At 41.3% G+C, this 288,358-nt stretch overlaps 3 protein-coding genes and 4 long non-coding RNA genes across 15 annotated transcripts in view; 4 read left to right on the top strand and 3 right to left on the bottom strand.

Moving 5' to 3' along the window:
- The first annotated feature begins 9,975 nt into the window (after positions 1-9,975).
- On the top strand, positions 9,976-40,913 carry LOC113966877. Of its 2 annotated transcripts, none has more exons than XR_003533990.1 (5): positions 9,976-10,427; positions 11,154-11,274; positions 30,760-30,861; positions 33,198-33,442; positions 40,815-40,913. It is a non-coding gene; the product is annotated as an uncharacterized LOC113966877 (long non-coding RNA). The 2 variants fall into 2 exon arrangements; XR_003533989.1 differs by lacking the exon at positions 40,815-40,913 and adding an exon at positions 34,340-35,808.
- On the bottom strand, positions 39,155-45,927 carry LOC113966879. Of its 2 annotated transcripts, none has more exons than XR_003533993.1 (3): positions 45,837-45,927; positions 44,566-44,677; positions 39,155-39,518 (listed from the first exon to the last, which is right to left on the bottom strand). It is a non-coding gene; the product is annotated as an uncharacterized LOC113966879 (long non-coding RNA). The 2 variants fall into 2 exon arrangements; XR_003533992.1 differs by lacking the exon at positions 39,155-39,518 and adding an exon at positions 41,815-41,895.
- LOC113966878 lies at positions 41,045-44,588 on the top strand. The gene is made up of 3 exons (XR_003533991.1): positions 41,045-41,091; positions 41,846-41,961; positions 43,612-44,588. It is a non-coding gene; the product is annotated as an uncharacterized LOC113966878 (long non-coding RNA).
- An 11,065-nt stretch (positions 45,928-56,992) lies between the features above and the next one.
- On the bottom strand, positions 56,993-61,419 carry MCFD2 (multiple coagulation factor deficiency 2). The gene is made up of 4 exons (XM_027681973.1): positions 61,307-61,419; positions 60,386-60,534; positions 59,517-59,676; positions 56,993-58,400 (listed from the first exon to the last, which is right to left on the bottom strand). Exons 1-4 carry the CDS (start codon positions 61,376-61,378, stop codon positions 58,269-58,271), a joined length of 513 nt encoding a protein of 170 aa, XP_027537774.1. The 5' UTR covers positions 61,379-61,419; the 3' UTR covers positions 56,993-58,268.
- A 1,467-nt stretch (positions 61,420-62,886) lies between these two features.
- On the top strand, positions 62,887-237,771 carry TTC7A (tetratricopeptide repeat domain 7A). 6 transcript variants are annotated; one of them, XM_027681967.1, is made up of 20 exons: positions 62,887-63,207; positions 65,845-66,008; positions 67,580-67,748; positions 83,697-83,827; positions 85,963-86,084; positions 93,288-93,366; positions 96,295-96,455; positions 96,875-96,938; positions 106,882-107,019; positions 107,442-107,525; positions 118,871-118,975; positions 128,234-128,351; positions 134,769-134,826; positions 138,532-138,604; positions 145,514-145,674; positions 175,813-175,929; positions 179,729-179,826; positions 186,292-186,426; positions 197,708-197,910; positions 233,588-237,771. In XM_027681967.1, exons 1-20 carry the CDS (start codon positions 63,042-63,044, stop codon positions 233,807-233,809), a joined length of 2,568 nt encoding a protein of 855 aa, XP_027537768.1. In that variant the 5' UTR covers positions 62,887-63,041; the 3' UTR covers positions 233,810-237,771. The 6 variants fall into 6 exon arrangements, with proteins under 6 accessions (XP_027537768.1, XP_027537769.1, XP_027537772.1 ...); XM_027681968.1 differs by lacking the exon at positions 62,887-63,207 and adding an exon at positions 63,988-64,122; XM_027681969.1 differs by lacking the exons at positions 62,887-63,207; positions 65,845-66,008 and adding an exon at positions 68,482-68,538 and having other exon boundaries at positions 67,699-67,748.
- Positions 237,772-266,390: 28,619 nt separating this feature from the next.
- LOC113966780 lies at positions 266,391-271,211 on the top strand. The gene is made up of 3 exons (XR_003533953.1): positions 266,391-266,588; positions 268,102-268,231; positions 271,083-271,211. It is a non-coding gene; the product is annotated as an uncharacterized LOC113966780 (long non-coding RNA).
- Positions 271,212-276,432: 5,221 nt separating this feature from the next.
- The window catches only part of CALM2 (calmodulin 2), an 18,894-nt gene continuing 6,968 nt past the window's right edge, over positions 276,433-288,358 (bottom strand). For both annotated transcript variants that reach the window (XM_027681964.1, XM_027681965.1), the window contains exons 2-6: positions 285,407-285,437; positions 280,276-280,419; positions 280,096-280,202; positions 279,076-279,211; positions 276,433-277,662 (exon numbers count right to left, since the gene is read on the bottom strand). In XM_027681964.1, coding sequence (XP_027537765.1) covers positions 277,634-277,662; positions 279,076-279,211; positions 280,096-280,202; positions 280,276-280,419; positions 285,407-285,437 — 447 coding nt within the window. In that variant the 3' untranslated portion in view covers positions 276,433-277,633. The remainder of the gene's footprint in view (positions 277,663-279,075; positions 279,212-280,095; positions 280,203-280,275; positions 280,420-285,406; positions 285,438-288,358) is intronic.

Below are 288,358 nucleotides of genomic sequence, written 5' to 3'. Positions count from 1 at the left end.
AAATGTCATATGTTTAAAAATAATGAGTTTATTCAGAAAGAAAAATTCTCCTCAAAGTGATTAATTAATGAAAGGAGACTCATTCCCAGTGTAACAGCCAAATAGAATTATTCCAGGCCTTCTCTTGAAGTCAATTACCTGTTGGAAAATCTGTTCAATCCACCAAGTCAGTCCAAGTTCAACAGCTAGAAATAATGAAGCAATGGTATATAGAAAGAAAGGGTAAATTTTTCCTAATTGCTTGTGCATCTTGTTGTAGCATGTCAGTCACATGCAAGGACAAAAGGCTGTTTTGGGAATTTAAAGTTAAAAATAATAGGGTTTAAACAAACAGTGGCTTAGATGTTTTTCATAGTGAAACAGTTTGCTTTTTCCTAATGTGTGTATGAGCCTTCCTGAAAAAGCAAGTGACACTGAGATTCTTAAAACATGTGGGACCTAACACTCAGTATCATAGTTGTTGACTATTCAGCTTCTTGCCTCAGATTGAATTCAATGTGAAAGAAAATGGTTGCGCCATAGAGCACTATCACAAAATTGCAATTGCTGCTCTTCAGAATCCTTTCCAGGCAGCTGCAAAGCACAATCAGGCTCACCTGGATGCTCTGATCTCCCAGGAAAGCTCCTGTATTGCTTCTTTCCTTGTCTTTCAGCTAATACATTTGTCTAGGCATCAAAGAAACAGGATCAGATGAACTATAGCTACAGTGAATTGCTTTGCGGGACTGTGACTGCAGCTCAATATCCTTCCCAATTTAGTTTTGCTCTTTGCTCCCAACTTCCAGGGTTTCATAATGGAGATATAAAAACACATTTCACAGTGAAACTTGGCAAAGTGACAGCCAAGAAACGATTTTCCCTAGTAATTTTAAATGCATCAATACAGTCAGTGTTAAGATATTCTAAGAAACAGAGGACGGGGGAATAACAGTGTTTAAGAAGTTTGATGTCTCATGTTGATGTTGATGGGGAGATGACATTTGTCTTTTGTTCATAAAAAGATCTGAGATCAAATAATTTCAAAATATTAATGGCATACTACATAAGCATCAAATGAATATATTGACTAGGAGTGGGACTGCTCTTTTCCAGTGGATTCATAGCATGTCTAGTAAAAAGAAAAAATCTAATTGCAGAAATGTATGCAGTTGGCAGACCAGAAGGGCTCTGGGGGAGATGCTCTTGTCTCTGAAGAAGGTGAAATGCACCTTGTAAAACTTTCTAATTACAAACTTACCCAATGAACTGTTCTGGTCCTCAGGCTAAGTATTACAAGATTTATAGGAAATATGCTGATAGAGGAATTTGGGCCTTCCATTTTTGGGGGTGGAAGGGGATGGGGAGCTGTTTGTTTTGGGGTTTTTTTTGTTTATTTGTTTACTTATGAACTGAATTTCTGACATAAGCTAGCAACAGTTCAGCCAGGAAATTCAAAGCTGTGCTTGACAATGAGTTATCTCATTGTCACGGTTTGTCTTTCTACTTAAAAAAGTAAAATCTGTGTCAGACACAGAGTAACTTAAAATTGCTTGGGAGGATTTTCTTTAGGTTGTACAATAAGGTTGTTTTAAAGATGTTTTCAATATTAATTTGGGGGCAGGGGCAAATAGACCAGTTATATTGCCTAGGTTTCCTTTGGAGGAGAGAAATCCTGTAGTTATATAACATCAAGTTAAGATCTCTTTGCCTGAGATCATGTGTGTGACCAGGGAAAGTGAGGTGAAAAGATGCCAGAGAAGAGGTGGTAGCTGAGAAGCAGCTGTTGGTTTGGAAGAGCATCAAGTGGCAGCCACTGGGGCCTGGGCTGGCAGTGGAGCAATGCAGGGAAGAGGCAGATGCTGAGGGAGGTTCATATAGATTTTGTATCTTCAGAGTACTGAAGTTGTCACTTCTGTTAGGAGCTGTACAGAAAAATTGCTTTTTCTTCTGTGAAACTACTCCTACTTCATGCTTCTCCTAGATCAGAATCTGTCCCTGTGTGACAAAGGGGTTTGTTTTGAGATATTTTTAACTTGCGGTAAAAAAAATTAAATTGATGCCATTTTTTGTTTTCTAGCTGTGCCTTTAAAATTAGAAGAACCTTACTGATTCACACTGCAGTGATGCACAGCAGCATTTGTGTTCTGAGGAGGGGGAAGTGAAACAGTCACATATTCAGAGGAAAACATATTTAATGAATCCACTTACATTAATTTGCCACCAATAGATATCCTTAGTAACAAAATGGATTGTTACTCATGTGAAGATTAATGACTAAACCCAGCAAAATGCATGTTCTGTGCAGTAAGCATCAAGGGAGACAATGCCATGCAGATCTCTGTGATTTATGGTGCTCTGTTTTATCATCTTCTAAGCTTGTACCTGATAAGGAAGGAAAGATCCAAGAGATGGCGAAGACCTCCTTCTGTTTCAGCTGCCCAATTTTTTGGTATTGTTTGAAAGAAGATTTCTCAGGCAGATGTTATTTATTTTTCAATCATGTCATGCTTAAAATACACAAGAAATATTCAATGAAGACCAGCAATGAAAAGAAAAAAGACTACAGAACACACTTGAATATGCAACTAATTATTTTTAACTGCTTTTCCAAAAGGACTGTGCTTTTAATAATAGTCTGCTTTTGTAAAGCATCTCTCAGATGCAGACTTCAAAATGTGGTAGGCAAATTGTCTCAACATGTCTATGGGCTAGGTAAGTACTATTAATCCCTTTTTACAGAAGGAGAAAGCTGAACATCAGAGAGCCAAGAATACTGTTTTCCAGCTTTGGTGTTACAAAAGGACTGTCAGAGCTCAGAGTATTGTGTTAAATTGCATGCTCTAAGTCCAATATAACCTTTTGTCTTTCCAGCAGAAGGGTCTGTTATAACTCCATCTTTTCCAGTCACAGGTTGTTAAACAGACTAAGGCAGGGATGGGTGTGAGAAATGGTTGGTCATTCCTGAAATGTGCAACATGTATCTGAAGTTAACTGAAAAGTCCCCAGTTAAAACATTTCATAAATATGCCAGAGTGGATCTAGTCCTTCCTAAGTTCCTCAGTCTGAAAGTGTTTAACTCACCACCATGTTTCTTGTGTTCACAGAGTTAGTAGTGTTTTTTTATATATTACAGGTATGCTAGGTATGGACTACTGGCTGCATCTAGTCAGCAACCTTATTTCATCCCATTTCTCCAACAGATACAGAAAAAATGCAAGAGACTAACACAAAAATTAGGTTCACGATGAAAAGAGAAAAGAGAAACTTAAAAACACAGAAATCTATGAAGTCTAAAAGCAATTTTCAGTCCTCAGAACAAGTGTTCTTCCTGCTGGAAGGGGATATATTTTGAGGTAGACTTGCTCAATAGGATGGAGATATACGTTGATGAATGTTTCTTAGATCTTCTCTTGCTCAAAAATGACAAAATCTGTTATTCTGGACACCTTGGGCCCCAGTGAGGATGCGCACAGACAGATTTACTGTGAACTGTGGCATCTGCTGTGGCAGCAGTAGCTATCTACAGCTTTGAGTTGCATTGTGTGTAAATCTGGCCAGACTGAGAGATCTCTCCTTCTCTTCTGTCCCAAAGGTACATGTTGCTGTTGAGTGCTCTGTTCATGCCTATGAGGATAAAGCCAGCCCGTTTTTCGCAGTATTTATGAGAATTGCCTAATGGCTGACCTTGGAGCTACAGACTCACTTACCGGTGGCAGCAGCCATACATAATGGGAGCCTGGAGGCTGCCCTGGCACAGAGACAGTCGTGCTTTTTCCTTTTTGCCAGGAGCACCTCTAAAACAACAGCTGATGGAGGTGCAACAAATGCATCGGCAACTGCATCAGCAGGAGCAGGCAGCCACCCTTGCAAGGCGCTGTGGATCATGCTTGGTCCTGCCTCCAGGGTACTGCCAGGTGCCCTGGAGCAGGCAGAGTGGGTGGGAAACATCCCTGGCCTTTGCAACAAGAGTTTTGTACCTAGTGGCAATATTAAATATCACCTGAGCAGGAGGCAGTGTGTTCTCAGGCTTGTCTGGAGCCATGGAAAAACATTCCTGTAAGACCTCAGCCCTTTCTTGGTCTGCTCCACTACTTGTATACAAAGGTGTGCCTTAGCCCTGCCCACGCTAACACAAACCACAACACACAGCAAGGTTGTTCATATAATCATTGTTCCACATACAGCCAGTCCAGGGATAAGGTGCTTACCATGTAATAATAATAATAATAATGGCCCATCTTCGTGAACGAAGATTTGGGGAAAGGTCTTTTACCTTTCCAGCCTGCGCAATGGATTTTTTAGGTGAGACACAGCCTGCGCTGAACTGAGCCCACCCTTTAATCCTAAGGTTCATCTGCCGGGGCCAAGCAAGCTTGGACAATGGCAGTGAGGTCCTCAGGACGTAGGTTTGTTTAGAGTGTCCTTCTCATAGATGGATGGCCACACAGGGCTAACGACCTCCATCAGGCCAGGAGACCGGGATTTGAACCCGTGGTCGCAGCAGTGAAAGTCCTGCACGCTAACCACTAGGCCACCAGGGGTCTCGCTTACCATGTGGGATGGTACCAAACACCACGCGTGGTTTGCGTAAGCTGTAAGGATGTGAGTGGAACTAACAAATGACACATCATTTAACAAACTAACAAATGACACATCATTTAAAGCACAGGGTAAGTTGTGTGACGAGGAAAGGGGATGGAAATGTCACTACTTCCTTCAGCAGCCTGTGAGACCCAGTCTCAGAGCTGACAGAAAAGGGAGAAATCCCAGCATGTTTTACACTGAGCTTGTCCTCCAGGGTTCAAAGCTTTTAAATAAGCCAGGTATTGCAGGTGATAGCAGTGGAATTTTCTGAAGTAATCTGATTTTGGAAATAGGCCTTGAGAATATTCGAAAAGCCCATGAGTTGTCTTTTCGGTGTACTTCTAGACACCTTCAATCTCCCACTGAGGATCTTAGTGAAGTTTGCAGAACCCAGAGGAGCTGGATGCAGGAGAGAATGCAGAGCTGGCTACAGAAGAACTCACACTGGGATATGTTCTTCCTTTGGCTGATGAGGTGGGTGGTGGGACCTTCTAATCCTGACCCATGAGGATGTGTGAGCTTTAGCATGCCCCAGCTGAAAGAAAAAGAGAGCAGGATGAAAAGCATCCATTAAAAACTTAAACATTGGTAAAGATAGAGAAGGTAGTAAAAATATTGCCTGGTACAGGAGTAGATGAAGATGAAGAATAGGTATGTACTTTGTGTATCCAAGATTTTTAAGGTGAAAGTGAAAAATAAACAGAAAAAGTGGAAGTAGTCCCCAGAGCTGCCAATGAAAGAAACCCAAGATATCTGTTCATGTGTTATGTGTACTGGTCTTTCCACTTTCTCACCAATACCACAAGCCCATGTGCAGCTGTGGGAAAGAAATAGTTGAGGATGACAGTGTCTTTAACACCTTCAACAATTATGCTGCAGTGAGGGGCACAATGAGGGAAAAAGAAAAGACCCCCTTCTCTCCCCCATTTGTTTTTCTCATTCCTCATTTAATGTATGCAAATGACAAGCTGGGAATAGTTACTCTCTGGAGTCAGGTTTTACTTTCAAGATAGTTAGCAGATCTTAGGCCTTGTACAGAATTGGCTATATTGATAATTATTGTGATAATCATCTCAACAGAAGAGTGAAGTGTAGGCAACAGGACATGGTAGTTTTGAGTGTTTGTCCTCAATACTGTGTGCTTGAAAAGAAAACTCAAGAAGTTGCAAGTTAGTGGGAAGAGTTGCCTTGTCTTCAGGGATCACCAACAGAGCTCTTAAGAAGGCAAAGAAAAATTGAGTGTGCCATCTCTTTCATGACTAGTTTAGGTCTCTCTAACACTTTTTAGGAGCTGTGTAGTTCCTTCCAAAATATGCTAATGCAAAAGCACTAGAAATATGAAGGTGAGCCATGAGCTTGTTAATCTTGCCAAAAGAAAATATAAGAATTAGCAAACTATGATGGGCAGACACAGCCAAACCAAATGCTGCCTCTGTGAAATTAGGTGTCCGGCAAACACCAAGAGCCTGTGATATCATGACCTTTAAAAAAATGTGTTTCAAAAATGGAAAAATGAACTGAAGAAGCTGCTGGGGATGCTTTCAAGAAGCTGGACTGCTCATTTATGCATTAACATTGCCAGCTGAGCCAGGAGGCAGAGCTGATGGGGTTCCATGATTTCCTTTTTATATAAACCTACACCAAAGCCGGTAGCCTTAGGGAATGCCTGCTGTAGGACATGATCTTTCTGGTGCTTGTCAAATTTCTTTTTTTTACAGTATTACAATTGCCTTTGGTGCCAGCCCTGACCATCAGCAGTGGGTCCAGTCACAGCATTGGTATTTACCACTGCAGAGTGTGGGACCACGCGGAAAAGCCCAAGCAGGGAAACAGAGCTGTGCTGGTGAAAATGGACAGGAGGAAGGGAGACCAGACCAGCGGCCTTTGCAGCGGAGAGAGTTGTCTCAAGCAGGCATGTCTCACCAAAGCAGGTGGGCAAGAGGAATGAGGCAAAGTGCAGGTAACAGCTTGTGGTGAAGGGGGAAATAAGCAGTGTGGCAATATGCAATATCCAGTGTGTGGATTCAGCCTGTCTGCCTGCAGGGCTCAGGGCTTTTCTTGCAGGAGCAGGGATCAGGAACACAGCGGCTGCAATGTTGCTCTGACAAGCCGTGATAAATGCCAGCTTTGTTAGTGTGTGTGGCAAGTTACCAGGAACTCAGCAAATTCCTGTGCTTGGAGAGCCTCGCTCTGGGAAGAAAAAATGAGCTGTGAAGTAATAATGATAATAACAGGATTCAATGAGGCAGATGTAATCCACATTTCTTAGCTGATCCTGGCTTGCAGCACCAACTCTGCTTGACAAAATTGTATTCACAGGGATCTTTTCACAAGTTTGTTTCAACATTTGAGCTATGGTGTGGCTCAGACTGGTCTAGAGCTGAAATACAGCAATTTTTTTCTTGGAAGTCATATTTGCAGAGTACTTAAGTGAGGCAAATACCTTGAAACAATTGTCCACAAGAATTACTAGTCTGGGGAGAGGTTTCCCACTCATTTATAGCACTGCTGATAACATTTTTGCTCTTATAGTTTACTGTCAAAAAGCCTTGGTCATGCTGAGCTTCATGCAAATATGTATTTGTAGCAAGCCCATAGCAGCCAGAGAATAGCAAATATTGACCCTCTTCTGTGTCAACAGAAAAGAAAGTGCAAAACTGGCTGTAGTCAGATCAAATTTCACTTTCAAAATTAACATTTGGTGTATTTCAGTGCAACTAGATGTGTTGATGCTAAGAGGCTGAAATCTCTTCTGCTGCAGCTTGCCTCTGTGTAAGACATTGTTGATGAGTCAAATTCTCTGGGATGCTCAGGGTCCAGACAGGCACTACACATTTTTCTTCTGACCCGCAATGACATCTCCCAGGCCATCTCCTGCAACATAATTGGGGCACACTCCTGTACCCTTTGGATACTCTGGAAAATACCCTGCAGGGCTTGGGCACTTCTGAGGGTGATCTAGAGCTTTCAAATCCATTACACTTCATTACACCTTTTGAACAAGAAATGTCTGCTGTCTATGGTGAAATCACCATAGTTATTTTGGTAAGACTAAAATAAAACACAAGCAGAAGTATTTATTTACAGCACGCATGGTAGGAAAAACGGTCACAGTTATTCACGGGAGTCTTAAATGGAAAAAAATAGTACACATGTTTGAACCTTTGAGAATTCATCTTGATGTGCTGCCTGGCTAGTGCTCTCCTGATGCATCCCTTCCACAGCTGTGGCCACAGGTATCCAACAATTTGGCATTAACTATCACCACAAGGAACAATCCTACCCCCTTCCTGTGCCTACCCCCAGAGTCCTGCCCTTCCACCTCCTCCACAGTGGCCTTGGACATGCTGGTGGGGTCGTGCCCTGGTGGGGGTTAGACAACCTGTCTATGCTGAGATTTGTTGTTGTTGTGAGTTTATCTTTCCCTGGATTGCTACTTTCACCCTGTGGACTGTGAAGCTGCAGGATTACTTGGGGCAATACCAGCAAAGGACAAGTGAGGGGCAGGAATGGGAGGTATCTGGGGAGCTGGGGAGGGGACTACTGACACATCCTGGTTTAAGGTCTCTCTGAAATTGTGGTCTCGCTGTGTCTGCCTCTGCCTGAAGCATCTCCATGATTGGAGCCAAATATTTGGTGTCCATCTATCAACAGAGACACTTGATACAATTGTCTGAGTTAGACGTGTAATCCCTGACTGGCTTCTGATGGAGAGAAGATTTGACAGTGATTAGTCACTTTGGGACAGCTTCTTGTTTGAAGAAAGATGGATTGGATATGATATGATATGATATATGGAAATCTCAGAGGTGTGGGAGCCACCTGCAAGGCAAGGTTCAAACTAAATGTGGGGCTTGAACTCTGTGCCTAACATCAGAGACCTTCCCCTCCAAATAGATATGAAGGTCATTGCTACTACACACAAAAGCTTGTGCAAGCATCAAATCCCTGCAAGATATAAACTACACTTTACCACACATGATTTAATTGCCAGTCACAAGCCAGAACACCTTTGTTCACTCTGTTTTCCCCCTGGACAAAAGCACTGCATTGGTTTTCTGTATATAATTATAAAAGGTCAAGGCAGGTTATTTTTCTACATCATCTTTTCATGGGTAGCTGAAGTCACATGGGTTCCTAAAACCTCTTCTTGGGAAAATCTGGTAAATCTGTTTTAGTTTTTGCCATCTAGACAGTACCCACCAACATCATAGTCAAGATTTGCCAATGAATCCAAGGCAACTATGATGTGGACAACAATTTCTTTTCTCATGCAAAAACATGAGTGCTTTGAACCTAAAGGATGAAAGAAATAGTAAGAGTAGTGTGAAGATGACAATTTCCTCTAATTTTGCTTGAAGTAATTGACCACAGAAAGGTTTGGTCAGAAACAGAGGTGCCCTAGCATTTTGTTTCAAATGTGCTGGATTCACAGAGACCAGCAGGAAAGATTTGCAGGGGAGTTTTGCAGGAATCACAGTCCCTAGGAGGCTTGCTCAGGCTCACAGCAAATTAGCAGACACACACAGGTCTGCTCAGTTCCCCCAAAACAGGCAGGCTGGGCAGCCAGTGGGGTGAGGGCTGTATATAAGGCAATATGAGTTGGAGGTCTGAACTGGGAATAACGTGTCAAACAACTGCACTTATATGCACAAGGAGGAAATACATCTTGGTCACATGTGTTGTTGAGGCTTTGGAAAATAAATGTGAAACACGCAGAGCATGGGAAACAGAAGAAGAGGCTTCAAGAGAACCAATTTCACCTGAAAATATATTGCCTGGCAGCCCAAGACTCGAGTCAGTTCAGTGGTATGAGGATGCTTCTGTATGAAAGAAATACTTGAAATACTTCAAAAAAAAAAAAAAAAGAAATTTACTCAGAATTCTGATGAAGTGATAATCCATGTTGCTGTAACACAGAAAACTGAGATCTGAATGTTTGTTTAAAAAAACCCAAACCTTATTTTTTTTCTTTCTTTGCAAAAGTTCAGCTAATATGTGACTCAGCCTTTTATAAGAAAAGTCTGGTTGGGGCATAATAAATGTGAGTCACTGTAAGTAATTTTCAGATTTTCCTTAGGACTCTTCCATACAGGATCTCTGTACTGAGAAAAAGAAAAGGGATAGGAAAAGACTTGCATCAAAATTCTTATAACTATGAATACAGATGAGGTTATGCAACTGCAAGGAAATGTCATTTGTCTCCCTTTGCGTAAACAGGTGGTAAGAGCACTTACAAGGCAGTCTTCACAGGAGAAGCAAAGTGTAAGACTATGGTAAAAAAACCTCCAGAAACACTATAAATGTGAGATCTGAAGTGAAGATAAGAGAACTAGACAGTGAGTTTCATTGCTTCAGCCTTTTGGAAAAGGACCAACTCTGCAGCTGCTCAGTGCATGATGCACACAGGGATCAGGCATGTTGGTGGATGTTATTCTCCAGGTGAGCAGACCTTTGCTGGGTAACCTTTACACTCTGCTGGAATAGCCACCTGTGTCTGAAAGCTGGGTAGTAAAACTAGTGCGCCCAACCCAGGCATATCTTATAAGGCCAGGACAGATAGTGAATTTATATTGCTCTTGAAGCTTGTCTATGTGTCTGAAAGGTTTTGTGGATGACAACCCCTTTGTTTCTTTTATTCTAGTGCTCTCTCAATTTTTCTTTCTCTTCCAGGCCCTACATTTAAGATTTGAAATATCTCTTCATATTGGAAATTAATTTTAAAGAAATTGATTGGGCCACAGCTGAGCCATTCTCTGAAGTTTGCAGGTAAAGCATAAAATGCCACCCAAAAAAAAAACCCAAGAAAAGAAAGGATCTCTCCTGACTGTCCAGCTGACACAAATCTCTTCTTCTTGAATCAGGTGAATCCCATCTATTTTAACATGAAATGTATGTAATGAATAAATAGGTGTTACTTTTGTGTCTCAAAGTTTTTACCAAATTTTACTTGTTTTCTACTAAAAATCACAGTCTCCTAGGGCCAAGCAGCTGCTGCTTTTGTCTTTTCCCACCTCAAATATTTAAAATTATAGTCTTGTTCTTCCAGGAGAGCCAACTACACCCGTACTGACAACTTCTCAGGATCAGTCCTTCTGGGACTCTGTACGAGTCACCTCAAATTAAAATTCCTTGTCACAAAACAGCTCCAGAAAGGTGGCACCAAATCCATCCATTATGAAGATAAATATCTGGCAACAAAATTAGAGAGTAGAGGCCAGCAGTCAAATGGGAAGCGCAGTTCAGAGGATCCTGGAGCAGACTCACCGTTCGTTTTCACTTGCTTTCTAACTCTGAAGAGCAAATGAAAACGTAACTGGTAAAACAAAGTTCCTGGAGAGAAGCTTAAAAACCAGATGGCTGATGCCACCCAGGCACCAGCTGTGAGAAGGTTATAAACTCTGCTTTTAAAAAGAAATAGGCAGTGCCAAGCTGCTATTGCTGCACTTGGGTGTTTTGTGTCTGCTGAATTCAGCTGGTTTTACAGGCCACACACATTCCAGGGTCTGCACAGTCCCTGGTGGGAGTATCCTCCTCTTGATAGACATCAGACTATGTAGCATGTACTAAAAGAAATGTTATTTTGGTAGGAGTGAAACCTTTGTCAAGCAATACCAAGGAGCAGCCACAAGTCATTTGGGCTCTGGTTACGTTTTCCCTGGAAGCAAGAGCTCACAACACTTGGAGAGAATCCACAGCTGTCTTTGCAAGGTGAGAGATTGTTTTATTCAAATTTTGCCTAATTTTAAACAACTGCAGTTGCTGCCTTTTTTTATATAGACAAACTGTATTAACCGCGATGTATAGGGGACATCCTACCATTTGGATGTTAGTTAATGGAGGCAAGGAGCAGGAAAGGGGAGGACTGGGAGCAGACAGGAGCTGTTTTTGAAGAAGTGTCTGGCTGTGTCCTGAGGAGGTGCATGGGGAGGGAGAGAGGGAAAATGAGCCACGTTGGCTGTGGTACAGGGAAGAAGAGACAGCAGAAGCTGAGAGCATGGTGCAGGTAGGCTGGACCGTGAATGACTGCGATTTCAACATACGAACTTTTCAAAGGCTGCCTTGCTCAGAAGCAGCACCTTATCTCTGGATGTCAGGCATCAAAAACATATGAAAGAGCCAGGCATTCAGGTCCCTCTCAACTAATACAGGGTTTTGAGTACCCTTTAGCTCACAACAGACATAATGGTCTATTCCTGATGCTACTGAACTATAAGGGGTCTGTGTTTTAATGCTGGATGTCCTATGTTTTGGACCTGCACCTCCAGGTGACTTAGTTTGGAGACACAGCCACACTCCCAGTGCCAGCTGTACACTGCTGTGCCAAGGCTGTTGGATCCTGTGGTTGCATTCAGAGTGTTGTGTGTAAGTATCTGGTGAAACAACTGGTGATGTAGGGGGTGAATGCAACAGCTAAGCATGAACCTATTCAAATGCAAGTGAACAGGTCTATCTCTTGTATCAAGCACAGCTTAGCAGTAGGAAACCAGATCTCTTCAAGTTCCTAGATTTGCTAATGTTAGGTTGCTACAGGACTATTCATTCTACAAAGGGTTCAAAGACACAGGACAGACTCTGAAAGCAGAGCAGCTGAGTGAGATTGTGAGGTTTTTGCCTTCTGCTGCTGTTGTCACAGAAAAGACAAATCAGCTACTGCTTGAAAGGATACATTTCTGTCCCCCTGACCATGTCATATGGAACCTGAAAAAAGTGAGTTTTTGAAGAATTACATATCATATAGAGTAGAACTTGCCCTGTTCTTTTTTAAAAAAAGTTTTGTTTGTGTTTCCCTAAATGAAATAATTGTTTTTCAAAGAAAACTTTGCCTTTCTATTTTGACCCAGTGTCCTTAAGCATAGAGATTCATGCCCCATGTTCCACAGCTGTTTGTTTTGGTATTTTTTGAAGAAAAGCTTTTAACTTTTGTTTTGCATTTCGCAGTTTAAGCCTTTTCATTTAATTTGAATTAAAGTTTTCAGACTGACCTGAAATAATGTCTGGGTTTCCTTTTTGCATTGTTTAGAAAAAATATTTTTTTTTCAGCTCCCCTTTGCCTTTGATTGGAAACTCAAAGCTCTCAGTATTTGCTAGCTTTAAGGTAAAATTCCTTAGCCACTGGGTATGACCTGTAACTGGCTTTGAGCATTATAATCCTACTGAAGTCAAAGGAATCAGTTTGATTTATACCAGATGGTTATCTGGACTTCTAAGGGAAATGAAATCACTATCATGGATTAAATTCACCATCAGTACAAGAAAACCTGTTTGCATTTGTAAGATTATATCTGTGCTTCCTTATTCATAAATTTTGTTCAAGTTTCCACTACCAGTGTTGTCACCTTCATGCTACAGGCTGTGGTTCAAACCAGTAATAGAAGCCCAGGAGGTTTTTGGTGGAGCAATACTTCAGTCTTTCGGCCCAAAATTTGCACCAGTGTTCATGTGACCCTGGATTTTAAGTAGTTTGCTATCATCTGTTCATTTTGAGTGTTTGTGCCAGAAATGAGTATGAAGATAAAAATGAAACAAAATGAATGGGAAGATAATTGTTTTGATTGATTATTTTTTGAAGGATGGATACAATAGTAAAAAAATAATTGGGTTTTGCCAAAGGAAGTTTATACAACAGGAATACTTTGTTTTGCTACCAAAATGATCACTGATAGGAACAATCTGGTGCAGAAAGACTTCTTGAGCTATTGCATTTGCATAGGCGAGGAAAATGTTGCAGCTTGGAAAATGAAACATGCGATTTATGAGCACAAAGGACTTAAAGTCAATATTTTGTTCTCCTTAGTTATTCAATACTGACTTTGACAGTTCCTCTGGGTTTGAGTAGATACAGGGTTTTGGGCTGGCAGGATGCAATGTCCTAGCCGATTTCCAAAACTGTCACCGATCTTTGATTTATGTTGCCCATATTTTCCTCTTTGGACTAGTTAGTACCATCAAGCTCTTGCCTGCCTTGGCTCAGCATGCAGCAGCCTGTCTCCAGGGTAGTTCCAGGTTGGCTTGTCCTACATCATCTCAAAGAGGTCGCAGCTCTCCTTCTGTCTTATCCTGTTATGAATGAGTTTTAAAATCTAAAAGGACATTAGAATTGTGCCTGGACCTTGTGCTCGGGCATGTGTTGAACTCCATACGCTCTTCCTAAACTTCCTTTGAATCTTTGTTTGTAGCAGATGAGGCACCACATTTGTGTCACTCGCCACCGGTACTGGTGAGAATGGTTCTTGCCTTTTTGAGTAGCATGAGCCTTTCTTTCACTGTAGCATTTTGCCCTTTTCCTGAATCTTTGTTAGTTGTCTATGTGTTTGAAATGATTTAAAATGACAAGCATAGTGGAAACTGTCTAGGATGTATAAATTGCTGTGAATTATTTCAAATTAGAGAAGAAAGTGAAGAATGAGGACTCTTGGCTGTAGTACCAGCATGATCTACATATGTCTGTCTGAATTTCATGGACAAACCCCTTCATAAAAACTAAGTTCTGTGCTGCACCAAGGCTTCCTTATTACTTCACCTCCAAGGAGCACAGTAGAAGCCCTTTTAGCAGTGTCACATAGAAGCACCCTGGTGGTTTTGGGCATCCATGAAACAGGTGTAAATCAAACTTGCCTGTCTTCCAGGCAGATCCTCATGCAGGAAGAACTAACTGTGGCATAGTTATAGCACACAGCTATATAGCTGACATAGAAAAGTGGGTGAATAGTTTTGGGGAGGATTTAATTTGAACATTTTGGATCTGAGTTTGTTAAAATCAATGACAACTTTTTGAAGCACACAGCAGACAGAAGGATTTGGGGGACTTGCTGATGTTACTGGAGTACTGTGACTTCCTTAATTCTAGGGAATGACAGAACCAGCTGGCATAAATATTGTTCTCATACAATTTTTTTCATTTTTTTTTTTTTCTCCTCCCCCCCTATATTTCCTCATTTCTCTATACCACCCATTTACATTGTGAAAATTCAGTAATGAGACTTTGTCAAGGCAGAGGGTGGAAGGCAGTTCTACAGGATTTAGGATTATTTAGCATTAAGCTGTTATCAGGATGTGTTTTTTAAAAAAAAAGTGTTTTCCTAACAAGCCTGGTACATAGAGAATTTCTGGCTGAATCTGTAAATTCCCACAGGGAAATGTTGATCCTTTATCTAATGTTTGTTTTATCTGCTCCCTACTGGAGCATATTGGTGGTACATAAGTAGATTGCTGTCATATGGCCCCAGACAGTTGCTTCAGAAAGGGGTTCTACAGATCCTTGACAGGGAAATTATATTTATTTTTTTCTAATAACATGTATAGTCCTTGTAATTTGTTTGAGAGAGATTGCTTTATCTATAAAGCCACTGACACAGGTACTATTTTTTTACCAGACAAATTTTTCAACTATATTAACAGTACCAAGGGAGCCAAATTTTCTCATATTCACACTCTTCTCTTAGGTAAAGTACTTGCTAAGATAAAGGAAATACTGATGTGAATCTAGAATAACTGGGGAATTGTTTCATAGTAATACAAATTTTGAGAACTGGATACTAGAAATACAGTATTACTATGCCTGTTTCTTCACCTGGCTTAAAAGCCAGCAAGAAGACTAAGATGGGAGAACACTGCTTCCAGTGGGATGGGAAGCAAGTTTTCCTGTAGGTGTGGGTGACTCTGGGTCTGTAGCACTAGCACAGATATTGGATGAAACTGAACTTCAGTCAGGGTTGTAAATACTCTCATAATTCCCACAGCCCAAATGGGGTCGTGACCCTGAATTTGGGAATGGCTGGGCCAGTGCTCAGTGCCTGGGGAATGAAAGTGTCTCACTCCATCTTGGGCCAGCCCTTCCAGTGACTTGAAGATGACCTGGCAAGTCACTGGGGCTTTTTTGTTGGGATACTGGCAGGGCTAGAAAACTTTTGCTACTCTGCTCACAGAGCTACAAACCTTAACTGACCTGCAAAAGCAGACAGCATGGGTGAAGGTGCTGTTCCCGATACAGGCAGCCCTATGATTTTAGAAACTGCTGCTTGACCCCGCCTTACAGTCAAGAGCATTTTCTAGAGTGCATAGAAGAAACAGCACTTTTCTTCATTTCACCATTTCACCAGCTGGTGTTATGGTCTCTCCCTGGGAAGGACAGAGTGTTCCCAAAGGACTGGCATATCTGCCATACCTCCTGAAGGAGAGTTCTGGACAAGTGATAGTGGCAAGCTCTAATATAGGAAACATCGGAGTGATGCTTTAACAGCAAGAGTGAAAAGAAGATAAGAGGCTCCCTAAAAAATACCTGTGAAGTTGTCCAGTGGGGGCCAGGTTATTCTGGCTGGGTACAAATGTAGTATTTCACTAGTCCACTTCCCTGTCTGCTGGTTCCCCAGGTCCCATGAGAAGCCACAGGCATCACAGGAGGTCTCTGAACACTGGACCGATTCTGCTTCAAGGAGCAAGGGGAGAAGAAGGGCTTTGTAAGGTGTGCACCCTCTGGGCTCAAGCCTGCTGAGGTCAGGGGAAATTACACCCATGGCAGGAAAACTGAATATTAATTTGTTTCAGAGGGTGTATCTTGTACAATTATTTCCTTACAGAAGCTCTCACCTTATTTGACGCTCTGCTGTGTGTGCCAGTTAACCTGAGGTTTGCTCTTGATGGAGCATGCTTGCTTGTATAAAGTCCCACTACCTTTCTGCTCTAAATGGCTAATTTCACAAAGGAAGCCTTTTTAAGCATTAATAACATTTCTTAAGATGAGCTTAATGAATGGAAAAAGAGGAGTCCCTTAAATACTTGCCTTCCCAACATCCTGCAGCAATGAGGACACGACCTTGGGAGTTATTTAAAGTAATATATTTTTAATTGCATCTTCTAGCTAAGAGAGGACTGTGATCTTCAGTACAATTCCTTTCAAGGTGACCTTTGCACAGTTGTGTTGTCTGGACAAGCCATGGTGTCACTGTTAATAAGGGCACTCACTGGAAAAATAGTATCACCCATGTTAGGTCTGCTGGCATCCTTTAAAACTGCAGTGGCTAGGAAGGTGTTAGTATAACTGTGCAACAAGATTCTGCTCCCATGGAAGGCAGTGGTAAAGTTCCTACTGTGCTTAAATTAGCCAGGGCTTTCTCGCTTAGTCTTTCACTGAGGGGCATGAGACGAACAGCACAAGGGGTACTGAGTCCTACCGTTGTGTCATGCAGTTTAAATACTGTGCTTGTCACTGTCCTGTTGTCTTCAACCAGAAAATCACAAACGAAGTTCCTGAGTGCAAAAATTAATGTTTGTTGCTTCAGACTCTGTCAGTCTTAGAGACTGATAGGGGGGCAGAGTTGGCCTTCTCTATTAACTGATTGTACATACCAAAACTACCTCAAGGCTGGTGTATACCAGGTAGGCAGTCTGCTTTTCCTCAGCTACTGGTTTTGGCAAATGATTTATCTCTAGGTAAGGCAAGTGGCTATGGAGAGATAATCAAATCAGAATAGTACCTACTTTCCCATGCTTTCTACTTCCATTGACAGAAAAAACCAGTCAGTACCAGGAGAAGTTTTTGACCCACAGGTTCCTGGCTCCTCTCCGAACTTGGCTGCCAGCTGATGGCTGCTTCAGGAGCTGCTGTGATTATAGTTCAGTTCCTGTTGACAGTCATACACCTTACAGCCTCTGCAGCTGGCAGCCTTGGTGGCAGGCACAGCAGAGAGGTCCAGGGCTGAAGGAGGAGGAAAAATAAACAACACTCTCATAACAGGATGTGACCGTCCTGCTTCCATGATTCATATCCTGAGCAGCATCCCTTGGACTGGTTCAGCCCAGCGACCAGATCCTTGGCCCACTGGTTTTTCTTAGACATTCAGGAGTCTTTCTGATTTTAGTGTTATTTACAAGGAAACTGCTTTTGGCCTGTTTTTTCAGGAACTCCCGCTATTGACTCTCTTGTGAGGTGAAAATTTCTGCTTCAGCAAGGACTCTCAAAGGGGCTTTGTAGTGCTACAACATTACCTGGGATTTTGACATAAAGGTAAGTTAAAGTTAGAGGCTGCCTCATCTTACTGCATTTCCTGTAGAGCTGGTCTGCGCATTCATCAAGGAGAAATGTGGTGAGGTTTCTGGTGAAATGTTCATTCAATGTCCACTTGCATACAGTGCTAAGGTCTCCCTCTCCCTACACTGCCTTCTCCTTCAGCTTTTCAGTCAGCTTTAGCATTTTCTGACTGCTGAATAGTTGTGGATCTTTGTCAGGGAGCTTTTTGGGATGGCACACCTCTGAGGGCAGCAGGCTCCCCTCTTGCCCACTGACAAGTTTTCCTTTCCAGCACCTGTATGCCTTTTAAGTAGGTTTAGGTTCCTTCTGAACAACCAGAAAATTTCCAGCTGCTACTACACAAACTTGACTGCCGTGTCCATGCTCTTCCTGAGTAGTTATCCTCCCTATTTAAAACCAAGAAGATGAAAGAGGAAGGTAGAAGATTTGTAGTGGATGCAAGAGGAAAATGAGTGTTTATGGTATACTCACACTATCAAAAAACCCTGACTTTCTCTGATGAGAAGAGTGAAAACATACAAATTGTGAAAACATACATATCTTCTCCTCAGGCCTCTGCAAGCTGGAAAATTGAGAATTCATCCATTTTCCTGAAGATAAATAATTTTATGACTATTTTTCTGATTGCATATACTTCTCCTTTTGGAAAGACTGAATCCTTGCAATTCCCAAGCAGCTCCTCTGCACCTGACAACAGTTTTTATAGCTTGTTTCCTTTTCCATAGCTAAGTTTAGCTCTCGGTTTTCCTATGTCTCATTCCCCAGGCAGATCTCACAAGTAGTTAAGCTGTTTGTGTTTTCTTCCTGCATGCACCCAGAAGTTTGAAGAAATGAACTGCAAGATTTTGTATCAGATTCATGGGACAAATATCAAAAGATAAGTGAAAAATCAAAAATCTACTCTGAAGCTATCATACCACTGAAATGCTCACAGCAGAAGGTGGGCTTGCTGAGGTGGAATTTATTAATTGTCACAGAGATCTCTGCAAGAACTTGAATTTTTCTCATATATCATGTGAGCTCCATTCCCAACCAGTCCCATGTCTCTGACTTGGCTGCTGACCTATATTCATGTCGTTGTACTGTCTGTGTGCATGGAAGATCTGCAAATAGCCAACAAGAAGACAGACCTGCCTTCAAATTTTCACAATCCAAATATACGGCTGGGATAGCAGTCAATGAAACTAACGGCTGTGGAAAGGCTGAACTGTCTGTAATACAGCAAGAGTAAGCAAAGGAGAAGTTAAAGCTGTTGACTGTCAGTCATGGGCTGGCCTTGGCATCTGTCTGTTCCTTTCTCATAGACAATGTTTTGCAGAAGAAGCAGCAGAGAGGAAGTTTTGAAGAATGCTGATTTGAGGGCTGCAAGCTGGCATGTTGGGAATGGATGTAGGTGCCGGTGCACAGGAGCAGGAGTTGACTGTTTGCTTCTGGAGCGTTCGTCAGGGTGCTAACTCAAACCAGTGAGGCTGCAAGGGTTTATCTCACAGTCTCTGTAGGGCTGCAAGGTCTGCTCGTAACCCTGGGGAAGGCTGGGGCCCCTGTAAGGTGATTGCATCTGCGAAACCAAATAGTGGGACAAATTTTAGGGTCACAAAATGTTCAAGAACTCAATGTGATTGCACTGCCTGAGCTGAAAAAAAAAAGCCTGCCTGGAGCAGAGCAGCAGATCAAAAAAGATTTGAGCTCTCCCAGCAGTATCTCAGATAATCTTTTTCTATGACAATTATTTCCTTGGGCAGAAGATTAAGCACTCTTAAATGAATTACAGTCATTTTAGTTTCTGCTGTCCTTGCATATTGCTGCAATTATCAGTGTGGTCTCTCAGTTGCCCTGCTGCCATCCACAGAGCCAAAAAGGTTAGTAATGGTTCAGCCAAAAATTGCTCCATCTGTGTATGTCTGATATGTCAGTATTGCATAGAATGAGCACCTCTGATATTTAGATGAATTAATTTAATACCTGTGCCCAAACAAGGTCTGCTCACCACTTATCAAAGACATTCAAGGTGAATTTTAGATGGGAGTTGTACTGGCTTTTTCCTTTGGGTAAATTCCACTTCACCTGGACAATTCCTTTTAAGTCCCTAGTTGATGCAGTCATCTAATAGTGTTTTAAAGGTTATATTGAATTACTGAAGAAAAATTTATCTGATCTGTGGTCAAGGTGTTAAAAATCCAAGGCAGCATTCAGACAGACATCCTAACTACTGCCTGGGTTGAATGGATAAACTCAGGAACTTTAATCCCAAAAGCAGAGATTGAGCAAAGGAGGATTTTTATTAATTTTTGGGTGTTATCAGGGTATACTTTTTAGACCATATACCTTGAAAGAAGAGGTACTACAATCTGCACTAATGCTAAAAATAGCCCTAACAGTTGCATTGCTGGAGAGCTTCCTTCAGATTAGGATTCTGCAAGCTACTGCATTGTGTTGCATGGATTTACTCTGCCTGGCTCCAGCACACAAAGGGTGGTCTAGCTCAGGAGGACCTCAGTCACATGAGATGCTCTGATACTTTCTCACCAAGAGTTTTGAGACTCTATTAACTGACACTCCAAACTGATTGAATTTAATGAGAGTCTTTCCACTGACATCATGACTTTGATTTATACCCTTAATACATAACACGTTGTTTCACATGTGAGTCTTAATATCCTTATTCAGTCTGCAGCCCTTCCAAGTTAAATACGAATAAACAGAGAGAAGGAAAAAAACCCACAAGACAAGTTTAAAAGATTTCTGTGTGTCTGTTAGAGACAACTCTTCACTAATGCAAAGAAGCAGAGGGAAAGGGTGTCTTTTGCCTACGAATTCAGAGTCTGAGGGACTGTTTGCAGACAAAATGTTGCACAGCTGAGTTATTTTCTATCAGAAATGGCAACCAAACCTCTAATGCAATAGTTAGACCAGTAAGAGGGTTAATGGACTAAAAGCCTTGTATGTTTGTGTTAATTAAATCTGTCAACCACTGTACTTTTCTATTTTTAGTCTGGTTTTCTAAAGAAATGAGGCTTATACAGTCACCATGGCTGTCTGTCCATCTGTTGGTCCCCTCCCGCTCCTTCATGTAACTTTTTGAACTGTCAGCAAATTTCAGCCATTCTGGAAAGAAAGGAAAGCCTCTCAAAGAAACTACCATTTGTATGAATTTTGTGAAGACTGGTGAAAATTTTCCAAAGGCTTGATTAATGTCCTCTCAAGGTAAAGCTGTGATCATTGAGCCATTGTCCTTTCTGTATGCCCAAATGTACAAAACCCATCTGCCCTATCATCGTGTGAATGGTTTTAAACCATCTATAGTATAAGATGTTTCTTGCTTGCCTCAAAGCAGTGGAAAAGTAAGGGTTTTGTGGGAGCCAAAGATGTCACTGGAGACTTTCAAGGGATTGGAGGGGAACTCAGGGTGTCTGATGGGAAAGAGAAATAAGGGAGACTACCATGAAGAATAGGTGATGGCAACAAGGGAGGCATACCTAGAAGGTATCATGCACTGTCAATTTTTCAGGGACATAACTATTTTTGAAGGATGAGCAAACATTAGAAAACCTGAGAATATTGTGGCAGTGAGGGGTGCAGAGTAATCCCAAAGGTGTAACAGAGTGGTAGTAGGCTAGTTTCAGCAGTAGTACGGGGATACGTAACAGAAATCCATAGGACACTGAGTTTGGTTAGCTTAGCTGCAAAGAACTTGTTTTATCAAGCTTTTTGTTGGCAAAATTAAACTAGGGAATGACTGAAGTTATCCAGAAAACATTCTCTCATGATTTCTTTGAGACTGTGCAATTGTACCAATAGAGATAACAACACTTTTTCATGATAAATTATGGCCAGAAAGTATACCTACCCTCTGCCGTCTGTGTTCCTCGCAGCACCCACTGGCGCTTCCTTGATTCCAGGGCTTAGTTCTTCTTAAAAGGACGATTGTCTTGCTCTGCCCATGCCACAAAGTTGGAGGTGCATTGATTAAACAGAGTCCTTGTTAGAAGTTCCTTGGAAGATGTGAGGAGGATCCTGCTTTACAACTATGTGAAAGCTTATACTTACTTGAATGGCAATCAACACGCCTTGGTAGATGAGGCGTTGGTTGTCTGTGTATCATTAAGGAGCTCTAAGAGTCAATTCAGTCCAGACAGTAAACAATGAATTGCTGACACTTTCAGCACTGCAAGGGCTCAAAAATACCAACATGCACATCTGAGCTATGTCAGTGGAAGCACACAAGGATTAGATTCTTTTGGTAATGGCTGCATTTTTATGTGAATAATCTGATGGGAGCCTGATGGTGTCCAACACATCCATTCTTGCCTTGTGAGTCTTTCACCATCTGAAATGTTGTTAGTTTTAATGACACAATTATCCTTTATATATTCAGTTAGACATGTGGGTTGCGTTTCCCCCTCCTTTTTCTTTTTTTTTTTTTTAGTTATAATTAGTTTCCCTGAGAGGCAGCAGCTTTAATGCTTGGGTAGTTTTCTGAGAAGCTGGGACTGAAAGAAGCTTTTGGGAAATGACAATTATATGTCCATGGTTTTTATTTGGTATGCTTTATTTTAGTCTTTGTCTAGGCTGAAAGCTCTTGTTGACTGGCAGAAGATGGATTGAATCAGTGAAATTAGGCAATTTCAATGTCGTCACCCCCCCAAATCATACAAAGAACTTGTATATTGATTGAAACTAAAGTGCAGTTGTTTTGCTGAATTTATATAAAGTACTAGTACAAAAAAATGGATGTGCCCTTCCCCCTATCCTCCAGGGCATTGATTGAATTCATGTGAAACCTTTTGCTGAACTTTTATAGAAGTTTACATGATAGGAACAGAAAATTTTGTAATAGATATTTGTATCAAGGTATTTCTAACAAGATGCAGCAATTTAATCAGTTTATATTGGAAAACAGAAAAAAGAAAAGGCTATTGGAAATTTTCTTGTAATCTCCTTCTATATTCCCCTTTCTGTTGTCAGCCCAAGGTGGCCCATGTCTGTCTTGGGGACTTTGTGTTACCCCATGAAATTTCCCCTGGGACTACCTGCACCTATACGGATGCATAAGAACTCTGCAGTGGGTTTAAACTGTAGTAAAAGAAAATGTCTACGGAAACTTGTCAGAGATAATATAAGCTGTTACCTTTTGAAGCTTCATACATGCAATTAGTTGCCCATTGTGTTATTTCTTGGCTTCATGGCATCATTAACAAAAAAAAAAAACAAAAGAGAATGATTTTCACAAGGTTTGTAAAGCTGCAGTGGGGATGCACTAAAATAAGGTCTCCCCCAGCACCAAGAGAAGACCCGTGGGTTTACCTGTGGTGCTGTTTTGCAGCAACAAATTCAAGGAAGAAGTTTTGAGAGCATCTGAAAGGTCTTGTATGCTCTGCCTGAGTGGAAAGTTTCATTATTATACTGAAATGATTAAGAAAAGCATTTTATTTTCAAGACAGGATGGGGGCACATCTCCCCCCATCTTCTTGCAGTGCAGAGAGCAGCACTGACTCCTGCCACACTGAGTAAGGAGCTCCTCTCCCTCACATGGGGCAGACTGCTTGCTTGCCCAAAGTGCTCCATGCAAAAGGAAAGAAGGGGATAATGTGAGGTGTTGCTTTTCCCCAGCAGCTGGTTTGGCCACTGTGGGACTCCTGGGGCAAGTCAAACACTGCCTCCCACTCTGCTCCTCTCACTTATGTCACTGCCTGGCCCTGGCTACTGAGGAATAGCGGAGGACCCTTTGAGACAGCATCTTAAAATTAAGCAGGGAGATGAATCAGTACTACTTGTAAGTAGTACTGACCCAGTTTCTCCCAGCTTCAAGATAGGGCAAGCCAGGGTTTCCATCACTTCTGGGAGACAGCAACTGTTTCTTTCCAAGAAAGCCCATAGCAGCTAGAAATGGAAAAGCCCTCATAGGTCTCTTAGTCGGTCTCTGCCTCTTGCTTTTTTCCTATTTTGTGCTAGTTTTACCTGTCTCTTGTGAAGGGTTTTCAATCCTTTATTTTAAATGAAATAGTATTCCCAGATGGAAAAGCTCATCTACTGGCAAAGTCAATGATATGATTTGTTTATATAGATTCAGTGCAACTAAAAGATGGGGGTGGGGAGAAGAGAAAATTCCTTCACCGTCTTGTAATTGTTACTTGTCAGGTTGTGTATGCTGTCGGTAAAACTGTGCCCTTGAATGGTCAGGGATGGTGTGTTCCCAAAAGGTTGATGGTAGGGAACAGGAGGCAGGGTGTCTGTCACTCTGGCCTGAAAGGAGTGTGCTACATAGTTCTCATCTTCTGCATGCACGATTAAAATTAAAGGAAAAAAATAGTCTTGGCTCTAGCGGTGGGAACCACACAGATGTGAACTGAATGGAAAGCTGGGGGGTTTTTGCTTGTATGTCACCATTTCCTGTGACCTGAAGAATAGATTTGTCTCAGAGTTTTCTGCAGCACAGGCAAAGACATTAATTACCCTAATGGAAGAAAAGTAATATGTTCAGTGTTTCATTATGTGCTTTTCTGTGATTTACTTTAGGTGGGTCTAGAAACTTTCCAAAATCCCAGATCTGTTGGAGATTTTCTCTGATCCTTCCTTGGAAGTTGAGGAACCCAAACTGATCTATGCAGCCTCTTATAAAGGCAGTAAGGCACACAGGCAGACCATGAGCCCTGTGTGCCATGTGAAGGAAAGCACATGCGAGGCACTCGTGAACCACGTTTGTATTTTATATACCGCTTGGGGATGAGATTCATACATGCCACCCTCCGCCCCACCCTCCATACCGACGTGTGTATAGCCAGTTATATTTCTGTTATATTCTGTGTGATCATCAGCCATCTATACACTTCCTGAGGATGGATCCTGCTAGGAACCCAAAAGCCTTGCCAACTGCAGTGGGTGCTCTAGGGGCATATCCTTGCTGCATGGCACTGCAGTGGTTACTTCCATTAGCTGTCCAAGCCTCACTAACCCACAGCCCCTCCTTACGTGCATGGGCTCCTGCTTTACTCACATTACTTGCATTTTCACCCTTACACACCATGCAGGAATGAGCAGCAGGCATCAGCTTGCTGCTAATTCCCTCCTTCAGAGACCTCCCAGCTCCTCCACATGGGCACCGTTTGTCTTGCAGCTCGCCATCAACAGACGTAGAAAGTTGTAGCCAGCCACTTCTCATGGTGCCTTTAACACAAGCTTACCAGAGTGAATAGTCTAGAGTTTCACTTCCAAAGAACTGAGTTCAAATGCTGCTTTTGGTTGAAGAGGGCATTATGTTTAACGATTTCTTAATCCCTTGGGATCCTTTACAGCCCGCAGGGTTATCACTGCTAAATCATACCCTCAAACCCAGTGCTGGGCTCTCTCTCAAATTCTCTCTCAAGATGGGACTTGTTCAAGGACTTATGGATTTTTGTTTGCATGCTTGCTTTTTAAGTGGGACTCTTTTGCAATTTGATTTGGGATTGTTTGTGAAAGATGTCTCTTTTCAGAAAGTTGCTGAGAGTTTTTTGTGTAGAAAAAGTTGAACATTCTTCTTTCTGGTTAAAAGGTACATGGCACCAGAAAATGTAACTGGGAGAGGGAGTAAGATGTACAAACGAGAGCGGCCTAAACCACAGTCAGCATAAGACATTCAGAGGAATTTTCAAATTGAAAATTTTTGGATTTTGCTTTCTACAGGAGTATTACGTTTTTTCTAGGGAAAGGAGGGAAGAAAGTATCTGGTGGTGCAGGCCAGAGCTGATGGTAGCCACCTTTTTACTGGCTTTTGCATATCTCCCATGCTCAGAAATACAATTATGAAGTACAATTATGCTTTGAAAAAGGAGTTCACCCAGAAGTGTAAGTTATGACAAAGGCATCAGCTTCTGCCTGCACCCTTACATTTCAGTTCTGGGTCAGCAGTCCCCTATTTATGATACAACAGGAACATACTTTGTTCTGCTCCAGTAGCAGCACTTGACTGAGTGTTACCAGCTCATTAGGAAATTAGATGATTTGTCTAAAGCTGTAAGCAAGGGACACATTTTTTAAGCAAGTATGGAGTGTTCAAGTGATGCCAGCAATAACAATCTGTAAATTACAGATGAGGTGCACTGAGCAAGCAGTGTGTTATCTCTCTGAATGTTTAAATTTTTTGCACATTTTGGCAATTTCTTTAAAGAAGGGAAGAGCTGGACTGTCAGCATTCATTTCAGTTTTGCAGTGCTATGGCTTTCTATTTATAATGGTCATGAAAGAGGTCTTGAAGGCAGCATTTCTTGTCAGTGAATTAAAAATTCCCTCATATCTGCAGTGTTTGCTTTAATTTAAATATTTGTGATGGTTAATGAAAGATAGACTGAGAAAGAGGGAGGAAAGCAAGTTTTCCAGGTCCCATCTTCTTGGAAGTTTACTTGCATCTTCTTCTTACTAGTGGTCAAAATTACAGCCGTCTGTGAATAGCTGTCATGCTCTAAGGATGGGAAAGTGGGTAGCAGCCCATGGCTAAGGGGATTTCACTTCATGAGGTTTTCTTGCAGCCTTGGATGTTAATGTGGCAAGTCTGGCCTATCTTGTTTATAGTAATTTAAAGAGATCAAATTTAAAGTGCCTACCTTGAATGCTGAGGCAATTTCCTGATGTCATCTTTAAGTGGAGCAGGAGATATGCCCAGTGTGCAGAAAGATGCAGTTCAGAGCTCTGGCCGTGCTTCCAGCTACAGAACTGCCCACTGCTTCCTGGTGCTGAAGCTGTGTTTTTGCAAATAAAAACCAGTCAAGCTCAAGTCACATAATAAGCCTCATAGACTTCTCATATTTAGTTACCAGTGTATACCTTTGGGCAACATTCACACTCTCCAGTGCCTGCTAATTAATTTGTTTTCTTATACTTTACTGAGATTTGGATTGGCACTGAAGCCCAAAAAGGAAGAATCTAGCTGTCAAAAAGTGAATATAATGAGTGTAAGGTGTGGATGGAAACCACATAGTTGTCATACAGAAGCTATGACACAAAAGATGCTATTGCTTCCATACTGTTTCCTGTAAGGGAGAGAGATATTTTGGGAGGGCAGATGATGTGATTACAGGAGACAGCGACATGGAAACTGTCATTGAATGCTCCTCATGCTGAAATGGAGCGGTGTGCAGGAACAAAGCTCTTAGAAATATTTTAATAAACATTAAGTTCATAGATGAGTAACAAAAGTATGTAAGAATTGATTAAACATGGCTGGCTAGCCTGTGCAGCATTGTCCAGTTGAGGAACATAGGATTCAGAGTGGGAAGCTGAGGTTTTCCTCCTAGCCCTGAAACGAGTTTTCTTTAAGATCTCAAGTTGTATTTTCCACTGATTTCATACTCTTTGGACCAGCAACACATGCCTCAGTTTCCTCATCTCTAAAATGCTGCTGTTTGCTAACATAATTCCAGACCATTGATTATAAGTTCTATATAGGACCCTGGAGTGAATAGTTATGGAAGTCTGAGATATTGATTAATCATCATTGTTTTTAGGCTCCTGGTCCTTTTCTGCATGATGTCAGACTTTGCAGTCCTGTAAGAGCCCTGTATAAAGACCAAGCTTCCCTTTTGGTGTCTGGGACTTCTTCTGTGAGCCTCGATGCTCAGGGATGGCCTGCCTGCTGTGATGCCATCCTGGCTGTTATCTCGCTGCTCCCAGGCCCTGCACCCTCATGCCCAGTGCCAGGCTCCTGCAGGCAGTGTCAGCTGTTGAAATGGCTTAGTAGTGAATCCTAGGGCAGCCAGTCTGTAATAAATTAATCTTCTTGCAGTCTGATGACCATAAGGAGTAATTCTAACATGTAGCATCTTCATCCATAACGGCACCGCATCATGGGTGTCTGTATTTTAGGAACCTTTTGTGCTCCCCATGGTCAGTAGATATGATGAGCTCTTACCCAATTGCTCTTGCAACATCCTGTTTTTCTCATGATGCTTCAGGGAATCTGTGATACATTCAGAACTGCCCTTGAAAAAGTTCAAGAGAAGTAAGTAGACCCATGCTTTAAATAGGCTGCATTACTGGAAATGACCTGAACGATGAAACAAAAGACGAAAGTGTGCAGGTGACTAGTAAAAGGCAAAGGACATAAAATAGAAGACTGATGCACAGCTCATTTGGCATCTGCAAGTCCTCTGGCTGTGTTGAGCTCAAACCCTAGTGAGGCAGGTGCAGGAACCAACACCCCAAACCTCCTTGCAATGAGTAGAGTTGCAGGGAGGTGGTGGCGGTCATTTGTGTGACTGATTTTTCCCATCCCCACTGTGTAACTGCAGAAATGCCAAGCTGAAGTCTCTAGGCCTGCATTGGAAATACAGAGACAGCCCTTCCCTGGGATGCAGTGGGAGGTGTGGGGGCTGCCTCCTGCTCTGTTTTAGCAAGAGAACATCTCTACAGCTCCCCATACCACCTTCTGTGGAATGACAACCAACATATGACTTGGGATTGAAATCCTTGCAGCTGATGGAAAAACAATTAGGATCTCATTAAAATTCTATGTAGAGAGCCAAGAAAAGGAAGATAATGTCAGAGGAAAGGTGATACGTAGGACAGTATGGAGAATTCTCTTAAGTTAAGCCTGTCATTAGGCAGAAGCACAGAAGGTGCTAATTGTACAGTGCATTTCATTCATCCCACAAAGAATAATTAACAGTTTCCCTTCTGCCTTCACTGAAATGAATTGATTCAATGCATATGCTCTCTTGTTAAGGCAGGAATTGTCATATCCTGGATCCTTATGTGCAGAAGAATTTTACTGCTGGGTTTCTTCACCTGCTGATTGTTGAACAGGAAGTGTTATTAGTCACATGACAGAATGCTGATTTCATTTATCTCTTTGTGTGTCTTCATTTGTTTCTGCTATAAAAATTATTGACCCAAGATGTGAAGCATTGGAACTGCCTTTCAGGTAAGCACATGCTTAAATATTGCCCTAAATAGGGAAGAACTGACCAGAGATTGCTCCTACTCTGATGGTGTGCGTATGTGTGCTTACAGTGCAGACAAGTACTTCTTGGTCCTGTGTGGGCTTCCAGCAGCCTGACAGGGCACTGAGGATTTTTTATTAAGAATTACTTCCAGGCTGATCCAGCGATTGAGAGAGAAACCATAGGTGTTGCAACATGTAGACTCTGACCTGTCTTGCTGCCCTGATCAGTCTTAGTCCTGAGCAATATTATTGTGACAGAGTGACAGCTGCTTTGCAAAGCAAAACTTAGCCTCACCAGGTCCAGTTTGGGTGTTTACACACAGCTTCCCAGCCTCCCTCATTCCTCATGCAATTGAAATAGAGGTGATAGTCTTCACTTCCTTTTAAACATGAGGAGATACCATTGTATCTTACTACCCAGCTGATGGTCTCTACTCCAATGGTGGCTATGCTTCAAGGCTGGGGTGAAGTGATCCGTGTCCATGTGGCCTTTTTATTTCACAGAAGTCGTTCAGATTAATTAGTTAGAGATTACAAAGCATCCGACGTTCCTGGCTGAAAATACTACCTCCAACTATTATGATAATGTTACTTTACACACTGATACTTTTGCTGGAGTCTCTGAAAGAGAAGCTATGTGTGTACAGGCTGGCGTGCTTGGTGTTAACTGAAGTTCTTCATCCCAATTCATGCCAACAGTCCAAAGAACCACTCTTCCCCTTTTTCTTGGTCTAGGCATCTTCAGAGTTCTGGGAAGTTTTGCTGTGTTCTTGATGCCTGCCGACGGCATCAGTAGATGGCTGGCTCTGAGGTTCACGACAGCTGTGGTGCAAACAAGGGAGCTGCACAGTTACACAGCCTCTCCACTGCCCTGCTATTCCACTGTTTGCGATACACCAGTGTGGCTAAAGAGGTCCTTTCATCCCCTCATTTGCTTCTCATTGGCTTCTTATTGGCACTTTGGGCATACAAGAGTAGGCTGCAAAGTGCCAGCTTATTTTCAGCATTGTAGATACCTGAAACCAGGGAACATGTGTACACCCACATCTCCCAGGCCTGGTCGGTCCAGCCCTTGGTTCACCAGTCAGCCCCACAGCTGATGTTTGTTGGGCTTATGTTGTTTCCATATGGCCCCTTCTGTCCCACTATTGCATCCAGTCCAAGTTGGCACACAAATAATCTGACTGAAATTGGGCTTGAGAGAGAAAGAGAAGAGTTCAGGGACTAAAAAAGGGTATGTCAGAAACAAGCTTTCTTACTTTTCTTAAAGCACTGACACCATTCCCAAGCTAAACACAATGAGCTGTACATGAAGTCACTTAGCAAGGATCTTCTTTGGGCTGGTCTACCTGTGGCTAAGTAGTCATTACTTGGACTTTTCCCAAACTATTTTCATTCAGACTCCCCACCATCTATCAATGAAGCTTATGTTCCACTGAATGAGCCATGAAGTTAAAAGGCAGTCAAATGCGACAATCAGGTGGGGGAAGGAGGGAAGGAGATGACTTTGGTGCTTTCCTGAAAGCTCAAGTGGATACAGTTGCTGACGGTGAGAGTAATTGTTGTACTGGTAGGCCAAGAGGGATGTCTGCAAGGTGTGAGCAGGAGGGATGTTTAGGGGTAAAAGCACACAGGCTGCTGCTGTAGGAGATGCTCTCTGTCAAGCAACCAAAAAGTCCTATTTTATTGGGGTCAGAGAACTGTTGGCTTATAGGATCAGGAAAGCTTGTGGGTCTAGATCTTAGAGGTCTCCAGATATTCTTACAGTGTAGCAGAAACAGCTAGAAAAGTTCCTAGGCAGATAAGGAGCAATTACCCATCCCAATCTCTCCAACTGGCTGAGGTGCCTGTCTTGGTTTCATTTCATTGTAAATTGAAATGACAGATAAAGTAAATAAAACCGAAACCTGCAGATTAACGACATGAAAACCAGCAGGAGAGGCGGGTCATAGCATTACAAAAGGACATTGTGATTTTCGACCCAATTCCCCTGTGGCAAACAAGAGTCGTTTCTGTAAGAGTTGTGAATGCAACTCAGTTGCCAGTGTAGTGGGGAGGGAGGATCTCTGTTGATTTGGGGACAGGAGACCACCAGCTTTCAAAATTTTGTAAGTATCACTGGGTTTTGCATGCGTAACAGAAAAAATGTCTCTTGCTGGGCATCCGAATCTAGAGGTCACTTTTAAACCTTGTTTTGTTTTTTCTTGTTGAAGTAGAAGAAACATTTCTAACGTGCAGTCCATTCTTACAGGGCATTGACTTAAAAGTTAATCATAGTTTTGGCCCCAGATGGTTACAGTGCATCTGCTTCTCCGTCTGTGGGAGTCTTAAAGGATACTTGATAGCTGTCCAAGTAAGTGCTTAAAAATTGTATCATACAAAGACAAAATAACTAGATAGCATAATCCAGAATGATTCTAAGGGAAATTGAGGTGAAATAAGTGTCTCAAGCCCTCAACTGTGTCCTAGAGATTTCACCTGAAATACAGATTATTGTATGTCATGCAGGAAGTGTTATTCATAGTAGATGTGCACTGAAGATGTACCTACCTAATTTTCATCAGGGACATGCTGTAGAAAGATACTTCCTGCTTTTCCGTGAACAGTAATCTTACAATTCATCATGCCCAGGCTTCGTGAACGAAGATTTGGGAAGGGCTCTACCCACATTTGTTGCAAGCACGTTGTTGGCTAAAAAGGCCAATACGAGATAGGCATGTCCGGTTGCAAAAGGCACAGCAGAAAGACTCCTTAGGTGGTATATTCTGCAAGGCACGATTCTTTCTGTGTTGTCTTTTCTCCTCAAGGGTGATCCTGCGTGCGTTCTCAAAAGCATCAGCAGCGTTATAGATGGTCTGTCTCCAGACCTCCCGATTGGAGGCCAGAGTAGACCACTTCTGATGGTCAATATGGCCAAGGCTGAGATGTTGTTTCAGGGAGTCCTTGTATCTTTTCTTCGGGGCTCCTTTCTTGCGGCAGCCAGTGGCAAGTTCACCATAAAGCAGGATCTTAGGGAGGCGGTGGTCCTTCATCCTGGAGATGTGCCCTGCCCATCGCAGCTGTGTTCTCAGTAACATGGCCTCAATGCTTGTGACTGCTGCTTGTTCTAGAACAGATGTATTGGTCACATAATCTGACCAGTGGATGTTTAGGATTGTACGGAGGCAGCATTGATGGAAGCGTTCTAGGAGACGCAGGTGGTGGCGGTAGATGACCCATGATTCAGATCTGTATAAGAGAGTAGACAGCACTATGGCTCTGTAAACACTGATCTTTGTACTTTTCTTCAGGTGTTTATTCCGCCAAACTCTTTTATGAAGCTTTCTGAAGGCACTATATGCCTTTGCTAACCTGTTGTCTATCTCCCTGTCAATCTTACCATCCGAGGAGATGAGGCTGCCTAGGTAATTAAACTGCTGGACTGATTTGAGTTCTGATTGGCCAATGGTGATGTGGGGATGATGGGGGACTTCCTGAGGTGCAGGTTGATGGAGAACTTCTGTCTTCTTTAAATTGACTTCCAGCCCAAAGAGCTCAGCAGCCTCTGCAAAGCAGGATGTTAAACGCTGCAGGGCTGCTTCTGTGTGGGCAACAAGGGTGGCATCATCAGCATAGAGCAGCTCCCAGACAAGATGGTTTAAGGTCTTGATGTGGGCCTTCAGTCGCCTTAGGTTGAATAGGCTTCCATCAGTACGATATCAAATGTAGATGTTGTGGGGGAACTATATGATCAGGACTCAGTAGGCAGGGGTCCAAATACCTGTTCTGTTAACTGCAGGCATTCGCTGAGAATCTTGTTGACCTTTAAAGCATCAGCAGAAGAGTATTCTTGTTCTTCACTTTTAGACTGGGGTCCAAGAAGCACATATGCAGGAGGTTGTCTCATCACTTTTCCTCTAGCTGCCCTCCAATCTTCCAGACGAGCTCTGCATTTAAGAATATTGTTAGCTGAAGTGACAGATGTTTTATAATTTTTGACATTGACTGAAATTACATAATGGTAAACAAATGTGAGCAAAACATTTTTCAGCCATATTATTCTATTCTATTCTAAACTTCGTATGTCTGTCTGTAAGTCTTCTTGTTTTGCAAATTGGTTTCCAAACAGCCATCACTCTTTCCCATAACAGAAGCCCTTGATAAGTCAAGCAGAATGGTGCAAACTATATACAGTTTCCTTATGTCTTCCCTGTAATCCCAGGCAAGACAAATATAGAAATTTCTAGGGCTGAGATGTGAGATGCAGTATTAATGAGCAAATACAGAATTGGTCTCATTCAAAATATCATTAAATCAACAGGTAAACTAAGATGGAGCTGGGAGCTAAGTGAAATCCTGTTGGGAGTGGGGCGGTGGGAGGGATGTGTGTTGTGTGTGCTGCTGGGTCCCTTGAAGGCTTGAAGTCAGGCCAAAAACAATGAGGTCTGAGACTGTAGAAAGTTTCAAGCTATATGAAGCTTGATCCAAAGCTCAGTGAAGCTTAAGAAAATCTCCCATGGTACATGAATATTTCAGGTGTTGTGGGACTTTCTTTATTTGAAGAGTAATTATGTCAAATGCAGAGACACAAGAATTCCACTAAACCTCAGTCTTGCTCTGCATGAGGGTTACATGGGATAAGAGGGAGGAAGGATTTGCTTTCCCTCTCAAGGTGAACATGATAGAGTTGGTTTCTGGATCATTCCCCAGAGTCATGTCCGATGGGACAGAGAACGCTGTAAGGCTTTCTACATGGAATTGCAACAGGTAAAGAAGATAAGAAGCCCCTATGCTATACCTGCCAGGAGCAACCAGAGAAAGAATAGAGGAAAACAGACATGACCCTTTGCCTAATCATCACCTCATCTGCTCAGGAGCAGCAAGCCATTACAGACAGGCTACAAACTGCATGTCTGTCACAGATGCAACACATTCCCTCTCTTCTGGAACAAACTGTAAGCATGAAGTATTGCAGTGCAAGTAAAACCTTTAGCGAAGGTTGAGCTTTACAACTACACATATTAATGGCCTGTAATAATAGTTTACAAACAGGAATCATGTGTTTTGCTTTGTCATTGTAATAATCGGTGGTACTTGGAAGCTGTTCTACCACAACAGAAACTCACTGCTGCAGCCTGGAAAACCCTCTCTTCTGATTGGACTCCAAGAAGAGCTGTTAGCCATGTATATGGACACTGGGAAGTGATACGGCACAAGTTCATAAAGCAATAGGCCAATTAGGTGCATGGAAATCAGCAAGTAGTAATACACCACCCTGGGAATAAATACCATGGTATGCAACACCTCTGGGGGCAAAATGTTGGTGCAAAATGTGTACATAAAACTGTGAGCAACACGAAGGGATAAGCATCTGTATTTACAACATTGCTTACAATTACTAATGCCACACTCAGCAATTATGTTTTAAAGTTGGTATTTTTTGTTCAACACATGGCTGAGGACTGATCTACGATTTGATTCAAATGCCTAAATGAATTACAGTTATTCTGGCACTTATTAATTTTGTAAATTGACGTGCATGAATTTATATCACAGTACCCAATCTGTTTTTTATGGCTGCTATTTTATTCCTCCGTGATTGCTCTAAGATTGACTTTGCTTGCCAATACTTACAAGTTAAAATCAAGTTTTAATATATTTGTTGGCTTAAATGTAAGATTGAGGGCAGGGGCTCTTCATTTGGAGATTTTTTCTCTCCGTCTTCCTAATTTTTTTCTATTAATTTCTGTTCAGTTAATCTAAGTCTGTGGTATATTGATCTGTTTCATATTAAAGGAATAACAGTGATTTTCCCTGAGTAAGCAACACTTGGTGATGTGTCTTCTATTTAGGCAAGAAGGAAGAATCCAAGCAGGAACCAGGCTCCCCAGGGAGGGGAAGTGTCACCAGTGAAACATCATAGCACTGCTAAGAGGATCTCAGCCTAATGGGGCTGGTGGACAGGAAGACAATGGCCTTTGCTAAGACTGTGTATCCTCCTCCCTCGAATCTCTTTTTCCTAGAGGGATGCCTCTAGAGGGCAGCAGTCAGAGCCAGAACTAATATCAGAGATCAAGGAAACAACAGGAGAAGTGGTATTTCTATTCTGCCTACAGCAGAGCAAGAAGATTGGGATTAGCTGCCCAAGTCAAGGTCAGACGCTCTCTAAGAGAACATTAGAGGTATCGTCTGTGGGGAGGAATCACAGAATCACAGAACGGGTAAGGTTGGAAGGGACCACAGGGGACCATCCCTGCTCAAGACCTATTTAAGGAAAGTGCACACACGCAAAAGGAATACATGAACATTGTCAATTAGAAGGTTTTTAATTGTCAAAGAAAGCAGTGACAATCTAGAGCCAGTAAGAGAAATGGGAAGAAGAAAGCTAACCTGTGGAGGTGGAGCAGATAATCTCAAGTCTGTTTGGGCTCTGTGCCTCTGATAGATCCAGGACTCAATAGTTTTCTCACACTACTGAAGGCTCTTCTGCAACATCATGAGGTCCTGACAGTTTGTGCAGTTTCCCACCATCCTTTTGGTCTCCTAGCGACAATGTCTGGCAGGACAGGTTTGCCCAGATCCTTGCATGGATCCTGGTACTTTTCAAAGGGCTCTGACATGTCCTGGTCAAGAGCAGACTGAATTTATAGTCCGCCGAAGCTGAGCTGGAGAAAACCTGGACCCCAGATGCTGGAGATCTTCAACTCCAAAGCGCCCTTAAGAGCACTCTGGCAGGTAGAGCATCGATGGAGCCTGTGATCCCTGATCCTTTGTGAGCTTTGCAGTGGTTAGTTATGGTGAGCAGATGTTTTGGGTCCTGTGGGCTTCCATGTACTTTCCAGACTAAAGATTCTAAACTCAGAGTGTTCAGAAAAGAACATAAATAGCCTTGGGCTTTGCTGAAGTGTGAAAAACTTCAGACTAGATTTTTGCAATGCTGTGTGAGTGTTGCTTTACTGTTGTGCCTCCGTCCAGCCACCAGCCAAAAACTGTGTGAAATGAGGTCTCGGTGTCAGTGTAGAGTGACACGTGATTCCCGTATAATTAGGGTAAGCTGAGGCTTTAATCATGAAACCTCGCAGATTGGAACTGAGGAAACAGGAGAACATGCAATGTTCTTTTAAAAGGTTGCAGAGTTTCCTTAATATCTACTCCCTATAGCCATCTGGAAATCTCACTAAGCCACCCAAATGCTTTCCAGCGCTTTTACTTCACAGAAGCATCCTTAAGACTGTAATGCAGGCTTTGACTTATAGCCAAAATTGTTATTTCCAATAATAATGAGCTGACTGATTACTGCCATTAATTCCTGACTGCAAGAAATGACAAAGAAAAATATTTTTTCAATTATTTTTCTAACGACAGGATAGAAAATGAATAAGCCCTACCATTCTGGGACCAAAATATAAGTTTGGCTAGTTCTGAAAACTAGAGAATGGAAAATTCTACTTTCAGATATTGAAAAAATATTTTAAAAATATGAAGTCACTGTGTAAAATGTAATAGAGTATGTGAACATAATCTTAGTGGCTCAGAGATACAAAACAATATACTGTAAGATAAGCTTGATGTCTTCACTAGGCCTGGACTTGTTAGACATGACACTTCAATCTCAGAATAGATTACTGCAGCAGCTTTTTACCTCAGGACATACAAATTTCATCCTACCAACTTCACCATAGGTAAATTTTTATGATACATATAAATTCCCTGCTGTGTACATCAAAACCTGATCACGACTGGACCTGTCAACAAGCAGAATGCGAAAATGTTTTGTAGTTCTTTCATACTGCTGGGCTTGCTTTTCTTTCCCTGCATTTATATATGTTTTTTATAAGTGGATGAAATAGGTAAGAGCCTCATAATATGCTGAAAGACAAGAAAATATGAGAGCACTTGTATGTTTTGATCTAATGTGATGCAGAATAGCCTTTCAGACTTGAGCTGAGGCAGACTTGCCTCGAGCTGAGGCAGACTCAACAAAGGAATATTGGCACTGCAGAAATTATTTCCACACACATGAGCTGCCTAGGAAATACAGGCTGAGGAAAAGTTTACAGAGAGTGTAAGAGAGAAAAGAGTAGATTTTGAATGCCTGGAGGAAAAAATACCAAGAAAACAATATGCTGACTTCTGCTTGAAGGCTTAATCAACTTTGGCCTGAGCCTTCTGGCCTGAGGAACTTTGGATCCTGCTACCCAATGGACTAGACACATACATTTGTTTCAGAAAGGCTTACCTTGTTGTAGAGCATTACTGACTGTCTGACTTCTTTAAAAGAAGACAAGGGCTCTGATTCAGCATTGAACTCATTCACTGATCTATGTAATGAAGTGAGTATGGCTCCAGTGAGGAATGGAGGAAGACTGCAAATCATGAATGAGGGTAGTGGCAAGGAGGAACCTGGTCATCTTCCCCGAACGTTTTAGAGAGAGAGTAGTTTGTCTGAGAATGGAGAATGTGAGGAGACTTGGAAGCAGCTAGAGAAACTAGCCCATGTTTAAAGTTGAATCCAGATTCTTCTAAGAGGAACACAGTGACAAGACAAGACAAAATGCACCAAGCACAATGTGGGAAATTCCCATTTGTTAGGATTTTTTTCTCACTGGGAGGGTGATGTAGCACTGGAATCAATGACCAGAGAGTCTGCAGGATCTCCAACCTTGGAGATAACCAGGTCTTGACTGGATATCAGTCAAGAACAAATGTGACCTCAGCAGGCCCTACTCTGAGCAAGTAGTTGTCCCAGATAACCTATGGAGGTCCCTTCCAGCCTGAATTATTCTGTGATTCTGAGTCAGATCCTACAGCTGGCAATGGAAGGACCTTAGCTATCGTGCTTGAGGGTGGGGGTAGTGTGAGTACTGACTCATGACTAGACTGGAGTCACTGATGAATTCAGTGTATTTCATGACTGTATGTCAAATTTTATGGGGAACCTGACAGCTATGAACTTTCTGGCTCTGCAAGGCAAGAAATTATTTGCTGACTCATACCACTAATAAATGCTGGTATTTATCCTATCCAGCACTGGCAGATGATACCTTTGAACTTTTCATGATGCTTTGAACCAGGGCAAGAGATTAGTTCCTGTGAAAAGGCTTTTTCATACATGCTCTGACCCAAATTTTCAAAGCCTCCAGTTCCCCAGCTGAAACTTGGTCTGCAGGAAAAAGCTTCAAGCAAATGGCAGTGGGATGGATCAAATTGAATGCTCTGAGCTACACCCTGTTCTTGAGGGATGCTCTGGGGACAAAGCTGTCTGTTGGCTCTTCATCGCAATGGTAACGCTCTAGGTTGCAGTGGATAAATTGATGGATTGCTGTTTACATCAGTATTCCCTGCTGAAAAGCAAAACTTAAGGAACAGCTCTGGTATTTTATTTGCTTTATGTGGGAACATGGCCAGTGATGCCCATAATTCATACTATGATATGACTAGAACTCTGATATGTCACAGAACATTTCAAAATTGAGACTGACAACTTCTAGAATTGTTTAACTGTGGATGTGTTTTGTTAACCATATTATGTACTTATAGCAGCTTTTTATAACTGAAGAACAAGAAAATGGGTTCTCATTATCTAGCTAGATAAGTGCCACTAACAAAGGGGCAGCTGTAGTTTAATTTGGACAAAAATCTCTGTTTCAGTTATATTCAAAATACAGAATTTCATGGAGGTGTGTTTTCATTTGCACACCCATAGCATAGATAGGAGGTTGGAGGTACCAAGAGCAGTACCTCAGACTGCTGCAGCAGCTGCCTGTATGTTTGTACCACAGAAACATTTTCTTGCCTTGGAATGGATGAGTGCATGTGTGTACACTGCCTGATCACTCCTGTCATGCACAGCCTGGCAGAGACATGGTGTTTCCTACACGAGCTGCCATCTCTTCCCAGATCATGAGTGAAAGGCTAAACATGAAGCAGAGACTAACAAGATTCCAGTTCTGCAGTATATTTTCATTTTCAGCAGTTTGTGTTCTGCCACATACCCAACACTCTTTCCTAAGGGAAAAAAAATCAACAAAATTAGCATGGGATAGATTTTGTTCAATGTACTCTGTTTCCTTCCATCATTATATTTGTTAGAGGAACTATTTAGAGAGAAGCTTTCTCACGGTATTGTGTACAATCCAAGTGTTTTTAGTTTGTCAGGGGATTTTTTTGGTTTGTTTGGTTTTTTTTAATTTGTTTTTAAGAAAGCACTATTTTAGAGGTTACATTTCCAGAAGCCACTGGATTTCAGCCATTTCAGATACATAGTGAAAAGGGAGGAGACAGTAAGAACTAAAAGAGATTATTATTTTTCACATTACTGGCAGGAACATCCTCATCTGAGTTCCATTAGAGAGGTAACTGCCTACATTAATAAAATAAACCAATATATAATCACTACCAGTCTTAATGCTTGGGCTGAATGACTCAATTTAGTAACTCATTTATGATGTGTTTTAGTAGCGTGGCCTCTCTCATGTTATCTGAGTAAATAGAACAGATGCAGATGCTTGCCAGAGGTTCATCGTTTCATAAACTTGTCTTTACACACTAGCTTGAATATGCCTTATAAATTCACTGGTCTTCACTCACTGGACTCAATCTTCAAAGTAGGCACAAAATATTTATACTTACAGATCCAGTTGTTGTAACTCACGTCAGTCAAACAGCAAGAATGAGCTAGGGAGAGAAACAAGAGTAACACATAAATCACCTTTTTTATTAATAATTTTCCACTGCCTTTACTGAAGCTGTCTTCTTTCAGAGTCTGAGACATGAGGAGGAGTTATCTCGCTATATTTGTAGAGCCATTTTCAGTTTGTTACAGATCTAATTACCTAATTGAGGGACAACCAGTTTAGAGATGAACAGAACTTTTTCTCTGTGGTTTGTGTTTCTTTCTGTGGTTCCCTGTGAGATTTCCATATTTTCTTCTATATGGGGGAATCCATCTCCAGTGAAAGGTGACTGTGTGCTTTGGAGTACATTTTTTTGCTGAAGATGGTGAGCAATACATGGTGTGTATCAGTAGTCCTAAATAAAAGCAAATCCATTAAAAAATCCAGTAACCAATTCAGTTCTCCAAATACAACCGATGGAAGTAAATAAGGCAAACCATGTCACCCTTCAGCCCCTGCACCAGGAAGGTTCCCAGGTGAAGGCAGGCAATGGTTGCGTCTTGAGCAAATCCCTGAGCATGCCAACGACTGGTCCAGTCTCACAGCAAAGCTAATGGCCACAGGCCACCAGCCTGGAGGTCAGTGTGGCGTCTGTGTGATAGGTAGCTGGGTTGCTGGGATAGGCAGAGACATCCCAACATCCTTCTGTGCTCAGGAGCAGTCTCAAAACTTTCCAGAGGAGTGGGACCTGCCAAGCGTGACTGCTCTCATCACTGCTCAGCACCATCTCTGCCAGCAGAAGAAATTATGACATCTGTCTCAAGACTTGTCTTTTTAACACCAGTAACGTAATTTCTTCCTCTTCCAAAATTGATTCATTTGATGCCCTAAGTTTCAGCTGGTTTTCCACGAGCATATTAATTTTTTTGAGAATGAACTCACGTTTTCCAGTTGAGTTCTTGATTAGTCTAATGAATTTTCCTCCTTTTCCATCATCAAACACACTTTCCCCGATGATGGGGAGGTTCACCTCTAAAGGAAAATGATTCTTCTCTGACTCAGAAAAAGTTTTAAATGAAGATTTTAAAAGTGTCTGGTGATTATGGGGTTCTCAATATTTGAAGTACTACGTTTGAAACATTGTAAAGTGACAGCAATGTTGGATATCTGCCCTCTGATCCCTGATGCTATTTATTTGAGGTGTCCTAAATTGGCATAGAAGGCCATCATTCATTTTTGACCCAAAACATCTCAGACATTCAAAAATCTCATTCCCAAACTTTTGATTCTTTCCCAGTTCAGAAGGCTGTTGAAAGTTGCCAAGTATGAAGTTTAAAACAAACAGATAAGTAAATATTTGGACCTTTTTAATTGCTTCATGTTTCCTGAACTTTCAGGATTCATGTTTTCAATCTAATTATTTCTGGCTTTTGGAGGGAGAAGATTGCTCTCTCCCCTTCATTTCTAACTAACTATCTAGGCTAACCTGCAAAAAAAAAAATATATAGAGAGAAAAAATTTCACAATTGAAGGAACTTTGCTAAATGGGATAAACATGCTTACAGCCCAGGCCTGAGCACAAAGCCTAGAACCTATACTCACCTTGACTCTTTACATCCAAGCTAACATCAGCTAGTCACTGTATAGGCATGGTGACAGATCTTCTGTACCTGCCTAACACAAATCTCCTGCTCCCTGTCTTTCTGCACAGCATCTCCTGTGGTCACAGCTGAGACCCTGTGGTGCTCAGCTGATCATTTTTGCCCAGACATTCTGCAGGACTCTGTCACCCATCTCAGCATCCCACAATAAAGGGACTGGAGGAGGTAACTTTCATGTTTCACACAGCAGGTGTGAATCATATTACTTTTTACCTATCCTGCTTAATACAGTTAATGTATTTCCATTTTTTAGGTTTATTGTTTACTCTTGCTAGAAACTGATGATGTTAGTGCTCACTTTGCTAGACCTGAATACCCAAAGACACTGTGAGTTTTCACCAACTGTTCCTTAAAGAACAACTCAATATGAGAAATCCTCCTACAAATCCTACACTTATCCATGTAATCAGCCCTGCCAATACACTGCAGACTGTAAACAGCCATAGAGAGGATTCCAAACAGTTAATGTCAAATAGCTCGTTTTCTCTCATCTCCACACAAATTCCTGTCATGTTGCATTACATGTAAACAACTGAGAAACGTCATGGCATGCCTTTCAGTAAAAAACTCATATGGCTTTTCAGTCTGAACAGATTAATTGCAGTTTGTAACAATATAAAGTGATGCAATCTGATTGCAGTTTCTATTGTTTTTTAGGATGAAATATTTTATGTGAGTCCAAAGCCAAGTTTTCTGCTGGCATGACTTTATTGAATTCCATGGAAAAATAAAATACTCATATAAAATCCATAGTAAAAAATACTAATCTAAAATCTAAAATCAATCATGTACTGTTCTAGTAAATAAATTTTATAAGCTTCTGTAAATTAGATGTGCCAGATTAGATTCCAGACCCCATGGAAATGTCCATGTCAATGAAGAGAGGCAATAGGAATATTTTGTTTTGGAGGAGACATTTCTGAATGAATCTTTTAGCACTTTATGGTTTTGAAGAGGTTTCCTACTTCCATTTTTTCAAAGCCCTGTCTTCATCTTGACATTGCGCTCTTTAAATCTGCTTGTCATTCTCTTTAGTTTCATTCCTATGTACTCTTGAGTTGTTTTTCTATTCTTGCTGCAGGCATCACTCCGGTGTTTTGTAGCAATCCTGTAGACCCAAGCCCAGAAGCCCTGCAACACAAGTTCTGCTTGCTGCCAACAGGGATAACACAAGGAACTTCCATGAAACCTCTCCGGGTACATCCCTTACTGTACTTTTTATAAACCCAGTTTTCTTTTGTTTAGTTTTCTTTGTTTATTTTCCCAGTTTGCAGAATGCCATAATTGGGGGTGATCACTGCTCGGAGAGGTCAGAAGTTGTCTGTGGTGTTTTGAATCCCATGTAACTGCACCGGGGGAAGGGCTGAAATTTTTTGGGCGTGTGGGCTTGCCAATGCAACACCGCTCTGTCCATGCTGCTGGACTAAAACTGAAGGTCACAAATATTCTGCAGAAGCTGCCAATGTCTGATTGCTTGGCACCCATTTGAGTCATCAATATTCCAACAGAGTTTCGCTTTTACAGGACTAGCACATTTTATGGAACAGGAGACATTTTTTATGTAATATTAGCAATATCACATTAAAGTGTTACAATACTGCCTGACACTGGGGACCAAGGGAAAAATACTCAATGGAAAAGTAGAAGCTGCTGCACTTTGAACTGAAGCTGTGTGTATTGGAAAGGGGGAGCATGTAGTTCACATCTCCACTGGGACATGTTACATATAGATCACGATAAAGCAGGCTGCAGAATTGGAGATGTTTGAATCAGCATTGTAAAATCCTGAAGTAGCGTAAGAAAATGAGGGGAAAAAAAGTACATTATCAAAATATTGAGTCAGTACTTTAATATGTGTAGGAATCCTTTCTATAGAAATAGATTGTTTATCCCTGTCCATTTCTTTAAGATAGCCTCTTTGTTTTCTATGTCCACTCTGACTGGGTAGAAGCTTTTAGTTTTTGATGGGAGAGATTTTGAAATATGCTATTTTCACACTGCATGTAATATCATGATTGGAAGGAAAATTACTGCAAATTCTTTCATTTCTGAGTGTGAAGATCTCCAAAGGCAGCAGGAACCACTATTGCTACCCATGTGGTTGGTCACTTGAGGGTTGTTTTTTTCATTCTATACAAGCAGATAGCTTGTATGCCATGACTCCTTAAGAAGTACACAGTTTCAATCTCAGATAGCATGTTTGCACATAGTTTTTTCTTACTATGAACAACTTCAGATGAAATATTACTTAGTTGTCCAATAATTGCATGCAATTTTAGGACCAATTAATTCCTCTTTGAGTGACTTTATTACTCTAATGATTATCAAGGCATGGTACAGTATGTTACTCCCATGAGAATGCTTAGCTGTTCTTAAGTCAGAGGCTGTTGGGAGTAAAAAGCATCTGACAGAATCAGATTTTCATAAAATAAAAAAGCACCCCTCATAAACATTTTTTTTAGGAAACTTCAATGGTGTTTAAACGTTACTGATAATTTCTGCAGCTGGATAAACACCATTATTTTATAACTGTGGTAGAGCACGAGGCTACTGGAAAAAAAATGTGGCTTTATATTGAATTTTCCTTAACTGAGCTTTCTCAAAGCAGTGTGTTTAACAAGTCATGAGGTGACTGCATGGGCAAAAAAGATACATAGCAGAGAATGACAGAAATCCAAACTAAGAGGAATGAGGTTTTTTTAGACCCACTGTGGTCATTTCCGAACCTTGCCAGTCGAGATCAGTTCTCTGTATATAGGCCAGATTTAACCAGAACATTTATTTGTCACAATCAGTTGAGTATCAGTAACTCTGAAAACAAGGGATTTTATTTTCCTCTCTCTTCAGATTCTGATTTATCTACTGAATGGGGAATGGATCATTAGCAGAGAACAAGTGCCACCAGTGGTGACCAAAAGCTATGGTCACCTAACCACCCCCTGAAGTGCCTGATGAAGTACCCAGGAGTGCACATCTGTTGTGTGAAAACTCTGATGGTGGGCAGCACTCGGAGCTGTCATCAGCAACTGGTCCTTTAGTACTTCTTCAGGGAAGTGCTGCAAACACAGTGACGACAGGCACTCTTTCCCTGCCCCTGCTGTAAAAATGATGCACATAAATGGGTGAGCTCAATTGCCCCATTATTTCAGGCCAACATCTTTCACAAGCATTTCAGGAACAGCTTCAAAGGCATGCAGCTCAAACTAATCAGAAGCATACAGGAGGTCAGAATTACTGTCTAGTCTTGGAAAAATCAGAATATATATTCTTTTCTCTTTTTCTGTTTTTATCAGGCATTTTTGTTTAAAATAGATAAGCAACTTCTTTTATAACAAACCTGGAAATTGTTGCTTAAAATTAGTAAGTTACAATTTCAATGAATGACCTATCTGGAGCAGCTGGGTTTAAACTCTCAAGGGAGAAGTTGGGGAAAGGAAAGGGAAAAAGCAGGAGTACATGATTGTTTCTGTACTGATTCACAGATCTGTTTGCCATCAAATCTGTCATTGTGGTGGTGACATGAACTTGTTACAGCTAAAAGCAAAGAATGCAGAAAGTAAGGGCGTTTGACCCTAAAGCCCAAAATACTCAAAGGTTTAGTGTTTTGAGTAAGGCAATGATCCAAAGCCTATAAAAGCAGAAGAAAAATAGCCTTTCGCTTCAGTGGGCATTGCATCAGGCCTTCAGATGACTGGCAATCAGCAGACTTCATGCTGTGTAATTCTTTATGAAAGAAGCGTTAGTTCTCCAACACACAGTCAGCTGAGGAGGAATAAGACATGCTGTGTCTTTGCAACTTACCCTTCTGGTCAGCAGACATCCCCATCACTGAGGGTGATGTAGATATTCTTGCACATCTGGTGAAAAGGCATCCAGCTGTACTATTCAACTGCTGCTTCCCGCTAAGCCATCACTAGAGAGAGAATTAGCAGAGACTCCATTGTCACATACCCTAGATCTGAACCCTGGGTTATATTTAAACGAGCATAGGAAAGAGTCTGAAGACTCTATGACCCTAGTGAATTGGGGGATTGCTTTTTCTAAACTGGAAGGCAAACATCGGAAGATCAGATTACAAGTGACTACCCGCATATTTTCTCTTCATGGTGGGTCAGCTGGAGTTCAGGCTCTGTAAATTCCAAGGAGGTGGTTCCAGAGCAGTTTAAGCACTTCAGCAATTCCTAGCACCGGTGGTCTCAGCTTGGGAAGGATTTCATAACATTTCTGAAAGCCAAAGGCTTCTTTGCTAATTTAATAAAGAGTGAACCAGTGGGTAAGTCCCTTGAAAATAGACTAAATCAGCCTAATTTGTTATATAATCCCTTTTTAATGTGGAGAATTAAGGTGACGGCAAGATGACTATGTGTTTAATTCTCCAAATAATTACTGGCGGGTATTGACATTAAAGATGGGAGAGAGTGAGTGAATTTCTGTTTGTAGTTTTCAGCACGTGCCAAACTCTTACTTCATACCAGTGAGAAAAGGCTGGAAGTTGTGTGTTCCATATGCATGAAGTAACAGTTGGCACAAATCACCAAGGGGAGAAAATTAAAAGCCACTAAAGCCCAGCAACCCAAACTGTCACTTGCTGACAATTTTTTGACTCTCTCTATGAAAAAAAATGCCAAACCAAAAAAACAATACATGAAGGCCTCATGCAGGGTATTCCACCTGAGTAAACCCTAGTGTCTGGTCCTCCTCAAGGCAAATAATGTGCTGAGAAGGCAGCAATAGTCTCAGTTTTCCAACCTCCTCCTCTAGTCCCTTGGGAAGTGCAGTCACGGACAGCCCCAGAGTGGGGTGAGAGTGGAGCAGGGTAGGACGACACTGCTTGGCTCAAGTTGGTTCTTTCTTCTACTGGCACTCTTGGCCATGAAAAACCTGTTCTTCCCCATTGCTAGGAATGGAGGTGCTTTGTGGCTAACAGTGTCTGCCCTGCTTGGGGCAACTCTGCCATCTGGATCAGGATAATGGAGTTTACATCCTTCCCTTGCCAGCACTGCTGGATTCGCCTCAAAACAGCAGGAGATAGCTGTATCTGCACAACCTGCCTCTAACTCATGTGTCCTTACACAGGCCTGGGATGACTTTGGCATTTGGGCCGTGGCTGCCAGGGCCCTGGAGGTACCAAGGGGCCCTACTGTTGTGTCCAGTCCCTGCTCAACCTTCCCAAAGACCAGTAGCCCATGTCAGCCCCCTAATCTCATCAGCCTCTGCCCCAGTGATGTCACAGCAGGGCCAGGCTCCATCTGCCCGCAGCCCTGCCCGGCTATGGGCCCCACAGAGCCAGACCCACATCCCATCCTGTCAGCACATCCCATGTGGTGCCCTGGTCATGGCCATGGGTTACATGAGTTACCTCATTTTTTGTTCAAAATTATGTCCTGTGCTCACCAGATTTGATACCATCTAAGTCTTCCCTGTCACTTCTGTAAGTAAATATGTGAATAAATATATTTATTGAGATTCAAAACACGTATATGACATGGGGTAAGGTATACAGATGTAGTCTGTATTGTTCACTCAGGAATCACACAAATAGATACTTTCCTCCTATTTTGTTGATGGCTAAATATTACTTGTAAGCCAAAGCTAGCTTGTTTAAAACACTCCCTTATTTTATTTTTAAAGAAAGAAATTGGTTTTGCTGTTTGGTATGTTTCTGATTTTCAGACCATGATGATTTTCTGTGTGGTTCACTCTAGGCTTCCTACGACTGACAGCTTATTATCTCACCTTATGAAAATCATGCATGACTTCTGGAAGTCATCTATCAAAAGGAGAGAACACACAACATACTGAGAAGCTGGTACCTTCTCTCTAATTTTCCAGGTTGATGGTTGTTCAATGAACCTATTAACTGCCTGAAGTGACTTGCATCTTTACAGGTATGGGACTGCATTGTCTTTCTTTGTTGTGTTTAAATGGCAAACGCTACCCTGTGTAGTGTCCTGGTTTAACTTCATTTCTGGTCTGGTGGTTTCCAAATGCATCTGGCTTCACTCTCATTGGACAGTAGATTCCTTTATGTGCCTTCAGAAGTAATGGCTGTAGGTGAACATTCCCACCTTCCCTTATCTCCCATTCTCTGAAAACTGCCTTGGTTCAAGGTTTATGCCTTTCAGTGAAACACTTAAGCAAACACCTAGCTCTAAGCACTTCACCCCTGTCATTTCACTGAACAGGGATGGATTTAAGTGACTACTCATAGTTCATGGCTTGCCAGAACTTCAACAGTTTCTTTTGCAGAGGTCAGATAAAAGTTAGGAGCCAGATCTGACAGTCCTCTGCCTGAGGTTTAGTTTGCTTTCTGGTAGTGATGGGCAACACCATTTGAATCTTTCATGATACTCCCACGTAAAGATTGATGGGGCCCTAGGTCCAGCTTCTCATTGAAGGTTAAGGAAAGGTAATAGAGCATACTCTACTCTCATTTATACCAGGTAAAAACATCATATGAGTTGCTGGCCTTGTTCTTGTCTGTTTGTGCTGCTGCAGCAACAAAAGGAGTCAGAAAACTGCAAAGGAATCTCTTTGGCAGCCCTGTGACCCTGCTCTGCTCCTCATGCTGACAGCACAGCTGAGCACCAATGGGAGTGTGGTCACTCAAAAGCTCTGGGCTACTAGTGTAGCCCTGGCAGGGCTAAGTGGCATGGCTCTGCAGAGAAGCCCTGTGGCTGCTGTGGTACGAGGTGCTGGAGTCATGGACAAGCTGCACTCGTACTGCTGTGCCACCCTGATTATAAGTGTGGCCATCTGGAATGGCTAAAACTGAGGCAAAAACTGGGCAACTTTGTTGACATGGGACTTTTAAGTTGTGTAGGAAATGATGGACAAGTTGGAGAAGAAGCGCACTAGTCAACCACATTGGGAATCCCTCTTTCTGAACATGGGTGGTATCTTTTGTGGCACTGCTTTGGATAGCTGTGTTGTGCAAATTCCCAGCTCTCTAGAGATCCAGTGGACTATCGGGCAAAAAAAACCCCACTGCATTGTATGTCATTCTGGATACATACTTGCTGTGAATGAACACAAAGACCTATTCATCACTCCTAGTGCTCACATAACTGACAGATTAAATCATTCTCTGGCTGTGATGATGACAGTGGCCCAATAGCTAATGCTGTCTAACAGTCTCCATTAGAAGGCCTTCTTTCTGATTGTTTATAATTTTGCCAGACTTCAGCTGCTTGAGCTGGATTTTCCCATGCCATATGTCACCAGAAACTGAAGTTTTGTGTGGAAGGGCCTAGATGAATAGTCATGGCGTTGCCAAGCTCATGTATCACTGAAAAGTCACTTGAACACAAATGTTCAGGGAATAGCTGTACATTTCTCATTTCTTGAGGGAGCAGGAAAAACATCTGGAGTTATATGCTCCCCAGTGGTCTGTGCTCAGGCTCAAGTTAGAGTTGCTGCTAAACAGCAAGAGGTTCCATGTCCAAGGCTGTCAACTTGCTGGATATTCTTGACACTAGTAACCTTTTGCAAACTGACCAATGTCTTTTGAGGTTGTACTTCGTCCACTGACATACTTAGTTCATATTGTAGTCCATGTTGTCGACAGAAGTTGTTTTAAGCAGGCTGAGATTATGCTACCAGGGAGCACAGTTCAGGAAGATAGCATCTAAATGGCTTAAGTTTTAGCACATCTCAGGTTTGGGTATGTCTTATGGCTTTATAGCTGTCCTCTGCTCACCCCTTTCCTTCTTCACAGCTGTCCAGTTGTCATATTTCTGACCAGCAATCCCTGTCATATAGGATCAGGACCAGATTTTCGGATCTCCATGCTGGTCTGAGCACCAGGCTGATGTTGCTAGATCCTGGAGGTGAGTTAGCTTGGCAGCTTTTAGAATGGCTTTTATTTGGTCCACTGAATCAACGTTGGTATTTTTTCCTCTGCATTTCCAAACAGTACTGCAGAGGTCATCAGGAAGAGCTTTTGGGCTGAAAAGCACAACAGCATTGTCCCTGGGTGAGGTGGTTGTGTTGGGAGGACATTTGGTGACAAGAAATAAGTGGCACGGGTGTGGGTCAGGAGTGAGATGGGGTTTAACAGACCTAATGTAACTTTGAGGATGATATGTATTTCTGTGAGTAGTATCTGCAGATGACAGCTCAATTCCACATTGGGTGAAAACATGCTCTCTGATCTGTAGCCTATATAACCCTTTCTCATTCCCTACACATATTTTTATTAAGTGAGCTTTACAAGGACCTAGAAAGAACCTCTACCTGTCACAGGAATCTGAGAAGGCTTATGTAAGGTCCCTAGAGCAGTTTTTCCTTAACATTATGCAACCCGGAAAATTTCCAGATTTCAGTAAAAACTGTGTATGCTATGTTTTCCCAAGCTGGGCATCAATGTGAATTGTAGGAGCTATTGGCTAGGAAGTATCTAAAAGCAGACTTTACAACCACACAGAATGCTTTCATTTAACTACGCGTGCTACTGGACCTTCACATGATTTAGAGCTCTGACAAACCTGAATTCCCATTAAACTAGATAGCTTGGATCCAGTTAGTATCCCAGGAAGGCAGTGTTCTGGATGGCCTGCCAACAATAGCTGGCCATTGACTGCTCTGCTTTGCAGGGGGGTTTGCAGGTGTGCTGTGTTCTGTTACTGCAGTGCCATGGTTTACCAGTACCTTGGATGGCTCATTTAATGCTAGTTCAGTATGTCAATGCCACGCTGCAGTTTTAATAAGGTCAGTGGTAGAGGCACATCTGCAATCAGAAATTTTCATCATTCTGAACTGCCAACATGGTGTAATACACTGTGCAGATCTTTAAGCCAAGACTTTAGGAAATTAATCTGGATCCTATAAACATTTTAATGGGAGGAAGCAAAAATACTTGCATGACCTGACAGGTCTTTTTGGCTCATAGGTAGGACTTCATATGGAGGAAGTGGTCTTTTCCCTTGGTGACAATAAAAGTACTTTATATTTTTGCTACAATGGAAAGATCATGCATTATATAGATCCCATTGAACAGTATTCAGTAAATGTCCTTAAGTTTTCATTATAAACTTCATGCAGATGTCCTTAAGTTTTCATTATAAACTTTATTTTATTCCTGTTCCTCACGTTGCCAAAATCAGCCCTATTCACCTACAGCTTCACAGGCATAATCTTATTCTGGAACCGATTTTTTGGAAGAGTTGAAGGAAATTGGTCAAGGTGTTTAAGAGAGATGATGGCTAAAAAAAATGAGATCATCTGCTTGGAGAGTTTCCTAAAGACTTTTTGGTTTGTCATATCCTCAGAAGTCTTTTGCCTAGAGACTGAAAAAATATTTCAGATCTGTTGGTCTTGGCTAGAAATAGTGCCTTTGAATAGTTTTAGGCTGTCTGGTGACAGAATTATTTGGTTACTGAAAGTGGTTTCTGCCTCAGTGTGTGTATGTGTATGTATTATGTGCTCTTTGGAGATCTTAACTAAACTAGTCAGTGCCAATGTGCTCATAAATTTATGGTGTCATATGCCAGGTTTCTAAACAACTCTGCATGCATTCTAAACAGACATGTTTGTTCTCTGAGACTCATTCTATCTGCAGGTACTGCTGTCAAAATCCTCACCTATGTGTTTCCTGACACGCACTGCAATCCAGGCTGAAGCTGACAGCATGGCTTTACAGTCCCTTCTGCACAGTCCCTGGAGGCCTCTCCCAAAGGTTACAGCATTCAGAGCTCATTCTACTCATCTCAGTGCTTTTTCCTGTGTCAAAAATTCACACCTGCCCTGATTTGTGCCAATATGTCAGTCTCTGATGGCTGTGAGCCACACATGATGAGACTTAAGTCAATATTATTTTTTAGCATATGTGTTTTGTGGTTTATTTCTGGTTTTATGACAAAGTTCTGAGACACAGTGTTCTATTTTTAAAGAGGATTTATTTCAAAATATGTGCTTAGAACTTTCTCATAATTGCATCATTTTAAAGATGGTTCTTGAAGTGTGACCAAAACCAGAAGCAAACAGTCATTAGACAATTTTCAGCATCTCTCACTCTAAAAAGAACATGAAATCTGGAAACAGTATAGTTGTGCTATGCCACTGCACTAATGTGCTCTCCTTGGATCACTCACCCACTGCATCACCCCCTTAGTTTGTACTGAAGGTTATAGCAGAGCAATGTGAACAGTTAGGTCTGCCCAGCGTGTACCGTTGACAATGGGACATGGGACATGTTCTGTGAGACCTTGGGTTTAGTTAATAATGTTCCCAGACTTTAACATTTAAGCCTTGATCTTTCTGAGCTCCTGACTTAGTTGGTTTTGTTGTTGCTGCAGTAAAGCCCCTGACCTACAAATTGTTGGAGCCGTGTGTGTAATTAGAAGTATGAAACCGTTCTTTCTCTGTCTATTATTCCATCAGCATCTGTTATTGACCAGTGTTTGGAGCAAGCTCTTGGGCTAGATGGACCTTGGTTTTTACTCAGTATTAATGTTCTTACACTATATTCTCAGTGAAATAGTTGACTACTTGCTGAAAACAGGGCTAGGATTTTACTTTCTCATTTTAAAGACTTAACAGTCGTTTTAGTGTTGGTTTTTTGGTGTATTTTTTGGGGGATTTGTTGTGTTTGTGGTTTTTTTTAAAGAAGATTGGGTATTTCTGTGCTCTGGATCTAGGACCTGAATCCCAAGTGAAGCATTATGTTGAAGTCAGGGATAGGCTTTTCTCTCCCATTCTGGTTCAAAGTGTTCACTTCTGGCTCTTGGCAACCCCATTTTGAATGTGCTCAGTAGAAACTGTGAGTGGTTTTGCACTTAGGTGCTGTTGACAGTGATCATACCCTGACAGGACTGAGCAGGATGCTGCCGGTTGCAGACTGCTCTGCCACGCAGCACAGGAACTGAGTGCAGCAGGACTCTCCCAGTGGCCATTGTCTCCTGGGAATGAAGAACTGCCTGACGGGAAGGCAGAAATGACGAACTAGTTTTCAGGGGCTTTCAAGTGGGAAAATGGGCTATGATGGTAAGAAGATGAGATGTAAAACTGACATCTAGATGAATTGGGGGGAGCTGGAATATGGCTGGCTTCATAATAGTCTACAGACATGATAAAGAAAAGAGAAAGGCCTCACAACAGGGAAAGAGGAGGATGGACTGTGTGATTCTGGAGAAGACTTCTCTGACACCTGGAGCTGAGCACAGGATTCCTGAGTTATTGACAGTTATTGACTCACTGAGAGATAGGCTTTCACTAGAGGGAATCATTAACTCCACCCTTCTATCCCGAGACCAAATTGCAATCATGTCATCTCAAGCTATCACTGATATTGAGGTTTTGTCCAATGACTAATATAAATCTCCCAAGCTGTTTGGTTTATGCTTCTTCATGTTTTATTCTTCCTGATCTTTCCACCAAGGACATATTAGTTCCTTTGCAACAGCTTTTTAGTTGAAGATTATTAACCTTCCTTCTTCTTGGTTGTTACTTCTTCAGAAAAAAACCTCCACATTTCTCACAGTCTTCCCTCATGTTTTCTGGACCTCTGTCGATTTTTGCCCATCTTCTTTGCCAATTCTTTCATCTCTTTCTTGAAGTACAGTGCACTAAACAGGTCATGGTCTTCCAGGTGAATCTTTGACTGTGGGGATCGGCCCACACGGACTCTTTCAGTAGTCTTTAAGATCCTTTAGACATCCCAATGGCTTTGCCATTCATGCTTGTTCCACCATATTACCCTATCTTTTCTCTTGTGAAGTGGTGCTTATACAGTTTTGCAAGTACAGATGAGTATTTCTGTGTAAGCATTTTGTACTACTGTATTCCATCCATTTTGGTTTCTCTAAATACATCAAGATCATCTTAAATTCTATTTTTTTTATCATCTGTAACATCTGCAGTCCTTCCTTGCTCCATCTGCAAGACTCATACTTCATATTCCATCTTCTATGCCTTCACTGAAAACATAAAATGAAACTTGATCTGAGACCAAGGCCCACAGAATTCCTTGCAAAACACACATATTTTGATAGGTTTTGATGGAATTACCCTGTGTATACAATTATCCAACTAGACTTGACCTCCTGCCCCTTCCCACAGCAGTTTCATTTAGATCACAGTTCACTAGCCTGTTCATAAGGGTATTATAGGAAGTACTGCTAAAGGCCTTGCAAAAATTAAATAAAACAAAAATAAATTCAGGCTATGTGACATCTGCAGCTAGTACTTCAGTGTCCTTTTAAGACTCAGAATGAAGTTGCTCAGGCTCAGGCTCAGACTGAGGGAGACGTCTAACATAACTGGTTACTCTCTAAGCAAGTTTTGCATATTTTAGGCTGAAATTTTACCATCTAAATAATTGCACTGTCTGGTTGCTGTTGACCTTTTTAGTAAAGACTGATGAAAAAGGGAGAAAAAAAGGGCATTAAACTCTTCCACTTCCTTAACATTCTCTGCTGATAGCACATCCCAATCATTGAATACTGGTCCAAACTTCCTTCTGTTTTTCTCTTAACATCTCACCTGTTAAATTTATTTTATTTTTGGTAAGTTTTGTTAGTGGCATCTAGTGCATTTTGTCTTTACTAACTCCATAAACTCACACACACACACCCTCCCATGAATGGAGTATTGTGCTGGGTTCTCAACCAGCTGTCCTAGTTTCTGCTTTACAGATATCTCTCTCTCTTCCACTTGAGGTCAATTAAAGGTTGTGAATTAGCTGACTTCTGCTGAATTTCCTTACTTTCCCCTAAAATGCCATAGGTTGCACTTGGTTTCTTATTAACATTTCTTGAATGAACTGACAGCTCTTCATAATCTGTTTTTCCCTTAGATTTGCCTCTCATGAGATCTTCCCTACCAATTCTCTGAGTTTATTGACATCTGCCTTCTTGAAATCTAGTGCTGTCAGTCACTCAGATCAAGTGGCAGAAGATGACACTATGTTTGCTGCAGTGCTGATTCCTTGTAAAATGTCATATCTGGCAGCAGACTTTGAGTCATATGTTACACTGCCCTCTACCTACATGCAAAACTGCTGTTCAGCAGAGGGAGGTTGTGACAATTACAGTATGTACTGGCACTTAAGATTTAAGCTGCTGTTCAGAATTTATAATAGAAAAAATGTAACTTCAGATAAACTTTCTGTAAGGCATTAATAACTGCCCTTAAAATGAATCTCTATTAATGTGGATAGAGGAACTGCACTAATGAAGTGTTTAGAACACAAATTCCTTGTGACAATAAATAATCCAGACTAAGGTATGCAATGATCCTTGCCCTTCTTTGTTTACTAAAAACTTCGAACACTATGCAGGTATTTCATGGTGCAATGGACAGACAGTGAGACTGTAATGGGGGAGAGGAAGTAAAAAACAATAAACATCACCTTAAGCAAAAATGGCTGATCAGACCATACTGGACCTATGCCTTGTAAGAACAGTACAGAAGCTCTTACTGACATCTAATACAAAAGCAGTAAGACTTCAGGTCCTCCCAAAACCCTCCAAAACTCTTTAATGTTGGTTGAGACTACTGTAGATACCTCATGGCCCCTCTCACAGGTCAACTAGAAATGGTCAAGTCAGGCCAAGCCTGGTACTTATATTGGAAAGCTTCCTATTACACAATTATTTTTACTGACAATATTACAATGGGGGTTTCTTTACTATCACTTCAAGTCGATTTGGATTCCCTAAACAATGAAAATCAATTACCAGTAACGAGTCCTAGCTGTAGTAAATTTAATGACAGATATAAACTTAATAAAAATGTGGGCATCATACTATCAATATGGTGTTGAAAGACAGAGGAGCAAGCCTTTCCTGTAATCAGTGTAACCAGTGATGGTTTAGAGTGGTTGTTGAACCACTCTATTGCATGCCACAGGGACCTGATGTGTGGTGTCCATACGCTATCTAGTGGCTCTGTCGATTATGACATTATCCCTGAATTACTCTTCTTCTGCTTGTGAATTGTAGTATTAAAAATTATGTTAGATGAAATCAGGATTTGTAAGTCTGTAACCATTCCCTAATGAATCTAAGACATTTTGAGGTCATAAGTGATTAATGAAAAAAACCAAAAAGGTAGTAAAGCCTGTGTGAATATGCAGACAAAACTCTTGATGGGGAGTTCTAGGCAGTCATTCCTGTCACTAACAGCATTCTGATGGGCACTGCTCAAGCAGTAAAGACCTTTCTCCTTCGTATACAGACTATGTTCTAGATTGACTACTAAAAAAACCCACTCAGTTTAGGAGTGCTTCAAATGCTTAAGTATTTTCTTTAGTTGCTAATTATACAGTATTTTGTAAGCTAAAAGCAGATAATCTAAATACTTTAAACTGTGCACATAGTATACAGTAGTGCAAGGCCAGATGTGTTCTCCTCTAATGGGGAAAGCTAATCTCCATCCCTTGAGATCATAGACTGGGAAGATGTGAAGACCATGCACAACAGCATTCTTCCAGTCTTCTGTTTCTGCTGGGGTGTGATTGACTTTCAGTAAAAAATAGACCCCTTCTGCTTTGTTATTTTTCTGTAAAATCCAGGTAGTACTGCTATATGGAAGCTATAACAGCTTTATAGTTAATGAGTACTTCTGTTGTAAAGGCTGTATTTTCTATTATTTACATATATAGGAAATAGTGTATTTATATATTACCTGTACTAGCACATTTAGGGGTTTCACATGAGTTACAACTAGCACAAAACCTAGTTATATTTAAAAAAAAAAGGTCTGATTCATCATCACCCTCAGCAATTTTGTGCTTTTCTACTTAATAACTGAGAAAGCTCCCTAGTCAGCTGTTAAACCATTTAAGTGCACTTAATTACATATGTGTATTTGTTTTAGGAGGCTGAGTAAAGACATGATGATGCAGGTTTCAGCCTGGGTAACATTTCTTGAACTGTTCTTTCTAGGAAAGCAGAAATTTTTTTTTGATCTTTCTTCACACATCATGAAATCAAAGGTACTAATTTTGTTCTCATGTTTCAGTAAACTATTTTTCTATTTATACATCATTCTGAACCCTTAAACCAAGTTTCAAATAGTTGGCAGAAAATGTTCACATTACCTGCATTTATCACAATAATTTCAAATATAAAGTTTCTATGGTGCATGTCTTTTTCCACATACAACAGCAGTTGATAAATATGTATATAAATACAACATATGTGTATATAAGCGTGCCTTACAGGCTTGATAAGAAACCATGATTTTTAAGAGCCGTGTATAAAAGTCAGTTCCATGATCATCTGAAAGTAACCCAAAACTCAGAGCCTTATGCATTGTGCTAATTTTGACTGGGATAGAGTTCATTTTCTTCACAGGAGCTAGTATGGGTCTGTGGTTTGGATTTGTGCTGAAGACAGTGTTGATAACACAGGGATTTTTCATTACTGCTGAGCAGAGTTTGTGCAGACAAGGTCTTTTCTGCCTTCCACCCCATAGGGAGGAGGCTGCGGGTTCACAGAAGGCTGGGTGGGACAGGACACAACCAGGACAGCTGACTCCAACTGACCAAAGGAATATTCTGTACCATATGGTGTCATGCTTAGCATATGAAGTTGAGGGGGAACAAGGAAGAGGGGGGGGAGTGATGGCATTTGTCTTCCCAAGTAACCATGATGGAGCCCTGCTCTCCAGACATCCACTGCCCATGGGAAGTCGTGAAGGTCTTATTCCTTATTTTGATTTGCCTGGATGCATGGATTTTGCTTTACCTGTGAAACTGTCTTTATCTCAACCCATGAGTTTTCTCACTTTTACCCTTCTGATTCTCTCCCCCCTCTGACCAGGGAAGAGTGAGCAAGGGGCTGTGCATTCCCTAGATGCCAGCTGGGGTTAAACTGCAGTGACAGTAAGCATATAGGAGTTGGCAGGTCTACAGGCAACTTGCTTTAAGTGCTCAAAGCTGAGGAGCTTAACCTCTTCTGCCCTCCTACTCACTAGCATTTACTACACTTTTTTCTGATTCAACATTCAGTCCAGATTAATCACTCTCAGAAGAGATATTTAAAAAAACCCAGCTGTAACAGAAAGAATTTTCTGTTAAGGTGACCGTTAGTAACAGAGATGGGCTTAGAAACACATCAGCAAATTAGGATACACAAGGCTAGAAGTCCTAGTGAGAAATGTACCTACCTCCAACATGCACAACCCCAGCTTAATTTTACTGCTTGTACAATCAGCACAACCTTTGCCACAAAGATTTCAAAACAAATAATTACTACAAGAAAAAAAAATCTGACACTCAGGATTAATTGCATAAACATTTAAACAGAGGAAATAATTTCTTTTACAAACGTGTTTCTCTTGTATAAGAATAATTTTGTATAGAAAATAGCTCTTTATACATTTTACAGAAATAGGCTAACATTTAGATTCTTTATTAATGAATAATGATTGAATGCAATTTAAGATTTCAGTTATGTTTCAGAGTCACCAAACATCAATAACACAGCAATACATCACTGCTCTAATATCCCTAAACTGCTTGACTTACCAAATAGAGTCACGACAGTAAAAATGTTCCTAGAGCCATGATACTTTGCAAACACTCAAGTATCTTGAAACTGTTAAGTTATGAAATACCTCCTGAAAGTAATACCATAATTTAAATGTCAAGGAATATGGACTTAAACCTTAAACAAGGCAGCATTACTTGCTTACTTAGATTATTCTGCTGGCTAATACTGTAAAACCCAAATTGAACAAAAGCTTTAGTATTAAACTGGTTTACTGTTAATGTGACCTTCAAAACACCCCTGAAGGATGGGATACAACATATAAATATAATAAAAATACTTTCATTTTCTTAAGAAAACATGGAAGGTTGATAAAAAAAATCAGTAAATTAAGATACAAAAAGTAAATTTGTGGAGGACGACATTGAAAAACACATGTATATATATTTATATGTAAGGGTATGCTAGGAAGTACATATATTTAAAAATACATAATTTCTTCAAAGACTGTGTTTAAGTTCATATGGTATCATTTGGAACTCAAACGTAACACAGACTCAAATGCTTTTCCCCTACAATTGCTGTTTCAAGCACCTGTACTTATCTGCAAATTTCCTTGTAAATTAGAAGGAAGGTAAGGACATTTATCCTTGGAATACAACTATATGCAGTACTCATTTCTTGCTTTCTAGATATTTTATAATTTTAAATCGAAGATGCTGTAAGCAAATAAGTACTATATAACCCAATGACTGAAAACTTGAAATTTAGATGCTAATGATTCTATTTAGTATTCATACAGAGCTAATTAGGAGTTTGCCAGCTGTACCCTACGTGAGTACTGTTGACACTTCCATGCTTCATGATTGAAATGTGTAGCTATGTTTAGTCAAACATGGCTCTCACTCCAAGTTAACCAGTCTCTTAACAAATACAACTTTTAAATAAATTCAGCTGGAAGTGGTACACCTCTCCTTCTCACAGCACAGAGGTTGATATGAGACAGTAAAGAATCACATTATACTGGTTCACATTTCTATGTGGTTAGAAGGAGAAACACCCTGCAAAACCTTATTCCAGTGATTTTGCAAATTCTGCATAGTCAATGTATCCGTCATTGTTCTTATCATCATCTCTTAAGACATCATCTATTAGATTAATCAGCTCTTCTTCTTTCATTGCTTGGGTATGCTCACCACCTTCCTACAAAAACAAAACCACATGGAACAGTTTAGTAGTCTTTCCCACCTACTGGCACATATAACAGATTACTGACAACTAATTTTTTGTTAAGCCGTTCATGTTTGGTGCCTAATTTGGCACTAAGTTTTATATAAACATTTATATCAATATAAGCGACTTTTATCAAGTGGAAGCTATGAAGTCCAAGTTTTCTGGACTTCAGAAAAAACACTCTCTTTGCATTTAATATTCTTAGTCAAAAGTTCCAAAAGCTGAATAGCACAATGTATAATGATGGATAATCATCTAACAGATGTATTCTTATTTGGATCTTCATGTAGTACAGATACTATAGTTTCTATAAAATACAGAAACACCTTACAGTAATGGAGCAGTGAAAAAATCTAGCACTGTAGCTTAAAGCCAATAAAATTCTTAAAACACCCCTTACAAACAAATGAGAAGACGGTGCCTTTGCACAAGAAACAGCAAGTCATTATTCTATTCTTGGATTGGTATTTTTTTGCCACAGGTGTATGCAGGAAGTTATGCTATTCCGAATTGTAACTTCCAGATCAGTATGAGATAATGTGTTCATATTGTCTTCCTAATGGCTGTATCTTCCTACTTTGTCTTCAAACGTTCGTGGCAGTAACGAGAATTTGTTTAGAAAGAGGCAGACCATAACTGGTTCTTCTAATACTAACTTTATTCAAGAGATCTCCTACAGTCTGTGTATCCACAGCAGTGACAGTCTGAAACTGAAAACAGCGTCATATCACATACTATTTCTATAAACCCTCATGCCCCATTTTGGATAATTTCCCTTTCTCCCCATCCCTGCATACCAAAACAAGCCCTCTGTAAAATCATTTTCACTTTACAGCCCTTCCTCATTCTAAAGTTTAAACTACAATGGAAACTTCTTGAACACCGCAATGTGACACGAAAAGCTGTGATAAAGCTGGTACATTTATAAATGCAACTAGAACTATCGGGGGAAAGAAAAATATCTCCTTTTCAGGCAAAACTCTTAACTGCACTGAAGATGTGTTGCAACTGTTCCGTTCTATTGTAAGTTGCTTTTAGAGTCAGAACAGTTTCCAAACACACATGCCCTTACAAAATTACACCTACCTCCTTGTGGACATGTGATATAGCAGTAGCAAGCTCTAACCCATCTAACAAATTATTGCCATCATAATCATGCATTTTGAAGTAATGGAGCTGCAACTCTTGTGGAGACATCTCAGTTTCTGGTTTCTCAATGACACCTTCCAAGTGTTCCATGATGTGCCTAAGAAAACAAAAAAAACCCAAAGACAAACAAAATCTACAACATTTCTGTCAGTTAATATTTCATGCTCTGTTTACATCAAATTTAGTCTTTGATCGAATATTATTCTTCTAAAAGCACCCTGGATAACTAAAAGCTACAGTTTGATATTAAGATGAAGGGGACACAGAGGTTGTTTGTTGCAGATGCTGTAGTGGCCTCTAACACCTTAGACAGCTATTTCTGTTTCTTCTGGCCTACTTAGCAAGCTATCAAAACAATGGAAGCAGTGCCCAAAATCTCCTTTTGGCTTTCTTCCAAAGCACAGGAGCTGGAGAAAGACCTTTCCCAGTCAACCATGAAGTGTTCTAGGGAGTTTTATTTACTGCTAGAACTGTTCTGCATGTATGAAGAAGAAAATGAGAAAAAACCCTCCAACTCTACCTGTTAAGAATATGATTTTGTCTAAAGTATGCTGATCTGGGTAAGCAGGACCTCTGTAAGAAATTCTTTATAGTATGAGTAGGACTAAAGGTTCCAAAGAGACCTTTCTAGGTCTCATATCTCTACAAATTTATCAAGCAAGCACGTCTCATATCTGGCTTTAGCTAGTCATACAACATTCTGAGGAAACAGGGTGCCCTAGGCTTAAGTCCAACATGACAAGACTTCAGAGATAAGAAAATCATTAAGAAGTAAAGTTTACGTTTTTAGAACATGGAACACATACTCTTTATCTTGTACCAAATTCTTATCGAGGCGAATATTTGCATGTTGACTCTCTCCTACGTGTTCCTCAGCAAGGGCAGAGATGAAGAATGCAGCCAGAAAGCAGAACAGCAAATATGATCTAAACAACCTTTGGGCCATTGTGATCTCCTACAAAAAGGAAAACATCCCCCACCAAAAAAAAACAGATGAAAACTGTGATCTACTTTCAGCAGATTTACCAAGTACTTAAAATCAAGCCCACTGAGTTTTAGAATAGAAGAACTCTATTCATTTCAAGCCCTTGGGAAGCAGAAAACCAGGGAGCTCCAATTAAGGATTTCTGTGAGGGTCCCTATTTCACAGAATCATGCACTATTATGCAGTAATTTTCAGATGACTTTTTTTTCCCCCACATAGCAGATGTGCACTCCTCAGGTGCGGTTGTGTTTTCATGTACCATCTAGACAAACCAACCACGCCAGGCTCAGGCAGACCTGCCCCACAGCCATGGGAGCAAAGGTCGCTTACCTTTGCTCGAAGCGGCCGCATCTAATTTGTATCTCTATTGAGACTGCATGCCCTAAGGAACGTACAGCTTGGAAAACCTCATGCAGCCATGTATGTGCTCCCTTCGCGGGGAAGTGACAGGATACAGCGCTCCAGCGAGGCCAGGGGAGCCCAGGAGCGGTCTAGGGGGTTCGGTCCCTCTGTGCTCCAGCCCCAGCTGGAGCGACCCCCGGTTTCCCCGGCACAGCGCTGGCCGCCAGCAGCCTCCCACCCCCGGCTCCCGACCCGGCTGGACCCTCCGAGAAAGCCCCCCCCCTGCAACGGGACGGGGCCGGGGCCGGGGCGGCCGCCCCCGCCCAGGCTCCAGCACACCGCCCTCCAGTACCGGCTGCCCGGGCGGGCGGAGAGGCCCCGCCGCCGCCAAGCTACGCACCGTCGGGCGGGTCTGGGCCGTGACGCGGGCTCCGGGACGGGTGCAGGCAGGACACCATTCCCGGGACACCATCCCCGGATCACCCCTGACCCGGCGCACGCCCCGCCCCTGCCCCCTCCCATTGGCTGCGTCGTTCCGCCCCGCGGGCCGACGTCACCGCTCGCGGAGCTCCACGTGGAGCCCTCGCGGCGGCGCAGGTGCGGCGGGGCTCCGCCCACCGCGTGTGCGCGGGAAGGGTCTGGGGGTCCCGGAGGGCAACGAGCCGGCAGCGTGTCCTTGGGGACAAGAAAGCCAGTGGGATCCGGGGGTGCATCAGGAAGAGTATTGCCAGCCGGTTAAGCGAGTTGATCCTGCCCCTCTACTCAGCCCTAGTAAGATCACATCTGGAGTTTTGTGTTCAGTTCTGGGCTCCTCAGTGCACAGAGACATGGAGCTCCTGGAGCAGGTCCAGCAGAGGGCAACCAAGAGGATTAAGAGACTGGAGCATCTCTCTTATGAGGAAAAGCTGATGGAGATAGGCCTGTTCAGCCTCGAGAAGAAACGACACAGCCCTCGAGAAGAGGGGACACCATCGGTATCTATAACTATCTAAAGGGAGGGAGGATTGAGCCAGGCTCTTCTTGGTGGTGCTGAGCAATAGGACAAGAGCCAATAGGCAGAAACTCATGCACAGGAAGTTTCAGCTGAATATGAAGAAAAACTTCTTTTCTGTGTGGGGGGCAACAGGTTGTCCACAGAGGCTGTGAAGTCTCCCTCACTGGAGATGTTCAAGAACTATCTGGATGCAATCCTGTGCTATCGGCTCTAGGATGACGGTGCTTGAGCAGGGAGGCTGGAGCAGATGTTCCACTGTGGTGGCTTCCACCCTCACCCATTCTGGGATTCTGTGCGAGTGCTGCGGGGCCTCGGCCACTCTGGCCCCATATGTAGAGAACACCCTTCTAAAGGGCACACTGCAGGGATCCCACCAACAATGCCCTACCCTAGGCACAGCCGAGAGGGAGTGGGGCAGTGTGTCCTTCTCCTAGGGCTGTCCTCGGCCACTCCTGCTCCAGGCACTTCCCCCCCAACCCCTCAACAGCCTCGTCCACAAAGGACTGCGGGCTCCTCACCCCGCTGTTCCTTTGGGGAACCCCCGCACCCTATCGCCGGGGGCCGCTGTGGTTTATAAACTGTGTGTGCTCTGCGTTTCCCTTCGCACCGAACGCCCCAGGTCTCGTTGTTCCCATGCTTGACGCCTACGCAGCCGCCGCTTTGGCCTCCCGAGGTCACAACCCCCGAGCAAACCCCGGGCCCGGGCAACCGGGCGGGCTTTCGGCTCGTTCCCGCACCAGCCGGGGGTTCTGTGCCGAAGTTGCAGGAGGGGGCGGTGGCCGTGGGGCGCAGCCGGCAGGGAGTCCCGGGGTTTAGGAGACTCCCGAGGGCCGCGGTGGGGGAGCGGCACCCCCGGCCCTTCTCGCGCGTTGCAGGGAGCGCGGGGCCACCTCCGCAACGCCCGGACAGCGCCCGCCCGGCTGGACGCGGCTTCGCGCACCGGGCGTCAGGCGAGAGGTGTCAGGGAGTGGCGGCCGTGTTAGACGCGCCGTCCCCGGCCGCAGCCCTCGGGCAGGGCGCCGTCCCGCCTGTTCCCGCCCCCCGGCACCTGGCGGATCCGCGGCCCCGCCGGCGCCTCCCGGGTGCTGCCGCCGGGGACACCCCGCGGGCCGGGGCGGGGCGGGTCCGTGCCGGCGCTAAGATGGCGGCCAAGGTTTCGCACTCGCACGTGAAGCTGGAGGCGGAGATCGAGCGGTGCCGAGCGGAGGGGCTCTGGGGGCGGCTCCGGCTCCTCGCCCAGCAGCTACTGCCGCCGTCGGTGCGGCCCCCGCGCAAGGCGAAGGCGGCGAAGGACGCGCAGGACGCGGGTAAGCGGCGGCGGCGGCGGCGGGGGGAGAGCGGGGCGGCCGCCGGTACCGACCCGCCCGGGCGCGAGGCGGCGGCGGGGCCGGCTGGTCGCTCCGTGCCGCCGCCCGGGCTCGGCAGCGCCGGCCCGGCGGGTTGGCGTGGGCGGGAGCTGCGGCTGCCCCGCGGCTCCCGGGGTTGCGGGAGCGGGTTGGGGAGCGCTGACGTGCGGGGTGTCGCCCGGTGTCCCGTGTCAGCGCCCCGGCTCCGCAGCGGGAGAGAAGGAGCGATGCCGGGGAGAGGCGGCGGGAACCCTGGAAGCGGCGCTCGGGAAGATCACACCGCGCTTCCTCTTCATGTCAGCGCTGCCGAGCCCTTCGGGCAGCGAGGAGCGGCTGTCGAGCGCTCGGGATGCCGCCCCCGCCGCGGTCAGCACCGGCCGCAGGTGGCGGCTGCCCCGCTCCGAGCCGGCCCTTGATGCGACCAGCCCGGCCGGGCCACCCACCAAAACCTGCCCCGTTTGGAAATGTCCGTCTGCAGCTTCTCCATACGTGTCGTGCTCCTTCCCTCTTGCCCCCTGCCCAACCCTGTTCTGGATGCCCTTGTGTTATCTCCCTCCATTTCTGAAGGGCCTTGCTTTATTTAAAAGGCTTGGGCTCGTCCAAGTACCTTTTCACATGTAAAACAGGTTTCATAAATGGCAAATGTATTCTTTTTTTTTCTCTCTGTTACAACACACTACTTTGCTTCTTTTGTAAAATGAAATCGCTTGCAATAAGCGAGGCAGCCTAACTTGGAAATGTAAAAATCTGTGTTTGTGGTCAGCAAGTTGCAAAGAGGACCTGATCCTGCCCGTGGCACTGGTACAAAGGGTTCTGCCACTGAAATCACAGGAGCTACATCTATGAATAAAGCCCTTCTGTAGAGGAGTGTTCCTAGTATGTGGCCCTAGAGTTAACTGAAGCTTGCCAGCGGTTCCTTAAACTTCACGGTGGGAAGCATGGTGGGGGAGATGTTGGTAGCTTAATACGTATTTATTTGTGAGGCTTTCCAAGTGATGGATGATGCAGGTCGAACCCTGTGCTGAGAACCACAGGGCCAGCCTTTGAACTTCAGTCGCGTTTCAGCAGCGCTTCCCAGGTGCAGAGATCTCTCTGCAGTTTAGGGCCATTAATAGTTGAAGAGTTCATAGTAGTTTCTTCCCTTGTAATTAAGAGGCATAACAACAGTATGATTGCTGTAAAAACATGATTTGTTAATTTGCTACTATGTCATCATAACTTGCTGGTTATGAAAGAGTAATGCTTTGTTATTGCTGCAGAACTTTTCTTTCAGCAAGGGACCGGGTACAGTTTTATGCTTCCAGAAACCATTGTCTGCCTGGATTAGATTTTTTTAATAGTACTGTTTGCATTGTGAGATTGTGTGTATTTATTTCTTAATTGTACATAGTCTTACCTATGTCCTTAAGTTTGTTTTAAGACATTAATGACTACCTGAAAGGTCTTTAGTGTGTAGGAATTATTGCATGCAAGTTTAGGGGGGAATATACTTGAGCATTTATGCTTCCCATTTTATGTACCTGTACTTTGTTTATGTGAGTTAGTTGCAGACCTGCAAATGAGCAGGAAGAGCTATCATTATAATTTGATATGCAGCTGAACACATAGGCCACAACAACAAAAAAACCTAAACCACCACCACTCCCACACTCAGAGTTGATTATTAATGCTGTATGTAGTGTATAGGTGGAAAGTGGTGATAAATTGTCCCATGGCCTGAAAATATGGAAATAGGTACACTGTCATGTTTCCCATATTCTAGAAATCCAGACTTTGAAATGTGGAGTATATATGAAATGTAGGGCTTGGCTCTTTGATATACAAAGAGTTTGTTACCGTGCTTGACCCAGTAGTCCACTGACTGAGGTACTACTTTTATGAATAAGGTAACTGCAGAACTGGGCCCGTCATGCAAGAAATCAAAGTGCTCTGACAGATGAAACTTTTTTCTTTTCAGCATATGATTGCCACTTTTCATGATGCTTCATGCTGTATCCAGTGCTGCTGCTTGTGTTTGAGTTTCTCTTCTGTAGAACTGTGAACAGGAATGGATTTTAATGTAGAAAGAATGTGGCATGTTAGTTGTGGCAGAGGATCAAGCCTTGTGTGTCTTTAGTATCTAAATTGTCTTTTTCTGTGAACTTTCAGGTAAATTTCTTACTGTTTTGCAGTGAAATTCATAGCTTCCGTATAGTCCAAAGCATTCATTTCATGCTTGTACATTTGTAGATCTAAAGCATGCACTGATGTGTTCGCGAAGATTGGTCTTACTCTTTTGAAAGTGAGTTTTGTGCTGAAAATTCTGAACTGTTATATTAGTGGCAATGCAAGAATGAATGGTGCTGCCAAAATTAAAGGATTCTTTAGGGAAAAATCTTCAAGTTACAAGGAAGTGTAGTTTCATTTTTTCTTAGGCAACATACTGTTTCCAATAGATAGAAGTTAATGGAACTTTTTTTGTGTGTCTGCCATTTCTTCCTTCTTCCCTCATTTGAGTTGCCCTTTATGTGTCTCAAAGGTGCGTTGTTTTTTTTTGTAATTCTGTTTATCATCTACAGCACTAAGCAATGTTTCTTGTTGTTTGGTGTGTGCTTTCAGAGGACCACGGGAGTATGCTGCTAGCAGAGGTTCTGCTGGAAGAATGCTTGAAGGAAAACTTTGCCAAACTGAAGGACTCCATTCCACTGACAGAGAAGAATGAACCAAAACTGAGTGAAGCTAAACAGTATCTGACCAATATCTTAAGCAGAGGAAAACTAAGAGTAAGTGGGCTCTGTCATCATAATTCCAGCCAACTGGATGTTTCTTTCATATTAGTCTGATACAGGGTGTGATTGTTGCCTGTTCGTGTCCCTGTATGTACAGTGCTGTATTGTAGGCATTACTGAGGGACTGCTAATTCCTCTTGGCAGTATCTTCTGTTGTGAGACTTGCTTTTTCATATGCAAACAAATAGTACATATCCTGTTCTTTTTTTTTTCATTAGAAAGAACCAGGATAAATATTTAGGATTTCTCTGGGGTGGGGAGTGTGGCCACATATCATGACCTACTGCTATTCCTGATCTGAGGGAGCTGTGTATACCTATTCAGCTCCAGATCAGAGAAGAATGTGCTGCAAGTTGCTGTCATGAATTTAGGGTTGTGTTGTGAGTCCAGGATTACAGCCTTGCACTACTTTCAGTCTCTGCCAGAGAAGTTATGCTTTTATTTTATTTTGTGGTCTGAGTTCATGGTTGATGGCTGCTTGTCAGCTCAATTGCAGAGCTTCAGGAGTGTTTTAATACTGTGCCTCAATGTCTGCTGCTGTTTTGCTGTCCTTGGACACACAGTTTCATAACCGGGTTTAGAAGTAAATGAATTACAGGTCTGTTCTAGACTTGTATTACTTTTGGTTCAAAATTGACAGGCTAGTTAGCTTGGAAATGTATATTATACTTTTAACATGTTAATTTCCAAGGAGAAACTGTGCAGTCACTTTTCTGGAGGAGTTCCTTTTTCTTATCTTCCTGAAAGTCAACCTATTTAGAAGTAAATTGGAGCTAGTGAGGAAGGGGAGTCTGTCCAACCCTCTTTCTAGTTTAGCCCCATTAACGACCAGAACTACTGAATTCTTCCAGGTCTTCATGTTTAGTTTGGCTGCCTGAATTGCCATTACTGTTTCTTTGTTAACAGTGACTTAGCCGCTCATGCAGCATTGACCTCGTGTTCATGACGTGTTAAAAAAGGGGTAGGAAGGCTTAGGAACCTTTTCATGCTTTCCAAAGGGTCTGAACAGATGTATTTTACTGAGGTTTTTGTTAGATGTGTTTTCAGTCCTTCAAGGAAACAAATCTTAGAAGTAGTGGATGTGCCTTCTGTTTTTTCTACTGTTGCGTGAAGATTCTTTGACAGCTTAAGAAAACTGGGGAGCTTTCTCGCTGTTTAATTAAATATACAGAGGAGAGGGGAGCACTTGCCTAAAAAGTCATGCTTTCTGCTTAGTTTAAAAGCAGGAGGTTTTCTTTGTGTGTGTGCAGGTAGTTCTGACAATGCCACCCTTTTATGTGATGTCCATCGATTCACCAGCCACAGATCAAAACCAAAGACGTGACTTGGAACTGTGTGTTTGTAAATGGAGCTCCAAAGTGGTTGCCTGACCTTTGTTACCTGCTGCTATCATGAGCACAGCCCTAAGATCTCTAGACGCTTAAATCCTTCCTACTCTGATGTGTGGAGCTAGCAGTTGTGAGAGGAAAGCATTGTGAATGTGCTTAATTTGTTCTGGAGTACCTAATTTTTGCTGTCTGCTATTTTATCGTATAAACACTCTTTCTCTCCCTGCTCTGTTTCAGCCTAAGTATATGACTGAAGCTATGCTGATCCTAGGAAAGCTTTATTATGTGGAGGGATGCTACAGAGATGCCATCAGCATGTATGCGAGAGCAGGAATTGATGACCTCTCAACCAAAGATGAACCTCTGTACATGCTGCGTTTGATCACTGAAGCCTTTGTTATTAAAGGTAAAGGACCATGTATGTGTACTTGAAACATGCTGGTTTTAGGGTGAAGTTGAAGATATTTCTTCAAGTGATTTGATTGGAGCAGAGTTAGGGCAAAGATGTATGCTATAGAAAATCCTACTGGATATGATCTGTGTAGTTTAAACTTAAAGGCATTATGGAATTTTAGTCCATGGTTTTTAAACTTGGCTGGCTTGTAAAGGAAAGCTTGAAATTGGAAATTTTATGATAACTCTTGGCTGTAAGTCAGCAACATGCTTTAGCTTGTGTGCCCATTTTGGGAAAATCTAAATCAAGCATTTGGCAGAATTGGGGCCTGGACTTTATCTTACAAAGAGTTCATTTACTTGTAAATTTCAGTGATTTATGTGAATTAAGCAAGGACAATGCCTCCAAGTTTTAAACTTTGGACTAACAGAATATGTGCTTTCAAAGTAGGTAGTATATTTTTGCAATGCATGTCACACAGTATTAGACCTTATGTACAAACAGGAGTCTCTCCGTCCCCTTGTAACTCTACAGACATTGCACTGTTTGAGAGATTCTAAATAAAACTACCTCTACGGGTAGTGAAATTGCATTTCCTTTTTGAGTTGGGGAGAGGAGGACCCTAGTCAGTTTTTGACTTGGGGGGGAGAAAAAGATCAGTAATCTTCTCCTTCATTTGCTTTCAGTTCCTTTGTAAATGTTGCTCAAGTACTGCTACCTATCTACTGCTTTCTACTCTTTTCAGCATGTCCACCAGCTAATTAGGTGAATGAGAACTCTGATGATCAGATACCTTCAACTGGTATGTAAAATAGTGAAACCAAATCAACCAAAAATACTGTTTGATTGGGCTGCTAGTATTACTGATAATAATTTGAGTGTTTCGTGATCTCAGTGTCATTCTGCTTTTTTGAAACCCTGCTTGTGCTGCTTTGCTTGCTTTGATTTTTGTTTTCTGTGGTACTGATTGAATCTGCTTCATTAATGAGCTTTTGTGGAGCAGGACTAATTTACCTGTAACTCATGCTCACACTTGCATGGTTCAGAGGAGCGAGTAACTGCCAGTGCATTCTTAGCAGTGTATTTGAGAGCAGCTGCTGGTGCACTCCTGTCTGAAGGAGATGCACTGTCCTCACTGGGAACTGGATAAGACCCTTGGTGAGGTGTGAGTGTAATGATAAGGGGTGTGTGGAAACTGATGGAATAACACCGTTCATATAAGACCTCTTGTATTGTAATGACTGCCTAACTTGCATATGAAGATGTGGAGATGTTTGCATCAAGAGCATCAAGTTGCACCTTTTTTGTTTTTTCCCTATGTCATTTAGCATGGAATGTAAATACTGTGTTGCTCCTATAAACTGTGTGGAGCGTTGCAGAGCAACCTCTGTGCTGTCACTGTTCCACAGTCTTTATTCTTTCTCCATGATGATTATTTTCAGATTAGCCAGGATGTCAAGGGTATAGTAAGTCACTCAGTATTCTACCAAAGCTTCTGGCAGAGAAAAGTGCAGCAGAGTGGAGCTTGTCCAGCTGAGTCTGGAGAGGACACTCATTGTTCCCTCATGCCGTTTGCTCAGCCTCCCAGTCTTAAAGAAATAATTCCTTATGTTAGAATTTTGTACAGGTAGCTATGGCAATAGCAGTGTAGATTTAAATTTTTATTTTAAAATGTGTTTCTGGGCTACCTCTGCAGGGCAAGTAACAACACAGTGTTGAATTATTTAAAATTCATATATACTTCATGCTACAGATTTTTCTTATTTCTTTTTAGTTTGGTGTCTCTCCAGAAATTATGTTGATCCATACCATATTATTGACTTTGGTTGTACTATAGGTTACTTATGCAATCTGAAACCTTCTTTAAAGATGAAACCTGCTTTAAATCTGCTTTAAAGATGCTCTTGAATGTCACTGGTAGTAAAATTTTTGCAGGGGTCATGTAGGCAAAAATCCAGAAAAGCTATAGTCCAAGGCAGAAGTTAGGTTTCCTGCTTAATTTCTTATTCACGTTTTCAGAAATGGGAGAAAGCAGTTGGTTTAATAGAATATCCCTGTTCATCCAGCATTAGTTGAACACTAGAACTTTGTATCACCTCATAGCAGTAACTTGAAACTACCTTGGTTTTGTGTAGTTAATACTGCTGTGTTGTACCTGTATACAGAATGGCAGTGTAGGTTCTCAAGCACTGGGGATTAGGCTGGAAACGTCACAGAAGAGAGAAAAGTCAAATCAAAGGCTTATTTTTTTTAATGCTGGCACTCTTAATGTTGGAAACGAACAAAAATGTAACAAGAAAGATGTGAGATACACTGGGAGGAGCTGCATAGATGAAGTCAGTGGTAGAAATGAAATGTGAATCAGCAAAAACGAGTTTGCTTCTTTAGAGCACCTTTTAACCTCCACAGCACTGAAGGTTGGATATTGAGCTAAATCTCTGGAGTCTTCCTCTGAAGGTCCAGAGTATATAGTAAGTTCATATTATGGTAAGAAGCAATATGGATTTCCACCCTCATGATTGAACTGCAGGTGCTGAACAGGGAAAAAATTTCTTGCTTGCCTTGCTCAGTAGACTTCCACTCAAAGTGAGTATCAAGAAGTAAACATTAAAATTCTTTATAAATGTGGGGACAGGCACAGGAGAAATGGCAGAGAGGGCAAGGCTCTTCCAGTTTTTCAGCTGACTGCTGCTTCCTGTCCTGTTTCTAAATCCCCATATTGTGAGAAGTTCTGTGAGCATTGTGAGTGAAGCTCTGACAACAGTTTGGTTTTTCACTATGACTAATTTTACCATCTATGGTTAGTTAATAGGTGGTTGGTTCGTACTTGTCTCCTTCTTCCCCATCCTCCGTGAAGTTAATCCCTCCTCAAAACCTCTGCTCAGTTCACAGTACTGCAGGTAATCTCTGATGCAAGCAGCTCTCTGTGTTGCATAAAACAGTATTGAGTAAATAAACTTTGCTTCTAATTCACTTGGGACATGTTGTAACTTTGTTACCTGGTGTTGTCCATTTGAAACAAGCAAACATGTAGAACTGTCAGAGCCCACTGGTTTCCCTCTGGCCCTGCTCGCTGCAGAAACCCTGCAGAGATCTCTCTCTGTTCCCAGTGAGTAAATCTTCCTTGTAGTAGGGTAGGTCACTACTTAAGCTTTGCGAAGGACAGTGTAGCTCTAGCCAGGGCCTCAGCATACCTAAGTTCCAAGAAAGAGGTTTCTATGATGTTGCAATGTTTTCTGTGCTGCCTGAGAGCATGACGAGACCTGCATTAACTGAGTCAGGTGTTGCCAGCCTGAGTGATGGAGGCTCAGGCAGGGTTCACGTGACCTGTGGGTCTTATGTTTGTAATGACTGAGAGGGACTTTGCCTTATGGTCATGGACGTGTGGCATCAGAGCTGCTGCGCGGTGACTCAGCTCTGTGCTGAGGAGCTCCCGGTGTCTGCCAGACCAGCTGCCAGGCCAGGCAGTGGACTTCCTCTACTTGGAGTGGGGTAGCCTGGAAATAGGAAGCTATCTAAATCTGTACAGCAATGACGTGGGATTGCAAATGGTAGTTAGTTTTCAAATGGGTTTCTAGTGAGTTAAAGTTTTAAATGTCCCACTGCCTATTTTTCTGTATTTTTCTCCTTTTCTCCCAGTCTATCCTGGAGTAATTTTTGTATTATTGGCCATTTGCAGGTTGGGGTGGGTTAATTTGTGCAGCTTCAGTCTGAACTCTCTGTACAGTCAGAAGCTGGCTGTTCTGGGGTGATTCATCACCTCTTCAAATGGCATCTGACGTGGATGAAGTGCATGGTATTGTACAATACAGCCTTCTCTCTAGTGACTGTGAGAAGAGGCTGTAGACTAATTGGAGGTGAATCCCTTGTAAATTTGTTTATAAAAGTTTTTGGTGATTTGTTTTGTTTTTTGTTTGTTTGGTTTTTGTTTTGTTTTGGGTTTTTTTAACTTCAGAAAAGACATCCTATGTATCAAAAGGCTGCAGTGTGAGCTTGGTTGTTTTAGATCTTAGAAAAATGCATATGGAAGAGAATGAGGTCATACTGCATCTGTAAGAAGCCTTGATCATAGTCTGCGTTTTATTATAACAACCCCAACCACAAGTCATATGTATGAGGAAATGAGACTGTGTTAGTGCAGTGGCTTGGAGTTATATATGTTTTGTTCTTGGACCCCTTTTTGTCATTTTAAGGGGTTTAAGATCTGTGGTGTGACAAAAACCCATAAGATCATGAGACAACAAACTGTGCTGGATTGAGTTACTGGTCTTAGAGCTTTCCTAAGAGCTGTGAGTGGTATTGCTGAACGCAAAACCCTGAATTGACCATGTGAAGGTTTTTCCTGAGCTTGAGAATAATAAACAGACTGGAACATGCTTCCAGGGTTCTGAGTTCAGTCCAGCTTGTTATGGATTATTTTGTGTTTGTTCATTTTTAGGACAAATTGCTGAGCTTACATGTGTTCCTGTTTCTTTTGTGATTGTATCTTTTAAAACTTCAGTGACAATGAGGTTGGTATGCTTGGAAGTATATTGTTCTGCTTTCTCCTCATATGAAATCTTTGTCTTGGGTTTGTAGTACTGGAAGTGGTTGTTTGGAGGTTAAGGTGGTGTTCTGGAAGGAAAATGGTTCACGCAGAGATAATAAACAGAAAACCTGACATTTTAGTCAGATGGTTTGAAAACTACTTGCTTGGTTTTAATCATGGTTTTAAATTGATCAGCTGAAGCCTCAAAATTTGAATAATCTGTTTTAAACTTCTTTTGTGATTGCGCTGCTTAATTAGTTTCCTATTTTGTTGGCTTGCACTACTGTTAAAAACAGTAGGTTTGTATTCAGTAAATATAAGTTTGGTATTAAAGTTGTTCATTCTGGCTAATCAGGGGATGTATCACGCACTTGTTCATACACTTCAGTGTAGTCTTTAATTTTGACATATGCTTGTGTCATTCATTTTTCTAATATGATGATGAATTTCCTAGGTGAGATTTTTATTCAGCTGTATTTGTTTGGAAATTAGAATAAAATGTACAGTTATTGCAAAGCTGTGTTCTGGTAAATCTACTTTTCCCTCCTCACTAAAGAATTTGATTAAGAATCTTTTCAGTTTAACAAATTAATTTTATTAACTTAGTGTTTCTGATAAGCATTAAAGCTGATAGATTTCTTGTCATGTGTGTGTTTTTTAATTTGTAGATTAAAAAATGAAAAAAAAAAGCTTTCCTATTTGGTTTTATTTAGTCAAAGCTTTGTTGGCTCATTGAACTAAATTAGTGGAAAAAACTGAAAGGGAGAAACGTAGGTGTTTTTTTTTCCTTGTTTTATTTTTTTCCTCTCTGGAAGAGAGCACCTCTATTTTAAGAGTTTGATGAAGTACTGAAATAGTCTTTATTTCAGATCCTAAGCCACTAACTTTTCCAGTTCAGTTTTTTTACTAAATGCTACTGATCCCGTAGTGCAAGGATATATTCCATTCAAATAATGTTAATAAGTTATTGTGTGTTATCAGCTTAACTTAAGCAGCCTTACTTTTAATTAGAGTTTTCAGTTAGCTTCTCTGGGATGAGACTTTTGTCCACTTAGTTTTTGATAAGCGAGATGGTAATAAACTGTGGAGTGTTCTGGAATACAGACTGTGTGCAATGATTCTGAGTGCCAGCAGTTTGAACAATTTCAAGTGCAGATAAACTGAGTTTAGAAACATTGTGTAGTTTTGCAGGGTAATGATTTATTTCATAACTTTCTTTTGAAAGTGAATTTACACTTTTAACTTCCTTTAATGCAGGAAGCATTTTTAATTCAGGCCATGTATTATAAACCTCTTAGCCTCTTAACGGGGTGTACGTGCTCTTTCTGAGCCTGCTTCTCATTTCAGATGGCATAACGGTTTTCAAGATGTCTTCTCCTTTTTCCAGACAAGTGTTTGAAATACTGTTCTGCTTTCTGTATGCCAAAAAATCCCCTCCCAGTGGTTATACATACTTTTTGTACTTGGAATCTTTACTGCAGGCTCATTTTTAAGAGTTCTTGAAGTTCTTTAAGAAAAGCTTTACTGTAATACCTAGATAGAGATGGTGTGTGTGTATCTTACTGTGTGAGAACATACCTTGTCTTGTCAACTGAGACAAGTGTAGAAAATGGATTAATGGAAGGTTGATGACATTTTTTACATGTTCAAGTAAGTAATTTGTTTTATGTTCTCTCTGGACACAAATGGGGAAAAGTAAAAAAGTAATAGCAGGTTGTAATTGCACAAGTCAAGATAAAGATGGTTCATTTCTGTATTATAGTTTAGGAGCCACATAACTACAAGGAAAATGCTCATATCTGCTAGTGGTAGAAAAAGAGGGAACCCAGAACTTACTTCCCTCCTTCCAGTACAACTGATGCACCACCCCCACCCTCCTTAGAAGCTGAGTTTTCATCCTGCCTGCATTGCTATTACTGACTGACCTGAGGGCAACGTGCTATAATGTACCCTTTCAGCAGAAATGGGCAGTAGGTTGTAAGGTGCAGGGGAAAAAATCCTGAGAGCCTAAATTCTCTCCCTGTCTCTCCCCATTAGTTTCAGTGTCAAGTATGATGTTGTTTAGGCACTGTTGACATTATGGCATGTATAGTTTAGGCTTTTACTTGAAAGTCTAAATCTTCTCTACCCTGATAATCCTGTTGAAACCAGAAGGGTTGTTATCTTAACATGTTCTGACTTCCCAGGAGTCCCAAGTCACTACTGTCTGGAACCTGCCCACGAGTTCTGGCTGAGGTGCTTGAATTCATTGCAGTGTTGAGAAGGGCAGCTAACACTTTCCTAAAGACAACACCAGTGTTCTTCATAGTCTTTAGGAAAGCTTGTTGATCATGAAGAGCCAGAATTATATGGGGCATGAAGTTAAGATGAGAAAAACATAGGATTGGGTGACAGTTGAAGGAAAAGTTATCTAAACCTTTGATTTCACTTTTTTTGTACAAATATATAGCTCTTCAGTGATAGTGGGCTTCATGAGGGTGATCAACACTTGCCAGTATGCAACTGTGTTAAGCTGTATACTGCTTTTGAGGTGTTACATTGGCTTGCACTAGTCTATGTTCGTTAACTGCTGTTTCCTCTACTGGCAGATACTTGGTGGGGTTACTTCCGTCAGTAATTTCAGCTGCTGCTGTGACTGAGTAGAACTTAGTGAGACACAGCAGAAGAAAAAAAATTATTTTGGTTTTTTTGTTTTGTGCTTTGGTTTTTTTTTTTTAAGGGTTGGGCAGGGCAGGGCACAAATTCTTTTGTTGGTGTCCTCTGATGACAACAAAGGGTTAAGAATCAGCTCTCTGAACACTGAGATCTATGGGGAGATGGTTTCCTTTAAACAGAGCCTAAATAATAAAATCAATTTTCTTTCCTGGCCATTAGAAAAATTGAGTCCCAGCCAAAAGGATGTGTGATTCAATAGGACATTAAAATGTGAGTAACTCAGGGTAAGACATTTTGTTGGCAAAACTTGTTTTCATTTTTGCTTGGCAAAAGTTGCATCTTTTAAATGTTAATCCACATCAGAGAGAGAGAGGCTTTGTTCTATACCTGGTATGCACTTCAAAGTGCTAGTTTTCACAGTTCTGACAGTGAGACAGGAAGCATGCTGTTAATTCATGTTGGCATCAGAGTAGCTGTCTGATAGGCAAAATCCCCACTTTGTAGATATTGATGTCTTGATAAAAGGGCCTGGTATCAGCATGTCTTATTTGGGGTTTCAGAATAGGAGGGTAAGAGTTTGGAGTTGCTCTTCAGTTATGACAGTGATGACCTTGAAAGTGTTGCATTTGGTGAATTGTATACGTTGGTGCCACTGCTTCCCAGCTTGTATGTGAAAGAGTTGCGAAGCCCAGCCTTGATGTTCTTGGTGCTCTTAGACTTTCCTGTTATGCTCCCTGAGCTCTTCTCTGCTGTTGGATCAGATATTTCACTTTTTTGGAAGTAGTTTGTTTAGCACAATCAGCTATGCACAAATGCAGCATGGGTGTGACTTTAGACTTCTGAGGAAAGTTAGTTGCAGGTCACTAAATGCAGATTACTGAAATTTGGAAAGTGGAAACAGGAAATAACATCTGATTACTTTTGTTAATGTGATTTGGTTTCTGTGACGGTAAAGTTTTGTTATTCTCCACAGAGTTACCGGTGCTGATTGCACACAATGCATAAAACCTTCTCCACCTTCTGCACTACAGTTTAGTTCTCTGAAACTGGGGGATTACTGGCACCAGGAGGTACAAGACTATTTGCACATGCTTTTCTGAGGAAATGGAACAAGGAATGCACAGTGTTTATAAGGTTACGTGAGGCAACATGCTATACTCTTACTTTCACTAGAAGAAAACAAATACAAATGTACTCTCAGATGGCCTAAGCTAGAGGTAGCCTTTAGACGGCTATGATGCCAGTGTCATGCTGGGGCTGTGTTGTGTAGCATGGTATGTGTCCAGTGGCTATGGGAAAGTTCCATGTGCTGGTTTGTCCTGGAGTAAGCTTCAGATGTCTCTGACCATCTTTTAAAGAGACAGGGCAACAAGCCTGTTAGTCCTCACAGGCTCTGTCAGTTCTAATGACTTTAAGTAGAGTTGGCCTGAGTGCTGGATATGAATCACCATAGTAAATAAGAATTACCCTTCTTTTTTCTCCCTCCTGCTCCCAAAATACACATATAATCATAGAATCATTTAGGTTGGAAAAGACCTCTAAGATCATAGAGTCCAATCATTAACCCAGCACTTCTGAGTTCACCACTAAACTGAACACAGGGGCCCAAAACGGAACACGGGATTTGAGGGGTAGTCTGACTCAGTGACTCTGACTGCAGCTGGAAGAGAACTTTCTTACTGGTGATGCTGCCTGACTTGTGATGTAGATAAGCTCAAGCTGAATGAATTCCAATACTTGGTCATCAGCACCATCTGACTCCCTTGTGCCTCTTCCACTTTTCATTTTTCCTCTTCTGCTTCTTCCTGTTGTATTTAGACCAGGGAAAAAAAAGTAATTTTTATAACATACCCTGAAAGTTTATAGATTTGGATGGTGTTGACCAAGTCTTTAGATGTGGGACTGTAAGAGATTGCTGTGTTTGCTGTGCCTTAAAGCATTGCTCCAGTAGATGTATCTTCATGTTATGGAACAGAGGTGGCCTCTTGTACCAGAACAATTAATATTTTATAGTAGTGATCCCCAAAGTGGGGTGTGTGTGACCCGGTAGGTGAGCATGATGATCCACTGAGGTGCAGGAGAAAAATACTGTATCTATTATTTTTTCTTAAAACAAACAACCCCCCCCACCAAAAAAAAAACCCAACACATTGAAATTAAGCTTTATTAATATATTGAATTGACAGTGGTGCCCTCTCACAGTTTGTACATCAGAGGTTCCCATGTCATGTAGGTCCTATGAAAATATCTTGCAAAAGAGAAGGGTGTTCCATAGTGCAGAGGGGCTCACAAGGGCATCCTCACTTGTTCGTTCACTTCCAGTGTATTACAGTTCACCTGTGCCTAGTTAAGTGGATTTATGTATTATATTGTTTAGTTTTAATTAAACTAACCCTTATGAAATAGACAAGTCACTTAAAAATTCCCTCAAAGAAACTGTGGATTTCAGGTAATACTAGTAATAGGAGCACAAGTGAACAGTAAGAAGATGGCAGAGCCTACACTGCTCTTATCATGAACTCTTTGATCAGGTAAAAACAATGACAGTCTAATTGGATGCAATCAATGATGTTTGAAGTCCAATTGTACTCAATTCAGTACTTCTAAAAAATTCATTAAACTTAAATTTTTAGAAGCCTCTTTTGAGGTTCCTTATGCAAAAGCAGAATATGAAAACCCACATACCATTGGGGAAACACTTGTTCTTCCTGCTGTGGAAAAACAGCTGAAATAATACACAAAAAGCAATATGGCAGCAAAATAAAATGCATTCCTTTGAAAGACTCACAGAAGATATTGCCAAAGACTTGAAAAAACAGGTATTAGAAGAAATTGCACAGTGTGAGACTCTTGGTATACAGTTGCATGGAAGTACAAATGTTTCTAACATGTCTCAGCTTAAGGAGTTTGCCAGATTCTGATCTAATACTGAAATACACTGAGAACTACTTGACAGCACAGTGGGACCCAGAAGTGCAAGGATGGGGTTAACTTTGTAAACACAAGACTTTTAAATAGAATTTTTACACTAATTCATAATGAGATGGGGAGTGACCATGAAAATCTTTTGTACCACACCAAAGCTCAGTGGTTGTTTCATGGAAAATGGCTTAAATAGTTGTCAAACTTCAAGGCGAATTATGCCTTTTTGCTTTTGCAAAAGGTCAAGTGTTCTGAATTTGCAGGCCTTTTCAGTGATGACGTGTGGTTGTCAGTAGCATGTTACCTAGCAGGTATTGTTTAAAAAATAAACACATAAATATAACCAATGCGTGTATATAACTATATATGTAGCATGTTGGGTGTGCATGCTCAATATTTTTTTTCCTTATAGGGTATATGATCAAAGAAGTTTAGAGACCAGTATATTACAGGTTAAAGCTAAGGTTTAAAGACATGCCGTGAAGCTTAAGAGCAGCTAGCTGATAGGCAGCAAGTCTGGATATGCTCCAAAAAATGAGTGTCTTTGGATTAAGACTGCTGATTTCTGCTATGCATAAGTGTTATGCAGAGCCTACGTGGCATTGATCAAGGGTAGGTGACTAAGGTTGCGTGTCAGGGGAGTGCTTGCTGCCTTTTGGCCACTCCATCAAAATGCTGTCCTAGTTTTAGCAATCAGCTTTAGCTGTAATTACAAGTCTAACCAGATAGAGTTCTTAATTGGAAAATAATTAGAGTAACATTGTTAGCATTGGTTTATTGCAGGTAGCAGGGAGGCTGGGAGTAGGGGTCTTGAGTTCTGTATTGATGCAACTGAGCAGCTATGCACAGGTTCCTGACACTTTCAGCTTCGTTCCCAGCTAACGGGCAGAAAGGTCTTCAGATAATTTTATTAGGGTTACTGGAATTTTCTGTCTTTCTACCTTTGAGACTTTTACATAAAAAGTACCTCAAGATTATAACAGATTGCTGGGAATATGCAATAATCCTATATAATAGGAAGCAGCAGTGAAAGAAGCATCTTCAGCTTTCTTGAAAAATAAAACTTGTCCTTTCCTCCCCACCTTTCATAGGGTACTGTATGAATGAATATGTTCAAAACCAAGGGTTTCTAGGCCTTTCTTCCCTGTCGTCTTCTATTTGCATTGCAAATAAGCCCTGCTGAAAAAATCATAGCTTGATTGCTGGGGAGATGAGTGTCAAGACCAGGTTGTGAATTATTTAAACTACTGTGAATTGTGGCTGAAATAGTGTATTGGTCTTGCCTATGTCAACCTAATCCTGACTGCTGCTTTGGCTTACTGAGGTCCAGGCTATTTTGCTTTCCAAGACACCGTAATGAAGTAGCTTGGTTGCGGGCTGCGCTCTGAAGTTCAAACCTTAGCTGGTGGGGCAGGCTTGTTGTAATACCATCTCTAGAATAGTTTGGTTGTGCTTTTGAATTCTGGCTTTGGAAAGTGTTTAGCATTCTGCTGGACTTTGATTAGTCAGCATGCATGTGTATATATTTGAAGAGCTAGTCTTAAAAATAGTCTTGTTTCAATGCTAATTGATTTCCTGGAGCGACACTTCTGAAGGCCACATGCCAGAAATGAAGTGCACCCTCTGCCTGGGAACAGTGACCCAGAATGACCTGGCGTTTGTCAGAGTGAGAACGTGCACACAACTGGTCTCCTTGCAGCAGTTACCATGCAGCATGTTCACGCATGGCTTACCTCAAGACAAATGACTTAAACTTCCTGTAGCTAGAGTAAAACTATTGCATGCACTTAGCTTAGCATCATGCTAGCTTCTGGCCAGGCTGGCCTGTCTGTGTGGCACAGGAGTTTAGATGCTGTAAACCTTGCTCTGCAGACTGGGGCTGGTGGTGTTGGTGGGGCTGTAAGTTGTATCCTAAGCTGTCTTTTGTTTCAGGTTGCCATAGATGTGTTCAACACGAGTGTGGCACTGGGACACAGCTCAAGAGGTTGGCTTCATTGTGCTGTTGTGTTTCTTTGATCCCTTCTTTAGATTGCCAGGTAGCTCTCATGCTCCTTGGCTGTGGGGTTTTCGCAGCTGCATGACTGTTGATGAAAGTTGTGTGCTGCTGCTGACCTGAAATTCTTACACCTATGAACCTACCATTCCCCAGTTGTTTAAATTCATCCAAATACAGGAGGCTTGAAGTCCATGTAAAAAGGAATATTAAGAGAACCTGTGCGAGAATTGGTATATTCCTTCTATTTGGAAGGAGGAATGCTGGTATTTGGTGAACTGGTTTATGAACCAGAGGAAAATAAAGCCTTAGCCTCCCTTTCTCCTTAGTCATTGTGCAATCTCCATGTATGCACTGAGGCTTTCAAGACCAGGCTGGGTAACACCCTGAGCTGGCCCTTCTTTGAGCAGAAAGTCAGACCACGAACTTTCTGGGATTCCTTCCAGTATGAATTTTCGTCTCATTTGTGTTGCTGAGAATCAGATACCACATGCCCATGTGTACATGGATGTTCCAGTTCTGGTAATAAATAACATCAGTTCAGAGCATTGGAGCTACATGATATGATGTCTTCCCATGGCAAGGACTGAGTGAGATTAACGTGGAAATAAGCCTTCATAAAATTTCCCCTTTCGGATTTCTATAAATGAGAGCAGTGCATTTCAGCTCTAGGAAGAAATTAGTTCAGTGATAGGTCTTACAAACCCTATGGATTTGGGTTTCTTTCTGACACAAATGCAGCTTAAATTTGGGAGCAGACAAGAAGGGGCAAAGATTACAGAAAGGTGAAGAGCCAGAGATGAATATTTGGGAGAACTAGAGGAGGTGAATGGAAGCCTTATCTTTATGCAGGAAAGAAAAGCAGTGTTTCTATACATAGAAAGTTACTGCCTCTGAAGTGGGTTGAGTTTGTTCTTTTAAAGGATCATCTGGGAACATGTGTCTTTTGAAATCTTGGGCTTGGGCCCAAGATAGACCATGCGCTATTAGAAATCTGTGTCTCCACTATATAAAAAATTACTAGAGTATGTAGGTAATAGATATTTAAATTTGGGCACCTCATTCATATGAAAAAAAATCTTAGCATAGATAAGTTTTAAGCTGGTATTCTCTTACCACAGCTGGTTGTGAAAAATACCCAAGTACCTTTACTAGCTACCAAGAAAGCATATGGCTTTATGCTTTACTTGGAAGCTAATTCTGTCTTAGCAATAGCTCCACTTTTCTTGCTAAATCTAGTGTGGAGGTAGCATGCATGGCTTTCATGCTTGGTTTCAAGCCACGGTTTCATGGCTTTCATGGCTTTCTGACACTTTTTGGAAACAGTTGAATTTAAAATGCATGTTGTGCTGCAAAATTTTTTCTGTGCTGATATTCCCCAGTTATCGGGGGATGGAGAAGAGTTAGTGGAATTTGTGCTCTCAGCACTGGAGGGCTTGTCAACAGTCTTATCCAGCTACACCCAAGCAAATCTGTAATTGTTGAGGCTTTGTATTGTGAGAACTGAATTGGTGTCTGCAAGGATAGGGAACTTATGTTGGTTTTCTTATGTTTTTCACCTTGTGTGCTGGATTTGCTGTCTGCTTGCTTTAATTTTTCTTTTCATTGCATTTCTGTGGTAGGGAAGAATAGCCCTCTTCGCGTTCTGTAGAATATTTTATACTTGAATGACATCAGGTCAGTGCATATGGTATTAGCAGAGAGAACCATGACTAATGCCACATCATGTGGGTCGTATTTCCTTCTTGCCCTTTACAAGTGGTTGTGTAGCATAGTATCTGTTTTAATACACGGTGTATTGCTGTATGCTTACTGTGGCAAGAACCCATTTAGAGATGTTTGTTCCCCTGTCTCTGATTAGCCCCAGCTCTGTTTTTCTGACTGCACGGATGGGCATGTTTGTTGTCAGTACTTGATGCTGGCAAAGGCTGCTTGCTTTCCTCCCCTGTGTCAGAGCTTAGAGATAGTAACTCCTTGCAGTGGGCTGTACCATGTATGTAAATGGCTTTTTATCTGTTCTCTCTGTGTGACATCTCCCACGATAAACACCCCCATACAGACTGTGCTAGGATGGCTCTTGCAGTTTGATTAAATGCTGCATGTGTATGAATGTCAGTGGATTATGCTGGATTTTTCTTCAGGGCTCTGAGCCTCACTTTGCCTCACTTAAGGGGATGGTGGCTCTGAAATGCACACTTGTTAAAATTTATTTTCAGTTAAGAGGAATGACTAGAAATTCAGAGGTGGATAAAACTGAGACAGATTTAAGAAGAATATTTGTAGGCTGTTTGTTCTAGCTGTAGCACTGGATACTTGTGGTTTGTTTTTTTTCTATAGAGAGAGTTAATGTCCTCTTTTCCCCTTCATTCATTACATAGCGACAGGGTTGGAAGATAGAAGTCTTGAAATAATAGGAAAACAACCCATGATATAAAGGCAGGGACTTCATAGATGGACTGGGGACGAAATCTATTATGTCTGGATACTGTCCAAGGTGTACGTCAGAAGAAAGGAGAGAACACAGAATGGGCATTAGTTAAAAGCAGCAAAATGATTGTCAACCCTGTCTCACACACACTGTCATTTTGAAGTAAATCCAGTCCTCCTGCTCTGCTCTGGTCCAGATTTTCAGAGGTGAAGGGTACTAACGTGTTCCACCAAGATACAGGTTTTTGAGGGAACATAGTGGGCGCATCTGACTTGGGAGAAGGCAGGAGTGGGGAGCCACCTCCCGAACTTGAACCAGTGAGGCATCTTCTCTTCCCAGCCCACTGAACTGTCTGCTCATGTCTGGCTCAAATGTAAGACATGAGATAGGGAAACTCCTAGCAGAGTAACCAAGGGGACAAAACAAATGTTGAACATTAGAAGTAAATAAAGCTAAGACTGCCTAGAAACTTCAGGCTCCTCCAGTATGAGTGCCTGTACTGTAAACCTGGCTGCCTGTTCCTGCCTCACAGCAGTTTGTTGCCAAGACTCCTGAAATGAGCAGTGCTGAGGTGCTGTGCCTCCCGGGACTGCAGGAGCCCAGGCAAGTGTGGCTCCAGGTATGTGTGGTGGCTCCTCATGTGGGGCAGAATCCTTTGCCACGTGCTGTAGTGGTCGAAACAGAGTCCTTGGAAAGGCTGTCTGGACAGCTGAACTCTCTTCTTCTTTTATCACCTCTGTGGATCTGTGTCAGGAACACATACTTTTTGTTGTCAGTGGTGTTGGATCATGACACAAGAAAGAGTTTTAGTAGTACAAAACCCAGGGTTTTTTCCTTTCTTTGGAAAAGAGGGTGATCTTGTGGTTAAGAGTCTTTTGTGCCTTGCCAAGAGCTTGCTGCGTATCCATGAGCAGTTTGCGTGTGCTCAGATTTTCCAAGAGAGGCCTCAGATTTTCCAGCTTTGTTTCGGTGTAATTTTCCAGTTGGTTTTTTGTTGTTTTTTTCCCCCCTCCCTCTCAAAACTGCTCCTTATTGAAAGCTTCACTTGAAGTAGCAGATGCCTAGAAATTATCAGGTTCAGTGCCAGGGTTTCACTGAATAGAAGCACCCAAAATCTATAGCTGTCTTTGGAAATATAGGCCTTAGTTTCTCTCTTTGCTTATTCCTACCAGAGGGACTGTATGTCCTCTCTTCATAAAGTGTTTGAAAGGCACTGTAGGAGTGTGCAGCTGTACTGTGTGTTCGAGCAGCATGACAAAGATGCCCTGCATGTGTAGGAATTGTATTTTCCTTGGGGGTGTTGTCCTGAAAGTCATCAGAACGAGAGGGAAACCCACATATGGAAAAACTTTCCTGTCAGCTAGTAAATTAAGAATGATATGACCATACTGCTGTTGGTTGGCTTCAGTTAAAGAAGGTGTTGACATTTTGCAGGTATGTCACTGGAGCGCTCAACCAACTCAATTGCCTCACGTGCTCGACTGTGTGAAAGGGAGGAGGAAGTCATGGCTTGTTTTGAGAGAGCGTGTGTCATTGCCCAGGTGTACTTGCAGGAGCTTGAGAAGGTAAGAAGAAATGTGCTCAGGGTGTTGCCTGTTGGCCTGGGTGGAATTTTCAGGGGTTTGACTGCAAAAATGAAAAAATGATGGGGAAATGTCATGTGGTAGACAGTGATCATAAACAATATGAGAACAAGCTGGAAGGAGTGAGATGTCTTGGTAAAATCAGCTGCAGAACAGCAGTTTAGCTGGTTTACCTGTGGTAAAACACCAAATCCTTCAGATATGCTCAGGTTGTATCTCAAGTTTAGCTTGTACTAAGGAGGGACTGCAAACTTGCATGGCAAGTGCTGGCATCAATGTGTATCCTTTCCCTGCTGTATAAATGATATACAGTAGTGGATATTGAGATCCCTAACAAGCTGAAAGAAACCTTTTTGGGTCAGCCATAGCAGTTTAATTGCTGATGCTTCACCTTCTTCAAGTGAACCAGGAGGAATCTAGATCATTTAGAACCTGCATCCCCCATCCCTGGAAGTGTTCAAGGCTAGGCTGGTTGGGGCTCTGATCAACCTGATTTAGTGGAAGGTGTTGCTGCCCGTGGCAGGGGGGTTGGAGATAGGTGATCTTTAAGGTCCCTTCCATCCCAAGCCATTCTATGATTCTATGATTAGTAGCAAGTAACTGCTTAGTCAGTGGTTGGCTGGGATGCTGAGCAAGATGAGTACTGTGAACCCTCCACTGAGCCGTGCAGGTAACATGAGCCGCTGATTTGCCGGGTACATGCTTAGAGGTCTCTGACTCTGCATCTTTGCCAAGCTGATTTTACAGGACATATCATGTGCTTCCATGCCGTTCCTTTGCCACATGTTATGCTTGACATCAGCTGTATTGAGAGCAATGCATGTTATCTGTTCTCTAACTTAAAGGCCTTTGGCCTTCTGACCAGATATTTCTGCTCTTCTCAGTAGCAAAGGTGTGTTTCTGTTTCAGGTTTTGTTTTTAACTGCATTGAAACAAGAAAAAATGAGCTTAGTGCATGTATAAAAATTCATTTAAAAAGCCAGCTACCAAATTGTCTAGTCTCGTTTCTTTGCAGGAAAAAAATGAATAGCTTTTTTATTTCAAATTAAGTAATGTCCTTCCATTGTTGGAAGGATGAGTTCTTGCCAGTACTGGATGCTAAATTTTTTTACTGACAGCTTGGTTCTGCGAAGAAGTGAAACAGTTTGAACTGTAATTCATTCACTTAGAATCATAGAATCAGTAAGGCTGGAAAAGACCTCTGAGATTATCAAGGTCAGCCATTAATCTAGCACTGCCATGGTTCACCTCCAAACCACGTCCAGGTGTCATGACCATATGCCTTTTGAACACATGCAGGGATGGTGATTCCACCAGTTCCCTGGAAAGCCTGTTCCAATGTCTAGCCACCCTTTCAATGAAGAAATTTATCCTAATATTCAGTCTAATCCTCCCCTGGCACAACTCGAGGCCATTTCCTCTTATCCTGTCACTTGTTACCTGGGAGGAGACCAACCCCAATGTTGCTACAATCATGTGCTTGTCTTCTAGGCATGGAGACACGGGTGCAGGAGTACTGATAGATGTAAAAGTTCATAGTCCTTCTCCCGTCCTAGATGTAAAACCCTGCTTTGGGGAGTTCACACAGGGCAACTTTCAGCAATGAAAGCTGCTTGTTACTAGTAAGGAAGCAAAAGCAAGAAGGATTTGATAGGAGAAACAGGAAAGGGTAAGATTCTTCCATCAGTGCTCCTGATGGCTTACTAACTCTTTACAAATATTTATGTTACATAAAACCAGATATACCTACTCAAACATTGCGTTAATATTTCTGGGCAAGATGCTGGATCTCTCTAGTTTGAGTAGTACTTCTGAAGCTGTTGGTGTTAATGTGTGGCTTTGTACTTACTTTATTAAAGGTTGGAAAATAATAAGTGATAGTGTTTCAAAACTCTTATCGCATTCTGAATATTTCATGAAAGTCATTGTGTAGTTTATTTTAAAATTGACTTGGAAACGTTTTTGAATATTTAATGGAGGAAAGTTTTCAAGTAATCTGAAAAGAATCTGATGGCAGAAGCTAATGTTTTATTGTTGTAGATGTCACTGGCTCATGAGGACCTGACTAGTTCAAACAGTTGTCTGTAATCCCAGATGTTTCTTTCCTCCCCTCACAGACCTTAAACAACACACATTCAAGGAGTATGAAGGGCAGCAACATGACTTACTCCGAGTTTGAACTTTCCTACTTTCTGGAAGCAGCTCTACAGAGTGCCTACGTGACTCATTTAAAGAAGGGGTAGGTGGATGCAGATGTTAATAAAAATAGATAATATTGCACGTTTTGTCTCAGAACAGATGTAGGCTTATTTTTTTCTTGTATGTTCTGTTATGACTTTTTTGCTGCTGACTCACCTGAAGCTCCCTCAGCATCCTTCCCTGTTCTCCTCCCTCAAGAGTCCTAAGCCTCTTTTCTCCAGATCCACAGGTAGGGTGGAGTAGAACAATTTTCTTGTCTTGCCTCAGCTCTGCTCCCTGTGGAGATGAGGGGAATTAGACCGTAAAGAGAGAGTGGAATTTACACGGCTGTGTGCTCTTAAAATGTGCAACCACAGGGTCTGATTTAGAGTTCAGTGAAGTCTTACAGGTAGTTTCTTTCATTTATTTGTGTGTTTGTTTAAGTTCTTAAATGACCCAATCAATACCCCAAATCTGTGTGGTTTTACTATGGAGAATACATGCAGGAACAGTGTTGCTCTGTGGTATTTATTATGCCTCTGAAATACAGCTTCCAGTGAACTTCAGAAGGGTGAGAGGAGTTGGTATCTGCAAGCCTACAAATGAATTTCACCTGTGGAAAACCTTCTCAAGAAGAGCAGAAAAGACATAGTAAATTCCCACTTCCAAAGGCCATCAGTGAGGGTACGCTGTTCCCTAAACCAGGCCATGCATTCAAAACATAATCAGCTCTGGTTATCTGATGGAGAAATTGCCATGCGGGAGAGTGTCTCTTCAACATGTGTTGTTGTGAGAGTCCATCCTTTCCTAGTCCTGTTCTTGCACCATAATATCCCATTTATTCTTAAGGAATCAGATACTGAATTTCTTACAGCAAACTATCTTTGCAAGTATTTAATTTTGACTTTTTTTACCTGCTGAGTAAAATGGAGAAGAAAGCAAAAAATGAGAAAAGATTGAAAGATTGAGAACTAGGAAAAAAAAATCCCAGCAAAAATCAATTTAAATTCTTCTGTAGAAAATTGGTACCATTTTTTGATTCTGTTGGAGGAGGGTTGCTTCTTGTTTAGGGATTTTTTGCTACTTTTTTATCCCCCAGGAATTACTTTAAATACAACTGTGAATAACCACTGTTTCTCATTCTTTCATTAAAAGCCTGCACATACAGTGAAGCTGTACCCTTAAGCTATCCATGAGAGGTGCCTTCAGGTAAGCCTTGTTTAACCTGGAGGCTGACAAAAACCCAAAGCTCTATGTTGTGAAGTGACCCCTTTAGTCAGGCAAGTACAAGTTTACGCATAAAGAAAATATGGACTTATAAAGCATAGTCTCAGTATCAGCTTGACAGCAGGGGATAGGTATGTGGTTTTCCCAGGTGAGCTGAGAGTTGACCAGCTGTGGCACAGCACGTGCTTTCCTAACCTTTTTTTGTTCTCATGGCAAACAAAAAGCTCAGGTCTTGCCATTAAGCTCATTAACTATGTAATAAAATAAAATCTCTTTTAGAACATACGGCACTGATGTCCTCTAGGCACCTTTTGAATATCAAACTCACTCATGTTCATTTTAATCAGCACATTTTAAATTCAGTCTTCATCAGTGATGAGTTCAATATATCTAGTGGGATGTTTTAGCTACTACTGTGGGCCCCGCTTGCTCCGTTCCCATGTTATTTTAATGATAGCCTTAAAAAAACCCAACAAATTCCCCCTCAGAAAAACCCTGAACAAAAACAACCCACAAAAAACTCTACAGGAAAACAATTTGAAGCAAAATACAGATGTGAAGTATGCAGGGCTTTGGTTATAAGTTGAATTGCTGCAATAGCAGCAAAATGTTCTCTGTAGCTGTCTCCTGATGAAAAAGCATCCCAGTCAGTGCAATGGAGCTTCTGTGGCTGAGATGGGAATGGAATCCCACGTGTTCATCACCTCCTGCAGTGCAAGTGAGAAGCACCAGCCAGGGATGGAAGGTTCGGTGGAATAAAAAGCCTAGTGGGACACCACAGCTTGTCTTTGCCACCGCAGCTGATACTAATGTGTGGTTTCTGCCACGAGAGGGCATAAGCAGCACTGGGATATATTAAGAAAAGAGGATAGAAGTAGGAAGAAGCTTTTTAGGATGCTTCATGAGTATAATAAATTTCTCTAACTGATATTGAATAGCTCAAAGAAATGCTTTTGTCCTCCTTATTGCTTCCAACATGTTCTGGTAGGAAATAAGCCTTGGATGATGACTGCTCAAGCTGTTGGGGGGTGATAGGTCCTATCAGGTGGGATGTCCTTCCCCAGTGGCACGTGTGTACAAAAGGAATAGTGAGTGCTTTATTCTTATTTCAGCAGGTAGAAGAACTGAGGGATATAAGTGGTGGTGTTATGCCTTTATTCCTGCTGGCAGGAACAGACATTACCTTCTCGGAGCATGGTCAGGGATGCCCTTTTCTCTTGCAGTGTGCAGTGGAAAGAAGCCACCAAGATGAAAGAAAGGTCTGGTCTGCCCTTCAGGTGTTGAGCTGCCAACTGTAAGGACCAAAAAGTCTTGCAGCTGTACAAGTCCTAGATGCTTTTAATAAGGTGTTAAGTTAAAAACATTGTGTTGCTGAAGACACATTTCCTACAGTTGTTTGCCTTGCTACAACCCAAAAAAAGCTTTCTTTTATTCTTCTAGTGAGCAGTGTTGATACTGTGGATCATAGGATGTCATACGGTAGGAGGCAACCAGTTGTCTTCCATGTTAGCATCTGCACTAGGTTTTGGTTTTTGGTTGTTTGGGCTTTTTTCTGATGCACATATGTGAAGATTAGGCTAATTTCTTGCTGCTTTTTTATCAGAGTATTGAGCAGGTATTACCATTTCTTACTGTTATGGGGTCTTTGGTCAAGATGCTTGTAGTATTTTTAAGCATGCTTCACCTGTGTGAAGTAGTGGATATGTATACTGCCATACAGTTGCAGCTGAAGTACGCGTGGAGTTCCACAAGCAAGACAAAGTCAGAGCTTTCTAGAGGATGTGGTTGGTTTTGGAAGCTCTAGATGGGACACTTTTGAAGAAAAAGAATTTCTGAAAAATTATTATTAAGCATTTATTAGAGCTTGAGTTTCCATATGATCTCTCAAATTAGGACTTAATTACTTTGGAAAACCCTGGCAAAAATGCCTAATAGGGAAAGCTTACATAGTTGTTTCTCTTCCCTTCTGTCAGTTTTCTAGAGTGCTTAGATCCTTTTTGGAAATTTTGTAGGCTTCTGTTGCAAGGACACTTTTCAGAGTAACTTCATGTATGTGTAGTTTCACAGTAGTATCTAGTGTATAAAGACAGGTAGGACAGTCTCTGCTGGACTATTCATCTCTTCTGAAGAATTTATATGGGCTTTCTTGACATTTATCTCCTCTTTAGTCATCTCAATCTAGCACCTTATCCAGGACACTGCAGCTGGTAATTTGGAAGCGAGTCTTATTGTCTGCTGGATGGACCTAGATAAGTGCTAAGCTTTTGTTTTGTATTGGGCTGGGGGTTTTTTTTGAGCACCCCTCTCTGTTAGACAGGCTGCCATTAGGAAACTAATGTGCTTTGTTGTACTTACTTGTTATGTCTTATCGTATTCATAAGAATCTGAGGCTCACTTCTTCAGATGTGTTTTGTGTCTATGCATGAACAGCTGTTTAAGGAAAGGGTATGATTTTTTAGAAACCTGGGTGAGATGCAAAGATGCAAAAGCAGGTGGGCAGAGGAAATGGTGTTGCTGCTGTTTCTATGCTTTGGGTACAGCTTTACCTTTGAGAGGTGACTCTGCAAACTGCCATGTAATCTTCTCAAGATGGTCTGTTCCATGTGTTAGTAGCTAATTGTTTTAGCAGTAAATCAGTGGGGATAAGAACATGATCTTCTGGTGTCTGTGTTGTTGGGAGACTGTCTTTGCAGACCTCTGTGCTCTCTGGTTTATTGTCAATATTCTTTCCCAGAAATTTACATAGAAAACAGTGTATTTCTTTATTTCCTTGTATTTTAAAATGTTGTGTATAGTGTTAGCCAAACTATATGGCATAAATGCAGTATGACTGCTTTGATTCATGAACTGGTAATTAATTACTCTGTATTAACAGGGTACATGCACAAACAAAACATTTTCATGTCAGGGTGGACTGACTGGACTCTCAGGGTGCTCTTTGTCACAGTTTTGGCCATGATTGACTGTGTTCTTTTTTATTAGATTAACTGTGATTGAATACTGAACTGCATTTCATCATGGTTTTTCTAAATGGTGCTCTGGCCACTTCTGTGGCTAAACCAAAGCAGTTTAATGATCATGTGCTTTTCCGTTCCTGTTCTTCCTCATTTCTTTTTCTGGCATCTTAGCAGTACAATAGGGGCCTATGGACTCTTCTAGCTCATTTAATTTCCATGATCTGATGTTCACTAATGCCATGGCTTGAGGCAGCAGTACCTGAGATTTCCAGGTAGTCCTCTATCCAGGTTCTGCAGAGGCTCAAGATTTTCTAGTTTCTGAACTACATAAGATCAGATGGATTTACCAGGGATTGCCAGAGGTTTTATGTTTGAATCCTCATCCACTCATCTATGTGCATGTATTTCTGTTCAAATAAATACTTTTTGTTAACCTCTTCAGGCCCTAATTAAAAAAATTCTCTTCAAGTGCACAGCTAGTATATAAAGGACATCTATTAATGGGACAGTAAGTTCCTTATTATAAGTAGAGCAATTCATTTGCTCAAGATGAAATGTATGCTCAGATGGTCTCCTGGCTTGGAACAGTTAAATGTAAAGACAAACTCCGGTAGTGAGGTATGGTTGCAGAATGCTGGCAGATGTGCTCTGTCTCCTGTCATGGCTCAATAATGTTCGATAAAGTTCAAAATATAGAAGCTGCCACACTAAATCCTCAGTCCTGTAGAACTGGTATTGTTGTCAGATGCTCTGCGTGTTTCGGAATTGGGAACTCAGAGAGTGGAGTGGTTGCTCTTTGATAGAACCTGACCACACAAGCATCTGTCTAGGAGGTGGTGAGTGCTGAGTGCTCCTCCTGTGCTCCCCATTTTGCTCTCCTAGCTTTTGTTGAAAGCATTCCTAGGCATTTGTCACGTGCTTCATGGTTTCAACCCTGGCAATTTGCTATTTATTCTTTCATTCACTTCAATGTGTTGATATTCCTTGCTTTTCTTCTTCCCTTCTCTCCAGAGCAAGGTGTTTCTACCATGAAGCTTAACTTGGTTTGTGGCCTTGTCTAAAAAGTGGAACTGTAATGGTGCTCTAGTTCTCTGGGAATGAAAATGTCTCTTTTTATCACATTCTGTAGGTTTTTCATCTCTTTAGTATGTGCCAAATGTGAAATTATTTGGCTTTGCAAGTGGTCACTAATCTTCTTTCTCATAGTAGTTAATGCAATTCATATGCACTTTATTAAGACAAATACCATTATGCTAACAAGAAATTTGAAACATATGCATTTTTGAAAATGTTGTAGAACTGTTATACACCATAACTCTTCTGTCCAGCCTCTTAAGGAGCCCGTGGATGCACGGGAAATACTGGTAGATTTCAATAACCAAGGAGAGCAGTTGGGAAGCTGTATTTTTTTGAGATGAGGGAATTTATTGATTTTGTCTAATAGTAAATACCATGTGAATAGTTCCGTTGGATTTGGTGTCACTACTCGTGCATAAATAACACCACATGCTTTATTGCTTTCCTCGGTTTAAAGTCCAGAACTGCATCTTTGTGGGTGTATTCTATTCTAGACCCACTAAAAAGCACATGGTATCTTGACCCTGTAACTGGGGAGTGTGCTGAAGCATTAAAGTCCAACTTAAAAAAAACTTCCTTGAGCTTTTTCCCCTTGATAATTTCAAAGTACGTGGTTTACTTAGGAGAAGGTGAACAGAAAAAAAGAAATACGACATCTGACTTCCTCTATAGGGGCAAGTCTCCAGTGTTTTTGCTCTTGCCTTACTTTCTTACTGGTATGTACATTGCCCACAATTAGGTAATCTACAGACTACCTCACGGTTTAAAATTGAGATGAGTATTGAAGTAAGGCCACATGTATTTGGATTCTGTGACTTGATGACCACAAGCTTTAGGGTGGAATTTTGTGTATCCAAAATTCACGGTAAACATGATCATTTTTTAATCCCCCTGCCCCCCAAAATAATCACCTTTTATTTTCATCAAATGTTTGCCACTGATTCTGGAGTGCAGAAAGGTTTGCAGTATATGAAAGTACGCACAAATGCAGTCTGTACTGTTTACCTTCAAAATTTAATCAGTTTGACAGAAAAGATTGTTATGGCTTTTTTAAAATGAAATTTAGCTTTCTTCTGCACAGAAAATTCTCCTGGATAAGCTGAAGTGGCAGTTAATGTACCAGTACAACTGCTTATTTTGTTTTCTTGTCCAACATTGCTCCTTTTCTGATAGTTTCTATTTCTTTGGGTAGCTTCCACCCTGCAATGAATGTGCATTGAACCATTTTGCAGTTACCATGGTGGTAGGGCCATGTCCTTAGCCTTGAACAGCTTATAGCCTGACAGTGTGTTAACTAGCATGTACAGTGTTTAATCTTTCCTCCTTGCATCTTCCTGAGTGCACCGATACATGATTAAGATACCATTTGGCAACTAGTCAGCTTTAATTGCTCATGGTGTATGCAGAGTAACGTGTTCTGGGGGTTTTTTAGTTTTGTTTTTTTTTTTTAGCCTAACCCTCTTATTGCAGGTTAAGCTTGCAGACAGTTACTGCAACTTAGCTGCCTTATAATAAACTGTTTAAACCACTGTAATTTCGTCATATGGCTGGACCATCAGACATAAGGCGTTTAAGCACCCCCTAAAAGGAATCGTCATTTAAAAGCATCACGTAAGCTCAATATAATTCAAACGAGTACAATCTGTGTGTGTGAAGAGGAGATGTGGATGCTTTTAAGGAGCAGCATCTGCTTTATAAATATAAGCTATGAAAGGCTTCCAAATGTCCCCTCTGTTCATCAAATGTGAATGTGATCTTCTCTTAGAAAGCCATCTGGAGTAGGCATGCTACAGTCGCTGCCTTGCTCTGTGCCATTGTCCTGTCTGTGCCTCAGAGTGACTTGTCTCGCTACTGCACACTCAGTATTAGTGATTGTTTCAAGGGTTGTTTGAACATCGAGTTTATTGCCAAGCGTTGGCACATCATAAAAACATTTTGTCTCCAATGTGCTGGTTTTGGGGGTTTTTCATGTTTTGAGGGTTTTTTTCTGTCTTTCCCCATAGAAATATTGTGAAAGGAATGAGGAGTCTGCGAGAAATACTACGGACTGTGGAAACAAAAGCTACTCAGACCTTCAAAATGGTAAGGGGATGGGAGATGGGAAGGTGGGGCTGTCTGGTATGCAGGAATTCTCTCTACTGACCGTTGCAGTTGCAAAAAAATGTTTGCCCTCGATTGATTGCTGCCTTTTTTTCTCTCTCACTTTTTTTTTTTTTTTTTTTTTTACTTTTGGAAGTGATGTGTTAAGTGATCCCCAGAGAAATAGAGATGTATTTAGTTTGACAGTGCTGTCCTCAGGTGATGTTGTCTTGTTTTCTTTCTCAGTTTCAGTGTGTGCATGCACACCTTTCTGGATTTGCATGTGGAAGCATTAAGTACTTCTGGCTTTTGCAGCAAGCGAGGCTTTGTTAGACTGAAGTCTTTCTGTAAAACCCTCTTCAATATAGTACAGAGTGATTTTAATAGTTTTAATTTGTTTTTGGTGTTGGCATTCTGCATGCATCCTTTTATTCTGAATGCCTCTGGTAAACAAATCATGGAGAGAGTTATTTATGTGCCTGTTTAACTTATTAAACCTGTAACGGCTTCTTCCCTGTCTCTCCTTTAAGACATCTTGTCCTGAAGTTACTCAGGAGGTGACAAGGTCAACAGCATAGAGAATAACAGTCTTACTGAGAATGTGAATAAGAGCTCTGCAGCCCTAAAAGCACTGATATTCTTACAACTAACTTCTGCTTGGTTCAGCATTGTGTTTTATGTAATTTCAAGAGAAGTTTGGCAAGGGAGGGGGGCATGGGTTTGCATAGCATTCTGGAGAATACAGATGCATGTGGAAGCTTGTGCAGGGAATTAGAAGAGGTGACTTCAATAATAGTCCACTCAGATGGTTGCGTCCTTTTCCAAACTGAGATCAGGGCTCAGGGGTATTTTCATGCTTGCCTGTTTTGTCATTTTGCTGAAATGAGTCTAATCTGCTCCTATATCATGACAGAATGTGGCTCAGTTGCTCCTGTCCCTGTGCGACCGGGGAGAGCTGTACAATACCCGTGGGGATTTTTCCCTAAGGGAAACTCTGAGGGTGTTCATTCAATAATTTTTCCTGGGATTTCTATTTTACTGCAAGTTACATTTTCATTTTCTTATTTCTTTTTAAAGAGCTGTCAAGAGGGCAAAGGGAGGAACGTTCTTAATTAAACAAGTTTTTCAAGCATGAAAGTAAAACACACGATTTATTTTTTTCCCTAATTTGTGGGATCACAGTGTTCTTCAAGCATAATGATGCTTTTTTTAGCCAAAGGCAGTAATAACATAAATCAGAGTCTTGGCCTGTTCTGGTTTGTTTGGTCTTATTCAAAACAAGAGTGAAGCTAATTTACACAGCTACTGTATTGTATGTTAAAATCAAAGACGCTAGAAGTATTTGGTGCTTGCCTTTTGAAAGGCTTACCACAAACTGTACTCCTACTTCTGTGTGAACCAGCAGAGATCTTTCTATTGCTGGCATATTATTTTCCTTCCCCCCTAAGACTGTAGGAAAAAAATATAGGAGAGTTGACTCCTCAGGGTAAAACTGGCTGAATAATTACACATTGAGATGATAAAATGATACTGGCTAATGTTGCAGGGCCCTAGGCCATTTTGCTCATAGTTATGTGCTATAAAAAACATAGAAAATCTTAGTTAGAAACAGACGGCTTTCTGTAACTTGTCAGTAGAAGTGCATGGAAAGTCTTGGGGTTTCCAGGGAGTTGTACGTGACAATATTTCTTTGAGACACGATCGTACATTCACATCACTGCCATTTGCTGGGTACATGTGTGAAACCTCCCTTTATGCTGTTAAGAAACTGGGCACACTAGTGTGGTTGCATTTTAGATTAATGCAAGTGAATTCATGTGTGGTGGGTGAGGTGAATGAAAATCAAGAGCTTTGCATCAAGAGAAGTTATTTTTCTGAAACCGATAACAGGAACTTTAACCTCAGTGTGATTTATTTGATCCTACTGATGTAGATTTCTAACATACCTGTCCTGGTATTTGAAAGAAAATGACTCTTGGTGGCCTTTTAACACATATCAAAGTGTAAATCGCATATAAAATACATATGCGATAGTCAGAGAAGTTGCAAAATACTATTTACAAGTATTAGGACAGAGAGGCTGAAGTTTCAGCCTGCCTCTGTTTTGTACAGTATTTACTTTACAGCTTACAGTGGGTATTCTGCTTAGAATTCACAGAAGATACCATAAATTTTGATGTCTCAGCTTGTTTGCATGCTCATGTATTTATAATGCAAAAAATCAGACATTTGTTGGGTGGCAGACAAGGACAAATGCCAAAGATAGCTTTAACGTGACTTTGCAAAATTTGCCCCCTTTTGGGCCCAGTTTTCCAGGTATGTGTATGAACTGGAAAGCAAGTATTTAAAGATCCTTGGCCACTTATGGTCAAAAAAGTGCATGTGATGTCACTGTGTCAGTATAGAGTTCCTCCCTCCATTGCTGCAACAGAAAGAGAGAAGCAGGATTGAGGTGAACCTATGAAAGGCTACAGGAAGAGCAGTATTAAGAGATAAAAGGTTGATCTTTTAAACCTAACATAAAAGTAACCTCTGGTCTGAGACTTGCATACAAAATTCTGAGCCTGAGAGTGCAGTGTAGTGTCATCATACTCTAATATAGTGACTTTAGTGAGATTGTCTCAGCAGTCCATGTGGCAGCAGATTGTTCACCAAAGCATCCCTTGCTCTCAGGCTTTCTTGATACATTTTCCCCACAGCATTGCAACTAGACCATGTAAATGCAGAAGTCTAGCCTTTTCAGAGGAGGGAAGAAACTGCCACTTCTGTAGACTTTAGCAGCTGATTTAGCTTCTCTGGTCTTCTGAAAAGTGGTACTGTCATGCTAGTACATCTCCTACCTAAGGTGGAACATGGGGAGAGGTGAATCTTTTGTATTGGAGAAGGCTTCTCTGATATATGTCTTTTTCTGTGCTGTTCACTGATCTCTAGACTGCAGCTAAACAGCTAGCCCAAGTACTTCTCCATTCCCTCAGTGAAGACTGTTACTGGAGCCCTTTATCTGATCCGCTTCCTGAGTTCATGAACAAGGAATATCAGTCTTATGTTAGCAATCTTCTTTGTCGGAGGCCTGAGCTGTACACAGAAGAGAAGTAAGCGCTCATTTTTATTTCAGTTTATTGTCGGGAGGAGGGTGTTTGAACACTCGTTGGTACTGCTAATTATGTCACTGATTCATGTAGTAGTTTTGTATCTTCTTGTTTTTTAACTTCCCATCGAAAAGTCTGCTGGAAAAATAAAACTTAAACTTTGAGTGTTGGATTTTTTTTTCCCAGGAAGAAGAAAATCCAATCAAATAGCTGTCTTTGCTATGAAATTAGAATAATCCATTTATGGTTCAGTATAGCTCATCTAAGACATATTTTAATTGTGTAAACCTGCAAAAGAAAGTATTGCCTGGCAAACGAATTATACATGAGATGTTTCAAGTTACCGCTTCTCCTGTGAAATGAGAAAGAGGCTGACAGGATAACTCTTGACCTTCCTCAGAAAAGTGTGTTCTGTCTTTCAGTGTGTACTGCCCTCAAGACAACGTAGAAGAGGCTCTTCTTCTCCTCTTAATCAGTGAATCCATGGTAAGCCAAAAATGAGCTTGTGATATTATAGTGGAAAGTAATATCTGGCATTTCCATGTCAAGTCTTCTGGTTGGTTTTGTTTACAGTCTTCCCTGGATAAACAGAAGCAAAGGTTTGGATGCTGAATGGAAAATGCTATCTATTCTTGTATTAGTGGCACCATTTTTATTAAGTGGAACATGAGAGAAGGATTTTGGGAATTGTCTAGAAGAGGAAGTGACTGCATTCATCATCGCTACATGCAGGTTCTGACGTCCAGATACATTGTCAGTAGACAGATGTTTCCATTCAAAACATCTGTGTGGATTTATGGACCAAGAATGAGAGGAAGGGAGGCTTGCCTAAAGCCAGGAATGACGGTGGTACCCACTGTCTGGCATTGCAGGATACAGTGCTGTGCTTACATGCCTTAGCCTGCAGTCCTTAGCTGTTTCAGTCCTGAGTGATCTTTACCAGTTTCTGATGCTGGTGATACAGGGAATTTTGTCACATGCAGAAACATTCATGATAAACTATACTGAAATAATTAGATTTCTTCTATTTATAACATTGGTGGCTTTAAAAAATCCATTTAAAAGCAGGCAAACTGCTTGGAAAACTGCATGGTAACCTTTGATAATTTTCATGTTCTGAGAAGACACAAACATAGAAAATGTGTAAGGAATGTTTTCTGAAAATGTGTGAGGAATGTGTATTTTGCTTTAAATACAGTGTGGTCACTTGTAATTCAAAGTGAGATTTCAAAACCTTGGAGCATCAGTGACCCTCTTAAAAGCTTTTAAACAACTTTTCAGACAAGTTGAAGAGTGCTGTGGAAACTTCCTGGGTTTTGCTTCCTTCAGTTTTTCTTTGTCTGGTTCTTCTGGCTCAAGTCCTTCCCCATTCCTGCAACTTCTTCAGGACATGGCAATTTAATATTGTTTGTTTTTTAAATTTGGGGAGAAATTGAAGAAGCAGAACTACTCCAAAATATTAAGTTGACTTCATGTATCATGTACATCTGAGTATGACTATGTGCTTTTTAGTGCCTTCTAGATTAATCCTCTACAGTACATCTGCTTTGTGTTTTCAAGGACTTTTCTTCAGTTAGAAGGGCTTTTCATAATTGCAAGTGGAGTGAGGGCTTGTAGAGTGTCATAGGCACTTCTATTAAAATCAAAAGGACTTGTGTCAGTGTGGCTTGTCAGCGTTGATCCAAGCAGAAGGATGAGGGTCTGGAGCATCAACAGTACTGGCTGCTCCAACCTTTTCTGGGACTGGACTTGCAGTCAGAAAGGCCTTGTAGGACCTTGGACTCTACAATCTTCTTCTGCTGAGGAGAATTAAAGTTATCCCTGTTTTATCCACTGGTGTGTAAAATGGTGAACTAACTGGTCCTTTATCTAAGTTATGGATAAAGCAGTGAAAAAATGCTATTGATAGAAACTAGCCTGCTGTGCTGACTTAGAGGTTGAATAAGCTTGTGTATGCTTAGTCTCCAATATATAGGAACTCTCTGGAGGTAGATGCAAGGCATTTTGATCTGCTGCATATGAAACACTTAAATAATCGAAGATCCTGTAGTAGAGCACTGCAGGAACCATGTAACTGTCTTTCTGATTTTGGGGAAATGGAACATTAGAGTCTTCCTCTTGCATTAGCAATAGCCTTGCCATGAGTTTATTGTTCTAAATAAAATTCAGGCCAATGTATAGAAATACACTTAGGAACCACAGGAATGTGCTTCCTAAGTGAAAAACAGAGGGAGCAATCTGATTCTTACGTAAGTTTGCAATCCATAAATATTTTCCTGTAGTTTTACTGTTATGATATGAAGAAGGGAAAATTTTGTTTAATTTATGACATGACATGTTTTCCATAACAGCATTGCTGTAGGCTAGTGAGTTCTCTCATGTACAAATATGTTCTTTGTTTGAAATTTTCTTTTTTGGTTTTTTGGTTTGGTGGTTTTTTCGACAAAAACGAACAACTTAGTGGAGCTCGTGGAATGAGTTAATAAAGAAGCAGATTTCCAGTTGAGGCCTCTCCCTAATAATATAATGTTAACAACTGAATAAAATATACTTTCATTCCTGGAAAGAGTGTCAGTGGCAAGTGATAATGATATGTTTCTGTAGGCCAGTAAGCAACATAGTTGGTGTTCATGGATTTTGGCTGGATTAGGCATTCTCTCAGTATTTACAATTATGAGCCCCTTAAAATGAAACAGAAGTATGCAATTAAGATGGCTTGCTGGGAGCTCTCCAGCCTCTCTGACACTGTGTTCTGTCAGAGCAAAACTCACCAGAAAGGTACTTTGCCTGTCTGATTTTTAAAGAGACAAAGAGCAGCCATGCTGTAATAACTCTTTTACAGGACCATAAAGCCAAACAGCTGCTTCTCATGCCTGTTTGTGACTTCTGCCACTCCAAAATGACTTTGAGGGGGGGAAAAATTAAGGGAGAGATGGACAGAAGAATTGCCAGCCTGTGGAGGGGACACAGAGCAAAGTTGTACTGGGGAGGAGCATAAATCATCAGAGAACCTCAAAGCAAATATGTCATAAATTTAATGAGAAGGAAACATGGTAGCTCTTTCAAGTAGTATATACCTTGGACACCTTTGCTGCTGAAATTCACTCTATTTTTCTGGTTGACTTGCCTTCCTAAGGTGAAGCTGACATCTACTTTACCAGGATCTGTGTGACTCTCCGGAGGTTGTTATGGGGAGGTAGGACTGTTCCTGTAACGAGGAAAGGGGGAAATTGCCTTGAGGCTATTGTGAGACAGACCCTATTTCTCAGCAAGCCTTCTCTGTCTCTTAGTGGTGCAGGGTTCTGGCTCGTGATTTCTTCTTATCGCTTCCCCTGGCATTGCAAGGGAGCCATGCTGCATGTGCTAGTAGGATGAAATGAGAATATATTCTAAAGGGGCAGTTAAGGGTTCCTTCAGTATTTCAGTCACTCTGCCTCTGAGCCTAAGTATGTGGAAGGTTTTCAGATGACAAAATAACATGGTAACTTCTGTCATAGCTTTGAAGATGCTTCTGTGGGTATAATAACACTTACAGTGAAAGCTTGTAGCCTGTTTTGTCCTGGCACTCTACTGAGTTGCCTCCTGTATTCTTTGTGTCCTGTTAAAAATGGGAGCCTTTTTCGTAAACCAAGGCGTCTCAGTAAACAATGAATATCATCCTGGTTGTTGAGCTTGGCAAATGTTCCTCCTCTGTGCCAGCTGTTATTTAGTCACAGTCTTCGACTGCAGAGTTCTCATGAAGGAATTTAGTGAAACAAATCAGGCAGCCTGAAGATTGCCACAGTTAGGGTGGTCTTTTAGGGGGGTTTGTGGCCTCCTTGCTACCATATCATTCATTTTGTATGGCCTAAGTTATGGTATGGATGGGCTATGTTTGTGAGAGGATGAAAATGCTCTCCCTCAGACCGAGAAGGCCAGCTGGTGACAGCCTTTACAAACTCAGGCTGCAGTAGAATGATGCATTCATATCACATACTAGAAAAAAATGGACTGACCTATTTTTAAACCATTAGTCCTCTTTCTTACTGCATTTAACCCAGCTAAAACAGTGATAACTGTGTTTGTGAGGAGAACTGAGGTCATATCACGACCTGCTGCAGTGTGATTTCTCTGCATTACACTACCAGTGGGAATGGTACTGGTTCCGCCATCAGGGACTCTGGTGCTTTGAACTGCAGGGGGTAGACAGAGGAGGTTTGGCATGACTAACCCCTAGCTGCAGCTTTGTTTATTTTAATAGCTGTTCTCAAGAGTATTCAGAATTGACTGCACTGCCCTTAAAGTTAACCAGAAGTTTCTCAGAGCCAGGAATGGAACACTTTCTATTACTTTTTGTGTTTACTTTTGAGGTTAAACCCCCCCCCCAAAAAAAACTCACAAAAAAAAAAAGAAAAAAAAAAAAGAAAAAGTTCTTTGTTTACATAGAAACCTTCCCCTCTCAAATTTGAGGTCCGGCGTACCGTCTGAAATCCCTTTATTCAGTGCTGTCTCTTACAACAGGGGATTTTGGCTGATGCTATCCACCAAACATACCAGGTAACATGGATTAATTTTTTTGGCTCTGTATTCACTCATACTGGAAATGAAGCTCCTTGTATCCAAAACTAATAAATTCTGTGCCTGTGTAACAAAGATTAGAAATGTCATCCCCATCTTATCTCTGATTTGAATCCCTAAAGGCGATTTGACCTTGGAGAGCCTGAGAGCATGGAACAGATGGTGAGGGGGAAGTAAGATACTGGGACTTGTCCTGTTCTTTTTACTGGTGAGAACAGACTCATGGCTGTGAGCATGCCTTTAACAGAATAAGATTAAACTCATATATTTTTAAGCACAGAAATAATTAAAACCTGTTAGCTCTACATTTCCTAGTTCTACAGGAGAATAATCTTTGCAAAGGAGAATAATCTCTTTTAGCTTTTATAGGTTGTGGAGTTTCTTTGTTGTTTGTTTGTTTGTTTGTTATTTTTGAGTGGTGCCAAGCCCAGTGATGATACAACAGCTAGATGACCATCAGGAGTATTTTCTTGAGGGCTGTCAGATTATGGCAGCTGAAAGAGACAACTGGGGATGGGATTGCCCTCTCTGTTGGTTCCTGCCAAATCACAGTTGTGCACTTACAATAGCAAATCTGACTGTCTCTTTAACTGGTTTGCAAGGCAAAGCTAAGTGTTTGGGACCAGCAGAGATGGATTGCAGGATGTTTCTGGTGGGAAATACACTACCTCTGTTAATTGCTTCTTGAATAAATAGTTCTAATGTGAGTTACTTGAGACAGAGTAGAGAGCGTTTTTTCTTCTGCTTTGCAGTAGGAAGTCTTGTTTCCAAACTTGCAAGGAGGATGTAAATTCTTGGAAGATAGCTCTCTAAATCCAGATTACTACAAAACAGTATCCATAAACAAACTTCCTTACTTTCTCTCTCTCTTCCTTGTGTGTAGGGTTGTTGGGTGGTTCTGGATGGGTGGGTATGTCTGTCTTGCCTTCAGTGATGTTTCCAGAATTAGTTCTGTTACAGTACAAGGCATTAAAATACACCTGAAATATAAAAGATATATCTATATGGTCATATTGGTTAAGCAATAATAATAGGCTATTTTACTGAGACATCTGAATTGGGCACCAGTAAATTGTGGTCTCTTGCTTACCAGAAATGAGACAGATGCCATATAGTTCACAAGGGCTATGTTTTCATTCACTGTGCCTCTGTCTGAAGTGGAACAAGTTGTAGTATCTCTGTGAGAGGACTTTTGTTGAGTTCCTGGGGCATGTTGTGTCCTCCCTGTTCAATCGACTTCCCATTTTCACAGCAGCTTTGCAGTCAACCCTGAATATTTTCTTTGCGTATATTGGTGAAGGAAGCCTTCAGGTGCTGTGTAGAGATGATCAATAACCAAAGCAAGAAGTCTGTAGCTTCTTCCATTGCATAGGTTCTTGCCACTGTGAGGAATTAATTCATTTTGTTGGCAGTACAGACAGAACAGCCAGAACGGAGACCCAAAGGATATGGGCTAAATATTTTTCAGCTCTTAGCAGTAAAGACATCAATTGCATGATTTCAAAGGCCTGTTGTCAGTCTTACATGCACAGCATTTGTTTTTCTCTCTTAATGCTAGTATTGAATCACACCAATTACATTATTACAGTACACTGTGTAAAACATGCTGCCGTTCTGTATAGATGGGTTGCAGTGAATCTGGCAATTATGTCTATTATGGAAAGACACAAGTTAAACATTCGAATGCCCATGAATTAGGGGGCAGGCAGCAGGCACTCGTTAAAGATTTTAATTGCTTTCGTTTTCTTCTTTGGAAGAAAGCAGGGGGAGCCATGTTTCAAAGTGAGCAATTAAAGGATACTTCATAGCTAATTGCTGTGAGAAGGGGCTGCTACATGGAATATGCTCTATTGTAATTCGTATGATTGCTTGACATTTTATTAAGAAGCACATCTTTGTACTGTGGTAAAATTTAATTTTCTGCAGCGTAACTGCGTGCGTAATAACTGCTGAAGTAATGGCTGTTTGGATTTGCTGTGGCTCTTTTCCTTTCTTTGTGAAATAAACATGCCATAAATAAGGGTCGTTGATATACTGCAAATCCTCTGTGGATAGGTGGCTTATCTAGTTTGCAGGTAAATATATTGTCTATGTGGATAGGAAGATATAAGCTTTCTGTAGCTCTGCCGGGTTGTTAGTTGCATTGCAGATGCCCAGAAAGGCAGATCTCTTACCTGCTTTCAGAGCCAGCATAGGTCTGAAAGTCCCATATGGTGATATTGCTGCAGTTTGGAGCCAGATCTGAAAAGCTCTGCCAACCTCAGCTGATTCTGTGCCCTGTCAGGTTGAACACCTGAGCTGGGCATCTGGCACGGTGCAGACACTGTGGCTGAATGCTGCTTAGCTCAGGGGTATCAGCCTGGGCTGGAACCTTTTGGGGGGGTGTGGTCTGCAGATGGGTTGTGTCACTGGCCTGTGGAAAGGGAGGGCTGAAGATGCTCGCTGTCCTGTGTCAGGGCTGACTATGAAATGTGTCCAATCTCCCCAGATAGGACTGGTGTAATGTCTGACCCACTATGTGCACAGCTAATTGTGCCTAATGCATCCCAAAATACACAAATGCGATGTGTCTCTGGGTTGCTTGATTACCTAGGAGTATCTCAAATAAAGGGGCATTGACTGTATATTTTTGCTCTGTGTAGTGCAAGTAACACTGACTCCCAAGGGTGAAACTTATGTTGGTAGCATTAGTGACCTTCTCTATCCCTCAAAAGAGTCTTGAAAAGAGGTTCTTTTGATGGTGTGACTCATCATCTCTCTCCATCCTGCTTTTGTGCTGTGAGGCATGTCTGTGTGACAATGGGAACAGCTTAAATGGAATAGTCATGCTGGGGGTGTTAAAAATGTATTTGTAGCTGTGTTTTACTGCTGCTTATAGTGGAGGAGGAAGTAATGTGGTAGGACAAATTGAAATTGCTGCTTATGTTATTGATACACCGCTTGAGACCAGTGTTCTACAAATAACCTTTTTTCCATTTGTGTTCAGGAAAATTAGTGTCTGAAACAACAGAAACACAGGTACTGAATGCAAAAGGAAGTATCTCTATACATTTCACTAAGTAGAATTCCCCATCCAACAGAACTGGTGTATGCTGTGTTGCAGTAACTCTACAAATCCTCTGCACCAGCAACTGTCAGGATTTCTCACTGATAAAACTAACACTTACAAAAATATAAACATAGGTAAAGACAAAAAAATCTCCCTTCTAATAGTTATCTAGGTCGCAGCATACTTCCTTCTGTGAGAGGCAAGCCACAGAAACATGCCAGTTTCCCTGAGTGGGTTTCAGGACACAGTGATTCATATTCCCTTCTGTGCCCTACTGTATGTAACACTGCAGTAGTAAATTATACCTTGAGTCTTGGGTTGGTATTTACATTATTGTGTTAGACACACTCCATATTCTTGCTACCATTCAGTTAGTTTCTTAGGAGGTTTTCACCTTTTGGTTTGTTTTTTTTTTTTTATGTCTCTGTGATAGTGTGGGCTCTTCTTGATTATTTTTTTTTTTTTAGAGCAGCTGGAATTAGCAATTGTAAATAGAGTCAGCATTAAAAAAATTGTTGGGATAGAAGTAACGATGAATTTGCCAGTGGCAACTTTTATGCATGCAAGCATAGAGAGTGATAGTTTGCAGAGATGACCTATGGCTTTGAGATTTGAAAGCTTGAACAAAATCATCAAGTTTATGACCTTCATGGAAAGAATATTCATCATGCCTATGCATATGTTGTTTTTAACTGCTAGCTGCTTGGGTGAAGTACGATATGTACACTATGTTCAGTATGATTGCAATTTTAGAATGTTGCATCCTTGTAATATGTCCTGTATTCCTGCTTTTGCAGGATTGAGATGCGTTCTTCCCTTTAGTACCAGTATCTGTGGCAGAACTTAATGTGCAGTCATCGGTTCTGGTCAATTTTCTGTCTGTGCTAATGTATCCACTTGAAAATCATAGCTCGGTACTAGATGGATACCCAAAAAGGCATCAGGCTATAGCTGACTCTAATGGGAGGTTGATGATGAGATTACAGAGCTTGGGGGTGCTATCTCAGTAGCTGTTTTCTACAAACAATTGTCAGAAAAATGTAACCAGTGCAGAAAAAATTGTTAGTGCTATTGTATCTACGTAGGAGGATTCACTTGGCAATGAGGATCCTTTGGTATATGCCTTTACTTTAACTCCATTTTTCCTTTTAAAGTAGCAGTCTTGTGTTAAATCTAAGCAGAGCTTAAACATTTATTTGTTTTTAATTCTTATTTATTTCTGCTAGTAAAGGTAGACAAGCTGCGCTCCTGTAATGTGACAGCAGGATTATCTCTTTGAAGTTGGTTTCACCCTCTCATGCAACCTGTTGTTCTGAACTATTTTTTTAATCGCAAATTATGTCTTTTGCAGTAGCATGAAAAAGAAAAATACTTTTGTGGCTGCAGGAGTTGGTGTAAGTTTATTTGTGCAAATATTAGACAGTCTAATTTGTCAGCTTGCCTTTAACTGCAGTCACCATTTAGCTCTGGTTGTGATTGTGTTAGTTGTCAGTAATTGTGTTTGCAGTCTCGGCTAGAGGCTGTGATGAAGAGTGCTTGGAACTGGGGCATTACACAGATAAAATCATGATGAAACAGCTGCAGCTTAATCATAATGAAGTATGCGTGGGCTTTAAGGGCTGCATATTCTGGAAATTTTTATTACACTGAATTCCCATGTTTAACCTTTTTAGGAAAAAAAAAATCTCCCTACAATTAGAAAGAAATAGATATAAGATTATAGTAGTAAATATTATAAAATAAATCTCATAACCTTTCTGTTTCAGGGAGGGAACATTTTGTTTGTCTGAGGTGAAACTGCTGGCAATTTTCTTAATTTTTCTGATCTTTTAGATGTCTAGACCTGAGTGTCTGATGTTGCACCCCTTTCAGCTGAGGAGCCCAGGGCAGTGTGTCTGTGCTATCCGTAGGTGCTAGGGCTCGGTGGCATCTAGCACTCCCTCTCTCAGAGGCTGGGTAGTCTGGGTGAGGTCCTCTGCATTTGGAAATTAGAGGGGCATTTCAGTTTACTCTGGGATTGTAATCTTTCCCTTTGTGTTCTGAAAAGCACAAAGGGCTGGGATCTTGAGGTGAATCTGAGTCTGTGGCACGTGGTATTTTGGGACATCCTCACAAATACCTAAACTGATTATTTTCTGTCAAAAGTAGTGTTTCTTCCTGATCTAGGCCAAGTAATCACTGATAGGTTAGCAAAATTAACACATATATTAAAAAAAATAAATTTGGTATTGCATTGCCCGAACTACTAATTGCTTTAAATTGATGACAGACAAATCTGATTACTAAGGCAACCTGCTCAAATTAAAAAATCAAAAGTGAGTAGCAGAAAAGAATAACAAAAACACATGCAATTGTGAAGAAATCAAGTGTGGACACAGAAGATAAACTATCAACCATGGAAGCTGTTATTGCAGTTGCAGGCAATTGAAGTAATAAGGAAGATGGTTTAAGGATGGCCTTGAATTTCTAATTATTGAGGAAATAAGGAAGATGTTTTAAGGATGGCCTTGAATTTCTAATTATTGAGGAAATGGGATCTGGTAGGTCTGTTTCATAATGCTCTAATTCTGTGACACAAATCCAGATGAGGTATTCCTTGCAGTTCCTTTCTGTACGTACAGCTATCTTCTTGAGTTTGCTTCATGTGGATATAAAGTACCTCTGTGGAAGCACCTTCCTTATGTTGGGATAAATTTAAAAAAAAAATAAATCTTGAGATGATATTAAACAAAATGTTATGAGTGATGGGTGTAGCTTGCTATGGAGGAGTCAGTTCTCTTTTGCTCTTTTGGAGTCTGATGCTTCATTTGTGTCTGTGCCTAGGCAAACCGGGATGCAGTGATCAGCCGAGCCCCAGACCAGCAGGATGACCGAGCTGTCAGCCTCCAGGATGCCTCTGCAGTCTATGACCTCCTCAGCATCACACTGGGCAGAAGAGGGCAGTATGTGATGCTGTCTGAGGTACCTCCTCCGCACTCTGCCTCAGCTGCCCCTTGAAACGTGCTGGCAAAGCCCCTCTTTGCAGTAACTTGATGGGGAACATGAAAATGAAACACACCAGTTGGCAATTAGTAGAAAAAGCTGCAGACCTGTGGCAGCACAGGCATGAAGTGCACACAGAACTTTTGAGACATTGATATAATTTATGTGGGCACTTGAACAAAGTTGCTGCCATTTGAAGTGATGATGTATGCTAGCAAGTCCCATTAATTGAGAAGAGGAAAATGGTGTCTTAAAAAAAAAAAAAACAAACCCCCAAAAAACACCTGGGTCCTGGGCCACAACAGATTGTTTCCTGACCCAAGCAGCAGTCTTGATGAAAGGTATAATGAGGAAAATAAATAAAGAAAATTCTGATATTTCTCCTGTCATTTCTTTCTCAGTGCTTGGAGAGAGCCATGAAGTTTGCATTTGATGAGTTTCACCTCTGGTACCAGCTTGCCCTGTCCATGGTAGCTTGTGGAAAGGTAAGGTTCAAACTGAAGGACTTAGAAAGGGCACATTTTCCTCTGGCAGAGTGTATCTAGATTACTTGTTTGAATGTGCAAATCCATGTATTTTGTGGGAGTAGGGCCATCAGGCGACTATGTTGAAGGACAGTGCTCTCCTTGTAGTCTCCAATTGCACTTTGTGGTCAGGTGCATGCATTTGGTATTGAGTAGTGTTCTTTCCATGTCGTGTTTGTTTCTCATTATCAGGAGAAAATGAATTTTGTGCATCCGTGCAGGTTGCTGAGTGTTGTACAGCTGTCCGTTCTCTGCAGGTTCAACATAAATGTGCTTAGTATAAGAAAGAACTGATGTCTAAAACTCAACTCACTCTGTGTCTTTGGGCAGTTGACTTAAGCTGCGGTTTCTCCATATGATCAAGGAAATGTTAATGTTTTGTCATAGAGAGCTTGCAAGGTTTAATATTTTTTAAATGCTCGGTACAAAATATACTTTAGAAAAAGAAAGCATGTGTGAATATTGGAATGGTCATGTGTTTTAGCATAAGTGTTGTTTTAAAATTAGTATAATATTTGTGAAAGTTATCAGTAAACCATTGAGATGGCTGAAATCTGGTTGTGAAAGGTAGGCAGTGGCAGCAGGAGCTTTTTTTTATTAGTGTTAAAAGAGTGGACTTACTGTAGGAAATGTAGATGGTACAAAATGTAACCTGTTCTTTCTGGAGTCCCCACCTACACTTTTGGGAGGTATGAGCAAATTGATGCTATGCACTGGTAGACCACTTAATGTGGTCATATATTCTGTGCCCATGGAGTGTACAGGAATCCATGGAGACCACCAACTAGCAGTCATCTGGCACATTGCAGGTACTACTGTCCTTTTATGCCTATAAGCTAAGCTGGAAAGAGTGGCTTTGGCATGGACATGGGAGATGAATCTGCAGTGGTATGCTTTTGTAAAGAAATTGTCATCTTGTGATGTATAAGTGGCTGCAAAACTTTCAAGATGTCTGAAGGGATTCCTTGACTTCTGTAAACATAGGCAATGCCTTATCTTGGAAGAATGTCAGTTGTTAAGCATTATACTTCAAGAAAATGGCAGAAAACCAAGAGAAAGTCTAATAAAGAGCATCAAATATGGCTAAGGGTATAGTAAGCAGGACTGAAATGATTAAGAGAAACAAGTCTTCAAGAGCTCTTAAAAGAAGGGGTTAATCTTGTCTGTGGTGGGTAGGACAAGATGTGATGGCTTCCAGTTGCATCAACACAAGTTCATGTGTCCTGTCAAGAGGCAAAAAAGGATAGTGGAACACTGGAAAAAGATTGCCCTGTGGAGGTTGTGTGGAGCCTGCATCATTGGGCATCTGTTGAACACCCTGGGCAAATATGTAGTGCCACCTCTGTGACGCACCAGGGGTGTACTCGGTGGGACCGTGCACACTCTTGACTCTGTTGTGGAACTCTACAGTTGTCTCTTTTTGAATAGAACAGATATAGCTGATTTATGAGATACCAAAGCTTTGGCAACACATATTAGGTCAGTGGGGAGCTGAAGGGAGATATTTGGGCAGAAAGAGCCTTGCAGATTCCTATAGAAGTTCAGTACAAGCATTTCAAAATCCAATTCCAAGTATGAAAACAATGGCTGGACTCAATCATGTATAAGGAAACCTGAAGCTACTAATGGAATACTTAAACAATGAGCTTGGTGACATGGTGCTAATACCTTGCACTGGCCTATGTCAGGTCGGGGGTTTACAAGTCATGTCCAGCTCTCCTTGGCATTCAGCTGGAGTTAGCACAGTCCTGCCCTCTGTGTCTTTACAAATCCTCCAGATACTTGATCTCTTGATACTGAGGACAACAATGACTGCATAGGCTATGGTGGAAAGACACAGTATCTTCCCATATTCACAGGAATTGTCTGAGAGCTTTATCAGCTTTTTACAAGTTGTGTGACCTGTTTCTGAACAGCAGATAATGCTGTAGCTCTAGTGATCTGCTGGAGAGCAAATCTAGATTTTTAACTGCCAATGGTTGAGAGTGAATGTATGCAGAGAATAACTGTGGTTCAATCGTAGGTTAGTATGATGATTAAAAATGCAGTCTGATCTTTACCTTCTAATAACTTGCATGGCAATTCTGTCCCTGTCCCTATATGTTTGCATACTTCTTCACCTTCCCTAGAAATTACTGAATATTTGGTACTTAAAAAAAAAAAAAAGAGCAACACAAGTATCCGTCTCTATAACTGCCCTGTCTTTTCAGATTTTCAAGTATGTCATGTCTTTTTGCCTGTACTTTAAATATTTACAAGGTAAAATGTCCTATCTTGCCTATTGATGTAAAAGCTCTAAATGTTCTGAGCCCTATATAGGTCAGAGGGAATTCCCTTACCCAGCAGTCCCATCTGTGCAGTATTTCGCTTCTAATCCCAAAGTATTCCCTGAGGATTCCTGTCGTATACTCTGCAATGCGTCATCTTGCTAATGGGAAATGTGGCATACATTTTTATGTTGCTTTGGAGCTTGATAGCAGGACAGAGTTCATTTAAAAGTAAGTGCTCCAGCGTTGTAGAAAGAACTGATGAGAAAACAATGTGGTCTGTCTAGACTGCAGAATGCAGAGTATACTTGAGCTTTTATAGGTAAAGATCTGTTTTCACCTGTCTCAGTCACAGCCAATTCCTGATCTCATTTCTTGGTAATGAAATCTCACATCCTGCAGCATTACTCGTTCTGCAGTACAGCAAATCATGCTCATAAATCCTGGGCACAACAGGAACAGTTCTATCAAGCTGTAAATGCTGGAAACTTTGGTTTATCTTTTTTTTTTTTTTTAATATGTTTTTAGGATTTTCAAACTTTGACCTTCTTGAAAGTGCTGTAAAATCCTATCTTGCCTTCTATTCTACACTGAATTTGACTACTGTTACTTTTATTTTGTTTATTCATTTTCAGATTAAGTCAATCAAGTCGAATTTCAAAGTCGTTTAGTCCTCTGCCAGCCAAAAATTGCCAAATGGTGATTGTCATTTTTCACAAGTGATCAGTCTGAATGTCAAGCCAGTCACCTAGGCTCATTACTGCATGTAGGCTCGAGTTTACACATTATTCTGAAAAACATGTGTCTTAACAAAAATAGGCACATGACTTCGGTAAGTTCCTACAGGCCTTGGGGCTTCTAAAACAGTGAATGAAAAAACTCAGAGAAGCATAACCTTCCTGTCTGTCTTTTATCCATTTAGGTGGTGGAAATAGTGAAGTAACAGCAATTTCACTTCCCTGTGTTTCTCAGCAACTTGCATAATGAGAAAGATGGTGTGGTCTGGTTGTTTTTTAACCCGTTCTTTGAAATGCCTGTTATACTGAGCTGTATATTCTCTAAACAAAGAAGGCATGTATACTTAAATTACTAAAATCCACCATTATATTTGGAAGACTTATGTAGGCAATTTTAGATGAAATGCTGAGAAAGCCTAGACAATGGCAAAGACATGGTGAGAGTTGTCCTATGTCACCAAGTGCAGTTCTGGATAGGCAAAAGACTTTTAAATTAGTCTAATGCCTTACCCTTGTTCTTGTGGTGCTGGAAAACTGAATGCTGGGTTCTTCAAAGATGCTTTAAGTTGCTTCTGCTGGTAATAACCTTGGCAATGTGGTAATACAACAGCTAGAGGCTGAGTGGGCATAGCAGCTCCCTGGCTCTGCTGCCATGCATGGAAAGGCTGGAGCCTGATTGGCGAGTGGTATGATAGCCGGATGCCATCTGGCAGAGTCCTCAGGCAGTGAGATGAGCCACTGTCCTGCTGCCAGAGTAAAATGAGTGCAGACAGTTGCATCTGTTTGTCTCAAGATTTTGAAAAAGTGACCAGTATTCAGCAGCATGGGGAAAGGAAGGACCAAACTCTCATTTACAGAGTAGAGATGACTTTGTAGTCTTGACAGTGCTGAAGAGAGAGAGAGCTGCTTGGGGCAGACTTCTTCTCTGCTGCTGCTTTCCAGCTAAACACTTTCCACTGGAGGTCATGCAGGTTACCAGCACACAGCTCTCCTGCAGACTAGGGTAGCTCTACCAACATTTCTGAAGTTGGAGGCAAAATTGTCATAGTGTCTAGATGATGTATTACAAGCACAAGGGATGTGAAATAGGGTCCTTGTGCACTCGCAAGCATTTCATTGGCCTTGGACCAGTTGGATCAGTTACATGTTCCTTGTTCGGATTTCTGTCCCCTTCCACACCTAATACCCTCACCCGAGACCTAGCCCTGGTGTTCCAAAGTGTCACTGGAGCTCTCTGGGAGTAGAGACTCGGGAGCGCATCGTGAGTGGGCTCTAGGTTAAATTTACGGTATTTAAGAAAGTCTTCTAGATCTGCATTGTGAGTGTCTTTTTTACCTGTCACATTGCTTAAGGGAAAGATAAACTGTGAAAATATGTGCCTTCAACAACATGAGGCAACACCAATGCCTCTCTTCTACCTACTACCCAAGGAGACAAGATTTGTATTTAGTGACAATGATTTGCTGTTTTCCTAAGGGTAGTGAGAGAGGGATTCTTCAAGGATAGCTGTGAAATTATTCTGTGAACAACGAGTCTACTTTGTCTAAAAGTGCTGGATGCCCTAACTGAGCCATTCAACTCTCATGAGTCTTAATCTCTCATGTCCAGTGAATGTTTATTGTTGTTGGTGTATGGAGTACATAGAAACATTTTCACGCTCACGTTTAATGTTTCTACCCAAAAAACCCCCACAACACAACTTGGTTAGTGAATTAAGAGCTTTAGGATGTGTGTTTTTTGAGAGGAGGGGTGGGGAGCAATATAGCCTTAGCCAGCTGAAGGAAGCCTGGAGCATCTGCTAGGAGAGGATAATCTGCTTTTACCTCTCATACTGTATTCTCATTGAGGGGATGAAGTGCATCAAAAAGTGACTAAAGAAGAGCTCAGGAACAATTAATAGGTCTGTGGGGAAAAGCCTCTGTGAGAGCTCACTGGAGCTGGAAGCGGGTACCTGGAGGCAAGGGCTGTGTTCAGCAGGCCTTGTATTGCTGATGTGTTCCTGGGGTGCCTGGCACGAAGCTCTCTAGCCCCTGGGAACATTGTCAGCTCAGTGCTTGCCTTGAGGACAGCAACTGTGTGACTTCAGAAACAACTGCATTGTTGCTCATCACCCCCAGCCCCTGATAGCCCATACTAAGGACAGCATAGGAAAAATGGTCAACATTACCACATAGATAGATAGATAGATAGGCTTGGCAGTAGGGAATATAAGCTCCAAGCTTGCAAAACCAGGCAGATAAAGCAGCTTTCAACTACGCGAAGTGCTCCTTTCTGCTCGTACCCTTTATGTTTGTTCATGTTTAAGGCACAGAGGAAGAAATCGTCATGCTTGTCTACCTGAATGGTTTTCTTAATCACATAACAATTCAAGAGGCGTCTTGTGTTATACAAGGGAAAATAATCGCATCTTCCTTGGCATATGTCATTCAACTGTGTTTCTGAGGGAGCAGGCTCCAGCTCTTCCCAGAGCTAATCTTGCAGTGTCACTGTGCTACCCTTGGCTGCTCAGCAGTTGGAGATGTTGCAGCCTTGCCCAGAGCTTGTTCTGGCAGCATTTTTAGGATTTTGAAACCAGTCTTACACAGCCATGAACTTTGATTTTGGAGCCCTGAGCAAGTTGCTAATACATACTGGTCATAGCCAAATAACGACAAGCTAATGTCTGAGCTGCTCATATCTGTGTTGCACCCAAAAAAAAGGAATCTTCCCCTTATTTAAACAGTGCAGCAATAGCAGATGTCTCTAAGTGCTTCGAGGAGCTTCAAGTTTGACTCAGCCATGCCTGTACTGCCAACATACAGCTTTCCAGAAGGTTAGAAGGAAAGTTATAAATATATTTAATACATAATTCTGCAGCAACAGCAGACAAATTTTATGATTTAGGCTGTTCCTTCTGTTGGTTTCCTTGCAAAAGCTTAGGCTGGTTGCTAGGCAACTGGCATAAAAAAAGTACATTTCTCTTTGTATTACAGGCAGGAACCTTGGGAGCAGCAGAGGCCTCAGATGGCTCCTTAAATAGCATTGCTGGGGAACGAAAGTTAAAATATTGAACATCCATTGGTTAAAGATCGTGTTACAAAGGTCAGCTATCTAGGGGATATTCAATAGTTTGGTTTCATTTGGCGCAAAGGAAAGATTAGAAGGGAGTTTGCCTGTGTGCTGTAGATAGTACAAAAAATGGAAATTTCCTAAGATGCCTGGCTGTCAAGCAGAATACCTAGGTGGACTATATAATTACCTTCAGGCTTAACTCTCTTTCCTTGACAGAAAGTGTGAAGTGAGGTGTTTGTCACAATTAACAAGGACAAATGTATGCTTATAGATCTTAGAATTTAAGAGGTACTTTTAAGAGGGAGTATTGGAAGCTGCTTAACTCCAGTGCTCTAATTTGCTAAATATGCGGTAAAAGAAAAGGGAGAGAATTGGTCCTCATGTTAAGAGAAGTAAATGTTAGGGGAATAATGTTTATGCTGAGGGATTCACAGAAATCGCTGAATTCAGTGGAAGGGTAACATCAAAACAACTAATTCCAGAGTTCTCAATTGCTGGCTCAGACTGTCATCTTTCTGTTGGTTCAAGGTCATTTATAGTTAAATGTCTGTGAATCCCAGGATACAGGGAATATTAATTCTTGCATAGTGATGAAAGATTTCCTCTCCTTCCCCACAATCCCTTTGAAATAATGCAGTTTTTAAAGTCAGACAGGATGATGCTAGAAATATAGCAGTACTAGTTGTGGAGATCATCTCTGTACTAAACTGCCAGGTGAATTGGGAATGAGGCTGTCTACCAAAACCACCACTGTGAGGTGAAAAGTTTTTCCCTCTGGCTAAAGAGTATTACCAAAGAAGCAAAAAAACTAGAAAAGTCTTTGGAACCTTTGCAAGAGGAGAGCAACTATTTATAGCGTGTCAGAGTTTGTCTGGCATGATTTACTGTCTGGGAATTCTTCTTTCTTTTACTTATATCTCTGGTTTCTTATCTTCTAAACATGAAACAAGTTGCTAACATCCTTCTTTTGTTGCTTTGGTATAGTGAGAGAGCAGAGGAGGGGAAAGAAAATTATGCTGGAGTAAGCTAGGAAAACCAGCATTTGGGCAGCATCTATGAGTTTATCATAACGGATGGCAAGACCTCATGTACAAGAATCTTTGAAGAGTATGTCTTCATGCTTCATTATTGAATTAGTAAATGGGGAATGAGAATTGTGTTCTGTATTTGGATAGTTGTTTTTCTTTACATTTTACTCCCTTAAAGGATTCAAAACCATGGCTGCTGTAATTACTTAGGGGAAGGTGTCCTCTCCTTCCTTCTCCTTCCCCATAGCTTCCTTGTGATTTCTTACTGGAGATCAAGAAGTGCCCTTGCCCCCAAATTCCATGTGGTACATACAGCTCTTTCAGAAGCCTGTATCAAAAGCAGGCATTTATCAGTATTGCTTTCTACTTCCCAGAAACTGCCTAATTTTTTTCTCAGAAATTATTGTGGAGGATGTTTGTGATCTCTGCAGAAGAAAAATATGGTATGTAAGTAGATTAGATGAGAGGAAAATTGACAGAGAAAACCAGCTTTGTACAGATCTTGGATTTAAATATGCAACAGTAGTGCCATGTTCATCTTTGTCTCCATTTTAAAAACCCTGAAGTTGTTGTTATGTGAAGGATGGAGATGCCCAATCAGGTATTTGAAATTCTTAAGTCCCTTACCCTTTTTGAAACTTCTTCGATGGCTGAACATTCTCATTAGAGCAACATTTCCACTCCATAACCTGATTTGAACTGTGTGCTTTGTTGGTCATAACAAAGGGAGGATGGTCATGAATCTTAAATCTGATGAAGATCCCAAGGCTGAGAACTTCTACGTTAGACCTCCCATAAGCAAAATTGAAACCCCCATGAGGCAGCTGTCAGCAAGTTTGCCATTTTTTTAAACCATGTCTGTTTAACAGGTGTGTGTATGTTTGAGGGAACGTTAAAAGCCTTCTTCCCAGAGAGAGGCAAAATGAGACCCAGAGGCAAATCCCTAGTTTTCTGAAGTCCTTGGGAACTGGTTCCAGTGCAGTCATTATAATCCAGCAATTAGCAAGCTAAACAGAAAGAGCTGAAATCCTGTCTTGAATTATGATGTGAGCCCCTCTAAAGCTCAGAATTTTGAGTAGGAAGCATGCACTGAATTGGAGTTCAATTTCTGCTCTTCTCAAAACATTTCTCACCAATAAATCTAATTATTATTGCCTTGCAGTGAATCTCACAAACAATGCGCTTGGCTGCCTGGTCCACCCACACAAAGTGAAAGAATATGTACATTTTAATTATCAGATTATTTCAATGTTGTACAAACACTGTTTCATATTAAGTATTTTTACAAACCAGTGACATCTGTATTCAGTAATGAGTGGATAGTATTTTTCCCTTGGATATTAATGTCTGTAATTAGTATCTTTAAGAAACCTTGATACTATATGTCATGCCAGTCTCCCCTAAGTAAGGTCACTGTGGAAGTGGGATATTATTTCTTCTGTCATTCCTTGACTAACATTTTCATCATCTATATAAAATATCTGCTGAGTAAAGTTTTCAAGGTGAAATTATATAACGGCTCTTGAATTTTTAAAATGCAGCTGGGGAGAAAGGCTTCATATCACCCTGTTTCTAAAACCCCTTCTGCTCCATATGTTTTAGTTGCAAATTTTATAAACCTTTTTAAAGTGACATAACTTTGTAAATGTTTAAGAAGCAGGGTAGAAACTGTGGCTCTCGCTCTTGTAAACCGATGTTCAGAAGCTCCCGAGTGCACGTAATAAAGTGACTCCACATGTGAGGTGTTTGGGTGTAGGCACAGGCTGGGACATTCTGCTTTGCAGCATTGAGTAGTCACTGTTTTGCAGTTGCCTCCTGAGCAGACTTGGGACTTGTATCACTTCTCTTCTAATGTAGACCTGGGGAAGTCCTGCAGCTGTGGCCCAAATTAGGACAGGCCTGTCACTGCTTTGATTTGTGCTAGTGCTGGTTGTGCTGACCCATAGGAGAGCTGTCACCAGCTCCCTGGTGCCTCCTGCTTTCCCTGCAGTCATGCTGCTGATGGGGAGCTGAAAAACCACCACTGGGTTTAGTTTGTGTCTATTTCTGCAACCTTCACTATGGACAGTGTCTCTTACATATCTGGCCTTTTTAATTCACTTTTGCATGGTGAGATGACAAGGATGGGTGGAGTTCAGTTGCAGATATACTGACTGTCATGGTGCATGTTGTCCCACTGGCACATATATTTTTTCTAGAAGCACCTGTGAGGTTGGAATATATGTAGAAGAGGAAGAAGATGATGTGCCAGGTAGGTTCCTTGTGGGGTTACACTTGGATTTCCAACATGTGCAGTATGCTACTGGGAATACCAGCTGCTTGCAATGCAGGTAGCATTCTGTGAAAGAGAGGAGTAAGATGCTATTAAAACCTGAGATACCACTTGTTCTGAACAAATAGGTGTCAGAGAGGTTCATTCTGAGGGATGCTAGTCACCTTGTGACAGCAAAGCCCAGTGGTGTGTTCCTTCCTGTATCTAAGAGCTGAATTACCCGTGTCTTTATTTCTGAGAGGGATGAGGTAATGGTTCAAGCTCCAGACAAAGTTTATTGATTCCCATCTTTGCTCTGAGACAAGCTTCCTTCTGGCTTTAGGCAAATTGTGCGTTTTGAATTGTAAAATGGCAACTGTTTCCTTACTTTTATTGATCATACCTGATGCTCTAGGTAAGGGGAAGCAAGAGGAAGAACATAGGGCGTGCCATTGCTTTTCTTCAGACCACACATCAGGGTGTGCTTTTCAAGCGACAGGGTTTGCTCTCTGCTGCCGTGGAGCTTAGATCTTTGATTATGAAACCCCTCTTAGTATGAGCATGGCTGGTGTACATCTGTTTTTCCATCTTCTCAGACTCCCTTCTAAGCAAATTCCTAACCAGGCTTTTAAATGCAGTAGCAAGAGGTGGACCTTCAGTTCTGTGGAGAAAGGAGTCAGCAGGCACAGCCCGATTTGATGTGGCAGGAGGGAGGGGAAGTGCTGATGTCTGGTGGGAAGCTGCCATGCAGGGAATTGCAGCAGGCACCAGACCCAGATGCCTGTGCTGGTCAGAGTTCTGGTAGGGAGAGCCTCTGGGGGCCAGGAGGAGATGCCTGGGACTCGATAGGAATAGCTGTTATTTTGACTTTACAAGCTTCTGTTGCCGCTCTCCTGTATTATGGAAAGGCCATGACTATTTAATGTGCTTCTGAGCAGGAACACTGAGTCAGAGAGGCCTGCATGTGTCTTGGGACTATGTGGAAGAGTTTAGGAGGAAAGGGGCATGCAAGGAGAAATTCTAAAAGAATAAAACTTCTCCTTTCTCAAGGATGAGAAAATCTGAGTGCATCAGGGATCATTAGTGAGGAAGGTTTAATCATGATAGAAACTGTGGTTCGGGTGGGATGGGCTGGGAGACTGTGATAGGGTAACTTCTTTTGCCTCCTCATCAGCTGACTAGGTCTTCGTACCACCATCTCAGACCAGAGCTTTCCTCGTTCTCATTTAAACCATCTGAAATGTGGCAGCCATGAGTATGTGCTGTAAAAAGCAATGTTTGCAGAGCACATTGAATCATAACAGCTGTGTAACTGCTAATCTTAATAAGTGTCCTCATTAATAGTAACCTAACACCAGGAAGACAGCAAGAGTTTTACAGGCTTTCTTTCTAAGAAATATCTTGCTTGGAGTACCCACTGAACAGTGTATTCATCTGCAGTTGCTTGCTCCACCCTTTGTATGGTGGGGTCCCAGTTGTATTCTTGTATGTCCTGGAATTGCAGAAGACATAGAACAACCTACCAGGCAGATTACTTTAGCTGCACAAACCTCTCTGAGTAGAGTTGACCTAAAATGTTAATGTACTGGAGGATAAGATCTTTATGATCTGTCTTACTGGGACATGGTTATGTGCAAGGAAAACTATAGCAGAATTCTTGTATATTGAGAGGGCAGAGTTAAAATAACCAGTGCATTAACAGCTAAGGAAAACTTTCTTGTGCACAGCCAGGGCTGGCTCTTTGGTGTGTTTCCTCTGAGCGTAGGAAGGGCATGTGTTTGTGTGCACATGTGCACACAGGTGTCTGTGTGTGGAGGTGGGAATAAAGTTGCTAACTTGTTGCTAACGTGATTCTTTTCTCCATAGTACTTCCTTGTACATGTCACTGAAATATCTTGCTTGGACTCTGTAACAGCATTGTCTAATCAGCCTTTTTTATTTCCTCCTTCTCTCTCTCCCACTTCTCTTCCAGTCGGCATATGCTGTGTCAGTGCTCAAAGAATGTGCTAAACTGCGACCTACGGATCCCACCGTTCCTCTTCTGGCTGCCAAGGTCTGCATTGGGTCGCTGCACTGGGTAAGCAAGCTGATGCAATTCTTATTATGTAACAGATCAGGTTCTGCAGTGGCAGTGCCACAGTGTAGTTGCAGTGGGAAGAAAGGGAATCCCTGCTAAAAATCATGCGCATGTGTACCTTTTAAAAAAGTGTAAATCCCAGCAAGAAATTTTGCAGTGAGTCGTTGAAATGTGTTTTACTGGCATATTAAAAAAAGGAGGAGGATGGAAAGCTGTAAGAGCCATGCTGAGGACTGCTTCTTCAACTGAATGTTGTGTTGAATTGGCCACTCTTGTAGCCCCTGAAAGAAAAAAGTTAATAGTTATAAGTGGACTGTTAGACAGTTTGAGTCCACTGGACAACTCAGTCCTGTATTCTTGAAGTTGCTGTATCAGTGTTTTGTGCTCTGGATGTGTTAATGTATGCCCCAGAAGAAGAGTGGGAGTGGAAGTTGGTGCCTGTGATTATCCAAAGGAGCAGAAACATGTCACTCTTTTGCTACTCGGTTTAATTAACTAAATAGCAACCTGCTGTTCTCACCTGTCCTCACCACGAGGTGTCCCTGCAGTCAGTGAAGGATTACAATTGCTAGTAGAAGTAAAACAAAGATGCAAGAAAACATGAAAGAAAACACTAAAAGAATCTGCCCAGATTTTGGTGAAAAGTTCTTTCACATTTGCTTTTGTTGTGCCCTCTTACCCCTGCCTCCCCATCCTCTCCATCCCTATGTGGTGAAAGCTGGTGTTCAGCTAAACTTGAGTTCTGTCAGTTGACACCACCATGAGGAAGGCCATCTGGTTATGTATGTTTTTGAATGAACTAAACTGTTCAGACTGTAATGGTTAAACTTATATATGAGTCAGCAAGAACTGGGCAGCATCTTGTTCTAGGAAAAATCTTCCAGGTCTGAGGGCATTCAGGGAATCCTTCCTGAGCTACCCAGCCTACCTCTGCTCTACATATGAGCAATTTAGCTTTGTACCCATAGCTCAGTATCTAAATTTTGAGGGCTGAAAGTCATTCAGTGATATAAAATAACATTCACAGTCAATATTATTTTTTAAAATGAAGCAAATAAGGTTTTTTTCTGTTCTTATAGATGTAAAACAATGTGAAAGTCGGGCATTACAAGTGTGTTGACCAGGCTTACTAATGTCTCTGATGAAGTTTTCAAAGCACAGCTAGCATATAAAAAAATACCTTGTTATAGAGACACTTAGAAAAGACAGTGAGGCTGTAATTCAGTTCCACCTCTGTCCTTGGGCAATCCCATGTCTTCAGACTTCTCATATATGGCAGAGCTGGTAAAGCAAAAGGCGAACCCTAAAAAATAAGAAAGGGAAGAAGGGAAAAATGAGCTGGTTTTGACTATTGCAAAGCAAGAGGGTTTTTTCTTTTATCTACTGCTTTTTCAGTGTTACTTAATCAGACTGTGGCTTAGAACTGGAGTGCAGTATGAAATGAAAACATGATTTCACAAGAGGGTAATTTTACTGCAGTTATCTAGAGCACAACCTTATGAACTAAAACCAAATTAAAAATATTCCTCTCCCCTCTTCCTTTCAGTCACTGGCCTGTGATCTACCCTCATATGAAACTTGATGATGGAATAGAAGAGTTTTAATTAAGGGGAATCAGAGGGAAATCAGAGCATCTTTTAAAAGAACTGAAATGATAGGTTCCCACATCTCACAGTCAAAGGGATGCTTCTGATATTACTGCCAGACTCCTGTGACTAATAAAGACCTTCCTGCTTAGCAGAGCTGTTTTTCTAAATGTCATCCTTACAGTAATTATTTGCATTTAAATTACATGGCAATCAAATCAGAATTGAATAATTTAAACTGGAAGTGAACAAGTTGATCAATGCCAGTATAAATAGAAAGGAGGGATAGACATGGCACGAGAACAGTCTAATGGACAAATATTAACAGTTGCAGATACTCAAATACGTCTTGCTTTTCAGAACATATAAAACATGATTAATTTCTCAATTAGGAAATATATCTATGTATTTGATTGCTGGCTAGGCAGGAAAAGGGTGAAATCAGATCAACATTTATCCAAATTAAACAGCTGATTTATGTCCTGCATCTGTCTACTATATGCTTTTGGTGCAGTATTATATCCAGTTTGTTTATAGCCCATGGGCAAACAGTACTTAGTCTTTTTTCAGTTACTAGCAATAGAGATAACCCCAAAACACAACATTTATGCAGCTGGATAATTACAGAATGTCATAAGGAGCACAGAACAGTTTCTTTCATGATTAATCTAGTGATCACTTAACTCATTTTGTTGGCTTTGTACATGATGTCTCAGCACACTTTAAAAACCAGGGGAAAAAACATTAATTGAAATGTAGTGTAGTGATTTACAACACTGAGGATGCTCAGATCACATCTATGAAATAATCCCTCAATGGAGAACAAATCAAAGTGAAAACATGCATACATTCATACAGTGCCATGCAAATCAATGTATAACAGAGCCTGATGCGGAAAAGAACTGAACCGCCCCCAGCTTCTGTTGTGACAGTATGACCAGATTATTAGCTGATGTAAGTTGGCACTACTCCACTGGCATATTAGTGGCACCATGCTGGCTTACATCAGGAGATGATCTGCCCTATCAACCACTAGCTTTTAGGATGGGGCCTGCAGTAAACAACTGAATGGTATAAGCAGTGTTTTGGTTACCTTTTTCAGAATTATAGTTTTTCAAAATCTTTTAAAAAATAAAAAATAAAAAAAGGTGTAAACAGTAAATCAATACTTGATTAATTCTAAAGCTTAAGCCAGTAGTCTTGGAGGACCAGAAAAGCTCCAAAACTAGTGCACCTATATAAACCACATTTGTATGGTCAGGATGCAGTCAGACCTGTACCTAATACAAATACAGAAGTTTTCAGCAAAGTTTGAATTTTTATATGCTGTATCTAGCCCATTACACAGGTGTTACAAATGTGTTTGTAGTGGGCTCAGAATTACTTTTGAGGCGTCATGCTGCTGAGCCTTCCAGTTTGCTGGAGTTTTGGCATGCGGTTTGCTGAATTTGCACGTGGATGATTTCTGTCATGTGAACACAAAGCCCATTTGTGTTTAGCCAGCTGTCTTTTAGCTTTCTAGAAGCTTTGGCTTCTAGAGGCACTAGGAAGTCTTTGAGTAGTGTAGTTCAGAGTATTGTTTTAAATTTTCATAGGAAAAAAGTTGAAGTAGCTTTCATTGGAATATGTCCATATTGAGGTTGTCCTGCCTTGCTCCACTATAAATTCAGAGTTCCGCTTACTAAAAGGCTTGCTGCAATTTCCTCTTTCACTCAGCCTTCCCTGGCGCGGCCTCAGCTGAATGCTCACTTGCCTATTTTGGCAGTGACTTTGAGTTGCAGCATGAGTTGTTGTTTTTAATATTTTAATAGTACAGTACTGTTAATTTCACTACTAATCTAGGTTCTCCAGGATCCTGTTATGGCAGGTCTTGTGAAAATACTAAAAAAGGAACTTCTGCCTACAGGCAAGTGTTAGATATTGAATTTCTCCATTTTAGGAGCCTTATTTAAAGCATTTAGGATTACTCTGATGCTTTCCTGTGTCTTTTATTCTATTGATTTCAATGGAGACACATTAAAAACTTTGTAAATACACACAGAGCGAAAAGGATTGCAGTGCTGGGATAGGCTTGAATCTTCTGGAACTCTGCTCTGACAGAAACCAGGACAACATGAGGCATGTTCTTACTATTTTCATTGCACCACAGTTGATACAATAGCAATAGTGGTGTTATGTAGAACTCCTGTAGCACTGAATGATGCCAGAATTACCAGCTGGTATGAACTTTTAAAGGGACTTTGTCCCATGGCGAAAGCTGAAGCAGAAGATGGTGCTGTGCCTGAGACTTTTCCCTCATTTCTTTCAACTAATATGCACAGCGAAGTGTTCTGCTCCAGCACTTTGCTGGGAAGACAGGGAATGTCAGGGAAAGGGAGAAGTGTGGTGTTGGGCCAGGGCAGACCATGCATGGAGTTGTAAAAACTGAGTAAGACTTACCGTGAGGTCAGGACGTCATGGTGTGTGTGTGTGTCAGGGGAGGCTGGCAGGATGTAGATTTAGAGCTGCATACTTCTGAGGTAATAGCTTATCGTTCATTACTTTCAAAGACCACTTAATCAGAGAGTGCTTCTCTCTCCTTCTGTCTGTTGTTGACCCTGCCACTGTAGATAATAAGTGCTGTGCATGTGCTTGTACCCAGTCACTTAGGAGCCCTGGAGTTGCCTGGAAATGCTTAGGTCTCATTGCAGTATGAATATTATTGAAAGATCAAATCTAGTCCTGTTCCCAGATTTATTCTGCCTGCTGAGTGGACATTCTAGAGGACTGACATCCCTGGGGTGAGAGGCTACTGAGAAAGCAATGAATGGCAAGGACCTACTAGAGATTTCTTATGTCTTTTAAAAGACATTCTTGCTTACATCCCCACTACTGTTACTGGAGCAATCCCATGGGTTTTAAACATTAAAAATTACCAAGAATTTTTCCTTCCATGCATCTTCTTTATGAACAAACCACTCTCACTGCAGTGGAGGAAAGGCATGAGTATTCCTAAGTGCTGGGGGCTGAGCTTAGACACAGAGTAAGTTGTTGGGCTTTGCAATGGTGACACAAAGAGAAAATGCTGACTGGACCAACCATAGAAAACACAGGATTTTTTTTTTCTGACACAGGTAACATATCATTAGCTCTATATGCTGTAAACATCTGTGGGGCAAAACCTTTTCATTAGAGTATGCCTTATTGACCACTTTCTTCCTATAATTTTTCCACTTAACATTCTCTTTTCACAATATTTATTTTATTCTCTTTGAATTAGTCTCTATACCTACAACCCAGTGTCATGAAAATCAAAAGAAGAGATCAATTCAACAAGGTAATATCATGTGTAATTTTGCATAGATACCCTTTTTGTAGGATTTGGGTCACTTAAGTACTTGGGTATCATTTGGTGTCACAGGTGTCCAAACTCACCTACTACACTAACCTTCTCTGCTGTCCTAAGTCCACAGTCATTTGATGTATTTTCTGCCTCTTCCCTTGTGTGCTCCCCTTTTTTGGCACAGCAAGGTGCCATTTTCATGCTGCTGTACGTCATCAATTTGTTTATCTTCAGTTATTCTAAATGTGTGCTGGTGAGAACTGCAGCTCTCACTTAGTCCTGGAGGGTGTTGATTCAGTGGGGTAGGGCTTGAGCTTTTCTAAAAACAAGCTGGTGGCAGTTGGAAACCAGCTGGGTGGCACTAGGCCAGGGGACAGCACCTGCTGTTCTCCACTCCCTTGTCAGTATGCCTCTGGGCTTGGCTGGAGCACACACCAAAAGCTGCAGTCAAGTAACAAGGGTGGCTGGAACAGCCAGTTTCTGTACCGGAGGAAACATCCCTCAGGGTAACACAGCTAGCAACTGTTCTTTTTCTATCAAACATGATGGAGGCAGTAGAAGGGGAAAAAAACCAACCAGCCTTACAGTATTACCACCTCATTGGTGTGAGTTCAGTTTAGCAGTCTGTCTCTCTCCACGTGCCAGGTGTCTGCCTGTTTCTGGTGTGGTGGAGAGGTTGCTTAGCTAGTGCTTCCAGGTGCCTCCTGACAGTTTATATAGCTTGAGTTCAAAGTGCAAAAAGTTCCTCTTAGGTTCTTTTTCCTCCATACATGCTTTCTGAACTTTCTTCCATGCAAGTCTTGGAGGCAGGGAACTTCTCCCTGCAACCTGGGATGCTGCCCTTCTCTCCATCAGCTTTTCAGTGCCAGGTATGCAGAAGTCTATAAGAACAGTAAGGGCCAAATTGGAGGTATATCTGTATGGCTTTGAGACTTTGTTTCTTGCTTGCTTCTGAGAGAATAAGAAGTGGCGACACTAAGGAAACTGAATTCTAGCTGTTACTGGCCCAAAAAAGTACTTTTTCTATGGTGTTGGGAGCTGCTAGCAACTAGGTAACAGCAGAACACTGTGCATTTCCTAATCACAAAGTGATGCTGTGCCATGCCTGCTGTGCAGAAGCTTACTGGCAAGGGCCTGTAAATTGCAACAGGAAGTTTTGATGATGTTTCTTGCCCTTCCAATGCAGTATTATGTCACCTTAACATTGGAGTACTCTTCTGAAGTGAATGAATCACTTAGGTGCCCTTCATACTGAGGCTGGCTCCTGGCTGTGCAGCAGGAGTAGGAATGGACATTTTGATTCTCTTGATAAGCTTTCTGCCACTCAGCTCACTTCTGTGTACCTTGAACTCACAACTTCTGTGAGTCCCACAGGGTGAGATTTTACATACCTGGCACCACATGGGGAGAGGAGAAAGAGGGAGCAGCTCCTTCTTCAGTTCATGTGGCAACATGAAGGAGAATGGTTCTATCTAATGGGTTACTGAAGGGGTTGATGCCTCATTTGATGGCTTCCCCTTTCCCTTTCTCATCACTGCAATACAGAATGGAGACATCTCATGTCTTTAAGGACCCCCACAGACACAGCTTTACTGGCAGATCACAGCTCAGGCTCATTGCTGGTCCCTCACTTGGGTGTATGGAGAGGGAGTTTTTATCCAGACTGCAATCTGGTATTCCTTGCAGTTTAGTTGGTAGCTCCAAGTATGTCCCAAGGAGGTTATTTCTGTTTGAGATAGGAGTTTCCAGATTCACAGTTGACTAGGTAATCAGGAAGACTGATGCACTGCAGAGTTGAACCTCACAGTGGGTGATGTGAGTGAAAGGTTTGGCTTTTCACACTTGCCCAGGATGATTGAAGAGTAGGAAGATGGGAGAAGAGGGGGCAGATGGCTGCCACAGCAGGGCTGGCGGGGTAAGTGTCTCAGTGCTGAAAGAAAGAAAAGTAAATGTTCTCATAAACAGAACCAGCTGTGCTGCAGTTTGCAAGGCCACTTATTTTCAAAGCAGACTTCAGCTGACCTAAGTTTGCATTCATAAGAATCTTTGTGGCTAGTCAAAGTGCCATTAGTGTTTAATATGAATAAATGTTTACAAGAATGTGCTGGAAGTGCTGTTTCAGCCATTCTGAAAAGTTGTAGTTTTAGATTAATCCAGGTGGCCCTGGATAACTGGCAGGCAAGAAGGCTGAATGGTGTACTGCTGATTTATGCAGCATAGGCCATCAGTCAGAGGCTGGAAATACCATCAGGTGACCATTCAGAGAAACAATGGAGCAAAATCTCTCCAATTTAAATGTCGCCATTTCAGCTCCAAACCTGTCATTTAATCTTTTTCTTCATACACTCTACCCACCCCTACCCTTGTTCACTAGTCATTAGAATTCCTTGTATAGTTCTTTTCTTCATTTAATGGAGACTTCTTGACTCAAAGTGTGTGTGTGGGGAGAAAAGGATAAACAATGAAGAAAGAGAGTGGGAACATAGCTGTTTATGGTGGCAAAGAGGTGCATAATGAATTTTTGGGCTGCAGAGATTTCATGTCTTACATAAAAGTTCCTGAGAGCTGAAGAATTAAGTTTTTTTTTTTTCATAGGAGGGATTTTTTTTGTTGGTTTGTAGGTTTTGTTTTTTGGTTTGTTTTTTTTCTGTGTGGGAAGTCATGGGACATTTTCTTCTCCTATTGTCCTAGGCTCTGGTCCAGAACACACTTCAGTTTGTGGCAGGGAAGTCAGTAGGGCTACTGACAATATTAAGAAATCTCTTGAAATGAATCTGTCTTCCTCATGTGATCAGAGTTTAAAGGGTCTCATCTGAACGTCACTGAAGTCAGTAGGACTATTTCTGGTGGTTTGGGTAGACTTTGGACTCAAAGACAGTCCTAGTAGTTTTGTTTGTAGCCCAGGTATTCCCCAAGGGGATATTCTTGTTTCAGTTAGTAGTTTCCAGATTAATAGTTGACTGGGCAATGAGCAAGACTGTAATGATTTCAAAGTGCTTTCAGGAAAGAGTTTGATGATAACATATACATTGGTTATTGGACTGACTGATCTGAGATTTCAGAAATTTGGGGACTATTAGTCTACATCTAGTTTGAATTGTATGGCCTCAGGGAGTTTAATAAATCCCAGCTCCTTTGTTTATAAAGCCATTAGTTAATGTTGTCACCTGAATGTCTTCAGGTGATTTGACTTGGAGGCCCATTGACAGGATATTATGTCAAGTCAAGTAGATTCTGTTCATAGGTAGCATATTAACAGATCTCTGTGAAAGGGAAATTTATAGTCTGCTGGTATATTTTGATTCCAGTTTGTTATGGGTGAGTAGTTTTAGATGTTAAGGAGCCGTTAGGTACTGAAGTCTGATGAAGCTGAGCGTTAAGAGGACACACGTCTGCAGGACTTGTGCCTAAACCACATGGCTTTCAAACAAAAAAGTACTTTCTCAAAATTAAACAACCCCATTCCTTAAAGTCAGTTGTCATGTAATAAAAGTTTCCAAAAGGAGGATTTTTCCAATAGCATAATGATGTTTGCATCTTGATTAGGGATGACTCTCATAGTTGACAGGAACTGCATACTGTCTTGTACAGAAAGGAGATCTTCCTGTAGGCTCTGTCTCTCAGGCATTACTTACAGCTTTGCCTGTACCTCTCCAACCTGCACCTTTCTAGCTATGTACAGTCTACAGATCTTAGTCCTTTCTACTTATAACGAGTGAGTGATGGTAGTGAGAGTCTAAAGTTAGAAATAAGAAACACTGTTCTGTAATAGTCAATTTATTCTTTTTGTTTAAAATTACCATTAACTCAGATTTTACAGATGCTAATAAATCTGTGTGGACAGCTGGAAAGGAAAGTTGTGGGGAGGAGAATGTGCTGAAATTAGTGCTTTCTTGTTTTACTCTAGTAGCATTTTAAAAGGCGGTAAAATTTGCTAAGGTTTTAAAAAATCATAAATATAAAACTGGATGGTGTTTCCTTTGAAGGAAGAGACCATTAGACCTTTCAATGTACTGCTAGGAGAGTCCATCTAGTCCAACGTGTATTTAAGGTTGCCTAATGAAGTGTGTCTGAAGGGAACTATATAAGTAAGATAGTGTCCTTGATTAATCTTAAACATCTGGAAATAGTTTGGGGTGCAAAACAAAAACTTTTCGCAAAACTGTTCATGTGCACCAAGGTCTTCTAATCTGACCTTCTACATCGTCCTTTTTGTGACTGTTCACTGAGATCACTGAAAGCCCTTGTGTGAACAGCTCTCAGATCACTTACAGGTAAGTTTAGTGGTATAATCTTATTGAAGCAAGTATAGAGGAAATGCCTGTAAATCTCAACCTACCTCTTTTGCAGCTGGAAGAAGGAGAACACTTTGCTAAAATGGTGATAGACCTGGGTGAGGATGCTGGAGAGTCCCTAGCAAAGGGGTACCTGGCACTGGGCCTGACATACAGTCTTCAAGCTACTGATGGTGAGTTACCCTGTTTGTCAAGTGCGTTGTATGGAGAGCATTTGTTCAAAGTCTTCAGTGCAAGCAATGGAAATTTGTTAGAAAATCTGCTTTCAGTGCTGACTAGACATGAAAAACAATCAGATTGCAAGATAAGTGGAGATTGTTCACTTGCTCAGAGAACTGTGGTAGTAAAAATGAAGTTTTTAGATAAAGGAAGAAATGCAGATCAATACTTAGGTGATGATAATCTGAGTGTAGCTGACAGTGCTTGGTGTGCTTTACTTGAATATTCATAATACATTTTTTTCACTTGTTTACACAACAAAAAGTCAGACTTTCCATCTATTTTCATATTTTTGTCACCCACTCATAAATCACAAAGAAATACAATCCAAGAACTGGAGTCAGAGATGCCTGACTTCAGTTCCTGGCATGGTACTGATTCCCCACAGAGATTCAACCTCTCTGTGATGTCGTTTCTTTCTCTACTTAGAAGTAAACAAGATAAAAATATCTACCTCACTGGTAAGTGTGGATGTTGACTAGAAGCAGACCACTGAATGTAAGAAGTATTCTATTTAAATGCTGCTTGCTTGGGTCTTGAATGACTGGACAACAGGCTTCTGCAGGCTTCTGGTGCTTGGTAGCCAGAAGGGCTTGAAGTCTCAGTGTTTAGGAGAGTTCTAGCTCTGACCTTCATCAAGCTCACAGGTGGGAACAGTCTTTGTTTATTCTATGACTTTTAACATAGGTAGAAGGCCTTATAATGTAGTTTCTTTGAATAATGGCTGGGCTAGTGTGTTTCTTAATTGGTTTGGCAGTCCTGCCCTCATGCAAACGATGACTTTTCTGTCAGATGGGTTCCACAGAAACAAACCAACTTCTTCCAGCAAAGAGGCCTGAAACAAAGCTAAAATGACCGTATTATGGTGTCATGGAAGTATGCCGGCCTTGCAAGTTACACTAGAATTCTCCAAGACATGTGCGTGATAAAGGGGCTTGTGCTCTTCAGTAGTGCAAGTTGATGTAGTTTTTCAGGCAGCCATATCTGATCAGCTGTTCTGAGAACTGATTTTCATCCTGGAGGATAACAGGCACTCTAGCTCTCTCCAGTTCCCCTTTTCTCTGCCTCAAAATAGTTCTCCTTAGAAAGTTCATGTCAAAAAATGCATCCTTCCTAGCCTGTACTTTCTCTTACATATTTTTTTAAGTTAATTAGAAATAGAGTCATGCTTAACAGCCTATTATTTTAGGGCATTTTTTCTAGATTTTGTTTAAATTGTTCCTATAGCTATACAAGATTCCAATTACTATTTTCAGAGATAGGAGGTTTTCTATGTTAGTCCCTTATGATCTATTTGTTATCCTCAGTATGAAAAGAAGGTGGTTTCTAAAGAATGGAGTTGTAGAGGCATGTGCTGTACTCTGGCTTTAAAAATACTTTGGTGTAGCAAAATTAGAGTTGGAAACTCTTCTGGTAGTCTCTGAGTTTTCAAGAGATTAGTTCAGTATTGTGTCCATTTTAATGTAAAAAACCCCAGTCTTTACAACAACTGCCTTGGATTCTTTTCCAGATCAGCATCTGATTTATGTTGTGAAACAGTGGAATGTCTGTCTCCTCTCATATCTCTAGCCTTTAAGTCAACAGGACCAGTCAGTTATTTGAGGGAAATAGGAAGAGTGTATTTCCATCTTTCAGATTATATTTTAATAAAATGGATTAGGTCCTTCAAAAGCATACGTATGATGGTCATGAATATGGAATTAGAAAATGTCAAATTTGCACTAGCAAGACATTTTTCATTAGCATCGTTAAAAAAATAGCATATGACAATAAGGAAGCAAGGCTAGAACATACTGAAAGGAAGACAACAGCTTCTCTCCCATATGTAGTCCTGCCTCATATTGTCAATCTTGTTTATCATTGTGTTTATACCAGTTCATAGTGACATATGCAGGCACAGTCAAACATCTGTATGTATACATATGATTTCTATTAACTTTCCACTTGAGTTGACTTTCAGTGAATCAGCATTTTTCAATGGTAGCTAAGTGTTTCGGAGATATTTGACCAATTGCCTTCTAAAGCTTACAGCAGTATATCAAGATGCCTTCCATCCAAGGTTAGACTTTCTTATTTAATATATCCTTTCAGTAATTATTTCTCCTCCTCTGTGACAAAGGCACCGAGGAGTTGTATTAAAGCCCTTTCTTTGTGACCTGCAAAATGCACTTGGTAAAAAACAGAGTCATAAGAGAGAATCCTGCTGAATGACAATTCAAAGAACTTAGTGGAAGCATTTGATAAAAAGTCACTCTACAACTATTAGATTTACTCATGGAGGAAATAAGACTTTCTGAAGGTTATGCTGGGTAGCAGTATATAGCTTCCCTGTTTTTGATGTCTAATTACAGGTTTCTTAAAAAAAGTTGCATTGAAGTAGCTGAAAGATGTATCCTTAGGGGAAGTCATTGGCACTTTTGTCTCACTCTTAGAAGCATAAACCTCTGGTTTGTACTGAATGTCCATTTTCTGCAGATCTATTCCCAATGGGTCAATACCAACAGCAAACCTTTTCTCTTCCTCTTGTAGTTCCAGTTCTGACATAAGCTGTATTATCAAGTTTGCCTCCCTTAGGTCTGGTGAAGAATCCCTTGAAGCCAGGGAAAAGTGAGATGAAATTAATGAAAGCTAAAGAGTAAAGACTGGGTTGAGGATGTATTATGAAATACAAGTGCTCTTATCTCACATCACCACCTCACAGGTTGTGAAATCTTTGTAGATTTAACAGTCTCTCACTCTTTTTTCAGAGATGGACTGTGCTGTATCTCTGTGTTCATTTAGAGTTTTGGTAGAAGCCCATGGATCAGGGGCTAAATTGGAAACTGATATTCTGTCAGTCCATGGGGATTTTACAAACAGCATACTGACAGCATTGGTTAATGTTAAAAGACCCTCATATTTGTTCACTAGAAAGTTAATAAATTGTTAGTGAACAAACTCATCATTTTTGCTTTTGGAGATAAGAGCACATACAATCTTTAATTATAATTCTGGATGCTAAAACTGTGTGCCTTGCCGTATTTATTAGGGGTCCTAACACAAGGGAATAGTTTTGAAACCCACTGATATTTGCAAAAGGGTGCATGCACATCAGTGTTTCAGTTTGGATCAGAAATGTATTTTTGAAGTCCCATCTGTCTGTCATCCCTGCTTCTTATGTTGTGATTCACATAATGGAACAGTTTTGCACATTACAGGCTGAATTCTTTCCCATAAAACTAATATGTTACATAAATAGCTCTGATTATGCTTCAGCTGCTAATGGGTACTCAGTCCATTGGACAAGACTAGAAGATGCCTGTCCCCATGTTTGTAGTGTTGATACTGATCCTCAGCATTAAGTGTTTCACTGAGAACGTAGTAGATGTGAATGTACAACCTGCTTACAAACACAGAAATTGTCCTCCTCTGTTTTCAAATGTGACTTTAGAGTTTCGTATTTAAGTACCAATGTTCAAGATCCTGTTGAATTTTTGTAAGTTTGAAGGTCCTTTAAAAACCCAATGTGCTTTAGAAAATAAATCTTAGGCTGCTCAGGTGGCATTTGCATAAGTACTGAGTCTTAGGGGAGTACCTGCTGAAGTTTCAGAAACTTAAGCTCCCCTGCGCCATTCTCCCATTGGTCAGACTGTTTTGCAGGTTATTTTAATCTAAATAATAAGTCATACTGTGTTTTAGTTGGTAAAACTTGCAGCAGCCATGCTCGCAGTGGATAAAGTTGGGCTGGGGGCTGAAGAGTTCATTAGTGCTGTCAACCTCAGAGAATGGAGAGCAAATTTTAGAAGTTTAGTCAGACCCACTTAATTCTGTCTCCTTAGCAAGCTTTTCTATGTCTGAAATGAGAGCTTTTCAGTGATAGAAGTGGGTTGCAGGTTTCTTTGGGTTGGGGCATCCACAACATGTCTGGGCAATCCATTCCAGTGTTTTGCCACGTTCATCATAAAGAATTTTTTCCAATATCTAATCTAAATCTTTCTAGTTTAAAACTATTACCCCTTGTCCTATCCCTTTAGGCCCTGGTAAGAAAAACAAAGACAAACAAACAAACAAAAAATATCCAAAAATCTCCTCTTTTTGTCTTTCTCATAAGTCCACATTCAGTATTAAAAGGGTGCAGTAAGGCCTCCTGGAGCCTTGTCTTGGGCAGGCTGAAAACCCCCAACTCTTATCAGCTTTTCTGTATGGGAGAGGTATTCCAGCCCTCTGACCGTTTCCATGGCCCTCTTTTGGACTCATTCCAATGGACTCACGTCTTTCTTATGTTGTGGGTCCCAGAACTGGACGCAGCACTCCAGGTGGAGTCCCATGAGAGCAGAGCAGAGTGGGAAGATCACCTTAACCTTCTGGCCAAGCTTCTTTTTATGCATCTCTCCGCAAATCACTTTTCGTTGCCTTTTTTTTTTCTTCCTTATTTATCTCCTTAAGCTGTAAAGACCCTGTAAATGGCATAGTTAACGTGCAGCATCAGTGCTCAGTATTGTCAAACACAAATTTCAATGTGTTTATCCAAGTTAGACACAAATCCAAGGAAGGACAACCATATTTTCAACTTAGTGGTAGCTGAAGATACAGCCCATATTGTAGGAGGTGGGAGTCACATGCTATTTCCCAGTAGTGCAGAGGTAAAGCTGACTAGTTGTGGAGTAATCACTTCATTTCCGTAACATATTTTGTGTTCTTTCTGACTACAAGCTGAACATTAGTCAAATGTCTTACCAGTTAGAAGTTCTTGCTTTTCCATGAGGGGCAAATAATAACATTTCTTTCAGTCTTCCTTACTGGGTGACATCTCCAGAATTGCTCTGTAACTTAATTAAGAAATCTTGTAGTTTCCATGAGAAACAGAACCTGACATATTTTTTTATATGGGTGTTTATAGGTGTGATCAAATCCTTTCCAATGTCTTCTCAAGCATTTTTGTTTACATCAATCTTCATTCTTTTAAATTTTTTTTCTAAATTTTCTTGCTTTGCTACCTTTTTGCAGTATTCTGTAGTGGCCTGATTTAAGGCTACTGAGAGCGAAGTATTTTTAATAAATGCTGCATTTTACATGAAAGTCCATGTCTTCAAATTTATTCTTTAAAATGCAAATTTTTGATCAGTTTTTATTACTTAGAGTAGATTTTGCAGCCTAAGTAAGTTATAATCCTTATTATTTGGGATATCCTGAAGATTACTATTCCTTCCAAATGAACTTGGTATTTTGAAGAACTGTTGGAAGATGTTGGAATAAAAAAGGTCTGATCACTACAATTATTTCAGCAAAATAAGTTACTTTCAAAGTTTCACTTGCTTACATGTTGTAGAATCCCAAGAAACTGATTACCTTTTTAGGTCTTGTAGAAGAACACAACTCTTTCTTCTTAATAACTTTCAAGAATGCTTGAATTAAATCTTTTTTCATTGCTTAAGTATATACTACTTAGTAACTTTCTGTTTTGGAGCATACATTGAGATGATGTATGAAATCAAATATATTCATAGGTAGATGTTTGCTGATGCATTAACTACTTATCACTTCTTTGTGCTGTTCATCAGTCATTCTCAAATTCAGGATAGGCAGAACAAGAAACAACTGCTATGCAAAATCTGAAAACTTAAGAACCAGCACAACACAGCCAGTGCATTTCTGAAAACTATCACTAGGTTTCCAGATATTTTGGATCTGAGAAAGTGATGCTTCCCTAAGCTCTTCCTCTGTTCCTGTTGATGATGATATCCTGTGATACCCTGGTATAACAAGAGCTTGACTATCCTCTTCCATTTATAGTTTTGGCTAGAAATTAATTTATATGGTGAGAAGTGAGTGTAGTGGGCAGGTTCTATTATTCAATCAATTAGAGGCACAAAAGAGGGAATTAGTGGCTAATGTCACACCTGAAGTAGCCTAAAAGTCTGTGGTCTCAAGGAATGTGGTGTGTTGTCAAGGGTTTTGTCATAGAGCTGTAAGTTTGGCTCCTGGTGTTCCCTGTTCAACCTGCAGCACCCTCCTACATGAAGATGGTGGTGGAGGCAGTCTGTATCTGAGTCAGAATATGCTGCAGGTTACTGCTTTTAGCATTTACACCAGCCTGGCAGAGGGCCTGTTATACCCTTGGTATCTAGTTAGTGTATGGCCCATTCTCCTCCCAACCCCCTTCAGTGGCACATGTGAACAAAGAAATGCTTCAGCATTTCAAACAAGGGAGTTAAAAGAATCTAATAAAAATGAACTTTAGAATTCATGTTAAAATGAACACATGCACACACACCCCCGTCCAGACTTCCACAGGTTTTATGCTCCCATTTTGAAATTTTATGCTCCCATTTATTTAGGTAATATGAAACATTGAATTCAACTCTTAAATGGCATTATATCTTGTTCTACAGCTATTCTGAAGGGCACTCAGGATGAATTAAACAAGAAAGCACTTCAGACTTTGGAGAGGTGAGTAGGAATCTTGCAGATACTTGCATTGCGTATTTCTTTGCATGAATTCAGAATAATTGTTGTTTTTAATGTTTGCGTTTTTTTTCCTCTGCATAAGACTTGCTTGCTTGAAAGTTTAAAAACAGTTCATTAGGTTTCAACAATAGTCTGTCAAAGCCATTCTTGTAATGGTTAAATGTGGTGATTATTCGATTGAATGTGCAAGGTAAGAGTACCTGTTCTGCTACTAAACAGAAATAACCTTAGGCCCAAATTAGTTGCAGTAAGATCTACAGTGCTGGGAGATGCAGCTTCCTCACATGATGCCAGCTGGCAAACATGGACAGCTAATTTTGTCTTAATTCCTGTGGAAGCACTCTTAAACTCCTGTTTCCCTCGTGGTGGGAAAGTACCTTCACCATCGGGATGTAGGCAACTATGGGGTGACCTGGCACCAGTGCACTTACCAGGGAGGGGATAATTGCTGTCCTAATGAGTGTTTACATGAGCTGTTCTATGAGAAGGAGCTACAGAGCTAGCATACAAAACATCACCACTCACCTGTTCTTCATCACTCTGTTTTGTGGGGGTGACTGATCCAATGGCTCTGCCCTGAAGGTACCTGTGAATTAAGCTCTCTTGCAACTACAGTTACCTCAAGTAAAACTGCTTGGGTTCAACCCCTTTTTTGTCAGTTCTGTGAGGTGTGAACAGACAGATGAGGTGTGAACTTCCTGACCCTGTTATGACTAAATTACATCACCCAAAATACACGGTGTTATGTTTGGGTAGTTAATGCAAGTGTCGATGCCTACAGACTTTGGATGGCAATTAAATGAAAGCTTGTATGGTCTAAGTCTTAGGCTGAAGTATCTAATTCTGGGTTTGATGTGATCATAAATACATCACAAAAGTGTAGAAAATTTGAGATCTGTGGTATCTCAAAGTACAGATTTAGCAGATTGAACAATGTTAATGGATCTTAGCTGTTTTTTCTGATGGTGAACAAGGAGTCCAGCATGTTTGTCTTGCACTGGTCTTGCAGTGATTGCAAGAGCTGAAACCACAGATGTAATTATCGATATTTACCCTATGGAGATCTGAGAGATAAAATTTTTAAAAGCCATTTATTCATTCACTATTTAGATCAGGATTATACTTCTAAGTCACGCTAGTTCCTGCACTTCAATGTAATACTTTCACTACTGACTAATTTTGGTGTAATTGTGATGCTGCAGAGCTTTTAAACTGCATTTATTTTTATTCTTTGACCTTTCCCATTAGCTGTGACTTGTTTTCATGGTATCTTAACTCTAGCTAGGAAGCAGACAAGCTTTTAGCCAAGCATTTGTTACTCAAACCTCAGCCAACAGGGATGTGATGGTGAGCTGATTACTAATAATAATAATAATAATGGCCCATCTTCGCGAACGAAGATTTGGGGAAAGGTCTTTTACCTTTCCAGCCTGCGCAATGGATTGTTTAGGTGAGACACAGCCTGCGCTGAACTGAGCCCACCCTTTAATCCTAAGGTTCATCTGCCGGGGCCAAGCAAGCTTGGACAATGGCAGTGAGGTCCTCAGGACGTAGGTTTGTTTAGAGTGTCCTTCTCATAGATGGATGGCCACACAGGGCTAACGACCTCCATCAGGCCAGGAGACCGGGATTTGAACCCGTGGTCGCAGCAGTGAAAGTCCTGCACGCTAACCACTAGGCCACCAGGGGTCTCTGAGCTGATTACTAGTGTTCTTCTAAATGCCTGAGTTTGGTTTCTTTCTTTTTTTAATCTTCCTTGTTTTTCCACATGTTTTTGAAGTACATATATGATCTCTCAGGCCATGGTTTGGCCTGTAGCCATCTTTGTAAGGGCCCTTTTCAGCTGGAAGATTGCATCAAATGTTTTTCTAATTCCTTGAGGAAATTGAGCAGTAAAGTAACAATCCTTTGTTTCTTTTCAAAAGCACCATTAATCTCTTCTGCTATGCTCTTGTGAACTTTTCCCTGGTATTTATTGCTGGAGAGGCTACTGAAGGTTTCATGGCAGTTGCTTTCTAAAGAGGTGGCTCACCCTGCTCCAACAGCATAGGGTAAAGCTGGGTTCTATCTTGTGGAGTCTTGTTATTGTTTGGTTGGATTTTTTGGGGGAGTTGTTTTTGTTTTGTTTTGTTTGGATTTTTTGTGTTTTTTGAAGTGGAAGTGACTTATCTTCACTAATTGCACTTGGATGTCTTTGGCATTGTTTCAGAATCGTTGAGTGCTACCTTGACTTGCAAAGTTACAGGACAGATTCAGTCCATACTAAACTAATTTGTTCTAGAGCCATTAGTTATAAAAGTCAACTCCAACAGCTTCTTGCTCACAGGCCAAGATGGCATTTGAGAAGTGGCTACCCTGAAAGTGGTGTGTAGTTTGTTTCCTGAAGTAATTTTTTTATTCTTATTTGCTTATTTGTTTTATTATTAGCAAATTAATAGTTTCGTCAGGGTTTTTAAGCACCAGTGTTGTCAGCATGTCATTTCTCCCTCATAAGAACATTAATTGTGCTCACTTTGGGCAGGGCAATGCAGGTGCAGGCTTCCCTGGTGTTCTGGAATACAGCCCAGAAAGAGGTCAGGAATGTCAGTTGGCTGCGAGGGACTTTCCTCTTCCCTATTTCTCCCATGTGAAATTACTTCCCTGTAATGCAGAGCTATAAGTGAGCTCTGTGAGTCAGAGAGGGTATAAACCACTAGTTCCTGGACTGGGCTACCAGTGTGGCGTGAGCCAGTGCCCCACATTGCTTCTAGGTTCCTCAAAACACTATCCTTTCATTGACTTGGTTTATGGCTTCTCCATAGGCTAGCAAACTCAAGACTGCAGTTCCGTGCTTAGCATAGTCTCAGAGGGGACAGTTCTGCCCAGGCTGTCCATCCTTGTTCCCTGCCTTACACTGTTAAGGGCCTCCACATGTGGTTCTGGAGACACTGCAGCCTTCACTAGTCAAGGGATCACTGCAATGTACGCTGCCTGTTGTGGACTAGAAGATAATATCTCAGAGTCTAAGCTTGAGAAGTAAGAGCCTTGGTTTTGGTCCAGGCACAGCTCCTGTCATCAAATCATTCCTCCCTCAGTGTCTTCCTTTTCCAAATTAGGAGTCTTCTGTCAACGATTAAACTGGAAGCTGCAGGGTGGAGAATGTTTTGCGTATTTGAGCACCAGCTTCTGTCACAGGCTCCTGATCTTTAGTCCTCTGCTCTGTAGTTCCTCTACATGCTCATAGTCACAATAGTGACTACTTTTCCCATGCTAATCTAACCCTCTTCTTTTGTTTGAACAAAAGTGGCAGTGTAGGAACAAGTTGGACAACTATGTGCATCACCTATATATTACTTAACAGAATGCTCTGATGGGTTTGTTATGAGCTCAGAGCTACTTTTCCCATATTAGTTATCCAAGTTCCAAAATATTAAGTGGCATTTAATGAAGGAGCACATAAGTTGTATAACGTCCTGGCAGTTGAAGTATGTTCATAGGAACATACTTATTCCTGTGACTCTAGCTTAGCCAGGACAGCATTGTTCTGCTTTTTGTCTAGTTTCAGTGTGCTCCCCTGTTACTGGACTAGTTTCTGTGGGGGAAGCCTGGGTTTTGTTTTGTCCTTGTGTGTAGCTCATGGTGAAGAAATTCTGCAAAGTGCAATCTAACAGTCACTTTTCTTTTTGTGTTGTGTGGTCGTCCTTGAAGAGCACGGGACTTGGCCCCAGAAGATCACCAAATCATCCTCTACCTATCACTGCAGCTGGCTCTTGTCAGACAGGTATGTGCAATAATTGGAATTCACTTAGTTGTGAGAGGGTGGAAGGACAGTACATTGGAAGGACAGTTGAACAAGACCCAGGCTTGCTAAACAGGGTCCCTTCCTTCCTACATTATAATCAATCAAGCAATCAGAATATGCTTATGTAAAATATTTTTTAATTCGTATTTTTAAAATAGTGATTCTATAGCACATGGAATGACCTTTTCTAGGGCACGTGTTCAGCTCCAACTCCTGAGCAGTCTTGGAGCAACTTTGTCTGTGTGGGTTGAGCGAGGTGTGTTTATTCCTGTTCCCTGGGTATCATGCTGTGTCCTGCTGCAGGCCGCTCCAAAGCCTCTCTCGTTACTGCCCGATTCTATATCATGCCAGATCGCACGCTCTCTGCACTGGGGATTGCTTTATTCCATACTTGGGCACGTTTGACGTTAGGCTTTGACAAGCGTTGGAGCTCTGCAGTGAGTGGGATTAGTTGGCATTTGAATGCTGCTGCAGGTGTTAACTCATAAAAATTAAGCTGATAAGAAAATACTTTGCACTGCCTTTCAGGAAAAAAACACAGCCATTTGGGCTGTGTTTTATTTTTCTGCCACTTCTTAAAATTGGGATGTGTTTTATTTCTCTGTCCCTTCTGTTTAAAAGCCAAAGTCTTTATTGGAGCAGCCTCTATTTTTTAAATGCCTCTCTAGCTAGATTTGAAATTTCTTCATCATAGTTTCCTTCTTTGTCAGGCTTTCTGCTTGCTGCAGTTTTCTCTCCTTAGTCTATACTACAGAGCTGAACAGTTGGATCCTTGCTTTCCTGAGCTAATTAGGGGAGTTGTGTGTTCATTAGGTTAAACTAATTGTTCCAAGAGAGCACCCTCTTGATAATGTCACTTTTGTAACCCTTTCATAATGAGAGCAGTGTGTTGTGAGAAAGCATGCAATAAGAAAGGATAATTAAAATGGCTTATTTAACTTTCTCATCTGCCTACTGGCTGCTTTATGATGCAGTTTGCTCAGGGTCTTTCATTAAAAAATATCCAGCTACCCTTCTTTCTCTCACAGCTTTCGCCTCTTAGGGGAGATTGTCTGATCTGCTGATTCTTCTGCTTCTTGCCATGAGTAAAAGCATTACAGATTTTCAGCTGCTGTCCTGAAAAATAAAATCAAGATTTTTGTGGTCCTTGGTTCTTTGTTGTTTTCACTGTTACTGGTCCACTGCCTTTTAAGTTGTTACCTTTTGTTTTTTCTCTGGTTGCAGCCTGTCTTTACAATGTTGTTTCATCTGTCTTATTTATTCATTTCCGTTCCCTTCTGTTCTTACCATTAAGTCTCTCATCCTCATGTTCACTTTCCTCTTTTGTCTACTTCACCTGTGTATTTTCATCCTTGATGTTCTGCCAGTTGCCTCTGTTAGCATAGCTCTATGATCTAAGTGTATTATGTAGTGTCAGCCTGACCCCTGCGATACTGCTCTTGCTCTTCTCCCATCAAGTGAGCTATAAATCTTTAACACATGCTTGGAGAGAGAGGAGATACCTGAGACATCCTTATTTTTAGACTGCTGTAAAATATCCTGCTCTTCTTTTGCCAGTTTACTTAATGATAAACATTTGGTAATGCATTTTTAATATCCTTAATTATTTAAAGTATCTAATATATTCTCTTTCTGATTAACTGAAAGATAAATGATACCTTTTTTGATAGATTGCATTAACTATTGAACATCACAGGGCTTTCATCAAGCAATGCTACAGTACTAACAAATCAGGCCATTTCTACATAGTAGGTTATAGTATAATACCTGAATGTTTTTCTCAACGAATAGGCCTTTTTGTTTCTGTAGTCAGAATCAATAAAGGAGGTAACCTTACCCAGCGCTGAAAAATCTAGGTATCAGCTTGCATAGATAAGAGAGTGTTTTCATGGAACAAAGCAAGGGAGGTAGCTGACCAGTAGACTGCCAAGCAAAGCTGGAGCAATTCATCTTCCTTGGAAGGCTGTAAAATATTTCCAATAGCACTTGTCTCTGTCACCACTGGGCAAGGGAAAGGGGAAATGGAAAAACATAAGCTTCCCTCTGACATACGATGAGGATGTGACAAGAGGAGGAATGGTTATGAAAGGTTCCTGCAGAGTTGGCAGTTGAAACCAGCAGCAACCAAAATGAAAGATGATGATGATGTGCTTTGTGCTTGTGTGTGTGTGTGTGTGTGTGTGTGTGTGTCCCTGTGTCTTAAAGACCACTGGAGTCACTGGGAAGACTCCAGTGACTCCTGGAGGGTCTAGGTCAGCCATACAGTGTTTTAGGGTGGATTTTTCAGCAAAATGCAGGGTAAATACCCTCTTCTGTAAGGGAGGTCTCAGTCTGATTTTCCCCCAAAGTTGAAGTGCCATGAGGTCAGTGTCTGCTGCAGTGGATATCTCCACCTGCAGTGCCTGGCTGGCAGCCGGCCGAGCCAGTCGACAAATGAAACTTGTAACTCCCAACTCCCGGCAGCTGGTTCGGCTGCTTCTCCTGTTTCTGTGGTAACGGCATTTGGATCAGCAAAAACAAGGTAGAATGAACATTTTAAAGCTCACTGGTTTTAATGCCTTGCCTTGTTTTTTAGCAGGCCAGTTTCTATGGAAATGACTCTAGAGAGTCAGCAGTGTTCTTGTTAATTTTAAACGTTGATTCCCTTTTCGTTTTGGGGGTGGTGGTGTTTTTGACCTTGAATTCCATGTAAATCAGTATTGAATACATAAAAACAACATTTGTAGGTTTCATACCATTTTAATACTTGATCTGATTTGCCCTTTCTTTGCGTGAAAATAGAAAGGGAAAGACAGCAAGGGGTCAGCAGCTGAGGATTGGAAATCTCACCAATTTCATGTGGGCTTCCAATAGACCTCAAGTTTCAAGTGGCAATATCCAGAAAACACCTACTTCTTTCCAGAGTGTCTGGATCTAAAACTGAGATAAACATCAGTTAAGAGACCAGAGAAAATATTTCAGTTATTTTTTACAGTTTTTATTTTGGTTTTAAGAAGGAGAGACTGCTGCCTTTGGCCCAGAAGGGGAACTCTGTTTTAGTAGGTATCAAGAGATGCTTCTTTCAGTGACTACTTGGATATGGGTAGTTCTGGTCTCTCTTTCTTCTAGACCAGCTAGTGCCTCTTTGCTGAACAGCAGCATGCTGCTTTTCTGCCTACATCCTAGCCTAGACTTTTCTGGTGATCAAAAATGGCTTGTAGTAAGAATTAAATAATAATGTGCAGATGCGTCTACTCCTGTTTTCCTGAAGTTCTGGTGGACTGTAGCAAGTCTGTTTTCAATGGAAGCTCTTGCCAGTCGATAAAGCTGTCTCCTTTCTGTAATCCCCATGCTATAAAAAGAGATGGAGTGGGTTGTTTTAATGGTTAATTAAGTGTAACTGTCAACTGATGTGAAATTACAAGGCCTGAAAACTCCTCTCTACAAGTTTCTATTTCATTTACTGTTTTAAATATGCAAGCACATTCTAGTGTTGGGAATTATTTTTAACACTCACACTGTTTTCCTTTTTATACCTATAATTGTAACATCCCAACATTGTTTTTAAGGAAATATATAGCATTATTGAAATAAATCCTATTCTCTGAGAGGCAGCCTAAACAATGCATGTTGTGGCATTATTTTTGGTAGTGCTGCAAGATGCTATTTATGGCCTACTGCGGCATCTTTGCTTCCTGATTGGTGTGATGTGAATTTACCTGTGTGCCATGCAAAACGTGTGATATATTTGTTAACAGAAAGATAAATCAGGGAAGTGCAGCATCTTCTAATTGGAGGCCCCACTTGGACTTGGAGTCCAGCTGAAATAAGATTACTTTAAAGCTCAGCGCTTGTAGGGAATTTTAAACTGGCAGCCTACCTCTGATAAAGCCCTGAAGTTTCAGGGTGCCATTTGGGCTGCCAGCTTCCAGCTTTCTCATATTATACAGTTACTTAAATAAAAATACCTCTTTCAAAAGAAGTTTGCTTTGACTGCTGCCAGACATCTTGCTTTTGTTCATCTAGAAATTGAATTTGTATTTCATTGCTTCTGGTCTGTTGCAGGTTGTTGTTTCATATAATGGTTCCCATAAAGGCATAGAGTTCATATAATTAAAAGTTTTTTGTCCAGTGTTTCTAATTATGCAGCAGAACGTTGTAGGCCACTAATGGTCTTAGAGCACTAAGGAATCTTTCTGGACTCAAGTTAAAAAATTAGTTGCCAGGGAAGCATAATTAAATTTCAAAACCAGCCATTGCCTGTGACTCCGATGGTACTAGAGGGAAGCACTGAAATGAGATGTAACCATTGCAGGCCCTATACTACAGAACAGGGGGAAATTATTTTAGATTATGTCTATTTCAGCAGTATATGACTGCCTGCCAAGCAGGCACAGGTTTGTAGGAGACCACAACTGACTTTTGTGCAGCTTTATTTCATGTATGTTGCAACACAGTCAGAGAGCTTCTTTGATGGCAGGCCTCTGTTAGGGGTATGGACTTGCAGTTGTGTGGCTGTAAGTCCCTTGCAACACATAGAACAAAGTCTGTGACTCAGTTTGCATGTTCACATGCAAGTAGGTCAAGTACCCTTACAAATTTGAAGCCCCTCACTAAAGACACTAGTTGCAAGTATTATTCTTTGTCTGATTCATACTAGCAAATTAGGATCACCTTCCCAAGTTTTGGAATCATAGAATAATCAGGTTTGGAGAGGAGCTCTAGAGATCACCCAGATCAATCCCTGCTTGAAACAGGGTCAGCTGGAACAGGCTGTTCAAAGTCCCCTCCAGTTGTCTCGTTTACAGGTTTTCTTTTTCTTCTAATGAGCTTACTTTTCCCCAAGCTTATATTTTCTTTATGACTACTTGTGCAGGTCTGAGAGAGAGGAATAGAAAAAATAGGAGGTGTTTTTAGTCCTGAGTGTAAAAAGAGTCTTGATAGCAGCTTTGTTTTAGCAAGTCAGTTTATATATCTCTGGTATATCTACTGAAGAGCTTTGTGGACAGCAGATCTGGGCCCACAATAGTTTTCATGCTTGTTGTCCTGCTTCCAAATTGTCTTGTCATTGCTAGTATTTTTACATTGTATAAAAATGTATTCTGGTGAGCTGCTGGGGGAACACTGGTGATTTAAGCCAATGCATTTACCTTTGCAGTAAGCTATAACATGTGGTTAAAGTAGCTCCACTGACAAGCAGTAATTCATTAAAGCTGAGCACTCAGTCATGTATCCCAATCTGAATCCAAGCCAGGACATTCAGCAGTTTTGACACTGTGGGCCAGATGCCAGTTTGGGGTTATGTCTGGAGCAGTCACACTGATCTCCAGGCTTGCATGGAGTCACCAGTAATAGAGTAGTTAAGTACTATGGCTCACGTATGAGCAGCAAGAGTGAAATGTCACTTGGACATTAGGATGAAGTTGTCCCACGAATAGAATATATATAGAATCATAGAATCATAGAATCAGCTGGGTTGGAAGGGACCTCCGAGATCATCAAGTCCAACCCTTGATCCACTGCCGCTGCGGTTACTAGACCATGGCGCTAAGTGCCACATCCAGTCTCTTTTTAAAAATCTCCAGGGACGGAGAATCCACTACTTCCCTGGGCAGCCCATTCCAATGTCTGATCACCCCCTCTGTAAAGAAATTCTTTCTAATATCTAACCTAAACCTCCCTTGGCACAACTTGAGACCATGCCCTCTTGTCTTGCTGACAGTTGCCTGGGAAAAGAGACCAACCCCCACCTGGCTACAACCTCCTTTCAGGGAGTTGTAGAGAGTGATGAGGTCTCCCCTGAGCCTCCTCTTCTCCAGGCTCCCAGAAGCATACCTGGGATCTAGATAATCAGCAACTTCTGTTGTAGCTGCAGGCAGTGTAATTGTTGCTTTTATTAGTTATGTGCTACTTGTTTTTGTGAGAGAGCTGTGGAGGCGGTGGGAATTTGTCACTGGTGGTATGCCAGGGTAGAAAAATGTCTGCAAAAGTTTGCTAGGTAGGAACTTCTCATAGTAGGGAAGAAGGAACTACATTCTCCATCCATTAAGAGAAGCAGTGGGAAAGCATACATGAGGAAAAGAAATTTATACATTTTCATGTTTTGTTTTCTGCAGATTTCCAGAGCCAAACACAGATCTGGAATAATGTATGTAATGGTAATTTCAGACACTGGAGAATCTTAAAAAAAATCCTCTGCATAAAACTTATTGGTAAACAAACAAAAGAGAATCTGCTAAGAAGTTCCCTTTTGAACAGATAGCCTAAAGTAGTGTACTGGATCACAAAGAGCATGTGATATACTTGCATTCATTATAGATGTTAAGTTTTCTGCCAAATGAGACTTGGTTCTAATGACATGCTACTGCTGTGAGTGTCAGGACTGCTCTTTATATCACTGCTTGCAAAGATATTTCTTCTTCTGACAACATTTTAAATCTCAACTCTTTTACCCTTGAACATTCAAACTCAATTTTTATGTTCTTGATCCAAATCATGAAAGGCTTTGTACAGCTATTACAAGAGACAAAATACAGCAGAAATATGTAATGCTCTCCCCCAGGTGAAGAGCCAGCCACCCATCCTAGAAAATGGAGCTGAGAATTGGGCCTCTGTAGTGCATCTGTTTACAGCATAAAGTCACCAATCCAAAGTAAGAGGGGGTTGATTGGATCAGATCTGCTGCTCTTGTTTATAAGCAGTGATTTAGTAATGCTGCAGACTCCTTTCTCTAGAATGTTTGTTTTTTTCAAGCAGTGCAGTCTGTTAATTTTGGCAAACTGTTTGAATAGTAGAAGGCATCTAAGTAGAATTTCTTCAGAATTTGTATTTGTTCTTATCTTTGAGGTATAAATGTAGGACTGAAGGAGTACTGAGTTCTCTTTTTATTTCTATGCCATCTCCTTCTAGATTTCAGATGCTATAGACCATCTTCAAGAAGCCCTGCAACTATGCAAAGATGACATGAATTCACTTCACCTACTGGCCCTCCTCTTTTCAGCTCAGAAGCACTATCAGCATGCACTGGATGTTATCAACATGGCTGTTGCTGAATACCCAGAAAGCTTTAGGTAAGAGTTACTGCCTCATAAGATACATCCAGTCAGGAATGATCTGCTCACTAACTCTGTTGTCCTCAGTTATGCACAAGGAGCCTGTTAAATTAGGTGTGCTACAGGTGTGCACTGTCCTCCTGGGTGCACTGTGCAGCTAAAACATGTTCAGGGTATTCTTTTGACTTTGTCTTCATGGTCTTTCTGTTTTTGAAACTAATCCTTGTGCTTGTTTGCTTTTCCAGTATTTGTCTTTCTGTATTGTACTGATGATATTGTCTCCCATGCATCTCCCTGTAGTTTTTATATTTCACTTTACACATGGAGAAATGAGTGTGAGACAACTATGATGATCTCTGTTTCACAAATAATTTTATATTTGGTAAGTTCCTGGTTAAGAACAAACAAATTTTTCTTGCATTGACCATTGCTTTGATGCTCATCTATGGCACAATTTGCTACAATAGCACAGCTGAGGAAAAAGATCAGTTGAAAATCACAAGCTGTAATAATGTAGAGCTGAAAGGATGGTTTGCCTGCCTAAGAGCAGGTCTGAATCAGCACAGACTTCTTGGAGCCAAAGGCTTCCACTGTTCTATGTTTGACTCAGACCTTCATCCATCTGAGGGAGGTAAATTGAATTCCATGCAATTTACTGTCATGACCTTTCAAAACAACAAATTTGTCTGTTCTGTACAAAAATTAAAGCTTCTGTAATATTTTCTGGTGATTGCATACCAGCTGAGTTTCTTAGCCAAACTGCAGAAAATCCTGTTGCACTGCTGGAAGACCAACTTCCATTCAGAATTGCCTGTATTTAAATGACATTTTAAACCCATGAGCATTGTCTTTAGACAGCCTGGATTCTCAATGGAGAGAGGGAACAATCTCCATAAGTGTAGTCCAGTAGTCAGGTGGGATATTTTCTGAACCAGAGCAAAGGAAGGTCACAAGTAAGATCAAGACTGTCTAAATGTCAGCTTGAATGCTTTAGGATCTTTTAGAACTATGGTGCTATATCAACATATAATGCTTTTTATTGTTAGCTGCATGTTGCTATTTAAAATAGCTTTGCTGCCTGTGTTTTTGAGGTTAGTTACTTTGTGTACCTGAGGAGCTAAGACTGTCAGTGCACATCTTTGAGAATTAAGTGAAAATTAGAAATGGAAAAGCTCTTAAAATGATGCCAACATCTCTTTCAGAGTGTGAGCATAGGTGTAACTGAAGCAGGAAATAGCCCAGTGGGTGCTAAATTGTATTCTAGCATTTGAAAGTAGTAAAGATAGTGAAAAAACCCTCTTACAGTCCAAGGTGACATTGTGCAGTCAAGGGTTAGATGTTCATTGAGGACTATAGACACTTAAAGATACATAAGACAGAGGTGGCTGAGGAAGAAGAGGTGGTATATGTCAGGAAAAGAGTATTCGCCATGTCCAGTTGACCAGCTGGTCTGTCAAATCCTACATCTTTACTCCAGCGGTTATGATAATTTATGTTTCAGGGGAGGACAAAACATAGAAAACATGGTATGCGAAGTACTTGGAGGATTACTGGGTTGGTTGCCTTTGTGCTGTCTGGTAATCTGATTTCCCCAAAGCTGAAAATAATATTATCTCTTATGCTTCTATCAGTGCCAATCCTCACGTGCAGAAATACCTTGCCAGGGAATAGCAGAATAGGCTGTTTTTGACAAAAACAATTAGTATTGGTAGTGCAGCCACAGGTTCATGCTTACTCCTAAACACAGACTAGCTAGAGTGTGTGCCCTTGGAAGGGCCCCTCTTTGCTCCTTTCATGTGCAGTGGTGTGTGACACGGTTGACAGTGAGACTCATTCACAGATACACACGGGTGCAGGAGTAGGGGCTGGCTTCTTGCCTCTGCTACTGTGACTACCCTCTGTCTGTATGGGTCTTTCTCTATACCAGCCAGCAAATAACTCATGAGTGAAGGAACAGAGAAAGAATATAGATTTGCAAGGCAGAAAAAGAATATTAAAAAAGAAAAAAGTGTTTCTGAAAAAAAGCATGGGAATCCAACGAGGAAGGGAAAAGCAAGAAGAGTAACAGACAACATCTATAGTTTGTACCAAATCTGAAACCATTTCAGGCTTTCTAGTACGATTTATGCTAGAAGGGCTTTACTGCTTTGTAAAATCTCTTTGAAGGGAGAAAGACCTGATGCTATTGTGTATCTCCAGTTGTTACTCCCTTATAGAAAAGTGCTAATAAATTTTACTACTGTATGGAATGACTACAAGATGTTTCACGTAAATAGTGTAGGCAAGTTCAACTGCATGATTTAAAAACTGTATTTAAAAGTGGTTGATTATTTTTCCCAATTCACATTTATATGAACCAGGCTACTGTGTAATGTGGTGCCTGGGGGCTCCCTTCCTAATGACAACTCTTTTTGGAAATAGAGTTTGATGGCATGTATCAAGAAAGGATGATGAAAGCTGCATTAAGGGACCTTAGGGCTCTGTAGATGGCAAAAACCCCAGAAACATTGCCTAGATGTATATCCTAAATAAAAGAAAGCGTACTATGTAAAAAATTAAGGGCTAGCTGGCCCAAACAGCAGACGATTTGTTCTGTTTCATTGGTCTCTGTATGTAATTAAGATGAGTTTGTTTTTATATCAAATCCTTTTTGGTTTTGTATTAAATTCTTTAATTAAAAATTTTAAAGAAGAATTTGTTCAGGATAGTTCACGTGGTTGGCTAGTGGCTGAAGCAATTGAAAAAAATATACTGCCTTGCTCAGCTAACACACAACATCCTTTGACATAGACCTCATAATACTGACCCAGATATATGTGAAAGTGTCCCTTGTTCATGTGTTTAAACTTAAACATTTACTTCACATTTCAGAGATTGCTGTGGTGCATAGGGAGGAGGGATGCAAAACCTAGGCACTGAATACAGAGAGATGCAGTGTTTTGGATTGAGCTTATGGAGAGCTGAATATCCAAAAAGCACAAAATGAACTTGGCAAGATCACTTCTTGAAAGGTGGCATATAGTAACAAATCCATTACATTGCAGTCAGTGAATGACTGAATTTGAACACTTGAATGTACTGTCAAGCAGTGACAGAGGAAGACTGCATAAAGGAAGAATGAGAGCTATCTGCATTGGACATATTGCAAGCTGGAGTGAACTGGAAGAAATACACTACCTTGCTATTACTATAAAAGACAGAAATAATAGCAACCTTTACATGGAAGTTATCATCTGAAGAATTGCTGACACCTATGGGGGGAGACTGCCCAGGATAAAACTTAATGTTTTTACATCCTGTCAATGATAGTGTGCTTTCAAAAGCAGTTAATGAATGCAGCACCAACAGTTGGTTTTGGTATGTATATTAAAGCTCTGTCTTCAGCCCATTTGGGTGAGAAGATAGCATTAGGTGTCTCCCCTCAAGGTCAGTATTGCTAATCATAAGCCTTCCTTAAGATGGATTCCTTCAATTTTTTTCCATCTCAAAGACCAGCCTTTTGGTCAGTGTTCTCCCTAAGTCTGGCAGTGATTACCTCCGCAGGCTTGTCTCAGGGAAGAAATAATACTAGTGAGCACCCCTCTTGCCCTCTAGGAGATCTTCTTAAAATAATGCATTGTTTATTTAGAAAGAATTTCCCTTTTTAAAGCCTGTATACACACCTCACAGTGTTCCAGACAGAATTCCCATGGGTCTGGCAGCCTGCAAAACCCACCAAAGAGCCTGTCTAACACGGTCCTTTATCTTCAGCTATTTCCTCCTTCCAGTTTTGCTTGTGTAAAATTGACTTTGCCTCCCTGAGTCATCCACTCTTCCAGAGACGGTTTTGTTCTCTGGTCATCTTTTAGCTCTAATTGGTTAGCTTCCAGCACTGGAAAAAAATTAATGTCTGTACGAAGTCTAAAGCTGGAAGTAGGATATCAATTTCATGGATACTCTATTGCTCCCAGACAGCTTATCAAAACTGTTCTGTTGTTCACGAGCTAGTTTGCTGCTCCTGGATGGCTCTGCATTAACATAGAACATACAATCCTCTGAGATAATGTGCAGCATCTTCTAATTGCTGCCCAATGTGAATGGTGAATGTTTTGTTGAATGATCACGTCTTTATATCTGTAGCAGTTCTGCATATTGCACAGGAGTTGTAACTCTATTAAATGAACAGCTGCTAATATTCCTTCTCTTTCTAAACTGTACGTCACTATTCTGTTGCTTTCAGAGTCTCAAAACTAGTTATAAAGAGAAATAACAGAAAACTTTCGGTAAGCGCTGCTGTTCTGCACATAAAGACTCAAAAAAACCCCAAGTGGGTTGGTGTTTTGGAGCAATGTAGTTGTCAAATGCAGATGCTTTTGTTCTACAAAGATATTTGCTATCACAAAAGTAATTACTGTAAATGTAGTGCAAAAAAAACTCAGAAGGCCAAGAAATATTAAATGTGTATCCTGGAGACTGTCTGTAAAAAAGGAAATAAGTTTCTCATGGGGAATTGTGTATGTTGTCTTGGTGTTGGTGTTGTTTTAGCAGAAATGTCTTTTTTAATATAGCCAGCCCTCAAAATACAAAGTCCACTTCTAGATTAGATGTGGTTTACTGACAGAAAATGTCCTTGACTTCATCACTTCTACATTAATTTCATTAAGGACATATGAAGTAATCATCTGGCAAGATTTATTTGTCATAGTCTGGTGCAGACTTACTGTGGGGAGAGCCATTCTATGGTATATAAGCAATGTCATTTACCAGATGCTTCCACTCACCTCTAAAAAACCCTGATGTAAAATCAGGATCTCAAATGCATGATTAAACTGGCATCTCCAGTTTGAATTCTTTTTCCATTGCTTGTCAGGTTCTTTCTTATATGTGGAAAATAAACAACTCGTGGTTTCTTTGAGCCATATCTTTATGGGCACTAGTAGAGTACTGCAATATTGCTAACAGCAGTAAAGTAGAACTGTCTTCTTGCTACAATCTTCATGGTGAATAAAGAGTCAGTTGTCTCTCAGTTGATGGTTTGCACACCTTTGTGTTGTGGCTAGTCTCCACTGTAATTGTTACATCGAGTTGTACCTCTATCTGTCTCACCTCACCCCCAGGTAATACAGCTGTACATGCCATAGAATGGTTTTACCACTTTTCCCACAGAAGTGGTGGTGGCCTCTCCTGGCTTTAGAAGTATGGCTTTAGAGAATCAGATCAGCCCGTTTATATGATTCAAGTTCATCATTAGGCAAGAGGCAAGGAAGCCTGGTGCAACTTGTGAGCAGACTTGGTGATAGAACAGCTTGTTAAAATTCTCAGAATATTGTTTTGTTTGAATTCCTCGAGGGTGTAAGATATGAGGATCTAAAGCAGGGATAGATTAATGTTTTGGCTGTAGCATTTGATCATGCTAGACAACTTTTATAAATAGGATATTCAAAACTTGTAAGAGTGGAGCTTTTGTAAGCTGACTTCTTGTAGTGGTGTGTCCACACTCTGTCTGCTGAGAGTGACCCAAAAATGTTCTTATTTCTTTTATTGACACCCCAGACAATAATACAAAGTAATACAAAACAGAAGTATGTACCTGAGTGATGTGACAGTACTGTGCTACAAGAATATGAAATATGTTAGGCATCTATGATTCACTTAAGCAAGTGAGATGTGGAGTTAGAGGGGTTGAGCTGGGTTTTTTTACTTTATAATATTTGCTTCTGTTGCCATGTTATGATTCCTTGTTGTTTTTATAAAATTAATCTAAAAAGCCCTTGATGAAATATTGCAATAATCAGTACTATACTCTGTGGAACTAGTAATGATATTGAGTATTTGTATGCTAAATATATAAAGGGAAAGCTTTAAGATAGACTCCTGGCTCTTATTAAAGATAACACAGATACTTAAAGGTAAAAAAACCCTTGAAAATAGAAATGAGAGTGTTTTTTTCGGGTTAGGATTTATTTCCGCACTTTTAGCTGTTTATTTTTTTTCTTTTGTTTGTTTTCCTTCCCCCTGCCCCCAGTATGATGAAGAAACAACATGAGTTACAGTATCTAAGATTGGATTCCTATTTTGGCAGGTTCAAATTGACATATGCATGCTTTTCTAAGGGTCACAGTCTGATCTAAGACAAAAATTCAGCAGATGAGCATGATAGCACTTCATCTACCAGCTTAGTGCAGCGGGAGGGAATGTCCTCCTAGCTGGTTCATGTCTGTTTGTGCCAGGAATGGATTTGTGTTAGTGCACATATCAATCCATCTTAAAATTATAGGGATGGATTCAGTGGTACCTGGGAAGAATTCCATTCCCTCATAGCACAGAGTTCAGGATATGAATAAAAAGAGTTAAACGGAGCTTAAAGAGGAGCCTACTGCAGACTTACTTTCTTTGTATCATATGAAAAGAAGGAACAGCTACATGGTTTTCCAACCTTAGCAGCAATGGTTCGAATCTTTCTTCTGGATGAAAAGTCAATTTTATTTCATAATAACTTTTTTCCCCTACTACCTGAGTAAATGTCTACTGCCTCCATACATTTAAGACCTTTATAGTCAACAGCAGTGCTTGTAGATGTTTGTTTTGGCGTTGGAGAGGTAACACTAGTAGTGCAAATACATAGGCTTCACTTCAGAAATTTAAGAATAAATTCCAAACTGCAGGAGTAGCATGGCTGATTTGAGTTACCAGCCACTGGTTCTGTACTTCAAAGCTCTGTATATCTGCTGTAACAATGAGTTGGTCCCCACAACACTTACTTTTCTCCCTGCTACATGCCATTTGCTTTTGAACAGCTGCAATGTGTTCTGCTTTATATTCAAAGGAAGTGTTTATGTTGAATGCCAGAATAAACTGAAAAATAGCATGTGTGTATCATCTGGGCAGCAAAGTCAAGTTATCAGTAGGACCTTTGTGAATGAGAGTTTAGCCATAGTACATGCATATAGAAGTTACCAAGGTGAGAAGGGACTTAGTGATTGAGATCCCTGTGTTTCTACCAGGCAGTTTTGTGAACTCCGAGGGTAGACCTGTGTCATGGAGATCAGAAAGAGGACCTAAGGATGCTTGCTGCCTGGAAATCAAAAGGAGAACCAAGGGAGAAAGGTGGTGGTGTTCCTGTGGGAAGCCTAGGTCTAAACTTCCCCTTCCTGCTTTCCTAAACTTTCCCTTCCCCACATGTATACAGCAGGTTCAATAGACTGCCATCTTTTATTAGCACCTTCAGACATTGGCTCTGCTGGAAAACATGATTAGAATCTTCTTGAACTGAAGTCCTTTGAGGCGCTCTCATATGGATAAAGGAAGGAAACAAAATGCCCTGCTTGTCTGTTTTTCATCATCTCTTTACATCTAGTGGAGGTGAAAGCTGTGGAAGTCCTGCTGTCAAACATAGATATCCAATAATCTGAAATTGTTTTCTGAGGCTCTCAGAAGCTGATCACTAGAGAAGCAGGGGGAAATAGTTTCTGGATTTTCTGAGACCCTTAAAAAGCCTCAAATGCAAGGGTGATTAAGAGGCTCATTTTTTTTGGAGGGGAATTGATTTTTGAGAATGAAGAATATCAGCTTTATTAGGATTCCCTGAGAATTACAGGTGATAATCATTTCTGGAAAACACAGATCCTGAAATATGGAGCGGCATCGATATTCAGACTTGAGTGACTTCTACTCTGAGATGCCAGGAATATTTATTTATCTAATGAGAAGAGCACAAAGTGTTTTGATTTGTATTATTTTTTTCAAAAAGAAGAGGGAGAGGAATTGATTCAAATGTTCTGAAGAACTCACCAGGGAACAGAAGCCAAGTGTGGTAATTTTTCAACAACAAGTGTGGTTTTCACCTTCTGAGAACAGGAAAAGTCTTTACTCTTCACTTTCTTAGAAATACTAGTAATAATTGCCTCTTAGATGGTAAGTCAGCTTCTGTTGCCATTGTCATTAATGTCTGCAGAACCAGATATGTCATCAGGCACAGTCATACTATTTGATATTACTCAGTATTCATGTTATTTAATATTTTAGTCTCAGTAAAGGAAAGATAATGATAAATGGAGATGTTATCATGGAGAGAGAGAGACTGTAACATTGAAGTTCTGTTACCAACGTGTCTTTGAAAATATCCTGACATATTTCTTAATATGCTAACGTTTTTACAACACAAAGCAGATATGAATCATTTTACTCTCCTTTATTCAATTTTACCTTGACTTGAAGCTTTCTGTTATGTATATACCTTAGCAGTAAGTTTGTCATAAAGGCTGTATTTTACGAGGAAGGAGGAACATGAGGATGGAGAGTTAAGTGGTCTCTTCAAGTGCCGCAGTCATTAGCAGAGTTTTTCCTACATACACCAACAGAAAATGCAACCCAGCATGATGTAAGTGTGACACAGAATTGTATTTCTGGGTGCTGTGGCTGGACATGTGAACTGCTGGAAATAAATGCAGTGACCTCTATTCCATATGTCTCTATCAGCTGGAAAAGTGGCAGAAGCCTGATAACTAGCAACTCAAATGAAGTTCATTACAGTAAGCAGTTGAACTGAAATTCAAAGTGAAGAGACTCCTAGATATTTTATTATATATTATTTTTTCTTTTATTTTCTCCTCTCCTTAAATCTGGCCATTTGTATCTACCATCTGAGCACTTGTGATGACTTGAGACTATTCTGTAGTTTTACTTGTATTTACTTGTATTTTCTCAAGACAGGGTCAATGTCTTTCTATTGTTGGTAGGTTAGTGGGGTCTGAACCCAGCTGAAAGTATACATGTCACTGCAGTCTGTGTAGTAAAGAGGAGACATGGCCAGTTGGCAAGGGAGCCACAAGGAACTGTGCTACTGGGTGAAGGTGGAAGCCCTGCCTCCCACCCCATGAGTTTCATCAACCAGTCATTTTGTATGATTCTTCAAAAAGCAGGCACTTCTTGTGTTGGGAGGAAAAGGGAAAAACTCTTTTGCTTGGCTTTCAGTAATGTTTAAGTGTGCAATATAACAAAGTAGGAATGACATAACTCAACATGAAACAAAAGAATACTATATATGCATGTGGATCATCTTTAGACTCTTCTCTAGCCCTGCCCCAACCACTGCAGCAGAAGTGCTTTGAGAGGCCAAGATGATGTGGCCTTGTGTGGTGGTTTGAAACTCTCAAAATGGCACTTGAGGAGAAGGATGTACAGCATCTCCCACCCCAGCTGCATATGACAGCAGCTGTGACCCCACCACGAGGAGTGGTGCTCCCTGCCAGATAAGGATGCAGAATTGTTAGGTGTTGGCTGCTAGACCATCCTCACTAGTAGCAAGAAACAGCTGGTGCATACAAGGGAGCACCAGTTGCAAATGATTATGTCCACCCTGCCAGGGCTGCTCCACACAGAGACGTGGCAGGGCTGGCTTCAGCCCAGTTCCTTGGGCTGCTACTGACAGAGTCTCCATAGAGATGTGGATCTGTGTGGGCAAAGTGCCCAGCTGTTTGTGCTCGCACCCCTGAGCCTTTGGGATCCAGGGGGCTGCCTTGAACCACGCAACAGCAATTCAGCTGGGCATTGGTGAGCCCAACTGTATCCAGCTGCAGCAACTGCCAGCAAGGCAGGCAAAGCATCCGTGGTAACTAGCACTACTTAGCAGACAAGGACTGTGAGAGGAAAAGGGTGAGAGATTTTCCTGGCCTGCACAGAGCAGTCTCCAAGGTTTACATGTCCCACGTACTGTGTTAAAACAAAGTTACCAGTAACATGCACCTCGGGAAGCCACTGGTAGGTGGCATGGAGCCAGTGTTCATTTGGGGTAGTTCATGTTGCTGCCATCCATCTGTACAGATCTCACCCCTGAAGGATTTTTAATCTATGTGGGATTGCTTTAATCTGTGCTCTTGCTACATCTCGAGAAGGAATGACTCCTGAGAGGGAGAGCGCAGAGACTTCCTCTACCTTGAGCCACCACTATAGTGCTGTTTTGTGGAAAGGTTTGTTCAGAGCTGTGCACAGTACATTGGGAGTTTATTATTTGGAAGGGTTTATGGTTTGTTTGGGGTTTTTTGCATCCAAAGTGCCTGTGTGAATTAATGCTTTTTCTTATACAATTACCTGTAGAAGTCAGGAGACATATACTAAATTATCTTTCAATGGAAAACATTCTTTTGAAACTAAACTGGATGGTACATCTTGTTTACTGCTCTGCCGTTAAAGCAAATGGAAATGTTTGGAGTCTCCTTTGTTGCCAGGAGTATAAACTATGTTCCATCTTAATCAAGAGGCTGCATATTGTCAGTTTGGAAATGCCAAATGGAAAAAGATTTTTGTTCTTCCAGTCCATTATAAAAAAGTGCATTCTTTGGAGCTTTCACACCAGATGATTTTCAAATATAATAGAGATTGAAGCCTACTCTACCAGCAACTCTGGAATTCCTTCTTTCTCGATGGCAACCAGCAATTGCCTGTTGTTTCACTGGCCACCGACAAACGTCCAGGTTTGCATAGCAGGAGCATAGTCCTCCTTGATGGTCTTGGAGGTCTTTTCCAACCTAGTTGATTCTGTGATTCTGTGAAAATGTCTGTGGGGAAGTGGAAGGGGGATCCTGCAGGATAATGATGTTAAAGTGTGTGTCGTGCACTATCTGTGGTTTTGCAGGGCAGGAAAACTTGCGTTTGAAAGCCTATTGTCTTTGGTGTCATTTCCCTTCTCTGCACAGCCCTAGACAGGGTGTATTTCTTAGTTTTGCAGACATATTTTATCCTACATATGTGAGATTGCTTTTTAGCAAAGCCCCATTACATTTCTTGCAATTTAAAAAAACACAAAGAACTTTGCAGAAGCAAAATGCATGTGAATCAAACCTTCCCTGTTTTAGAAGAATGAACTGATATATAGAGAAAGGAAGACAGCAAAGCAAGCTTGACTTAAAACTTAGTCTTTCAGTTAATTTTTAGGGGGATGTAGAAACAAACATCTTAAACTTCTGCAATGTTAGTTTATTATGTAAGCCTTATGATGATATTGTGAAAGACAGCATCTAAATAATCTGCTGCAGGGGGATTTTATTCAGCTCAGCAGCTGTGATAGCAACACTGGAAAATGTGTAGAGAATGCTAGTACAGATTTTTTGATGTTCTAGAGGTCAATCTAGTCTTAAAAGAATAAAATAACTTCTTCAAGTGCCTTGCTGTCTCAAAATATGTCTAATCCTTGCAACATTGTTTTTATCAGATGTTCAGTAGTTATTAACTTAGACTTCACTAATTTCTCCACTTTGATCTCCTGCAAACTTCTGATCCAAAAGCTGTATTTTAGTGCAATATGGCAATATCTACTGATCTCATCTAATTGGCCTCTGCACGTGGCAGAGCCAGTGTCTCATTTTGTACGGTATAGCAACATGCACGCTGAATCTGGGATTTCTGGGCATAAGCAATACTGTAGCTGAACAACAATTTATTTTTTTTCTCTAACACGGTTTAAGCAACAGTACAGTGTAAAGTTGCAGTGCCACAAAAAGCTAGAAGCTGCACTCACAAATTGCGTATTCCATCAGGTACTCATTATTTGCCTACATAGACTAGGACATTAGTCTGGGATTAGTTGCCTGACTTGCAAGAGACAGGAATCATGGTTTTAGATGTCACTGTGAGCATTGTTATTACATGGAAGAACCGATGAAGCAATTCTGTTTCCAAACTGCACCTTAAGGAAATCATGTTTCTTATGCCTCAGGGTGGGCAGATTTGCTCTTAAGCACTTACGAGGCTGTAATAAGCTATAAGACTGGTTGCAAATAATGTCACGTGTTGCTCAGTCATTAAGAACAAAGCCCTATAGAGGTTCTCACAAATGAATGAATAAATTCTAAATGCTTTCTCTGATGTGTGAACTCTGAAATTAACACCACTGATTTTTGCACGCTGAGAAAGGTGTCAGCACCAGGGGTGGAAGGGAAAGAGAAGATACCTTTCTGGGCTTCTGGCTAGCATTCGAATTGCTTAAAGCTTAAATATGTAGCATAAATGGCTACATCTGCCATTTCAGAAGTTATCTAAATAGCGCTGTAGTAGAAATATCCCTGATCATTGGCTTGACCCAAACCTTGAGCAATGCTTACTGCAGAAAAGCAAGTGTAGAAACGGAAATATTTTCTGACCTCGGTACTTATTAATTGCTTATTGTCATTTGTGAGCAGGTTCTGTGTGGGCTGTTGGCCTTTTAAGAAAAAGCTTAGTGTCTAGATTTCATTCTGAAGAGGAGGAAAGCCACGCTCTTTTCTCCTACCCAAGCAGGGGAAAAAACAGCTGAGAATGGTGCAGATGGCCTGAAGCAGACTGGTACATTGTACTGGAGTATCAGCATCAGATGACTACCTTAAAAAGTGAGGTTCTGTCATCTCCCTGTTTTCACTGGGGATCTCATAAGCTGCTTTTCCAAGATTATCCATAATAGCAGTTTGTCTGGTCAAAAATATCCCCCAGAAGAACAAGAAAAAAATTATGTGAAACCAGAATATATTAAAGGCCAAGGAAGAGAGTATATTTATTTTTTTCTTCCTGATGTTAAATTTCATCAAACTAAGCAGATAAAAATATAATGAAACAAAGAAATTGCAGTGCTGCAGGATATGTGTTTTCTACATGGTGCTATTACTGACTACAAGCATTTTTTCCATCAAATTCAATGGCCTGTCAGCAAATTTTATTAAGGTTGATTGCCAGTTTCTCTTGCACCTCACAGGCACTGCTAAGAGTGTAATTCCCTAGGGAGGAAGTCACTGCTCCCCTTGCTCGCTGCACAGTTCATCTAAATTCCTTCACAGTTGTAGTGTGTATTGTGAACAATGTGGATTATGTTTTCAGCACTAAATAGTGCTATTAAACTGTTGCTCAAGAGTATGCCCCACTCGGTATGAAAGCATTTTGAGTTTGGGCTTGGAATAGAATTTGCAAGTGGGACTGAGCACAGAGCTGGTACTTTCTGAAGTTTAAGGCTGCAGTTGCGTTGAGGTTTTATGTAACAAATACTTCATGCCTTAGTCAGGGCCACTTGTAGTGACAGTAACTATAGTAACAAAACAAAGTTTCCAGCTAATGAAGGAGTATTGCCAATGAGCAGGACATCAGTCTCTGATCCAGCCCCTGAAATATGCTTATTTATCAGTTTTGTGAGCAATGCTTTTTTAATAGCTACTACTATATTTTCAAAGCTATTTAGAAATTTTCATTTGTTTGCTTTTATGGTTTTTTTCTTTTTCCTAAAACCTGTGGAGGGACTCGCTCCTTTTGCCTTCAAATGGAAATGTTCTAATTATATTTCTGCTTTTTTAAGTTGTTTTCCTAAAGAAATGGGGATTATGCAGTTGGGCTTTTTATACCTTGAACACTTTTGAAAATGCTGGCTGATTTAAAAGAAGTTTTGACAGTGTGTTAGAAGTCCTGAAGATAAGTTTCTGCAAGTTTTCTAAAAGCAGCCTGCTGAGTCAAGGCTGGAGGGGGCAGGCAGAGCTGAGCCATGTGGTGCTGGGGTTGGCAGCTGCCAGCAGGATAGTGAGCACTTGTGCAGTGGGTGCACCACACGGGGATATGGCAGCAGCACTGCCATGAGGGTGGTGGCTCCGGGAGAAGGGATGGCTGGGGGGAACAGAGACAGATTGCAATGGGGGACAGGTGCAGAGGATGCAAATCTGTAGGAAGTCTTATACCAACCTGGGAAGGGACAGTTTGTTGCATTTAAGTGAAGAGTACATAAACACATGCTGTTTGTTTCTGTGTCTTACATGTTCATTTGCATGGGTAACAAGTGATAGCAGAATGAGTAAGGTAATGAGGGATGCTGCAAATGGTAATCAGCACAGATTAACAAAACCTGCATGTGTGGGAAGCGGGGTAAAAAGCTGGGGTCTCACCATGGCCCACAGGAATCCACCTCCTTTGGAAACAAGGGAATTGCACCTCTTAGGTTTTTCTAACTTCGAAGTGACAGTCTGGTTAAATAACAGCAGAAAGAATTATTATTCTATTAATAAAAAGGTCTTTAAAAACTTCAGTGGAGAGCTTTTGTGCTGCCAGACTGGTTTTTTATGAGGAGCAGGAAGATGTTTTTGAAGGAGTCATGACATTTGCTGAAGCAAGCTGAAAGCACACAAATGGCCCCAAAGCTGTGACTGCATTTGGACAGTCTGTGTGTGAGTTTCCTTATCCTGACTTCATAAAAAAGAAAGTGTTGGTTTTTTGAAGTGATCCCTGACCCTCTCTTCCATCGTCTGTGAATAATTGTCTTTTTTAAGGTTGAGTGGCTTTCTGTTCAAGTGGCTTGTGAGACGCAAATTCACATTATGAGCCTCCAATAAAACTAAATGTGTTACTGCACTGTATTTCCTCTTTCAAACAACAGCTTCTTGCTCCTACTAATTCTCTAGCCATTTGGTGGCAGAGGATTTGAAGCACCAGGCAAGGGAAGGGAAGTGTGGAAAATAAAAGGGAAAAGAGAGTAAGAGAAAGCAAAAATCTGTTCTTTTGAGCTGAGGGAAGGTAGAAAAATAAATCCATTGTACTCTTCTATGTAGTTTTATGGGGCTGTTCCTGTAAATCAGAAGATTGAGTAATTCACTTCTTCTGCGTAGTAAGAGGCTGTTTTTCCACCAGCAGACGGGAAGCAAAAAGCTGTTCTTTTGCAAAAGCACATTTCCTAGATGGTTCATAACTGTAGTAAACCATTTTGGCTCCAGACTCCTTGCAATTATATTCTTTTTGAATTTCGCAGCAACCCTGTGATGCATCAAATGTTTTGTAATCACTTTGTACATTAGTGAAATGCAGCTGTGGTCAGGGCAGAGTAGAACAGCTCTTTAACAGGGACTAACAATAGTATGTACCAGATTAGGCTGTGAAGTTAGGAAGAACAGTCTGCCAGTTAAGTTGACGAGATGGTTGTAGAGAGGCAGAATGCAGAGAACAGAGCTGGAGTTTTACCATATCATGTGAGCTAAAAACGGTGTGAAAAATGTGATTTAGGCTCCTTAATATCTTCAGTTAATTAAAATTTGGGTTTTACATTTCATTTAAAATAAATTAACAATCCTAACAAGGTACAGGACAGCTATTAAAATGTTTGAATCTTAAGAGGACAAACATAATCTTAAAAGCCCCAAATAAAAGCAATTTAGTTCAAAGTGTTAAGGAAAGCTGGCCATATATAAATGAATTCACCTCTTTCATTTGACGATTGGAAAGATTTTTTTTCTTTTTACTTCCCCTAAATCAGCTACAGCACTAAATTCCATAATAGAACATTCTAAAATTAGTAGAACTGGCTGAGTTTTCTATCTTTGCTGCACAGTTCTGGTTAGGATTATTAATGAAGAACTTAGCTTTTGCCTTTCTCTCTGTTTTAATAAATTAATTATAGGATGAGTTAATGTAGGCAGGAAGTTTCAGGCTTCGTTCTACTGTGTTGTTTTTCCAGGAGCATTTAACTTTGTGTTACATAGCATCTGTAAGAGTACAGCAGTTTCTGCATGCTGTCTCCTGCATAACTGTGCTTGTGATCTGTGGTCCACAAACCTAGTGCTTATGGATTGGACAGGTTCATCCCTTGGATTTTTCTAGAACAAACTTTCCAAAGCTGTAGATCACAGTTCCTTGCAGGATGATGGTGATGTTCAACACAGGTAGCAATAGAACAGCTGGTGTAACTCTATTCCATGGATACAGGGGCCTAAGATGCTACTGTAATCACTGCTTTTAGGGTTGTCCCTGCCTTCTTCCACCAGTCTGCCATGCTCATAAAAATGTAGTCCTAGGTGCTTTGGGGTCAGTGCTCTAGAACTTAAGAAAAATTGTCTGAGGACCCATGCAGAGACACAATTTAGAGCAGTTATAGTATTTTTTCCACGCTTGTAATTTTTTTTGCTTCCTGAGTAGCAATAATAAACCATGGAATGACTCATTTGACGAGGTAAGTTGCAGTTTAACTTCTATTTATGGCAGCAAAATAAAAATTTGACGAGTGGATGTGTCCTGCCCATGGGAGAGGAGAGGAAGGGATGAGTCCAGTGCCCTGGCTGTTTTTTCTCAGTTACATGGGGAGTCTCACAGTTGTGTAGTTCAATCAGGGAGGGCTAATATAGCCAAACAGGGCCTCTGTGCTGCTGCAGATGCTGCCCGCAGTGAAATATAGTGCCTTCAGTTGGGATGAAGCAGTTTGCAGTAGTGCAGAGCTGTACCAAGCCACACCAGGCTACCCTGTCAGTGTGGTTAGCTGTTTTAACAAGAGGGAATACACAGCTTACATGGAGGTGAAATGTTTCAGTGGCTTAATTCATTTCCCAACATGGTCTTTGCTGGGTTAACTTCTATAGAATTGTATTACAGAGCAAACCAAGTAGATGATGCGTTCTACTGCTTAGTGTCTCATGGTAGTTTTTATGGACTTGGGCATTTATGCACTATGGTGTTTGTGATGCCATGGCTTTGCAACAGTAGTATTTTTGTACCTGAGGCTTCAGTTGTCCATTGGTTATATTCCTGAATATATATATCAGAATTTGTATCCATTGGAAACAGCAGACTGCTCAGAAGAGATGACAGTCTGAAGTATGTAGATCTGCAGGGTTTACTGAAGCAGATTTCAGCAGATTTGAGTGAATCAAGCACATTATATTTTTATTTAGTTTTCAGTGGAGAAGTGAAACTGTTTGGGTAGCAGGAATCACATGAAAAAATCTGCATTGAGGCTGACTGAATGGCAGGTATTACATGAAAAATAAATTTGTACCTGGAGAGACCTGACAGATAGAGCTGAGATCTTGGCATAGAATGGGAGGAGAAAGGGACTGGGGAAAATTTAATAGAAAGGCCCATATCTGTATCAAGTCTGCCAAATGTAGCTACTATAGAACCTCATTATAAATACGGAACAAAGTGAAAGAAAAACATGTGGGGGAAAAAAAACCAATCATGCCATAAGCAATCACAAATCTGATGCATTAGGAATTTGTCACCTTCCAGCAGAGCTGATGTTTCTCCAAATTAATTCCTTCTCTGTCTTATTCATGCTAAAACTGTACTGCAGCTCACATGTCTCTGCTTTAACTAAAGTCTCTAGGGCCTCCAGGAAAAAGATGCCCACAAAGTTTATTGACTGAATACTCTGTACAGGAATTGACCTCAAGGATGTAATTCGCAGTACTATTTAGTCAGCATGGTGGATTTTATGTTGCCATTTCTGTTGGAGAGAATAATTCGTGCAAGCTGATGCAGGATTACCTTGACCCCTGGGTAGGAAACACTACAGTTATCTTGAGTAAGGATATAGTTGCACTGTCCTGGAATTGCACAAGTGAGATACTTGTACGTGCCTCCTGAGGCAGGGTAGCACCAAACTGTCCCAGCTCTTTATGTCAGCCACTAACTTTCTCTTCTCTACAGGTTCATTTCCTGGGTAGCCACACAGAGCAACTCATGGCTGAGTCAAAACCACAAGTTATGTGTGTGAAAGCCACAAGTTATGTGTGTGAAAGCATTAATTCACTGCTGTAGCTTTGAGAAGCTGCCTCATTCGGTCAGCATCCCTACCCAACCTTCATACATTTGTCTTCAAAGACCCTTTTGTATGGCTGATGGACTTTATACTTTCACATGCTCTTACTCTTCCTTTGCAGCAGTTCTAATTTTAGCCTAATTCTGACCTGTGACTTGACAAACACCTGCAAAGTGCACTCATTGCCATTCAGATTGGTATGTCTATATACTGAGGCTTTCATAGCCAGTTTTTCCATTTCTCTTCTGCTTGGAGTCGTGCTGAAGACTGATGAACAGGGTAATTATTTGAAAAAAGTTTGCAACTCTGAATCTTTTCCACTAAGGCTGAAGGAAGCTATTACTTCGTCATATATTAAATGGCACATGGTAATTTTAAACACCTTCTGGATTTCTAATGAATTAAATCAAATCTGTTCAAGAGCAAAGAACACTGATTTTAATCTGTGTGTTTCAAGAGTTTCTGAGCCAGTTTCTTTATGACAGGATTTAGTTTATGCTATGTATCTACAATCAAGGAAAATAAAAATATCAGCTCTTCCACACATGCATCCTGGTGTTGGGAGTCTGTTTCAAAATGTCAGATTTCAGGTGTGTGCTGTGTATTTGAACCATGCTTCCTCTGGATGTCATTCCCTGAGGGAATTAATTATGGTAGGATATATCACATACATAATGACAGGTTCTGTTAAGCTTTCCGGAGGCAAAACTACCAATCAGGTCAGCATAGAGCCTGAGCACTTTTACTTGCCTTGGAGTACGGAGTTCTACACAGTGGCTTTGGATATTTTTTCAGTAAGGTACCTAAGGAGAGGTGTGGACATAATAATGAAAATACACTGCCCTCGGTGTGGTGGCAATGGAGAGGAACACCATACCTGTGTTTGGACATACTGGCTTAAAAAGGAAGTAAAACTTAGATTTTGAGCTCTGAATTCCAGTGGCCTTGCACCATGGGCTTTTAAGAAGAAAAAGCAAAGGCATACATGAATGCAAAGCATGGTAAATGGTAAACTGAGCAGTACTCTTATGCTTTCAGGTTGATATCTGTTTTTCCGATTCAGACTTACTTCAAGGAAAAACTGGTACATGCTGCTAACTTATCAGAAGGCAGAGATTATAAATAGACTCCTCTGATTTATCCTAGTGTGCTCTGATTTCTTACTCTGCAGAGAGTTCTGTACTGAATTAAAAGAATACATGAAACAGAATAAACATGGAGATTTCATTGTGTTCTGTCAGCAGGAGCAGGTGTGAATGAGTTCAGCCCAGCCTCCTTCTGTCCCTCTTCTTGGCTGAGATGTAGAGGTGCAGAGTATGACCTCGGGTACCTTGCTGCTCTGCTGCAGGGCTGCTCCATGATTGATGCTGGCAGCCTTGTGGAAGCCGAGCATTTCCACATGGGGTTCTCTCCACAAAGGAGAAAGAAGACTATAAAGTTTTTTCCTATGAAAAGCTAGGGCTCGCTATGCATCATTGCTTCTGTTCCTTTCTTTTTTTTTATTTTGCAGAATCCTTCCGGAAGTATGGAAAGTTAGAATTGAGCAAATTAGTTGTTTATTTAACGGGATAGGGAGTCAGCTGATACAAGCTGATCAAACTGCATTGACTCTGCACTTCATTTCTGTGTTTATCTGATGCATGCTCATTTTTAGGGAGTTGAAATTGCCTGAGCTTTTCTGACTTGAAGCTTGAGTGCCAGATCCTCAGCTAGTTTAAGAAGACAAAAATCCATTCATTTCACTTGAGCAGAGCTGATTGCCTTCAGCTTTCTGTCTGACCCTGAATGTTTAGTTCCTTTTACCTGTTTCATTACAGCTGCTAGCTCTAAATTTTGGAACAGAGTTTGGTTTTATAAAGCACTGTTGTGTAAAAATTTGTAAAGGTCAGTGGTTGCTAAGTGCTGGACTGTGTCTCAAAAAAGAAAAACCCAGCCAACCAACCAAAAAAACCCAAAACCAACAACAAAAAAAAAAGCACACATACACACACACACAAAAAAAAAAAAACCCACACAACCACACACGCACACAAAAACAAACAAACAACCAAAAAACCAAACAACAACAAAGAAAACCCCAAAACCTTCTGTGGGTGAAGAACCCAAAAGTAAGCAAAAAACTCAGTAATCTTGTCACCTGCACTGCTGTATAAATGAGACCTATTTTTCAGCAGTCAAGCTTGTTTAATTCCAGCCAGCATTTAAATTGTTTTTGCAGTTTTACACTAAGATGTGTTTTCAGACTATTATTGAAAGAAGGCCAAATATTGCTATTTTTGAATGTTTAAAATGTAATTACTATGCATGTTTTCTCAAAGGATTTTCTTTAATCACACATGCAGTGCTTTGGATGTATAATATTGTGTCATCTTTTGTCAGCACATCTAGAAGATCTGTCACATTAAGGTGTAACCGATATTGCAGAAAAATAATCCATTAATCTGATTTTAGGTTCAATCTGCCAGGGATTCTCTTTTTCCTTTTGTTTTGCTTTTTTCAGGGTTTTTTTTATCGTGCATATATTTCTCACCTTTCTCTCAAGGCGTTTATTTTTTGTTGGCAGTTCTTATTGAAATTTGTTACGTATTTCTGACAGGTTGAGAGACTGCTGATTATTACTCATAAGCAGTGACTGAGCTTACCCATAGAATGTAAGATGTACCTGCTGGAGTCATACATGCATCAGTGAAGTTCAAATTTACAGCAAGGCTGAGGAATGAAGCTTCACATCTAATATACAGCTTTCTGCTAGGAAAACATTACACTGGAGTAGTAGTCAAGGATACAAGCTGTGGAACAGGGTTCTCTAGGTTGGCAGTGTCCTTGAGTTAATGTATATAGTTAGGAAATTATTAGGAAGAAAAGGGCAGGAAACATACAGAGCTGTTCACTGTTATATCCTGAGTTTTTAACTCAGAGTAATAGTTAAAAAGAGCTATCACCTTCTCAGTTCAGTCAACTGGCCTGACATCCATGGGGAACCTGTACTGTGTGGGAGGGCAACAACATGACAAGAAGTGCCATTGTTGCTAAGGCCAGTCTGCATGGTCTCAAACCTGACAGGGATTAGGGGCTACAAGTCCTGACTCTGCAATTAGCTTTGTACAGGATGAAAAGGAACTACAAAGGAACTTCATAAGAAAATTAAGTGCATCTCCAAAACACTCTGTGGTGAAAAAGCAACCCAGCGCTACCATGAATACATGGTGGTGAAGGATTGAATGAAACTGCAGTAGTGCAAGCTTCAGCACATCTGTCTGTTGAATCACAGACCCAGGTCTGTAATGCTGATCGCTGCCTCTGCGTTAAAAGGTCACGCTCCTGTTGTCTCCATGCTGTGGTTACTGCACTAGCTGTGTTCATATGGCACTGGTGCTGGCATAGGCTACAATTACATCATGGTTTTGCTTTGCAGGCTTAGACAAATATGATTCCTGCTGGTAGCAAAATAGCCATTTATTTCTCTGGGATTTTCTTTGGTGAAGCCAGCAGTTTTCTATCTACTCAACACAACACAGATCTGGTTTAGATATTGTGATTTTGTTTGAGTTTTTGTTGGTTTTGTTGTTTGTTTTTTTCAGAAATGAAGAAGCTTTTGTCTGTCTTCTGTAATTTTCACCTTTTAAGCATGTCTGTCCCTGTATTTTTTCAAGCTGGCATAGAAACCTGCTCCTCCATATCTTACTAAACAAGCTCATCTTCTAAAAAGTACTGCCTCTGAACTGTCATGGTGGGTTGTCTTATCCAGAACATAAGTTAAAACATGCCCTCATGTGCCCCAGAACCTGTATCCTGTAGTGAAATCCAGTGGTATTTGACAGATTGATTTTTCACCTCTCCTGAGACGTGCAGACAGTGAGCTCTAAATATGGGCAGATGCTGGCCCTCCTTGTGTTACTCACGTTAACACCTTGTCCTCTGCGAAGTTAAGCAGTTAGGAGAGAAACTCATAAATTCCTCTCTTCATGAAGAGCTGGATCTAAGGTCCATAAGGTCCATAAGCACACACTTAGTCTTAAGGAGAGGAATAATTGATTTCTTGTTGACTTCAACTAGACTACTCATATGCTTAAAAGATAAAGACCTTTTATAAGTGCTTTACTGGAGTAGTGCCGAAGTGGCATAAATTACATTGCCCCAAAATAAAGTCATAGAAAGAGTGAGGTGTGTTTAACAACATTGCATAATGCAGTTTGAAAAAGAAGATCTTAATTTATGCCTGTTATTTTTATAGCAAAGCCAAATTTTGTGTGGTTCTAATTTACTAATACAGTGGGGGGCATGATGCACTTTCAGACTGTTGGCTCCAAGTATCAGTGACATGCAAGATTTCATAAATGTGCCAAGTTGGGTAGAAATGTTTTATTAATCTTATATGGGGTTCTGCTTTAGTGTATTTTGTTGTATAATTTATACATCAATAATATGAGTATGCTGTCACTTTTTATTACCTTGACACTAGGTTAATTAGAAGGTATTTCATTCTGTTTTAAATAGGTAAATCAGGATTCTGATATAACTTCCCAAACAGAAGGTGTGTTCTTGGTTGCAGACTGAGGTGACTTGGAGTTAACGTTGAGCATTGCTTCATTAGCCAGAGTCCTTTCCACTAAAAGCTGCCTAAACTGCACATAGTAGAAGCTTTTATGAAAAATACAAAGTTTGTAAGTGAAGCATCCAGTTCTGCAGTCTTTGGGGATAGGAAGCATTGGCAGCATGTTAAGAACTTCAACTAAGTACTGTTAATGCTCTTTTCTTGTCTGGCAGGATCTCAGCTCAGCAATTAGAGACCCTAGGCCTGGTTTCCTTTTCCGTTTCTGTGAATCAAGAGTTATTCCAGTGGTTGTGGGAGCGTGATAGTTCTCAGCTCTGCCCTTCCAAATGAATTCCTTTTTAATCAGAGCTGGCTGAATGTATTTCGGAGCACATCTGATGAAATTCTGAAGAATCAGGCCCAGCTGATAAGAAAGTATTTTAAAAGTGATGTCAGTTACAGAGGAACTCAACGTGCTTTCCTTCCTGTCCCCAAATAGCTCTGAAGTTGAGAGCACCAGTATTAAGAGATGAAATGTAAAGGATACGGGGAAGGTGATTATTAGGAACCTAGTTCTCCAAATGCTTTGCAAAGGTCATTCCCGTTATCTGCTCTGCAGTTAGAAGAGTTGAGGCACAGGGACCTGAAGCAACTTGCCCAACACTGGCCAAGAAGCCATGCGAGAGAACAAGAAATGGAGCATGGCTCTCCCAGGTCCCCAGCCCAAGCTGTAGGATATTGGCCACGCCGCCCCCAGGGGTGATAGACAGGGGACCGTGGTTTCCAGTACACCTCTGAGGTTGCACTGACATTTGCACGTTGTCATGCAGGTGTCTGTTTCCACCTACAAATGAGATACTGCACCACAGAGTCACCTGAGAAAGTGCCAGGGTTTGGACCTGATGGATGGAGAAGCTGTGCATTGAACTCCAGCTGAATTCATGATTGAAATTTAATAGGTGTTGGACCTCTAGGCTCCTAGCCTTGAATGCCTGAGACCTAGCCCTGATTTTCAAGTGTGATCATACGGTGTCCAGCACAATGGGGAGTATTGCGTGTAGTTGGAGTCAGAGAAGAAAAAATTCACAAAACAATGTGTGGGGATACTTGCAGATTAAACCTCAGTTTAACATCTGAAGTGTTGAAAGTCTAATACACTGTCCTTAAAGAGGAGATATATTTTTATATTACATGGAAAAAGCTGATATAAACACTCTCCATAGCAAAACCAGAAACTTTTATTTTCTAGGTTTTGCTGTAAAACTTGTAATTGTGAAAATTAATTTTGTCTTTATTCAGACAAGTTATGGACTGAAATACATGTGATTTATGATGGTACAAAATTATTTTGTTGGCGGTTCCTTATCAGGGTAAGAGGAAGATAAAAAAATCTTTTCAGGTGTATCACCCAAAGGATCCTGTGTAACACAGGGTGAGGCAAGGGTTTTTATCAGCTCTGCTAATGATTTGCCTGATTCCTACATTCTCAACAAAAAGCAAAATTCCACAAGTCTGGCATTGAAAGCTAATGACTTAGCCAAAAGGAAAGGAGGCAATAATTCTGATCACTCTTTTTTGTGCCTTGTGTTCTTGGGTATGACTACATATGGCTTAATTCTGAAGACAGGTGAAGATAAAGAGGACTTTCAGTGCTTGGGTTTTGGTTTTGGTTTTGTAGTTGTTTTTTTTTTTCCCCAGGAAATAAGCTTGCTTTTTCTTTCAGCAGACTATTATTTCCTTGAAGTGACAACCAGCCTGGGTTTAGCAGATAAAGATTTGTTACAAGACCTCCTTCTGATGTAAGGGTCACTTTCTGGAGGGACCACATAAATATTCATAGATTCATATTTGCCCTCTGTGTCACAAGTGAATCTGATGGACCTGAATGCTGAAATAAGTGCATGAGGTTGCTGGACTGGCTGCAGACATGTTTGTCTTGGGAAGTGACATCTGAGTCTGTGCAGAGATATGAAATGTGGTCCATGGGCAGGACTGTCACCTGACTGACAGGAGGCCCTTCTGCCTTCAGGTGCAAGCTGCAGCTTGCAGGAGGAGGCAGTCCAAGAAAAAACACCCAGAGCTGGAGCCATGCCAGTGGCTGCTCCTTTGGCTTTGCTGTGCGGTCTTGGACAGGTTAGGCTGCAATCTTGACTTTTCTGATCATCTCTTCTATTTCTTTCCTTTCCTATGAGTGAGAACCTTCCAGGTGCCTTGTGTCACGAGGCTAAGCCTAGCAAGTTGCCTTCATCATGTAAACTTTTAAATAGCCTAGAATCCACCACTCCGGAGGCTGTTTTCACCCCCTGCTGCTGCAGTTTGTGGAGCAGCATTAGCTGAATTGCTAATTGTCATGCAAGACTGGGGCTCTAAGCATGGCATTCTTATAAAATAGATATCAGCTCTGAGTCTGCTAGATTTGCTGGGCTGGGAAGATGAACTCTTTAGGCATGCTGACAGATTTCTTGGTTTTATTTTTTGTTCATATTTGGGGGTTAAATGGACAGAGAGCCATAAAAAATAGGACAGTATGCCTGTAAAAAGTATATAATCAATTTATTTTTGTAGGGAAAATGATAGATAACATGGCAGAGCAGAAGTTATAAAAGGAGGTTGCAGTCAGAGTTGCTGGCATTAATTTAACTAGAGAATGTACCCTTAAATGTCAGGAGACTGCAAGAAGCACAGAGTTATTTGAGAAGACAGCAACTTTGATGTTGATTTTATCAATTAAAAATACAGGAGATTAAAAGCAGCTTTCCAATTTTACCTACTTTTTTTCTTATTGATAATGTGACTAGGGCTTTAGTAAGTGTTATGGGAAGGTTAATGAAACCACAGTGGTTATGGTGAAAGAGTATACATTATCTAGTTGACTTGTATAGGTGACTCACCACTGAAGCTAAACTCAATAGCTGATAAACTGAGCAACTGATTTTTCTGTGAAGATACTACAGTTCCACGTTCACTGTCCTCTCATAGTGGCAGATAAAACAAGACCAGACAATCTGGGTTATAAAAAGAACAGGGGCTGCAGTCGTGTTTCTGCTGTATCGAAATGTAAGAGTGGCCATTCTTGACCAAACTAAGGGCTTGTCTGGCTTCAGCAGGGCATGTGCTGAGTGCACAGGGAAAAGCATGTAGAAATGTGGCAGTAGGATGATCCTACCCCTCATATATCATCCCTGCTTCTGTCAGCGGAGTGGCTCAGAGCTTTTGGAGCCAGAAGTTGCATTAGGTTGTCTTTAATGCCCCTGATGGCCCTGTCATCTGTGGATTTATCTAATCTCTTTTTGAACCCATTTATGTTTCTGCTCCAGAACATTCTGTAGCAATGGGTTTTGCACTTTACTTTTGTGTTGTATGAAAAAGCACTTCATTTGCTCATTTTAAATCCACTGCTTGATTGCTTTATTGGATATTCTTTCTTGCATTGAAACAACACAGAATTGCTTTGCCTTCATGATCTTCTTCGTGCTGTTAATGATTTTATAAATGTCATCTCTTCTCTCAGCCTCTTTTTCAGGCTGAGAAGTCTGTTTACTGTCTCCATATATCAAAAGCATTCCAAAACTTTGATCATTCTTCTTGTCTGCTACATCCTCTTTCCAGTTCTGTTAGATCAGCTTATGTCCTGTGTCCACCTGTATCCTCCTTCTGCATCCATTACCTTAAAGGAGAAGAAACGAATTCAAGAGTTCAGTGGTCGAAGTGTCGGGGGTTTGAATCCATGCCTTGCAGTTCCTCAGGGGGCAGCCTTGGGCCATCTACCCATCCGGGTTGTGGCAGTCCCCTGCTTTTTGTTGGAGCTGGTGTGGAATATTTATCTGGGGTTCAGAGAGGTAGTAGGGTGAGCTGGTCGCTGCTGTCCAGTGGCACTTGCATGCTGCTCCACACCCCATCAGTCACTGGATAAAGTGTATTTGCTGTTCTCGGAGCAGTCACAAGCATTCTGGTTTCTCTCTCCGGGCAAATGTCTGTACAAACAGCCACATGCATTCTGTCATTTAAAAAAGAAAGAAACAAAGTACACGTTTTAGTTGCCGAAGGTCAGTATCTTCATGCTTATGCACACAATTGTCTCCATGAATTGAGATATACTGCTACAGGTTTTGGTGGTTTGTTTTCTTTCCTTTGTATTACAAATCCAAAATAACCCAGCAGCTGTGTGTGTAGGTAGACAAATCTGCGTAAATAGTGAAAGACTTAGGGAATGACACCACTGATCTGGTAAAGCTTGAAGACTTGTAGATCTTTGAGCAGCTGCTCACAAGCTCTGAAGAACTGGAGGGGTTATAAGTAGACATTGAATGGCAAAATATATAGATAAATGACTACATAATACTCATTAGTCCTAATTTAGCCTCTCAACCTTGAAATGAGTGGAAGATGTTATTGTTTGTTATAGTACTGGCATTATTTATTGCTTGTCAGATGATAAGACACAGAGATCCCGTTGTGATGCTGTGTAAATGTGTAGTTCAAGGGCTACATTTGAGACTAAAAACTCCATTTTAAAGCAGCTTTTAAAAGTCACAATAATTAACTGATTAATAAATCTTAATAGAGTCCTAGAGCATCCATAAAGCTGTCAATTAGTTATTGCTATACATAGCAACTTACGACTTCCACAGATGTGCTCATAAGCATTTATAGTATACCATATGCACATGTGAAATCTTCTGATAATAAGTATTAGCTATTAAACCTCAGTAATTAGATTGTCAGTGATAGGAAGGAACTGCCTCTTTTCTTCATGGGAAATACTAAAGAACTAAAGGCTCAGCATTTAGCCATGTAGGATTAGAAGACTCCTGGAAGTGCTAGGTAGGTGGCTGAAATCAGCCTTTGCGAAAACAAGTGTTGAATGCCTTCTGAAATCAACCAAAGTAGCCTTCCGGTATTCTGGTCTTGTGTCATATTGTAGTCATATTGTTATTTATACTATTGAAATTTTGATTCTTGGGAAACCTAATTTTAATAACTATATTGATAATCTTGGGACTATTTTTATATGTTGAATCTTTTTAAGAGTCTATGCTGTTGAATACTACAAGCATCATACAAATGTACAATGGTATTAAGAAAATATAATGAGATCTGTGCATAAATAATTTTTATTTATGTCTATGAAATTGTGCACAGATACTGATAGGACACAATACTCCTTAGATTTATGTGTAGCAAGAGTGCTCTCAGTAATAAAATTCAAAGCTTGAGATAAGTGATACTATTTCACTTCAGTGTTTTCTCTATGTATTTATTTGTCTGGTTTCACTGTTATAAAGCTTATTAGTAACTGAGAAAGACTGAGAGCATATAGCACATGCAGCCTAATATCCTCATTGTATTTCCACCTTTTAGTTGTCATGTTTAATTCCATTGTTTACTGCTGCCGTTGGTATGGTTTGATTCCTTGCGCCACTTACATTCTTCCCATTTGCCTTTTGGTTTGGTTCATTATATTGCTACACAGTAACGTGGATAACGCCATTCCAAAGGTGAATTACCACAACAGCTAACAGCTCATGGTATCTCCAAGATCCTATAGTGTGCCCATGCCTTATCACTGGTGGTAGTACTGTGCTTGAGGCTTCATTATGTTTTTGTGAGAGTTGCTTTTTTTTTCCTGTTTCACTAATTGTTCTCTCTACTGAGATAGAAGATTGCACCTTCCTCTAAAGTAGTTGACATATATTCACTGTAAGCAGTAAACAGTAGAGTGATGAAGTACTTGGTTCGTCTTTTTAATGTTTAACTGCAATGTTTAAATATACTATGTGGTGATTGTAATTGCTTGCTGATAACAAGCCATCTACTAATGTGAAAGGGAGAAAGAATCCTTAATATAATCCTGCAGTGTAAGAGTTTGACTGTTAATAGATTCTTCTATATAATGAATATTGAGTAGTGTTCAAAAGCACGGTGTTATGCAGGAATGTAATACGACTGGTCTCTGGGCCTTGATCTCCTTAACCACCATTCTTCTGCTGAAAGAACGGTTGTACAGTGTTTCAGAAGGTCTTTCATTTTGCAAGTTTGTAATGGTTTAAAAAATTATTCTCTATGATTAAAATAGCCTAAATTTTTTATGTGCTTGTTTCTAGGACTAGAAGAATATTTTTAATAGCATAATTTCCAGAAGGAAGGTGATAATGCAGTCTTACCCCTTTGCACAGAGCAGCCCAAAGAAACTTACTCACAAGCCTATGCATCAAACCCACAGCTTCTGTTTATAAAGTGCCATTGCTTTCCAGATGTTATCCTGTCTTGCTGAAAAGGCTTTAATGACTACAGAATTTACTGTGCACACATGTAGTTGCTGCAAAGATTATTTTCCTTGATAGTTATGCGAATGCATTTACTTATTCATTTCCATTTGACTAGTTTCAGCTTCCAGTGAATTCTTAGATTTTCTGGTAGCTTTTCTTTTAGATCCAGGACTCACAATGAGATGCTTCTCCATGTAGGTGTTTGTAGGCTGAGGCAAAATAATTTCTTTGCTGCTTCTTGGTTAAACCAAATAAACTGATCTTCTTAAGCCTCTGATGAAATACGTTTTTCTAGCCCTCAGATCACTTGCATAACCTTTTTCTTAACCTCATCCCATTTTCAGTCATCTTCTGGAGTTAAAAAGCAAGAACTAGAAACAGGATTGTTGTGTCTTGCTTATGCTGTGATCAGTAATAACCACATCTTCCAGCTCCTACTTGATTGTGCTTCCATATATGAATGCTGGGGGTTCTTGACAGAAAACTGCATTGTTGCTCAGGAACTTCACGTTCATTAAACTGTCTTTTATAATACCAGTACACTCCAGGGCATAGCCTCCCATCTTTCTAGTGTGATATATATTTCTTGCACTGAACTGACTGATTCTGTATTCTGTTGCATTGGAACAAGCGTTGTTCTTACGAGCCCAGTTCACTTACAGACATCCCTGTATAGCAGTCCCCCCTGCCCCCCCCCAAAAAATGCACTAAAACCCAAATCCCCAGCCTGATGTTTATTAGTGCCAAATGGGACTGCGGTATTAGCACATTACTGTAGATAATACACCACAGTGTCTTGGCTGCAGATTTCTAATTATTCCAAGTGAAGGATCTCTTACTCAACTACAAAGTCTCCTCTAACATCCTATATGCAGTTGCTGTTGTCTCTTTCTGAAGTTGTTTGGATTCCTCAGGAGCCTGCAGGTCACATTCACAAAACTGGTTTTAGGATTTTTAACATTCTGCTGTTGTTGTTACGGGCATGTGGGTACACATATGTGCATCCAGTGGACTAATCGGTAGCCGTATTGAGTGCATTAAAAATGCATTGATATTGGACTTTCCAGAAAAATTTAAAGGCGAGAAGTAAGTTTGCATTAGTAAATAAGAAATAAATCATAGCATCTTGGCAATTAAAATAGAATGAGTGTTGTCAAGGATGGTGTTAAAAGCCACACTAGCAGCAAGTGGTAGGTTGTGTCATTGCCAAATCTGTCTTCTAACCTCTGCGTGACCCAATTCTGCTGAATTCCAGTGGTCTGTGCAAGTATGCCGTCTCTAGGTATAAGAATAGTAGCAGCAGTTACACTACCTAGAACAAGAATGTACAAGGCTATCAGCTGTCTTGCCTAGGGGCATGAAATGATTGCCAGCTGGGGTTAAGAAAAAGCATTTCCTTCCTGTGAGGCATTACATAATTATCTGTGTATATTAAGTGTGCTGGGTTTTTTGCCTGAAATTTATTATATAAGCCAGTACTATAAGAAGATGCCAGACTAAGGAAACAGCCTGGCATATGTATTATAGCAATTACTTTTTGTTCTGTTTTCAATACTGTCTAAAATAAAGTGAGATTCAGCGTATGTTTCACCTTGTTAACTTTTAACAGTCCTGTCGGCTTTGTGACGCAAATTTGACTGCAGCTGAGGAATATTGTTAATCCGCTCATCTCCTTGTGGGAAATCTAAAGTTGAGCCAAATGAAATGTTTTGTGCTCTGATGTTTTCTTTTATTGCTGCACATACAAAGGAAGTAAAGATGCCGCCTGCTAAGGTCTCACTAGAGTGATACTGATTCTCTACATTTATGAGATGCCAATAAACCAGGAGTTATTCTTTTTCATCTTGCAGCTTACTCTTCACCAAAGTAAAACTGGAATGGATACATAAAGGACCTGAAGAGGCTCTGATGACATGCAGACGTATGTTGCAGATGTGGCAGATGGTATATAATGTTTCACAGCACAGGTAGGCTTTCTCCACTGTAGCAAGTTCAGATTTGTTATTGGGGATGCAGTTATCTTCTTTAATTTTCTAGATACTTAAGTTATTTTGCAAAAAGAGTAATAAACACTACTGTTTAAAACATAAGTAATATTTCTAGCTGTGATAAAGAAAAGAAAGGCAAGATTTTAATAGGTATTATTAAAAAAAAAAAAAGAAAAAACAACAAAAACAAGACCTCAGTATTTTAATATTGAAGAAGCAGTTTGAACCAAGAGTTTCTGATCCAAATGTCTAAACATCTCTATCCATATTTGGATGTCCAGAATAGAGGGCAGAATTTTTTTTTTCTTCAGGAGTGCTGAGCATTCATCAGCTATTGTTCACAGTCTGCAGTAGTTGGCACCAGGAATGTGTGGGGGTGACAGTCCCGAAGTGAGTAAGCCAAGGAAAGGCACATTGCCAAACTCTATCATATGCTGTAGTCGCATGCTAGTTGCACAGCCTGGTACTAACTGGGCAAGGAAGGAAGTGGAGAATGTAGCATCTTTCTCCCTTCCCTTGTCTTAGTAAATCTGCGTTTAAACAATGCTACCTTCCCTGTTGGTTTCCTTCCTTTCATCTGCTGCCCCACCAAAAGGTAAAGTTTAGAAAGTGTGAAAGATACTTACTAGGGTTTTCTTCTTTCCCACACCCTTTGGATATTGTCCTAGTCAAGGTATCACTGCAACTGTCTTGGGAATGCTACACCAAGACTGTACTTATCTTTCACCAATAATGTCCATAGAGGTTGTGTTTGATGAGAAGGACAGCGTGCTTGATGGCAACAGTCATGACAGCAGGCTGAGGTAGCTTGTGTTGTTCCCTGATCTCTGTATGTATTTACATAAGCCTTATAAACAGCAGAAATATATGTACAGAATTATGTATGTCTATATACAAGTTGTCCTTGAGGGATTATTAGTAATTCTTGTTGGTTTAGCTAATGAGAGGCAAACCAAACACAAAAATCAAGATATTTGCATAGCAGCAGAGAAATGGTCTCTTACAGACTGGAATCATTGATTTCCTTAGGCTTTAGTCTCTTTAGCTAAGGATTCAATCATGTACCTCTCACATGAATAATCTTTATACACGAGTAGTCCTTGTGAAGCTGATCAAATCCATGCTAAACAATTATTACTGAGGAAGATTTACTCTTGCAAAGGGGGGCTGCAAGCCTGGGACTGTAGAGAGTACGTTGGAAAACAGATAAATAAATAGTTCAGCCATTTGGACTGCATTTGGATCCCAGACTGTGCTTTGGCAGTTATACTTATAAACCCAAGATGCGATAGCTTTAGGGGCTTTCAATAAGCTTTAGCCATGGAAGCCTAGACAAAACAAATTGGTTTTGCTTTTAGGAACCCCAGTGTGTATTTCACCTCTATTCCCAGCACAGCTTTTTTTTTTTTTAATTTCTCGAAAAATACATCATGAAGTATTTTCTATTGGGAGGTACTAATTGAAAGGTAACAAGAATGAACTTAGTACCTGTGGTTCTGGACTGGATTTAGTGACACAGGAAGGCCCTTATATTAAGCAAATTACAGCACTGTCAGCTAACAAATATGTAAAGTATTCTGGGTAGGGCTTGCAAAGGAACTTAAGGGGAATTCTTATCAGTGAGACTTGGACTCAGACATTCTTTAGGCCCTCTTGGAAAAAAAAAAGCTTGCATTTACAGAAAGATGAGAGCTGTTGCACCCAGTACTCTTTACTAGTTTAATTAGTAGATAACTGCCTACACACTAAATGGCACTTCAGTTAAGTTTAGTTGCATTTATCTGGCCTAAGCTTCCTGGCTTTGCAGTCTCACTGTGACTGACAGACTAAAGAGTCTTTCAGGGCCCAATATTTTACCCCTAGGCAGCTATTCGTATTCCATGCTTAAGTCTCCTTTTGTCTTCTCTCTGACAAACTTGTGCCTCTGCAGTTTCTCACAATCAAGTGTTCCCTTCAGTATTTTTGTCACCATTTTGTCCACTGTCTCAACTACCTTTCTAAAACATGGGCAGTAAAGTGGCAAAATGTCCTGCTGTCAGCCTTTCCAGTGCTGTATGCAGAAGGCAAATCATCTGGCTACTGTCCCTTTCATGGTGCATGGAAACCTTTCTTGGCTGAAGGCCTTTTACTGCAGCTTTTAAGGAGTAGTTAATTTTCAGCCCTTCTCCAGGATAACAGATTAAGCTGTTGGGAGTGGCTGTTTTGCACAATGCATTCCACTTGGTTCTCAGCCTGGGATTTTCCAGTCTCCTCACTGGTCCTCGGAGTAGGAGCACAGCGTATAAGCCAGTGCTTCAGCATGGGCCTAAACGATGATCCTGTGGTGATGGCTGCTGCATCGAAGCAGCACTCACCTCATGGCAGTAATATTTGGAAGTGCAGCTGCCTTGTTCCTGCATACACAATGCACCAGTAAGACAGAGTTGCCCCTACAGTTCCAGCAGCTCCCAGTCAGGGCACTTACACTTGGGTCAATCCTGGCTAGGCAAGGCTGAGGCACAGGACAGAGAATTTAATTAATTTAATTAATATTTCCTTCTGTCTGTCACCACATGATAGTCTCAAATGAGGTGTCAATGTGGAAACAAGTATGGAAGACAGGGAAGCCCATTCACGGACGTAGTTTGGTGCAGTCAAAATCCCAAGAATTCAGGGTTCGTTAACAGGAACCATTATGTTTGATCCCAAAGCCCAAGTAAAAGGTTAATTAGGTATTGTAAATATGATTTCTGCTATGATGAATGACACTAAGTGGCTTTCAGTGGCTTCCCAGATTGTTAACTGTGAAGGACAAGATTTGGTTTATCTTTTGCTATTGTTTTCTGTGGTAACAGACTAATCGTGTTTAACACCAAATAGCAGTCCCAGTTCTTCTGCTAGATTAATGCAAATTCAAGGGAATTCTGTGCAATCCCTACCAAAGGACTGATCAGACTGAAAGACGGGGGCGGGGCATCCACAGTAATCATGACTCTCTGACAGCTTGTTTGCTGGAAGGAATATTGTCCAAAGGCTGAGCTGCAGGCTTGGAAGTGTGCCAGAAAAAGTAGCCAGGGCAGTCACTTCTCCTGATATTTTGTCCCTTAATAGATGATGAGAGGAGGTATCATCACCACTGATCCTTGGGGGATGGCAGACTATATAGTCACATGACTTTAGTTTTTTTTTTTGAGTTTCCCTTTGGAAGGCCTCTCCTATGAGGACAGAAGTCTTGTAGAAGAGTAGACCAGATATTCACCCTTTCATAAAGCAGTGCTATGTGGTAGCTTTTATCTTCCTCCTATTTTTTGAACAGAACAAAGGTGGAAAAGGAGAAAATAAGCCCTTTGAAATGAAAAAATGAAGAAATTAGCACTCAGGTGGAAGCTGGTAATTGGTCTGTTTCAAAAAGATTAGCATAGGAGACCTGTGAACAAATTACTCTGCAGACAAGTCCAAGGGATGGTGATTCTTGCTGGAAGAGGGTTTCCTGGTGGGCCTCCTCTGATCTGGCTTCTACCTGCCAACATGTTCCTTGTGGTTTGCAAAGACTTCCAAAGCCAAATAAACTATATACCAGCACATGCCCTGGAGCCCTTGCTGGTCACTGTGTCTCTGAGCTTCCTGTCCATTGGCAGATGTGTGTGTGGGGGGGGAATGTTAATACATTCAAGAAGCTGATTTCATGGAACTGGTAACTTTGATTTTTCAGTTCTAGTGGCAGCTAGACTATTGCCTGCTTTGAGGAGATGTTCTTCACTGAGAGAAAGCCAGGTAACACAGTTTTGTTTCTTTACAGTGGCTCTGAGAAATGCAGTAGTGTGACCGAAACACCGGTGATCAAAAGGCATAACGGACTGCATCTCACTCTCCCAGATGCTCATGATACCGATTCTGGTGAGGAATGCATTTGTGAGAGATGCATGTTTTACTTTGTTTGGCAAGAGCAGCGGGGCTGCGTATGTTCACGTTGGACTGGTGGTCAGGAGGTCCAAATCTGTCTCCATGGCCAGCTCTGCTGCAGAAGCCACTGTGGTTTGCCTGTACCTTGGCTTCCCCATGCATAAAACAGAGATGAGTTTCAGCTTTCTATTACAAAGCTCTCTGAGTCAAGCATGAAAAATATTCGATGGGGGTTCACTACACTTTTATAAGAACTGTCTAATTCAGTCCTTTTTTTCCTCCTCCCCCTTTCCCCCCACCATTTAATCCTTTTTACATGTCCTGGTCAAGCCAGCTGCTATTGTTGGTTTTGGAAAGCTGAATGAAAGTGTCAATTCCTATTAAATGGTGCTTTGCTTTGGGATTTCTGCATAAACCTTGTTATGTTTTATTATATGGTAAATACATATTCACAGTAACAGATACAGTCAGATGGAAATAACTGAGGCATCAAAGCTAATCTTGGCAGAAGGGGAAAGGAAGCTTTCAGAGATTGCTGCCGACTTGTGATTTTTATTATAGGTCTCGTGATATTTGGTGCTTCCTTTGAAACTCTGATTCTCAAAATCAGATGATTATGTGAGAAACTTGACTTTAAACTTGAAGGGTTTTTTAGGAAAGCAAATTTCTATCCTTGTGGATGTAGAAGAAACACTTGCAAAAAAAAAAGTGAACCTCAAACTCAGAAATTGAAAAAGAAAAAAGCTTGATTAAAAAAAAAAACACATAACCAAGTCACATGCTTTGGGGCCAGGGAATTAGGCTTTGTCTGTGTCTTAAATCATGAACACCTGGAATTCATAAAACTGAAATCACATGCTGAGCATATATGGCTGAGATGGATGACAAGTTCATATGTGTTAAGTACATGGCTTTTATTAAATAATGTGTGCTTAATTCCCATTTACATCCACTAATGGTTAAAAAGCATTGCAAGGTTAGGTTTTGAGCATTCAAACATCAAAATATTATTCAGCATGTCTGTTCTCTTGTCTGTAGTGTTAAACCCTTAGGGTCTATATTTATGACATTGTTATCTTACTGATTCTATGCACACATATTTATGTAATTTTTTTTATTCCATTTCTCTTTTCTTACCCTTTGCTGAGATGACTCTTTGTATTTTATATAGACCCTTTTTCTCATTGTTTATATGGCAGTGTTCTAGAGTCTTTGGCTAACTTGAAGAGAACAGACCAAATTCAACACAGATGGATGAAGAGGATACACTAAATAAGTGTCTGCTGTTTGGCATATTAAAAATAAAAAGGAAAAGAGAGTGGATATATCATGAAAACTTCCTGATAATACAAAACCACTTAGGGTAGTTGTCACTTGAAGATAATTCTGAAGATTTGTGAAATATATTGTATCATCTCTGATGCTGGGTGATAAAATGGACTCTCATTTTCAGTGAATATGTGAAAATAGTTTGAAAAACACTGTAGGTAGTTTGCAGAATCCATCAGCCACTAGGGATTACTATGAAAGTAATAAAACCCCGAAATAATATTTGCTACAGTACTTCTGTTATTCATCCAGTTCTCACTCTGCTGCTAAAGCATTGGGTGGTTTGTGGTGTCTAGACTGTGGGGTTGAGCCTGGACTTATCTCTTTGTCTTCAGCTCTAGCTTGGAGCTTAACAGTGTGTAAAAGGTGTTCTGGGTGTGGATCCCATGTGCTTTTGGAGATCCCTTGCCTTGCTTTGTAATTGTTTGTAGAAAGTGTGCCCAGATTTGGGCAGCACCCACTTACAGCATTGTTTGAGATTTTGAGACCAAAATATAACCAGTAGAGCCTGTAATACTTTGATGTGCTGGTGTATCACCCTTCAAAGACCTGACTCCTGCTCACTCCTCTGCTGCAGACCTGCAGCATCTTCTTCAGGGTCACAGCAAAGCTCAGTCATGTTTGGGCTCTTATATAGTGCTCTCCTCAAAAAGCACCTGGGTTGGGGATCTGTTCCAGCCTTCTCTTAGCCCAGTTCTAGCAGCCAGCATGCAACGGAGCAGTTGTAGTTCAGCAGAAAATGCTGCATGCCATGGTGCTGCCTGCCAGGAAGAGCAAATTAATGTACAGTACAAGCTTTAAAACAGCTTTTCATGCACCTGAAGTGATTTGCACTGAATGCAGTTTGGTTTTAGCCAAGAAATTTATTCCTCCTCTGCTTTGAAAATCCATGTTTCCATGCTAACATGGTTGCCCCCCCAGTGGACATAAGGATGGAGCTCCTACTGAAATTACACCACCCACCTTAGTGCAGGGCTGGCACTGGCCGGTTTCAAAAGGGGTCTGTGGCTCCCTGCTCTGCAAGCTTTGGATGCTGCTGTTCTCCATCTGCAGAAGAGAGGCAGCTGAGGCTGCTGTCCTGGGTGGAAGCCTCTTTGAAGACACTAGGGGGTGAGATTGGAGAGTACAGCTCGAGCCCTCTCACCCTTGTGCTTCTCCAGAGCTGTGGCTGTGTCTGGCTGCTTTGAAAGAGGGAGGAGGTCTGATATTTTTGCGTCATTCTGGAACAGACACTGATCTCCATCGTGAAATCCCCTGGGAGCATGCAGCAGTATTGCTGTACTGCACAGGCACTCTTTGATCTCTGAACTCATCACTGAAGGGGGCAGGGGGTTACTGTGGCCGGGTTTGACATTGGCCTCTCCCTCAATTAGACCACAATGAGATTATTTCCTGTGCCAGAACTTTAGGTTTGCTGCTAGAAAGATTAATTCCACTTTATTTTCTTCATCTTCTCTTAACTGAAGCAATGTTTCTAGCTAAATTCACTGATATCAGTCAGCTGCCTTGCCGTTTCATTCTTTTTCTGATTTAGTCTTATCTTATAATGCTCTTGCCTGAAGTGATTTAGGCTAGGGAATTCTGTGTTTCTTATAAGCCTAGTAAATCTACTGAGGTACATTTCTATTTTGCTAGCAGTTTTTTCATAGATGCAAAATATTAAACTTGGTCTTTTCGGTCTTATAACACTGGAACAGTGCTTTTAAATTATTTGGATAGATTTTGTATGGCTTATATGCAGAGCTCATCACGACAAAATCAGTTTTGTTATTTTTATGAGTTATTTCCAAAATGTGTGAAGGGCTTTATTGTAAAATGTGAAGTTTATATTCTGTCTAGTGGAGCTGTTAAATAGAGAAAGAGACTGCACTAAAATAACAAATTGATGTGATGTCTTCTTATGCCAACATTTGCATGTATTTTGAGGCATGACATTACAATTCTGTGAGACAGGTTCTGTGGGGAGGTTTTTTTAGCCTATAAAGATCTACATTTCTTTAGGAAGAATGAGACATTCAGATGCTGCTTTTTTTTTAATGTTGCTTGAAGTTTTTCCATCTCCCCCAGCTACCCTGAGGTCAGAGTCATGTCAGTGCAATACATGCTGACCTCCTCTCTCAGAAGAAGGTGTGTGTTAGGGGGATATTCTTTTGTGGGTCCAGTAGCCATCAGCCCACCTTCAGGGTCACCATATTGCTTGCCTGAGATTCAGAGCTGTGACTGAGCCCCTTTCAGTCCAGAAGGGCCAGGCTGGCTAAAACCTTCTCTTAAAGAGTTTATTTGGTCAGACAGAGGACCAAATTATAACCAGCCCAGTAGAGATGGGCAAGAACAGCAGTGGCAAAAGTGGACGTATGGACCATGATGGACAGAGCCTTTTCGTCTGGAAAAGGCATATCAGAGCATATCTGTGTCTGAGGCCCGGCAGGGATGGGAAGAGATGGGATGGTCTCTGCCTAGTGTGGTTTGCTTTCTCATGTAGGCTGGAAAAGAAGGAAAAGAAAGTAAAGATTAAAGGACTGGAATGCCAAAGGCTGTTAAATACAAAGAGCCTCTGCTGTAAATCTCTGAGTAACTTGTGTTATTATTTTTATGGTTGTGCAGATGCCCACTGCACAGGGCAAGATCAGTCTCAGTGTCAAATTTCCCTCTTAGCAACTACTGGGCTAATGAAAAGGAGAAAAGGAGCAGCTAACTTGTGTTCCTTTGTGTGCAATTAACTCACTGTGATATTCCTGTAAAGCCTGCTTTGTGAGGGAAGGATGCTTTAGTCAATCCTAAGTGGATCTGCTTAGGCAGTGTGTGAACCTCTTCAAAATGCATAAAGGTGCCTTACAGTGACATAGTTTTCTTGGATTGACTTGCAAGGAAAAGAGGATTTCCCTGAGCTCCGGGAGGATGTGAATAAAACACCAGCCCATATGCACACCCCATGCAAAGAGCTCAGCGTCATATATGGGTGCTTGCAAGAAACACAGCTCCAGAAAGCCTCTCTGGAAGAAGGCAGTCTTGGCAGAAAAATATGATTCTGAAAGTTGCTTTCAAAGCATGCTAACATTATCAGGAGTGCTAATATAAGAATCTGGTTAGGCCGACAGCACAATCCCCAAAGCACATATAATTTTTTCCATGTTTGCCAATCTAGAAGGCAAGAAGTCTGCCCTAATTTCAAAGTGCTCCTAATAACATCACTAGCTTGTTCATGTGTCCGTTTTCTTGTCTCTGCACTTCAGAGAAGCTGTCTGTGTTTTTGAATGGCTGGGAGTAAATGGTAGTTTCCCCTGTGTCAAACAGCTGTAGTCTGACTTGAATTTTTGGGAGTTTCGGTGGAATTTCTCCCAGGTGGGGATAGGGATGAGGGAGAAGACTAAGCGGGCAGGGCAGGGGGAGGAATCTCGTGCAGTGGAACAGGCTGAAGATGGATCTGTTAAATAAACTGTTAAATATAATGAATTCTCCCTGCAAAGCTGAGTGGCTTTTACCCTACTGCTGAAGTCGTAATTGCTACATTACTGCACTGTCATCTCTCGGAACATTAGATCAGGAGGAACATTAGTAAAGGAATGTCTTTGAAAATATGTAGGAATTTTAGAAACGCAGCTAGGAAGAGCACATTTGCATTTTCCAAGGGAGCTGTGGGAGAGTCCTGCGCTTGTGGGGCTCTTTTGAAGTTCTCCTGTTTAAAATGAATTACATTAGTTAGCAGTGAGATAATGGGACAAGTATTTCCCGGAGCGATTTTGGGCTTGGGATTGCACTTGTGGTCTCTCCCAAGCCATGACACTCTTGCCGCGGGTTTGATAGAAGCTGCAGCCATGTCCTGCCTCGCAATGCAAAGGTGTCTCGGCACAGGAGCATGGGGCGAAAAAGTGCCTCCTCTCATGCCTGGCAGGAGGCTGGGTCCCTGCTCAGCATCCAGAGTGGCGATGGCCAGGAGACCATGGCTGGGGGACCACACTGCTGTGCCTGCCAGCACCCTGGCCGGGGGTGACGTGTCAGACTGCTGGTCAGGAGGTGTGGTTTGGCAACCCCCTCTTCAGCACACTTCAGCGGGAAAAGCTGCTGTCTCTCTCAGAGAGAGCATTTAATGCATAACCCTGTGACAGGTTTTTTGCTCTTCTGTCCCTTTCCCTGCCCAGAGCCATCTCAGCTTCCCCGAGTACCTGTTTCTAGGCTTTGCTGCTCCCTCAGGGTGGCTGCGGTGAGTGAAAACAGGATTTGAACTCTGTGATCTTGTGGTCTGTGAGGTCAATGTGTAAGGATTGATTCAAGAGTAATGCTAATCAGCACAAGTGTTTCAGTCACAGTAGCTCTCCAGAGAAGAGCTTATCAACCTTAAGTCACATTAAATCTATGTATATTAAAATATTTATTTCTCAAAGCTTTACAAAGTCAACTCTGAAATCTCATTTTGTAACTTCTTATTTTGCTATCATGCTCTTGGTACCCCTGTAAGAGAGCAGTTCACCAGTATAATCCCTGTACTGGAGAACATGGTCTCCGCCCATGCACTCCTTCTGGGAGTAGCTTTTGATGTGATGTTTTGTCCCAGAGATGTGGGTGCCAAATACTTTATTCTTGCGTAAATGTTACAGTGCATACTAAAGGTTAATGTAGTCAAAGCTCTGAACTCTCTGCTCCCTAAGGTTAAATGAAAAACCACATTGCCTCTAAATCAGTAGAACAATATTGATGTCACTTGAAGTGTGTGTGCTGTGTGAATGGGGCTAAACTACTTTGTAATGCTGTACTAAGTTTTTACGTTAGTGGGGCACATTTTGGAATTGTATGGTGACTGTGCTTATAAAATGGATTATTAAAAAGTATTTGTGGGAAATATTTGATGGTAGACTTCTGCTTCCCAAATGAGCAAAATATGCTTGCTTCCTTAATGAATGCTAAGCAGACCTTCATAAAATTACTGTCTGTCTCTTAATTTGCTTATTTGAGCTGCAGCCCTTGGGTAATTTAGTAGGGTTTTTTCAGTAAATTAACCTTTTATAAAACATAGTTCTCCAGTTGGTCATGCTAGAATTCAGTAGAGCTCTTATTATATTGTGTGAAGGATCGGACCTGCTGCCTTATTGAGTCAAAGAAATATCCTTTTTGTTCTTGTTTGTTGGTCCGTAGGGTCACAACGAGCCTCTTCACTTGCTGCATCGAGACTGGAACAGGCCATGTCTGAAATAACTATGCAGAGCAGCACAATGAAGCAGGGACCTATGCAACTGTGGACAACTCTTGAACAAATTTGGCTACAAGCTGGTAAGTCCTGGACCACCTGGGGTTCCTTTTTCCCTCCAGTGGTGAATAAAATGACATAAGTATTAACCAAGTAGTTGAAATCATAAGTTGAAAATCACTTTATTCCAGCAGAAAATCTGCCTGTCTATCCCAGATGGTTTTTGAAATACCACTTATTTGATTTTGACAAAAAAATACTATAGTAGTATGATTTTTCAGCTCACCTCTGTTTTTCCAAAACACACAGAAAACTTCAGTCATCACTACAATATGCTTTTTAAAAAAAGAGGTTAGATGGTTCATTAACAAATGGTAGTTGATAGGCACAATTATTTTCGTTTGTTTTTTCCTACATGCTTCCCTGTAATAAGACTGGGTAAACCATGTATTAAATGTGATTTAGGCTGGGAACTTTCCACTCTTTGCTGTGGCTTAAGTGAAAACTTTTAAAAAGAGTAAGTCCTTCGCTTCACTCACTCCTCGACTCTTTGAATCTCCCAAGGGCTTGTAGGTTGCTTATCAGTTTGAGACACTAGTGCAGAGATGCTACAGTAGAGCACATAAAGGGAAAAGAGAACAGTGAGAAGAGACTCTGCCCAGAGGCGATCTCCAAACTCATAGAAGGGTTTCATGTAGGACATTTGATGAGGAACAGAGCTGCCCAGCACATTCTGCCGTTTGCATTCCGGGGTTTTGGAACTGATAGAAGAAGTTCTGACCCTGCAGTTTTGTTCTTATGAGACGCGGTTTTTCTTCCATAACTGAGCCCGCAGTTGTGAGTCTGAAGTTACCTTTGAGTGCTGTGGTTGCTTATTAGATGTCTCACCATTTGCAATGAAGAAAGAAAAGTAGGGCCTCCTGGAACCTTGCTGATAATTTCTTATTCTTTATGCAGGAGAACCTTTCAAATTCTCCTTTTGCTAACTTATGCAATTGACAGTTCTCAAACAAAACCTGGCAGTCTCACCGTACTTCTCAGCAAAGATTTTTTGTAGCTGTTTTTATGGGCTGTTTCCTACCAACTGAACTTTAGTTCTAGAACAAAATATGTGCCATTGTTTTTATTACAATTTGACTAATGTTGAAGAACAAAAGTCACCTTATGGAATGCATCATACTTTAAGTTAATCACATATGGTCATTTTTGTGACTTGTGTGCATGTAAATTTCAGTCATGTACTGTGGGCTTCAAAATCACCAGCAAGCTTTTGCTTTAGTCAGTTTATACTCCTGATTTAAGGCTGCAGAGAAGGCTGGTGGGGAGCAAAATAAATGGAGGTTATTGTGATGAGAAGTCAGATGTCCGTTGTCCATCACCCTGCAGATAGCTCTAGGCAGTTTACATTTTTTTTTTCCCCGCTGTCTAAAAAGACAAAAAGCAATAAAGACCTAGTGCTTGCTGTGACCTAGCTGTGAATTGCCGTGATTGCTTTTCTGTGTGAATCGAGTGCCATTCTCAAAGGTGTTAATTAATTCATTTAGATAGAATTTATTTTTATAGGCTGTAACTTTTCTGTCCTATCATTTTTTAAATCTTTATTTTGCTTCATGCTTATTTTTAGCTGGACTTGAATCAGGATTGATATTTTCACAACACACACTGTGACTGCTTTGTAATTTCATTACTGAAGTCAGTTATTGTTATGGATGCAGCTTAATGAGCTCTTGGTGAGGTACTGGCCATTCTCTTTGCACAGCAGTGTGGAAGTTGCTGCATTCTGGTATCCTGAGGGACAAAGAGAGATGTAGGTATTTTGGGCTAGTCTTCATTCTCTATGGAGAAGGGCATCGTGCCTGAATAATTAGAGAACTTCTTGGAAGTGGCTTGATCTTACACTGGGCTTAGTGAGTGTAATAGTCCAGGAGGGTATCACTGACCCTCAGTACTAGAATCTTTTCCATCTGGAAGGAGGGGAAAGGAGAATTAAGTATACTTGTAAAAAGGTAATAACTTCCAGAATAGAGATATTTCATAAACAACAAATTAAACAGAAATGTGTGGCAGTTGAGGTAGTCACATGCTTTTGCATTACAGGTTACCCCAAAATTAACAGCTGTGGAAAGCAACAGGCTATTAGTGTAATATTCTGATGGCTGCATACAGAGTCTCTTCATATTCATGGAAGAGCTGCAGCAGTATGCTGTAGATTTTTATCAGGTTTAGCTTGCACTTGTCCTTTTTCAATCCATGACTCATCTTGTGACTCCAGGCAAGTTGCCTAACTTTTTCATACCTCAGTGTCCTATCTCTAAAGGGAAAAAATGTTAGTCTGCCTTTGGGAAATGACTTTAGTGTTGTTGTTTTTGTTGTCATTAACACTTTGACCTTTTTAGCATGACTCACAAATCTTTAGATAAAATTATTACAATTTCCTAGCCTCATACTACAGTAAATTTATAACAAAGCATCCATCCTTTTCAGACACTAACAGCACGCAGCTGGCTGTGTCTCTGTATGAGGATATGGATTTAGAGTGCCAGGTTGCAATCTTGTCTGGGTTCCGTTAGAGCCATTGCAGTTCCCATGCCCCTTCGTATCCCAGGACATGAAAACTAATGGTGGCAACCAACTGATCCAGTAGAGCTTTCTGCACTGATAGAGGAAAGAGGCACACAGAACCAGCTATCCCACAGCTGTGGGAGGTTGTTCTTACAGCCTTCCAGCAGCCAGGACAGGCCACAAAACCAGCACAGGCCACAAAACCAGCACATACACTTGCGAAAGGGAGTGTTGATGGTGGTTATACAGGGGAATCCTTACTGGATCATCCTCCACCTGCAGCTGCAATACAAGTTCCTGCCTTGTACAGAAGCATCCTCAGTCCCTCCAAGCTGGAGAGCCCTTGTTCCCTAATGAGTTTCACAATTAGCTCATGAGAACATGTGCGCTCCTTTAACAGTGGCTGAAGGCAAGGCTGTGAACCCTATGCAAATAATCTCTTCTGTGCTGTGATAAAGATACTTACACTGCACATAAGAGGACAGAGACTTAGTGGTTTTATCTATAACTTTTCTGGGTTTATGACCAGCACAGTTATGTAGGAAAGGTAATAAAGCAGCAGCTTTGGATATGCAGCTGCTAAGTCCAAATGTGCTGCACTGTAACAGATGCTATACCTTGTCTTTCCCTGTAGCAATGCCTAGTGATCTTTGGCAAGATAGTTTTTTGTAGCTTCCTGTAAACACCAAAGAGCTGCTTGATGGATCTGTGATCTCTAGAAAGTCATTTTCTCTTCCATGCATCAAAATAACAGTGAATTCTCACTGTTAATCTTGTGTCCAGCCATCTCTTATAGGACCACCTGGGAGTGCAGTCATGTGCAGCAGGGAACTTAAAACATTACTTTTGTGGCCTTCCATATCTTCCTGTTTTTCCTGCAGGCAGTCACAGTTAGCTTTGGAAGAGTATGAGGTGTGCTGTCCCCAGGGACTAGAGAGGTTGTCTATCCCTGCAGCAGGCATATTAATAGGCATACTCGGTTTTCAAGTGTTCTGCAGCAAAGGTTGTTAACACAGCTTGTCTGGTCCTTTTTAACAATAACCCCCCCTAGTTCTCCTGAAATGTAATGTAATGGCTTCTTAAAAAGAGTCATCTTGGAACACTTTAACATTTATAAGCCTAAACATTATTCTTGGCCCCAAGTCTGAGAAACAGCTCATTTCAGGGAGTACTTAGGAACGGTGCTACAGTGCACATGCTGCAGTGGCGCAGCTCCAGGAGAGGTGGTCTTTATGTAATCAATATGCTAATTTCTCCTCTTTGTTCTACTTTTTGTAACTGAGAGCTTGAACTCAACTTTGAGAAGAGAGAATGAACTTCTGTGGCATTGGTAAAGCTTGTTAACTCCGCCCTCTTGCTGCAGGAAGAGCTGCAAGGGGAATCCTAGAGATTACTGGTGCTAATACTTTTTTTAATCCTGCCAGTACTCCTCCTTTTTGTTTAGAAAATAGAGTCATGCTGTTTGGCTAAGGAAAATATACTTGAAATCGTTCAAATTTATGACCAACATTTACCTTCATTCGACGTTTTTATAAGATCACTTTTGACCCAGAGAGCAAAGCATGTCAGTATTGAAAAGAAATAGTGTTAATAGTTCAAAGCTCTTTGGGTAACTGGAGTGATTCCTTATCTGAAGTATATGTGGTTATATTTCCAGGCAGTAATAACCATATGCTCTATTTACACAGAGCATTTTAGAATGCTGCAAGTCAGTTTTAATAAAAGTTCTGATATTCCAGCTTCCGTTACTATATTATTTTGAGCTTTACTTTTAACTACGATGTCCACTTTGTTTGTCTTTACTAGTACTTTATATCTGACAATTTAGCTTCTTGACTAACCCAATACTTTACCAAATATGGCCACTCACAGCAAAGTAGGTCTGGTAATTTGATATAAGTTTGGCTAAATGCCTGCTAAGCTCAGCCTGCAAACCTCACCAGGTAGACCCTAAGGCTAATTTAAAGGAGCATTTAGAGAAAAATAATGGGGGCCTGGAGTGGGCTACCTGCTGTCTCAGTAACGTGCTAAAGTTTACCCTAGGAAAAAAAAGATTATAACGAACATGCCACAAACAAGAAATGCTAAGAGAGGCAGTGCAGCACAGAACAGTGAGCTAATGGAAAAACATCTGCTCCCCCGAGCTATGTACAGCAGGAACTTTCTTTTTTCCCCTTCACAAAACACTTGTGATTTATTTATTTTATTCGATATGGGCCAGTTCCTGGGAAAAAGCTGTGGTAGAGGAGATGGGCTTTGTTCCACGAGAACGAGTCATTGGGGCCAGTGGGCTGGAATCTCCTACCCCAGCTGGCCAACAGCCGCAGAGTTGGCATGCTGGCAGAAGCCAAGGGTGCAGCCAGGCCCTCCCCTGTGCCCCTCAGCTCACCCAGCACAGCTTGTGTTTGCACAGCTTGGGCACAGGCACTTAAACATTCTTCCTTCTCAAAGCTTTCTGTGATCCTAAGCCCCCACAAGTTATTAACTCTGATATTAAAGGTGTTTATCAGGTTTGAGAGACATCTTTATTGACATTGCTAGAGTAGCTGGATCAGATACTGTCCTGTGATGCAGCACTGGTTGTTGAAGCAATTCTAATATTTTTCTTTTTTTTTTTTTTAAGTGCTTTCAAATTTAGAATTTTGGATGTAGAACTTCCCCATCCACACTTGAGTTCTTGAGCTCCATAAACGCTGTTAATTTTTGTGTCTCTTTACAGTGACACAAAGCACTATGAAAAGCTGGAGCCGGGTGAGTGGGAGCAGGAGGGAGTCTTTTATTAGACACGTGTTACTGAGGAAAATAAAGGTGTGGCTCCTCTGCAGTATTTATGTAGTAGGATGGATTAGGAAAGCTTCACACTGGAGATAGAAATGGTAAAGTGAGCTGGTTTGGTCCCCTTTGAAATGCTATTAGTGAAGTTAAGAAGCCAGCAGTTGTTCTGCTGAGCCTCCTGGTTTAGCAAGCTGTGTTCTAGGCTTTTCTGGTGGAGGCTAAAGGTCACCAAGTTCCCCATTTCTCTTCATCTGAACATCCTCAAGGGGGGATACTAGGTTTTGACCTACACTCTCCAGGTTGGTTTATTTTACTTTCTATCAACAATGAATTTAAAAAGTTAAAAGGATTCTCATAGCCTTATATCAGCACAGGGCATTTTGGATTGCCTCCTCCATTCATGAGGCTTCTGGATGTTTCTCATTGCTGGGGTGGGACATGAAACTTTGTGGACTGATAATGCTTTGGCATGGACAAGCTTCAAAGACCACATACTATTTCTTTAAATTTGGGACGCAAACATTCATGTGTGTCTTGAACACTTGCTCGTGAAGGAAACAGGCAGCAGCTACCAATGCTTTTTATTAAGCATTCTGTGGATCCTTTGCCATGAGATGGAGAGGAACTTGTTGCACTGCCAGTGGTACCCAGAGAGTGAGTGAGGGTACCAAATACTAGCATTTCCTCAGCTGCTCAGTAAGTTGGGACAAATGATGACGTGTACTCAGTCATGAAGAAGGAGGCAGGACATCTGTTCATAGGGATCCTAATAGGAATTTATACTTGACTGGGCTGAAATATGAAGGCTTAGAAGTCCTTTCTTTGACAATAACCAGCAATGCATATTTTGAGAGAGGGTGCAAGAGAGCCCAAAAAGTGCTCTTCCAACAGAAGCATTTTGATGTCATTCTTATCAATGGTGGCCTAATTACCAGGAAGATGGTGACTTTCTTCTCCCTGCTGAGAAAGAGTGCACCAGTGAACCGGGCCCCATTTCACATAAAAGAACCAACTACCTTGTAATATTTCAAGTCACGTTTTGACTGTGCCATTTAGTACTGAAGGTAGCTTGTGGCAGTTCTGTGCTGCTTCCAAAAATTTTCACTCTCATGCTGCATTTGTAAATAAAGAAGCTTGGACATTTCAGGCCCTGTGAGACCCAAAGCTTGGGACTTTAAAGCGAGTCCCCAGACTTCAGTTACCAGTTTGCATGCAAAGAGAGCCCTTGAGGATGTAAATCTATTGCCTCATTCAAAAGAGCAAGTGGCTGAGCTCAGGTGGGTGGGAACACGTGGCAGGTTTTGTACTTCATTTCTGTATCAAACATTTACATCAAATGAAATTATTGCAGTCAGGATACAGCTTGAGGAATCTTCTGTCTAAGCTGCCACAAATTGTCAAGCTACTGTATGCAGGGTGGTGTCATAGCATGAAACAATGACTAAACCTCACCTGTCAGAAAGGAAAGGCAGGGCGGGAACCCTTTGTCATGGTAATTTTCTGTAGTCACTGCTGAAGGCAGAGCTTCTCTGCGAGGAGTGGGTCTTTCCAACTGGCTAAGGGCTCCTACAGTAAAGCTCCTGAAGGCAGATGATGTAGATCAGAATTCACCTTCCTACACATCCTCACAGATGCTCTCACCTTCTTAAGTATGAAGGGCTACTCCCCACTGTACCATCCTGCTGAGCATTTGGCTGTGTTACCCTGGCCGTGTCACTATGCAGTAACATTTTTGGGGAGAGTAGGGTGCTGTAAATCTGGCAGGCACACACAACCAAGGGATGTGAAGCAGTCTTCTTTGTGGGAGTTAAGTGCAGCATCTTGGATAACACCAAATGTGATTCACAAGGAATGAAATTTTAACTCTTGGGTTGTTCACAGTGCAGAAAAACATTTCAAATCTGTTTGATTTTTTTTTAGGCTAGAATTACAGTTGTTGCTGCAGTGACAAGCACTGTCACTGTTGACACTGCTTTGAAACACTTAGGAAATGGGAAATAGAGTCAGTGTTCAAGGTGATGTTAAGCAGCTCTGTTTCTCACACCAGCACTGTGATGCAGACATGACTAAATTACACTGTTGTTGTGCCTCTGATGGACTACCTAACAGAACTCTGCAAATAATTTATCTTGGAGACAAAATAAGGGGGCTGACTGTAGGAGACCCAGCCTTGTCAGTGTTCTGGAAATTGCTCTTGGTCTGTGTGTTTGTTACTGCTCTTTGCAGAGCAACTAGATGATACACTTCTGACAATTTTCACTTGATTGAGGATCTTCACTATAGACAAGCTTCTAGCAGAAATGGCTGGAAGAACTAGGAGCTCGTGTTAGGAGCTAACAATAATCTGAGTGGAGATGTGTGCCGTTCTCAGGGACTGGACCCAGCATTAAAACTGGTGTAGCAGTCTAGTTGCAAGTCAAGACAAAGGAGGCCGCAGCCATGAGAGGAGACAACAGTTGTTTGGAAGAACAGCAAAGTAGGCTGGACAGTACTAAAAGAGAGCACAGATGGGAAGCATAAAAGTGGATTTGAGAAAGGAATGAATCTAGGCTGGATCTTGAAGTTAGGTGGATAGTTGCTTATGGTCTCAGTGCAGGCGCAGGCTTCAATTACTGAATGAAAGGAGATAGTACATGATTCAAACTGTCTTTGCCCAGCCATGCAGTGCATTGTCTCCGTCCATACCTCTAGGTAGAAGTGCTGAAATATTTCCTAATGTCATTCACACTCAGAGTTTCTAGCATTACTCCAGAGAGGCTATAGAGGAGTGGTACTTCCAGGATCATCATCTCTCTGCTCAGTAGTGTTCAGAGAGCTTTTGTTGGTACTTAGTTAAAAACAGGATGTAGATTTGTTTTAATTTTTATGAAGATGGTGTTAAGTGAGAGAGGGCAAGGAAGCTTGGCTTTAGATTCAAAGCTTTGAAGAATGTCAGTACCAAGAACAATGTAGTCTAGCAATTAGAGGTTCATAAATGGTTTCCCTGAAGCATTGACCCTTTCACAGGATAAGAATTATAGATCTTTGGTAGCTGTGTCAGCCTAAGAAGATATCCTCTGCTTTGGAGTGGAACTGGGTGCCATGTCTCTATAATAGAACTTCCTCACAAGGGCTGCTAATTTTGTTAGGTGTTTATTTACTGCATAATTAGGTTATATAAGGAGGTAGGCTGATTAATCCAGTGGTCAGGAAGCTGCTAACCCAGGTAGCACAAAACCAGGTGTTTCAGTACTTTCAGTACCACTGAGGGTATTACCATGAAAAATGTAATAGGTACTGTTTTTTGGGTTTGATTTCTGCCTCTAGCTATGTTTTTATTCCATGTTACATAAGTGTATCTTGTTAATCTGTAAATAAAATGAGTGTGTAATAGAAGTGAAAAATGAGTTTGCAGAAAACACGTTTTAATGAAGGCTTAAACGATGTCCTTTAATGTCTATTTTTAGCTTGGTAGCTAAAAATTTTAGCACTCCTTTCCTTTCATAACCAAAAGGCACCCCTCTCATTCTTTTTTATGCAAATTAGACCTCCTACACCATTAAATCATTTTTATTGACTATTGAGCCTGCAAAGAAATGGTCTGAACTTTAATATGCTACATTACCATACCATAAAATACAATTTGTAGATCTTATTTAGATTCTGTGTTGCTGCACTTCCTCTAAATAATTGTTATTACTGAGGAAGATTTACAGGCACCATCGAAAGAATAAGTACTCTCCATTTTGTATGCATTGAAACACTGGCTGTGCGTGATTTCACATCTAAACCCCTTTGCTCCCAGTTCTTTTCTGAAATGAAACAAGTCACATGATGCTGTTAGTTACTAATAGAGTTTTTAATATGGCAGTATCCAGAACTTCTGCTGACTTCAAACAGTGCCAGGATTTCACCCCTTCTTTTGTGCTGTTAAGTTTGTGCTAACTTTGCAAATGAAGTGTTCATCTTCAGGCAGTGATCGCCTCTTTGCACATCCCCATCCTCTTTAATGCCACATGCACAGCGTCAGCTGCTATGCAGCACTTGGCAGGAAAATGCTCTGTTCCTTGGAAGTGCAAGGAAAATACTGTCCTCCCACAAATTTTTGCATAAGGCTGTTCAAATACTCAGCTTGACAAGGTACATGGCCTTGCTTTCTGTTATTATAGATAGCTGCAGCCTCTTGGAGCCAAGGGAAGGGATGCATGCAGAGATTTTATGATTAACCAGAGAGAAATGTATATGAGTTATTCTGAAAGAGTATAACTCTTATGAAGGAACTAATATTATGCTCATGTTGACAGCCTTGGAGAATGACATTTATCTATAGCACAACCTAGGGATGGCCAAGGAATATTCGAGCAATGTCTCACCCTTCTTCTAGGAGGACCACCTCAGAAGTGGAAGGGTGTTCAGCAGTCACTTCAGTACAGAATCGTTTTTAGTGTGTCAATAGAAATGCTGTCTGTGGTCCCAGTCTCATGTCAGATAGGCAAAGAGGAGCCCTTCCATGGTCAGGCAGGACTGCCTTTGAGATGCTTTCCTGCTCACCTCTTGCCAGTAAGCTTGATGTCATCATGCCAAGTCCCCACAGTCTTCTGGGTCTCCCAGTGTTTTGAAACTGGCAGAGTTTCAAATCTATTTAAGAAAAATTGTCACACTAATTTCCCTTCTCACAGAGACTTCCTGAGAATATTTACTGCCTTTAAAAGTCAGGGCGTTTAAGGTTGTGTCTAATTTCAGAATCATTTTTTCTAAATCTGGAGCCTGAATTAGTAATTTTGAATTGGACTCTTGAACTGTCAATACTTACTGCATTACCACATCAGTTAAAAAAAAAAAAAAGAGACCACTGATTTTTTGCAGTGAGAACACATAGAACACAAACAGGTTATGGACCAAAGAGCAATGCCTGCTGCATGAAGAGAGAGAATTATTTTATATACGTACATGCATACAGGTTTGTGTGTGTGTATATATATGTGTGTGTGTATATATATCTATATATATATATCTGTCTAAAAACACAGTTTCCCTTATCAGTTATGTATAGCAGTGAAAACTGAGTATCACTTCTGACCTTTTGAAAGAATTTAATATCTAATAAATCTAGAATTAGACTATTTCACTGGAAAGAGACCTAAAACCATCATCCATTCAGTCCAACACAACAATCATCTAGTCAGACAATCATCTAGTCCAAATCCTGAGAAATGTTAAAGTTCAACCATGAGATATGTTACGAAATTTATGTTGATCATGAGAAATTATTTCATTAACAAGTTGACATTCAAGCACATGAGTATGCCTGTTTTTTTCCTAAGAAAACCACTAAGACAGTTGCTGATAGATCAAGAAAGTAAATGAGTGGTCTCTTCCAAGAGCTGTATTTCGTTTTTCTGTAATGTATGAGGAAGTAAATGGGTGAATACACAATATAAATAGGTCTATATTATAAAAGCCTTTTGATTTTGACAGTCTCTGAAAAGTTAAGAGACAGCTATCTCATGAACTTGACAAATAAGCAGAGAGAAACACTTTTACCATATTTTTAAATGTGAAAATGCTCTTTTTAAGGTAAGTTATCTAATGTCCAGCTCAGATGTATTGTATTACTCTGACATGTTTGAAGTTCTCAGTTGACAGTGATATCTTATTCTGTTCTTCCCCCCCCCGATTATTTGGAAATACATATGATGACGCCAAGTAGCTAGCAGCCTTGCTTCCTTAGGGCTTAGTTCAGCACTGTTTACATTCTCAATGGACAAATCCTTAAGGCTGTCCTCTGTCAGGACACCACTTAAAGATGTCCATGAACATCTGTATAGAGCCCTTTGCATTAGGAAAAGATCCATTCAGTGAATCCTGTCATAATAGTAAGCACTAACCATAGTAGTAAGCATTGTGCCAGATCATGGCCTCATGTTTTAATATGCTTAAGGTAGATGATTTATAATTAATACAAAGAAAAAGTCTCTGTTAGATTTCCTTTAATGGTAGGGTGTTTTTTACTTTATTTTTATGGTTTGGTGTTTTGGTTTTTTTTAGCCGAACTCTTCATGGACCAGCAGCATCTCAAAGAAGCAGGCTTTTGTATCCAGGAGGCAGCTAGTCTTTTCCCCACATCTCATGCTGTACTGTACATGCGTGGGAGGTTTGCAGAGATGAAAGGCAATTTGGAGGAGGCTAAGCAATTGTATGATGAAGCGCTCACAGTGAATCCAGCTGGAGTGGAAATTATGAACAACCTGGTGAGTTTGCAGGGGCTCAGCTCCATTATAGTATTTATGTTCCTGATTAACTGTAATAGGAGGGGAGAGGGCACATGCTTGCTCTGGATGCCATTGTCTTCCTAATCCTGAGAACAAGTGACTGTTCCAAGAATAAATTGGGTATCTTGGACCTCTATTTTAAGACTGGATTGAATGTTTTTAACTAATTAGCACTTGTGTTAAAAGTAAATATTTTAATTGACAAAGGCTGATAGTTTTGGAAGTCAATTCACTGCTTTGTCTTCGCTGCTTTTTCTACTAACTGTTATGCATTTTAAATTAGCAGTACACTGATGTTCAAAAGATCTGAACTAAATAACTCTAGAATATGGAGATATATATATATACATATATATACATATATATATGTATATGTGGGTTTTGAAAACCTTGGGCTGGTGTCTTGTGTCTGCTCAAATCAAGATAAACTATGAGTTTACAACAAAATTAATCTGTTGCTCCCTCAAGCTGCATCTTAGTTCAACCTTGCGTAGGGGCAGTGACTCCACATTTGTGGGTTTTTTTTGGTAACACTCCTACCCAGCAAGTTTTTCTTTTTTCTGCAGCACCAAGCTCAGAACAAACTGTTTTCCAGACACAGGGCCTAGAGCTTAATAACAATAGTAGTAATACAGGGAGCTTTGTGGAAGACCAAAACCCACTTCTCTTGTGAAATCAGAACAGTAAATCAAATTTCATCAATGATTTGTCTTTTTAACTGTAGCCCTTACTAGGTCTCTCTGGGATTTTAGAAGTCTGTCTTGACTAATTTATTTTTACAGGAATTCTATATCCATGTGACTGCTTAGTGTCTTTGTTAGCAGATTTGTATTTCCTGGCATAAATTTGGTTCTGATGGGGTTTGCTGGTATCTCCAAAAGTGAAGGGGTATTAGTGCACAAGAGGACAAATGTGAAGTTATAATTGAGAGAAAATAGTAGAACTTACAGGCAAGGGATGAGATATTTGGTAATAATGAATGTTTAGTACAAAAATAACAAATGAATAGCTGGTGCATATGTCAGGAGACATATGCTATACACATTTCAAGCTTAAATGGGGTAATAATATTACTTTGATGTTCTAATATAGCCTTTACAAATTCAGTCATTAAAAACCTAGCTAGATGGAATTATATTCTTTGCTCAGTGTCATGATTTCAGATAAGTCACCGATACCAGAACAGCCATCAAGTTAAATTCCAACATGGTACTAACAGCTTTAATTTTTGTCTTATTTTGTGGACACAACCACATTCTGTGTCTTCCTATTTCAGTTGCTTGAAATTTTCTGAAACTATAGTAATTTGGAATAAAAATTTCTGAGATGCAAATCTGCTCTGGCCCAGTTGACTTCAGAAAATGTCATAACTGTTACTGTAAATGAGGCTACAGAAAAGACTTTAAAGGCTTCTGTGACATCTTCTTTACTGTGCCTTAGTGTCTCCAGGTTTTGCAAGGAATGGGTAACATATTAATGCGCTTTTCACCATCCCTAAGAAAATCCTTTCCAGGTTATCCAAGTTGTAACCTTTAAAAAACACATCTTGTATGTGCTTAGTAGATACGTATTTCTGAAAGCTCTAAAGAGTCTGTGAATGCTCCTTCACCTCAAACTCCAGTAATTTTCAACAAGGGCAAGAGGGATGACTCTGGTAACTACAGGCCTGCCAGTCTCACTTCAGTGACTGGTAAAATTATAGAGATTATTCTGGGAGTTACTGAAAAACACCTGAAAGACAGTGCTGTCATTGGTCACAGCCAGGGTGGATTTGTGAAGGCACATGCCCTGGGGCCACCCTGGGTGTACGTACAGGGTGGGGGATGAGAGGCTGGAAAGCCCCTTCATAGAAAGGGACCTGGGAGTCCTGGCTGAGGGCAGGTTGAACATGAGTCAGCAGTGCCCTGGCAGCCAGGAGGGGCAACCGTGTCCTGGGGGGCATCAGGCAAAGCATCGCCAGCCGGTCAAGGAAGGGGATTGTCCCACTCTGCTCTGCACTGGGGTGGCCTCACCTTGAATTTTATGTGCAGTTTTGGGCACCACAGTATAGGAAGGTCCAGAGGAGGGCCATGAAGATGTTGAAGAATCTAGAGGAGAAGCCCTACCAGGAGCAGTTGAGGTCACTTGGCTTGTTCAGCTTAGAAGAGACTGAGGGGAGACCTCATAGCTGTCTACAGCTTCCTCATGAGGGGATGCAGAGGTAGGCACCAGGTCACCTCTGGTGACCAGTGTTATGATGTGAGGAAATGTCCTGAAGCTGTGTCAGGGGAGGCTTAAGTTGGATATTAGGAGAAGGTTTTTCACCCAGAGGATGGTTGAGCACTGGAACAGGCTCCCCGTGGAAGTGGTCACAGCACCAAGCCTGCCAGAGTTCTGGAAGTGTTTGGACAATGCTCTCAGGCACATGGTGTGATTCTTGGGGCTATCTTGTGCAGTTTTGGACCTGGAGATGGACTTTGATGATCCTTGTGGGTCCCTTCCAATTCAGAGTATTCTATGATCATGTCTTAGTCAAGGGATGGAAGTAAAATTTAGGAGAGTTGAAAAAGACAATGAGATGGGAAATTTGAGGGCAGAGACTCAGTCTGTAAGCAAGTGGGGAGGAGGAAAGATAAACTCAATAACAAAGTGAGAGAAATAAGGACAGACAGAAAATAGGGTAAGATAGGTAACACTGGATAAGACTGGATAGATAAGAAGACACATGGGTTGAGAGGTAGGCTTGTTGAAAGGGCAAATTAAAGGGGTCAATCTTATGAGAGTGGCAAAGGAGCAGGAACCTGTACTTCCTTTCCATATCCTTCAATCTCCTTAAGATTCTAATTCTTCCCATCCTGGTACCAGCAAATATCAGTGAAAATTACTTGCTTAAGCATGTGCCTCATCTCCTTTATCTTGGCCATGCTGGCAGCCTGTGGTTTACACCTGTTAGCTAAGATAGCAAAGGTCTGGTCTATCCCTGCTGATATGAATCATGGCAGTAGTTATATGATGCCACATAATGGCACTCCTTTGTATATTTTTCCAAAAGCTAGGAAATTGCACATAACAAGTTAGAAACATCTGATGAGCACTATAGAAAAGCCTGTAAAGAAATTAATCATTCTGCCTTCAGAATAGAGCTGGAATAATGTGCAGTAAACAAGGCTTTTAGGGCTATGCATCAAATGAAAAGGGCAAAAATAAAATATTGAATGGCTGCTAGCTAAGTGATTTTGTCCTGTGTACTGAATGAGACAGTGTCCCCATGGAGAACTTAAGACTGGGTTTATGCAGTTGAGGATGTAATGTAACAAGTGGTAAATTCTGAATCTCCTCAAGGCCATCAGAAGAAAACTGAATGCCTTTCTGAAATGTATGAATTAGCCAAGTACTAGCTGTACTTTTATTAAAAATACAAGTTTTTGAGCACAGTATGTTCAGTCCCCTACCAGAGGGAAATATATGTCTTGGCTTATGCAAGAGACCAAAACAGATTATCACCTAGTTCCAAGGGGTTCAGAATTATGGAAGACACATACACAGGCAGCGGGAATTAAACTCACACATGTTTTTTCAGTGCTGGGCCTCCCAAATTGAGTACATTGTTTTCCCACTATAGTAATACTGTTGTGGATATGTAATAATTTAGAGAAAGATGGTCTGGTTATGAGAATTACTATTTGACTTGGTGCCATCCAACTGACCTAGTCCACTTTAAGGAAAGACTCTGCTGCAGACAGTGCCGATCCTCCCTGGTGTATCAGCATCAATTAGCAAAGTAGTCATGTCTCTTCCCCTGGGCTCTCAGAAGTGGGTTGTCAAAGCTATATTTGGAAAGTTCCAACCTGAAGAGTGTTGCTGGCTTTAAATGAAGGGCACAGATCTAGCAATGAATGAGTCCACCGGGTGTCAGTAACTTCACCTTTACACAGAATACAGTTACCACCATAATACACACAAGCTTTCTCTGCTTAGCTGAAAATGGCTGTGTTTTACTGTGACTGTAGGGTGTTTACAATAGCTGTCAAATCAGTGTGCTTTCCTTATAAAGCTCAGTGCTGCGTGGAAGAGCAGTGCTGTTCAGCAGGAGTGCCGTGCTGAGCACATCCGATGAGGTGGGTAGCGTGCTCTGCTTCATCACATGGGCCTTTGGCACTTGGTGTCAATACTGTGGTTAGGAAACCACAGGCACTTTGAAAATACCACATAGTTGTGCTGCTTCTTATAACACTTGCAGTTTCTGAGTGATGTCACAGGATCCTTAAGCCTGTATTAGGAATCCACCATTGGCATTTACAAAGTAAATACTACTGGCTAATACCTAATTTAAGGAAGCATATTTGTTGAGGAGTTCTGTTTTCACTTGAAAAAAACATACACAGTCAGTTTTTGAGGCTATTTGGAGCATACTTATGTACCAAAGAACTCTTGGTGAGGTGTGGAACTACTCCTTTGGCTGCCAGAAACAATTAGCTTGGCCTTTAAAAATTGTACATACTGTGAGACCACAGTTTTCTTTCATAAATACAATTGCTAAGGTTCTTTTTCCACATTTCTTCTGATTCTGTCTCATACATTTCTATTAGAACAGCCCTGTTTTTTCCTTCTTCCATTTCACAGGCTCCTTCTGGGGCCTGCTTGCAAGGATCATTGAGCACTTCTTTCCCCCAGGGAGGCTGATGGAGTTTCTACTGAGCAGGTGTCTTTGCTGGTCTAGAAACAAGAGCTTAGTCCATATCCCCTTGTCTTACACTGTGACCTCTGACAGCACATTTCTACAACCAGTAACTATGGCTTACATTTTGCAGTATGTACCAAATTTTGTTTATATAACATCATACTATACACAGCTTTGGGACAGTGATAATAAAACTGACGTGCCCAACAAAATCAGAAAATATAATACAAGCTGGGGCAGATGACACCTCCTTGTAAAGTGATACACAAATCCACCTACCTGTACGTAACTAGAGAATGACATTGAAATTTGCTAGTTCCAGCCACAGTGCATTCAGTACCATTCCCACTTTTGATTCAGAGGAGGAGAAAATCAATTCCAGCATGTTGGATTTGAGTCCTAAAGCTCCATACGTAATATTGCAAGATAAACTAAAAACATTTTGAGATACTCAGAAGACTCCTGCCCAGCATGCATCTCACATGGCACTTTGTCAAGTCAGAGCAATTCTCAATGTTTTAGTTCAGGAAAGAAGAAAATTAATTGTGTATTTAAAAGGGAAGGAAATGGGCACCCTCATCTCCATCACTGTGACAGATTTAATGAAAACAACAAACAATACCATCAAAACAAAGCAAAAAAATTGCTTGATTCATACTTGGATCTTACTGAATGCAGTGGAAGATTGTAATGATTCTTCACTTCTCTTGAAGGCTGGGGCAAGGTTGATAAGGTTGTTATCAGAATGCTGTATAGTTGTCTGCGTTGCTTCATCCCTATGCTTGAAAGCAAAACAAAGTGAAAAATATATTGGGTTTTGTTTGGTGAGTTTTTCTGAAAGTTAAAATGGAAAGCAGTCTTCGTAATGTGTCCACATAAATGGGAAGAAAACCTAATCTAGTGAACATGTACTTGATCTGTTCCATAATCAAATAGAATATACAGGTAACAGGGGTTGTGCTAATCATGAGATTTCTTTTTCGACTGTCATCTGAACCACAAAACATAAGATTGGCAGCCATGGAGAAAGGTTTCACAGTCCTATAGTACTTCCCAAGTGAAGTTCAAAACAAGCTTCCCACTCACGTGGGTTTAAGTCACTTAGGCTGGGCTATTTCATGACCGTTGTTTTCCAAGATTAGTTTTAATTGTGACATTTCCCTGGTTATTTTTTGGAAGAAGTTCTTACAGTCAATGCAGTTGGGGAGGTATCAGCCACATACCAGAACCACAGAATGGTTGAGGTTGGAAGGGATCTTGGGACATCTCATAGTCCAACTCCCTGCTCAACAGGTTCAGCTAGAGCATGGTACCAGGACCATGTCCAGCTGGGGTTTGAACATCTCCAAGGATGGAACAACCTCTGTGCAGTCTCTTCTAATGTTTGATCACCCTTACAATAAACAAAGCTTTTACTTATGTTTAAATGGAATTTCTTATGTTTCAGTTTGTGCCCAAGGTCTCCCCCCTCTTCTTCAGAACAGACTGAACAGACCCAGCTCTCAGCTTCTCTTTGGATGACAAATGCTCCAGTCCCTTAGTGATCTCAGTGCCCCTTTGCTGGACTTTTTCAAGTATGTCCATGTCTTCCTTGTACTGGAGAGCCCAGAACCGCACACAATACTCCAGGTGTCACCAGTGCTGAGCAGAGGAGAAGGATCAACTCCCTTGACCTTCTGGCAACGCCCTTCCTAATGCATCCCAGGATGCTGTTAGCTGCTTTTGCTGCAAGAGCACATCACCAGCCCATGGCCAGCTGCTTTTTCACCAAGGCCTTTCCTGCAAAGCTGCTTTCCATCCAGTCATCCCCTCCAAAGTGAATTTGAAGCTATTACCAGGAATTTTTTTCTGCAAGTAGATACTAAGCATAACATTGGCATGACTGTACCAGGTCAGGCCAGAGGTTTATGTAAGTCATTCTCACCAACAGCATCGAAGAAGTGCCTAGGAAAGAATGAGGGCAGGACAGGCATACATGATACTTCTAAGGTTATGACTTAGCTCAGGGACATCCTGAAGTAGAGTTAGATTCTACTTGCATAGTAATTCACAGTGCATTTCTCCTTCATGAGCTTGTCTTGAGCCTGTGTTAGAGTTTTCATCATTCACAATACCCTTCGGCAAGGAGACCTGTGTTTCTGCTGTACAAAGAACTGCCACATTCTGTATGTTCTTGATGCAGTTCTTCTTGGCCATAGAGCTGCACCTTGTCCTTATTTTGGAAGACACCCCACTGATTCTTATTCATCCCGCTCCCATTACTGATTTTATAGGTATCTGTCACTGAACCAGTCCTGTTCCTTTCTTTTATTGCTACTACTTCTCTCTGAACTTCTTACAGTTCTTTTTAAGATAGGTAGGCTAGAGCAAATAATGCACTTACAAAAAATAACTTAGCTTCAAAGTCAGTGTTGTGGACTCAGTGTTTAAAAAAGCACCTCTCTGCCCATGGTCTTTTATTCACATAATTATGTCTATGTACATTTTCATAGAAATACAATGTTCTATTTCCACTGTTTTGTATTAACCCGATTTTGTTATCAAATGTCTGTTTCCATCTCCTCGTGCCTGTAGGGGCTGGATTTTATTTTCTGGATGGTCAGCATCTCTAATAAATGCATGGTTATTTATAATAGCAGTAAGCGGTGTAATACTTGTCTCAGGACCTTGCAGAGATGTCAGTGTCCCAGTCTGTGAATACAACACAGCCAGGAAGCGTGTAGTTCTAGTATTTGATAAATATACTTCATTTTGCTTGCCAGAGACATCCTTTTAGCTGGTAGAACACAGATTTCTCTCTGCTGGTAATGCTAGAAGCTGAAGACCTTGATTAAGAACAGATTTTTGTATAGATTATATAAGTACATTGCTCTTGATTAGATCTGAGCATTTAAAAACTATATGATGTATTTAAAACTTCTTAATTGTTCAGTGGGATGTAAGGACTGAATAAAAAGAAAGGGCCTTTGCAAAGAGTCTTGGACTGTTTAATTTGGCCTTCATTGTGTACTTAGGATGCAATTTCATGTTCATTTTAGTAGGAGAGTCAACCTATTGTGTCCAGACTCACATTTGGTAGGATCAGGATAATTTGAAGACTACAGTTTCTGCTGATTAGAACATGGAAATGAATTATTTCTGTTCATTTATTTCATTTTACCTCACAGTATGGTGCATGCCTCCTTGTTTTCAAAAGCATCCATTCACATAATAAAAACATGGTTTGATTGCTTAATATTTTCAAGGATGACATGTGTTACTTCCTTGGGGATTTGTTTCATGCTGCCTTGGAGTAATGATATAAATCACAGGGCAGATTCTCTGCGTGGGTAAATTATCATAGCTCCATCGTACCAAGGTCTGTACGTCTTGTAAGGTAGCTAGGACCCTAATTAAAACCATTTTTACCTTGAAAACTAAATTAGAATGCTTTCTGTGCTTAAATGTGAGAACAAAAGAGTGTAATTCTCACATTATTTAATAGAGATAGTTATCATCTGAGAAGCTGCTTTTTGTCTGTAGTTTATGCATTTTTTTTGCTAGTTTGTAGATAGGTATGCCGTGGTCTGTTTCCATTTACAGTGACATTTCTTCCTCAGTTTTTCATATTTGTGTACAGAGAACTGAACATCATGATTAAAATTCATTCTCTAGTAGTTAGAACAACTGTGCATTTGTCCTAAGTGTAATTAGGTGGATAATTGCATCTAGAGACACAGCAAGCAACCTGTTTTTATCTGTTCTGGAGGTACTTCTTCCTGGCTGCATTTGATGCTCCCCCTGCTCTTGTTTAGGCGAAGGTAATAAGCAGAGTTAAGGACTGGGCAATTTTGATGAAGTGGACCGTTGTACTACTTTTGTGATGCTGAGAATAGCTACTGCCTAAACAAATACTTAAATGGAATCTTGGAGAAACTGCTGTCATAAGAATTCAAATTTCAGTAGATAATGTCTGCAAAATAAATTTTTTACTATTCTTTAATATACAAAACAATTGAAGCGTTACTAGTTTTTATCTTAATATATCTATTCCTTGTGTTCATTACTTTAAATATTTTTGGATGGTATCAGGTGTGTTTATTATTCAGAATTTCTGTATGTAAAACCTGCTTCAAGAGAGGGCTATTTTAAGGTTTTGATGTATGTATTGACTAGTTTTTTAATTACATTCTGTCTGTGTGACTCAAGGTTGGTGTGGCTTCCGAGTTAAAATATAGTAAAAATGCATAGAAATAGAAATATAAAAACCAGTATCAGTTACTAAAGTACTTCAGATACTCCATATGCCATTTCCCTTAATCCTGGGAAGCCACAGGCCAAGCTATTAGGACTATTTGTGGGGGGTGCTGCTGCAGGGGCAATCTTTTGGTGTTTTAGAAAGAGCAAGATAGAGCACCCAAAGCAAATGCATGAAAGTGAGCGAGCTCCAAGTTTCTCTTCCCAAAGTAGGCACCATTTCATGGTATTTATCAAAGCACTTCAGGCTGGGACTTTGCTACTGTTGTGCAATAGGGTGGGTCCTTCCTCTTAGAGAGAGCAAAGAACTGCAACGCAGTCATTTTCCATTGAAGGCAATTCACTGAAGAGGCCAGAGAGGAGGTGGAGCCCTGGCTCTCACCATCCCTGGCATGGCCAGCTCTGCTGCACTTTCAACTCTGATCATGTGTCACACTTTACTCTAAACCTCTGTAAAACAGGGATGAAGCTACTAATCTACTTCATCTGGGGTTTGTGGAGCTTAATTAATATCTGCACATACTTTCAGATGACAGGCGCTCTGTAAACGCAAAATCTTATTTATTCTAATTGTATGTCTTGATCCCCGTACTCATTTGGGATTTTGGACCACAAATTATTTTGGACGAAGTACTGCAACTGTTCGGCACAAATGATGTGCTTTAGAGCTCTGAGTACCCTTATGTCCCTAAATGTAAGTAGTGATGAAAACATTTTTGCAGTGGGAGTAGGATTTAGGAGGCAGACCTGCAAACTATTTCTTCCTCTAGCAAGGATTTGTTTTCATTAGAGGAATCTGCTGTGCCTGTGTGTCATGCCTTGCCCTCCACTGTATTGATGAATTGTTATAGCGGTGCTGTGAAGGACAGAGTAAAACAGAAGCAAATGTGAATCTGATGGCTTTCTAGCACAGCCCTCTCCTCTTCCTGGGGATAAGATATGACAACGCCTGCAGAAAATAGCTTTTCGCAGGGGGGAGGGAGGGTGCTTCCTTTCTCTGACAGTGAATGTATTCTCCTGCTTTGCAAATTCAGTGCAAGCAGAACATCTTTGTACCAGTACAGTTCTGCAGTTTTTCCCTGGTGAGAAGGGGGTTGGATTTTTAAGAGAGAGATGACAGACCTAAAGGTAGGAAAAGCATTCAAGCAGACAGTCATTACAAGCCATTCCAAAAATGGAGCAACCTTGAACGAAGTGCCTTTTTTTTCCCCCTTCCTTAAGTAAGTAATAGTGACAGTCAACAGGAGATTCGAGCCACCCAAAGGAAGACCAGTGACGTCTTCTGTGATGCAGCTTTGAGAGCTACACACACTGGGACGCTCTTAGGTCTACCTAATATGGACTGCACAAGAAAACACTGCAAGGGTGAATTTGCAAAGTCCTAGTCTCCAGCAGGATATTTTTGGACAACTCTGATAGTACAAAACATTTAAACATTTCAGTCCACCCCATAAGTTTTCCCTCGATGAGAGGACTATGCTGTGAACAATTTTTCTCTTTCTTTTTTTTCTGTTCAATGCCCTGCATTTCTCCAGTACATTTGGAGAACAAGCAGATGGTGATATATAGGTGTATAAGAGAAGGGGAGGGGAAAGAATTGACAGCAAAAAGCATAGACTGCTACTTATTTTAAAAATACCAAGTTAAAGCATTGACTACTCAGAGACAGTTAAAATCACTTTTTTCTCTTCCATTACCTGTTCAGTTGGTTGTTTCTTCCTTTTTCATCTCTCTTCACCTTGTAGATTTCTGCAGGACTTGAACCCAACCTTGATTTGCCCCAGAAGGCTTTTTCAGTGCTATTTATTTGCTATTTAATCCAAGAAAGGTAAAATTCACTGCAAAGAATCTTAAAGTGCACTTAGGTCAGAAGCTTGTTCCAGTGGTTTTGAAGAAGTATTTGAAAACAACAGAACAAAAAATCCAGGACAAAGAAATCAGGTGGAAGTCCTGAGCCCTTTGGAAAAATCAACTCCTGAGGCAGGAACTTAATATACGTTTTGTGTTTGTTCTTCATGACATCTAAACTTGTGTATTTTTTACATGTTGAAAACATTCCTCTTGCTCTTTTCCTCTTGTCCTTCCTCATGGTTCTATAAATCTCAAGTCTATCAATGAGCTGCTGTTTAATATTGCTAATGTGACTCTTGCTTATCTTTTTGCAAAAGGGGTCAAGAGAGAGAATCCCTGGCTGGAAAAAGATGGAGGCAGGGGAAAGCCTCAGGGAAAAAATGGCCTATGATCATCAGGGGTGGAATAGAGAGATCTCGACTTGTCGGGGTAGTAAAACGAAGACTGCGAAGAGATCTTCCTGCTCTCTGCAGATACACATGGAAACAAATAGTGAATGCTGTGGGGGGAGAAAAGCTGCATCAGCTAAAGGAGGCAGCTTGATCTGCTATAAATGGCTGCTGGAGATTGAAGAGGGTTCTCAGCCATCAGTGCAGGGAGGTTCTGAAGCAGCCTTCTAGGTCATCAAGTATCATTATCTGATACTGCAGCTTGGTCAATTTATGAGGGAGAGACTGGACAGCCCCGAAAGTACCTGTAAGTAGGACTTAACCAAACCCAAAACAGTGGTTGCCCATTCAGGCACGGAGGCTGCCCTGTCCAGGTCACCAGTGACTGAATTAATAACGTCCTCACCTGCAACCTAAAGCGCAGAGTATCCAGATAAAATGTCTTTCAGGCCTACCTGTTGTCCTGCCTTCCTATTTCCATTTTCTGCTGAAGAACATCTATTCCCAGAAGCATTTTGTAATTATTTTGTTTATTATTTTTTAAATTAGAGGTGGAGTTTGAATGTCAGTAGGGCTTCCCTGTAGTGCAGCCCTGACTTCCATTTTTTATCTGTATTCTTAATGAGTCGTCAAGCGGCTTGTGTGTATCATGGAGTGGAATGATGGATGTAGCTGGACTCAGGAGAGTTGCATTGAGATTCTCTTAAAAATGAGCAGCATTGTGGCAGCTCAGCTCTACTGACAATAACATCAAGTCAGTTTTAATAGTGTAGTTCCTTATTGAATGAATCCACCCTGTAGGAAACAGTATGACCTTCCTGTGTGTGCGCAAGACAAAAAAAATCAATGTTAATCCCTTGGGAGGAAAAATACAAGATTAACGGAACAGTTGAGTGAGTCTAATGAGAATCAGATGGCAAGAATGTTAATTTGGAAAGAGATAGTCATATAAGCTGTCTGAAGGTATAGTGTGGTAGTTTCCATATATCACCAAATGCCATGTATTCTTAGATACATGTCTGCCAGATGTAATTTAATGGATTTGCCCCTCTTCTGTATGGCTTCCTGACAGAACAACAGGGGATTTTCGAGCTAATCACCTTTCAGTGGGAGATTTATGACCACTGGAGTTAGCCAAGCCTTTCCACCATCAGGAAGGGCATGGACTGGAGACCACCATTGGGTGCAGCATACCAACTGGGAGCTTCTTGATCAGAAACGGGCTGGAGCATCTCTGTCTTGTGGTTGCTCTCTGGAGTCATGCAGTTCACTGGCATTGTCAAATACAATGCTTGCCTAAATCTGTCCTCATGACTAGTATTTTTGGAAGTTGGATGGGTAGTAATTTTTCTGTCATGCTTTACTTAATAGCCACTGGCTTTGTAAGAAATAAACAGAACAATGGACTTTTATACTTCCTCTTTGCTTCTGAGAGTCTGAGATGGTAATTCCATTTTATGTGGGGAAGATTCACATTGCCTAGTTCTCAGCCTTTAGCTTAGGTAGATGAGTTGGTCGTTCTTTCTACCTGTTGCCCAGAGAGGGGTATTCTCCAAGATTGGTGCAGAGCATCTTTTGTTAGACTGCTGCTCTGCGCTGCCTTGTTGAAGAGTCTCCCTCTGTTCTTGCCCTAAAGATATAGAGAGACTGTGCAATTAAAGTGGGTGCCTATATTTGTATAGATCACATACCTCTTTAAGTTATATCACGAGGCAGTTGAGTATCTCCTAGTGCATGGCCTAAGGCAGGAAGAGGTAAAATTACATTGACTTGTTCCAGAGAAATTACTGCATTGATGTTTTTGTAATTAGCCCAGTTCTCTCTTTGCCTGTGATGACCTGTTCAGCATTCATTTAAATGAAAGGAGTAATAATAATAATATAATAATAATGGCCCATCTTCGCGAACGAAGATTTGGGGAAAGGTCTTTTACCTTTCCAGCCTGCGCAATGGATTTTTTAGGTGAGACACAGCCTGCGCTGAACTGAGCCCACCCTTTAATCCTAAGGTTCATCTGCCGGGGCCAAGCAAGCTTGGACAATGGCAGTGAGGTCCTCAGGACGTAGGTTTGTTTAGAGTGTCCTTCTCATAGATGGATGGCCACACAGGGCTAACGACCTCCATCAGGCCAGGAGACCGGGATTCGAACCCGTGGTCGCAGCAGTGAAAGTCCTGCACGCTAACCACTAGGCCACCAGGGGTCTCAAATGAAAGGAGTAGACTCATAAAAACATCAGTTTTACAATTGCATCACTTACCAGGCTGTATCTGCTTTCCAAGATTGTCACCAACATAAGAGACTGCAAATAAAAATCAACTTGAACACAAATGGCAGCATCTAGGTAGTGCCAAGCTGTACTGATTATTTGTTTATGCTTTTATTTGCCAGCATTGACTAAACAAAGATAAGAACATAAATGCTGTAGCAGAGCTTCCCAAACAGGATTACGGGGGTGACAGGAGCTAGCACTTAGCATTACAATAATAGATACCAATGTGGGAGAGACGTCACTGCCCTGCTGCTCTTACATCCCGAGAGCAGAGCAATAAAAGAAGAGGCAGGTCTGTGGAGCTCTTATGTGAGGTTTGCTGCTTTATGTAGGAACATTAATCTTGTAGGGTTTGATTCATTAGGTTTGTACTATGTGAGTTTTGCTTTGATCCCTCAAAACCCAGACCGTGGTTAATGTGACTCTGAAGGAGGGCCTTATTTTGTGAGCCTTAGTAAGATTTACAACAAAACAGGCAAGCTCCATATAAACTCTGAATTGAGTGGGTAACAGACCCCCCAAGTCAGCTAATTTTGAATGTCAGTGTCTATGGTACAAGGCTAATTAAGATACACAGAAACTGCCATGTGCCTTTTTAATTGCAGTTAGACAAGATGTACAGTATTTGAGTCAGCTCGGCAGTGTTCCAGCTGATGAAAGTGCTGATGATACCTGACACCAGTGATGATATATTAAGTGCTCTTAATATCTTAGCGCACATGTCATGTGGCACATTAGAATCATAGAAGAATTTAGGTGAGAAAGGACCTTTCCTCCAGAGGTCGTCTGGTCCCACTTCTTGCTCACAGCAGGGCCACCTTCAGATATCTGTATTTGATATAGGTAGCTCAGGGCTGTGTCTAGCTGAGCTTTGATTATTTCCTAGGGTGGCTATTCTCCACCTCTCTGAGTCTGTGTTCTGATGCTTCACACTCCTTGTGAGAAATTTTTTCTAAATAGCTAATCAACCAGAACAAGGTTAAGGTACAACCCTGCTGTACCTTAATCCATTGCAACTGAGCACCTCTGAGAAAAGTTTTGTCCTTTTTTCCAGTCACCCATCAGGTAGCTGAAGGTGGCAATTGAATACATCCTTAGCCTGGAGGGGGAAAGGCTGAATAAATGTTCCTCTCGCAAGCTTTTTGTCATATCATGGTCCCCCTAGCTGTCTCAGTGGCCCTACACCTGTCCTTCTCCAGTTTGTCATCATCTTTTTGGTACTAAGGAACCCAAAACTGGTGACAGCACTCCAGATGTTAAAAAAATAGCAGGAAATAATTACTGCCAGTCTGCTGTGAGGCATTACCTAATGCAGCACAGTATGACATTTGCCTTCAGCACTGCGCGGGTGCCCTGCTAATTGGTGCTCAATTGTTGTCCACCAGCATCCCCAAGTTCTTTCCTGCCGATCTACTTTTCCCCAGTTGGCTTGTACAGTTGCATGGGGTTATTCCATCCCAGGTGCAAGAGGTCACTTTTCAGCAAATGCAGTTCCTCTTAAAGCTCCAGGGAGACTGTGGCACTGAAATGACAAAGAAGACCTGTGTTGTTGAGGGCCAGAGGCAAATTGCACGTAATGGTCACTTATGGCAAGTAAGATTTTTACACTCAGAATAAGTAAAAGATTTAAGTTTGGTCAGTGCTATATTTAAAAATATAGAGCTGCCATGTCTGAGTTATGCTCAGATTTTGGTATCAACACTGATTTTTTCAGTTACTCACAGTCCCCTTCATACAGAAAGCCACACAGTGTTCAAGACCTTTTTCCGCATTGTAGACAGTAAGGAATGATATTGCTGAAGGCAACATTAGCAGAAGCAGAGCAATGTGAAAAAGTTAGGCCTGTTGGGAATTCACTAGTCACTGGGAAGCTGTTGGAGGAAGATACCTTTGGTAGGAGGCTCCCTGGTGTGACCTTGTGATTTTATGCTTTCATTTTTTGAAGACAGGCGAGCTGCTGGAATGGTTCTCGCACCCTCTGTGGCCTACAGCAGGGCCACAAGTGTGTGCATCTCTGTGTATACACACATATTTGTGTACATCAGAGCTACTAGAAGTGTAGTGTCAGCTAGTTTTAGCAGGCTCAGATTTGGTTATGAAACCTTAGATGGAAGGAGCAGCTTCTGCATCCCCTGAGCAATCTTGACTGGTTGGGGTCTGATGCTTTGGAAAGGGGACAGGTCCCCAAGGCCGTTTGGTAAGTGAGTTGTGCCCCAGGGCAGAGCAATGTAGGAAAATAAAAAAGCCAGATTCTAAAGAAGACTTTCCTTGCAGAACTAGCCAGGTCAGGGCAGGAGGAGTCTAATTTGTTGAACGAGTGAAGTCTTGTGATCCTGAAGTGAGTAGAGTGGGAGGCTGAGTGAGGGCAGTGCTGGATACCTGAAATGGAGAGTGTGGTGAGTTGACCTCAACCACCTCTTTAGCCCCTATGCTACCAAAACCTCACCACGCAACCCAAATACAGAGAGCCACTGGGAAACAACCATCCATGCTTTGGCTCTCACATATCTGGGCCTGGACCCCTGAGGGTCAGGAAAAGCTGCTCTTCCATATGTTAGTACAGCAAATGCTGTTGCTGTTCTGTGGTAAATTTATCCTTGTGGTCTCTATCTCTCCTTGTGTTATAAGCAACAGTTCCCACTTCTTCTCCACAACCTGTCAAGTCAATCTGTGTATTGCAGACTTTAACACCTGCATTGAACATGACATGAACCAACACTAAAGAGGCAGCATATGGGTGAACCATGGAATTGTTTGGGTTGAAAAAGATCTCCAATATCATTGAGTCCAACCGTTAACCCAGCACTGTCAAGTCCACCACTAAAACATCCACACATCTTTTAAATATCTCCAGGGATGGCGACTCCTTCCTCTTCCCTGGGCAGCCTGTTTGTCATCCAATGCTTGGCAACCCTTTTGGTGAAGAAATTTTTCCTAATATCTGACCTAAACCTCCCATGGCACAACTTGATGCCACTTCCTCTTGTCCTGTTGCTTGTTACTCAAGAAAAGAGACACCTGGATACATCCTCCTTTTAGGTAGTTTTACAGAGTGATAAGGTCTTCTCTGAGCCTCCATATCTTCAGCCTAAACAACCCCAGGAACCTCACTTTAGGAACTCCTAGACTGCTTCCTTTGCTGTGTTGTATTTTCACCAGACATCTGGTAAGTTGAAGTACCCCACAAGAACAAGGGCTAGTGATTGTAAGACTTAATCTTCCAGTTGCTTATAGAATATTCTGTCTGCCTCTTCATCCTCATTGGGTGGTCTATAACAGACTCCCACCAGGATATCTGCCATGTTGGCCTTCCCCCTGATTCTTACCCATAAACACAAAACCCTATCATCACTATCATTCAGCTCTGGACAATCAAAATTCTCCCTAATGTGCAGATCTACCCTACTGCCTCTCTTTTCCTTGAAAAGTGAAATACATTCACTTGTTCAGCACATTTAGCATAACATACCAACCTGGCCAAACCTAATTGTTAGTGAAGGATGAACTATGAATTGCTTCTAAAATAAATTCTGAAGCAGTTCTGAGATAGTGATAATTTTTTTAAACAAGAAAGGTTGGCTTCATCCTTATGTAAATACTCCCCTGGGCAATGTTTTCCAAAGCATCTAATGATGAGCAGATTTGGCATTTCTGTGGGATTGTATGGATTTTAATAAGAGAGCAGTATTATTCCTTTGCATCTAAACAAAGTATACAGAATTTCTGATCTGATTGGCCAGCAGAGGTATTTTCTCTTTGAGGCTGTCACTTGCAGCTCAGCAGAGCACAGGAGTGACTAATACAGACAAATGAAGCTAGGTCAAATTAAACAAATGCCATAGTGAAGCATTTTTAAAGTCCTGTATAATCGCTTACCACATTGTGAGGCTCAAAGCTTGATGTTGTAGGAGAGCTTATAGATTTGTTAACATACAGCCAGACCCCATAGCATTTAAATCTTTCCTGAACTGAGATTTTGTACGTGAGGATAGTTCAGGACAGGCTTCTGCAGTACAAGCAGATACTCTTACTAAAGTCACATGGAAAACTAGTAAGAGATTCTGTACATATTTCATGCACATTAAGAGCAATATTGCTTACAGTATCTTCAGCACCGGGTTCATGGACCATTTGGTATCCTGTTTGCTTGAAAAGTGTCTTGCCTTGAGAGCAAGAAAAGTAAATAAACGTAGAGAGACCAATAAAATCCACAAGCCCTGGAGAATTCCAGGCTTCCGAAGCAGAAACCCTCACCTTAGCACTCCTTGGTGTTGTTCCTAGAATACCACAAATATGTCAAATAAGCAACCTTGAAAGCTCAGGACTGCTTTTCTGTGATAAATGTGATAAATAATTGTGCAAGTATTTGAGATAAGTGTTAATTTCACATTTCTGCCACTTGAAATTATTTTTCTTTGAACCTCACCGTAGTCACCAGTGGTTAGACAACTTTCTCAACTCATAGATTTTGCATTCCCTTAAAAATTCTGTATTATATATTATTTGCTGGCTGACACAGCAAATCAGACAAACTGGAAGCATATATCATTTTAACTTATCTGTTACTTTGAATAGTGAATGAAAAACAATCAAAGGAAGTGGTTTGCAACTAACCCATTGTTTGAAATTAGCTTTTCCAAACCAGAAAATATAAAATAGCAGCATCGAAAATAGCAGCATCACAAAGTAAAAATGGCATATGTGTGAGATGCTTGAGCCAAAAGACAGCCTATTTTTTATAAATTTATTTTTAGCTTGGTCAGCTATACTAAGTGATTTTTTTAGTGTAGCTAGTTTCTGGAATAAGAATGTTCACATAATGTAGTGTCAATGCAGGCAACAATGACAAGTCATGATATATACAAGTAACACAAATTCTTTCAAATCAAATTCATACAATTAAAATTCTGTAAATGGATTGAATCTCAATAGTCTTGGACTACGCATTTTTACTCTCACAAGCTGGCATCAAACAAGGACAGAAGAGCAGCCTTGTTGGAATTGCAGCCCTGCTATTTTTGCATACTTTGAACTAGATAATTTGCAACCTTTTTCCATCTCAGTGGTCATAGAGCCTGTCACAGTTTGAGAAGAACCAGAAGGACTGCCTCTCTCCATCTCCTGTTAGAAGAGAGCTCCCTTTAGAAGAGACTTCCTTTGCTCAGATACTGCAGAGCTGATGGTGAAAGGTGAAACCTTTCAAATTAAAAGGAATTATGGCTTTTAGGTATCTATGGCAGAATATCCCAGCGCTTGGAGCAAGGAAGAAAAACCTATACTGTGCCTTTAACACTACCTAGGCTTGAGATGTTTTTGTCAAGGAAGGGGGTTAGAGAAGCAGCTGTGTAGGTGTGGATGCCACCCCCTTTCCCAGGTGACTAGCACTGCTACATAGAGCTTTGACAAGCCTGAATAACTGTGCTTGAACATTACTGTCCCTCACTGCATACAACACAAGAATCTGATGCTTCCATAGCTCCCCCAGTATACTGGGAAATCAGGTTTTCAAGAGATAAACCAGGGAAAAGATAAAAGTAACTATCCCAAACAAAGCCGCTGGGCTTCCAGTAATCCCCACCCAAAGTAGAAGAGGCAAAGAAGGCTGCGAAAGTAACTGGCTTTCTGCAATACTGTACATCTTAAATGCTGGTGCTGGTGCTTTTACACCACAAGTAACCAACTGACAGCAGTGTGGTCAGCAGCACTGGTCTTGCAGCGAAGGATAGGGTATGGCCAAGGTTAGCACGAACAACGTATTTTATAAAGAATGAGTCTAGTGGTGAGGGAGGGCCATGGGAGGATTTTTTTATGTTACTGTCCAAAAACTTGGGGTGGTTTCAACACCCAACCAGCATACAGACTGAAGAGCAAACAAATTTCAACTGGAGTAAAGTAGGTGGGCAATGTATAGCAGGTGTAAGGTTAATTTAAAAATAAAAGAAAGATTTTCTAAAAATGGAATGGAATTGTGCAGCAGGTACAATGCAAACATGACGTGCTGGGTCCTCCTTCTTATGCATTGTGATATACTGCATTCTAGGGCTGTTTATCAGCAAGAGAGCATGGGTTTGTATTCAACATTATCCCTATTATCCTCTATACCACAAGCGCCCCTAAATCAATGCTCATGTAAACAACATCATGTGTTTGGCCCAAGCATCCTATGCTTAGTTCCATCTGGAGTTGTTTTGCTTCGCAGGTGACCTTGTGAATGATTTTGCCCAGCCTTTAGAAACCAAACCCTCAAGTATACCTTTGCAGTGTTTTTCAGTTTGAGCAAAGGTAGTGCACAAGCAGGAGTGAAGAAAAAGAAAAAAGCCTATTTTCAGGCTTTCCCTAAGTGCAGCAGTGTCACGTAAATTTCTCCTTAAGAAACTCCTGCAACTGTCCATCAAAGCAAGCCAGCAGCAAATACTGGAAGTAGAAGAGGCCTGGGGGAGGGATTTCATTCTTGTACTGGGTCATATCCTTGGAACAATAAAGCCAAGTGGGTAAAAGCAAAAGACGTGTTAACTGAAGCAAGCTGAACTGTTCCTTCATCAGTGCCTGAGGCTCTCTCAGTTTATACTGCATTTAATTCAGTCATTTTGGGCCCCAGTCCTGCACTGATGATAAGAGGGTGACTTTCTCCACCATTGCCACAGTCCATCAAAACCCCTAGATTTTAACATCATGAAAACTAACCTGGTTACTCTGAATTTTTGTTTAAACCAAGCCTGAACAAAGGTATTGTTATTTAACTTGCAGCTCTAATTTAAAAAATAATGAAAATCCAGTGTTGCACATTATAAGCTCTAGATCCTAGTTAAGTTGTACCCTAAAAACCACAAAACGGAGATGATGTTGAAAATCCTCAACCGGCCTCACCCCAATTAAAGCTACTGAAGTTTTGCCAGCGTGTCCTCACTGGAGGTGTAGCCAAGGATTTAAGAGGTCTATGTTTGTTTAAAATTCTCTCCAGACTACCCAAAACTAGAGGCCTAGGATCTCTGGAGAGCCATTGGACATTGTTTTTATTTGTTTTTATCCGTGCATGAATTTCTTTGAAAATACCCAGCAGAGCAATAAGAAGGGATTGGTTTTAATCTTTAGAGATGATAGCATGCTGTTATGCATCAAGGACACTCAAAAACAAAGCATCAGATAAACTGTACCAGGAGATTTTATTTTTTTACCTCCAGGCTTTTCCAAGTATAAATATAATGTAAATATAAAATGTATTCTGCAAGGATCTTGTTGTTGATGAGACATCTCTGGGTTCAGTTTGTCATCCCAGAAGCATTTACACCACCACATTCAGACAATTTACATGTGTGCGTGTGTGAAAATGCAGCTGGCTTCTGCCTGTGCCCAGCACCCTGAGGGAGAGCGGTCATTATCACTACAGGGACAGCTGGGACCTGGCCTTGAGCCAAGACCTTGCTTAATGCAGTCAGAAGATTTCAGTGATAGAGTGGATTTTACATCCCCTTCTCTGGGAGAGGGTAGCTGAACTCAGAGTTTCATGCCTACTGCCACCTGAGTTTAAAACTGATATGTGCATTCTTTGCGTGACGCTGGACAGCACAGTGGACAGAAGAGCTCCTTCTGTCACCCAAGATTCAAATCATGTTAACAACTATTTATGTAGCTGCAGATATATGATTTCTCTTGTTTGAGGTCCCTTCAGCAGTATCCTTCCCTGCCTGAATGAACGAGGTTATGAAACACTGTAATTATAAACCTCATTGACTGCCTTGCATTCAAGGGCGTGTTCCCCCCAAGCACTGCTGTGAAGCGTGTTACCCAGGAGACTGTCCTGTACAATCCAAAACAGAATTATTCTGACCCAGTGAGCTTGTTGGAGGGGAGAACATTTGGGATGCTGACCTGCTGCCTCTGCACAGTAAATGCATTTTTCTCATTTCACAGCATGGCAACACTGCAGTACAACAAGGCCATTACATTCAAGTATTCTTCTGAGGTATGACTTACATCTCACTGACAAGTGCTGGCTCCCTAAACATGCAGAAAGGGAGCCTTAGGACAACAGTGTTAAACCAGAAGTCCTGCTGACTGTTCACACAGTTTTAGCAGTTTTCTCTGAAGGTTTGGTTGCCTCAGACCTTTCTGGGCAAAACCATAAATGCCTCAGACAATATAACACAGTGTCAATAAAACTCTTTCTTAAAATGTACAAGTCAGGCTGTACTCATAAAACAGGCTGAGAAGTGTTTATTGACAGCTGGCTATTCCGCTTTGCGCTATTAACCATGGCATGCTTCAATACCATCCTTTCCCCTTCGATCTGATCGTAGTCAGTATCTGTATGGGTACTTTCCTTGGTCCTGAGTGGTTTATTACCAGCATCAATTGGGATACCCTGCAGTCGGGAAACTGCTCAAGGCCCTGTCAGTCTCACAAAAGGGCTGTAAAACCTGAGAGTCTGATGCTCTTGAGGGGAAAAAAAAACAGAGAGAAAATAAAGCACTTCCTAGAACAGTAGCAAACACAAAACAGGCTGTTGCCATCCATTTTCTCAATTACTGTCAGTGCACAAAAGGAACACAGTGCTGTGTGGTAGCCTCGGCAGTTGCATCCTCTCTGCTCAAGTAGGAGAGGGAGATGAGGTGCAGAGCAGTCATTCCCAGCAGGTGTGCAAACCAATTGAGTTTAATGAGAAACATCCTGCTGAAAATGTAAATGTTTTACAAGTACATCATCCCCATCAGGGGCTGCTGCTGCTGGAGTCTGTGTTTTGTTGAGGCTTTGACACAACAACTGAAGATGCCCCTCTCCCTCATTTTCTGTCTGTAGTGCTCCCCAGACACCCTGGGTCTTTTCCACATTGCTGCTTCCCCAGGCATCTCAAAGATGCAGGCTGGTTCATTTAACATACTCATGCCCATTCCTCCTGGGACAAAGGCAGACCAACCTCATAAAAATGAAAGGGCTTTGCTAGACTAGAGAGTGAATGCAGCACTAGAGGTTGTATTGGTCTGTAAGAGTTCTGTTCACTCCATATGGATAAAAAAGACTTCATAGTGTTTGGTATTTTATTTTTCTTGCTTAGGACTCTGGGCAGTGCTAAAATGTGTCTTATGTGTATGTTTTTGCGCTATTGCAGCAGCTACCGTGTTCGTTACATTTAGTCAGTCGAGTTTTTTCCCTAGTTTGCTGAAAATCATGAGAGATTGATTTTACTCACTTTCCTGATGATCCAGCATTTCTCTCTGGCAGCTCTCAAGAGAATTCATTTTTCCCTATTCCTTTGTATTTTCCCAAATACAGTGTATTCATCGTTAGACTACTGCCGAACTATGTAACCAGCAAAATAACTGGTCTGTAGTGCAGGCACCTTTGGTGTCATCAAATCAAGAGATACTCTACAGAAGTTTTCAGTCAGTTCAAACCTGGTTCAGGTTACTAGTCATTAAAGACATCCATTTTTGCCTGTTGTATCTGGAGAAGTTGCAACTATTTTTTCCATTCTGTTCAATCAAGTGATGGGCTGATGAGCCCATGCCTGCAAGGGAGGTATGCAGATGCTTTAGGAAATTACATGTATGGTTTCTGTAGTTGGCAGGCTGTCTAGAGTCAATCCTTTCATAAAAAGAGAATTAGCTATTCCTCCCCGCACATGGCTTTTAGACAGCACTGTAATGCTTTAACATTGTTCAGAGCTCATGTAGAGCCATGTAGCTGCCAAAGTGACAGCTCCTACGGTGCTTCTGTAGGAGCAAGGACTTCTCTGAATGAAGTGCAACTAAATAGTTCTGCTGCTGAACCAATTCTCTACAAATCCCACATGCTTGTATTTATGTGAGATATTAGCACCTTTTCTCAGTACACCTACATTGCTTCTAAGACTAAAATGCAAGTATTAGAATATAAAGCTAAATACCTTAACCACATGCCAAGAAAAACAATAACTGACTGCTGTATTTTGGCTGATGAGCCAAACCTGAGTGTTTTGATCTCAGGTATCCATCTATAAAAAGCATCATATCATGTCTGACTTTTAAACAGTTACAGAAATGCAGCCAGATTCAGACAAAATATGCTTGGTGCTTGGATGAGTAACAGTTTTTTTCATGCTTGAATTCCAGAAGGATGACTGCTATGAAAGTGTCTGGTATGGTTATTACATGACAATTAGCAGTTGTTTCTCTGCTGACAGATGTCCACATCAAAAAGCACTGATTGTCTCTTTTGTTTGCAATTTTAGAGATACCATAATCAAGTAGCTTGTTCCATCTCCAAGAGATGTTGTTCTTTGCACCAGAAGCACAGCCTCATTGCCTAGGTTCAAACTCAGATCGTGAAATATTACAGCATATGATTTATGTGGAAGTTTAGGCCCTTTCTCCCTGTACAGAATTAAAAATTGCAGTTATATCTGTGGATAGATCTCTTATCCAAGACAGATGAGCAAGCTGTATTTCAGCATTTTGTTTACTAAGGAACTGTTTCAACAGTGGAGCAACATACAGTATGCACACATCATACGGGTGGCATTGCTATCTGGAACTGCTAAGAAGCAAGAAAAGGGAAAGGAAAAATTTTAAAGAGAAGAACAACTTCATATGAACAGATTCTGGTGAACAAAGTTCACAAATTCTCTTACTGCACAGCTATAGCATGGAACATGTCTCAAAACAAAGCTTCTTAAAATGTCAGACAAAACAGTATTATTCAGATATTTCAGGGGAAAATAGCTGTTTCACATTAGTACTGAAAGGAATTCGGTGCAAGCCATGACCTAAATGAATATTTCTGCCTCTTATCCAGAGGCTTGTCCTCTAGCCTTTCCCTCCTGCAGCCCACTGAAGTTAAAAGGAGTCCTTGCATGAGGTTTTTTGCCTGAGGTAGGATTGTAGAATGATGTGCTGTGCCTGGCAGTGTGATTTTGAAACATTTGCTGACAGGCAAAGGTCTCTGGGAGCAGACATGAGACTGGCAGGTGGGATTTAATAGCAGAAATTTTGTGCAGCTGCCAAAAAATCACAACCCAGATGCTGGAGCTGAACACATGCTGCCTGATAGGAATGATGTTCTGGGGAAAAGAGGAAGCCAGCAAGTGTCTGTCAGAGAGAAGAATTTGATTCTAGAGTCCAGCACTGCCTTACCTTGTCCTTTTCATTGCACTGTCTGTGCATCAGCAACTGGCTGGGCATGGAGATGTACTGCATTTTTTCACTGTGCTGCACCCAAAAAGTGTCTCACCAAGTCAGACTTCTCTTTGCCTCTTCAGAAGCTTATTTAAATCCTCTACTTACTATCTGCTTTTCCTTCTCTGTTTCTTCTCTGCATGAGCTGTCTTCTCTGAGCTCCCTATTCCCCTCACACGTTCATTCTGAAAGGTACATTTTTATTGTCGCTCCTCAGAGACCATAGTCTTCCCAACACATTGATCTTCCTTACTTTTTTCTCCATCCCTGCTCTGTTGGAGGTCAGTTCCCTCTCTGAAAAGCACCAGCAAAGAGAGAGAGCAAGCATTCATGCATTGAAACAAAGAAAAGCACAGTGGCAGTCTTTTACCCCTTCACAGCCACCCTGATCAGGAGGTGACTAGGACTAGCATTGTATCCAGGCTCTAAGAGCCTCCACAGATCGACTGGTGGCTGACATGCTCCCACGTTGTAGTACAAAAGATCTGGGCAAAGCCAGCAGCCTGCAAACCAGGCCAAGCACTTCACCCTTTCTGCCCAAAGGAGGAATTTCCTAAAAATACATGTCCTGACATACCACTGAGCCACATGGCACACTGAGTGCAATCCTATTTTGAGCCTGCTCTGCAGGGTGACATAGCTAGTTACACCTCCTCCCAAAAATGGCACTTCAGCAGCGCAACACTTGCTGGTGGACCATCAGCGCAGTCTCCTGTGGGATGGTGCTTGCCACTGGAATTCCCCAGCAAGGGGTTGCGCTCTCGTTGTACGTAAGGCTGTGGTTGCAGGAAGCATCCCCAGTCATGCCGAGTGTAATCAGGACAGCTGCTTTCTGCCAGTCAGTACAGCAGTGGTACTCTGCAAGTCCCAAATAGGTGAGTTAAGGGCTGGAGTGGAGAGAACCATCAAAACTAATTCTAATCTGACCCTAAGAGAAGCTCTCCCAATGGATATATGATGCCTGTCTGGCACATACCTTTTGCATCTTCAGTAGGCAGGGCAACAGTAGAGCAACATTTGGCTTTTGGAGATGTTTGGTAGTCTCCTTCCAAACCATGTCTGGTTAGCAGATTCTGTTTTCCCAACTCTGAAGCTTATTGCAGAATCCCAGGAATGTTCCTGCACTTCAGATATCCCAAAATAACTGCTCTAAGCCCTCCTTGGGGAAAAGCAATCGTTAGAGCAGCCTCTTAACTCAAATTTTTGTGTTGAAGCAGCTGAACTTGAGGGAGAGAACTTGGCTTTGCCTCTAGTCACTGGCTCCCAGAGGAGAAATGAGCATTTTGGATGCTCACATTAATAAGTTTGTGTGTCAGCTCACTCACTGTCCAAGGAATTGCAAACACTTTGTTCTCCTCATTTCTGTTTGCTGCAGAAACGCCCCTCCCCCACTGCCATCCTCCCAGCAAATCCACCAGTTAGCTGGCAGCTTCTGTAGCCCAGCCATCAGAGCAAATCCCTGGCTCTGCAGCAGCATCATGGTTCCCAAGCACCAGTTAGGAGCCGACAGAGTTGTTTTGCTGGTTTGTTGCCTGCTCTTTTCCTCTGCAGTTGCTAGGCTTCCTTCCTCCATCCAGAGGAGACAGCGGAGCCATCACAAACAAGGTGATAAGTGAATTTCTGACACCAAAGCCATCACTTAGACACTACGAGTGGCCATTTCCTCTCCCGGGGGAACTGCACAGTTCCCGTATCAGCAAAACACTGGACTTGCTGGGGCATTTGGGGTCGCTGGAAGCAAATCTGATCCACTGCACAGCACAGAGATTTCAGTCCATTAGCGGGGGGCTGGTGCTCTGCTTTTCAGAGGTGGATTATCCCTGTTTCCAGAGAATCTGTGGCTGTGTTTTTCTGTGCCAGTCACTTGTATTCCTCCATATCCCTGAGGTGCTCATTACCACATTATTCAGGCTCTGTTTATATAACTTTAGGAACCAAAATAAAATCTTGAAAGACAAAACTGCCCAGCTCTTCTCTGATCTCTTCTCTAGTGTGTAACACCTTACACGAGAAGAACCTGATACATTTCTTAAACCCATTGAGTTCCTGGGGCGGTTCAGTGATCTCTGGAGAATAAAACTTGCATCTGGGTCTAAAGACATAGTCCTTGGCCTGATCTCACCCTGCAGCAGATGCCTCTCCACTGAGCTCCAAACTGATCTTCCAGATGATTACTAGCTTAGTTGTGGTTTCCCATACACAGCCCTTGAGATACCACTGCAGCTTTACTAAGCAATATTGTCCTCATGCTGTGCTTTGCCCTGAGATCAAATTAAAGCTTAAGAATTGTAGTAGTCAAGTTGGTCTGCAGCTGAACTCATAAATAGTATTTCAGAAAGTGCTCAGAACTGTCAGAAGGGAGAAGGGATGGAATGACTATCCCCTTTATACTTCAACCTTCAAACGTTGTTTTTCACAAACAAGGAAACCAGTTATAATTATTTTAAATTCTGTGCTATTTAGGCTGCTTGTTATCACACCAAAGACAGGACAGAGTCATATACCATAATAATATAGCATATAAAATAGTGTGTAGCACAATAACAGAATTTGTTGCCTCCTGGTACACAAGACACAGCTGCACAAACAGGGGCGTGGGAACTAGCAAGACTTCCAGGTTTTCAGCAAGCTCTCCTGATACACTGAGCTGGCAACAGTCAAGAAAAGGAAGCAGAAGTCCCTTCTTGCCAAACAAATGGGAAACATGAAAACATCACAGCTCTCCAGTGTTTCTGGAGCTTCCATTTACACTAATGTTATGTGAAGTATTTATTAAGTCTTTATCTTCTCAGTGCGTTTCTTCATTCATTTTCTTTTGAGCATGTAACAGAAAATGCTGTCTGTAATTCAGTAAAATCTCTTTGTACATAGAGGTTCATGATCTAAGAGAGATTTTGTGTTAAGAGACAATAAGGAAACATGTTCCTTGCAGGATCAGAGGCACTGGAGCAGAAGCTGGAGGCGTAGCTGTGTGCTCTTGCCCATCTTTCTGTGTGTTTTCCCAGCAGCTCCACTAAGGTTAGCACTCAGCTGTGATGTTGCACTTGGAGGCTCCGGCTCTGTAGTTGGGCAGAGGATGTCATTAATCACATGCTATCCCAGAGACTGCCAGTAGTGGAAAACTAAGCAAATTAAGATATTTTAAATATCTTAGCTCTCCTTTCAGAAGACATCTGCTGTAATCTACATTGGCATGCTGTGTGCTTCTGTCAGCCATCTCTTCACTGCACTGCGCCCTTGCTCATCCACATACCAAACGCAGCACTTGTTCTGGTGATTAGTTCTGTGGGACTGAGGTTACTAGAGACGCTCGGCAGAGCTAAAGTATTATCTAGGAGAACCTGTTCATGACTCATACATTCAGACAAGATTTACTCTGTATGGAGAGGGGAGGATAACATGCATGGGAAATGTGCATATCAGCCCCTCCTTTGTTGCAAAGCAGTGCGTTAAAAATTGGGGAAAGATCCAGCGTTGGCACTGGAGGAAATTTAAGCAGACAGAAATTCCCTGTTCATCAACCACTGCATACTGTGGGCACTTGAATTAATTGGGTGCCCAAGACTTAAGCCTAGACATTCCCCAGCTATATGCAGCAACAACTTGTTATGTGCAACAGAACATAGGCACCTGCTTACTATCAAAATATAGACAGAGGTTTTTCTGCCCCTGAAGGCAATGGGAGTGCTTAACAGCTGCCCTACCTTCTAAAAACATTTGCTAGAAGTTAGCATGTACCCCCTGGGCACAAGAGAGGCAAGTTCTCAACTCTCCTCGTCTGAGTCCCTTGACTCCTGTCCCAGCTCTTTGAATTGTTCCTGAGTAATGACAGATTATTCAATGTGAAATGCATTAGCAGCCAATGAAGCACAGCAACTGCTTTATAGTCAAGTGCTTTAGCCAGCAGGTTACCTGCCACTCTTCAGCATCCTGCATGTATGTTGCGTGCCTTTTCTCTCTTTGCTGATGCTTATCAGTCTCAATTCTGCATGGATTTTGGAATACTTGAAAATACCTAGGCTGAATCTCACTAGATTCAACAAGGCTTTGTGCCAGGGAAGCCAGTACGATGCATAACAGAACTGGGACCTTAAGTTATAAATTATGTGTTCTAAATTATTATTTCTTATTAGTTTGGGACCTTCTTTTGGTGCATATTTTTACAGACAACACCATGCACTTGAGTCCTAGTTGAAGCAACTGTGTCCTCTATTGCAACATTACTATGACAACTGCTAAGATCAGGGCTGGGAGAAATTTTGCCTTCCATAGGAAAAGAAAGTGTGAAACAAATACTGGATTTAGTTACTCTCAAGCGTGTGGTTGAGGTGTCCTGGTAGGCTTCCTTGCTTCCTGCTTCATCTCCATGTTGGTCTCAGCAAAGGAATAACTGTCTAGAGAATTTTCAGCATGCAGCAAATGATTCTGCTTTGCACAAAGTTTAAGTGACAACAATCCAACAAGGCAGAAAAACTCTTCATTCTCCCTAGGCTTGTATGAGCCTCCCTGTGAAGAGATCAGAGCCTCCTGGTTTGAAATGCTGCCTTAGGGTTTGCTTTTTATGTCAATAAATGTTTTATCACATTTAAGCTTCAAACACGGTAGAAACATCCCTGCTAACATTTGATGAACTCAAATAGAGACAACAAGCCTGGGCAGAGGGCAGTGTGCAGCATGACACAATGCTTCCCTTCTGGGGGGGGGGGCTTGCCTTGGACTCACAGAGGGGCCTGGGCGAGATGCTGCCTTTGCAATTATTCACTGCCTTGAAAAACATATTGACAACTTATGAAAGGGATGGCCCTCACTTCAGGTCTTCACCACTTTTGATCTTTTCTTTCTTCAGCTTTTTATTCTCTCCCTGCCAGCGCTGCCTTAGGTGGTTGATAAAGCATATCCATGTGCCCAAGTCTCTGGTGGGCTTAAGATGTCTCTGTCTTCACACTCAACTAGTCCGTCTCTTCTGATACTTTCTTGCAGTCTCATTTCTTCTCTTCCCTCACACTCCTCGGTAGCACTGCAATGAAGTTGCTGCAATGAAGTTTAAACAGCAAAGGCTAGGTTGCTTTGGTGCCTGCAGTACTGGAGCTGAAGTCTCGAGGCTGAACCTACTGACTTGAAACCCACAGGCAATGGGGTACACAAGTGCTACAAATTGTGATGCAAACTCCTTTTGTTTGCTTTTCCCAGCACTTGCCAGTTTCCCCCCTCTGGTGCCATTCTTTCATTTCTCCTTTCCACATGCTGTGTTTTGCAGTGGCCCTGCCTGCCTTCCCTCTCCTCCCCTCTCCTTCCCCTCCTCTGCTTTATCAAATGCAGCACTTCAGCGTCACTGGCTGACAGGGAATGCAGCAGCTTTGGCAGAGGAGATGGAGAGGGGGAAGGAAGAGAAGGAAAAGCTGCTCTCAACAAAGGAGGCAGCAGAAAAAACTGAAAGATGAGCTTTCTCCCAGAATTGTATGCCAGTCACCCTTTGTTAGGGCAGCAAATTAAGATATAGTCTCTAATTCAGTTTGGTGCGAGGAGCCTGACTGCTCCATGTACACCTACAGTGTATTTTCAGGGAACAAAGCTCAGATGTATGGCTCAGATTCGCCACAACCTGGACTGAATCAGCAAAATGGATGATTAGCTACCCCCACACTGCCAGCCGCTGCGTGGCTAAGTGACAGCACAACAAAAACTCACTTCACTGCTCACAGCTAAAAAAATCCTGGCTCTTCAGAAATGCAAAGGTCATGAATGTAGGGGGAAAGAATCGCAGAGCAATTGACTACTTGCATGTCTGTCTTTATTCTAGGAGACCTAGAATTTCCGGGGTTAATATTTGCCATTTTCCAAAAGGACACTCTGATATTTCATGGTTTATGCAACAGATTTTGCTTACAACTTATTCTGATTGCTAAATAATTACAGAAGTGTATGTTGCCCTGTAGCAGTGCGGATTTTTCTGTTACATGAGACTGTTATCACCAAGTGCCAAATGCATCTTGAAAGGCTTTTTGTAGGTTTCTGCTGAATAAGCACACTTTTGAACGAGCACTTTTCTGCAGCATGCCCTGCTCTTGCCAGCTGCTGATTACCCTCCTACTAACCACTGGTGACATGTACGTATTACAGATTGGAGGAGATAGTAAGGATACTGCATCTACCTTGAAATTAATTAAATAATGCACTAAAGGAAGCCCAGCAGCAAAGTCTGATTTATTCTGGAAACATCCTAGGATATTTAGACAATAATAGATGAAAATGCTCTGCTCAGTTGAGACAAGCATCGGAGGCAACCTCACTTTGGAATTAGTCTCTCATGCAAAGACAGAGAGAGCTTACATTTTATGTAATTATTAAAATCCATTTGTAAAGGATAGAGTTTAGTCCACCTATACAGATTCTCCAAGAATGAGATGACCATGCAAATACAACAAAAAGCAGCCTTCCAGGAATGGAATAAAATGTTTGTCTGGACATCTCTTTACCAATGCAAGCCCCAAAGGAAAGAACAAGCAAATCTGTGCCACCTTAGTGCAAGGAGACAAGAATGCCGACTTGGGATAACTCCCTGCGGCTCATCAGGTGTTTGAACTAAACATTTGCAAAGGAAGTTTTGATTTTCATTACTAAAAATAAACTCCAGCTTGTATGTGAGGCTTATTTTGTAGTCTTCCATAATGTCTTTTCTGCACTGTTATCTGCGAATTTTATGAGCTAACAACCTTTAAGGAAGTTTTGTCAAACTCTCAGGGAATAAAGGCACAGATCAGAAATTTCACAACCTTCTGAAAGTGGGACTTCACGTGTAGTTTATGCTCACTTTTTTATTAGTAGAAATTGAAAATAAGTCACTTTTTTTCTCATCTAACTTAAATTGAAATATGGCTCCTATTCTAAAACAAAAATAGCCTCACATAAGTATCAGTTACTAAGTATCACATCACTGAAGGCAAGGGAGTCCAGCCCAGTGTCACCATAGAAGTGGTTTAGGTTTTGTTTGTTTTGCATGCAGATGAGGTCAAAAATACCTTTGAAAAAGCTTCCCATAGGCACCCTCTGTTCCCTGAAATTAAAACCCATCAATTCAGGAGTCCAGCTGTCAGCAAAAGGCACCCTAAATCAGCAGACCAAATTCACTATCCCCCCTCAGCCTTTGTACACCTCTAGACTGTACCGGCCTCGCTGTGCCGCAGCCCTTCACCTCAAAATAATTTCTTCCAGTGCTCTGGCCTCACTAGTCTGCCTCTTTTTACAAGATCTAAAGTACATCTTCAGACCTAAAGAAGAAACTAAATTAATCTGTGCAAGTTACCCTCAGACCTTCTCAAGTGAATGAGTGAGTGAGTGAGTGAGTGAGTGAACATCCGAGCACTATGCAGCTGTATTAGCACAAACAGGACATGAAATGCCTGTGTGTGTGGATAGCACAGGCCTGGGGCGTGAGCTCTGGGGATGTGCTGCCCACAGGAGCTTGAAGGAAAAATGATTCCCACTCGCCTTTTGAGTTGGTTTGGGATTTTTTACTATTTATAATTTGCTAGAGTTTAAAAATAAGCCTGTCCTCATTGCTCCTTAGGGCCTGACTCAGTACCAACATCACTGACAGAGAAGACCATACTTAGAGGTACTTGTCATCTTGGGGAGGAAAATCACCGGGCAAAAACAGAAGTGCCAGTGCTAGCCAGGAGGTGGCAGAGAAGCCAGGCTACCTTTTGCACCAGTTTCTGCAGTTAGTTTGGCAAAAACACAAATAGAAACCGAGGAAAGACAACAAAACCCAGCCCCCACCCTCCATCTTCAGGAATAAGAGGATGAAACCCTTAATCACATTGCTGCTTGTATTTATACTAATTGCTCATCTTCCTGAGATCTGACTTTATGAAATTATGCATGCACACCAAGCAGATGAGTTTCCATAGAAACTCATGAGATGAACTTTCATTAGAAAAATCTCTTTTTAAAAAAATATCTTCCAGATAAAAATGCAAATTGCCTGTCAGTGGGTGGCTTTCTGAATTTATATATAATTTTTTTTTCTTTTGCACTGTAGGCAGATTCCAACTGGACCTACATAGCAACAACATGCAGGCATTGTTTAGAGCAAGCCAGACTCCATGGGGAAATAAGAAATTCAGTAGCAAGGAGAAGCTCTCAAGTGCAAATACCTCAGGGAAACAGAAACTCAAGTGCTCGGTGCTGCTTCTTCCTAAGGCTTGGGGTTTGTGTAGCCTCCAGCTCTCAGAAAATGCATGTGGTTTGCAAGGGGAAGAGGAGAGAGAGGAAACCCAAAGCAAGAAACTCTCCTGCACACAGAATTAATGATGTTCAACCTGTCCTTTAAATATCCAGCAGCATATTTCTGCCGCTTCAGTTAAGCCTCACTGAAAAGGCTGACACCATCTGTCACAGCTCACTCTGGGGCAAAGAAATAGGTCTGTGTGGTGGGGCTTGGGAATATTGGCAAGGATGGGGATTGCAGAGTGGGTTGGCCAAACCCTGACCTCCACCTGGGCTGAGGCCTGAAGCCCAGCATCATGTGCCCACACTGCATGGAAATCCAGGCAAGTGTGCAAGAAGAGGGCATAGGGGCTGTTCCTGGTCAGAAGAGGGAAGCAGGATGGTGGGCATGCCTTGGAAGGGCCACGGACCTGAGCAGCCTTTGCTACCAACAGCCATGCATGTAAGAAAAGAGGAGGTAGGAAATCTTAAACTCGTTTAACAAATATTTCCTGTGTTTCTCTCCAGAACCATACAGCAGTTTTTTGCTCATGCAGTATACTGCAGCATCAACAGGAGGCCTTCCCCTGGCTTTGAGGAGCCTGGAATTGCCCTTTTTGAGAGTTCACAGATCTTTTTTCAGCCAAACTGGCAAGCTTGAAAGCACTGAATACCTATGAGCAAATGTTCACATGTGCTGCACTTACTGGTGGGTGTCAGCTTCAGCATCTCCCCCAGGTGAATACAGTACCTGGGTTTGCATACAACCTCCTCCAGTGCTGCAGAACAGCTGCAGGGACTTCAAGCACAGGCAGAGTAAACACCAGGAAGCTGTAGCAGGGAAGCCAAGCCAGTCTTTGGTTCTTGACCAGCAAGGGTGCTGGGGAGCACAAGGGAGCTGTGCTGCACGAGCAGTTTACGATGAGGTGGATTTCACTGCAGCATTGTTGAGAGGCGCGAGATGTCAACCAGGGAGGGAATTCCCCTCCTCGTTGGAGAGGGTTGACAGGCAGCAGCTGCACAGGCTTGCTGGCCTCTGTGCCTCCAGGGCCAGCAGCCTCTGAGAGCACTGAGAGGCTGGATGCTGCTTAGTGTCAGGGCGAGGACAGCGATGGGTCCCCGGCCACCAGAGAGCACAATCGGCTCTGCTCGGTCAGTGCAACAGGAAGAGTTTTTAGAAAGAGTGAGTTTGTGGTTGAGGACAAACTTGAGCTGAGATAACTCCTGTCTATTCTTGGCTCAGCAGCAGATTTGCTATGGCCACACTATTTGCCCTTTCTATGCCTCATTATCCCTGTCAAGCGGGTGACTCAAATTATAATTGCACAAATTCCTTCCAGTCTGTCATTACGTGTCTGCAGTCATCTCCAGGCAGCTACCTCCAGGGGAACCAGCCTCTCCCACCAGGGTACCTCTGTGCCATGTGTGCCTGCTCCCAAGGCAGTGGTAAGATTAGACCCCGTTGCCTTGTTGTTTTCCTACACAGAGAAAAACCTAAAGAAAAAACACCCCCACTGCATATCTAAATTATCAGATATGATTCTGAGTTGATTATTCAGGTCAAGGTTATGGGCAAGAAGGAGGCACTGAAACTTTTCATAGCATCACCAGTACTAGATTAAATGGGTGTTTCTTAATTTTTGTCTCAGGCAAATTAATGTGTTTCTGTAGGTATTAGTACTATCGCTGGCCTTAGGGTCTTAGTCATGCTGATGCACACTGTGTCTAATGGTACTTTTGGAAAATCAAAGAAAACAAGAAAGGAAAAATCTTCACTATTTCCAAAAGCATCACCATTCTTTCATCAGAAATTGACTTAGGTTCTAGTTGTGAGAGATTTCAGGTTTCTTACATCTTTTCATATGAACTAAAGGCAATTAGGCACATTAAAGATTAAGCTACTGATTTTCTTTATAAATATATGCATCCACCTACTATGTTTTCCCAGGCAAAGCATGAAGTGAGGTAATCATCCCACTTTCCAGCATTTTCATGGGTGAGTGCAGGTAGAGGCCATGCACAGCTTGGCAGGCAACACGGCAGTGTTGGCTGCTTCTTCCAGAGGCCACCCCTGGGTGAAGCTGGTGGGAGGTTCATCCTGCTGTGTGCACCTTCAGGAGGAAACAGAGAAATGCCACTAATGCGTTGTGGCCTGCAAAGCCCTCATGACCTTCGGGGCTCAGTGTGGTTGACTGCTGTATAATTAACATGGAGTCTGGCTCATTAGGTGCTTTGTGGGTTCAGATCCACATCCATGAGAGCCCTATAGGAAAACATGTTCTTCCTAACACTTCTTTCATCCTCCCCCTCCTGTTCCTTCCAGATGGTTACACCCACTTGTGTCTTTTCTTACCCTAAGGACAGCTTTTTAAACAAGGTTCCTGCATCCTTCTCCTCCCCCACACTGCTTGAGGATCTACACTGGAGTGCAGGAGGACAGAGCTTACATTCCATGCTATTACATACAGCCTGCCCATAGAAGACTGGAAGGGGACCACATCCCTCTGCCCCTATTTGTTAAGAAGAAAGATCTTTCTATATGCTTGAGATGTAGGAGATGAGAGACTTTTCCTCAACCTCAGATGGATGTTCCAGATGTGCAAGTTATGGGGTGTAATTGAACCTCTGTTTTCTGGGCAAGGAGAGAGGGATACTTAAAGGGCCTGTAACCTTTCTTCTGTATAGCACCAGTATACGCTCTCCCAGTAACACACAGCAGGAGCACTTGCTGGATCAGTGTCTGCTTAAAAAAAAATCACTTTCACAATAATTTTTTTAAATAACCCCTCCATAGGACTCACACGGCACCTCAGCTTTGTGGGAGCTGGGGGTGCTCCATTTCCTCCACTGTTTTGTGCTGTTGTTAACTGTTCATCACTTGTTTGTTGACAGGGCCTGGTGCTGAGCAGACTTGGGTGGAGGGAACTGGCCCAGAAAGTCCTCAGAGATGCCATCCGTATCCAGACCACCAGCCACATTGCCTGGAACAGCCTTGGAGAGGTCTTGCAAGCTCAGGGGAAAAACGAAGCAGCCATTGAGTGCTTCCTTACTGCACTGGACCTTGAATCCACCAGTCCTGTCATCCCATTCACTGTCATACCCAGGGAGCTCTGAAGCTTTTCCCTGCAGCTAAGCACCTTCGTTCCCTGGACAGACACCAAAACCAAATAAATAAACAGAGAAAAAGCCCAACAGAAAAGTGCCATTGTAACCTGGAACTGGGACAAGTAATTCCAGGATGGGGCTCAGGTCTACATGCTTAGCTGAGACAAGCTGAACTGTAGAAGAATTTGCAACACACAGAAATAGAGAATGCCTTTTTCTTCACAGGTGCCTGGCTAACCTCCTGTTAAAGTTAGTATCAAGGCTTATTTCAAAGTGTTGGTTTAAGGTGACTGTACAAAGATCGTGCCAGGGTACAGCTGTTCAAAGCACTTGCACCTTCAGTGTTCATTAAAGATAAAACTCCAAGCCCTGAATTAAAGCCCAGACCTGCTCTAAACAGGAGTAAATGCACCAACTAATTTGACCAAGTTGTGCTTAAACATGTAGCTGCCTCCCCACATCTGACAGGACAAGAATGACAATTGCACCAAATAGACATGCAGTATATGCTGTTCACAAAATTATTTCAGCTATTTTGATAATCCTTTTTCCTGCCTTGCTTTTATATACTGCATATGCTCACTGTATTTAGTGTAGCACTTGCCTAGACCAATTTAAATTAAAAATACTTATTTTTTAGAAAAGCTAATATTGCAGTATAATTCACAAAAGCAGAAAGACCAAAGACCAAATCAGTTCACACTTGAACTAGTATTAAAAACATATATGTATCTCCACTTACATATTTATTGAAAGGCTTTACATGACGTAGCTAATTATAAACTCTAAGCTTCATTCTTATTAATCACCTCTTCCATCACTTTTAGTGAGGAATATAGTATTTACCATCATATAGTGACTGAACTCTGTACTCTACTGCATTACCGTTCCTGGCACAAAACATTTTCATATCCATCTTTTCATGATACAAAAGATGGTGGCAGTCTTTTAAGGGAAAGTATGCTGAAGGCAGTGTGTGTATATATGAATTACTTCTTTCTTGAAACTAAATCTTTGGATTGTCCTTAGAAATTTCACATGACAGGTATGGAGTTGAGCCTTCAGCGGAGCAGGATCAATTTGCGTATCGTATCAGATGTAAGAGTGAAGAGCTTCTAATCCGCACAGCCTCCCCATGGCTGGCACAGCCAGCGCAGGGGACACAGCTGGCAATACCCCCTGCTAAGCTGCTCCTTAGCTCTGCTTGACCTCCCTGGGGCCTTGGCAGCGCAGTGGAGCTGTACCGTGCTGTCACACGACCCACGGGAGCCAGCCCTGTCCAGACCAGTCCCAAGATAAAGATGATGCAGAAATTTGCTGCAGGCACTTTTCTAAAAAAAAAAAAAAATGTTGGGGGCTCTGCCCCTGTTTTCATCCAAAGAAGATTTGTGACTATTTCATAAGTAAGTTTGCACTAAAACACGCCTTGTACTATAATTCCACCCAGTATTGTGATCCTTAACTAGTTCACTCTGGAAATAATAATATCTTTAGGCAATAAATGAATTGGGGTTATTTCTTAAAGAGCCTGAGGCTCTGGCAGCAGACTTGAAGTCAGTGTTGTTTACAATTATTTGGAAATCTGCAGGGTAATGGAGAGTTAGGCCCTCGCAGTGCTCCCAGACCACACCATGGCAGAGCTCCTGCCCCCAGCCTTCCCTCAAGATGCGCTCGCCAAGGGAATTACACTGTTCTCAGGTTTCTCTCAGCAGCCTGGTGCAATGCCAGGCCAATATTTTTACTTTTTCCCATTAAATCATCCTGGTGCAATAGCCCAGATTATTTATCTATTCACCCAGGGATTCCAGGTCTGATCTAGGCTGGTTTCAATCCAGGTGAAAGTAGCCCAGCCATGAAAAGGTGCTCGGCCCATGAGTTCTCTGGCTTTCCAGTACCACGCAGGCACCAAAACTGACTTTTTTGGGCCAGAGGCAGGTTTCCAAGGAGACAGTGTTACCCGGACACGTTTCTTGTTTGCAATAGCACCAGCAGCAGAGGAAAGAGTAGGTGTTAAAGTACCAGAATTAAATGAGTTTCATGAAGACAAAAAGACACAGCCGAGACCCATTTTGGTGTGAAGGATGCTATGAAGTCGTCTTGCTCTGCACTGCAGGTGGGAAAGAGGAAAGGGGAGGGGTAGAGATGCTGCTGTTAGCATAATATGCAAATTGTTACCCAGGTGTTTTAAACCCAGTTCCACAGCCAGATGCAATCTGACAATACACGTAAGTAGAGACATATATAGATACATGTTATATTCTGGTATTTGTTCTGCTCCACAGTTTCCAGGGTGGAAGCAAACCTTTAGTGTAAGACAGAAAAAAAGAGTCAGTGTGGTCCGACATCACCGATCCGTTGTGCAATGTATATTTGTAAAGCACTGTCATAGCAACTCCTGTGTACTGGACAGCTATTTGAGTACAAACTACGCATCCATGACCAAGGAACTGCTTTAAGAGGTCTGTAACATAGCTGGTCTGTGACCTGGCAGGAGGGTGCCTGTTTCCCAGCAGCGGCTGAAAAGCAAACACTTATAGACCCATTTACTTCTGTATGCGTAGCTTGTAAACAGCCACCAGCCCATCGTGTTTGTTGCTATCTGGCAAACTTCATCCTGGCAGTAATCAGACTTGCCACAGCAGTCATCTTCCTAGGAGAGGGGCAAACATTCATGAATACTTTGAGTGCGTCAACAAGTCAGATGTTGCCAGCAGGGTTCCATTTTTTTCAAGTGCATTAACGAGTGTTACTGGCATTGGAATTGCAGTCTTAAGAGCCTCTGCTCCAGGAAGATGTACATGAGTAAAGGCCATCAGCATGAACAGGAATCACCATGGGTAAGGTACCCTTTACCAGCACAGCACACCACACCACAGCCCCTGCAGCACCTGCAAAGTGCTTTGCATGCATACTGACCTCAATCCCAAGATTTGCTGCATGCTTCCCAGGGGATACACAATGCCTGTTGGCTGGAGGGGTGTTGTATTGGCCTGAAATGCTCTGTACAATGCGGGAAAGAAAGAGGTTGTTGCAGACTTACAAGTATTTTGGGGGTAAATCCTCCAGCTATCTTTTTTACTCATGCTCACCAAAACAGAAGCGTTGCCAAGCTTACATGCTACCTCTCTTATTCAGCATGGATTTTGCTCACACTTCCAGATGCAGAAAAACAATGACAACTATTTCAGATGAGCCTATGTATTGTGATATTTATTTAGATAGCAACATTGATAAATCTGATAGAATTACTTGTCTGAGCTCAGTAATACTTCTTTGTGTGGCTGGAAGCCTGGCATGTTTAATACTCAGGGTTTGAAATTTAAGAACACAAGATTTACATGCCATCCCTCATGATTATTACAGTTCATAAGTAATGGAAGTTTGGGGAACAATAAGTTCGGGGAACCAATTCTCTTAGCACAGACTTGAATCCAACAGTTTTGTCATTCATTAGTTTTGAAAGAGGGAGATTAAAAAACCACATCACTGCCTAAAGGATCAGGTTCCTCTTGTTCCACCACAAGGTTATTTTCCTTTTTGTTGGCAGGGTGCATACAAAAAGAAAAATAATTACCTTCTATTTTCCTGTTGTGCGGTAAAGGAGTAGTATGTGCTATTGCCTTTGGCCAACAAGAATATTGTAAAAAAAATTAATCTGCCTCCAGGATAACAGAAGGACAAGCCCAATAGGACAGGGAACAGCTCCCCTGTAAAGTGGAGCTTTACACTGTGTAAAGTGTCATTAGCTCCATTGGAGCAGTTGGTAGTTAGGAGCATTTCCTCCAGCTGAGGATCTGCCCACCCATGTATTCATGCCGTACAGGGAGTACAACAGAGCTGCAAACTCCTGTGCCACACAAGTACCCCAGTCCGTTTCTATTGGTAACAGTTCATGCTACTGATTATCACAATGCTTCAGAAGTGCTAATTATCTTTTCTTGGTAATGACTAATAAATTCAAATGGAGAACAGTCCTGGAGGGTGTTTCCTTTAAAATTCACTGGCTGGGTACCAAAGCAGGCACAGCACTGGCTGCTGCAGTTTGAATTACAGTTATTTTATCCAAAAAATGTTTCATTTTCAGAGAGTCTTGGTGAATAATGAGTTTGGCTAGTTTGTATATCGTTTTAATGACAGCAGAGTGGGAAATAATCCTTTTTAGTAAAAAGACATCACTACCATGATCCTTTTTCAGCCAAACCAACAGAGGTTTGATAGTTGCAGTTCAGCCTTGGAGAAGAAGGCTTCCCAAAGCAACCACACTGCAGCAGTAATTGCCTCTGAAGGAATTGTATTACAGGCATATTTGACAATTATGCAACGGGCATGTGTAGCTGAGACATCTTTCCCTCCTTTTTTGGCTAAGGGGAGCTGCTTTATGCCCGAAGGGACAATTGCAGTGCCCGTCTGGGTGCCTCTCAGCGCTGCCTTGGTGCCAGCTTCACAGTCATGTTCACCAACACCCCTTCACTCACACTGGTTTAATGACACTCAGACTGTTCCCTAAGCCTGGCTCCGAGCAATGGCCTCCCTACTGCTGAGGCATTGTTCAGTGCTGCAGATGTCAGTGTGTGGTCAGATAGAAAGTTATTTTCTTAGAAATGAGAAGCCGAGTCATCTGTCAGTTGGTGACGTTGGCAGGAGGGCAGGTAAACACTGACCCAGCAGTTGCCAAGATGGTTCCTCCAACTTTGCCTTTAATGAACTTGCTTGTGCCTTCAGCACCAGCAAACCTCAGCAGGTTCCCAAGTGACACTAAAAGATCCAGCTGATTTTCCCACAGAAATACATGCCAGTCAGTAGCTAAAACCACTGATATGGATGCAACACTGCACCATTGCATAGTGGCCCACAATGATACAAATAAGAACCTCACTGAGCTGGTGCACAGAGAGGTGCTCAGCTTTTGCACATAGAAAGCATGTCCTACACGCCACTCTAATATTGTTAACATGGGTGTCAGTGTCAGTTTTCCATGTCACTTAACTTTTTCTTGTCATTGTAAGATGCTTTCACCAGATGAATAAAATTGACCCTGTGGAAAACAAAAAACGCTGCTCATATTTCCTGTGAGTTTCAGGACTTTTAATACATTCATGCCATGGATACTTCGAGTATTATGAAACATCCAGTTGTTATATTAACTGGAACCTATTGTGCCTAGCAAGTTACCAGTTGCAAAGGGTATTTTGGCCTACACCCCATAGTTCATGGGAAAAACGAGAGTGAGGATGCAAGCAGCATGCTTTCAGAGAGGAACAGAGCCAGGAAAAAGGAGTAATGTAGCTTCAGATGTTTGGATTTATGGAGATTTAAGCAAGCATCATGCTTTTCTTGTGCTTCTTCCAGTAAAAATAAACAAAGGTAGTGTGAGAAACTGTAACATTGAGGTAACATGCAAATACTATGCCATCAAGTTTAGGGACTCACCTTATTTTGGTGGCAATGCCATTAATCATCTTTTTGCTACAAACAGTTACTCCTGTGGTTATTTGGAAATAAAATGTCTCCATTCAAGAGCTTCCAGAGCATTCTTTGCACTTACTCATTAATCTTTTAGACAAGCTTCAAGAGGGCCTTCTTAAAAAGTCAGCCTCTTGTTTCATACTTAAATGAGATTAAGGATGGGGGTTTTGCACAACGTTTCTTCATAACTGTGGCTACTTTGGTTTATGAGTGTATTCAGCATAACCCAAGCAGAACAAGGTTCGTCTGCGGCAGTAACAGAATTAAGTCCTTCAGCTGTTTGTACAGTCTTAAAAATTGGAAATCCAAGCTAACAAAATACTTAGCTCTGACTCTGCCCCCACCTTTTTCTAACTTTTTCACAGAGAGGAAGTGAAACGTTGGTGTGGGAGATGGAGGGAGAAGGCTTCCATGGCCCCGCCAAGCAGGAGCCCAGCTGGAGGCATGCACCTGAACCCCAGCAAAAGCTTAAGAATTTCATTGTTCAGTCCCCTCTGAGGGACACCACTCATCTTTGCTTCCATTCTAATGCTGGTACATTGTCTGTTATCCTCTCTGCATCACACAGATGTTTGATATTCCCTTTCTGTTTAAATAAGCCTTTTCACCCCTCATTTTTGCTGGAAGGAGCTCCACCTTTACTACAGAATCACTTCTTCCCTTGCCGAGAGCCAAGTGGTAATTTTGACATGAAACTCTTGAAAGGTCATTAAGAATAATTTAATATTTTTTAATAATTTATTCTATATTTCATATAATTTTAAATAATTTATTCATCCCTCCAGTTCTTTCTGCTGCAGAATGGGTAAAACCAACTCAGATACATACAATATATTCCTGCTTCATGTGAGGTCCAGATATTTAGCAGTTCCTTACATTTAGCAGTCCCATAAACTTCCTAAAGGAAGAGATGAGAAGAATCGCTGCTGCCCAGATGCTCACTTCCATGACAGTCTCTGGCTATCAGATTTTTGTGGAGTCACCAAAGCAGCAGTGTTTACTTTGTGTGTCTTTAACCACATCCCTCAGGAGATGTCACATCCCAGTCAGACCTGCCTGAAGCAGTCCTTGGAACAAAGGAAAACTATACACATAACCTCCTCCTCTTTAAAGACTGGTGTTAGAGAAAGTATACCAGGGTAACACTGACTTATTCTGTTGCCTTCAGCAGTCACCATAGCATTTAACTGAGCTGTGGCTGTCAAGCCAGTTTCCTCTGCTATGTTGTCTCCAAAACAAAGAGCAACGTCTTACAGCCAAAACCATCCCTGCAGATCCACTAACTGAACAGCATGATTCAATGGTTTTCTCAGTGCTCCAACTTCAGTAAGTGTTTAACAATGAGGGAAAAAGCCTTGCAGGTCATTGCCCTGAGTATCAGAGCTGCCACTTTCAGGTCTGATCCCATCTAAAACTGATGTAGCCACTGTGATCATCCAGTTGATGGAGGAGGAGAAGCAGGTGGACAGAACATCTGAATTTTATACAGCAAAAATGGTAATCATTGTAACATGGCCTAAAACAGCAAAAGAGCAATGAAAACTGTAAAACAGGGAACGTTTTCCTTACTGCAAAGCTCTTACAGAGGCAAAGCCCAGCTTCACTAGCTTTTCTGACAGAAACGTGCAAAAAAACTGGTCTGTGAGGGAGCTGATGTCAAGCAGCCCTTCCTTCCCCAGTCTCCTGACTCCAAAGGCCTCTCTGAACCTCTACCCTGCACCAGAGACCCCAGTCCAGCCTGAAGCACAGGACCTGGACCCTTCCACAGCGTGCTTAGGGCAGATGCCAGTCCTGTGCCTCTCAAAGGACAGAACAGTCCTCAAAGCAAAAGCTTCATTACATTATGCATGGCAAGTCAAAACATCTTTTTTATAATGCAGATGTTTATGATATTGTAATTAGGCCTGGAAATGGGGATGTTTGTAAATGAACCAGCAATAAGTATCCCTGTATTTTGTTGCCCCATGAGAGGGGCTGACACACACACAGCCTGAGTTTGCAATGCCCGGTACTGTTTCAGAAGGATGGGAGTTCAAGAATATAACGATTTTCTGGTCAGTGGAGGTTAGAGGTGATTTTGTGCTCATTGTAAATGGCATTGTCTGGCAGAGACAATTAGCAAATGAAGCGCTGCCTCACCAGAAGCTTTGCAGCCTCCGAGTCTCTTCTTCTAGGCTGACAACAAACAGAAATTTGAGATGGTGTCTTGGGTTTCCAAAACAGGAAGCTGCTAAATCCAGCAAGAGAGCAATTCATTTCCCACTTATAATGATGCTGCTCTTATATCTCCTTTGAGGATACTGAAGTGTTTTTCAAAGGATAGCAAGGGAGGTATTTCATCCCCATTTTTCACCAGATGAAAAACCAACTCAGTCAGGAGTGGAGCCAAGGGAGAGGTGTTTTTCTGTGCAGAACGGGCTACTTCACTGTGTCTCGGGTACTGTTCCTTTCTGCAGTCTGCCTCCCACCCCTGACTACCATGTCCCCATCACTACATGGCACGGTCCTCCTTCAAACCCTTTTTTCTTTCAGGTCTCTTCTGTGGAGGGGGAGTTAACGGAAATTTCCACTCACTTGTTATATAAATGCAGTATAAATGACTTCTATAAATCATCAGAGTGGCCCATATTAGACACATGTTGGTGCAATTACAAGGTGTAGAAATGTACAGGTGCCTCTATACAAGTGGTCCAGGTCTAGTCTTGGAGTTCTGCTGTGCCAAGGGGATGACTTATCACAACCAAAGCTTTTATTTTTTTTTTGTTCTCCCATTGTCCCCTCTTGGGTACTTGCAAATATCATGTTCTGTTCAGTCAGCTAACAGAGAAGTTGAAAAAAAAATTTGTTTCAAGCTACATTCCAAAGAAAAACTTCAGAGATTTTCAGCTAAATAAAGAGCTTAAAAAAAACTCTCCAATTAAACAAAATATTGTTCTGACAGGACTCCTCAAGTAGTATCTTCAGTAACTCAGATTTATATGACCAGAAGTTTTGAGAGAATTGCCAGAAGGGAGAGCATTTGAAACAAAAATTCAAGATGTTTAATCCTGAAACAATCAACACAAACCATTTAAATTTTCCTTTCTGTCTTCCAGCCAAGAACTATTCATCAAAGTTATCTCAAGTTTATATGCGGCTTCAGTTTTCTGGAACTTTACTTTTCAGCAAATGCCATACTTCTAGGAGTCTAGAAGTGTTTTCCAGTTCTACTTTTTGTTCCCCTACAAGGCTAATGCTGAAGTTCCTGATGTGAAAGCATTCTCAAGTACTTCTGCACAACATTACCAAACATCGCAACCACAGTCCAGCAAGCACAGGTTGTTTCCTGGAGATTAGTACCAACTGCTGAGTAAACATCAGCACACACTGCTCTGCACACCTGCACACACACAAGGTGGGACTGTCCCCACTGAAATAAATAGAGACCAATCCAGAGCAGTTTTAGAAATCCCACCTATGTACACATCTGCAATTACTGAGCTGACTGCAAGCTGGGCTGAGTACCTTACACAAACTGTAGTTGGAGTTTGATACACAGACATTTCTGTGTGTGCCTGCTTCCACTTCAACAGTCTCTTGGTCACTACCCACTGCTCAACAGCAGCCTAATACAGAACTTCTCAGCTTTGTGTGATCCCTAGGAATTTTCCATGGGATGTCTGCACCTCTAAGATCCACTAACACAAATTTCTGTGTAGGATATAACCTTTCCACAAAGGACATGTTCAGGGTCTCATACTAGTTGGCCACAGACACCCCCGAGATCTCTAGCTCAGCCTGAAGACTGGGGACTTAGAAGTTTTCTCTCAGATTCTATTAGAGCTTCTTAATTAAAAGACCTCTGTGGGGACCTGAATTGAATTGGAAACCATGGTGATCACTTAGGTCAATCACGCACAGAGATGATTGCATTTGGAAGAGTGAGGTGGAAGACGGGAATGTGTGCATGTTGAAGAGCTTTAAGAAAAAAAATCAAACCCCCGAAACCTATGTAAAAACAATAAGCATGCATGATTTTCAATAGAGCAGTTAGAGGATTTATAATATACAGCTCACCATTCACTACTGAATTAGAGGTGAACAGCTGTCTGTCTTACTGAATTGAAAAATGTCTTCAACTTTTATCTCTCTGAACGTTTGACCAATGGATTTGACAGTCTATCCACTTTCTCAAATGTGGGTATGCACATTTTCACTCATGTTAATAACTATACCAGGAAAACCAAAATGCTGTGCTTCCAGTCATCCCACATGACACAAACATGTTACCAACCTACTATGAAAACAGAAATGTTCATCCACATATAGTGGATAACTTCATTATGCAAAACCTAAAATATAAAGAGATGCTCAGTATCCAGCAAGCATTTTTGTTCCAGAGTTGAATTTCACTTTTATAGTTAGAAAAGACTCATTTGTGACCAGATAATGCTGATAAGATAATCAGTTATGTCAGTTTATAACTAAAACAAAGTTATGCTTTTGTTTCAACTTACAAATCATTGCAATCTAGCTCCAGAATAATGAAGGTGCTTTCAAAATCAGAGCTGTTTTGGTATCACTAGAAAGAACAGCTCTAAAATTCATTGCCTTTTCTTATAGAAGAGGACAACATACCACTAACTGACTTTAGCATCATCTTCTTCTCCCTTTGCTCTTATAGGAGAAAAATCTAAATAGTTACAAGGGATATTCTTCTTGTAAGTCTCCGCCAGAAATATGTAACCTTGCTTCACTTGTCTTTGTAAATTACTGTGTTTAGATCAGGAGCTTTTGCAGACTCGACACTTCAGCTGTTCAGCCCTTGTTTGTATTGCTCTTGAGAAATCTTACAGCCCCAATATGCAGGGTTAACCTCTTATAACCTCCAGCAATAAATAAGACTGTTCATGTAATTCATAGGAGACTGAAGTCTGTTGATCCATAACCTATCGGCATTAGCAGTCTCTGACAAGCTGCTTCCTTTTCTAAATGGAAGTGAAACACCAGAGCACCAGAGTTGCAGGAGTTCAGATCTTCCTCTCTCCATCCCATTGATTCCTCCCCTGGCCCCTTCCAGTTCTTCTACTTACTTTACAGGCAGTATCTGCAACACCCTCCCTACCCACCCTCCTTCCTCTGCTGGCAACCATTCCATGCTGAATCCACAATGTGCAAAGGATAAAGCACTAGATGCCAATGTGCAGAAGCAGCAAATTTATTTATTTTTTTTAATTCTTATTTCACAGTTAAGTGATTGCAAGACTCAGGTGTGCTGCCAGCTGGAGCATACACATCCTCAGGACCAACTTCCAGCCCACCCCAATGCCTTTGCAGTCAGTTCCAGGGCTTCAGACCTCTAAGGAGGCTGGAGTTTCAGTCAGGTTAATATTGCTTTTCAACTCATTTCAGGAAGACATGACCTGTATGATAGGTTTAATTATTCCAAGTAGCCTTCTGCTGGAACTTTCCTCTCAAGGCCAAAGTTTTCTTCTATTTGTATTAATATCATCTGGAATCTCTCATTGGAAGTCAATAACCTTTGCTCTCTACTGACTCACTCTGCAGGGTTATTACTGTAGCTATATAAGATATAAGCACAATGCAGCATGCATACAATGATGAGTATTCTCACAGCAAAGGCAGAAGCAACTCTGTGCCACAGAAGCAGCATCAAACCTCAAAACCACAACGGGTTCAAGGAACTCGGTCTGCTCCAATAACCTCAGTGTCACCGCCTGCTTTCAGTTCCATAGTATGTCATTGAAATACAGCTACAGACTTAAAGCCTACTGAACCAAATCTTTCCCTTGCCTTCCTTTCATAGTCCCATATATCCATGCAGTCAGCAGCATGATGGCAAGTAAGTACCCCTGATAGGCACCTGCAACAGCTTCTTCTCAGTTACCTGGGTCACAGCACTCCCAATAAACAAGACAGGCCACAGGATGAGTCGGCAGCCAGGTTACCAAGGCCACTTGAAATTTTCAGTGACTAATCGCTACCTTTTGCTATCACAAAGTTACTATATAAGGCTTCAGTGATGCTTTGACACTGAAAATATCTACTGGTGCAGGTCTCCATGCACACACAGCTTCCTGCAGCCGAGCATTTCGATGCGAGTTATTCTGTACCCAGTGTGCTATTCCTGAATACATCCTGTTTTTACTAGTTGTGAAATTACTAGAGTTGCCATATTCCTGCTAGCAGCCTTCCTGACAGAAACATGTGCATGTTGAGCATTGTTTTTCTGACTGAAGTAGACATTTTGCCAAAAAGTTAGTCTGCTATTTTCCTTCATCTCCATTTGCTGTTGGAGAAATATTTTCCACAGCAGAACGTTAGCCATTGAGCCCAGTGATAAAGGCTATTCAGTGAAGCCTTCCGCTTGTAATTAACATTTGCCCATGGAAACCACAGCCTTTTATTTTTATTCTTTTTCTTTTCCTCCTCTGAAGGAGTTTAGTCCTGTATCACTTGATACACTTCCTGCTTTCAAAAGTCTTTGCACAGGTGGACACATCTGTGCTCCTCTGTACACAGACACTGGAGCACAGAATGAGACCTCACTACTTTTTGTTTTCAATATAATTAGTATATGCAGAGGAAATCTTCATGCTATACATTAATTTTCAAGTCTGGAGCATGTTTTCAGATAACACAGAGATATTATTTCAAAATAAAGCAAGGGCATTAATAAACACAGTACCAGGAAATCCACAAAGGTTAAGTGATTTTCTACAGAGCAATTCATTCTCCTAATGAGTTTGCTGCAGACAATGCTCTCTGCAAGCAGTTACTGCGTATATATCTTTAATTTGTGTGTTTATATAATTCATGGTAGTGCAAAATAAATTTCTATGTAAAGTGTCCTAATAAATGAAGTGAGGCTATAATATTCTTCCAGAGCTTGTTCATTACAATATGCCCAGGCACAGAGTCCAGAGGGAGAGGAAGCCATTAAACATTAAGCAAAACAATTGCTGTCATCCTCCAGAGGGACTGGCTTTGTAAATGCTTATGTTAATGATGTACAAAAGAGCTGAGTATTCTGGTAAAATTAGAATGGTAAAAGGAGGCAAGCACCTCGTCCTCAATTTCGTAAGATTTGGTTGGATAACTCACAATATTTTGACCTTTGTCGCAGACGAAGAGAGCTTATCCTGTCCTAGCCACAGACTGGGCACCCCTAAATGTTAATTGTCACCGGCAAACAGAAAAGACAAAACAAAGAAACTCCTGATGTTTCCAGTGTTTTCTATCCACAAAGCTGAAACGCTCCCCTGTGTGTGTTTTCAATTTAACTAAAATAGATCGCTGTGTGTAAACAGCCACTCTATCTGCATCATTCATATTTGATGGACTAGTCAGTACAACAGATACTTTTCTCCGTCCCGTAAAGTGATGAGAAACTAAATACTTCAGTGTCTTATGCTCCTCTCAGTTAACATGAGTGGCAGCTGTTATTCGAGGCTCCTTAACATGTAATGTTTGATGTAGAGACAGGAAAATTGGAGATATATTTAGTGGAATTGGATATAACAAAAGTAACTTCCATGGTCAAACCATTCCAGGAGAATACGCTCTCGCCATGTTTGTTAACAGCAGCCTGGGCATTTGTGTTGTTGGGCTTTAGAGGCTGTATGACAATAGTATTCTTATCAGGTTAAAAAGTTACTTGCAGGAAAGGTAGGGCATGATCTCAAGATGCCTTTGTTCGCATTGGCATTAAAGCGTGAAGGTGATCCAGAACACCATCACCAGAGACTGTAAAGGACATACTAAGTAAATGAACTTGTGTTTTAAATTAGGCTCTGCACATACGACTTCACATGCCTGCAAGAAACATGCAAGCAGACTTTAAATCTACTGGAAGCCAAGAGAAGATATTGCCATTTCTTTCTGCTTGAGAGAGAGGAGGGTAGACGGTTGACATGGGAACAAATGTAGCATCCCAGAAACAGCACACAGAGAAAGGCAATCCTTCCTTCTTTGAGCAGATACACGGAGGCAGGAACTCCTGGCCCAGCTCACACAAGGGGGTGTTGTTGGTGATAGAGAAATGCCAGAAATTCCATTTAAATATGAAACCAAACTTCTTTCAGTGAGGGTGATCGAGCTGCCCAGGAATGGGTTCCCCAGAGAGGCTGTGGGGCATACACCCTTGGAAACAGATAAAACCCCAACCTGCTCTGGTTAGAGAAGGGGGTGAGACTAGATGGTTTCCAGACGTGCCTTCAAACCTCAACCATGCTGTGATTCTGTGAAAGGGAAGCTCACCAAGCAAGACCACAGGCAGAAAATTATTTTCTGATGTTTGGCTGCAGGTTTTGGAGGAACTATGTATATACCAAAGAAAAGACCTTATTTTCCTTCTTTCCAGCCACCACACCCACCCCCCACAACACACACCTTCTGTGCTAGCACAGAGGGAAGGAGGAGATGAAAAGCCAATCTCGTGGCCAGAGCTTTGGAGGTCTCAGACCTGGAAAGAGCAGGTGAGAGGAAGACCTTTTGCCTGCTTTAGAACATAACCCAGGGAAGCTCACTGACCTCTTGCCAGCTGGCATTTTAGTGACCCACCCTGCAGTCTGAGGAGCTAACATCTCCTGAGCTAAAATGCAGTTGCTTCAATTGTGGCCTCACTGGAGAGGGCAGCTGCAGCCCAGTTTTTAAACCTCTGCTCTGAAGCAAGAGCCAATGGAAAGAAAATGGTAACTTCTGTCCTCCTCTGGGAAGGAGCTGGAGAAGGTTTGTGCAAAGGTCATTTTAATATTAAGCCAAAGGTCCAAGAAGCACCAGACAAACAGCTCTGTTTTTCCAAATAAAGAGTTAGTAACTACATGGATATAAATTTTTCTCCTCTCATTTTAGCCAGGCTGGTCCTTCCTTATTCCTGAGGGAACACAATCATTTCTTGAGCATGTTGTTATACGTGCCACTGAGAGGCAGGAACAGGAGATGGCATGTGCTCACCCATGGGCTTATGGCATGGGGCCTCTGCATAGAGCAAAGCTGCAGGACACAGTCTGGCCGTGCAGAATGGGGCCCTTGCAAACCCAGGCTTTGAAGACTTCTGGAGCCAGCACTACCTCCACCTCCTGAGAGCCTCTTTGCTGGGCGCTGTAACATGCCTATAGCGAAGGTGGGAAGGTGGGAAGATCACTTCTCTCTGTTACTAAGAATATAGTCAGGGAAACACTACCCTGCAAATCGCTTTAATATGCATCACACTGCCACATATACTTTATGACTCTATTTGCACCCTGTGTGTCAGCTCAGCTCGTGTCCACTGCTACTGCCAAGCTCCTGCAGCTACTCACTATTCCCTCAAACACACTGGAGAAACAGGGAGAGCAGGAGACAAGAAGTCTTTCCATGAGGCTTCGGCTGAAATGCAGGGATGGGGCTTGCCTCCTGCCCCACAGCATTGCTTGGATCCAACCATGGCAGGCCATAAAGCAGAGAAAACTGTTTAGGGGGCATGAGGTGAAACTGGGTGACTTAGAGCTATGGGGCAGGTGAAGAATGCAGAAGCAGGCTCAGTTTCAGATGCAAACAGCCCAAGTCTGTGACACGATCCATGAGATACGAGCAGCAGAGAACCACCATGGGAGAGTTCCCCTTTGCTTATGAAGTGACTCACTGGCTGATGGGCACAAGGCAACATGGGTGACAGACATGCTACTGAGGTGACCTATAGCTACAAGGTCCACACGGATGGCATGTACAGAAGCAGAGAGGGAGATAAGAAGTGAAAGGTTCTGGCTCCCTCCCATCATCTGGTGGATGAAAGGCTGGATATGACCCAGCAATGTGCGCTGACAGCCCAGAAAGCCAATTGTATCTTGGGCTGCATCAAAAGCAGCTCGACCAGCAGGTTGAGGGAGGTGATTCTGCCCCTCAACTCTGCTCTCGTGAGACCCCACCTGGAGTGCCTGGAACCCCCAACACAAGAAAGACCCTGGCCTGTTGGAGGGAATCCAGAGAAGGGCCACAAAGATGCTCAGAGGGCTGGAACACTTCTCCTATGAAGACAGGCTGAGAGAGCTGGGGTTCAAACTGGAGAAGAGAAGACTCCAGGGAGACCTTACAGCACCTTCTGGAGAGCTGGAGAGGGACTTTTTACAAGGGCATGGAGCAATAGGACAAAGGGAATGGCTTTAAACTGAATGAGGAGTAGGTTTAGATTAGATATAAGAAAGAAGTTTTTTTACAATGAGGGTGGTGAAACACTGGAACAGGTTACCCAGAGAGGCGGTGGATGCCCCGTCCCTGCGAACGTTCAAGGTCAGGCTGAGGAGGCTTTGAGAAACCTGATCTGCTTGAAGATGTCCCTGCTCGCTGCAGGGAGGGTTGGACTAGAAGACTCTTAAAAGTCCCTTCCAACCAAACTAATCTGTGATTCTACCACCTCCATGTGCAAAAGTCTGCCATAAATAAAGGCTCAGGGAGAAGGAGTTGCCCGTTCTCCGTACCTTGTCACCTCAGATGAGGAGTAGAGCTGGTTACTCATCTGACCTGTTTATTCTGCTGTGCACTGCAGCTGGCTGCAGGGGTGGAACACACAGAAAATCCTTACATTTTAATGCTGTTCCCAGGCTAATGAAGATTAACATTCCTTTTGGGGCTCTGGACAAAGGCAGGATGTTGCTATACCTCTCTCATACGAGTACCTGAAGTCCTAAAAACTGAACATTTGGGGATTTGTATATATTCATTATCTTAAACTATTGCTTAGCAACAGACTTTAGCCAAGGGCATGTTTGTGAAACTGCCAGGTATATCCCTATCTGCTAAGTGCAAAGCAATAAACACACCTTTCCAAATTATCTCTGGTAGTATCACATATGTAGCAGATGATCTAACCGAGCAGAAGGGTTTGTTGTTTGAAGAGCTGTACAGGCTCTTAGCATTTTTGCAATGCTAATAGAGTGATCTGGACCTGGGCAAATCATAGCCTTTTCACTGCAGAAAAGGTATCTTTGCATACTAAGTAGGTTGCAGACGGAGGAGCACCCAGCAGGGCTCGGCATGATGCAGCTCTGTGGCTGCTCCTCCCACGTGGAGAGGAGTGATGTGTTTATCTAGCAAGTGTTAGGTGTTCCCCTGACACACTGCTACGTGTGCGCATACTGATGAACAGCCCTGTTTTGGAAAAAACCACATACACAATCTTAAATATGATTTTTAGATACCATCTTGGTATCTATCAACCCACTATTCTATCAAGCAGTTAACAGAGCAAAGCTTAACATTAGTATTATACCTTGAACTGTGTTGCATCTGAGAGTCCAAGGTTTTACTTCTCAGTTACCTCACAGACATATTTTTTTCCCTTGCTATCACCAGGTTGTTCTTTACCACTGTGAGCCATAACGCAAGCATAACACATATCTACACAGTAATTGGGCCTGGAAATACGTGTGAGCACATGGGCCCTTCTCACCTCCTTGAAGCCTTGAGCCCCAGCGGCTGGTGACTGTGCCTTTGCGAGGAGGCTTCCATGGAGAGCTCACAGCAGCTTTCTGCAGCTAAACGAGTCTTTCCTTGGCCACTTCTTTTAGGAAACAGGAAGGAGAGATGAATTTTACTTCATGTCTGGACTCAGGGGAGAAGAACCACTTTCCTGCCTAGTGTAGGGGTGAAATGCATTCAATAAAGGGGGGGTAGCAGCTGTGAAAAACCCAGTATTGTTGGACGGATACTGCAGCCCCTCCTGTCACAGGCTCTATGAAAACACAGAGCATGTGTGGCATATCACAGCGCAGCAATACACACGGCTCTGTTTCTTGCCTCTGTGCATGCCCTGTTCCCTGTGTACCAGCACCACAGTCGTGCGTGTGCCTCACTAAAGGGGCAACCTGAGAAGCAGAGACAGGCTGTTCATAGGTTCTCCCCCTAGTTTCACAGTAATTGCTGAATATGATGTTATAGGAGCTCACATTGTCACTCTGAGGGCTTGGGGAGGCAGAAGGGAGCCTCACACAAACCTTATCTCTGTTCACATAGCCTGTAACACAACCATTAACACAAATGCCAGGCACACTGATGCTCTGCCTTGCTGCAGTGCTGGGTATTTCCAAAGCCACAATAAAATTCTTAATGCCCACCTGGAGCTACAGCAAAGGAAGAGGAGACTTTCAGACTGGAGGAAAAAATGAGACACTAATCAGCAGAGAGAAAGTTAAGGCAGTCCCTGTGGAAAGACCCATTGCAAACAGTATCAAACAGTGTCATCTCAGTGCTGACTTGAAACTGAGCAGTATACCAGACTTGCAGCAGATTTTGAGGTTTTAATCCAGGTTTTAAACTATTCATTTGAGACCCTTCATAAGTCGTAAGCAGTTGGAACAGAATATGCAGTAGGGTCTATGTCATGTTAATACACACTCAGGGTTAATGGCCATGCTGGCAAGAGGGAAATCAGCGCTCAGTCCTACATCTTGGACACCTACATCTTGCACTGGAGTCGAAACTTGTACATCTCCATTTACTCCCCAGTTAAAAGGGGAAGTGTAGGAACACAGAAAAGAAAAAGAAGAGAAAGACCAGGAGCCCCTGTTAGATCTCACTGATTGTGCCTTATAGCCCAGAAAAACATTATCAGTCAAGTTTCCAAAATATTGATATTTTCACAGTATGCTGCTCAGTCTGGCAAGTCCAAGTACATCCCTGCTGGGGGCAGCAGGGAAGAAGAAGTGGTCCTGTGCCAGCAGGATCAAGCCACTTTTGTCAGGGCTCTGCAAGCAGCAGGAGCGCAGGGGATTAAAATCCTTTCTGAAATTCTGACGACAAGAGGAAACACGGCTCTCCCATTATCCTCCTGCAGATAAATATTTGAAAGCAACTATAAAGAAAACTCAGCCATGCGTTCCCTGCTACCTACCCGACAGCCACATCAGTACAATGGGAGCCACGTTCAGACAAACAGCAACACGAGGAGGTTTATTATACCAAGTTCACAGGCATTGATCTCTATCAATTTCTACTCAGCACTACCATTTTAGAGAGATATCTGTTTATTTTGAACTCATCAGAGGATGTATTTTCAGTACACGGTAGGAATATCAGTATCACAGACCATGAAGTTTGTTTTCAAAGGGGAGATGAGGGAACAGCAGAACCACCTCACACACTCAAAGGGGAACCCCAGGGTTACACCAGCAGAAACATAGTTGATGGCTAAAAACCTACAGATCGGGTTGCAGGTTTGAGTTATTCATTGGCCTTTTCCTTCCATTCAAGGAAGGAGAGGGCAGTGTAACTGCTTCTCACAGACACTCATTAAATCAGGCATGGCAGATCTGTTCACAGTGAAGGTAACCCGAGAGCAAAGGCCAGCCCTTAACCTGGCACAAGTCAAGAGCTGTCTTCAGCTGACAATAGTTGAAGTGTTGGTGGCAAGGCACAAGCACGTAAGCTACTGAATTCTCCACAGTGAGGCAAGCAGGGTGGTGGCAGGGCTTCAGAACTGGGATCTTAGGATCTTTCCTAGAAAACTAAGTCAAGGCCAAGGACAGTTAGCAGGAAGAACAGCAGCTCCCTGGGCTGTTGGATGCCCCACCAAGCAGAAGTAGGGCTCTTGCTGGTTCTATAGTGGTAACACTCTGCTGACCACAGTAAAGCTACACCTAATTAACACTGCTGCAAACAGGGAAAGGATCAGGTTGGTTACAGCATCCTGACAATTTCTTTCCTGGACTAGCAATTCTAAATGATTCTGGAAAGCTCTTTCAGGTCCTTCATGTACAAGAAGAGCAAGAGATCCCCTGGGCAGATGTGTCCTAACAGCAGCTCGGTTGGCAGGTCTGGCATGGTGCAATAAAGCAAGTCAAGAAACTTTTGACTTCCTGACAATAAGGAGTGGCATACAGTTTGTCTGCCCAGAAAGCCATGTAGGCATAATCAGACTCTTCTACATACACTTTGTCCCAGTCATTTACATGGAGCACAAAGTAATCTGTTACTTACAGGGACTGACAAAAAGTGTGGTCGTGGGCAAACCTCCCTGTTAGGAGTGCTCACAACAGAGGAGATGGCTGCCTAAGCTCTCCCTTTCCTTTGAGAGCAAGTTTCTCCCAACCTCCACAGGAGTAGTGACCTTTAGAATTATTCAAATTTCAAGAAAGTCCAAAGTCTGATTAAGGATTGGATTCACCCTGAGCTAGGTGCTGTAAAGCCGCAGGGGCCTCTCTCTCAGTATATACAGCCTAAGCAAATAATGCCTGGGCTTGCTAAAAGGGAATGGGAATGCAATTTGTTCGTAAGATAAACACCAGGGCACGGAGGGCAGGCTGAAATACAAGTTCTGTTTCGTTAATACCAACACAGAACTGCAGGCAAGCTGGGAAGCAACAAGTCCCTTCCCTTGCCCCTTTAGGAACACCATGCTGCAGAAATGGCAGGCAGGGCACAGGCAAAAATGGTCGGTAAGTGCTAGACCACGCTATTGCCAGTATCTAAAATGTCTCCCATGTCCTTAAGTGCGGTAAGCCACTCTATTCTATCACAAGGCTTTAGCTAGTTACTGATTACCAGAGCCAATAACACCACTACAAATACTTCACAGACTGCAAAGGTATCCTTTATCCCAGGGACAAGAACATTTACCAGGCCCATCTGATGCTGGGAGCAAGTCTGCTTAGGGTTGCTCCACTCTTCTGAAGGCTTCCTGTAGCAAGAAATACCAGAAGATATTAAAGCTTTCTGCTTTGATGTGTCACAATGAAAGCGATTTATGATGCTTGATGAGGGTGGCTTTCCCACTCCCATGTTTCTCCATTTGTCCTTGCTCTCTTTCGAGGCAATTACACCCATCTGCCCCACCCTCTTTCTGCCCTGTCTTTCCATATGAAAAAGAAATGACACACAACAGCATGTGTTTTCCCTTGGGTGTATCAGGGAAACCCACCTCCACTCCTGGCTAGGTGGAAAGCATCACACCAGTCAAGAGAAACTTCACAGGGAGGAAGATTTAAGAAAACTGTGAGAGACAAATGAAATGGGGAAAAGGCATTTCTGTGATGCTGTGGCTTGTTCACAGAGCTTCCCTGGACAGGGTGGCAACCCCTGGCCATGCTCACCTTTCTGCTCCTAAGGAAGCATGGTGGCCTGAGGACACCACAGCATCCAAATTTCTTTTCTTTCCATTTCACACAGAGTACCAAGGGTGATACAGGCTGTTCTCACCGCTGCAAAGGAAACTGTGCCACCAGAGAAGGATGTAAAGGATTAGCTGAGAGAAGAAGGAATTTTCCCTCTTTCAGCAGCCAGGCACCTTCCTGGCATAGTACATCAGGACAGCACAGGCGCTGCTAATGCCAGTCAGCAGATGAGGCAGTCGCACACAGGACAGCAAAGCTACCTTACAGATTCCACCATCAAATTAAGAGCAGAATATTTTACTGTCTTTTAAAAGCAATTCAGTGTTTTCCGAATGAGTCTCAGCCACAGCACTGTATGGAAAGCTTTTCCTGCCTAAGGATCACCAGTAACCACATAAATAAAACACCTTCAGGAAGGCTCTTGCTTGCTTTTGCCTGTCATTGGCAAAGACATACCCTGTCTCACCAATCCCTCTCTGTTAATACAAAGTTTTCCAAGACTTTGCTCGGGCTCCCATAGAGAAGAATTACATTGATGTAACATTTTTTAATTTCAGCAAGAGCAATAGTGATGAATTTAATACACTGTGAGTTTATATATTCCACTTCAAGGTTATTCTACAGTTTCCCTAGGCCATGTCCCACTTGGCTTGTAGTATTAAGGCCCAGTTGGTTATTTCACTCACCTAAGCAGAAATCTAAAACTGCACCCACACTGGGAACATGGCACACTGTATCATCTTATGAACAATGCATGATGAATTTTTAGGACTACTTCAAGAAAATTATTAAAAAAAAAAGGTAAATCAAAAAAGGTAAACTTTACATCCCTATGAAATGCTCAGTTTTATAAGTCTTAGGAGAGAGAGTCCTTACACCTTGCAAGGCTAACCTCTAATTGGAAATTGTATGGATTGGAAAGCATTTCTGAAATATTTAAAGCCAGTGCATGGAAATAAAGGCTGGTTTTCAATGGCTGAATTGGTTTTCCTCTTGCCCACATGCATGAAACCAGTCTCAAAAGGAAACCATCTGGCAGAGTTCAGCTCAGTACATAAAGTTTCAGAAAATTATAAGCAATTGTAAGCACTGGAGAAGAAGTAAAAATAGAATTAAAAACATTTTAGCAGCCTTAACCAGCACAGAGAGCACCACTACTGCCAGAGCCCCTGGCTCCAACAGATACAGAAAACACACACAGGACTCTCAGAACACAAGTATTCCCACTGAAGTCAATACTTTAAATTATACATAGACCTAAGTACATCAGGCCAGAAAACAAAACTTGCAGAGTTTGCACCTTCAATAATAATATTCCCTTAAGTTTAGAGCCTTCTTTTCTTATTAACATTTACCTAATCGCAGTTACTTGTCATTTCCTGTCAGGCTTATTTCTACTTGTCCTGCCAGAGGGCTGTTCAAGTTTTTTAGAAAAATTTTTCTATTGCCTTTCCTCCCACACCCCTGAATATTTTTCCTTCCCCTGAGCCTCATGGCCTACGGCTCCCTCTTGATTTGCAGTTCCTCTGAACCACCTGCTAGGTTCTCCCAGGTGAGAAATTCTGTCTGGAGAGAGGCAGCATTGCCTTCCCCCTTGTATTCCTGATGCTGTTTTGCAAGCTGATGAAGATGATGTGCTCCTGACCCAAGCCTGCAATAGTTCATGGCTGCTTGGGAAACCACCCTGTGGGTGTATAGCTTCCGGGCCCTGGTGTTGCCCACACAAATGGCAAACAAATATCAGATTAAGGAGGGAAGAGTGAGCCGTGAACTCCCAGGGCTGTTAGAAAAGGACTTCCTTTAGGAATATCATGTTGCAAAAGGGTCTGAAAGATTGAAATAACAGCCCAGCCTCTCTTGTGCCATGTCTTGCTCCACAACATCTATTGCCTTGGAATAGCCATTTTCACATGGAGAGCTCCAAAGTAAAGGTGCCATTATCTCCACAGATGGGTAGGGAGGTCAAAATACCAAAGATGAAATGACTTGTCCATGGTCTTCACAGACCTTCAGTCTCTGCTGTGTGCACACTGAGCCATGCTGCCTCCAGCAAACAGAAAGCCCAGAAAACATGTCCAGGAAGTACAACCAAATTCTTATTTCATGTACTTATATTTTTAAACTTATTTTCTTTTACTAATTCCTCACTGCTGGTACTCAGTGGGTCTGGGATTTAATTCTTTGGCATTGCAGGGATTTCCAAACCAGATCCAGCATTTGCCAAGACATCCATCACAGTACCAGGGCCGATATGTTAATGAGTCTGTGATAAAGACCAGGATTGATCAGCAGGCAGCAGCAATTTAAACAAATTCCAAAAGAAATTCTATCTTCCAACAAAGAAATAAATTTTCTCCCCACAGGATTTGCAACCAGTGAACCACTGAAGAGCTGTGCTGGTGCAGAGGGAGCCTGCAGTGAAATTCAATGTGAAATAATCATAAACCATCTAATTGGTATTACCCAAGCTGAAAAGTAATGCAAGTAAGCAAGCACAAATAAATGGCAATGGATTTCTTTTTAAACTGTTTGGCTTTAAATGTACAAAGTCTTACATATAACACTTCTATATCCATATGGGTATATAAGCATTTTTTATGTTATTTTGAATTTTACAGGATTGTAAAACGAATGTAATTGGAATAGGACACCGAAATAAGATAATGATCTCCTGCAGCTTCAGAAATTAAGAAGAAAACAGAGCTGTGTATATATTTCCTTCTCTGAGGAAGAAATAAATGTACTGTGATGACTTTTGTCTCCAGAGAAAGAATCATTGTGATGAGTTTTGCAGTTTTCTAAGCAACGTTCATCAGAGGAAGGGCTATTCAGGAGCGCAGAGTACAGCACATGCTAATTGGCCCCAAGGCTACCTCAAGTATCCAGACACTGGTGAGAATTCAAGTCACAGCTGATAAGGAAGTCTTGGTTATGCTTATCCTTGGCTAAACTGAAAACAGTCTTGTCCTTGTTCATATTTTCTTCTCACGGTTGGCTAAGTAGACCTAAGCCCATTGTCACAGAGGTTTATAATCTCTGGATGTATATTCTTATGGACGTCACATTAATCAAGTTGCTTGTTCAGATACTTCTCACAGAAGTTACATCAGACAAGTGATGAGGAGTAGAAAGTAGAGTAAATAGAGATCTTTTTTTCTCCAAGTCTAGGCAGATGGGAGTGCCAGATTATAGGACTCACAAGTGCCAACCAGGTCACATACTACTCTGGAACTGAAATTCCACCATCATACTGAAGGATTCTTCATCCACTAAACACACTAAATATTCTCCTAGCAGACAGAATTTTCAAGGTACCATTTCAAGATGTTGTGATATTTATAAATGTAAGTCAGTGAGGATCTGCATACAAGGAACAGAGGTTGATGCCCTCTTGGACTTTACAGCTTATGATGGGTGTCATTTGCCTTTTTGTCTCTCATATGTTTGAATTTCATCACTTCTCCAGCTCTCTAGTTGTGTGTCTTTCCCAATGTAGTGCTAGACCTGAAAGATGAGCGATTGTTTCTTCTGACTAATATGGTATCAGAATAAAAGCAAACCAGTGTTTTCAGATACATTTTAGAGAGCAATTATCCCCATTTTGGAGGAGACAGAACTGAAGCATGTAGATGTTAAGTAATATGCTCACCTTTATGCATTTTGCCAGGAGGAAGAACACAGCCCATTACTCACACTGACGAGCATATTTCCTGCCTTCTGTATTCTTGTGTCAACTGACCTTGGCAATATGCAGCAACATTTTCTCACATGTGATTTTGCTTTTTTTTTTGCCCTTTTTTTTTTTTTAATCTCTTACTACCATAATCATTTACTTGAAGTGCTAGGTCTGAATTACAGTAAACATTTCTCCATTTCTGTACAGATTGGAAATGCACTGGAATAGAACTGGATGGTTTAAGTTCATCATCTGTTCATCTCTTGATAGAGATCAATATAGATTAGAGGTAAGTCTCTTTATCCATATTCATTTTCAAAACGCAAAATGATATGCAACAGATTTATAATTAAGTAGAAGTGGTGATGTTTCTGTACAGCTTACTTAAATGGATTTGCCACGATGCATTAGAGTAGAAGCTATAAAACCAGACCAGATGTTATATTTCTCTCCCTGCTCTGTGCTACAATTTGCATGAGAGTCCTACAGCCTAAATAAAACTTGAGGTCAAACTTTTCTAACCTGGGGCTCTATTATTAGTCTTTAAAAACCATGCTGGCTACCCAAATAAGGTGGCTTTATTTACAGAGGGGGTGAACAACCCCTGCTAGGAGTAAAATCTGAATTAAATTTACTCAGGAATTTATGTGCCCAAACACAGTGGCAGCTTTGGGTTCCTAAGCCTGCTGAATGCAAAGCTTCTCGTGTAGCTCTTGCCTTGCAGCCCAGACATTTACATTTCTGCCACAAATAAAACCAGCTGAGTCACAACACTGAGAGGCCTATCTTACAAGTGAGCTGCATCAGGGATCCTGCTCCAGGTGTTGCTCTGCCACATCAATGTCAGCCCTCCCATGAGGAACACACAGCCCCCCTCACTGTACAGGGGACAGTCAGCCAGGCAAAAGTTGGCACCACTTCTGCAAGTCTCAGTGCAGTGATTGCAAGATTTGCTTCCATAACCCCATCCTGACAGATTTGAAGCAGGGATTAGAGCTCGCAAGGACTTTGTGGAAATACTTGGCTGAAGGCAGGATTCAGCCTGAGGTACAAAAAAGACAGACTGTGTAAGTTGACAGAAAGTACCTGAGACTCAAAGAGATAAAGAAGTCTCTGAGGTTGAGACTGGTACCAGCACAGCTGGCAAGCATTTCACCCTGTTCACTTAGTGAGGACATGAGAGGACACTGGCCCTGTGATCCTCATCTCAGTTGCCAGAGCTGGGCGGAGTGAGACCTTGCAGGTGAGATCTTGTCCTCACCGCAAGCAATGCAGGTTTTACCACTGTCTTTGGTGGAGTCAGGCTTTCACAACATTCTGTGTTTCATTCACAGTGAAGTCACCGGGGTTATTCATGAGGCAGAGACACTAGGAGATAGCCCTCACATCATAGAAAAGGGTAGGCTTGGGCAAGGACCTATTAAAATCAACATTACACAACAGCTTCCATGGGGAGCTCCTTTTCTCTAATTATTAGCTACAGTGATTAAGTGCACCGGGTGACTCACAGACCTTACGTTACCCATCAACAGCAAAAGACATTTGGAGTTAGATAAATGCTCTCAAAATGTATTCTTTAATATATGTAGCTCACAATATCTTGAGCACCAGTAGCTGTGATGTGAATCATCTCAATGCACTTAAAGTTTGTTTGTTGCTGCTTCATCTTTTTAAACAAACAACATGCCTAATAGCTCTTGGAAACTACAAGATCACCCCAATCAAGCAATAAAGAATGAGCGCTGATGTTGATGAGGAACTTTTGCTTCATACATTTGGTTCCTAGCAGCCTGGCTTTATGCATCCTGCATGTCCCCAGTGCAGCTCAGAGAATGAGCAAAACATTCTGCAGTGTATATGCTAAATTATCATGTCCAGGAGTAAAAGGAGATCATTATTTCTCAGTTCAGGGGTCTCTCTAATTTCCAAATAGCTCTTTAAAAGACTGTCCTAATTTTTGAGTCTTCCATACTATTTATAGTAGTTTTATTTATGCAAGCACTTTCATGGAAACCAATGCATAAGGAAGAAACTTTTTATGAGTACTGGTTTCAGAATAAGTGGGTATATTGAAGAAATGCCAGGATTTAAAAGAAATTACTAAGAACATCATTAGCATCTCTAGGCAGCTATTTTTTTTTTTAAACCCTGTCCTTTAGTCTCTTGGATTGATTAATGGAACATTTCTTGTTGTGAATAATTCAATGCCATGGAACAGTATTCCAATCACAGTTGATTATAAATTAACACTCATTTTAACTGATGCAGATAATCATGCCAATGTCACAGCAAATACATTATCGAATATTACATATGGATGGTGCAATGTAAACAAGAAGCTGAGAAGTCCATTATCTGCCAGTGCATCACTACCAACTAATTTCTAAATATTTCATCATTGTTCAGACTGCATGCAGGTTGCACAGAATACCTTGCTACTTATAAACAGTAGATGCAACTGTTTTCTTAGGTATAGCAACAAAAAAGAGGAAGATTTCCTTTGTTATGAAACGCTTGCTCAGGGTATTGGAAAAGAAAATATCTTACCTGGACTCCCCATGATAGGCCATACTTCCCTCCTAACAACTAAAGAAGGGAGGGGAAAGGAGTAACAAAAGAGTGATAAATAAGCTCCTGGTTTTATATAGAATCAAAGGAAAACGTGGCTGCTCACAGCACCGCGGGCAATAACCCTTTGCCTCAGTTTCCCCTTCTTGGTGTTGTGAATGCCTGCTAGGGATATAAACACTTTTCATATTCCTTGCTTCTCTCTCCCCAGGGAGTCATACTCACATTTTGTGAGTTAACACAGTCTCAGAGTAAGGCAGCACATGCTGGTACATTCTTTTCCAGTCCTCAGAGCAAAACACTGCCTGTCTTTTTTTTACCATAGTCCTCTTGCCTTTGTTTGCTGGACAGCCAGAGCTGCTGCTGCGGGGATCCACGAGGCTCTGCTTGTTTCACTAGAGCTTTTTCACCGGTGGCCTTTAGATGTGCAAATGAGAGCTACACTTTGCAGGGCAGAGCTACAAACAGATATTTCATTCTTGAGATACTCTGATCCCTGCTTTTCATTCACAGAATAAATGCAAGGTTTAAAATAAATCTAGACTCATCCTATTAAGCTGCAGTTCTTTCGAATATATAACAGATTCTGGCCTCACTTTTTTATTGCCAGTGACACATTAAAGGCTTATTTCTGATTATACTTCATAGACACTGGAATAAAACATTATTTCAGCATCTCCTGTTATTTTGGGGTTAGAGGAGAACTAACAGGGAACAGTATTTAGGGAGTTCCTCCTAATACAAAACTGAAATCCTACCCATATTACATGTTTCTAGACATTGACAGCAAACTACACCATTACTCAGGCTTTCCTCTACATATTCTTACCTCATTTTAAGCCCAAACTTGAGATTTCTATAATCAAAGCAATCGAAAGCAATTCAGAAAAGGCATTCCTAATTATATTTGGATCTCAGCTGTTAAGAAAATATATAGCAATTCTGTGAAGAGAAAAAACACATGTTAAAATAGCCTTAGCATATTATGTAATGCATTTTTTTTTGGCATTTATATGTTTCTTTCTAATGGCTATGTTATTTTTTTTACTGTGAAATGAGCTGAACTATGTTTTTGAACAGATAATTCTATCCTCAATCCTGTTCCAAACCAAACCCAAATAATAGTTTTATAGCCATATCAGATGTAGGTAATGCTGATCAGTTATTACAGCCATGCCAGCTTCTCCAGAAGTTTCAGGTTCATCTTAAATGAAAACATACATTTTGTTGTATCCAAGCAGATTTTGAAATAGTCATCTAAAAAAAACCCCAACAACTTCCACCAGCCAATTTTGAGTTATAATCTTCCATAAAAAGCTTTCATATTCATCTCCAGGAAAAAATCCCACAACTTGGTCTTTAACAGCTGTGGTCCAGCCTGAGCCTGTTAATAACCATTAGGTAGGGGGATGTATATTTATTAATTCTCCCTGCTCCCCTCCCTTATTTTTTGATTGTCAGGTTTAGTCAGGCATAAAAATGAAGCTTTTGTGCAGTCAGAACATCTCATGATTTTTCATGTAGCACTTCATTTTGTTTGTCTACAGAAAATTATTTTGAAGTTAGGGTTTGTTCAGATAACGGGACGTTTCACTCAGCCATCACATTTTGACATTTAATAAGTAATTAAGTAAAGGAAAGAACAGCTGTTAAGAAAATGCTTAGTGAAAGCATGTAGATGATTTAAGGGCAATTCATGAACAACATAAGTCCCATTTGAATCTAAAATGTTATGAGATGCATGGTAAAAAAATTGCATGATGTCTTTGCAGTCTAACAAAGAATTAGCCTTCATCAGCTTGAATAAATGAATGTGCCATCAAATACTCCTGTCATCTTGGCTGGAAAGCTTAGACTCCTGTATCCTAAAGGCTAATCTTATGATAAATAGTAAACAGAAAATACATTAAATAATTACAAAAGAAAGGAGCTTACTGGATTTCTCTCTTAAACTAGGGAGCATTTTCCCTAGATTTTGTGTCATAATTTTTCTCAGTTGATCATTTAGAATAAAAGATCAGATAGATTAAAGTTGGTATGTTTGAAATAAAAATCAGTAGGAAGCTAAGTATAATCCTATGGACAAGAGAGAGAAGAGGAAAAAAGAATGAGCAATATGGGAAAAGTATGACAGAAGTGGTAGGTTTATGAATGGAAAGCATTCCATCCAAAGCAGACCACAGTTTTGGCAGATTTCACACACACAATTACTGATATTTGCACGGCAGATAAACCACGCTGATACTGATTCAGTGACCATTTAATGACTACCAATTAAAGTGGATTATTAGTTGTCATAATATAGATAGGAAATGCAGAATTTTGCTTCTCTAAAGATACCTTCTTGAGGCTCTCCTCACCTGGACCTTAGCCACAGCACTTAGAACGATATTAATAGATTTCTCTTGGCTCTTGAAGCATTTTGACCTCAGATGTCTGTGGTAGTAGGTAGAGTATGTGCCAACCTACAAGCTAGCCAGCATTTGCTGCACCCTGACATTACAAATACTGCTGTTCTCATTCCACAACTGTTTCATTGATGGGTTATTATTCTAGGACAAGGATTCAATTGCTGCTGGTTAATAATAGCTATTATGTATGCTTCAAAAGAGAAATAACAAAGAAGGTACAAGCACCTTAATACCACACCCAATAGCCACCAACTGAAACAGGCATGCAGCAGTCTCCCAGAGAAGTGGTGAGGCTTGCCACGTTTCTCCTATGCTTGCAGAGACATTTCTATATACATTTGTCAGATTCAGATATCGTGGTCAGAGGGAGATAGGAATAAATTCTTTTGGCTGGATGTTGTTACGCCACGTGGGAATGGTTCATAAATTATGTATGTTTTCTCATTCATCAAAGAAAAGATAAATTGGTCAGGCAAGGCCAAGCGGGACAGAAATTACCTTCTGCTTTTGGAACACAGAAGAGTAAGAAGGTTTCCTGCTAAGTAGAAGTTTCTGGTGTGCTGGGGAAAGCAAGCAGCAGAGCAACTGAGGAAAGACAGCCATAGAAATAATCCACAAGACAGGATGCCACTCAAGTGGTAAAACAACTGTAGTGACCAAGCACTAGAAAAACAAGCTTCGAAACCTTGCAGAAAAGGACTAGAGAGCTTGAGGCACAAGACTTACGAGTATGACAGTTGTAACTGAACCTACAGAGAAGGGAAGAGCGTGGTGAATGTGGGAGATGAGCCCTGCTGGGTGGTGGCAGGCAGCACCGCCAGGGTAGTGCTGACCTGACCCTCAGCAGCAGCTGCAGGGCTGGCCTGAAACTACACAGCAGCTTCAGAGTTTTTTAGGCTTTCCATGATGGGCAGGAGGGAAGAGGAAAAGCATAACCAAAGTGGGTTTTGGAGGCCCGTGATCCTTCTCACTGAGCTAAACCAGAAAGTGCTGCAACTTCCTTGGATAACAGCTAACAAAAGATTGGGCCCTTAATGTATAAGCTTAGCAAATTTGACTTGGGGATGATTAATTAAGCAAAGGTGGCTAGTGGAAAGGCAATTCCTGGCACAGACAGGCCCCCAGAAAAAAAAACCAGGAGCCATTAATCCTGACAGTCACAGATCCTTGGGATCATGACTGTTAAAAGACTGGGGGTTTTTTAATTAAAAGAATGCCAGCAATGTTGAAGTGACAAAAAAAAATGTGGAAAAGCTGACATTTAGCAATAGACTTGAGACTGTTAATATTGTAGAGCTTTCCCCTAACAGTTAATACCAGGATAAAAAAAAATCTGGAAAGTTGGACTTGTGTATATTCTGCTATGTTTATAATTCAGAATTAATATAGAGCACAGAGCTATTGCTTCCCAAAATCCTTTTCTTGATCGTGAGTGTATTTTAAGCCACTCCCAGGATGTTGCTATGCATTTATGAAATTGAAAAGCCAGCCTCCACAGATAGTGGCACAGCACTAATGCATCAGTTTGTGTCATTATGATGATGATGAAATTGAGAAGGGGAGCAGTTGCTTAGGAGATTACTTAGGGTATATGATCAAAAACATCATCAGGGATGCCATTTATAACTAGTTGTTAGCTTGAGGTCACATGAGAACATTTCTGGCACAAAACAACTACACAGCAAAATAAACAGAAAGTGTAAAGGTGTTCTCCAAATTAGCAGCCAAGCAGCTCTAGTCTAGTCATAAAACACACCAGATTCAGGCTGAAATTCCAATGCTGCAAAGTGTTACAGATAACTTGTTGCAAACTATTGTATAATAGCAGCATCTGTAACTCATTTAAGAAGTTGCTCTTTACTCAGAATGGCTCTCCTACCACAATAGGTTACCTGGCATGGAGTAGATAATGAGATCCTAAAGGATTTCCGTATAAAAAGTTAGCATTTACTTAAATGAGAAAGTCTGTCCCATGTTGTCCTTGAGATGTACCTGGTTATGCCAAGCTTGAGGAGGTCCCAAAGATGCAGACTTGTTGAAGGAAGCAACACCCACATTTTCATATTTCAGCTGACATCCAGCTGAGTGCTCTAAGCAGTGTTGTTTTTGATTTTGGTTGTGCTGGGGGAAGAACAATCTGCCAGGGCTCAGCCTACTCACTGCCTTCTCTCTGCCAAGTCTGTTCCACAGGGAGTATGTAGGCAGCAGCCCCTCAGCTGCCCAGGGGAGCAGGGCTGCAGTCCAGCCTTCCCTTACGTGCCCCTGTCTTCAACAAGTGGCTGCATACAGGGCTCTTATGCCATAGACAAACCACTAATAACTATCAGGGACTGGTTCTCACTACACTGTATTGATTTTTGAAGCACAGTAAGTCTTTTCGGTTTCAGAGCAAAGACAGCCAGTTTGGGTTGCCTAATTATGAAGTAATTAGGAGAAGATGTCCAGTAAGTTTTGACATTTCACCCGCTCTATGAATTATCACCTTCCTTTATTTCCAGCAGCCAGCCAGAATCACTTGCTGTTAGACTGATGGTTTTCCTTTTATGGTTTACAGATTTTGTGGCTAATTGTGAAGAAAGCCATTTTTGGAAAGCTTGGGCAGTGCAAGCGTGAATCACAGCAGCAAGCCATTGCTCCTGTCTTCCAACATGTATCATGGAACTATTTTCTTCCATCCCTTTTGTAGTACAGTACATTCTACATTATGAATCATTTTCAGGCAAAAATAGAAACAAGTGATGACTTCATGTTCACAACAGAGAAGCAAGAACAGGCATCCCATAATTAAAGTGCCAGGTTTAGTGGCATTGTAATAAATTGCTGCACAGACGGCCTTGCATGTCAGCTGTAGAGAGATTAATAGACCCCTGAACACATGTTTCCTAACAAAATATGAATTTTTATAAAGTCAAATTCTGGTCCTCAGGGAGGCTCCAGAATAACACATTGATATTTAGTGCCATCTTGAATGTTGTAACACTAATAATGCCATACCTAAAAGCAAAATGAAATGCTGCCATTCACAACATAAGTGCCTGTCATCCCTCTGAAGTGAATGAGGGGAATTAAGCACCTGGGAATTGGATTTACAGTCTACAAAGTGCTGGGGCATGGGAGGCAAGATGCTTCGGTCAGACAATATTTTGGCTGTCTCTTGCACTGATCCTACCTATGTCACACACTGGTTCTGCTGAACTGTGTCTCCTGGACATGAGCCACTTAGAGCCAGGAGCGTAGTTCTCATTAGTAGAGTGCCAAACCTGATCTAGTAATCCTGCTGGGAAGCTGGGAGTATTTAACTCATGCTTATGACCCCTTATCATAGTTGCTCAGCTTCTCTTCAGTCTGAAGCATGCACCTGCTTGGGGTGTAAGCAGAGAAAGCCCAAGTCTTCCTGCAGAAGATCATGTAGAGGTTCCCTTAGGTGCCTAATTCTGGCCACGACAGATGTCCGTTTTGTGATACGTAGTAACGACTAGAGATTGCCATTTTCCATCTGCTCAGCATGGGCCATCATCTAGTTCTGCTGGAAGAAGAGACTGCAGTAATACTTGCATTTTCCATTTAGCCAGTTCAGCCAGGTAAACTGAAAATGCCAGCTTTGAAGTCTGAGTCCTTCCATCTGAAGTGATTGCCCCTTCTGTAATACTCCAGTGGTAGGGTAACTTGAGCATTCTTCAGAAGGAATACATCAAACTGGGGGGTTTTTTCCCCTTTTTTTTTATTTACTGGGGAGTAGCGTGGCTAGAAGGCTATTCAGTGGGGTGCCAGACCCACAGATGGGAAGTATAGTTACACAGGTTGGTCCTGCCTGTGCAGTGATAGCTGACAATTTAATGAACAACATACACAATATATTCAATGAAGTAGTAAAATGGAGTTGCAGTGGCCTTCAGTTTGATCTCTTGAAGTAAATTATGAATTGTATTAGAGGCCAGAGAAGTCATGCCACTATTGAAGCAATTAGAATTGGCCTCAAAACTAAAAGGGTTGAAGGCATTTTAAATTTTATGGAATTGTAATTTAAGCAAGAAACCATTTTTACAGATCATTTTTTTCTACCACATAGACATAATATGCATCCAATGTGCTCACTCCTGTTTTCAACTGCAGAAATATTCATGCTTTGGCTCATCTACAATCTGAATTTGTCTTAGCCACACCTCCTTGTAAGTCTGGCAGATACTCTTAGTTCTTTTAAACCCTTACAAGGAAGAAATAAAACACTGTTTATCTTGTCTTTTTTTTTTTTTTTAGAGGATGGTTGGCATATATTACTTTTTGCTATGCCCCCCATAAAGGACCTTCAGTATTGAATTATCACAAAAAGAAAGTTGAGGTATTTTATTAGCCACCTTAAGACAGTTTGGCCAAAATCCTGTAAACATGAGTTGATGTGTTGCCTTTTTACCAGCAGCCATCTCATTGCCATTAAAAAGACATTTTATTTTCCTGCAATACAGTTCTTTGCAAGCTTAAAAGACTGATGCCCTGGTGTGCCACAGAGTATAAAAGGCCCAGGCCTAGGCTGTGAGGGTAACAGGACATCCCCCACCAGCTGAGATGAAATTGCTGTTGATTGTTAGGGTATTAACAGATGAGCTTATTACACCTTTATGCAAAAATGTAAGGGGTTACTAATACTATATTTGTGGTTGTCATGCTCACAGCGAAGTCAAGAGAACACAATCAATGCCTTAACAGCTTCAATGTGAAGTCTGTTTGTTTAGATAAAGTTTCACTTCACCTGCAGTTGAAAGAAAGGAGGAGACTGTGGCAATAAAGCAACTGAGGTGAGGCAGTTCTGCTAATTTTACTGTGAAAAGGGGCAACCTCCAAGACAGTACTACTGTCAGTAAGAGGGAGAGGCAACTTCTTAGGCCACCACAGAGAGATTCACTGGATTTCATTTAGCAGTATCTCTAGTCTCTGGCAAGTGTAAGTTTATTTAAATGAGGCACTCATAGCCCTCTAGATTGCCAGCTCAGCTAGTGCTAAGCTGATTTGAATTGCTTCTCATGTGCTCAGGTCACACATAGAGCTCTTATGTCTCAGCCAACATATGGCAATTTATGTACATGTTTTGCATTTCAGATGTTCATGCATATTTTATTAGAAGAAAGATATATTTGCATAGTACATACCGAAGTGAAGTAAATTTTTGAGGCCTTCTGGACTGCAGAACAAAACAAACCACCTGGACTTTGAAAAAGAAGCAATTATGGTGAGCTGAGGCACTGTTGTCACTGTTCCTATTTCTTCAATTGCTTCTACCAGTTTTTACTTCAAAATAACTGGTTTTCATTATGAATGCCCTCATGTAGCCATATTTACTGTAAAAGGAAGGGCCTGTGTACATGACAGGGCACAAACAAGCCAGAGTGTTTTTCTTGGAAATGGTTGGATTTTAGATAGCTCTGTTTTGAAAAGATCTGTATCCACAGTGATATCTACCAGGGCTGTGTGTCTGCAGAAGCCCTATTTAGCAGATGCTGGATGGGGATAGCCTCTAGTGTAAATTACTATTTAAATCTCAGTTCAGCAGAGATCATACTTGACTTTCAGCACAGGCTTCAACCTCTTACTCAAGTTAATCACACACTTAATTGTTTTATTAAATGGGGATGGAATTAAACATATCCTTAAGAATATGCTGAACCAGGACCTACCACACAGATTGTCAAGACTGAGGGCTTGATCCAGAGACCACTGAAATTACCAGGAGACTCCAGTGGCCTTCAGTTGAAGCATATAAATGGGGAGTCACAGGTGTGCTTCAGTGTTGAAATACATAAATCAGGTTTCCTATCACATAGTTTTCATCTGATTTACTTACTTGCATGCGAACCCAAGAGCTGGAAGAGAGCTGAGGACTTAATGTTCTGGTATACTGTTAATATCCTGGAATAAAATGTCAGCACAGACAGGAGGATGACAGGACCTTCAAGCTACCAATGCTTCCCAGACTTCCACACGACAGAGAAGAACAATATGGTGGAACTGAAGGTAGAAACTGGTTCACAAGTAGGTCCCATCATTTGCAGAGGTATCTTTCAAGGTTCTGATCTTGCTTAAGCACAGCTCCCCATAAAGCTGAAGTTCCAATGCTTTTCTAAAGCACTATTCATAATTAAACAATTGTACAAAACTGCTCTGTATAGTTGAGGATGCTTGGGGGAAAAATAAACACCTTAGGATAAAAAATAAATATGTAAGTTTTCAAGCAAAAGTGGAAGAACTATAAAAGGCAAATATCCAAACCTCTTTGCTAAGTTAATTTCCATTGAGCTGAGACTGTCAGACTCATTGCGGCAGGGTAGCTTGACAGAATGGCTCAAAATTCATATGCCACTTTTGTTTTCATCCCCACATTACTGAGATTGCTATGCTGTGCCAAAGAGCAAGTAAGCTGGGAAAAGAATTTCCTGGCTAGGATCTGCTTGGAGGCTGCAAGTCAGCAGTGGAGATGGGCCCTCCCTCGATGAGTGAGTTAGAACATACATGTATCACGAGCAACATTAAGGATCTGAACTGGGGCCATTTTCTGCCTGGTAACAGGTGTACACAGGATGTAATCAATGGTCTTCTGTAGGTGCCCTGAATAGCCTTCTAAGCTTCACTGAAGAGGTAAAATCTTTGTTCAAGAGGTAAAGAGCTTCGTTGCCGCATACCTTTCACACCAGTCTCCTGTTCCCTACGCTATCTCAGGCACAGAGATTCATGGCAAAAAAAATACTGCTCACAAGGATAGACAACTTTTGAGCAGTGGAGTTGAAAGTATCTCTGTTTGTTGGCAAGATGAAGTTATCTCACAAGAATGGCTGTGGACCAGAAAAGGTCAGAATTGCTGGAGTTCATCAAACAATTAAACACACCTGCTTGATATTTTGAACAGAAAATAAGACCAAGAGGATGATTGGCAAGATAGAGTCTGCCTCTCCCCTTTGAGGAAACAAGGTGCAACTCAAGTGGAGGATACCATTTATATGACTCCTTTCATCCTACCAAGCCAACAGTGAATGGATATAACTATCAGCATTTTTGGTGAAAACATCCTACTCTGGCTGGGTACAGAAGAGATGGCTGGATGGGGGCTGAAGAAATAAACACACACATTTGAATACTGGATGCATTTTCCCCAGGCTTCTGATATAAAATGTAATTGCATCAGATGTTCTCTGAGAACTGCCAGTTTGCTTAAGACTGTTCAGCAAATTCCCTCAATAGCTGCTTGCCTACACTTCACAGACAGATTGCAAGGAGGTACTTTTCTCTCAGATGCAGATGAGCAATAAGGTCTCAGGATTGATGTAGATACTTCCAATCGGCTTCATGAGCAAATGACTGCTTTTTATATTGTTTAACTGCTAGCATAGCCCACAGACTTATCTGTAGACAGAGGCAGCCAAGAAAGCAAGGGTCATGGATATGAAACCTCCCCCCTACTCCCCAGTGTTCCCCAATTTCATTGCTTTTATAGTGAAGATTACTTTCTAACAAGAGCAAAACAGCAAAAACATTTTATAAGTCTCTTCAGCAGCCAAAGGGAATTTATCAGAACCTTGCCAATAAAACCCACGCTCAAGTGTAATTTATGCCAGGTAAATGGTGAATCTGCACCATGGCAATTTGGACCATCCTGTGAGGGACCTCCAGCTTTTCTTTTTCAGGTCATATGAAGATTTCTTCAGGGTATGGGGAAATGGGTCTCCTTAGCTAATGCTGCCTTAGGGAAGGGCAGAACATGGGCAAATTCAAGGGAAAGAAAAAGCTGCCAGAAGGAAATTATTTGGTAGCATTCCTCCCAAAGCCCAGTAAAGAACCTCAAAAGGATTTAAAAGGCTTTTAGGGAAGCCACTGCCTGCAGAAACCCCACAGCATCAATCCAGTTATGCTGCTATAGCATGAGGGTGGGAGAGGATGGAAAAGCTAGCAGACAGGCGTAACTTTTCTGCATGATTAGCCTGGGCATCACAGTCCATTTCAGAAATGAAGAAAACTTGTCCTACTGGTAGAATAATGAATCATTAAAACAACAAAAATTGCTGAAAGTGTTCCTTCACTCTTGCTTTCAGATGATCTTGCAAAGTGGCTTGTTAACCTGTGTGGTGGGGATGGCTTCCACAGAGTCAACAGAAGACAATCCTCTAATAATTTTTATCTTGCCAGCCTTTTAAAGTGCAACATATGTATAAATAAATGTCAATATTAATTCCATGGAAAAATGCCTAGCGTTCTCAGAGTTGAAATTGCAAACCAATTGTGCAGTTCTGTCTTAATTCTCCCATCTTTAAAAAAAGGAAAAATTCTAATCACATACTGCTCTGTGAATCAACTCCAAATTATTGGAAACTGTCACATCCTGATCCATCAGCTGGCTTTATTTTTAAGCATATTCAAGACCTTTTGAATCTCTGTAGACTGCACTGACCACAGAGCTTCAGAGTAGACCTTGACTTACGATCTTCCAGTCTGTGTGACTGATTTGGCTGCAACAAGACTCTGCATTTCCACTTCACACACAGGGAGCTTCAAAGGTATTTTGAAGGCCTCAGGTTTAGTAAATAGTAGAAAAAGCGTGTCTATTTAATAGAAAAAAGAATTATAGTAGTCAGAGCCTGGAAGACCTTAGAAACAGAGGAAACTGTGAAACACCCCAGTCTTCCTGGGGTTGCAAATCTTTTGATTTTCACAATTTGTGACAGACTGGGAGGAGGGGAGAGCACTGAACCTCTTTTCTTCCCCCTTTTATCTCCATAGCAGTGTCTTTTAGTAGTGTGGAAAAAAACTCTTAGTTAAAAAAAAAAATAAATTAGCTCTCATCCCAGAAACAGACAACTTTTCTATCATCCCGGAGACATAAAAAGCTAGCAGAAATTCTTTCTCTCAAGGGCATTTTTCTGGCTGCCAAAAAGCATGTGCCTTTTAAGAAGGTACAACAGGACCAGGGATGTGTTGCTTTGACAATACAATCAGTGACTAATCCAAATTTAGAGCTTGTCAGACCTGGAAGGAAGGGGAATACCTGTCTGACCTCTGCGGGTTGCCTTGTCACACAAGGAACCAGCCAGCACCGCAAGCTGGTGATACCTAAATGACTAAGGGAGAGGTCTGAATGGAGAACTGATACTGTTTGCTGATCAAGGTGTCAATTCCTACTGATAAAAGTACTGTTTTACTAATAGGGAAGTTTAACTCCTGAGCAAGTACATACATGCCTACCCAAAGGTCTGATCTGCAAGATAAGGATTATGCAATTGGAACAACCTAAATACTCTATTCCAGCTATGGGGGCCACTAGAAGTGTAACAACAAACCCAGCTACTACCCTTCCATTTGAGAACACCCTGCAGGGGTAAGGCAGGGGTTCTAGCCCTAGGGTTTGCTATTATTAAAAAAATAGCAGTGGACTTTGTCTTGCGCCAATTATTAGATGTTGCATCAAACTTATTTTCTCTTCCTCTCATGCTATTCTCCTAATTTTACACTCTTTTATTGTCTTTCTTTCACTCTTGTCCCCTTCTTTCACTTTTATTTCCAGTTCAGCTCCTCCTAAAAAAAGCCAATTATCAGTGTGCAGTCACTATGTAACACTGCATGACATCCTGTTTGTATGGCAGGATCTAAGAGCAGAAACTATCTGCTACTTTACATACACGCAGCACGCAGAGAAAAGCAGACCCATTCTTCAATAGCCTGCTGAAACTTATCAATAATGTTATCAAGAGTCATTGTGTCACATCATCCAATCAGAATTTTGCAAGGAATATGCCTCATCTTTAGGCTACTGCCATTAAAGTCATCTTTACCCAATCTTCTACATCTGAAGGTATCCCAGTTGATCTTTGCACAATTTCTTGAACAGTATCTCGGGAATCTCAAGTTTAAGACAGTGAAATAAATGCCCTCTTCTCCACAGTTCATATTGAAAAAACCACAGGAGTTATTTTTAATATGGAGCAGCTAAAAGAGTAATTGATTTCAAATACAAACTGCCATTTTCATCATCTGAAGATGACACTGTGACATCAGACTCGCCCTTATGGGATACAAGAAAATTAAGGCCCTCAGAGTAAACAGATAACCTGACAAGCTGTGACTATTCTTGTAAGAACGTTTTTCAAAACCAGAAACAGGCACAGATGGTTATTCTCATTCCAATCACAAATCTGTAGTGATGATATAGGTGTAAGTAGAAAAGAGATAGCTAGGGAGATGCTATGATATGATATACACTTAACAAACCTAAAGGTGATTAAATCTCCTCTTCAAGGTTCTGTTAAAGCACAGGTTTAATATGCAGTACCCAAGTTTTTTGGAACTGTCCCTTTTAGCTGAACATAACATTTTTTTCTTTGTACTCAGACTGCACACCCCAGCCTATTCATCTTCACTGTCATCTCAAATACCTACCTCACTTGGTAAAAAAAGATTACTTTTCAAGAGTCATTTTTACAGTAGTTTTGCTGAGCTGACCATTTTTAACTGAGAAGTCTATTGTTTGACAGACTGACAAACTTCCTTAACTGTCCATTACAGCATGAAGACTTCAACAGAAATGCCATTTTTAAACACAGTATTTCAAGGAGAAATTTTAAGGTGTCTACTATTTCCCACCCGCCCTCACTGGAAATGGTGAGCAACGAGGTTAATCCTGAACTATGGAACTCCCTTCACTTACTTAGTAAACCAGTTTAACGCAGCTTTTCTCTTAAGTGGACTGAGTCACTGTCCAATAAACATGGTATAGTCATGGAGGTGATACACATAAATACAAGCAAGCAGTAGTTTTGCTTCTCATTGCATCCAGGTTGTTAGCAAAGAATTTCTGAGTAGGCCAGTCTGATACGACAAACACAGCTGCCTCACTCCTGAGAGCCAAGTCTTTGGACACCAATGGCCAAAAGACTAAATAAATACCCCCTGAGCACTGCCTGTAGCAGGTCCACCAGCTGCACTCCTGCATTACATGCTCATCTGCCTCATCTATAGCTCATCTGAGCTATAGTATCACTCAAATAATAAGACTGATCTTATTAGCAGGCCCTTAATCCTCACTTACCTTCTCCTTTAGCCATTAGCTATCATTAACTTACTGGCAGTTATCTGAACAGGATGCAAACTTGTCAGCTACTATTCCTCATCCAGTCACATACTTACCACTTCAAAACTCCACAGTCACAAGTGACTAGGGAAGTATTTTTTTTCAGGACAGCTTGCAACCTTGAGGTACCATGCCTTAGTCCTGTCTGTGACTCCTAACACTACTAGGATGAGTTAAGAGACATACTCTAAAGCTTATCAGGCTGTAGCAAGCAACTGAGCATCTTCCCTCGCTGGGGAAGACCACCATATGGAGGTAGGGTTAGATCACGGTAAGCCCAGGAAGCTAGCAGGGGCACTTTCACTTCTCAAGAGGTATGTGCCAAGATAAATGATTCTCAGATTACCTAGTCCAACCCTCTGCTCAACGCAGAATCCGCTGGAGCCATTTGTCCAGCACCTCATCAGCTAGGTTTTAAATCTACACAGACTCTACAACCTAAGTTTTATCACTCTCACTGTAAAAGTCTTTTCTCCTGTTCCGACAGAACTTGGTATTCAAATTTGTGCCCATTGCTCCTTGTCCTGCCAGTGGATGCTACTGAGATTAATCTGTCCTCATTCCCTCCCATCAGGGATCAATAGGATATCCTCCTAAGCCTACACATAAAGGGAACATTAGTCTTTAGGCCTAAGATCTCCCACCTCACTGCCCAGTTTAGAATAAAACACCAACAGCCATTTTACTGCAGAGTCATGCCAAAGATGGTATTTTTTGCTAGTACACAGAACAGAAGAACCTCCACCATATTCATCAGACAGGATGAAGGATTGTCTTGTATAGCTATCAGAAGCTGAACTTAGAACTTCAGTATTCCTACACATATATCCAGAAATCTGCCTAGAGTGAGATAAGGTTTACTGTTCCACAATCGCAAAAGGACATGGAAGCACACCTCAGTCAAAAGGTTCATGACCAATGCCACTGGCTTCCACCACACTTGGCCGACTGTACCTGAGAATACATCCTTCCATTAGCAGCCAGTACTGAAATCTACCAATCCCATTCTGCAGCTTAAGAATTATGTAAACGGGGCTACAAGACTTCAATACAGACCTAGAAATCAGCATTTTGTTTACATAACAGCAACATGGACAACAAACTAAACAAAACCAGCAGTTTTGATTCCTGTGACCAAAACACTCCAAGCAGGGAGCAGCTAAAGTGGCCATAAATAAAGGTGGCCTTCTCACTTATTCTTCACCCACTCCTTTTACAAAAGGCAAATAACTTGGCCACGATAGTCTTTCATAATGGAGAGGGCCCTCTCCTTTTTACCATAGATGCTTCCACATGCACGTGGAGCTGTAGAAGTCTGCATAGGTTGAACTGTGATCCTCAGTCTACTCTCAAAGTCAAGACACCAAACAAAATCAAATTCTTGTCAGATCCCTGTTTGCATTACTTACCTTTAAAAATGAGACTTCCAATACTCCGGCAACTCAGAATCTCAAGTGGTTGTTTTGATGGTTCTGTCAAATTCTCCTTGACCTGTGCCAGCTTAAACACCTGTGTCTTGTCCCCAGGCTCCTAGACCATAAGCTGAAGACTGGGTGGGAAGTGTTGGTTCAGTCACCTATTCTGTAGAAGGCAAACCCTAACTGCTAGAAAATTTAGATTGCATAAGCTTCCTGAATCAGACTGCCAGTGCACGAACAACAGTTCTAAGGACTTCTGATACTGGCAACCTAAATACTTTTGACAAGCCTCTTTGAAAAGCCAGTAGAGCTGTTCATAGTCCTTGGAGAGCAGAGCTTTAAGATCAGTGACCATAAACATTTGATTAAGTGTTCCTAAATTCAGACTGAACAGCTGTCCTAATTTTACATGTTCACTGCAATCATAAATACATCAAAGATGACCGAAACAGTTTTAAAACATTAGGTAACTGCTCTGCTGGGACTAGTGAGGGTAACCAGGTGCAAGGGCCAATGCTTTGTTTAAAGGCCACCAGAATACCCAAACAAGATAACCATATAGCATATGTAAGGTCAAGTCAGTTCTTGCCAGGAGAGTAGAGAGGCAATAGGCACGAGCAGCCTCTGGCATTGAGTTCTTGGATCTGTCCTTGGCTGAAATCAGGTTTGTTTTCTGCTTTAAAAAAAATATAAACCTTGACAAGAAACTAGTGCAAGAAGCACAATTATGCTCATTAACAAATGAGTAAGAGAATGTTTTTCTTCTGTACTTTGAGCTGGCTGCATCCTGAATGGGAACTCAGATATGGCAGTTTCAGAAAAGCCCAAGTGTGAGACTAAGTTACCCCGATGTAGCAGCTGACAGGGAATAAACTCCAAAATAATTAAAAGAAAGCAAACAGGTTTAGTTGTCTGAACAAGGAATTTTAATTTTAGGTCAACTATTGAACTAGGTCAACATCCAGTTCACAATGTCTACAGATAGTGGGCATAGCCAGTCACTACGGTAAGTTTATTGAAGCACCAAGCTCCACACAAGACTGTAAAATACATTTTAAACTACTAGTAAGAAAGCTTCTTCAAGTCAACAATACTATTAAGGGCCAGAATTTAAGGACTAAGTTTTCACCTTCCAAGCTATTTTAAGACAGCCAATCCATTGCATAAGCAAACCAAACTGCTACATACTGAAACATAGAGCAGCAACTGCATTGAACAATTCCTGTAAATAATTCAAGGATACATTGAAACAGTATGGGTAAATTGTAATTTTTTATTGGAAAACAAATATACAACTTGGAATGGATTTGAGGCAAATCGTGCCATAAGCAGATTTTTTTTAAAATAAGTGGCTAAACAAAGTTTAAAAAGCATAGTAACAAGAGGAGAAAATGTTTTCTGGTACAGGACCAGCAGTACAAAAAAAACTTGTGTACGAGTACCTGGATAAATCACCCGTTTTGCATTAGTGCAACTTAAGTTTCATATTGTTGACTGTCAATCGTCCACAACGTTAAGACTCCACATTTCAACAACATGTTACAGGTATGGCCACAAACAAGTTACGGTGAAGTAAGCTAGGAGAATGACTTTAACAGTGCATTAGCCACATGACAGATACTATTAACCTCATTTTACTGCAAGAGTCCTCCTCCATCACAGAAAGGGGAATAAACTCTTGTGCACTAGAGAAGGAGAGCCAACATGTTGCTTTAACTAAGGAATTGCTAATGCATGGTAAACCCTAGCTTACTTAATGTAACTTGTCACACTAGTCATACCTAAGTCTCCTAAAGAAAGCTACTTTAATAGACAATCCAGATGTTCCCTCAATTAACCAACTCCATCTAACTTTAGATGTGCAGAAGGGCTTAAATATCCAGAGTAAGCCACATGCAACATTTGTTACTTAGATCAATTTTCCAAAAATCAGAACAATGACAGTAAGATAAAGGAGAAAAACATGGAGGAATGGCCTTCTAATTACTATACATGCATATTCTTTTGACAGTAAGGGAAAAACCTTTTACAGATAAGTTACAAACAGAGAAAAGGCAAATAAACAATTTTGTACAAGAAATTTAACACATTCTGTACAACGTCTTCACTTCGCTGTCATCATTTGTACAAACTCTGTAAAAGGAAAGAGTTGTATGAGTTATTCAGAGAAACAACTGAATTGCAAGATCTGAAAAGTGACCATACTGGTGCTGAACATCATTTGAAAACTATGATTTCAGTTATAGTCAAATAAAAGCATCTTCAAGATAGTCCCCTTTTTCACCAATCACACCTAAACCCCTTCTATTTTTAATAGGCAAGAGGCCTCTACATTTTTATAAAAGTTGGTCCCTCAGTTAACCAGGGAACAACCTTACTTCCAAAACAAAACATTACTCTTGTCCACCAACTTACAGAAGGGGACAAGATACCCAAGAATGACTAAGAGTAGAAATCACACTGAAGTGACAATCAGTTAAGTAGGTGTACAGTGTTGAATTTCTTGTTTTCCAAAGCAGAACAGCCCAAGTCGTGCTATTTTGCCTGCCTTTAAGCAAATGCTTTAATGCTTATTCATGGCACATGGTAAATCAGAACCCACAAAATAGGATTCATTTATTGTGCTGGAACATAGTTTCAGATACAATAATGAAAAGAGACTGGGAACCTAAAAGGAGTTAATTGGCTGCTCAAGTTTCAGAAGAGCAACTGGAAACAAGAGGGATGATGATCCTCTCTAGTGCCAGTCTCTGAATAGTCTACTCATAAGCACAGTGATGAAACAGCAGCCTTGTACATAAAAATGACTCTTCACTCACAGATGAGTGCTCATCCTTAGGCCACAACCAAAGAGGCCTTAAAGGAAAAGCACACCTACACCTCAGAAACAGTACAAGCATTATCTGAAAATACCCTCACTACTTCCTACAGCACATTTGGAAAGTTACAATGAAAACAAGCTTAGTGTGTGTCTGAGCTGCAAACACCTGACTGAAAGAACTCCTCCTGCTCGCATTACTTCATTTAAGTTTCAATGTCAGAAAGAAAGGAGGAAATAGAAATAAGTTACAGCTGATTTGTGTGAAATATATTGAAGAGGTCTTCTAAAGGTCTTGAAATTTCTGCATATTTGAGAGGCTTTCCCCCTTGGATTAGTAAGCAATTTTAAAAGCATTTATGACAAATGAGTGAATTCCTACAGTCAGATCAACATTAGTTAGTGAACAGAACAGTATGTGAACATCTGACAACTTGCTTATTCTAATGGTCATTAGACATCATTAGATTTAGGAAGTTAATTCTTGTACTGCACAGTTGAATAGTCTTTTTCTGCCTTTGGCACAAAGGCAGCAATAACACTCAGACTTGAACCCATTGAGAGGTACACAATGTACATACTAATTGAACATTAGTTAAAGGAACACTACGTGTTCAGATGAACTTGTCTGAACACTACCCTATTTAAACTTGGTGTGGCCATAAGCAACCACACAAGCATCAGCATGAGAAGTGCTACACAAAAAGAATCAGTTAACAACTCCTTACCTTCATAGTTTACTTGACCATCACCATCAATGTCTGCTTCCCTAATCATTTCATCAACTTCTTCATCTGTTAGCTTCTCCCCAAGATTTGTCATCACATGACGGAGTTCTGCAGCACTAATGTAACCATTGCCATCCTGGGAGGGATAAAAGGAACACTGGAATAGACTTGCCTAAGGCCTAGTGACTTAACTATAACTTAAGAACATTGCAGAGCAAACCGAACATTAAGAAGTTAACATAGCTTTAACCACTAGCATTTGCACAAGGCAAATGAGAGCTGCAAACATATCTTCAGCATTGTCCAATCTCTTAGTCTTAAAAAGACATTTTAAGATCAACTTATCCAATATAGTCTACTTTGGCTGTCCTATTCAGAGACATTTTTATACCACTGACAATGCAATCAGCATCTTTTGCAACCATCTTAGGTGATGGATGTCTATTAAATTATGTGACTGTGGTTCAAGTGGTTCTTAAAACAAGCTACTTATCTGATTTGCCTATTTAACAGGATTCCAGCACAAAGCCACAAGGCCTTCAGAGACTACTTTTACATATTCTACGCTAGCTGGGACACCAAATATTGAAGTACTAGTGTATACTAACACAACTGACTTTCCTCTTCAACACCCAAGGTACTTCACATCATATGTTTTCAGCTCAAAGGTGCATCTTAAGTAAATCAAGTAACTTTAGACTCTTTTAGCAATTCACTTAGCAAAGACTACATAAAAGATTTAAAACATTATTTTAAGTACTTAAAACAATTACCCTGCCAGTTGTGTACAAGTATTTTAGTATCATAACAAGCAGTACCTTAAACGGTGTCACCTGCTACTATCCTGACACCTCATTTGACTTTCATCTACAGTACCACAGTAGACTGAACTTTAGGGTGACTGGCCAATCTAGAGGTTCCAGATGACAGGACTGCAAATACCCCTCAGCTTCATGAGGAAGCACATTAGAAGTCCAACAGTTTTCTCAAAAGGAATATTTAAGGTAAACATTATAGTACCTTGTCAAAGACACGGAACGCTTCTCTAATTTCTTCTTCGCTATCTGTATCTTTCATTTTTCTTGCCATCATTGTCAGAAACTCTGGAAAGTCAATTGTGCCATTGCCTGAAAGATAATCACTTTGTTAGAAAAATGTGTTTCATGCACTTTATTAAATTACTTATTAGTAAAGTCTTACCATCAGCGTCTACTTCATTGATCATATCCTGTAGCTCTGCTTCTGTGGGGTTTTGACCAAGCGATCTCATCACTGTCCCCAACTCCTTTGTAGTTATAGTACCATCCCCATCCTTGTCAAATAGTGAAAAAGCTTCTTTGAATTCTGTACAACAACAAAAAAGTTAATCCCTTCAGCTTTGAAAGGTTAACTTAATTCACTGTTGCCTATTGTTCTAAGTTACTTGATTTCATTCTTGTAAGAAAATTCTGGTATACTGCTCAGCCAGTATAACTATAATGCCAATATCAAAGCACCAACATCTGAAAAACTACCCACCAGTCTACTAATCAACCACATTTTGACCCAAACTAAGATGGAAGGTCATCCATTTCAGAAGTACTCAGATGTTTGTTACTATCTGTCTTGAAAAGGATTCCTAACACAAAATTGAAATAGCTATCTGGAACTAGAAAGATCCACATTCTTGGTAGGAATTGTATCTCAACAGAAAACAGCATGGAATTAAATGGGAAAATTGAAAATTGGTGCTTAAAATATAAATGCTATAGCTTAACAGCACTTTTATTACTAATTGAGGAGATGAGCCAATGGAAAAAGGTACGGTCAGACCAAATTAAAACCAAGTTTCTCATTATAACCCACTTCTGCTAGACACAGATGTCTGAACAGTGCAATGCTACCACAGTTAAAGGAGGAAAGTCACTGGAGCCTTCATTTCGGAAAAGCTGCTTAGAAAATTGCTTTGGTCCTACTGCATCCTGAAACAGCACTCATAGAAGTGTTTCTGACTAGTTCTAAGACTGCTTTAGCTGTGTTTCAACATTACCTCTTAACCCCCTACAGTGGCTGTATTGTAGCCAGGAATATTAATACAAGCATAACATGTTTAATTGTCCAGTCCAAAAATGGAGCTGGTTTTAATCCATGCCATCTGTTTGTCTTTGGCCACAGACCCTAAACGAGCTCACTGGGCTGTAGTAGCTCATACACACGACAGTTAAATGTGAGAATCTTAACTTCCAGAGTTCAGATCCTTTTACAGCTTTCAAAGCACCTAAGATCACGCCTTTGGACAATTCATCAGCTCAAGGGTACTCCTGCATCAGAAATACTTCCAAGTATTGTTTTTTTCCCAACATTTCCAAGCAGCCAGCATTCCAGATGGTGGGTTTCCCAGGCCAGAATTAGTCACAGTAAAAACTGTGTTTTCACATGACCTGCATGAAGTCTTACTTCATCCACTTCATACTCTGAAACCCTTGAGGTAAGTACAAACTGCCAAGTGTTAAAAATGAAACTACAAAAATAGGCTTTTTATAGTTCATGAATGCAGCTATAATACTAGAGTCACAAACAAGTCTCAGGGAAAAAGCCCTACTCTTCTACATTTAACAGTTTGAAGTGTTCCAAAAGCCAACTCCCACTGTTTAGCCCATAAGAATTGGAGCAAGGCTACCACAGGACCAAACAAAACTATTTGAAGCCAGTATTGTATAATCACCAAGCACCTGTACCTATAGTCACTTCCAAACAGTCTTTGGGGCTAGTTTCAGTTATCTTAGAGGCAACGAATAGGTTTATCAGGACTTATGTTTTACACTAGGGAAGGAAAGGCTTTCAGGTCAAGGCTAGTACATAAGTTGATAGTCAAACATGGAAGGACCTCAAAAGGGGAAAGTTGAAGAGTCAAGTGCTCAAGTGTTATTCAAAATGTTTAGCTGTTAACCACTTTGTCCTTCACATGAAGGTCAACCATCACTAACCTAATCATGAAGCAGACTTCTCAGCATTGCAGTGACCTTGCTTAGAAGAAGTAATACTTAGCCTTTAAATTTTGTTTAAAAAAAAAAAAAAAGTTTTCTTTCTACAAAAATAGGCTTTTCAGTGGTATGTTCTGAACACTTGAAAGGAACCACTCAAAGGACAATTCTACCCTTCTTTTACTCAAAGATGCTGTAGGCTAAGAAGCAACCAGCTACAAATCGTAAGCATAACCATAAAGAAAATAAAGCAAGTCAAAGATTAGCAGCATATTCCCATTTGAAATGCTGAATCAAGTTAGGAATACAATTAAAATACCTCTTCAACCACTTCTGGGAACCACCTCCAGTAATAATTAGAACAAAGGAGTAACAACCTACACAGATACAGTTCAGATGAGAACAAGAGGAACGTAGCATAGCTTTCGAAGATTTGCAGCCATGGCTAGTGAGGGCAGCTATGACTAAAGTTTAGTAAGCAACTCAATTCTGGCTTCCTGCAACATAAGGTTGTAAAACACTCCTCATACACTTTATGACTCAAAGTAGCATGCAAAGCAAGTCCTCTCTATTCCACTTCTCTATACCAAATTGCAAATGAAAACTCTCTCGTAAGGCTACAAGGTCTCCTCCCTCTGAAAAGCATCCTGCATCAAGAAAAACACTACTTCCAGGCCCCATGAAAGAAAGGCTAATCCAACAGAATGTTAACTCCACCACCCTAGCTCAAAATGTTCTTTTTCACCATAGCTTCCAAGGCATCTCTGCACCACATCACCTTTCCAGATGAAGTAGCAGTCTTCAGTGACCTAATATGTTCAGTGAACCAGGGCTACCATTCCCCCTCTTGCACTATTTAGCAAGCTATGCCTGGAACTTTTATAGGAGAATGTCAATTGTTCTCTTCACAGCTACCAGGAGCTCAACACTTAAACATGTCTACTTCTACTATGGCATCAATTTAAAATCACTGTTGTGGTCAGATCCCCAACAGAGAACCACAGCACAGTAAAGGAACAAGATACAACAACCACCATACATAGACCTACTTGTTCAAAGCCTGGTTAAAACCCTGGGGTCTAATGAGAGGAGGGATAGCTCACTAGACCAGCTGGCTTTGGGACAAAGGCATCTTCAGGCTGCTCCCCCACCTGACTACCCACATTAAGTGGTCCTGACCTACGTACCTTTTTAATACAACGCTTAACACTAAAGGGATGGCCATTGGACTTAGCAACTTCAATTCTTACTGAATGCAACTGCAGCCAGTATTCACTTTCTGTACCTACTCGGCTTTCAAAATTCAGTCTTTCATACGAACAAACTCTGGGAAGCTTCACCCCTTCTTACACTGACAAGGAGCTTCAGTCCTATATGATTAATGAGTTCCATGGAAAATAACATCTTGAATCTTTAACAACTCTATTCTGGTGCTTTGCAGCAGAGGTGGAAGATTTTAAGCCCATGAGAAGTGGCTGCATTAAGTATTCTAGCCTTTTATTTAGGAAAAGTAAAGTTGTCACTACCTTGCAGTACCATTTACTAAGTTTACCTTCAAATTAAAAGCTAGGTGTCTTCAGAGAAGCTCAGTTACAGTGGCAGTGGCTCAAGTTTTCTAAGCCACAGCCTGTAGAACACACAAATTTTACCTGGAAGTCTTCATGGGAAGACACTGGCCTTTAGCAGCAAAACTAAGCAGACTGCTTAGTCAGCTGCAGCCCTTCCTAAGCAGTAGTGGGGATGGTTCCCTAACAGACCACCAGTGGGCTCATGTCTTCACATCTGAGGTTCATGGTTTATGGTTTACTTGCAGACACATTTGCTTAATGAAATACCAATAACTGAACTGAAAGTGGTAGGACATTTTTACACTGAATACTAACACTAAAGATATACTTTTATTCCTTCCATGCAGATGAAAAACTCTATTCCAGCATGACAGGCTTATCAATACTCACTTTTTGTTCCAAGAATTACACCATCATAAATGAATAGCTAAAATTTGCACTAATCCCAAGGTAATAAGCTTCCTGTTTATACTCCATAATCAGCTACATCAACTAATAAAACTTCTACATTTAAGAACTGGAACAATGAGGCATTATTGAAAAGACAGCAGTGACAATTGATAAAGTCTGCTCCAACTAAACTGATCACAAAACCTTTGAGATATGTAGGCCAGTTCCAGAAAAAAAAAAAAAATCTTAGGTTGAACTTGTGCTTACTCACAAGACAGTATCATGGCAACAAGTAAATAGACTAAGGATTTTCCACAAAACCATAATTAGTCTCCTTTGAGTAAAAGCAAGCATCTAAAGTGTAAAAGCTACAGAAAAATGTTCTTAACCTTCAGATTTGGCAATTATGGCAAAACCAAACCAGCTCATAATGACACTTCTGTTTAATACAGTGTCTTTAAGAGATACTACTATTTAACGGTGGTGTATCTCTTAGAGGATGTAATTTGTATGCTTGACCTGGCACTATTAGATTAGCAGAACCCTAACATCCTCAAGAATAAATTCGCATGACAGTTATGCACACTAAGACTTTCTAGTATTAACACTATACACTTGTCAGATCAAAACCCTGAAGTTCTTTAATGTCTTTGGCAAAGCTGAATTCTGCATGACCAGCTTTAAGTCACATCAATTACTGAAGTTCAAGTAAGTCTACAGAGAGCAATAAGAAGCCCGGAAGTTTGTGCAGCCTGCATGAGTAGCAGACACGATAACGCAAAGTTTTTGCCATTAATAAGAAGCTGTAAGTGCACGTAACCCATTGTTAAGGGGCCAATACTAAGATACAAGAGATGCATATTTAAGCATTTCAGAGCAAGCGCCAGACCATCAGAACAGCACACACACAACACTTGTGTCCAAGCACAAAATGCAGTTCCAAATATGGAATATTAAGAGTTGTCATCTTGAAGCCAATCTCTGCTGTCATCAACAAGAGCCACTCTGAAACATCTCTGCTGACAGGAGACAGCAAAGTACATTATTTTTGCCTTCTGTTAGAAAAGTACTGCAGATTCCAAGCCTTCACCAGAGACTTGTCATTCTCTCCCTGCCCCATCCTCTTTCAGTTTGCACTTGGGACAATTCTGTAGTCATGAGAAAAAAATGAAGAGTCACAGGTCTATTAGCCAGTAAAGATGTGAGGATTGTTTAACCACTTCACATTCATTGTGTCCATGGTGCTTTTACAGCAGATGAGCCTTTAAAACTTAGGTAACATATCAAAACATTCCACCATATTACTTTAGTATCTAAGAAAGCAAAATATCTTGTGTAACACAAGACTGTCACTGGATTAAGAGATGTGCCAGGTCAAGTAGGAGTAGCAACATAGCACAAAAGTCTCACCTGCAATCTGCTCTTCTGTCAGTTGATCAGCCTGCAATAAAAGAGAATATGATTATAGTTGTAGCAAAAGTTCAAGGCAAGTAAGACTTGTAGAAGCCTCTAAATATGGTAGCTGCTCTTCATGACTTATCTGTAGCATTCTGAAATAGTTCTAACTAATACAGCTCAAAAGTCATCAGGATTGCTTGCTAAGTAAAACTGGTCGCCTACCCTCATTTCCTGACCCTGAAATATCTGATACACCCAAGTAATATATTACCACTTTTATCAATCAATTGCCCAAGCAACACTAGCAAGCTCAGGGCACACAGGTCCCTTCCTATAGACTGGTTTTAAAAACTCATTTACACAGTACACTACCAGGCTCAGCTTCAAACAAAACACTTTAGGTCTAAGTAACGCAGCAGTAACTCCCAAATGCCAAATTTAAGGCAGACTAGCATCTTCTGCTAAGTTACAATGGTAAAATTAGAAGAATATACTCTTTGCTAGAATTAAATCATCCCTTGATTAACACAAAGCTTCATGTCCAAGACCTGGCTGTAAAATACAAGACACCAGCTTCAGCCCAAACCAGTCATTTCAGTGACATGCAGCTATCTAGACTTTTTCAGACCATTGTCTACACTGACTCAGCTACCAGGTAGTTAACAGGGCCAGCAGAAAAAAGTTTTGTAGTCTAGGATGTAATTTCTGTATCAGTTAGGTAAACCCAATTTTATACCTCTTTTGCATCTATCAGCAGTTTTGAATCAACTGTACTGGACAGCAATAAAAACCCTCAGTCTTTGAGGCCAAACCCAAAATGGACTTCACTCCTGAAGGAGTACAAAGGTGTTTGAGGACTGTAGAAACACCTTCCCAGGGTCTCAACTTAGCTTATTCTTTAAACAAATTCTGGACAGCTTCAATTCAATTGCAGTAACAAGGCCACACATTTCCTTCAGGGAAGCTTCTTGAACTCTTTACTTCATAGTACCCCACTGAAGAGTAAAACCCACACTAAAATACAGAAAAGACACATTCACTGCCTAAGCTCAACAATGCATTTTCAGTTTTGTTCCTGTTGTGACCATTTCAGCAACAACCCTTTTTGTAGTTAATGCAATACTGACAGAAAAATTTTCAGTCACTAGGTGTGCCCACCAAACTCTTCCTACACATTAACCATCTGTCAAGGGAAGACTTAGAAAAAGGCATATGCACCACCTGTCAATTTTTACTTAACTAATTACAATCTCAATTACATTTCTATATTGCATACAAATTTAGAAATTACCAGCTGCTGGTTATTCTTACTATAACAGAAGGAAAGACAGCTACTCAAGCAGACATACAAGAGCGTAATTGCTTACCGAAAATAAAAAATCTGCATACAATACAGAAACAGCCCAAGACAAAGGCCTCCATCAGTTCCTTTCTCAGACTGTCTGGGGCTCACATACTTTAAGAACCAAGACCTCCCTGCTGAGCAACTTTTAAACTAGCAGCCAATGGGTATTAGAAGCTACAGATTCCACTTGTCCAAATTTCAGCTGCTGTAGGAAGTATCCCCATGTAGGCTCTACTTTTTGTTAAAAAAAAAAAACCAAAAACCACAAAAAACCCAAACAAACAAAAAAACAGACTAGGGTGGCAGCAACACTGAGAACGTCACCAATTCGACCCTAGGCTTTGGGATGGAAGTATTCTGCCGGTCACATGGCAGAAGCCTAACGGATTTTGGCTTGTCTGGAGAGTATCATTAACACAGGCTCCTACCTTTGCATGCTATTTACATTTTTACTGTTCGAGTGAGGAGAACGATGTGCTACGTTTCCATAAGACATTTATATTTACAGAAAGCTGTAGATCAGATTTAAGCAACAAGAACCTGGTTTATTTAGGTCAGTACTTATGGGTTACCAAGTTGAGTCACGTACTGTTTTATACAAACAATTTTATATGAAGACGTGACATAGCAATGTGTGAGCTGTTAAGCGTTCTCAAGCTCTTCCTCCTCTCTAACTCTTCCAGAAACTTAAAACACCCTAACCATGAATTTGGATAAGCTCTGACAGTACCTGTAAGCGGTACATTGTTTGAGGAGAGCACAAACCTTATTAAAAGGCACAGGTATGGAGCAGTTGAAAGATAAGAGGGGAGGTGGGGCAAGGTTGAACAAACACCATCTGCACTCTGCAGTGCTGGGCTCTGCAGGGACTGCTGCGCAACAGCAGTAAAGGGCGGAGCCAGCAGCCTGCCAGATCCCTGCCTCCTGTGCCACCCAGGTGGAGGACTATCAGCCTGGAACCATGCGCGCGAGTTACAGGCCACTGTGCCCTTCCGAGAGGAGCCTCCTGGAGTTCTATGCCCCGAATTTAAGCTAGATAATCGTGCACCATACCTGTGACAGGGTGCGCACTTTGATCGAGGCAACACAACTTCAGATCCAAACGTTTAAATGCTGACTGTAACGTGCCTATGCTGAAGGTTTGACATGCCCTTTATCATGGCCAAGACCCACCTCAAAACCTCCCGATGCCATCACAGATTTGACACGGCATTCTGTGATTCACGTTGCAGTACTTTCATTTTCACTGCAGTAGCTCCCATCCCCCCACCCCCAGTTTGTGCGGAGGCCCTGACAAAGAATCCAAACCTCCAAGGAAAGCAGGGGAGCTGTTGTGTGTGCGGCGGTTTCTGTGGCACATACAGCCTCTAGAGGTAGTGTTTCATTACAGCCGTAGCTGCTCTGCAGTAACCAGTTTGGGAGATCCTCCACAGTGCTGACTAACACTGCCTGATAAAGAGCCACCAGCAAATCGCAAACCCTGTTCCTCTCTGAAACTCGACATTTTGGTGTATTTCACAGGCATCGGATCTGAAGGGACAGTTCTGTTCTGGCAGGACTAACTGCAGAACAAGAACCAGACAGACTAGCATATACGGACTAAAATTAGGCTTATGGTA

This window comes from Neopelma chrysocephalum, unplaced genomic scaffold (assembly GCF_003984885.1).
Source record: "Neopelma chrysocephalum unplaced genomic scaffold, ASM398488v2 Primary Assembly neopelma1_61b, whole genome shotgun sequence".
NCBI classification, from domain to species: Eukaryota; Metazoa; Chordata; class Aves; order Passeriformes; family Pipridae; genus Neopelma; species Neopelma chrysocephalum.
This window is presented reverse-complemented; position numbering and strand designations above follow the sequence as displayed.

Excerpts from the sequence above, each read along its gene's own strand:
- MCFD2 (XM_027681973.1), bottom strand. The coding sequence starts at position 61,378 with ATGGTGTCCCGGGAATGGTGTCCTGCCTGCACCCGTCCCGGAGCCCGC. Across the intron at positions 60,535-61,306 it reads CGGCCCAGACCCGCCCGACG|GAGATCACAATGGCCCAAAG; the intron begins GTGCGTAGCTTG and ends TCCTTTTTGTAG. Across the intron at positions 59,677-60,385 it reads AATTTGGTACAAGATAAAGA|GCACATCATGGAACACTTGG; the intron begins GTATGTGTTCCA and ends TTGTTTTCTTAG.
- TTC7A (XM_027681967.1), top strand. The coding sequence starts at position 63,042 with ATGGCGGCCAAGGTTTCGCACTCGCACGTGAAGCTGGAGGCGGAGATC. Across the intron at positions 67,749-83,696 it reads TGAAGCCTTTGTTATTAAAG|GTATGTCACTGGAGCGCTCA; the intron begins GTAAAGGACCAT and ends GACATTTTGCAG. Across the intron at positions 83,828-85,962 it reads ACTTGCAGGAGCTTGAGAAG|ACCTTAAACAACACACATTC; the intron begins GTAAGAAGAAAT and ends CTCCCCTCACAG.